Source organism: Manacus candei, unplaced genomic scaffold (assembly GCF_025592945.1).
Source record: "Manacus candei isolate 608988 ecotype Guabito, Panama unplaced genomic scaffold, ASM2559294v1 h1tg000103l, whole genome shotgun sequence".
Classification (NCBI taxonomy): Eukaryota; Metazoa; Chordata; class Aves; order Passeriformes; family Pipridae; genus Manacus; species Manacus candei.
The window spans coordinates 1179145-1391206 of NW_026138151.1; the positions used below are offsets into that span (position 1 = coordinate 1179145).

At 44.7% G+C, this 212062-nt stretch overlaps 5 protein-coding genes and 1 non-coding gene across 38 annotated transcripts; all 6 read left to right on the top strand.

The window, feature by feature from the left end:
* The first annotated feature begins 3243 nt into the window (after positions 1-3243).
* On the top strand, positions 3244-97751 carry ULK1 (unc-51 like autophagy activating kinase 1). Of its 5 annotated transcripts, none has more exons than XM_051769191.1 (29): positions 3244-3507; positions 19787-19937; positions 20803-20895; positions 20987-21028; positions 35612-35644; positions 36415-36451; positions 43259-43432; positions 45162-45235; positions 47670-47771; positions 55643-55701; positions 59179-59261; positions 62746-62796; positions 69568-69656; positions 71700-71865; positions 73111-73171; positions 73272-73361; positions 76892-77017; positions 80512-80663; positions 81462-81545; positions 82120-82382; positions 83020-83204; positions 83991-84106; positions 84689-84832; positions 87255-87442; positions 90038-90216; positions 90351-90469; positions 92022-92179; positions 92377-92512; positions 94428-97751. In XM_051769191.1, exons 2-29 carry the CDS (start codon positions 19848-19850, stop codon positions 94481-94483), a joined length of 3150 nt encoding a protein of 1049 aa, XP_051625151.1. In that variant the 5' UTR covers positions 3244-3507; positions 19787-19847; the 3' UTR covers positions 94484-97751. The 5 variants fall into 5 exon arrangements, with proteins under 5 accessions (XP_051625151.1, XP_051625153.1, XP_051625150.1 ...); XM_051769190.1 differs by lacking the exon at positions 3244-3507 and adding an exon at positions 19046-19577; XM_051769192.1 differs by lacking the exon at positions 3244-3507 and adding an exon at positions 19046-19577 and having other exon boundaries at positions 71703-71865.
* Positions 97752-103312: 5561 nt separating this feature from the next.
* On the top strand, positions 103313-109584 carry PUS1 (pseudouridine synthase 1). 3 transcript variants are annotated; one of them, XM_051769183.1, is made up of 6 exons: positions 103313-103333; positions 103741-103965; positions 105371-105508; positions 106208-106310; positions 106572-107269; positions 108937-109584. In XM_051769183.1, exons 2-6 carry the CDS (start codon positions 103750-103752, stop codon positions 108985-108987), a joined length of 1206 nt encoding a protein of 401 aa, XP_051625143.1. In that variant the 5' UTR covers positions 103313-103333; positions 103741-103749; the 3' UTR covers positions 108988-109584. The 3 variants fall into 3 exon arrangements, with proteins under 3 accessions (XP_051625143.1, XP_051625141.1, XP_051625142.1); XM_051769181.1 differs by lacking the exon at positions 103313-103333 and adding an exon at positions 103341-103511; XM_051769182.1 differs by lacking the exon at positions 103313-103333 and adding an exon at positions 103371-103515.
* Positions 109585-111270: 1686 nt separating this feature from the next.
* Positions 111271-131563, top strand: LOC127461384 (E1A-binding protein p400-like). Of its 11 annotated transcripts, none has more exons than XM_051769171.1 (31): positions 111271-112057; positions 112871-113037; positions 114416-114601; positions 114831-114971; positions 115431-115509; positions 115992-116330; positions 116591-116727; positions 117102-117271; positions 117431-117605; positions 117696-117832; positions 118619-118805; positions 119777-119940; positions 121149-121318; positions 121829-121983; positions 122152-122238; positions 122679-122974; positions 123501-123703; positions 123785-123957; positions 124943-125139; positions 125914-126025; positions 126412-126564; positions 127315-127398; positions 127742-127870; positions 128274-128318; positions 128471-128624; positions 129115-129356; positions 129515-129685; positions 129953-130089; positions 130178-130389; positions 130550-130647; positions 130905-131563. In XM_051769171.1, exons 2-31 carry the CDS (start codon positions 112945-112947, stop codon positions 130998-131000), a joined length of 4722 nt encoding a protein of 1573 aa, XP_051625131.1. In that variant the 5' UTR covers positions 111271-112057; positions 112871-112944; the 3' UTR covers positions 131001-131563. The 11 variants fall into 11 exon arrangements, with proteins under 11 accessions (XP_051625131.1, XP_051625130.1, XP_051625127.1 ...); XM_051769170.1 differs by having other exon boundaries at positions 112871-113018; positions 114382-114601; XM_051769167.1 differs by having other exon boundaries at positions 112871-113018.
* On the top strand, positions 124332-124470 carry LOC127461393 (small nucleolar RNA SNORA49). Its single transcript, XR_007900053.1, has one exon. It is a non-coding gene; the product is annotated as a small nucleolar RNA SNORA49 (small nucleolar RNA).
* Positions 131564-131679: 116 nt separating the features above from the next.
* Positions 131680-179783, top strand: LOC127461382 (E1A-binding protein p400-like). 17 transcript variants are annotated; one of them, XM_051769150.1, is made up of 55 exons: positions 131680-131787; positions 133690-135042; positions 137190-137300; positions 140882-140972; positions 141394-141501; positions 142209-142588; positions 142796-143101; positions 143751-143936; positions 145278-145418; positions 145526-145604; positions 145886-145938; positions 147028-147085; positions 147748-147837; positions 149020-149127; positions 149672-149865; positions 150052-150229; positions 150675-150811; positions 151156-151325; positions 151817-151991; positions 152392-152528; positions 153117-153303; positions 154099-154265; positions 155094-155248; positions 155769-156005; positions 157077-157241; positions 158065-158232; positions 159360-159451; positions 160242-160540; positions 161004-161206; positions 161308-161477; positions 161712-161908; positions 162364-162475; positions 162980-163123; positions 163431-163589; positions 163845-163928; positions 164488-164619; positions 164741-164785; positions 164894-165047; positions 165468-165709; positions 166216-166389; positions 166649-166696; positions 167708-167844; positions 168324-168380; positions 168498-168576; positions 169180-169380; positions 170393-170438; positions 170530-170639; positions 171211-171415; positions 171912-172075; positions 172441-172647; positions 172954-173128; positions 173716-173846; positions 174478-174645; positions 175343-175420; positions 177241-179783. In XM_051769150.1, exons 2-55 carry the CDS (start codon positions 133720-133722, stop codon positions 177511-177513), a joined length of 9390 nt encoding a protein of 3129 aa, XP_051625110.1. In that variant the 5' UTR covers positions 131680-131787; positions 133690-133719; the 3' UTR covers positions 177514-179783. The 17 variants fall into 17 exon arrangements, with proteins under 17 accessions (XP_051625110.1, XP_051625111.1, XP_051625113.1 ...); XM_051769151.1 differs by having other exon boundaries at positions 174478-174639; XM_051769146.1 differs by having other exon boundaries at positions 131681-131787; positions 172933-173128.
* A 111-nt stretch (positions 179784-179894) lies between these two features.
* Positions 179895-188443, top strand: NOC4L (nucleolar complex associated 4 homolog). Its single transcript, XM_051769180.1, has 15 exons — positions 179895-180037; positions 180129-180252; positions 180339-180445; positions 180696-180803; positions 180939-181088; positions 181193-181292; positions 181583-181617; positions 181721-181771; positions 182320-182431; positions 183081-183141; positions 183687-183797; positions 185084-185247; positions 185620-185702; positions 186239-186352; positions 186658-188443. The coding sequence occupies exons 1-15, from the start codon at positions 179942-179944 to the stop codon at positions 186772-186774; spliced, it is 1533 nt and encodes a 510-aa protein (XP_051625140.1). The 5' UTR covers positions 179895-179941; the 3' UTR covers positions 186775-188443.
* The last annotated feature ends 23619 nt before the right edge of the window (positions 188444-212062 follow it).

Consider the following 212062-nt stretch of genomic DNA (forward strand, 5'->3'; position numbering starts at 1 on the left):
TTCCTGCCTTGCTGCAGGTCCTAGATGTGGGGCTCTCTTTTGCTTCTCAGATGCCTGTTTGGGACAGGACAAATACCAGAGCTGCTTCCAGCCTTGCAACCTTGATTTTTTCCATCCCCTCTGCCAGGTGAGCACAGTGTACGAGCTGGGACTGAGCCTGGTGCTGCTGCAAGCAGCAGAAGCAAGCCCAAGGGGTGTTTTGTCCAGGAGAAAGGGTCTTGTCCTGGATCTCTGTGTCCCAGCAGTTCCTGGTAAGATGGTGCTGTGGATTGCTTTACTTGTTTCTCTGAAATTCCTGGACAGGGGGAGCTGACTGGCCTCATGGGGCTTGAACAGGCAAGGGGAGGGATGTAGGACAGCCAAAAACAGGGAGTGTGTAACTGAGTAATAGTCTATAAGAAGACCAGCTTGGGCTAAGAATAGGAGAGGGTAGGAAAGCTGGATGGTATGCAGAGGATTTCTGTAGGCATGTGCTAGGGCTGTAAATGGGGCAGCACAGGGGCTGTCTCTAGAGTGTCAGCAGTACAAGTGACTGCTGACCTTGTAGCACTAACAAAGCTACTCTAAGAGCTGCCAGAGCACTTCCCTGTCCTCCACCCAAACTTTTGGTCCCTGGTTTAAAAAAAACCCTCTGGGATTTATGATTCTGTCAGTAATGAAACCCTGACTCAGCACTAGGTTGCCCAGCTCCAATGGACTTACAGCTCAATGGTGTGGAAGGGTCTGGGGGTTTTGTTTTGTTTGGGGTTTTTTTTGTTGTTGTTGAGCGTTTTTTGTTTGTTTGGGGTTTTCTGTTTATTTAAGGGCTTTGAGCTTGACTGCACACCCAAACCAGTCAAACAAAGTGAGATCCAGGCCTGACTTTCACTGGGGCAGTGATCAGTCTGCTATCTTTCAACAAGCACAGTTTGGCAGGGGCAGAGCTGCACTGGCAACAGGACCACTGCTGCAGGGAGGACAAGATGTCACAAGGAACTGTGTCAAGATTTATGGGCTGTGCTGCTCAGGCTGTGGCAACTTGTCTTTGGGCTTCGTGTGAGGAAACACAGATCCTGGGCAGAGGCATTATCATCCCAGATCTGCCAATCCAAACCGAGCCAAGGTGTTGTGCAGCTGGAAACCTTGGGAGCAAGAGGGTTTCTTGCTCCAGACCAAACATGTGGTCTGTTCTTCTCTGTCAGAATAAGAGGAGGGTTTGGGGGGCAGCACAAGTGGCTCGTGGAATCCTGTTTATATGCAGAGTCCCTCCACTAAATTCCAAAGGGTAGAAATGTTCTGTTTTGCTTCCCACCCAATCTGTACTGCAGAAATAGCCAAGCCAGGATGGCCCCTGGCATGTTCTCCCTGTGGAGTAGGGCAGGAAGCTTGGTGGTCCCAGGGTTACGCAGTGACAGCATCTTCTTCCTCTTTCCAGCCTGAGAAATTGATGGTTACTCTGGAGTTGAGGCTGGGTTTGTCTGGGGAACAGAAAATTGTGATGTTGGCCCGCCTTCATGTGACAGCTGCCTATCATCAGCTCTCTGAAAGTACCATGGCCATCTCATGTCCTGCAACTCCTCTGCCCCTGGGGACTCGCCCTCCTACTCCACGTTTATTTGGGTGACAACTCCCCACTGCACACCCGCCCCAGCCCCTGTGTGCCAGCAAGGCAGCACTGCTATGGGCTGGGTTTGCTTGTTTCCAAAGTTGCCAGGCAATGGAGTAGCTGTGGCCAATGAGGGCTTGCTGTGACAGAGCTGTGCTCCTGCCTTGGAACTTGTCTCTGAGCAGAGCTCACAGGGAGGGGTTCCCAGGAACTCTTTGCTCCACTTATTTGCATCTCGGTGCTTGAGCTTATCTAGAATGTCATCATTCCTAACTGCTCTAATTTCCTGAGCATGTAGAAGCAAAGGGCTCAGTGTTTTACAGCAATTATCTGCCTTCACCCTCCCTTTTACTACTGCTGTGTTCATCTTCCTTTTTCCTTGTCTGCTGCCATGAAGTTCTCCCTTCCCACTGGGAAAACTCACAGGTTGAGCTGGAGTTGGTAGTATCTTAGTAAAGAATATCCTGGAGCTCTGCAGGCACCAGTGATTAGAGCTTCTGGTGCCTCTGTATGGATGACCACCACCCATCAGAGGGCAGCATGACCTCAGCCAGGGTCACCTTTGGTCAACCTCCAATAGTCTGACCTGGGAATATGCAGTTGAGAGAAAGCAGGCGTGGAATGGCCTAGGGAGATCTGTGTGATGGGATTTGACAGGTGTCTGTGGTGCTGCTTTAAAATATCTGTCTAGATGTGTCTGCTGGGAAGCAGCAGAGTTCCCAGGTGAGGAGACCATGAGGACAAGTGGAGCAATTTGGCTAGAACTCTGGATGTTCAAGTGTGTTTTTATCCTGTAGTACCCCTGCAAACCAGTGAATTCCTGCTTTTCCTAGCCCTGTGCCTCAGAGGAGTGCAGAAGTTTGACTTCCCAGAGAGGAGAGAGTATTTCCAGCACTCAGCAAAAGGGGGCATGGCACTCCCACACCCAGTCTCCCTCATATTCTCCCTTCTGTCACAGGGGGTTATAAGAGGGGGACCATGAGTTCCTGTCACATGAGTGCAGCTTGCAGTAGGTCTTATCCAAAATCAGGACATGGATCCTATTCTAGCCTCATTAGAAACAATGCCTTGTGTAGGCTGCTGAGTCTTCTACTGGAAGAGAGGGAGCAGCTCATTAGGAATGCACTTCCTTCATCTCTGTTGGCTGTGGAAGGCTTTCATGGTCATGTACCATCAGGACAAACAAGTGAGATCAGAAACCCTCTAAGCAAAAGCCATGCTTGGGTGAGCAGAGCTTTGCAGGGCCCATGCTAATCCTGCTTTACAAAGCACATATCAGACACTTGGCACCTCCTGCATTTATAGGAATGAAGGAAGTCATGTCCTTATTGGCCTCCATCTCCTTCAGGGGTATGGATGGGCCCTAGCTCTCAAAGCTCTTCTCCCTGTGAGCCTGCCAGGGGAGCAAGCTCATGGCTGCCCTCGGGAGCCTGTCTAAATAGTTCTGGCAGCATGATGTAGAGGAGCCTGGCTGTTATTCTTACCCCTTGGGTCACTCGAGGTAGCAGTGACGTAATGGAAGAACTTTGCTCCGCGTGCTCTGTCGCGGCAGCTCATCTGTCGGCTGCCCCGCTGAGATCTGCACCAGGGCTGGTGTTGTGTTTGTCATGCAGAGGGGGTGGCCCCAGTGCTGCTCCACTGGCAGAGGCTGTTTCTCATTAGGAAAGTGAAACATGTTCCTCTGGGCGCTGCCAAAGGCGATCTGTCCACCCCGCTGGGAGCCAGCGCAGGTGTCCTCGCCTCCCACGTTACCGTGAGCGCAGGGCTCTGTGCTTTGCCCTGCTCTGCCAGTCCCTTTGGCATGGGCAGGATGGAGTGGCTATAGCTGTGTGAGCTGGCACCTCTGCAGATCCTGAGCAAAGCCATTCAGGGGTAATGTCTCTCCTTGCTTGAGTATCTGAAGACTGGTACGGGCTGACTTGGTAAGTGCTTGCCAGGAGATGTTGACCCTTCAGCAATTCCTGTCTTCTTGGGTCCCACCAGGAGGCTGCCAAGAGAAATGGTCTTGACAAATACCTGAAGGGGCTGCTTTACCAGCTCAGAAGAAGTATCCCAAAGCATGGGAAGTGCTCTAATGCCATCCTGAGCCTTGCAAACACAATTGAGGCATTGAGTTTTAATCTGACCCTGCTCCCTACGTGCTTGCCCGTGTCTCTATGGGTGAACAAACAAACACCAGCCAGCAGGCTCTGCCAACAGGCAGAGCTGTGTGTTTCTGCCCACGCTATCTCAGGTTTGTTTGGGCTGGGCTGGGCTGGGCAGGTGTGCCCAGGGGAGCTCTGGGGCTGTACCTGTGCAGCAGATAGCAGAGAGAAAGTGCCCTATTGTTCTCAGCCTGGAGTCAGGGCTCTCACCTCGCTTGAACCCAGCTCTGGGCTGTGTTGGCAGAGATGGATGTGAAGAGCTCTGGTAAATGTTAAGCAATAATTCAAACACGTATCTGTGAATATCCATCCTAGCACTGAACTTCTGAAATGGGTATTTTGGGTGGCTCTTCCCAGCACTGCAGAAGAGCAGCTTGTGCTGCTGCTGTGTCTGGCTGAGCCCATTGTTACGGGCAGAGCAGCAAAGACAGTGCTGCTATTGGATTTTCTCCTTCACTTCTTGCCTTTTGAAGCCATGATTGCAGGGCAGATTTAATTTGGCTTTTTTTCATGCCAGAACAAATGCCTAGGTGCAGTATTTGGTGTTATTTAGTACTTAGCAAAACATACTGGATTAAGGCAGTGAGAGAAACGTTGGAAGTTAATGCTAATCTTGCCTTTTATATTGATTACAAGTTATGTCACTAGGGACTCATATTCCAAACAGGAGACAAGCAGCCCCTTGTGATTGCTGGTGAAATCCAGTGCCAGAAGGGAGAGTGGAGCAGCAGCCAGCTGGGGAGACAGTGCCCTCACAAGTGCTCCTCGACTTGTCCCAGTGCAGGTCCCTGCTCAATAACCTCTGTGGTGGCTGTTTGACTCCAGGCCTGTCTTCTGAATCCTTTCCTCTGTGCTCCCAAGCTTTGCTTCTTGGGCTGGGAGCCAGGGAATCAGGCTTATCAACCACCAGACTGTTTGTTTTTCCAGCGGGTGTGTAAATTGTGCCGTTGTTATCAGTGAAACCAGGTCCACTCGCGGCCTTCTGGGCTGCGGGCGGTGCAGGGCTCTGATCTCCTGCTCCTGTGCTTTTTGAGGGTGGGGGAGTTGCATGAGTTTCCACAGCATCAAACACAAGGTGTTTGGATTTGTAGCAGATGTGAAAGCCGTGGGACACACAACTGCATGGTCATGCAGCCAGGGCTGCTGAGCTTTCCAGTGGTCCTGCCCTTACTCTGAAAAAACGACAGGAAAATGCTGTTGTTTTGAAGAATGCTGTTTGTCTGGTTAAAGGTGTGCTGTGGTCAAGTGGGATGTAACAATGCTGGAGCAGTTTTGAAGAAGGTCCAGGTCTGGACCCACCGGGGTTTTTGCTCAGATCTGGAGCAAAAGATCTGTATCTTTTGGTGGTTGGTTCAGTTCTGCTCACAGTCCCATAAACAGAGGATTTACCCGTGGGAGACTCTGCCCTGTGCTGCTCTTCATGATCAAAAATCATCCTTGATCTACACTCTGATAAGATTCCAGGAACCAACTCGTCCTGCCTTGATAAAACTACCTGTTCTGGTGCTCCAGCCCTGCACACCTGGGCACAGCCCTGGAGCAGCCTCTGCCTCTCCTGTGTGCTGGATTTGGCTCCTACCCAGCTGTGTCTCTGTTGCTTCTCCCATCCTAGCAAAACCAAACGCAATCTGCTCGTGTGTGTGCTGCAAGAGCCCTGCCAGGAACAAAGAGAAGTCCAAATATTTGTATTGGGTTGTTACTCTTTCCATTCAAGCAGTAAACGATAAACTTCAGCAGAGTCTTTTGGTGCCCAGTGTGGGATTTCCACTGTACTGGCTCCAGCTTCACAAACTCACCGAGATGAAACACCTACAATTAACAGCTGGGTTTTAACTTGAGGGGAAATGACTGAGAGTGATTGAAACATAGCCTTAAAAACCAAGCAAACAAAAAACCTGAGACAAATCATCAGACCATCTCTGTGTCAAATGAGAAGTGTCTGGTCTTTCTGTGCAGTTTCATGCAGAACAGCATTTTCACTCTGAACTCTGGAGCTCTGCTAGTGATTTCTGTCCCAGTGCCTGGGACACAAGCTGTCAGTCTGCACACAAATATTTCAGAGCTGCCTTCCTTTGGAAAGTTCCAAGCTTAAAGCCATGTGGAGGCCTGAGTTTCTTTGGGACTGAAGCATTTGGGAAGCTGTTGTGCTTTGCTGCTTGGTAAACCCAGGAACAGAGTGGTGAGACAGCCCCAGGCGTGAGCTAGCTCAGGAAACAAGCTAGTTTGGTATCACTGAGCCTGTTCAAAACTCAGGGTAAAGGAAGGAAAGGCATAAACCAGCCTTATGGGATTCCATATGCCAAGATCAGTAGCAAAGCATGACAAGGAATGCAACCATCCAATGCTCTGGCTACAGCAATGTTCTGTAGGTTAAAATCTGTCCTAACACACAAGGTAAGCAGCACTCAGGGCAATAACTGAGATTTGCCCCCCTGCTCTATCATACTAAAATAGATGTACCAGGTAGTCATGAGTTGAATGTCTGCAGTTCAAAAAAAAAATAGTCCCAAGGAAACCCACACTGCTCTGTCTGTGGGGTCTGCTTGGCTCTGTGCAGCTGGGGGTGTTGGTTCAGGAGCAGGATCCACGGTGGAGGAAAAAATAGCAGGATGTTTCTGCCCTGGGGCTCAGTTCAGAGCAATAGGTATGATGTGCTGATGGCACTTTGGCTTTAAAATAAACTGGGAATATCTGTGGGATTATTTTTTTTGGTAGGATATGCGAGATGTTTTCATCAATTCCTGCAAAAAAATTATCCAATCTGTGGCAAGGCTTAATCTCTAGCTAGATGGACTTTCCCAGTAGCACAGGCTTGGAGATCTCAATGTGCCCTTTGTGGATTCTACCTTTTTTCTTCTTTCCCCCATCCCCCTTGGTCTTTTTGTCTGTATTACTTGAGATCTTCCATAATTCCCAGAAAGTCACAGCCTTTCCTGGGATCAGTCTGGACTGGATAACTACCTGTGCTTGACAAATTCTGATTGCTTTCTCAAGTTAATTAGATATTCCCTATTAGTCCTACCATGAGTTTTCTGACTCAGAAGTTTTTTATCAGGAATTCATTAGCCCTGAAACTTAAAGGATTGACTCTTCAGGCTCAAATACTGCCTATAATTACTTTCCCTTTGTGCTGTACTTTGGTTGGTATTTCTAGTGTTTCATTTTACACAGCAGACAGTACTAATATTATAACATCAAGTTAAATCACATCTACTTTGGGTAACTGAAAAGCTATTAAAAATGTCAAGAGCTTCAGAAAAAAAAAAAACTAATGTCAGAGGTGGAACTCTTTCTGGCTTCCTTTTTTATCCTTTTCATCACACACAGCAGAGACAAGAGGCACTGTTTGAGTCTGCTTCAGCTGCTCTCTGTATTTCCAGAAAGGATCCATTTTTGCCTCTTTAAGCTCTTTAAGCTCCCTCCTTCTTACTTAGGTCACTTCTGAGATCACTGAAGAGCTGAGGAACCTCCCAGTAGCCTGCTTCTCTAAGGGCTCTGTCCTGTTTTGCTTCTGGGCTCAGGCTGACACTTGACAGTCATGTCTATTGGGGCTGTAATAATGTATATATTAAAATGTATATATTCCAGGCAGAGAGTAGAAGGTCGGTAGGCACTATATTGTCCACATTAGAAATGCTTAAATTCAATTTATTAGCATAGCCTGACCCTAACCTTCACTGAGTGACACCTTTGAGCAGTGGGTAGCAAAGGGCTAAATCCTTTACTGCCCCTGGGTCTTCAGCACTGGCAGTTGGTAGAGGTCAAGGACACAAAGAGATAACTCTGCTAAACATATTTCTTTTTCAAGAGAAATGAAATACAGGTCTAAAACAAAACCTGTGCCAAGGCTATGTATGCATCATTGTCTATTTAAAAACAGTTGATTGATAACAGTTCTTGCAGTCAGCACAGGGAGTTCTGTTGGAAATTTTCTGGAAAATACATGTACACAAACCTGTTACAGTGAAGTGTATGATAAGAGGATTTACTCTTCAATGAAGTTAGAGGGCAAACAGCAAAGAGGCCTTGATTTTTCTGGCTAACAAGGAGAAGGAAAAAAAACCCCAGATGTTATGTAAGGCAGCAGTGTATAAGCTGGTCACTTTGTGTAGTTACAGAGTAGGTTTAACGCTGCCTTTATTCATCGCTCATTGTGAATCTGGAACATTTTCATTACTCATGTTCTCCTGAAATTTTTCATCTCCCCTCCCTTGCTAGAGGCAATTAAGGCAGGAATTCTGGCAGCCTTTTCTGCCAGCCCAGTGGTTCTTCATTGCTGCTTGCAACCTGTGGCGCTCCAGTGAGGGGGTGTTTGTGTTGGAACAACCCAGCACTGGCAGGGCTGCCCTTAACAGCTCCAGGCCTCTGCGAGAGGAAAGCCACGAGGGGCAGGCTGGAATCTGGAACATGGTGTGCTGCTCAGGAGCTGCTGGGTAACTCACTGCTGGGATGACCAGGGATGCCTCCACCTGGCCCAAGCCAGGCTGATGGCCAGGGACAGGCAGGACATTTCCCTTGTGAGGCAGAGCATGTGCTCCTGGATCATGAGGGAACTGGTTGAACGATTACAGGGAGGACACTTGATCCCCCGTGTAACAGCAGATCCTCTGTGATTCAGATAAGAGCACGCTCATGTTGTCAAAATGGTGTAATTTGCTCCAGGGCCTGTTTGTGCATGGTCTTTCTAACTGAATCCAACCACAAGAATTTCTCTGATCAAATTAGACAGGTTGGTTGGCCGTGGGTGGGTCTGTGGGTGGCAGTTCTCATCCTCAGTGACAGTGCTGACTTGCAGTGCCTGACAATGTTTGTATTTTCATTGTTCCTGGCATATTTTTCTTATATATATATATATATATATATATATTTATTTAAGTGGGGCATCCTCTTCAGATATGGGGCACCTTCCCCTGAAGCTCTCTGTCAGAAAAACTAAACCTCCCATCCTCAAAGATCTGTTCCTCTCAGCTCTCTGTCACCTGGGATGATCAGAAGGAATATGCAAGCATGGGAGGGAATGAGTGTGCATCTTGCTATGGCTGCTGCTGCTCAGGTCCAATGGCTTTTTCTTGTGTCAGAGTCACAGGGACAGCTCTTCTGTGCCTTACACAGCACACTGTGCTCACTCAGGTATCAGCAGGTTTCTTTTTTATCATGGCCTCAATTTCATGTCCTGTGACACGTTAAATGGGTGTCACAATGATTACACATGTCTTTCAAGCTGATTCTCCTCCTAAGCATGTTGGCTGGCATTACCCAGCTCCTCTCCTGGTGCGAGTCAATGTAATTAGAATTGTTTCATCTGGCTGAGTGAGGCTCCAGGCTCCTATAGGGGTGCTACAGTAAATTGAGAATGGTTGAGTAAGGTCTTAAAACACACAGCCTGAGGATGATGAGGGGCTTGGAGTTTTTCATGAAGTATACTACATTAGTTTAAAAGATTAAGACTGTTGACAGAAAAATCTGATTCTCAGTGTAAACCCTGAGATCTGAAGGAAGTTGTGCCAAGCACAAATCCTAGTCTTATAAACCACAGGATGTCATTAAAAATAAACAAGTTTTCTTAAAACAAATAGTTCCAGTGTTCCTCTCTTTCCCCTAGCTGCCACTTAAACTCTATTCTTCTGCTGGCTTTTCTCCTCTTTATCCATCATATATAGCTTCTGAAGGAGAAAATCTTGAGCATACAGTCAGTATTGTTGGAATGATATGTTATTTAAACCAAACTGATTGTGATGTTTTGAAAGCAGAAATGTATTGCATTGCTCCCTAGACTTAGGTCTATAGTATTATATCTCCAAGAGAACTCAAATAGGCCATTAGGATCCCAGAGATGGGAAGAGTCAGGCTGAGAATGAATACCAAATTAAAAATAAAAGGGCATTTTCTATCCTCTGTAAGTCCCAAGTGGACAAGCTTTCCAGTGGCAATTCCTTTGTGTTCCTCTGGAATTTACACATCTGACCAGCAGGATCCCAGACCTTCCTATGGCCTCTGTTACTGCAGTCGATTACTGGCCCCACAATATTTAATGTATTTCATCCTCTCTACTCTGCAATTCCACCCACCCTGTTTTAGAGGGAACAGAGAGGTCTGTCTGCATGACTTAATTTACCACCATGATTATGTTGTTGCTGATGCAGAGGTGCCCAGAGCTTCCCAGGAAATTCCTCACAAAGCAGGGAGCACGAATGCATCCAGGACTTTGGATATGTGTGTGCAGACCCCCTTTCCATGCCCTGTCCATGGGGCCAGGTTACTCTTTTTACACTGTTGAGCAAGTGCATAACCTTTTGGCTGGAGGGGAGGCAGACAGCCTTGTCTCCTGTATTTTATCTTGTGGTTCATTTATGGCTACATTCTGGTTTCCATGTATTTGTATTTTGTTTATTTGCACTAGAATGGAAGGGAACTGCAATTAAATACAAACTGGTATTAATAGCTTGTTGCATGTGGTTATGCTTTCTGTAACTGGATTCTACTAATGTTGCTATTCAAGCCTCGAAGCTGCAAAAAGTGTCCCATCCTAATTACATAACCCCAGCTGAGGTCCCTTGGTAATAAGTGAATGCATAAAACTCTTCCTGATGAGTTTCTCACGAGTCAGAAAGAGGATGTTGGTATCCTGCTTATTATGCCATGTTAATTTTAAAAGGCTCTTGTCAACCAATAACCCCATAGCTCTTCTTCCCTCTGGGTTTTGTCAGGTTAATCCCTGAGTCATGGAATATTTGACTACGAATTCATGAGTCATGGGAAAGCACCATGGCTCTCATAGTTCTGGATGATCTTGCTCTTTGGTACTGCCAGGTCAAGTGTCTTCCCAATGCCTGGATGTGCATCACAAATGCATCCTGCAACATTTTATAGTGTCAATAAAACCAAAATCCTCTACTGGGAAATATTAGTGTTAATCTGACTTATTAGCAGAACAATTCTCTGGGGAGAGCATTAGCGATGGACAGAGAATTCATAAGCCGGGGTCATCCTTTTTCCTCTTGCTTTAATTCAGATATTTGTTTTTATTAGTGAATGTGCCTCATTGAGTTTGACAAGGGACAAATGGCAAATGCTGAGCTGTGTACATTTCTGGTCTTTAATTGGACATAACCATTACCATATTAGTTGGTAACCAAAGTAGTGCAGAAATAATGATGAGAAATTAGGTCTTCAAAGACTTTGTCGTTTACACAGATAAGGGAAAGGAAGAGACAGTCTAGGGGACTGAATGCCTAAATACTTCTCAAAAATGCATCTCTGATTTGTCAGGCAAGAAGTCAACAACTACAGACCTTTGATCCCAGACAAGTGCTTCACCTAAACTGCATTTTGGGCAATTGCTCTGTGAATTCATAGAGCAGAGAGCTCAGGTGTGCAAAAAGAGAAGGAAAGAAATAATTTAAAAAATCAGATTAAAAATAACTTATTTTATTATCACCTTGTCCTTAGGTCTTCTTCTTTGCTATGGAGCTATAAGTGCTGCAATATAGATATGGGTGGGTCTGACATCTTAGCAGAGCAGTTGTTTTTATATACTTTTTAAATGGATTTGAAAGCACTTAACACTAAAAAAACCTTTCTGATGCTCCAGTGGAAACTTTTCTTGCGTGCCACTCATTGATTTGGGCTTCTGTGTGGGTGAATTGTCCCTCTGGTTTCCTAGAAACACACAAGGACTAGGGATCATTGCTCTGGAGTGTGGCAACACAGGTACAGATCCCAGCTGCTGCAACCAGCAGTGGCCAGGCTCAGCTTTCAAGTTCCTGTGAGCAGCCTGTCCTTGTCAGGTGAGAAAACTGATAACAGGTCCAGAGGAAGAGCCTGAGTATTTTTTTTCCCTAGTGATCTTTCTTGGTATACATAGGAGTGACAATTTCTAAGGAGAGATTTAGGAGTAATTGCTCATCTTGGGCTTTTAGGGAGAGAAACTCTCAGCCTCTGCCCAAAACTAGAACACCGAAAATAAACCACAGAAATGGGAAGAGAGCTGGGCATGACACAATTTGCTTCTCCAAGGACACGATTTGTCCTTGCCTGTGTCATTCCTTTCGGATGTTTGCCCACCCTCATCCAGGAAGGCTTCAGCAGTGATAGTGCTCGGCTGTCTGGGTACCCCACTCCCCTTCTGAACTCGTCAGCAGGGGGACAGATCTCCTTCACAGCTGCTGATACTTCTTATGCCTTGTCCTATCTGCTGTGGACATTCCTCGCTGTTACAGCTGTTATTTACACATCTGTAAATGAAGGAAGCTATCATTTCTGCCCAGCCTTTACATGGGCTGAGTAAGGCCTTGGCTGGACCAATGCCTACTTGAAATTGTATATGCTACTGGCCAACTTGAAAACACAGACACCTCCAAGCCACTTAGTCATAAAGAGGAAAGTTTCATTAACAGTCCCTTCCCAAGGCAAAGCTGAAAGCTTGCTGGAAGCAGTTGGGAATCCCAAGTGAGCTGGTCCCAGGAGTAGGGTGCTCCTGGCCCGTGCCTTCCCTCCCCCTGGGCACCAGTGCTGAGGCACCAAACCCTAGAAAGAGCCCAGACAAAAAGAAAATACCAGAGAATGCCATGTTTAGGTTGTTGCATGTCTTGGACTTCCCAGGTTCATGACAGAGAAGAAGAAGTGAGTATTTCTATAACCCTGCATGTTTCTGTGGCTCTTTGCTGTAATCCAGCAGTGAAAGGGTGTTAAACCTGCTCTCTAAGTGGCAGGTTTTAGAGCAGGAAAAACAACAAAGGCCTCTGATTCATAACAGGACAGATGCAGGCTTCTCTGGGAAGTCACTGCTGACTTCTAATATTTTAGATTTCATTGGTGATTTTTGTCTTAAGGCTGCTTTTAAGAAGGTCAAAGACACCTGAGGTGATAATGTGACTTCACTGTCAACCTGGACTGCTTTAGACAGACTTTATTGGGCTGAAAGGTTCTTTCTGACCATGAACTTTAGCTCTCTCCTGGAGAAGAAGATGGTCCTTAAACCTGGAGCCTTACCCTGTATTAGTCATGGCCCCTTCTCATCCATCCCACCATGGCCATGCCCTATCTAAAAAGAAGTCCAGGCTGAGAGCTGAGCAACCTTCTTCTGGCTTCCTATGTGAAAGAAAAGTCTTCCTCATGCCATGAGGTGACTGGTTATTTTTAATGCAGAGGTCTCCAAAGCCAGGGCTGGTGCCAAAGCACGTTGGAGTTGCTGCAGAGGATCCTGTTGACTTGAATGGATGTTGGAGGGAATCCCAGAGCACAAAAGTGAGGCCTGAGTCTGTACCTGAACAAACCCTGGCTTTGCCAGGACTGCTTTGAGGGGCCCCATGGATGGCACAGAGCGAAGTGTGTGTGTGCAGCTGTGCAGGGAGGCTGAGGGTGGTGAGTGTGGGTCTGCTCCCATCAGAGGCAGAGATGACATCTTGTGAGGAACTGCACAGTGATACCTGCTGATTTATGGACAAGCAGTACTTGTTCTGGCAGAAAATAGCTTCCAATTAGCCTGAAAACAGACTGCTCTGGGTGGAGGATTTGCAGACTCTCTTATTTATTGGCAAACCTCATTTTAATATAATCAGCTGCTTGACAGGCAGGTTAGGTAATGATCCTTGATGTGAGTGCTAACAGATTTGAACACCACGTACAACCTTTAGTGCCCAGAGCCCTCTGCCAGTAGGTGAAATATATTTGGTATTAAAATGCCATAGGAACCCAGGAAGCCCCTTGCCAGAGCACCTTGCTGAGTACGTTAAAACACTGCCTTCAATAATTCATAATATCTGTTCAGTAAGCTGGTGTGTATGTGTGGGGAGGGGGTAATAAAACAACTCAGACCTGGCCTGCCAGGATAATTTAGTGGCCAGTTAAATCTCTCAACGCTATTAATCAGTGAAGTGGCCCACAGCATAAATAAATCCCAAAGTAATATGACAGGGCTATGGAAGCACATGGGAAGCGATTCTTCCTCTCCTGTGTGTGATGCTAAATGCCATATTGCTCCAGCAGCTGGTATTTGAGTAACCTCAATGCTCTAATACCTCAAACATTCAGGCTTTCCAGCTGTGTTATCCCGTGTTTAGATGTCACCTAAATGTTTTCCACTCTGCTGTGCGTGCGACACAGGGAGCAGTTGGCTGTGAAAGCTGGAGCAGATTGTGAACTCCACCACTTAATCCAGTGTCTCGTTTCACTGATCAAGAGCTGATGTTGCGAGTGGAGGATCACTCCCTTCCTAAGACAAAAGCATTTTACCAGAGTTGGAATGTTGTTTCTGCAGATCCCTGGTGAGGTATGCACAAATACTCTTGACACGACTTATACTGCTGCTGTAAATTTACAGGTGCTTTCAGGACTCCAAATTAATCTACTCACTCAGCCTCTCCAGGAATGCAACACAACAATTCTCCTATCCTGGTGGATTTGGTGCAATTCTACTGTAATTTGTGTCTTACCCTTACTGTACTGAGCCAGAACCCAACCTAATAGCAGACATCAGAAATGGGTATGATTAAAGGATGTAATTTTAATTTTCCATTAGATTCAGTCCGTAGCTTCCCTTCTGTTCATTAATGCTGGGCTAATATTTACTTTTATGACTTAGATATTTGTAGACTTTCCACATATTTCTTCCACCAAACTGATTTTCAGCCAAGCACTGCATATTCAGTACCTTCACTCCTTCCTGATGAATCTGGCAAAAATTCCAGCTTTCAGGTTAGTGTTGGCTCTGCCCAGATACTGGCAACTACCCTCAGCTATTAGGAGGTTTGTGGAAAGCGGATGTGTAACTGCCTTAACATGCCTGAATTTGCATCAGATTTTGAATCCACACAAATACAGTGTGTGCTTTTCATCCAGATGTACCCTGAAACTCATACTCTGATCTTTCCTCCTGTGCTACTCTGTCCATCTTTTTTGGCATCTGCTTCTGTGAAGAAAATTAATTACCCAGCAACAGCACTTTATAGGACTGAGCTACAGCCTATATTAAAGCTCATCTTCAGGCTTTGCACTCATTTCACACAAAGAGGAGACATGGGATCAATTATAAGGCTCAACCCATATGTGGTAACATGTTCAATCACATCTTGCTCATAGTCTGGCATTTCCCTTCCTCCAGAAATGCTGGGTTTTTTTGTCCTGGTCTTCAGTGTCTGTGAGGCAATTGCTGTAATAAACAGATTACACAGGAGGGCCTTGGAAACTCTCTCTGCATCAAGCAGAACTTTGATTTCAAAACAGAGATATACAGCAAGGGAAAGAACTTGTTCTTTGTGATTGCATCTGGCCAAGGGTTCCCCCACGCCTTCCAGATGCAGTGGCTCAGCTTCATGGGTGGCTTCTGATCTCTCATCGGGCAGTGTGGGGAACACCAGGATAGAGTTGCTGAACTAGAAAAGCAAAGACATCAGGATCTTGGGGAAGGTGGCTGTCTGGCCCACAGTGGATGCTTGTATTAAGAAGCTGGAGCTAGAAAAGCATGAAGAAACGTGTCACACATCTGACACAGGTTCTCTGGGATATGACAGCTCAGGTCTCGGCTATACAGGAGCACATGTGAAATGTCACTGGTCATAGAAGGCACAGGCAAAGGGGCACATCTTGCTCTTTGGGAGTAGGGACTGAAGTCTCACATAAGTGTGCACAGAAGCTCTGGTGCCTACAGCAAAGTACACACAGCAGCAGGCAGCTGAGCATGCACCAGCTCTCCACAGCATCCACCTGCCTTCCAAGTCAAACTTTTGCAGTCCAAAATGAAGTCTGTGCTGCTCCAGGTTCCTCCAAAAAGAGCTTGTTTAAAAGTTGTACCTACGTGAGCTTCAGACACACCCTGAGCTACTGGTTCGGTACATGCATAATTTATTCCATAGGTTGGACTGTAATGAGAACAGTTTAGCCCCAGATGGAAATCTTTATTCTGTCTTTATTATAAATCTATACTCTGAGTTTGCTTGCTCTTGCATAATTCCCTCATACTTCTGTAGCTTTAACCAATTCCCCAGCCCAGAGATAATTACATTGTGCCTCTGCAGCCCAGAGGTAAGGATGGCACTCTGAGCTTACAGGAGACAGAAACAGCAATATTTATGACTCCTGATTAAAACATGGTATTGGAAAAAAGTATCACTTAAGTCATCAGGATATCACTTGGCCGTTGTTTTCCTACACGTTTGAATTAGAAAAAAGAATAAAGTTGCATTAAATTAGAAAGATAATTTCAAGACAATATTCAAAGGTTTCCCACAGTGGGTGTATGCTTATATTTTTCTCCACCCATCATAAATCTCAGCAGTAGATCTTTCCCCACTCATAGTTTGCATTAGTAAATTGAACTCTCTGCTCTGTCCCCTCAAAGATTAATGCCTCCATCTGAGGAAGTAGTTGAATACGTGCTGGCGGTAGTGCTTTCATCATTAGCAAATGGGAGACTGTGGGAGGAGAACAGAATTTGCATGTGTTGGATGTTGGCCTAAACATACTCAAACTGAATTCTGGACATCAGGGAAGAATTGATAGAGCATAAGCATTTAATCAGCAAACCACAGAAAAAAAATATTTGAGGAATCCTACTTTTAATTAAAAAGCTTTTCATCCCTCTTTGTTCCAACATGAACAAATGTGTCTGCAGAGTGCACTCCAAACATCTCAAACCCATATTTGCTGTCAAGTGGTATTACATTTTATTAGTGATCCTGGGAAAAGTTTTTAAATCTCTGTGGAAGTTTGAAGTATTTTCACTACTCTATTTTTTGAAGACGCATTTGAGAGACATTTAAACGCTGAAAATGTTAAACTAGTGGTTCAAAGCAAGTGTGGTGCCTCACGTGTGCCCATGGCATCCAGTATAACTTGGTCCTGATCCTTGTACAGACCCCCAAGTTCCTTAACAGTTCTTCTGCTACCTTGGAGTTCCATTTATTCCCCAGTGAGCCTGCTTCAAACAAACCCAGTTTGCTTAAAATCGAAATAAAACGTCAGCAGAGAGGAGGTTGGTTGACTTTGCCACCTGGCTCTGTAGACAGCCATGTGCAGAAAGCTACCTTAGGACCCACCTTTAATCAAATCTAAGTTACGTTAAGCTTTTTTTTTCACAACCAACAGCACGTGAAGGAACAAAATAAGCACGTGCAGTACAGAACAAAGTCCATTCATCAGCGGGATATTTTGGCCCCTAATTGAACAGCAGTCATATCGACTTCCTCCTTTGCCCAGCTCTGGGACTGAGTGTCTTTGCTGTGCTGGGGAAGGAAAGGCAGAAGCACCTGTGGGCACTGCAGATTTTACCACAGTTCTTGCAAGAGTGCACTTGCTAACCAGGGTGCTCTGGCTGCTTTCCAGCCAAGGCAGATACGAGATTTTTGCCTGCCTTGAAATCATCTGAGAAGTTTCAAAACATTTTCTTCACTTCCTGCCTTAAACTTCTGCAACTATTACCTTCTGCGTTAGAGACAGTGGCTTTTAACAACAGGTAAAATTAAATCCTGTGTCTGGCATTTGCCAAGTAGCTTGATATTTTTTGGAAGTTTGATGATGTTTGACATTTTTGTCTGTGTCTGTGTTAGTTTTTTAATTATCCCCTTGTGATCATTGGCAATGGCCTGAAATTGTAGATGTGGAGGATACAGGCCTAGAAGAGTGAAAGAAAACAAGTATATTATATCTTTTTAAAAAGCAGGTTTTAAATTCATTTCTGCTGAAATCACAAAGGTGTTCTAGTCCTGCTTAAGTTTGAAGGCTACTTCAACAGATAGAATCATCAGATTCCCATTGAAGAATATCCTTATGACCTTTACAGTTCCCACAAAGCACTAAATAACTGTTGGGATCTGAGACACCAATTATGACCAGTCAGGCACTGCTACTTTTAGAACGGCCTTTGGTATACGCTGTCATCTCTCTGCCAAAATTTTAAGCAGAGGAAGGTACCTGAACATGAGTTACGCAGGAACCAAGGGCAATAGACCAGAGGCCAGACATCTTATCAGTCAGCCACGGCTTTTGTGTAGATAACACAGCCTGACGCTGTGAAGTGCTGCTTGTTCCTAATTTTTGCCGTGAACAGGGATAACTGGAGGCACTCGGCGTCACGACACCGAGCACCCTCTGTGCTGGGTGACTGCGGAGCCGCTGGCATCGTGCGGGCAGGGCGTGTTTGGTGTTGCTGCACTGACATAGGTCAATACACCAATCGATACTGAGCAGTTGTGTAAAAAACAAACTCCAGGCTCAGTGTGCGAGCAGGGGTGCTGCCTGCGAGGCACGTTGTTTTCTCTGCAGCTGGAATGTGATGTTCTGCGTCGGATGTCGTGATAAGTGTACAGACTGGAGGGAGTGTGCAAGTGCTCCGGATACCGCCAGGGCTGGTGGGTTTGGGCAGTCTGGAGCAGAGATTGGGGCAAATGCATGAGAGGTTCCTGCGGCAGAGGGAATCACCTGTGAGCCCACACCCACAGGGCAGAGCTTGTGGGTCGGCAAGAGACTGGGGACGGCCAAAACGCACACCAGGCTCTGGCCAGGAAAGGTTTCTTATCGCAGCAGTGGTTCCATGCTGAGCTCTGCAGCTCAACAAGGGTTTCTCAGAGGAAAGCTCCATGGAGGCACCCTCGGGCACTCTGAAAGCCTGGTTTGCTCCCCGCGGAGGAGCCGTGGTCCCCCAGCACAGGAGTGTGTGGAGAGGGGCCAGAGCCTGTGGAGGAGGAGGTGGGTGATGCTGGGGGAGAAGAGAGGGTGGTGGGACTGGGGTCCATCTGGACCCTTCAATGGCTCCTGGGGTGAACTTTTAACAGTTCACCTGAACAGACACATTTCTTTAGTTGTTGGAAACATCACTTGGTCTGTTCAGCCTGGAGAAGAGGAGAGGGAGAGGAGACCTTATCGAGGTCTACAACTTCCCCACGAAGGGAAGTGGAGGGGCAGGCACTGATCTCTCCTCTCTGGTGACCAGTGACAGGACACGAGTGGATGGCCTGAAGTTGTGTCAGGGGAGGTTTAGGTTGGCTCTAAGGAAAAGGTTCTTCCCCCAGAGGGTGGTCAGGCACTGAACAGGCTCCCCAGGGCAGTGGTAACAGCACCAAGCCTGACAGAGCTTGAGAAGCCTTTGGACAACGCTCTCCGGTACACGGTGGGGGGTGTCCTGTGCAGGGCCAGGAGTTTGACTCTGACGATGCCCGTGAGTCCCTTCCAGCTCAGAAGCGATTCCGTGATCCCCCAAAGGCGGAGCGGTCGGCAGGAGCCCTCCCGGCCCACGCCCGGCCGGGGCTCGGGGGGCCCGCGGGGCCGCGGCGCTGACTCAGGCGGGCGGCAGGCGGCGCCTTTAAATGTGCCGGGCCCGGCCGCTCCGCCTCAGGTGCCGCCGCCGCCTCCCCCGCCGCGCACCGCGCACCGCGCCTGCGCTGCCCGGCACGACCCGCTCCGTCCGCTCAGCTTTGTGCGGGCCCGGCCCGAGCGAGCGGCGGGACCCGCGGGGCGACCCCGACCCGCAGCACCGACCCCGACCCCCAGCACCGACCCCAACCCCGACCTCGACCCCAGCACCGACAGCCGGGGGCGCGGGCCGCCCGCCACCCTTAAGGTGGATCGCGCTTAAGGTGGAGCGCTGCCGCGAGGCGGATCGGGCGTTAAGGTGGATCGCGCTTAAGGTGGACTCTCGGCGAAGCCGCGCCTGCCGGCGGGGGGGCCGGGGCTCGGCATGGGGAGCCCCGCCTGAAGCGGGGCCCGAGGAGCCGCGCCGGCCCGGCCCGAGGAGGAGGAGGAGGAGGAGGAGATGGGGGAGGCCCGCCGCTGAGGAGCCAGCTTCGCCCCGGCCGCTGACAATGCCCGGCTCCCGGCCGCTCGGCAGGAAAAGGCAGCCCATGGACGAGGGCGAGGTGGGGAGCGCAGCCCGGCGCGGAGCCGGCGGGAGCGGGGCTGCTCCGGCTGCCGGCCGCTCCCTGGGGGAATGGGGGGACGGTGGTGGTGGTGGCGGTGGCGGGGGTTGCCCCGTCGCGTTTGGATTGGGAGAGGTTTAATTTTCTTTAAAGGCAGCTCCTTCATCACCGCCATCCTCCTCCTCCTCCTCCTCCTCGTCCCTTTGCAGCTCTGAAGCCGCCCCGGCCGCAGCCTCCCCGCCGGCCCCCGGGACCCCCCGGCGCAGCGCCATGGAGGCGGTGGGAAAGTTTGAGTTCAGCAGGAAGGACCTGATCGGGCACGGAGCCTTCGCCGTCGTCTTCAAAGGCAGGCACAAAGAGGTGAGAATGCCGGCTTTTTTTTTTTTTTTCCCTTTGCTTTTTGTTCGGTTATTTATTTATTTATTTATTTATTTATTTCCTGGTCTGGGCCGAGCTGGGCAGCGCGTCCCGGTCACCTCGTCCCCGCCGGCTGCGATCGCTGTTTCCAGCCTGGGCATCACCCCGGGCTCGGGGCAGCCCTGGGGATGGCAGGCGTGTTGTTTGTTGTTATTTATTATGGTTCTCTTTGGAGTTTTCTTTGGGAGCAGGCGTGTGTCCCGGCAGGTGGCTTCACCTTGGGGCTGGGAGGCCGGCAGCTGCCTGGGGGGTGTCCACAGACCCCCCCCCAAAACCTGCCCTCACCTCCAAAATAAGGAGTGCGGGGGAGAAATCCCTCCACGCTGTCTGTGAAGTGTGTAGAGAGCTCTTCCTTTAGTTTGGGTTGGGTTTTTTTGGGGTTTTTATTTTGTGTCTGTGAAGTCTTTTCTTTCTCCACTTAATTTTTCCAGGAGGAGGAGAAATCTCATACTGGTAAATAAAAGGAAACCAATCCGACAGTGGATTTTCCATCATTAGGGCTTGGGATAAGCTGTGGCTCCCACAGTGCGTTTATTTCTAGTGATTAAATAAGAGGATAATCGCCATATAAAGTAGTAGCAAAAACCCAAACCTTGGGCTTTTCTCCTTGGGCTGACAAGCATAATTTGGAAAGGGCAAGTCTGAACAAGCGAGAGGTAGGCATTAGGATGTGAAGTGAGAGGCCTTTACCAGTGCTGCACAACACTTTGTTCAATAGTATTTGTAATCTGTTAAGAGGCTGCTTATCCTAATGTAAATTAATGGTGAAATTTACATTTACCTTTGCATTACATATGCACTATTTCAGAAACCTGAGCTGGAAGTAGCTGTGAAATGCATTAACAAGAAGAACCTTGCAAAATCACAAACTCTGCTGGGCAAGGAAATAAAAATCCTTAAGGTAAAGGCAGACTGACTTGTTTCCTTCAGTCTTTGTTCTATATGCCCTTTGTTGCTCCTTTCTTACAGTCTTTTTTTTCCCCTCTTTCTAGGAATTGAAGCATGAAAACATTGTTGCCTTGTATGACTTCCAGGTAAATACATTCAATTACTGCAAAACATTTTGGATTGGGGAAAGGTTGAATGGAGTTTGTGAAACTTCAGTTTTTAACAAATGTTTTGTTTTCAGATGTGTGTTCTGGGGGGAAAAGTCTTCTGATAAGTTAGGGAAAGATAAACAAACACTGTTGAGCAGATCATGTGTTAGTTATTGGCTGGACCATAGAACTTGTGTGAAGTTGGCAGCTGAAGTGGGAGCTTCTGTTCCCAGGATGTAATGCAGTGTGTGTTGAATATGTCTGTGGAGGAAGCTCTTAAGTTCTCAAAATCCTAGAAGTAAAATTACCGTAGTTTATTTTTGGCATGCCCACCTTTGGTTTTCTTTCTCTGGTCCGGATAAACTCCCTGAGAAAATTTCTTTTTCCTGGACCATGTTAAAATAGTGTGAGCATGACTTTGTGGCATATGATTGTCTCCAGTTCCAGAGGATTTTAATTGGCATTTTTCTGTTGTCCTTGTGGCAGTCACTAAGTGTTAAAAATTGCAGCAGACGTTTTTAGATTATTGTGGTTTCCCACAGTTGCCTTTTCCTTCAAAGTCAGCCTTGAAGATCTAATCTGAGGGGCTAAAACCAATCCGCTCTGAAACCCGAGTTATCCAATGACTTTTGGGGGGTTTTTTCCCCCCTGGAATATTTAGTTAACTTGCCCAGTGACCCAGCAGGATTTTTCTTAGACATTAGCGATGCTTTTTAAAATAACGCTGCAGGATGGGAAGCCTGAGATGGAACCCGTGTGTTTGTGGGTGAGGGTCTGGTGCGCCGGGGGGGCTGATGTGGAGTGATGGAGTGACAGCTGTGTGACCGCGGACCCCCGGCCGGCCCTGGGGTGGCTTATCGGGAGCCTGCTGCCCTGTCGCTGATATCACGTGTCCCGCAGGCCGCCGTGTTTGTTGACATTCCTCCTTTTCCCGTGGATTGGCTCCGGTGGCTCCCACGTCACCCCAGACACGAATCCCGGCCGGCCGGAGCAGCAGTGCCTGCCTGCGGTGCCTTCTGGGGGCTGTAGTCTGGGGGCTGTGTCAGCCCTGCCCGCGGCCGGGACACCCCCCGTGTCCCTCCCTGCCCGAGCAGGGGGCTCTGGCCAGGTGCTGCTGGGGCCCGGGGGTTAATTTTGGTGAGAGGTGGAAGTGTGGGGTGTCGGGTTGCTCTGGGAGGGAGAGAAAGCTGCTGGGAGCAGGATTGCTTCTTGGAAATATTGCATTGCTCCTGAGCAGCCCTTCAGAGCTGGGCTGGCAAAGCAGTGGCTGCCTTTGGCCTGATGTGTGCCGCAGAGTAGCTGGGAAAGCTTCCTCTGGGTGCAGGCCACTTGGGGCATTAGATCTTATGGGGTTTTTTTCCTTCTCTGTACCTTCTAAATTTGCTTAACACCTTTTTCACTGAGGCAGTGAGTGGCTGCTCCTGCACTTCTTCTGTAGTTTGCATTTGTATGAATCCTTTATGCTGCTGGGTGTGCTCATTGCAGATCTTTCAAAACTTCTGCTCTGTTCCTCTCCCTGCTTCAAATTACTGCTGGGTAGGAAGCAGCTCAAAGACATTTTCTGCAAAAAGAGCAATTTTATCACTGTTACAATTATAGCAATGCGTTTTTCTCCTTTTGTAATGGGCTTTAGTTAAATCCTATGTATAGCAGTGTAGTCTGGTGAGATTTTTGCAAGAAGCTGTGCTAGATGCCACAAAACAAGAACTTGAGAATGGTCCAGGGGCTCAAGGCGTGCCCAGCTGTATGTTTAGTTACCAGCTTTGTCGGAGAGTCCTTGTGTGACCTGAGTAATTTGATTTCTCAGACAAAATGAGATGATTTAGGGAGCAGTGGGTGTTTTATAGTGCTACCAGGGCGTGGAGTCTCATCTGGTGTGAGGTGATCGGTCACCAGACAGTCTGATGGGGTCCACCCACATAGGTTGTGTGTGTAATGTGTCTCAGTGTTTGGCCTGCTGGGGAGTTGTGTGACAGTAAATTATCTGCAAAGCTAAAAGTGCAGGTCTGTGGAAGGCTGGCTTCTGCCCACTTTTCCTGACTTTGTTGAAAAGACTGCTAATTACTCACCTTGCTCTCCCAAGACAAGATTGGTTGCTTCATTCATAGCTGCATGTGTATTTACCCTCGAAAATATATTTGCAGTTAATTGAGCCTTTCCTTGTAGGCTTTCTAAAACTGAAGAGGTTTATTCTTGTATTACAACATCATAGAGCTGAAGGAAAAAAAATACTTCCTGTGGAACTTAATGTTGCCCTGTAGCTTTGTCTGTCATTGCATTTTGTGTCCTCCCTCGCTCTGCTCTGCCTGTCAACAGTGACTCTGACTTTTACTCGTGTACACAAGGAAATGGTTACCAAAACCACAGTGGCTGCAAGCAAGTGATTACACGCAGTGATGCTTTCATTTGCATTTTCCTGGTTAAAAACTAATGTTAACCAGGCCCCATACAACACAGGATTTTTGATTGAATGCCAGATTTGCTTCAGACAGACATTTGCAGTGCTGATATTGAGCACTGACAAGCAGCTCCCACCCTGGCACCCATAGTTTATCCTTCAAATCCAGGAAAATTGCTGTGCTACTTCTCATGTCATAGATCTTTGTGATATTGGTTCATAAATAATGACAAAATAAGAAGCTTCAGTAAATGATACTGACAAATGTTTAATGCATAAAAGTGCAGTGACTGGACTTTTATAGATCCCCTTGCTGGAGTCCTGAGAGCAGTGTCAGAACATGAGAATGGCTCACAAAATGAAATATGCATATTCCCATTATTATATGCTCATGCATTAATGAGAGGTGCTGTTAATACTTGAGGAGCCTAATGCAAGAATCCCTGCTCAAAAAGAGAATAAATCCTATTGTATTGCATTTCTGAAAGTACTGTCTGTTTAGTGCCTGTATGGAGTTGTGGTGCAGGTTTTTCCTAGGCACAGGAGATGTTTGGCATGCAGTAAAAACTCTATTCTGCCATCTGTGGGGTACATTAGTAGTTACTGAGCAATCCCTGACTCCTCAGCTGGCTTGCAGAGGGGCTGGAGTTGGGGACCCCAGTCTGCAGCAGTCAGGGGGCGTTTAGCAGTCCAGAGGGACATCTGGATACCAGAAGTCTCTTTAGTCTGAAGGCAGCGAAATGAGCTCTTGTTCCTTAAGGTGGAAATTAGTAACAACAAGGATACAAATGATGGTTTCTGCCAGTATGGAAATGAGGTTTCTCGGAAAACTGATCTCCAGAACTCTGAGGATCAGCTCAGCTCTTCACACACATTGACACTGGAAGGTTAGCACGTGTGGTCTGGTGTGTGGGACTTGCTTTGGTTTCCTTTGTGACTCAGGGCATTGATTCTGTGATCTTGATTAGCTGAGAGGATTCAATGGTAGGAAGGTAACTCTCTCGAGCTTTTCAGATCCTGGGAGCACTGTGTCCTAGACAGCTTCTTCCAGCACTACTCAGAACTAAGTTCTTACATGTAACTGAGATCTTTGGGCAATGGGAGATCCTGGGTGTGTTTTCCTCCCTGTGCTGTGCCAGCTGCCCCAGATTAAGTGTCAACTGAAGATCTCACATGTGGCTGTGTTGGTGCTAGGGCAGAAAATCTACTATTCCTGGACATAAGTCATGCTTTGGATATTAGAAAGCATTTTCCTGCATGAAATAGGAAGAAGGATTATTAAACTGGTGTGTCTTCCCTAATTCTGTGCTGTGAGCTGAGCTTGCTTCTTAAAGCAGGCTGGCTAGAACTGTGCTTGTGTGGGTAGTGGGTGGGTTTTGTGTTGGTTTTCTTTTTTTTTTCCCAATTTTTGCACGGGTGGGATGGACTGGTTGTGGCAACCCAGCTGTTAACATCACACAGGGCACTGCCGTGACGTTTGTGTTCAGCCTGTGTTACCTGAGGGTCTGCTTTCCATCACTTGATGACAAGTTGGCTTGTTGTACTCACGAGTTTGGGATGAGCTGAGAGTAATGCCTAACTCGCTCATCTAGCACAGACTCACCAAAAATATTTCTGCTGGGATGACTGTATCACCTGGAGACAAAGAACACGGAGTCCTTGCAGTGCAGTTTTTCTCATGCACATGGATTAAGGAATGGGTGGCAGAACAAACACTTCTCAGCTTAGTGATCAGTCAGCCTGGTGATAATAACAGCCTTGTCATGTTGCTACTGTATAGCAAGTCCCTGTGATCAATAGGATGGTGGCTGCTGGGCTGTGATGTTCTGCTGTGCTGTCTGCACCATCACCCTTTTCTGACACGAAGCCTTGAGCTGTTAGTCTGCATCTTGTGTACGTGCCTGCTTCTGTCCCCCGGGACCTCTGGAGTGCAGTGTCCTTAGGTGTGTCCTTCCCAGTGCCCTCCAGCCTCATCAGCTGCAGTGCCGTGCTGGGGAGCGTGGTGTGGGATGAATCAGTGTTGCAGCAGTGTCACCTCATGCCTCACCACCTCTCGTGCCACCTCACGCAGGATCTCCTGGTCCTCAGGCGCTGCTGTTTGGGTGCCCTGTCTCGGGGAGACAGGGCTGCCCTGTGACACTGGGAGTGACTAAGGAGGCACTCTGTGTCTGGGAGATCACAGTCCTGAGGTCAGGCTGCCTGGTTAAATCCTGTTTTAATTCCATCCCCGAGCGAAGCTGGCAGGTTGCCTGGTGAGTGGGTGTAAAGTGCAGGCTTCTCTGAAGTGCCAAGCAATCCTCTTTCTGTTTGCGCTGCGGACAGGAATGGTGTGTGTGCTGTCCTGCTCCGTCAGCATCCTCGCATCTGTTGAAGGGAATCACTGAAGATTGGATCTGGCTTAATTTAGAGCTGGAAGGGAAAAGGACAAAAACCCAACCACCTGCTGCCAGTAGTTTTGTAGGGTGAGGCTTGAGAGTTTAGTGGACCAAAATGGATATGTTTGTGGAGAGTTGAGAATTTTATAGTCTTTTTTTCTTTTAAGGCTGGCTTCACTAGCTGAGTACCCCACTGTGCAGGTCACAGAAACATCTAGCAAATATTGACCACTAAATATAGACCTCAGAGGAGTCATAGGCTTTTTATAGAGGGAGTTGTCTTGCTGCATTTCTGAAGTTATGATCACCGTTTTACTCATCCTGTGTGTAAAGCACATACCTGTGTTCCTCTCACATGATGAAGGTGTCATGGAAGAGCCGGCGACGTGGTGGTTAATAGCCTCCAAAGCTCCTGTGGAAGGTAGCATTACTCAGACTATAATGACAGATCAAGGAATGTTTCCCAGGAGTAATCGGAAACTGGTAGGCTGTTGTGTTCGCAGTTTGACAGCAAAGCTCTGTAGCGGCAGAAGTGCTGCCTGTGCTGCTCTTCTTGAAGTCCCATCAGTGTTTCCACCATGAAAATTTCCACTGTGTAAATCCTTGTGATGACTGAATGCATTTGGTTGGAGTGAGCAAAGATTTGGAGGATAGATGGGAAGAGGTGCCTCGTAATCAGTGGCTGGATGGGATTACATTCAGATGGAGAAACACTGTTTGAATTTATTTTGAGTATTTATATGTTCAAACCACAGCCTAATTAAAAGATTTAATTTTGTGGCTGGACCGAACTTGCTCCTAAACTGCAATAAAACTGTGTTTCAAAAGCTCATCTTAATGCTCAGGCTTATCTAGAGAACTGAGGATACAGTTCACTTTCAAGTGTCTTCCTTTCTCCTCTCCCTTTCTTGCACCACCTGCCTTCCCACCTGTTGATACCAATTGAAAAGCTTTGCAGAACAAGCAGACTAGCAAACAGAGGGTTGGTGCTGGTGGTAGGAATCCAGGCTGGATGGCTCTGCTTTGCTTTGGCAAAGCACCTCGAGAAGCTCTGGTCCTTGGAAGTGGATGTGGGTCATCCATGAGGTAAACTGCCTTCATCCCAGAAGTGAGATACAGTGGGAAATGGGCAGCCAAACACAGGGGTGGTCAGCAAAGGTGGTGGTCTTTGATTTGCAAGGGGGTTTGGTTTGGTTTTGTTTTCAAAATAAGTACCGGTGTTTTTGTTTGCTTTCTGTTGGCTGGGTGTTGTTTTTGTTTGGGTTTTTTTGCTGTTACTTACGTTTATGTAACAATAACAAATGGCACACTTGGTGGAAAATGAACAAGAATGATGTGGTCTTCACATGCAAAGTTTCTCAGATACAGACCTAAACATATTTTGCTTAAGCAAAAGCATCTTAATTGTCTTCAGATGTTATGGTTCCTCTCTGAGAAATGTATTAAAAAATGTTCACAGCAGAATCCAGCAGAGCCCTGCCCATAGATAGCTTTGCAACCTCTTCTGTGCTTGCTGAATAGCAAAGAGGTGCTTTAACTGTGCTATATCTCCTGGATTATAATGTGCAGACCTTAAATATCACCATAAATGTAGCGATGCTGTCAAAATGCAAAGTGAGGATCTCGGAGCTGCATTTGTTTACTAAGCAAGGTTGTTTCAAGGGGGGCTGATAGAAATGAATCAAATTGTGCATCACTGGTTGCTTAGGGCAATAATGTTCTGTCTGGCTGCAGGAGCACCTGGCCTGTCTCCCAGCATCAGAGTAACAGGAGGAATTAGGTCAGCTGAGCTGGCATAGTAGGGATCAACCAGACTGTGGGTGGGAGGGGGGGATGAAAGATGCGTAATTTTAAGTCATTAGAGATCCCATTTAGCAAAGTGTCTTTAAATGTCCAGGAAGGCAGGGCCTCCTAGCTGGGGTGTGAGAGCTGCTGGTGTGATGGGGAACCCCAGGGGCCACAGTGGGGTCCCGTGGTGCCAGGCAGGGCTGGGAGGCAGCCCCAGGGGCTGCGGGGTGGGCTCTGTGTGTCCTCTCCCTGTGTGTGCTGTGTCCTGTCACAACTCAACCACGGGGGGACTTTCTCTCTGAAGGCTTCATTTGCATTTGATGTTCTCTTCATTTAGTTGGCAATTGTAGCCAGCATGTTAAATATGTTAAAAGTACCCATTTCTCTGTTTTTTAAATACTGCAGATTTGAGCCCATGTTTCTCTGGCTTCCAGTGGCTGGATTCTTTTTCCCCTCATAATTCAAGACCGTTTTTATTTGAAAGAAAACTTTAATGCTTTTTTTTCTTTAAATTCCTTATTTCCACACCTTTGTGATAACAAGTGTGTTTGTTTCCTTGAATCTGGTACATGAAGTCTCAAATAAATGGATATAAAAGAGAAGACTCGCAAAGGCCAGTCACTCATGCAGCTGCCATAGAAGAGCTCAGGGAGGTCAGACATTTTCAGAGTTGCTTAAAAAAAAAACAAACAAAGAAGACCAACAAAATAACTGAACAACTCCTGCAGAGTATCAGATTGTGTTGGGGATATACCACTAAAAAACAAGCAATTCCCAACTTTATCAGTGGAACTACATTAATCAAACAAAAATCAAACTTCAGGACTTGGTCACTTTGCTTGTACTTGCACATATCTCAGTAAATTAATATGTCTCAATGACTGTCATTAAAACTGAAATGTTCACATGTTTTCCACTTCAACCCCCAGCTCTCCCCCCACAACTCCTGCTCATTGGGCAGGCTCATAAAATGCAACTTTACAGTATGCAAGGATTTAATTCCAGTACATGTGACTGAGCTTAAGGGAATGGGGAATTCAACCTTAAAAGTTCAGTTCATAGCATGGCTGTGATACAGAAAGGAGATAAGGAATAAATACAGAAAAGCAAATCGGATCTTGATTATTTTTATCATTGTTTTTAGAATTCTGCAGTTTCCTCTCTTGATAGTATTAACATAATGCATTGCCATTTGCAAAGGAGCTTACTTTTGTTCGAAAAAGCTTCTAGGTATTATTCTGCCTGTTGGCAAGGGGGGTAACTACTTCCTTCTACTCTGGGTCAGGAAGTCCAAACTTTTCAGGATTCTGATGGCTTTTTTTTCGTCTACATTCTCTTATCCTTGCTGGGCTGCTGCAGCTGCTGCATGCAGGTGTGGCCTGCAGCCAATGCTCTTGGGCAGTGATGTCTCCCCAGGAGTCGGCTGGGGGGGCACAGACTGCTGTAGGAGGTGCAGCCTTACCCCCAGAGCAAAATGAGGGAGTAAGGAGGGATTGCTTTTCAGTGCTCCTTGCAGCACAAGTCCTCAGTTTGCTCTGATGTGCACGTTTTTGGTCTTGCCTTGAAGCTCTGTGACCTGTGAAACCCAGCACTTTGTCTCTCTACCCCATTATGACCTGAATCCCATGGTCTGGTTTCTGTGGTCAGGCTCAGATGCAGCTCCAGCTGTGGCCTGCTGTGCTGTGCTGCTCTGCAGAGGCCCCGTCTGCCTCTGAAGGAGAGCCAGGTTTTTCTCTCTGAGCTCTCTGCAAGTGCTGTGGTCACCAGTCATCCAACAAGTGCCTTGGATCTCAGGGCTTTGGTGGAGGCCAGCAGTGAAGTTGTGTGAAGCCTAGAGCAGAGTGCCCAGCAGTGGGAGTGTGACCAGCACTGCTGCCTCTGCCTGCAGGCAGGGGAGGGGCTGCTCTGAAGGAACCTGCTGAAAGCTCCTGTCCAGTGGAAGGGATGGGGAAGTTTCTTCAGGTCACTTGAAGACTGAGCTGCCTTCTCAGCTGTGCTCCCATTTGTCCTGGGTGGGATGAGCTGCCTGGCAAAACAGCAGCTCCGTGGACATGACGTTGTCTCGTTTGGTTTTTAATGTCATGCAGGCAGACTTCAGAACCGTTGCCAGGAGGATGGGAAATACTTTCCCTCCCTTCCTGAAGCCTGTGTAGAACCAAAGGATAACCTTCCTGCTGTTTTTACTCTGCCCTGAAGTACAACCTGTCCTGAAACAACTCATCAGATTTACAGTGGAGAACATGTAGTGCTTGGAATGGGACAGTGCAGACCCTTGGCATCACTGTTCTTCTCGTCCTACAAAAATTTGCCTTCTGCAAGGGCAGCCATAAACCATTTCTGTGCTGCAGGGCCTCCCTTCTGCTTGCTTAGTGCCTCTGCTGATGCTCTGCATCCTGGACAAACTGGCAGGTCAGTAGGAAGTGGAATGCAGTTGAGAGCCAGTGCAGAAGTTCGTGGGCCTCTCTGGGTCTTGCTTTCTGGTGCTTATTCCATGGGATCTACAGAAAGAAACTAGAAGCCCTCATGCTTCTGGGAAGTCACAGATCTGCTGACCATGGTAATAACACTGTCCAGTCAGTAGCAGTAGGTTTTATTGCTGGACCTGGATGTGTCAAAACAAGCAAAGGTATTGAATAGGCTGGGATGGTGGTGTGTGTTGTTTGCATGTCACTTGCTGGACCTTGTGCTTTTCTGTGACTGCTACTGTAGCCCAAGATTTATCACTTCAGGGTAGCCCTTACTCAAGAGGAAAGTGGCTACTTGTTCCTTATAACTTACTAACTCTCTTGGTTCAGGACTTTGCTGGCTGCATGACTTGAATCCCAGAAGTCTGTCCTAAAACATGCTTTTGTCTGGCTGTGAAGCTGTGTCTGGGCTTGAGAAACATTTTGTGGTATTGTATGTCCATGCAGAGAGGAGATTATACTGCAGTGAGTGCTTTCCTTTTCTTTCTTCATCTGAGTTAATTGTTGTCTGCTGAATTGGAAACCTGTTCAAAATGTTCCTGAGTTCCTTATAGAGGTTCAAGAGGAGTGAGGAGGATGACCAGGGATAGAGAACAGGTGAACACAGGAGGCTCTGAGACATGTTTTTCTCTTCACTTGAGGTCAAAAGGCATGTAAATACCTTATAGCTGTTTGCTTTGGATCAGTTTTCCAAAGGATGATGAGCATTGGTAGGTGCTCCCACATTTCAGATTGTCTCTTTTGTTCAGATGGTTGCGTCAGGAGATAATCCTTGCAGAGCGTGACAGTTTTCCTTTCCCTCTCCAGGGGTTAGGTTGCTCAAGCCAAGCTGTGAGCCCCAGTGAAATAATACAAAGACATTTTACTTTTTTTGCAAGTTTCTTCCATCTCTTGAGGACAGTGGGTTTGTTTTTCCCCAGCCCAGTGTGCTTGAGAGGCCCTGCCTGAGCTAGTGGCTTTCCAGGTGCCATCGGCCTGGGAATTGGCTCCTGTAACACAGTTGTGTTTATTACAGACTGTGTTCATGATTCCAGTTTCACTGTCAGAAAGCAATGACTAGAGACCATAGGCCAGGAGGGCACCAGCTCCATGAGATCCCATTGGCAAGATAAGAGGATGCAGTGTGCTGTGGTTCTGCTGCAGTGAGTGGGGGAAGTAGCAAAAGTCAAAAAAAAAAAAAGATGGAAAAGCTTAGCTTTCTGTTGGTGTTATCTTCCACTGTCAGACCCTCAGCTTTGCTACACTGCTGTTGTGTTGGTGCAGTTGGTTGAGTCCCAGCCTCGATTACAGAGATCCATGCATGGCAATTATCTTGGCTTGGCAGTGCCTCTGGGTGCTGTTGGAGAGGTGGTATGGGAGATATCTCCTGAGTGGTACAAACCAGGAACCTTTGCCATCAGAGGGAGGCCAGCAAACGGGCTGATCTTCAGGAGGGTAACAAAACCAGTCCTAAGGACTTGAGTCCATACAGCTCCTCTCCTACAGACAGCAGGAGCTTTGTCAGCCCTGTGGTGCTCAGCACATGGTCGTAACAGTGGACCTACATTTGTGATCAAAGTGTTCCTCCTGTATCCCCCAGTCTTCCTAGAAAGGAAGACTTGTGTGAGGTGGAAGCCATTCTTCACTGGTTTTACCCCAGAGCCTGTTACAGCACTGATCCCTCATAGATAGGTGAGAACACTGTGCTGCTGAGAGAGTCCTGAGTGTTGTGTAATCACATTTCCACTTTTTTTCCTTCCTGAGCACCTTTCTAAACTCGGTGGCAGGCTGAGTGCAGGGGTAGAGTGCAGAGGAGGATTTTTCTAAGGAAAATTCCTCTTGCTGACTTTTTAAGCTGTGGTGGGAGGATGACTAACTGTGGGTACACCCAGACATTTCCCTTTGGACACACCTAAAGACACACTTTCCAAGAAGATCATGCCACCTTCCCATATGGGTGGAGAGAAAATTTAAAGGGAGACAGGACTGCTGGGTCTTGATATCCATGATGCCATCCCTCCTAGTGTCCCAGTGAGGAATTTTAGCAGAGCACAGTCCTGGGGTGATTTATGGTGTACTGCTAAACGAGATTTCTTCATTTCTTTGTCCTCCATCAGCAGATGTGTGTTATTTGTAGACAGCAGAGGCTGTTGCCTATTTTTACACTCAATTAAATTGTAACTTCATTGCTGGGGCCTCTGCTGCAAGAAACACAAGTCAGGCAATGATCCAGACTGATTAATTATCAACTTAATGCCTTTGGCAGAGGCCTTTTGCTGCTATTGTGGAGCATGGTCAGGGTGCTGCTGGACTTTGTGATGAGAGGAAAAGTTCGGGTGTTGTCTCTGTGCTGTTCCCTTCATTGAGCTTGTTTAGTGACAGGATTAGCCTTGGCTGCCCCAACTGGCACATGTGAATAAGAGGTCCAGAGGAAATTATCTGTAGTGCTTCTTGGACATGAGCCTCTGCAGAAATTCAGCAAACTGTCACACTTTTCTTGTTGCTGATATGGAAACAAGTGGGCTGAGTGTTTTGGGTTTTTTTTTTTTTTTTGGAGAAACTGGTAGCTTGCAAAATTTGGCTTGTGGTATTTTTTCCTTGTTTTGTTAATGAACAAATCATAAATATAGTGGAAGGATAAAAATGGACAAGAAATAGTTTCTGCTGCTGAATCAGCTTGAGAAAAGTCCATCAGCCTGTTTGAGAAACTAGCAGTGTCTTTAGACAGCTGACTGTTGTAACCAGAGTAAGCTCTACTGGCTTTTTACAAACAAGAGCTTGTTTCTGGGACTCTTCCTGAAATAAATGTTTAGTTTTGTTGGCAAAATTTTACAACTCTCTTTCTGGTAATTGGGTCTTGAAATGCTGAAGCTGCAAATGTGGAAGTTGTTCTCCCTGCTACAGGCATCTGTGATCTGAAAATACCCTTGCTAGATGTTCCTCTGCTGCGGTGGGTGTGTGTGCATCCAGGGGATGGCTGAGGGAGCCATCTACTTCTCTCCTAGAAGCCTTTTAGACATTGCCCTCTTATCCCACCAACAGAGGGTGAAGAGATAAAACCACCAACCACCAAGGTCACGTTGTTGGGAGGTCGAGCATCTCCCTTACCAGTGAAGGTCCTTGTTTAACCCTGGTCACTGTACATGCTGGCTGCCAAAAATCAATGGCTTGCTTGATGATGTTTGTTTGCAGAGTCTTTAAATAATGTAGAGTGGAAAAACAACCAAACTGCTCAGTGTACATTAGTTGTTGGCTAACAAACTATTACAAATATCTTCTGGGCTTGGTTTGTGTAAGCTCTGCTTCCTCTTCATTTTCTACATAGGTAATAATATACTGAGCTTCCCCAAACCCAGCTGTCACTACACATTTTCATATATGGAGTTATTGAGCTGCAATGAACACAGCATGTTTAGCCAAGAAGTGCCTATGAAAACTGTTGCTGTGGCACTGATGAACTTGGTGTGGGCTGCAAAACCCACTTCAGACACTTCCTTTGTGCCCAACAGTTGCCTGGCACTGAGCTCCCTGAGCAGCTGCACTGTAGTTCTGGTGTGTCTCATGTCTTCTGGTACATCTGGGGCTGGAGTTTCTGTAGAACTGAAAGTCCTGATCAACCTTGGCTTTCCAGTGTTCCTGCTTAGGACAGCAGGAGCTGGTGGGCTTCGAACACTCCTGAACATTCTCCCTCAGCGCTTTGTCATGTGCAGAGCTTGTAATGATGCTTGGGATTTTCTCCTTGCACTGCTTCCCTTTGACTGGTGCTTTTAACCACAGACTGGTTTCCCACTTCACCCAAAGTGTGTATGAAATTGGATGACTTAATGTGTGCTGCTTTCAAACACAGGGGTTGGAAAACAAAGCCTGTTTAAAGTAGTGCTTGTCATGCAAGGAAGTGCAACAAACGCCTTCTTGAAGTATCAGAGAAAATTGCTTTCTGAGCAAACAAGGGGACTTCAAAAAGCTCATCTGGGCTTGGCAGTGAGAGCAGCTGTAAGAGTCGAGGGTGGCCCTGGGCTGTGGTGAACACTTGAACCCGGGGCTGCCTGGTGCCTTGGGCCCCTCTGGGGGAAGGTGGCCGTGCAGCTGTGGCTTGAGTCTCTCAAATCACAGGTAATTCAGCTTCCTCCTCTCTCCCCCTCTTCCTCCAACCAGTCTTCCAGCCAGCATATGGAAACCCAGAGTTCACATTGTGGGGTTAAAAGAGGACAGAAGAGAAAGGATGGGAGGTGCAGAGGACTCGAGGCATTGACAAAGGCAGGCAATTTGGTACAGGCTTGACAGGAGGTAGAGTCCTGTGGGCAGACCAAGATGAAAGGGACTGAGAGCAGACACTGGAGACTGCTTGGAAACCAAGCAGCTGGTAGGGTGGATGCTGGGGATTTTGAAATGATAGTTGGGCTCAGAAGAGGAATTGGATGGGCAGGTACCTAAACAGCCTGTAAGTGAAGTCATACTGCCCCAGTGCCATGGAAATGAAGTCTCTTGCTCTCTGCCACTACTTTTAGAACTTCTCTACCCACTCAAGCAATTGCTGCCAGCTCATGTCCCTGGCTGGGCCTTGAGTTGAGGAGTGACTTCCAGTTTGCGGGCTTTAGGAGTGACTTAGTTCACAGGTTTTTATGTAATAGGTCTGCTTCTGTCTGACTTCTGTTCAACAACAGGATTTAGTCATTAGGCCTTCTGGGTCTACCTGGGGTTGAAAGATCTGCCTGATTTCATGTTTGTTCTGCCAGTAGTTTGGTGGCTCTGCCAGACACATGCCAGGCAGCTGCTGGTGTCACCACATGCTGTATGGTTGTGGGGGACTTCACACTAACCTGTGATTGTACTGTGGATATACAGTCTTGTACATGTTTCCTAAGGGCAGGGTCCTGGGGGAGAGGGTCAGCTAAGGCAGGAGGTAAACTCTCAAGGTGGGAAGAGCATCACAGGGCAGCATCTGTAGGAACTTAGGAAGACCAGTGTTTGGCCTGGTCTCAGCTGGTGTTGACCCCTAAGATAATCCAGACAGCTTTACCCACCTGATAATGGCACTCTGTTAATGCATGTGGAAAATCTGATTGGCCAGTGTTGCATTTTTTACCCCAGATCCTTCCGTTTTTTACCAGCAACTGAAGGTGAATCTCTTGGGCACTTTTCAGCCATGGGGTTGAACTGCAGGTCCCAGAGTTGCATTGCTCTTATCTCTCTCCTCAGACCAGAGCTGCTCACATGAGCATAGCTGCTATAAAGGGCCCAGTTAAATGTGGACATGATTAGGGCTCTAAGATAGAAGTGTGCCAGCATCTGTGTTGCGTGCCACTGTTAATCCCCAGGGCTGGACAGGACATGAAGACCCAAGCCACAATACAGGAGATCAGCTTGATTAAACAGATGCACACTCAGAAAGCAATAACATGACATTTTTCAAAGTAAGCAATCTTCCAGGAATTAACCGATAATGTTTTTACCCTCTCTTCAGTCAGACTCATAACAGAGCACAGATTATCTGTTTAAATGTAAGTGCAGCAATTAAGTGTGTGAAATATTTCAATGCGTAAATCCCTTATTTTTCTATTTTCTATTTCCCCAGGAACTGGCAAACTCTGTCTACTTGGTTATGGAGGTGAGTGTGTGCTGCCTTTTTCTGTTTTTACCCTTTTTCCCTCTTTTAATTTTTTTTAAGCTTGTTTTGAGCGGACCCAGCGAGTTCACAAGTGGTTCTTCCTGCTGGCAGTCTCACCTGTGATGCTTTGCTAATCTAATCTGCAGCTGCAAGCCTTTGAGAGGCAGAGCTGTGTGGGTGCAGATAGCAGCAGAGGGATTTTTCATATTGCTGCTGGCAGAAGGTCGTGCTGGCACAGGCTTGAGCAGTCAGACGTTTTACCTCAAGGGTCAAATGGGTGCTCCTGGGTGGCATCTGCTTCAAAGATACATGGGGAGAGAATTTTCTGGACACAGCTTACCTGCAAAGCTTGTGAATGTTTTCTGTCCTCTGCAGTTTTCACACTGAGGTCTTGTTGATTTTTCTTAATGATGTGAACACTGATGGGAGGAATTTCAGCTTCCAGCTGTGGCTGCTCCCAGGCTTTCCTCAGCCAGCTGGCTGGTGGTGTCTCCAGTGGTGACCCTTCTGCTTTGTTCTGGTTTTACCTTTCTCTCTGATGTGCACAAGAGCTGGTTAATGCTGGTGTATCATAATGCAGCATAACATTTGGGGGAAATGGGACAGGAGAGGAACCCACAGGAATGGGGTTTTCCCTGCCAACTTCCGAATATGCGTCTTGATATGTGTTTAAGTATTGTGATGAGCCTGCCATCCTAGTGAAGTTTACTGTTTTTCTTTTTAATTTTTGATTTGCCTTACATTAACTGAGCTTTCTGTTCTGTTTGCAGTACTGTAATGGTGGTGACCTGGCTGACTACCTTCACAGTAAGTAGAACAGTATGGAGAATATCCTCTGTATTCAGAAGGAAATACTGACTGGTTTAGCTCATTCAGGTTTCTGGGGCTTGTACAAGATCTAAGTAAGCAGATTGTATATCCTTTTTTCTTTTTAAATTCCTGCAAAATAAAGAGTATCACTGCCCCTCTTCTGAGAGGTTCACCCTTGGTAATCATTTGAAAACTGAGACTCCATTACAATAAAAGCTGGTTTTATAGTCCTTTCTATGCAGGTCAGTAGTGACTGTTGTCAGTAGTTATGTATTTTAGTTACAATGGCCTTACAGGTTAAACATATTTCAACACTGCTGGGGACACAGTTTGTCTTTTCTTGGTCACTGGCAAAAAGCTGTTTATACTGGAGCCTTGCAGTCCTGTAGGGTCGGATTAAAATAAGATCCCAAGAGTATATTTCACATTCTTTAAGTTTACCCCTAAGGGTGTTTCCACATCTAGAGCAGAACACATTTTCTATTTCAGTGTATTGAGGGTGACTGTAGTGTAGCCACTCGTGCTGTGGGGGTGACAAAAACTACTGACTTCAGGGTCATGTGCAGACTACAGCACTGGTACCTGGGACTGTGGTGCCTTGAATAATTTTTGATGAGACTCAAGGGTGTCTCTGCCATCAAAGCAAATGAAAAATGCTTTGCCAGCTCTGTTGCTGGGACTCAGGCTGCAGTCTCCCAAGGTATTTTTCAGGGGAGCACATGGCAAAGATACAGGATCCTGGCCTTTGAGACAATCACCTTGCACCTGAGTACCTAAAATAAATAGGATAACATGTTTAACAATTTACTTAGCTGCAGTCAGAAACAGCCTTTTATTTTTTTGTTGCCCTGACTGAATTTTTTTCCTTTAAAGTTGCTTTCTTGATGTTTTGCATGTTAACTAGAAGATTACTAAATGTAAAGAGACAAGTTTAATCTCATTTTATGTGTGGCTCTGGGTCATGGTTAAACAAAGTTTGTTCACATTGTTCAAATTAAAAGCTAGTCAGCTGGATAATACTTCAGGCTCCTTACTGAGGTGTGTGATGCCTGGAAATGGCAGAAATTGAAGGATTAAAAGCTAAATTTACATTTGCCCCACAGCTAGTGTTGGTGTCCCTAGAATGATTATTTGGGGCTTGATGCTAGCACATTGCACTCTATTTATACAGGCTAATGAATTATGCTTGTGGACTTCAGTTTTCAGAAAGAATTTATTACTTGAAGGGGGAAAAAAAGGAATATTTTGCCTTTCCTGTGTTTTATTTGTTTAAAATGTGGGTGAGATAGAAGTAACAGGCATTTGGTTTTTAAAATGCAGGTTTAGTGTGCTTTGTCTTAGATAAGTGATGGTGTTTTGCATCTCTTGGGTATTACTGTGCTTTAAAAGGAGTGTCTTTGGTGGTGGTGGAACACTTATGAACACTGAGGGTGCTTTTGTATTTGGTACCTTCTTTTTCTCTTTGAATACAAGTGCAAATTTTATTCATAAAATGCTTTTTAAAAATAGCAAAACTTCAGTTTTACCAATGCATGGGCTTTGAAAGCCAAAGTTTTTAGCTTTCATGCCCACGAAATGAATCTTGCTGTTAAAGCACTGGGCTGTGCACTCTTCTTGGCAAAGCTGTGTGGGTAAGCAAGAACACAGCTTCTGGCCAAATGACTTACAGAAACAGGGATTTGTTGAAAATCTTTCTGTTCATACTGCTGCTTCTGTGTGTGCATTGTCATCTTCTCCCTTCAGCCAACCCCCCCCCCGCCAAAAAAACCCCAAGAAAAAAGTGAAGCATGCAGTTGGTTAGGCTGTTAATACAGCTCACTTCCTTCTTCATCAGTTGAGATTACTTGGGAAGCTGGTGGTTAGTTTGAGAAAGTGATGGTGAATTTTATTTTCCAAATAAAATTCAGTTTTACCCCAGCTGGGTCTGTTTGAGCGTTGCCTGGGGTATGATTTGATCCTTCTCTGCCTGAGTTAAATTGAGAAAGTTAACCTTTAGCTCTGTTTTTACCAATAAAATACATTACCGTGACAACTCGAAAGAGCAGCTGTTGTGACTGGGAAACTGGTGCTTACTTTCATTTTAACTCTTAACATCTGTTTGCTTGCTGGTTGCCAGTGAAGAGAACCCAGCAGGCACTGATTTCCAGAGGGAGGAGTCAGTAAGGGACTGCAGTTAGTTCACTGCTGCAGAGATCTGGGTCTTCCAGATCCCAAAGCCTACATGTGAAGTGTCAGCTTTCTCCATTCCACTGCACTCTCCTTTGGGGTATCTCCTCTTCCAGCTTCTGCAGACACTCAGGGTGCTTTTGACAGGAGTGATTTTTTTACTGAATGCTCATCTTGGAAAGTTTAGATTTCTGACAGGATGTTTCAGTGGCTCATCTCTATGGAGCAGTTATTGTGCTGCTTCAGTTATTTTGATAATTGTGTGAGGGTGTTTAATTGCAGATCTCCTTTCCACTGGCTCCTCAGACATTTGTGCTGGTAGTTCCTGTAACACTTTAACCAAGCTGTGCATGCAAATCCCCTGTTCCTCATTGAATGAGCTGCTTGTAAGCTTCCCGATCCATTCTGCCCTCTAATTACAGGCATTAGGCAATATGGTAATTCCATGTTGAATCCAAAGGCACTCTAATTCTCCTTGTCTTCATAACTGGAGGACGTGCATATGTGCACGTTGCAGTGCTGTTGGCCAGACCCATCTCTTGGGTACAACCCAAGGTTGTGTCTCAGCACAGCTTCTCTGGTGTTGTTGTCCTTCAGTGGTACAATGCAGTTTCCCTCCTGGGAGGATCTCTATGCATGTTGGTTTAAATTAAGCCCATCATGGGGATGTATTGAGCTGAGAGTGGCAGATCTCTGCTGTGTGTGGTACAGCTGTGGGGAGTGTTACAGAAGTGACCATCCTCTCTACAGGAGTAACTGGAATTCTGTGTCCTCAGGTACTTAGGAGGTCAGAGCAGGCTGGTCTAAAATTCCTTCTTAAATTCTGTGAGTTGGCATTGACACAGGCTGTTATGGGCACTTTACAGGAGAGTATTTTTGACCTTTCCCCAAGCTGTTTCTTTTGTATCAGAGCAGGATATTTCTTGGTTTGACCACAACAGATGCAGGGAGCTGTGATCCTTCTAGTCCATCCCAAGTAGGACCCTTTTTCAAACCAGAGGTGTGAAGCACTGCTGTGTAGCTTTTTTCCCTCTGCAGCCAGGTAATTAAGAAATATCTATGACAGGACTTGGCCTATCATGAATAAATCTCCTGACTTGTACAGAAGACTTCACAGGGGTCCCACTGGCCATGCTGTGCATGAGTGGAACTCTGGGGTAGGTGTAAGCCAGGCCCCAAATAAATCAGCTTCATCTCAGGCTTCAGTGTGATTTGGATTGGGCCCATGTTAGAGATACTTGTGACACCTGTGGGTAACAGGAGATGTTCTTTTTCCCAAACAACTTTTCCAGAATGGTGTTGTAATGTAACATCAGTGGGTGTACTCCAGTGCACCTACTCTTGGATCAGCTGTCAAGGGCTGTTTACTACAATTTACTACAGTTTACCTGGCAGCCTCCTGCAGGTTGAACATCTCAGCACAGGCTGACCAGGGCACTTCTTAGGTCATTTCATCCTTTTTCTGCGCCTCAAGAGCTACAAAGCACAGAGGCCCCACACTGACCCAGAGTAAATATTTGCTGTGATCTACTGACCTGTGCAGCCGCTGTTCCCAAGGCAGAAGGCAGAGTGCCTCCTCACTGAAGTGGAGCCCATGAAAATAAACACAGGGATATTATTGCTTCTCAGTCATGGCAAAGTAGGGCTTGTGAAACAGCTCTCTCTGCAAGAATGTGTTGCTCACCACAGACATCCCCAGGGATGCCCAGACTTTAGTGCAGGCTTAGTATTTGGCCAGCGGTTTCCTGATGAAGATGAAGATGACAGAAGTACAAGTTCCCTATTTGGGATGCAGCAAGGAAAGAGTTGTTTTGTTCTACAGTGTTTATTTTTTGGATGGCACCTAAATTGAATGAGTTTTCTGTATCTTCTTCTACACTCTGCTGTTGGTAACTGGTCTAGGAAGTCTTTCTCAGGCCAATATCCTGAAGTCTGTGAAAATGTCAGTTGTATTTATGTCTCTGTCCTTCAGCTGCAGATTGGTGCTGTCACACAGCAGACTGATGGGCTGAGTGTGAGAGATAAGGAGTTTTGTTTCCTGTGTTACAGCCTGGTTGTCAATGGAGGGAGGTAAAAGGGTAGGCCCCTGCACTCCCCCAGGAGCTGACTGTCCCTCCTCTGTTCCTGAGGGTAGCACTTCAATTTCACAGTCCTGCCTTCCTACCTGGATTTGTGGGATTTAATGCTGCCAGAGGATCCAGACCTCTCATTTTGCTGCACTGCAGCGTGGTAGTTGCACTTTGCCACTGCAGTTGCACTGGAGAACCTGTCTGCAGGCTCAAGACACCAGTTTAGATTGTGTGTGCCAGGAAAACAGTACTTTTGCAGGGCTGAGAGCTTTGTACAGAGTTCTGCGGAGCGGAAAAGCTTAATTTCTGCAGAAATTAATAGTTTAGAAGCCCTATTTTCTATGGGTGAGTGGATTTTTCTGATCTTGGTAGCAGTGTTGTTTTCAGTATTATGAAGAGTTAGAATCCACATTAGGGAGGCTCAGCTGGTTTGCTGAGGGCTGGTGGCTAGTTCTGTGTTAGGTTTATAGCCACCAAATTATATAAAGGAGAGGGTAACGCCTCAAAGTCGTGGCATGTTGTTGGGACTGCAGGTCAGGACAAGGCTCTCAGCAGTTTCCCTGCTAGAGGCAGGGTGTATTTAGCCAGGAGTTGGTAATTGCCTGTTGGCTTAATAATAAGAATTACTAAGTTTCAAGCCTTGCTTCGTGTCTGGGAGATGAGACAGCCTGTCCTTTCCTGGGCCTGAGCTGAATTGGGAATAAAAGGATGGAATTCTTGCTGTTTTGTTTAAAGGTGGTGTTTTAACTGTTCCTGAATAGATTTCCTTGAATAGAAATCACAGAAATACTGCAGAGACCTTTTTGGAGAGAACACTGAGCACAGCTAAGAGATGTTGGACTTCTAATTGGCAGAAAATGGTATGGGACTGAGTACACTGAGATAAGTCAGCAGGAGGCTGGGGAAAGCCTTGTTAAAGATGAGGCAACGCTTTTTTCAGAAGATGCAAGTGGGTTTTGAAGACTTGCATCTGAGCTGCCTCTTAATATCCTTAAAATCCCTTCACAGAATCTCCCCTTCTTGCAGAGGAGTCTCATGAATTCCAGCTGAGTGCCAGTCCACGAGGAAAAAGGCCCAGCAAGGGGAGAGGAACTGTGTCCATGTGCACTGGTCTCACGTGTACGAGTCCAGGACCACCTGATAGCTCTGGTGACACTTTAGCTGTGTTTGTGCCTCCTCCCAGAACAGTGAAGTTTGGGAGTGGTGGGAGTTTATTTTCTATTCTAAGTGCTGTTTAACTTATCTGTGTCCCTTGCTGCTTCCCATGCACGTATTTTAAAAGTTAGATTTTTAATTTCCTGTGTTGTGTTAAAGCTGTGTGCAACCTCAGCTGTGTTTTCATAAGGATTCCTCCCTTCTAGCTGACTGGGTAGAGTGGCGTTTTGAAGCTCCTGCCAGCCTGTTTTAATGTCTTTACTAGAGAACAGCTGGAAAAACACTAATGAAGTCCCAACTAATTTACAGGGACCTTTTACAAAAGAAATTATTTTATTTAGGTGGAATGGTGCTTGCTTGAAGCCTGATTTGCTCAGTGACTGACAAGGAGGCAGGCTGGTAGCACTGTTGATCCTGGGGTTTGTTCAGCAGGCTGCTCCCAGCTTTGGCAAGAGTTTCATACATATAGTTCTTAAAATAACGAGAGCTGATGTTGCATTGCTCTGATTAGAAGAGTCAGTTGAACATTATTTTAATCTCCTCGATGTTTATTTTCACACTACAGTTCTTGGGAAGCCCATATCTCAGGAGAGGGCACTTCAGAGCTTCTATATTAGCTTTTGATTATTATATTCTTTTTAAAAAATTTGCCTATGAAAGCATTCTGAGACATTTTTGCTGCGTTTATGGATGTGATGGAGGGTGTCAGACGAGGGTTTGAAGGGGTCACTTGCTAGGGTGTGTTGTTAGGTGTTGGACCATGGTTCACCCAAACACTGGCTTTGGGATTAGAGTTCTGGTTTGGTCTAGCAGGTTATGATGCACAGGGTTAGGCCTAGACTTGGATTGATACCCAGAGTTACAGATCCTTGCTGGCCATGTGCTCTAACTGACTGAATTTAACCTACCAGCCCTTTCCAGGCCCAGCACGAGCCTTAATGACTCTTGCAGGCATAAATCCTAATCCTAACTGCCTTTCCTCTTAGCTCTACCTTTAGACCTGGTCTTTGTGATAAAGCTCTGACCATAGCTCAGAGGCAGCCACAGCCCTGCCTACTGCTTGTCTGGATCTGGCTGGCAGCTCTTGCTGAGGAAAGCCCTAAACCTCACCAAATGTCACTTTGGGCTGCAGTTAATAACCCAAATTCATCACCCGGTGCTGGCCTGAGTTCAGCATGAGAGACTTGGGGCTGAAAACAGCCCTGACCACAGAATAAGCTGGGAATGCAAACGCTCTCCCTTGTTGCCTGTAGGAATCATTCAGAAATGGTGTGTGGGGAAAAGACATCATACGTGGAAATAAAGATGACAAATTATGGCTAATTGCTGTGAGAATCTGCCCTCTGGGCTCCTCAGGGAACTGGCATTGTAAGTTTTTCATCTGTGGTCATTTTTTTTTTCCCCTCCTTCCCAGCTATGCGGACACTTAGTGAAGACACCATCAGGCTCTTTCTCCAGCAGATAGCAGGTGCCATGAAAATGCTGCACAGCAAAGGCATCATCCATCGGGACTTGAAACCACAGAACATCCTCCTTTCCTACGCTGGAGGCAGGAAATCAAATCCCAACAACATCCGCATAAAGATCGGTAAGACCCCATTACGAACGTCACCCTCGGGAGGGTTTGGTGATGGATAAGTGGCAAGCCTCAATCTGTCTTTGGGGAGCTGTCTGGGAGGAGAAAAGGATTGCTGCCCTTCTTTTAAAATTCCCTAACACTTTTCATCTTCCTCGTTGAGTTCCTCTGCTAGATGTAGCCTTCAGCCGGCTCCAGGCAGGAGGAGCAAAAGCTTTCAGCTCAGCCAGGACACAGACTTAGCACAAAAAAGGAATTGGGCAGGCCCTGCTCTGCTCCCAGCTGAGCAGTGCCTGCCTCCCTCAGTAAAAACAAACACCAGCCTGCCCTAATTGGCCTGTGATCTCCAAGCTTACCAAGAAATAAGCAGGTTGTGACTTTTTTCTTCAGCTTTTAATAGTATTGAGGTAAATGTGGGTGCCTGAAGGCCTGATAGTAGCTGCTCTCCTGGCTACCCTCAGAGAGCACAGAACAGGGTCAGGCACACCCAAAAGTGGGTGTTTTCACGAGCTGAATTAGAGGCAGGTTCCTCAGCTGCATCTTGAAGAGATTCATGTTCTGCACATCAGGCAAGTGGCACAGATGGACCACTAGTAGTTGGGACCAATGCTTCAGAAATCCAGCTACAGAGCACACATATCCCCTGGGGTCTCTCAGAAAGGAGTGCTGGATGATACAACCCTCACATGTGAGCTTTTGGCTGTGTTACAGCTCCTGAGCTGAAGCTGACACCAGTTAGGTACAGCTGTTCCTCACCTGAACCCTGTGCTGTGGAGGAAGTGTTAATGCTTTCATTCACCTGAGAAATGAGGTCCAGTGGAAAAGTTTGAAATGTTGGTGCCTCTTTGACTGTTTTGTTTTGATTTTTTTTTTTTTAATTTTATTTTTGTGAAGTGCAGAGTTATTATCTGCGAGGTGGAAGGGACTGGGAGCTTCAAACACAGGCGGGAGCTCTGCAGGCACAGCTGCTCTTGGGTGTGATGTACCCTGCAACCCTGAGGAGTACATGGTCCAAGGAATATCTAGCTGTATCATTAGTGACAGATGATAGTGTCAGTCTCATAGCTTGAAATATCTGGTAACCTTGAGAGAACCTCTAAGTATCATATGATCAGATGCTCAGTAACCTGCAGAGGTAATTTGTCCTGGTATTCCTTGTCCCTGGCTTTTCTGCTGTGGCTCAGCTTTCTGTCCTAGTGCTGGGGTTGGCACTGTTGGAACCTTTCTAAAGAAAAAGAGGAAGACTCCAGTAGGGCTGGGCTAGGAAGTGTGGATGGTGGTGGGAAGTGGTTTGTCCTGGGTGTCTTGTTACACTGAGCATTTTGAATGGAGGGGAACTTTCAGTTCCCCAAATGGAAAGCTGAGGTAGCAGCAGATGAACTGGTTTAGTTATGAACTGGCACACTCTCAGTGGAACCAAGAGAGCTCTCCCAGATGACAGTTCAAAGTGCAGGCAAATGGGTACCAGAAGTGACTGTTTATCCCTGAAAAACAGATGGGAGTTTGTTCTTCTGGGCTTTTGTGGCTTGGTCTGTCCTTTTCTAGTGTCTGTACTGTGCATTAATAACTAGCACAAGGATGTTGGTGTTTAGGAAGAGAGCTATCAAAGCCTTGTTAAGATGAGGCAGGTGCTGTGAAGACTGATGGGACGTGAAAGGAAAGTAGAAAGAATCAACTGGAGAAGGTGGAGGCTCTCTAGAACTGGTGTCTGCCCCTGACCTGTTTCTCTTTCTCTCTGCAGCTGACTTTGGGTTTGCCCGGTATCTGCAGAACAATATGATGGCAGCAACATTGTGTGGTTCACCCATGTACATGGTGAGTGTGGTTTGCCTACATGTTTTTCTGTGTTGTTCTTGCTTTGCCCCCCAAAAGCAAGGGTTTGTTTTTCTCTAGTCTTTCCCCCAAAGGTGAAATTTTATTTACTGTCAGAAACCAGCTATTACCTGGAGGCTTCCTAAAGTTCTGGCTGCTGGTAATGTCAGACAATGGGTGCCTGTGCTGTCATGTAATTTTCAGATGAGCTTTGGATAAATAAATGGACTATTGATTGTTGTCTGCTCCCAGAAACTGCATCTCCCAGAGGTCACCTAGGCCTCTCCCCTGAAGGCATTGGGAAGTGCAATCTATTTCCTCTGCTATGAGCAAAGCAACAACAGAAGAGTGAGGGCTGGGGAGATACTTGACATATCTGGCTATTTAAGGTGTTGCTTCCCCGCAGAGGAACCTCAGTAAATCCCTGCTTCAACAGGTCCTTTTGAGACAGAGCAGTTCCAAAAACCTGCTGTCACCTCAGCCTTTGCAGTCAATTCTTTCACCAAACCAGTTGCTTCCAGGAGGACTTCTTAGACTGTGAAACAATGTGTATAAGAAACCAAACTGATCCCTTTCACCCTCTCTGTACTTCCCACTCTGGGATCAGGTTGTGATGAGGTTATCTGTTATTTGTGCTTGTATAGCAGCAAGGTCTCGGTGTCACATCAAGTCAGTGAAATTAAAAATGACAAAACTAGACAGAAATAAAAATGTCAGAGGTAGTCATGTAATAGTTCCTGTGGGTGTGGGTGTCTGAGCTCAAAGTAAAAACATAATGTGGGTCAACTTGGGTTGAAGTTTTTAGAGGTGCCCTGGGGCAGGAGGCACCTGATTTGAAACATGGTCTAATCCACTCTGAAGTTTTTTGTCTATAGTCTTTGGGCAGAGTTAGGCTGGACTGTGCTGTGCTGCACTGCACAGGGGTGGTGCATTTGGTAGTCTGTTCCACAGTACTAACTTAAGCAAAACAGACTTCCTCTCCCTTTTTTGAAGCCTGATGTTTATTTGAACTATGCTATATGTGAAGATGATGTAACTCTCCTATGAGAGTTTCCTGAATTGTCTATTTTTAGTGGTACTTTTTCAGGCTTGCTTGTGAAAGTAATTGAAAACACCCAGCTTATATTTTGAAAGGGCTGGAGGAAGCTAGTGATGATATTTTTCTATTTTGTTTTTTATTTTTATTTTAAACAACTCTGGATATATCAAGGAATCTCAGTGTGTCATATTGTTCTGTGTTTACTGATGGATTTGAAGGAGGACAAGGAGGGAGGGTTTAACTGGGATTTAGGGAGTGTTTGAAGTCTGTCTCTACTGCTACTGTGAATCTTGTGCAGGAGCTCTGGGAACATCTGCTGGCAATGCAGGCCCTGATTCCCTCCTTTGGGTCACAGCCTATTGCTGCTTGTTTCATTTTGCTGTTTTAAAAAAGAAAGGTATTTTACCCCCATCAGAATGAGCTTTCTGTCTGAATCCCAATATGATCCATGTCATGCAAGACTTGAAGCTTCCTTGTGCAGTTCTTGTCCTTCTTCCTTGGCTTTGCTTGGTGCCATGCCTGCTTCCCTACGGACAAACCCAGCTCCTGTCCACAACTTATTTGTTGCCATTATTTTTTTTTCCATTATATGTGGCCTTTACTTCTAACAGAGCTAGAAAATTGATCCTGTTCCATGCTGGCAGCACTGCAATGAAATCTCTAGTCATAAACACGTGGGATTAGCCAGCCTGCCCTTCTCTCCCCCCTCTGCTGCTGCTCCTAAGGCACACTCCTCCTGAGCCATGGGGCTTTGGGGGCTTGCACTGTCTCCAGCTTCTGGAACAAGCCTGGCAGGGAGCAGCTGAGTGCACAGTCTGATTAGAACCCAGAGTCTGAGGCACAGCAGGGCTCAAGCTGTTGGGCTGAAACACAGAGGGCTGCCTTTGAACCCAAACTGTGACCTTGGCAGCAGGCTCTGGAGCTTAATTAATGTGCTGCCATCTTGGGCTAAATGAGGAAAGTGCTGAAGTGAAGCAGCTCAGGATGGAGGCTGGAGCTTAACCTGTGAGCCTTGGCTGCTCCTGATCATTTACCTGTTCCTTGCTTTAGTTGAGAAGATCTGTCTGTGCCATTCCAATGAGGCTTCTTATGAGCATAGGTGGATTCAGCAGAAAATAGTGCACTGAGAGGGGAAAGTACTGAGTTTGCCCAAAATACCCAATACTGGAATATTTTTTTTATTCCTGAATGAAAGTCTCTGCTTCCCCCACTTAGATAGGGAATTGGCCCTTTCAGGATAGTGTTACAGTCTTATTGGGAGCAAATCTTTCATGGTAATTGGGGAATCTAGCTCAAGAGTTTGTAAAGCATGATAGTGACTTCTCTTTTTGGAGCTGCTAAAAAAAAGAAAAAGCTGCATCTTCTTATAAAAGGAATCTCTGTTCTCTCCCCAAAAAGGCACCAGAAGTCATTATGTCACAACACTACGATGCCAAAGCTGACCTCTGGAGTATAGGAACCATCATTTATCAGTGTCTAACAGGAAAGGCTCCTTTTCAGGTGAGTTGCTTAGATCTGATGTTTCTGACTGTTTCATGATTTATTTTTTTTTATCTCTTTTTTTCCATTTAATCTGGTTACTCAAAGGCTTCTGTCATTATTGTGTCAGCTCCCCTAGATCCAGCCTCATGAAGGTCTGGCTGTCCAACACCTTGACAGTGTGGTGCTTTATATGTTGTAATGCTGGATGTGTTACTAGAATATGACTCTTTTCTGGTCTGTATCTTACTGAAATGTATTTCTCAGTTATAAATCCTTAGGAAGGGTCATTTATTGAGGAAAATTGCCATGCATCAGTTAAAGCAGTGGGTTTTTTTCAGGCCTATTTACAACTGTACTTAATGTATAATTTATAATTATAATTCTGTTGTGTATGGAAGGACAATAAGGAAGATTGTAATTGCAGGTTAATGTTCAAGATGATTTGGTGGTAACTGGTGTATTGCAGCCGAATCAACTTGGTTTTCAAAGTCATTAAGTAGAATCTTATCAAAAAGATCTTATCTGTCATGTCAGAGCAGTCCCTTCCAGCCTGAAATGTTTATGTTCATCAGGTCCAAACTTGTCCTAATACAACACAGTCCTGTAAAACTCCACCCTATACTGAAATGCCATAACTTCTGGATCAGCTGAAACATATCTTTAGTGAACAGCATTCTCTGATTTTAAATTTTTGAGAGAAAATTGTGGAGAAATTCACCACAGCCTCAGGCATGTTTCAGGATTACTTCACATATTTGTAATCATACACAGCTGGAGTTCCTCTATACTCAGTGTCTTTTTCTTGGTCCAGGTCATTAGTGTGCCACACTGTGTGTTCCTTTCCTTCTTCCATGCCGAGTGAGATCTCCAGGATCTCCCTTGCAATTACTATTTTAAAGTATTGTACTTGTCAGGTTTTTTTCCTTGCTCTCTTAAAGCATAGCAGAGATGCTCGAATTGCTGATACTTGTTTGCTTCTCTAATGTGTGAGCTCTGTAATCTCTAATCTGTGGAAAAAGACTTCATATTTGCATGCTGATATATGTCAACTGCATGCCTCTGGAGTGCTTCTTCATTTTCTGAGATCATTAGGGCACATGTGAACTGTGGCCCTCTCTTCACATGTCCTGACATCTCTTTATCCTGATTCCCTAACAAAACAAAATGGCAAAAAAAAACCCCAAACAAACAAAACCCACCAAGCCCCCAAAATGGATGAAAAGGAAATAAAAACAAATAGCACCAAAAAGAAAAAAAAGTCGGGGACAAATCTATGCTCATTTAATTAAGCAAATTTTATGAAGTGCAGGATTTTCTGAGCTTTGGTTTCACAGCTCTTTAGGATTTCACACGAGACCTCGAATGTTTATGCAGTTACATCATCAGGGAGGATAAAATGAGTTCTGAATCTGTTGCAGGAAAGGGTGGGCAAATACAGGAGTAAACTAATGGTATGTTTTGGTTTTGTCTAGAGCCAAGAGCACTTTTCTCCTTCAGGGTAATTTTTTCCCTGCTGCTGTAAGAATCTTCCATCCCAGTGCTTTATATTCTGTCCACCAGCTTGGTCTGAGTTTAGAGCAAGGCTTCATTTTCTTTGCATGTTTCTTTTTTTATAAACACCCCAAAAATGCACTGAAACTTCTGAATGGCTTCTGTTCATTGGTGTTGGTCTCTTTGTTTGAGAGGAGAAAATGACTGTTAGGACAACACACAAATATTTACTTTCTTTGAAGGAAAAAACGTGGGGAAGGGGAAGGCAAGCTTTGACTGCTGCATAGGAGAGCCTGGCACTCATTCTCCCTTGTAACTTGGTGCTTTTTAGTCTCTAAAGGCACCTTGATACTGTGCTCATTCAAATTATTTAGTTACCATTTAATATGGTGACTTTATCATAGGTGTTCTTTGCTTGGCAGATTGCACACAACTGTGGAGCACCTGATTTCTGTGGAAAGAACAGGTGGCTTTTATCATTGGTCACTGAGGGATGTCACAGAAATGTTCTCCTGAAAACATTTGTTCCTACAGAGAAGACTTCCCCAGGAAATAGAATTGAATATTAGTCAGCTCCACTGAGCTCTCCAGCCAAGGTTTTGAAAGGGCAGATGGTCAGAAAACCATCAGTGTTCTGCCTGTAGGTGTGTGCTCAGGCTCACACAGGGGTGAGAACACTCCTGTGTGCCCACGTCCCTCTGACTGAGCCATGGCAAACCCTGCCTTGGGCTGGGCAGGGAAGGGACACTTCAGTCCCTTCCCAGCAGCTCCTGACCCTTGCTCTGTGTTTGCCTTGCTAGATAACCTCTCTTTCCCATATACATCCAACATCTGTTGGGCTGGGAACGGGGGTCATTTGTTCCTCTATTTTAATTTTTCCCCACGCCCTTTCCTCTTTTGGAGTTTGTATTTTGAAGCTCAATGCCAATCCCGTTTGTTACTGCAGGAGCAGCTGTGGATTTGTTTGATCAGGGAGAAAGAGGAGCTCAGCCCAGATGGTTCTCTGTGCCCCATCTATTTGTTTTGGCTGTGTGTGTCACAAATTGCCTTTGAGCTGTGAGATCCAGGTGAAAGAAGCCTGTCCAGGGCAGATGCTGGGAAGCTGGTTAAAGGTTAACTGGCTTTTCTGTCTTTGTTGGCATGACTGTGTTGTAAGAATTTGCTGATGGTCATTGATCAGGGAGAAACTGTTGTTTACAGGGCTTTTAGGAGAAAAGAGGGGTAGTGGACAGGGGTGATTGGGACGCCATGAATAGCAATGAGTGCTTTTGGGAGAGATGTCTCCAAATGAGTAGGGAGGGAACAGGCTGATTCCACACAGTGCCACCAGCAGACCCAGTTGTACAGGGAAGCCAGGAACTGGATTTCTGACGTTCACCTCTTCAGGCTAAATCCTCACCGTGCTTTCCCTCCCAGGCTGGCAAGAACAGCCCCTCATCCCTGTCTGGCTGAGATTCCCATGGGAATCTGGAGCATGAAACATGCTGCATTTGGGTGCTCTGGCTGTTTGCTGCATGAGCCAGCCAGGCACCTCCAGGAGGCTGCAAGCCAAAGGGACTCCAGTGTTATTTGTGGGGAGGAGGAAGGAGCTGCCTAAAAATAAAATAGGGTTTCGGGGAGATAGGTTAGATGGAGAAAAGATCAAATGTGTGGAAAGGCTGAGGCAGCTGTCAATCCAGAAAGTGTCCTAAATCAAGGCAGAGATGTGTTTATGTGCATGAATGTGATTTCTGGCTGTCTCAGAGTTAAAATTAACTATAGCTGGGTCACCCAAGGCAATTTCCCAGAGCCATTCCTGTCCCTTCCCTGCCTCACTGCACGCAGGCAAGAAAGAAGCTGCTGATGCTCAGATGTGAACAGTTGGTAGGATGGCTGGTGAAGCTTTCTTAAGGAGCTTTTTGTATTAAACGTGCCCATAAACAAAACAGTGAGACTGCCATAGGGATGAGATTAATGGGATTCATAATCCCTATAAACAGATTTGCTGAGCACTGTACTAATGTGGAATTGTTAATTTGCCTTGCCTAATAAGTTGTCTGCACTTACACCTCTGCATTTCTGTCGCTGAGGACAGGACTTGAACAGTGCATTTCCTGGTCATGCTGACCAATACTGGGAAGTGCCTTGGGAGGGTAGTGGTTTCATCTTGTCCTTACCTGAGCTGAAAAGACTGGGAGCCTGTGCCCGCTGTGAGGTGGTGCAGGCAGTGTAAACAAGTGACAACCAGAAGCAAAGCTGGAGGCAGAGAAGGAAAAAGATTTACACAAGGTCTGAAACAATCTAAAACCAGTCTAGTCCTTGTCAGATGGTGCTTTAAATATGATTAGTTAAATGACCTCAATCTCTCTTTTTTGTGGGGGAGGAATCACAGTGATATTTCTGGTGGCTTCTCTTGTGTGACCCCTTTTAAAACTGGGCAGCTCTTGGTAAGCAGACTCACCACCAAGAACGTGTACTTTGTGTCAGAACTGTCTCTGTCAGTAGTATGGTCCCCTTGGACATCAGATCATGTAAAGACCATAAAATCTGATTATCTGCTGTCTGAACCTTTGCATGAATCTTCCAGCTCTTTACGGATGTGATGCACTGTGGAGCCAGGGAGCAGGGGAGTGACATAAGAGGCAGTGCAAGTTTTTCTGCCCAGTCTGGCAGCTCTGAAAGAGTTAACCTGCCTACTTATGTCTTTGTCCCAGCTAGCTGTTAGGTGAAAAATTAATTTCCAAGTCTGGTGTACCAAGTTCACTACTTTAATTCTGAGTTAATTCTGTCTGCATAAGTACCAGGATTATGTGTCACTTATAGCAACTGCCATGTTGTGGAACAAGCCTTGAGGAAGACTAAGGAAGGGATGACTTTATACTTAGAACTTGTTAGGCAGGCTACTCTTTTGTTCCCAGATCTGTTCCTCTGGACTGTCCTGTGTCCATGGGGACAGGAATTCCTGGCAGTGGTAGGTTTATTCTGCTGAGACTGGGCACAGAGGTTGACTTGTTGCTGTAGTCAGTGGCTTTTGGACCAGTGTTTGTGGGTCTCATCCTGCTCTGTTGGCAGCAGAGAGAGAAAACATCCACAGACAGCTAAAGAAGAAGGTTCAGGGGTTGGTTTTTTGTTTGCTTGTTTCTGGTCCTGGGGCTTTCAGGTCCCCCAAATGCAGCCACTTCGCTGTGGGAGTCTTAGCAAGCAGAAGGTATTTGCAGCAGGTTTTCAAGCTTTTGCCTGGAACTACGGAGCTAGAAACATCATTACTTGTTTATTTTTTTTCTTTCTAACGTATCTGAACCCCCTTTCTGCACCTCCAGATCTCCAAGGAAAGGATTCAAGGAACAGAGCAGATACCACACACCTGCTATGAAGTGCTGACTAGACAGGGCTGTTCAGGGAAGGTGTGAATGTCTCTGACCCTCTTCTGTCTGAGTGCTGGGCTTTTGCATCCAGCCTTTGCCCAAGCACAACAAATCCAGTGCTGAGTGCTTTTGGAAACACCCCCCTGCCTGCTTTTCTCATGCAATTCACTTGTGGGCAGCCAGCACCGAGTGGGATTTGGCAGGGTTATGCTGAATGCCTTTGTTGGCTCAACATATTTCCACTGCTGCTGGGGACAAACTAACAGACTGGCATGACTGAATTTGTCCAATTGTCTCTATATATAGAAAGGACAGACAAAAACAGAACCAGTTACACCAATGCAGCTGCTCCACAGTAACACGAGAGGGGGACTGAGGGTGTGAATTGACCTGCTGGTGTGTCTCCTGTTCTTGGGGAAAGCTGAGCTGTCAGTTCTGCATCCCTGGGTCTGGCAGATGGATGCTGTCCTGCAGGTAGCAGCTGGCTCTGAGTACCTCGAATGGTCTAGTTGTTACCTGTTTAAAATGTGCTTTTTCTGGTGCTTTTCTTGGGCAGGGTGTCTGCCTGGAAGGTAGGTTTCAAGTTAAGTCCTTAGCTTCCTAGAAGAAGGGATTCCAGTGGCATTTTTACTCTCTTACAAATGGTTGTGTATTTTTTTCCACGATTCTCAGAGCAGCACTATTTATTGAAAGGAGAGGTGAGCAAAGTGTTTGAAGGTCCTAGTGCTTTATGAAATGCTTGGTGACAGCAGGAGAGCAGTGGGCATGTTACTGCAAGCCTGGGAGCCCTCTGCCAGGAACAGAAGTGTGTGACTCATTAATAATAAAGTTATGTGAAGATTCAATTGTTTTTACCAAATTAATGGTGATCCATGGTTATCTGTGCTGGGCACTCACTAAAATGACTCTTCCCCCAGTATCTGTATTAGAGACCAGCCTATCATGGGCTCTAGGGAACAGTCCTAGTGAAGGAGAGTGGTCTGGGTGTGCAGGAGCAAGTGGGGATAGTGCTGAGACAAGCAGAATGTGGAGGAGCAATAACCCTATGGGGATATCTCTTGAACTTGTACAAAGAGGGGGGGAACTTCATTGAGGATTTTGTTTCTGTCTGAGCCAGTGCATGGAAACGCTCTCTAATGAACTGGGCTTCATATATGAGCTGCTTTTAATATATTCTGTCTTTATTGCCAGGAAAATGTCTGACAAAACAGTGTTTGAAGTAGATCAGAGCCTCATTGTATTTGTGAAACAATCGAGTTGTTGGGACAGGAAATGACCAGAGCACAGAGCCAAGGCTTGTGTCTCTCTGATGTGAATGAGCCCTGCCCTCCCTGTTCTGCTCCTCCTTGTACCTTGTGTCTGTCAGGCATATTTTTCATCACACAGAGCAGTGTGGCCAGGCCATTTGGTGCAGTGTGTGTTTGCCTCCTTAAAGTTGGCCAAAAATGACAGACCCAAGATCTGCAAGGGGAAAGGTGTTAAAATGGAGTTTTCCTGAACCAAATCAAATTGAGTGGAAGCAATTGGAAGTTTTGGTGCAGTTTGGCATCTGTGTAACAAGATGCTTTGCTAAAGAACATTCATTCTGATGGGTTGTGGAGAAAGTATTTCTGCACCTTCTGTTTGGGTCCTTGCTGTGTCTGTGAATGGCAGAGGGTGTGTTATTGCAGAAAAGACAATCAGGAAATCTTTATTTGCTTCCTTTAGGAATCCAATAGCACTTATTGGTACAAATCAATAGGAGAGTTGTGAAGCTTTTGTTGGTAAGGCTGTGTAAAAAATACTGTCCTGATGAGTGCTACACAAGTGTGTTGATATTAGCAGCTTTTGAGACTCTCCTTTGCATTCTCTTGAGGTTTTTTTACTGAGCTCTATTATCCTCAATTTTCATCTTCAGCCAGAGGGAGTAGGTGATGTTGAAACAGCATCTTATGTGGCTGCTTTTCCAGCCATGCTCTGTTAGTGGTATTTTGATGGCCATCTGCAGATTGGCTTGTCTGATTTGCCATTTTAAGCATCTTAATTGACCTTAAATGCTTCTAATTTAGAAACAGAAGTAGGTGGAAGGCTCGAGGGCTTTTAGAGCCTGCCCTGAACATCAGGAGAAGCTGCCTGTTGCCTCCTCATTCACGCTTTCCTACACACTCTGCTACACCAATAATTGATTGCAGATGAATCTCTCTGATCTTCCTCCCCTCTTTATGTGTGCCTTCATGTCTGTGTCATGCCAGCCAGCCTGCTCTGCCTTTAATAAAGAGACTCAGCCTAAGCAGAAAAGCTTGAGACACTGGGGTTAATTTACTGGCCTGTATTATTCATTGCATGAAAACAAATGGAGAACTTGTGTTAGCAGATTTTTACGTGTCTGTGCTTCTCTACTGGTGATTTTATTTTTAACCTCAGCCATAAACCTCTTGTGCCAATCCCCCCCTCCCCCCTTTTTTTTTTAATCTCATCTCTCGGAATTTGGAATCTTGTCATCCAACATCCCACACAGTTGTGTGTATTACTACACAAATAAAACAGGAGCTGTGGCTGGAGACCTTCTGGCTCCCTGGAATTAAAGTAGGAAATCCCAATGCAGTTGCTTTTTCTTCACATTCCCAGTCTCTTCACAGATCCTCTTGCCCATCAGCAGGCTCCCTGCCCCTCTTCTAAATGCCCTGCAGCATCAATCCATGTTCCCAGCAGGATCTACCATTCACCCTTTGAGGCTCCTCAACCGTATGCAATTATTTAGTCTTCTGGGGGAGGCTATTAGGCCAGCTCAAACCTGAGCATCAGAGCCCACTGCAGTGCAGCTCAGCCCTTGGAAGGGGAGAGCAGGACAGAACCAGGTCAGGGACAAAATGGCAGCAGGCTAAAATACTGTATTTTCACTCTGGCACAGGGCTGGCTTTTCAATCTAAAGCAAGCTGCAGGTTCTCATTGTCTGTGCTGGTCCAGCAATTGAAAAGTGTCTCTCTGCTCATCAGAGCTGCTGTGAAATAGAAATGTTAATCCCTTTCCTTCACTGTCAACTCCTTCACGTACTGGTTTGTCTCTCCCATACAGGCCAGCAGCCCACAGGATCTCCGCCTCTTCTATGAGAAAAACAAGATGCTGATGCCCAAGTAAGCATTTTTCCAGTGTTGCTGCTTGTAGGCACTTGTTTACCCTGTGTTTATACCTGTCCTCGCATGCTCCTGGCTTGTCACTCAGGGAGGTGACTAAAATATTTGGCCACCTGCCTTTCCCCATTCCTTATACCAGCAGTGATGTGGCCCAGAGAAAATGAGGCAGCAGTGGATAGCCAGAGTTGGTGTTCTCTCTCTCTGCAGACACTGCTGCTCCCCTACATTGCAAAAATTCAGGACTCTTAGTGATTCCAAGAGCCAGCTGGTGGTCTGGTTCCACACATGGCTTCCCTGAGGCTGAGAGCCTTGGGAATAGCTCATGGCAGTTCTGGAAACGTGTGAGCAGCCAAACTGCAGTCCCTCCTGTAACCTGCAATACCTGACTGCAGATCACATTCCCATTTCTCACGTGTCAGGGCAGCAACTGCTTGTGTCCATCCTGCTCTTAGGGGGAAACACTATAACCTCCATGGAAATGGACACTGCTGCAGTTTCCAGGGGGAAGAGAACTGCTTTCATCCTAACAGGGTATATGTTACCTCGCTGCTCAGTGCTGTGATTTGTCAGGGTATTTTGGTTTTGTTGCTGTGGTCTTTCCTTTTGATCTCTGAGCTCTTAAAGCAGAACCTCATGCCTGCTCTGAAAACCTCAGCCTGGTACAAAGACAGGACTGAAGTTCCAGATAAGATATCCAAAAACTGGAAGGTCTTTTTTAAGCAGAAAGTTAGCTTCGAGTTGGCAGAGCTGCTAATGCAGCCACATATGCAGAAAGTTCAGTGGGTTGCTGTACATGGATTTTTCTTTTCCCTTATCAGTTCAGACAGCTCCAAAAGATAACTAGAAGGGACTGTCAAGAAGCTGGAGCTCTTATCAATGACTTGTGCTTTCCCTTTAAGTACTTCCTTTTTTGATTTGGGGAGAAGGCAGATTTCTACCAGCATTAACTCTGGGGCATCTGCATATTCTCCTGGGTTGAACTGGAGGGCTCGAGGGAGTAAAACACCCAACGAGAACAATTTAAAGTAAAAATGCCACCACATAGTGGGAGCTGAATAATCTGTGTGAGCAGAAAGCAGACCTTGTGTTTTTCCTAAACAGCCCAAAACATGGCTGCTCACCTTGAGGCAGTCCCTCTTGCTAAGAGAGAAATTAATCCCTACAACTAATCAGCTTCCTTGTGTCGATCCTGCTGCCCTGCTGTTGTTTGGCTCGTGGTGCAGGTGAGGGGAGAAATGAAACTGGGCTGTAAGAGGAGAGCATGTCTGTGCTTGCAGGGATTAGTCCTTCTCCTCTGAGTCCTTTGCACAGCCTGCATTCACCATTTTCACTTATCTCCACTTTTGAACTACCAAACTCCTCCAAAATTTAGATCCAAGCCCACTGTTTTTTTTTTTTTGCTGTGGATGTCAGATCTGAAGTGGCCTTTGTGTAAATGGCAATTCCCAGCTTTCCAAAGTCAGTTTGTCTCTGACGTGGGCTGCAATCTGTGCTATTCCTGAGTAAACATGAATAAACTGCTTGAGAGCCCTGCCAGGGTGAAACACAAAACTACTCCAGAGATGACCTCCTCAAACTGCAGCAGTGCCAGGATTTGGTTTCATTTTCCTTGGGGCTCAGCAGGCTGGCACCCACTTCCCTGCCATGGCTGTGGAAAGTGCTGTGTTTTGGCTTGGGAATGGGGTGGGGAAGAAAAGCTCATTAAATGCTCCCCAGCAGTCCCTGCCTACCCTGCTGCTGCTGACAGGTGAGATGCTGTTCTGAGCATTCTGGGGAGCCCATGCCCAAAGGCCTCACAATTTTAGCAGTGCTGACCTTAGTAGCTAACGTTCATCATGCTGGTTTGCATGGCAAAGTACATCCCAGATCATGGGGGAATAAGGCAGATTTGCTGCTTATCTTTAAAAAGGTGGCCTTAGAAAATAATACTTGGAAAATAGAGTAGCAAAACTTGATGCTTCAGATGTGGGAGATAAGAGGAGACAGGCTGTTTGCATCATCTTCATCTGTGTTGTGCCATCTGAAGTCCATGGCTTGACCTGCCTGTTTCTTGGCTTTGAAGCCATAGCAAGGCTAAAGCCATAGCTGGGAAATGGACTCATTTTGGGTGAGAGCTTTGTGTGTCATGGATAAATAAATAATGATGATAACACTGCAGGACTGCAGGTCTCCAGCACTAATGTATTTTTCAGGAGACTGCTCACTGTGGTACCTTGGGTTATTCCATTACACAGTGGGCTTCCAAGGACACTTTCTTGATGAGCTTTTTTGTGCCAGCTTCTGTTTTTACCCTGTCTCTGGCAGGGCAGATTGGTGGAGATGGTGTAGGAAGGGTTCTTTCTCCCAGCATCAGTGGGGCTTGGCCTCAGGGCAGTGAGTGATGCCAGCCCAGTGAAGGGCAGCCCTGCCCGAGCCACGTGTGAGATACTGAGCAGCTAAAATTACTGTGCTGGGCACACACAGGCCATTACCTCAGCTGACCCCAGTGTGGGGAGACGGAAAAACCTGGCAGAGCGTGGGGCCATGCTGGGCACAGCCATGATAAACAGAGTTTTAATAGTGAGGGGAGCTGGAACCACCTACGCTCTAATTTGGAGAGCTCTGCCCCAGCCTGGCTACTACAGCCCCCAGCAGCACTTCTGGTGATGGAGGGAAGTCAGCAGAGCTGAATCCACTTATGCAGGAGCTGAATTCCGCTTTCCCTGCCTTAATCTGGTCATTTATTCCCTGCATCTTGCAGTCTGCTGGGGTTGGGAAGAGCTGCCCTGGCCTCTTCTCCATCTGGCTGTGGGGCAAGGGAGAGCACAGTGATTTACCAGCTCTTTTGTACTGTATGGAAAAGAGTGTTTTCTTCCTAACTGTGCTGAAAAATGGGGTGATAGCTGCATGAATTTTAGCTTGCTTGGGTGGCAGTTGCTCACATCTTAGTGGCCTCCAATTAATAAATGCTGTATATCAAGGAAGCAAATAGACAAAGGTTGCTTGCCAACCTTGCATAAGCTGCACTGAAAAACAAATGGCTTAATAAAATGGTAGTAATTGGTGATACATTTCACCACCAGTGTCTTAATTGGAAGCTTCCCCTTGGAAACTGCTTGATTTTAGTGCCCTCCTTATTCCCAATAGCACAAGTGGAAGAGATTTTATTTATCATGTGCGAAGTACTGCACGTTAATGGGCTTAGCTGAGAACCAGAGGGCTGACACTGGCACCACTGTGGAAGGGAAGGATCTGCAGGTGCTCAAGGGAGAGGCCACTAAAGCAAGGTTAGCTGTAGCCTGAACAGTGACAGTGGGGAGTGAAAGCCAGAGATGCAAATAGAGATGTTTCAGTTCAGCCTCCCTCCAGTGAGCTCCTGGTGTTCCTGGCCCAGCAGGCACACGGGAGTTTGCATTTGCCAGTTGCCTTCCTGAATATGTAAAAGCAGTTTAAGTAGACTGCAAGTGTCTCTTATTTTGCTTTTGTTTGCAATCCTAGCATCCCCAGGGAGACATCAAGCCACCTGAGGCAGCTCCTGCTGGGCCTTTTGCAGCGTAACCATAAGGACCGCATGGACTTCGGTAAGAACTCCTTCCAGTTTTAGTTCTGCTGCCTCTCTGTGTGTCTCTTGTGCTGTGGCACTGCACGAACATCTGTACTTCTGGCTGGTGCTAGGAGAAGCATCCAGACACCTGGATCTCACGTGTGCCTTGAGGGTTGCATAGTCTTGGGGGTTTTAGTACCTGTGATGGAAAGACCCGTGCTGGTTTCGGTACAATTTTGCAAACCTGGAGATGTGGCACACCTTCAGCCTATGTTTGTTACTTGTGTTCCCTTGTTTCCTGGCTTCTGCTTTTGTAATCTCTCTAAACTTTGATTGTAAAATGTGGTATCTTGAGCATCTTTGTTTTCTCTGGCATAGCTCCTTCCCAAAGCTGCAAGCTGCACCCATTTACTGAGCAATTCAGTCAATACCCTCCATTTCTCAGGGTCTGCCATGATAATTTGAGCCTGGAGACCATAGCTGCTTGCAGACCCTTTCCTCCTTCTCCAGATTTCTGTGGAAGGAAGCTGTGGTTCTTATGAGGGCTCAAGCTGGCAGTCTCTGGGCCTGTGTCTGTCTCCTGTCTTGGCTGACATGAAGATATCATTCTTTTTTTTTTTTCTTAATTCCTTCTAAATTAAGAAGAGTCACTGTGAGCCAGGTGGTTCTGACTTTGGCAGCATCTTACAGATGTGTTTTAGCTGAGCAAAAAGGTCTGAAGAACCTCCTAGTAAAGCCCTGCCCTAGAGGAAAGCAGGCAGAGGTGGAGCCTTTCCTAGAGCCCCTGAAAGGGCCAAGTCATCTAAAGGCAAAGACATCCTGAGTGTTTTCAGGATGTTGCTTTTTAGTCAGACTTGGGGGAAAAGAGTTTGATATTTCTATCTTTTGGGCATTGGTTTTCGGTTGGTTATTTGTTGCTTATCTGCTCAAGTGGATTGTTCCCTGCTGGGCAGCATGTGCTATCTGATGAAGAGAAATTGTTTTGCACCCTCTGTTATTCTTTTGGATTAGAGATGCCAGGAAAGCCTTTCTGGGGACGGTCATCTGGGTGGATTAACAGAGGCTGATCATAATTATCCAGTGATGAATGTAAAGAACTTGTTACTGGGGTGCAGAAGTGAGAGAATGAGCCTTTTGATAAGGGAGTTGTTGAAGCTCCTGGCAGACTTGGCTTGGATAGAAGCACCTTGCAGTATTATTCCCTGCAGATCTTCTATCTGGCTGTAGATCTCCACCTCTTCTATCATGCTGCTGTGCATTTAAAAAGAAGGTATCCTTGAGGTTCTTGACTCCCTGCTGTCAGAAATTGAGTCTGCCAAACCTTTTTAGACCCCCATAAGCTGTTTTTGTACCTCCTGGGAGTAGAATGTATGAGTCAGTGTCTAACGCTTAGAAATTTGAGATAATAGATTTTGATATCACTCAAGACAACACTTTCAGCACTGAGATTATTGGCTGCTGCAGGATCCTTCTCTCTATAAATTGTCACATCCTTTTAAAATATAATTGTTTTTAAGGGATATGTGAGAAAATAATCTGTAGAGAAGCCTATATTTGAGATACTCCTTGTGCTTTATAGAAGGCAGATCTTGATGAGTGTGTGGCATCTCATGACACATTCTGGTATCTCCTGTCAGCTGAGAGGAAAGCAACTACCAGAACCATGATTTATTTAGACCAATCCACTTCCCCACTATCCAGTTGTATACTTGGTCCCATCCACCTCCAGATGATGCCCCTTGCCAAGATACCAACAATACATAAATGAGAGCACTTCTCTGTGCCCAGTTAGTGTCACCTTTTCAGCTACTGTGTGAGCCCAGCTGTGCACAAGCTGTTCATGTCCCGTGGCTCTGGATCCCATCCAGACCTCCCCCTTCCCTTAGCTGGCTCCCAGTGCTTTGTCCTCCCCCTGCCCAGCTCACCACTGGACGTTCTCTTCACCTGCTCTGTTTACAGAAGGCCTGCTTTGGCTGATGGTCAGTGCCTTTGTTCACTGCCCCTGTGCCCTCCAGCACTCTGTAAGGTGAAAATTGAAGATTTGTGAGTGCTGCTGGGTCAGGCATGATTCCTGAGCCACTCTCCCCAGAGGGGGGGTTTCCTGCTGCTCCTTTTCCCCTGAGGCCCTCTGCAATCTGCCTGGAGATGTGCACAGTGCCCTCCACGGAGCTGCCCCAGAGTTTAGTTGAGTCACACAACAGCAACACATAAGCTTGAAACTTCATTTACTTGTGTGTCTCAGCTGCTGTTCTACTAGGAACTGGTGGTCTTTGCAATCTCAAGATTATCTAGAGGAAAACCAAGAGGGTTTCAAGTTGCAAGTTTCCTGCTGATGATTACAAGCTGGGTTATTTAAATTTTGCTTTGCAAGCACAACTAATAAGCAGTTTGGAGCGGGGAGGGGGAAAAGTGAAAGAAATCATCATTTCCACCCCCTCAGTTGAGTCAGCTTGGCTGAGGGATGGTACACTCCTCTAGAGGAGCAGTCTGAAGAAGAAGCAGGAAACTCCAGCAGCTGAGCAGCTCCTCCAGGATGGGGATGTTCTCCATCCACAGCAGATGTAATCTGTGAGATGCCAGCTTTCCCTGCCAGAGAGTTCCATCCCTTCTGTTGTGCTAAGCCCGCACTCAGGCTGCAGGACCCTGGCATGGTGAGACAGGGTCTCTCAGGCTGGGCAGACAGGGATTGTTTAAGATTAAAAAGCAGACAAAAACCCCAGTTGCTACTTTCTGGAAAGCTCACTGGCCAAAGAGGAGCTGTTTACAGAAGGAGAAGTTTGTAAACCTTGGGTGTTGCAACAGGAAATCCGTGCTGGGAAAAGAAGTTGAAGTGCCTGCAGTTAGCTCCATAATCAGTGTTGATCCATGACTAACATTCCCAAAAGGCTGAATTGCTGATTGTGATAGGAGAGGACTCTGGCACAGAGCTGCAGTGAATCAGAGATGAAGGAACTGGGAGAAGAAGCTACTTGTAAGGACAGGCAAACATGTCCTCATGTCTCCAGCAAGCCAGGACAGAAGCTTTTCTTGGCCTGGATCTGTGGAATGTTCTCCCTTAAAGAGGGGAGGAAGCAGCAGTTGTGTCTGGTGTGAAAGAGGGGGAGTTCTGGGCTGTGATCCTTTCTGCCCTCAGCGTGTGCAGGGTTTGGGTCTGTGTGTGATGGAAGATCACTCAGTGGAGCAATCTTTTTGTCCATCATTCCTCTTCAGTGTAGTGAGTGGCAGTGCAGTGTGATAAATACAGCTCCCCTGGATCCCTGCAGTTAGGAGGACTCACCATCCTGATCAACCAGGGATCCAAATAATTTCCCATCCCTTTTATATGAGCGGGTCCTGCATCCAGTCCCTACCCTGCAATCTTGACCCCTACTGTATACAACTGCAGTCAGCCAGCTTCCAAGGTTGACTGGATTGCATGGAAAAATCAGTGTAAAACACCATAACTTGCTATGCTTTGACTGCTTTGTAAACTTCTTACAGTCATTTCCTTTCACTGAGTCACGGTTCTTGATTTTTTTCAGATGAGTTTTTCCATCACCCATTCTTGGATGCAAGTGCCTCTATGAAAAAATGTAAGTATTGCATTTTCAATTACAACTCTTTTTGAACCGTGGCCGGACTTCCTTTGCTAGTTCAAAAGGAAAGAAAAACACTGCTTTATGTTTCCTTAGTTATTTAGGCAGGGATTCAGTGTTTGTTAGTGTGTCATGTCCAGATTTTACCATCAAAATGTATTTAATTTGACTGAGTTATCTTCAAAGGGATGATTAGAGGGCTATTTAGAAACCTGAAGTAGAAGCAAATGTAGCTTTGAAATGTATTCAGCTGCTTTGTATGAAGTGCTTGGTCAGTGGGGTGCTTGTAGATAAACAGAATTATGTATCATGGTCTTGCTTTTCATCCTCATCTGTAGGACCACTCAGGATTGTGAATGGTGCAAACTGGCACTCTTGGCTGTGCTTGCCAGGTGCTACTTTAGGTTGACTGTGCAAAATGGCTTTGGTAACCAAACCATTTCTCATCTTTTACCTCGAAGTTCTTGATAAATCTTTTTGTAGAAGGGTTACCTTTGGATACTCTCTGAGAGCTGGTCAGAACAGAGTTCCATTGAAAGTTCTCTCTTCCCTCTTTCGATTCATAACTTTTGAACATATTTCCAGCCACATGTACTGTGGTCCAGAGGTTTGTTTTCATTGAAAGCAGTTCAGAATTCCTTCTGGTGTGGGGGTATCGTAGTCCTCTGGCCAAGAGAGTTGGCTTAGTGGAATTGTGTAGAGTTGTCTTCTTCTGGAAGGATCTTCCTGGACCTTTAATCTCCTCAGTAAATGACAGAGCCAAGAATTTTCATCAGTGATTGATTTGGGGTGCCCAGTGCAAGGGCTGGAAGTTCTGGAGGAAACCTGTCCAACACAAACACAGAGCCCCTCTTGGATGTGTGCCATGGGTGGACACCCCTTGTCTGATGTCCACGTCACTCCTGACAGTCTCTTGCTTTCCTGCTGCCAGAGGAGGACTTCTCAGTTGTTCCTGATCAGATTTTAACTGTGCACTCAGGTGACCTTCCCGCGGGCAAGAAAAGACGCTTCTGGTTTAGGGTCGCTTGGAAGGCAGCCAAGGCCTTGTCTCCACCTGCACCAGCGAGATGTGGGGCCAGCCCTGCCAAACGGGGCTGCTCTGCCGGCAGGAGAGGACTCTGCCAGTGTGGGACTGCTCCTAAGCCAGCCCAGCTCTTGGCACCTGCTGCACTGCTGCTGGGTGGGAAAAGCCCTCCGAAGTCTGATCCCCCTGTGGGCAGAGGATCCCCCCCTCAGGATGTTCCTGCATGCCCACCAACTCATCTCCTACCTCCGGCCGTTCCGCTGCTTCACTGGCCAGGGGAGCAGAAACCCCCCTGCAAACCAGAGAGGGTTCTTCTGACTTGGCCCCAGTTCCCAGCTTGTGCCCGCTTGCTGTGCAGGAACCAGAGGTGCCATGATGAGCAGGGGACTGTAGCTCAGCCTTTGCCCCCAGCTGCACCAAGGTTAACAGTGTGGGGTCAAGGGCCAATAAAAAAAGCCCCTTTACAGGCAGGTAGGGCTTCCAGACCTCTCTGCTGCCCTGCTGGTCCTCGCCTCCAGACATATGTCCACAGCCTGGAGTTCTCTCCAGGCAGGAAAGACTGCTACTGGTTTTGAAAACGTGGGGAGAAGTACCTCTGCATTGCTGGAGATGTTGGAGTTGTTGTGCACAGAAACCTGCTACTGGAGGAGATAGTTCTGTAGTCTGCTGTGAGGTCTCTGCTGCTTCCAGATGGCAGTGATGGGTTAGAGCCTCTGGGAAGTGTGCTCAAGAGCCTGGATGAGAAAGGCTGCCTGTGGTCCTTTTGATTTCTGAATAGGTGAGAGAAGAGCCAGTGTGTCAGCAGAGGTTGGGGGGGGTTGTGATGACCTCCATAAGAAAAGCTCACCTGAGATGTGTGGAATAATGCTTGACATGGCAGCGTGCTTGACCCCTGCACAGTTGTAGCTGAAGTTGGTGTCTTGGCAAGGCTGCAGTTCTCAGGGGCTGCCTCCCTGGCTCTGCATGCTGAGCCAAGAGTCCAAAAGCTTTATTGTGCTTCTTCGTCTCAACATGTGGCTCAGCATCACCAGTGTAGGAAGGATCAAAGAGGAGAAGAGATGCAGCTGCATCTGAATGATGGTGGTCGTGCTCAGGCTGAATTAGAGTGCTCAGGCTTCCAGTGGAGAACTGGGGGAAGGAACAGTGTGCCTCATCTTTTTGTTCTCCTTGGGAGATCACAACTGGCCACCAGTGACTGCAGTGGAAGCAGGACTAACTCACATCCAAGTGTGCAAGGGTCTCTTAGGAGTGTTTGTTGGATGATCTGTACCAGGAGTAGTGACCACTCTGTGATGGACACACTGAGGCCTCAGCTGAGCTCAGGGACCCAAAGTGCAGCCTTTGCCCTTGCAGTTCAGAGGTGCCTGCACTGCACATGCAGGGAACCATGTGTCCATCCAGGTCCCAAACCAGTTTTCAGGTGTGGCACCTCCTGTCCAAATGAGAACATTTTGCAGGATGAGCAGAGCATGCTGGTCTCTGTAGGTTTACAGACACGTCTGCCCTCAGGTGACAAGGACAGAACAGGAGAGGTGCCACCAGCAACACAGTGATCAAAAATGAAGTGAGAGCCACAGGCTGTTCATTCTATGTGGATCTCTGTTAGTACACATGTAGAGTTTTTTTAATATAACACAATTCTGGAAAATTGGGGAATCCTCAAATATGGGTCATTCTCCAAGTGGATAATTTTGAAGTCGCTCAGACAGGGGGATCCCCCTCCTTGAAATACATTTGTGTATTTTGCAAGACACTCCAGCAAAATCAGCATTTCTTTCAAAAATCTTTCAATACATTTCTGACAAGCACACCCTCTTCACTGCTGTTTCAAGGGACTGTTGTTCTTATGTCCCTCCTCTCATCTCCCTCCTCTAGTGGAGCAAGGACTTAAGTCTGCTGCCACCCTGGGTGTACCTCAGAGCTCTGCTCACAACAGGCTTTAGCCTGGAGAGTGGATTCAGGGCCTTGGGCTTTGTTAAGATGTATACTTTATTTTTTGTTTATTTATTTATAATTAATTTTGTATTGTGGGGTTTGTACCTGTGACTAAGCATGTACTTTAGATGTGCAAAAATTTATTAATAAAGTCTTTAAAATACAGTGTCTAGTCAGAATGTCGTCTGTCTGTAGCCAGGCCTGATCAGCATATGGTATTGGGGCCGTGTGTTACAGTAATAATGCTTGAGAAGGCTTAATTAGACGCTTGTGCAAGTCTTCTCTCAGTAAACACATTGTAATTGGTACCCGTGCAGAATATTTTGGAGGTTTTTCTGCTCCTGCCTTTAATGAATGGTGAGCTGCTGCCTCCTTTACACTGAGTTAAGAGAGCATGAAAGGTGAGCTGCTCTGGTTCAGAAGTGCACAGGTGGTTCAGTGTCTGAAATACCTGTCTGGCTTAACTTGACTTTTACCATCTTTGTAATCTTGTTGTACACAAAACAGGTGATAACTAGCAAAAAATCACTGTGACTTCTGCACATAGAAGGTTTTAATGGTGCAGATTTTTAAACTCTGACAAGCAACTTATTTGCCAAGTCCTTTCAGAGTTTGCACTCAAGTTATTGCCTTGTCAGAGCTTGCAATTAAAGAACTTCTTGGTGACTGGTTTTAATTGAATCCAGTTAATCAGAAAAGTGCATCTTTCCAGTGCGTGTAGAACTCAGATTCCAAATAAAGCTTTTCTATAAAGCTTGAGGGTCAGATATTTTTAGGATAATGGAGCCTCTGGTAGGATGATGTGTCAGAAGTGATTTTTGCAAGCATAGGATCCAATATCGAGATCTACACAGCTGGAGCACAGGCTTGCCTTTATGGCTCCCAGCTCTCCCATTTGGAAACCAGTTGGCACTGGTTACACAACGTGCAGGATGACTGTTTTGTTGCTGGAACGAGTTGGAGAGGACAATTATGAAAACAGACTTATTTACATTACAATTACAATCCAGCAATTTCTGGATTTGGGTGGGGGCCTACAATTCATGTTAACATTCCCTGCATTCAGACTCAACTGAAAACATGATGAGCCAAGTGTTTGCACCCTTTTTAATTTTAAACTGGGAGTGTCTGGGTGTGTGGAGGGGATGGAAGCTGGCCTCTTGCTTTCAAGCTGTCCTACATGGCTGACACTGAAAAAAATGCCCCAGCAGGGCTGTGGAGGTCAGAGAGGGTTTGCCAGAGCCAAACCTCATGGTTCTACATGCATCAAAGTCCACGTGGAGTGTCAGGGCCTTCAGAGTTGGAGCTCACAGCATTACAGTGTGAATTTGGGGAGTTCAAAGGGATTTAAGTAAGAACAGTGATTACCAGAGGCTGTATCTCAAGGAGTGCTTCATGCAGCTGAGTTTTGAGTTTTCAGATGGTAGTGGCAAAGTCTGCCTTCGTGTCTTCCCTCCTGATTAATGAAAAGCTGTCTGAAGCAAATAGACAAAAATAGAAAAGTCTCAATTCCAGCCAGGTTTAAATCAATAATCACAGGACCAAAATAGTCTGGAGGGGACCTTGTGAAAGAACTGAAATGACTCTTAACAAAACTACTCATTCCAGGAAAGACGAATGGTGATTCAAGTCTTGCAGCCAGCACATGTGGATACAGTTCAGAATTTGCTTATCTTTTTTTAAAAGCACCTTTCCATAAGAGGAGAGTCTGTCTGTACATGGGTGAATTGTTCTGTAATAGCTGGCAGGATTAAAAGGGGAGGATTTTTTCCCCCCGTCAGATTTCTGGTATTAAGTACATAGGGAAGGTTCTAGGGATTGCTCTGCAGGCTCTGTAGGAGGATTGTGGAGATCAAAAGCAGTGTGATTTAGGCAGGACAGAGCTCTCCATTTTACAGGCAGGTTGTCAGACCTCTGTGTGTGTTCCCTGAGTGCAGGCAGTGGGAAGCAGCTGTGCTGGCTGTGGGCAGAGTGGCTGCCCACAGAGCCCCTGACTGACCTCCCAGAACACCCATCATCAGGGCACCAGTCCCTGCTCCCTTAGCAGAGCCAGGGCAGCGTGTTACAACAGCACAGATCATCAAGTGCACAAAATCTAGTCTAGATTGGATACAGAAGTTAAAATGTAGCCTCTCACAAAGCTTTGGGAAGATTTATTTCCTTACAGATCTACCCCTCAAACTGGTGGCAGAGTGAGCAGTGCCAGTGTGGCCCATCACAGGAGGGTGTGCCCTGCACACCAGCCTGTCCCAGCCATCCCACTGGGGATTCCCACTGCACAGCCCCAGCACTCTGCTGCATCGGTCTCTATTGGCACTGTAGCAACCTCTTTTGAAAAATATTCAGGTTTTGTTAATGTGTGCAAAGGCTGGAGATCACAGTGACCCTGGTTAAACCCTTACAGTGGTCAATTACTTATGTTAAAATATATATTTTAAGTCTGTGCTGCTTTGGCTTTGTTTTTTTGTTGTTGGATCTTGTCACATCTCTCTCAGACTGAGGAATTCAGTGTCTCAGTGATTGCTCTCTTTGTGCTGAGTGACTCTGGTCCAGTCATCCTTTAACCTTCTTTGATAGGCTGCATGGAAAGACTGCCTAAAGCCTTTTATTAAAAGGCATATTTACCCATTCTTTTATCTTTAGAACACTGTTTCAACAGTTAATTGCAGAGAGATAGACTTTTATTTTTCTAGCATGTTGAATAGAGTAAGTACTTTGTAGTATCTAATGGGATTAATGACAGAGGTAGTTTTACTTCAAACAGAAGCATTCTTCTTCCAGGTGTTATTAATCTTCCTTATAATAAGTATGGAGTCATTAGCACAGGTCCTGTAAAGGTAGAAATTTGAGACAAGGTGCTAATTCTCTGCAAGCATAATGGAAGAGCAGCAGAGTGTTCCTCTCCTCACTTCAGCATTGCCTCTGATCTCTATCTTAAGTCATTCAAATACCAAAATGGTTCCAGTGTAAAATCTGACTTCAGGCTGCCTTGAAGTGGGGATTTTGGGATCTTCTGTGTTGTTCAGTCTTGTGTGTGTGGACTGGAGAATTTGAACCACTAACTACTTCAAAGTCCTTTGAAGAGCCAGTGTTACCTTTGACTGTCTCTCTCCTTGGCTCTTCTAGGTTATTTACTGAACCTCACTTACATAAGTCATTGGAGTTAAATAAATGTTCTTTTCTCCTGTGATGCCTTAATCATATTTTCTGCCTGAAGGTCAATGCTAACTAGGCCTTTCAGAGTGAGCTTTAGGCCTCTGTGAGAGTTACAAAAGCCAGTTTGACAATGAAGGGAATAAAATGGGCAGTTCTGATATTGAACAAAAAACCATAAGAGGAAGGGATGCAGGAATGGCCTGTGCTGTGGAACAATTTCTGTACAAAGAGATAAATAACCAAAACATCTTTAACTTGAAGAAGTGACCAAGGGAGAACATGCTGAGCTGTAGGAAACAATGCTCTGTTTCCTTGACTTCTGCCCCTGACATGAGTAACTCAGTCTGCTTTGCTGTTTTATCTTTCCCTTCATTTGCAAAGACGCTTTGGAGGATGTTTATGGCAGAAACTACCTGGGTAGCACCTTGGTCAGGTGTCCTGAGACCTGTGGGATGGTGCACAGAGGGAGTGGAGGGATGTGAATCACATAACTGAACAGAAGACTAATTCTATTTTGTTCTCCTTCAGTTGACCACATCTGATACATGATGGTACATGAGATAAACCTGATGGGAAAAGATGAAAAAGACCTTTTATTATTGATTGATCTTAGTTTGACAACTTCTTTTGGTTTTGTCTTTTGCTGGTTTTAGCTGCTTCCGTGCCAATGCCTTCTTATCCCAGTTCAGGCTCCGGTAGTTCCTCCAGCAGCTCTTCCACTTCTCACCTGGCATCACCTCCTGTAAGTACAGCTCAGAGCATGCACTGCTTGTGTTAATGGTCTCCCTGCTTGTATTTTTGAAATGAGGTCTCTGCTTTTGCTCTCTTCTGCTACAAGTCACCGAATACTTCAGTTCTGCCTGGGCTTAGTTTAGAGTTTGGATTGTGGAGGTTGGCTGTCTCTCCACAAGACATATTTCAATGTGCCATTGCCTATTACATGAAACACCTTTATGAAAGAAATTGGTATGAGTGACACGAGCTTGTCTTGGCAGAGATGGAAGGCTCTTTGGAACTGAAACCAGTTGCTAATTCAGGGTATTGCACTGATTTCTTGGCTGCAGGTTCTCTGTTTTCAAGCAAAGTCTCTGCAGCCTGACAGCACATCCACCTTCTTTGCAAAGTGACCCTCCCTTCTAACCAGCATTCCCAGGCACCACAGAGAGACATTCAGCAAAGCTGTTTGCTCAGACCAGACCTGCCACAGTCCAGTGGTCTTGTGAGACATGATCTGAACTGATGGTTTTTCTCTCTGGTTACATGAAACGGTGAAAACTTTTCTGGAGGGCAGAATGTTAGCTGACCATTGAAATGACATTCCTCCAGCTTGTTGAACTGAAAGCTTGTTTTGGGAGGCTCTTGGTGAAAGCTGCCTTTGACTTTGAACTCAGGAATGCTGGTGGTGTGATGGGTAAGGGAAGGGAGAAGGATGGAATTTTTTCCTCCTTGGCATGACAACTCTTTTAGTTTGTTCTCTGAGTTTCCCTGGTGTGGGAAATGCTGAGAGGCACTAGCAGAAGGTGTTGTAGGTGCTCACAGTGTGGGCTGGACAGAGAGGACAGTTCTGCTCTCCTCTGAATGTTGCATAACTGTGTCCCCAGGAGGTTCTTCCTCCCTGCAGCAGCCCGGGGTAAAGGAGGGCTGAGCCCTCCTGACCATAAGACTCCAGAAATGAGCAGATGGTGTGAAAAGCAGACTGACTCTCCTGAGCTTTCCTGGTCTGTGAGTACAAAGTCACTGCCAGACTGGGAGGAGGTCCCACATTAGAGGTGCACTGCACCTTTCCTGCTCTGCCTTCTGCTGATGGAGGTGTCCTGGCTCAGCCTGGGAAAAACGCTGTGTCTCCAGGGCAGAGCTCACAGACTGGGTGGAAAAGAGACAACTCTGACAGCTGGAAAATTCCTTCTGCCTGTGTGTACTGCATGTACAGTGAGAGGAGAGTCTGGTGCAGACTCTGGTACAGCAGGAGAGTCTTTGGAGGGTGAGCCAAGGTCTCAGTGGGGTCCAAGTTATTCACAAAGTGAAAGCTGATTCAAGTTTTTCTCAGCCCGGAAATGCATGAGGATAAAGATTGTGATCTGCTCCGTGGGCAGTTCAGCTGCCTTAAAGCTTTCTTAAACCATCCAGCTTTCTCCATCTGTCTGCAGAACGAGAGGATTGTGGGGGCTATTCATCATTAGGCTGAAGGAAGCAGGAAAATGGGACTTTTTAGGGACCCTCTTGCCTCTGACAGCTGTGAGCTGTTCGTCTACTGAAAGCTTAGTCTCCTTCAGGCCTTTCTTTAACTCTTTATCAGCACCACAGTGAAACAAGATGGTCTTGAAAGTGCAGGAACACTTATCTGCATGTTACCAAGGGCTTCCTGCAAAAGCATGAGTACAGACCAGATGGTTAATGTTTAAGAACAAACCAGAAAACGTAACTCAAAATAACAACCCAGAGTGTCTCTGAGAGCTCCTCTCAGTTTCCCAGCCATACTGGAGTGAGTTGGTGGAAAATGCGTGGTTGATGCAGAAAGGGATGCAATACCTCAAGTGTATTTTTCTTATCTGTGGAGCATCAGGCACGCTGGAAGTACGTTTTGTGTAACAAAAGATGCGCTGTTCTGACAGGGACATAAAAGGCTGTTCCTTTTCAGTAAATTAAACAGCTGCTTCTGGCAAGCTATCAGCCCTGGTGTATCAGCAAAATGTTGTTTGTAGCCTTGTACAGCTCAGTTTAAAGGATGGAGCAGAATGATGAAGTAGCTGTGCTGAAGCCAGTGTTTGTTTTCTCCTTGAATTAGCAGTCCCTTGGAGAGATGCAGCAGCAGCTGCAGGAGAAGGCGCTGGCGTCTCCTACCCAGGATTCTCCTGGCTTTCTGCATGGATCTAAGGACTCTGCTGGGAGCAGCAGCAAGAATTCCTCCTGTGACACAGATGACTTTGTCATGGTCCCAGCACAGTTCTCAAGTAAGGTGGTTTCTGGAAATGCAGGTGTTCTGAGCAGAGTTTGAAAGAGCAATTAAACCTCTCTGTTTTGACTGAATAGCAGGAATGGTTTTGTCCTCGAGCTGGAAGAGACATCTGGCTCCCTGGCTAGTTTCATAGGATATTTTGTAATTACCTTTAAACACAGGATTTGAGAGTAAAGATTACTTGGGGGCCTCAGTAAGAGATTGAACCTGGAAATCCAACTGGAAAAGAAGATAAGTAGGCTCACAGGGAAATGTCTTTCACAGAAACCTTTCACATGTCACCCTCTCTTCAGTCTCACTCAGCATCACAGTCCAAGGCAGGATTCCAGCCAACAGGCTGGATTTCACACTTGAGAAAATCCCTGAAAAGACTAAAATATGTTGTTTTTTCCTTCAAACACTCTGATTTTCATTTGAGCACCTGTGTTTATACTTGGATAGGAATTCCTTGAAAATATATATGTACATATAAGCCAGGGCCTCAGTTCAGCTACATGCCTAAATATGTCCATGCATGAGTCCTTACTTAACAAGCCAGAAGGACATTGTTCAACCTTGACCATGTGCATGATGCTTTGCTGAGTTGGAACGTGGTGATAAATGCTGTGATTCCTCCTTTCACAGTTGCACCACTTGTTATAAAACAGGAATTTGGAGGGGTAGAACTGGAATCTCTGAAAGATCTCTGCTGTGCAGTCTTTATGATAAGGAAAAGCTCAGTGTTGCTTGTGTTTTCCCTGGGATCAGTGGTGGGACCAGTATACACTTGCCTTGTGCTAGTCATGTTCCCACTGTTCGATGTTTTGGCACAGGCATGAGCTTCCCTGTGTTGTGTATCCAGCTGCCAGCTCATTTGACTGCCCTGGATTTTTGCCACGAAGGACAGGGATGTTTCAGAGCCCTACATGCAGCATGTACCACTATCCTTTTGCACAGCACCTAGTGGCTGGCACCAAGTGGGCATGTACCTAGTGCCCCAAATGATTCTGTCAGGTCTTGGCCCCCTTCCAAAAGGGCTTGCTTTCAGCCTGAATTTTCCCAAATTCATGGTATAAGGATCAGCAGCATCGACATCAGCTTCAGCCCACGTGTATTTTGCAAAACACTGACTTCAGAAACAACTCAGCAGGGATTGGAGGGGCAGGAAATTCTACACAAAATCTCAGTTGTTCTGAATGTATAAAGATTTTTAAGAAAATTATCTGGAATTAATCTGTTTCTGCACTTCCTTGTTCCTCAGGTGATTTAACTGCTGAGGCTGCAGGAGGGAAACCAATCCAGGACAGTCTGATGTACAGCGGGTAAGGCCACCAAGGCAACTGAAATTGTCCATGGGGTGTCTGGGGCTTCAAGGTTCTGGTTCCCAGGACCTAATAGCTGGGTTCTTTCTGTCTTCCTCAGGAGTTCTTTGGTGACTTCAGCAGGCTTGGAAAGCCAGGGAAGGACACCATCTCCGTCACCCCCGTACAGCAGTTCTCCGAGCCCGTCCAGGTAGGAAAAACTGTTCAGTGGTGACTGCAGCATTGAATAATTGAACACCCATTGACTTCCAGGAGGGGATCTTACAGCTGTTGGTGTGCTGGGAAAGATCCACATCACTCCTTTTAATTAAAGGTTAACAAGGAACACCCAGGAGAAACTCCCCAGCCTTGGGCACTGATAGTCCCAACTACAGAGCCTGTCTCTCCCTCTTGTGGCCCTCAGCAGGGGCTAGGAGAGAATGCAGGAGAGCTGGAATTAACTGTTCCCTGAAGGGGCAGGGATTATTCTCAAGCAGAAAGTAAATGCACTCCACCAGCATGTATGAGCTACTCATCCCCCCAGTGGAGTATTGCAGCTGAGGACCCTTGTTTCTGAATTCGTGAGTGAATTGGAGCACAGCACTTCATCCAAGCCTGAAAGCACAATGGACTTGACTTGGGCAAGTGTGGAGGAGTGTTGCTCATCTCCCCTTGCTGTTGAAGGACAGATGTGGGCCTGCTTAGTTGTTTGTGGTTTGTTTGAAAAGCTCCTTGCACTGTCTCTCTATAAAGTAGTGCTACGTGGGCCTTGTTTACTAACGGAGGATGCAGGAGTAGGAGGAATGAGTGCAAACAGGCGTGGTCATGGGTTTAGTTCCAACTAAACCAGTTGCTCTAAACTCAGTTTTGGCCTTCAGAAATGTCTTGGTGACAGCTGCCCACACACAACAGGAGGCCAGAAACTCTTTTGTGTTCCAGAGGTGTTAACGGTCTGTGGAAGGTGATCCCATTGACTCTAGGCCTGGAAGCCTTAGGGTATGTGCTTAGCTTGCAGGGAACTGGTGGTGCTGCTTCCCATCTTGTTCTTGCCTGCCAGGGAAGCGGGACAGCTTTCATCTTCTGTTCTGTCAATATGGCACCTGTCAGGGGAGGATGGTTGAAGGGGATTTTCACACTGGGAGATGGATGACCCTAAAGTCTTTTTAAAGAAGAAAATACAGTCCCAGGCTGTGTGTTGAACACATTTGTCACATTAACCGAGCCCAGAAAATGACAAAACATAGCCTCAAAGCATACAAATTTAACAGAGAATAATATAGCTCAGAGGCTCGCTGACGTGATCAGATTAATTGCCAAGCGCGTACCACAGTGTGGAGTTTAATTGCATGAGGCTTCTTATGCCATCACCTGCTAAGCTTTTTAACAGCTTATTCCTTAACTGATTCCTTTGCATTCTGGAGATCAGTCTTTATTAAAGGATTTGGTCTTGCTTCTGGACAGCAGTGAGTGGAAATTCATGGAAGTTGACTACAAATGCTGCCTACTTCTCACTGGTCACCAGAGTGGCCCCATCGTCCTCCACTGGATCACAAGGTGGCAAGTCAATGCCAGTGGCTTTGATCTAAACACGTTGCTGCTCTCACTGTCTTTCCTACTCATTCCCAACAGCTTCTGTGGAGCAGATGCCAGACCCTCTAATGCTACTTCCCACTTTTCTATCTGCTTTGAAGAAACACTGCAAAGTTCCTTCCCACTCCGTCCAGGATGGGGAATAAGATATCAGTAATGAGACATTGGAGCAGTCACTCCGAATCCAGAGGATAAACCATGGCCTTTGACCTGTCCCCTGAAAGTTCTTGGAACTGGTGCCACCCAGGTGTGCCCTCCCTGGATTTTAGTGCTCTTCCTTGTATAGATGCCATAAGACCTCTTGGTTCAGCACTTGGCTCCACTGGCACAGAGGATTCCTGGTTTTCCCTCTCTCTTTGCTCACTCAGAAGCAGCAGTTCTCCCTTGTGTGTGGCTCCAGGCTAGCAAGCAATGCTGGCTGCAGTCCAAGTGGGACAGAAAGCAAAGGCTGTTTCAGAGTGGCCAGGTTTTCCTCAGGATGTCATGGTACACTCTAGGACAACTCTCCTTGCTCTTACCTAAGAGATTAAGGACTAGGCAGAATTAAAATATGCTGATAGTTGATTTTTTTTTAATTCTTTTTTTAAACGCTTCCTTGAAGATAATTATTAAGTCTAATGAAAGGTAATTCCTTGGATGTACCCCACAGCAATGGATTTAATACTGTTTTGAAAGAGCTTTTAATTACTGCCAAGTAATTGAACTCCTTGTCCCGGCTTTATCTCTTGGACTTTGCAAGTTTATGGTCAGTTGTATTCTCTAAGGCTGGAGGCCAGTTGATAGGTTTAGTGTATGTCACCTCATTTGGGTCATTTCCTTTTGCAACTTGCACCTTGTGAAGAAAATGAGGGCTTGATATAACTCTTGGGGAAAGGATCCTTTCACCCAAGAGCTTGTTTTCCTCTAAAGGATTTTGACCAGATGGAAAAGACAGTGTTTGAAATGTATGTTAAAAGTCAGGGGATGTACGAGGTTTGACACGAACCCTCAGATTTCTCGGTGAAAGCTCTGTTTGCTTTTTGTCTGCCGTGACACCATGTCTCACACTGATGGAAGACAGAGACACCAGAGCCTCACCTTTCTGCTGAGCAATTGGAAACCTGGAATGCCTTTGTTTTATTGTGTGTCAATGAAGAATCAAGGCTATTTATTGGGCCCAAAGGAGCCATGCTTCCAGCTTCTCAGGGGCAGACCCAGGCGTGTGTCCTCGACTGACAGCAAGGGAGACTGCAGAAGCCTTCACTACCAATAAGATCTTTCTCTAATTGTTCAACATCCCCCCAATTGGTGTTGGCAGTTGTAAATAGCATTGCCATGGCAATTAATCCTAGAATTCTGCGGCCTTTGGAAGAAGACTTTAGGCAGCTGCTTAGTTAAATGTGGTGTTTGCATGAGTTTTGTACAGCAGGGTCCGTGTGTAGCCTGGTGTACAGGCAAAGAGTGACAGGGGAAACCATCACCTGGGGGAACAGATGTCAGATGGGAGCTGATTCACCTGCTTGGATGGACCTGGGAAGAAGCCTGAAGTTTGCAGAATGGGCCTGTCCCATTTTTTTGTATGATATTCTGTCTGACTGTGATGGGTACACAGATATCCTGTCCCTGAAATTTATTTTCTCTTGAGTTGCCTTCTCCTTGCAAATACTCTGATTTGCACCACTGCATTCTCTTCGTGCTGTGAGACTTCCCCAGAGTCTGCAGTGGCTGCAGTGGTGCCTCTGCACGAATCAATCACAAGTAGCTCCTGTCAGCAGTGTCTGTGCTGGTGTCCTGGTGAGCCACGGATGTTCAGCCCCTGCTCAGTGCTGTGCTCCTCGGCTCCGGATCTGAGCTGTTGGAAACTAGGCCAGTCACGGCCTGAAATAGCAGGGCTCTGGTTTTCCTGGAGGGAGTGGTGTGCCTGGGTGTATGTTTTAACCCAGTCTGTGGGTGGGAATCGTGCTGGAAGAGAGGTGCCTGTTTTTAGGAGGTGTGTGGTGCCACTTCCCTTTGATAGGACTTTGAATCACCTCCCAGCACAAACCCACAGCCCGAGCGCAGCCCAGGGGACGCCTCCTTTTTACAGTTGCTGTATGAAGATAAAATCTCCAATTACCTGGTGGGAGGCCCAGCCCTCACAGAAGTTTTTCTTTGTGTGTCTCCTTCCACCAGCCGGCCAGGTCAGTTTTCCAGCAGCAAGTACGGACACTCGGTGCCCATTCCGGTCCCAACACAAATCCACAACTACCGTCGGATCGAGCAGAACCTGCAGTCTCCCAACCCATACAGCTCTCCCCGGTAAGTGCTGGGGCTGCCAGGAGGGGTGGCACCAGTGCAGGGGCTCTTGCATTACAGCTTGGGGTCTGTAAACAAACTGCTCTACAGTCTGCTCTCTGTACCTCTATGGATTTCTCTCCGTGGTGGGCTCTCCCCATTGCTGTCAGGAGCCAGTGTGATGTGTTCTGGGGTATTTTTGTAGCAGTGTTGGGATTTATTTCTTACCATGTACTGTAGATTTTGTCTGTGTGCTTATATGTGAGAAAGCTCCTGTCAACTTTGAGTGAAGGCTGAGCCCCTTTGAGCCTGACAGCTTTTCCCATGCCACCCATGGATTGGGTGTCCAAGCAGAGAGAACCATCCATCTGGCAGGTTCCTTTATAAAAGGAAAATTTGAGATAAACAACTAAAATGGATGGGACTTCAAAACCTACCTGACTGTACCTTAATTGGTTCCTGTAGCCAGTCATGCCATAGGTGATGTGTTGCATATTAACGTGGTTGTGCAGCCAGGACTGACTAAGCCATGAGCAATTTGTGCCCGTGAGGCAGAGCATGTTTTCTGAAGGCCGTCAGGAGGACCCAGATGCCAGCCTTCAGCACACAGCTGACCTTCTGAGTTCAGTGCTAATGACATGTAGGTCTTCTATCTCTTCTCACACATGATTTCTGGTTCTTATAGGTTTGAAATCTGGGCTGGCAGCAGCAGCCCAGGTTGTAGGCTGGTTGGAAGGAGACCCATAGAGGATCTTAAGGAGCTTGTACAGCGGGGGCATTCAAAAAGAAGTGTCTAGGAGGTGTCATGTCTTTTCTGGGATGAGCTGCGTTGGTATCTGGATTAGTTAAAGTTTAGATTTCAGAAGTAGGGTAATACCTGTATCAGCCTAAGTTTGGTCTTCAGCCAGCCTAATTCAGGATAAGGCTTATTCAAAGTGGACCCAGAAGTAGAGACACAATATGCTGATATTAATCGGGGATCAGCAGAGGGATTGGTTTGTGCCAGTGTTACTTTAATTCTATTTTATATTCACTTCTTTGAGTGTGGCAGGTTTTGTGGTAAACTCCTTCCTGTTTCCTTAGTGCCTCGTGTTTTTTACAGCAGAACTTGTGGACTCTGTTGGTGTTGGAACTCACAAGAGTCCTCTTAATCCCTGTGAGGTATAAAGTGAGAGCTCTGGAGAAGGTGCCATGTCGACCCCAGACCTGGTGACAGGCTGCTGAGCTCAGGTTCACTGCCTGCAGCCACAGTCAGGGATCAAACTGCCATGTTTTGCTCCTTTTAGTCACCACTGTGTAATGTTGAGATTAGCATCATCCCTGCAGAGGAACTCGAGGAATGGACCCAATCAGGGTGATTCACAATCTGCTTTTAGCATCTTCTCAAAATCTCTGGCGTCATGTCTTTTCTGCCCCAGGATGCCATAGTTATCTCTCTCCATCACTTCCTCTAATCAACAGATTGAGTAGACACCCTTCAGGAATGGCAGGAGAAAACTTCATCAGGCATCTAGTATGTGATTCCACTTTTCCACCGGGGTATCAAACAGGCCATTACCACCAAGTGCCTCGTCATGTTTGCCAAGTCATTTGATTGCAAAGCAAACCTTGACGTGCTGCTCCCCTGTCCCACTGTCACCTGACTGGCTGGAGTGTGCCTGTGTAAGGTGGCATGTTTGTGGACAGATATGTGGCTTGTTGAGGTGCTAATTATGTATACCTACTTCTGGCCACATCACCTGTCCTGCTTGTCTACTTGCTTGCTTATCCTGTGTCTCCTAGGGTGGCATTTGACATTCCACATCTTTCAGCAGCAGCAGTCAGCTGGTGGTTTTTTCTGCAAGTTCCTGATAGGTAATATTGAGGTTTCTGCATGGCTCATGTTCTGGAGAGTTAAAAACATGGGAGGGCAATACTTTCTGCCACTGAATATCTCGGTATCTTCTCGCCTTTCTTTTTTGTGTATTCATTTTGCTTCAGGGCCAGGCACTTGATGAGCATTAGGCCTCTGAATCTGGAGCAACCTGAAGAGGAGTGATTTTTAGGTTAAAATTTTAAAGTATTTCCTTTTTTCCAAGCATGTGACTATAGCATGGATTCACCTGGCTGCAAAATGTGGTAACACACTGAATAGAGGCAGGGGGGTTGGCAGATCAAATTCTTATATATCAACTACTGAAATAGATTTTTTTTGAATATATGATTTATTTATTTTCTGAAATGTGGCATAAAGTGAAATATACATCTAAGAGTGTTGTTGAGTAGTTGTACTGACAGCTCATCTGGATGACTCTGCCATTCCTGGGTAGTGTAGCCCTCCTGGCACTGCTGAAACCCATATGCCTTTGTTCCTCTGCTCAGGTACCTATGGACAGCTAAATGCAGCATCCCTGGGAGAGGAGGCAGGATACTTTGGTGATAGCATCTTGCAGTGGCTCGAGCACAGAGAGATTTTTTTCAGCATATTCATTGATTCCTGGCCAGAAAACCACCTACTGGCTGAGACTAATGTTCTTTTAACAAGAGGAAAAAATGTTTCCAAACTGAGACTAGGATGAAGGATTTGATGAAAAGACTGTTCTCATATAGAGGAGTGTAATGGGAATCTTGGTGAGGGAGCCTGCAGAGGCAGAATGGCATTTCAGTTTAGGTTGTGTGTTCTAGTGATCGTGCAAACATTAACATATTGAGAAATAATGAATTAATATGCAATAATCCCATGTCTCTCCAGACTGATGGTGTGGCTGTACTCACTTTCCCACTAGTTTCCTCTTCTCTTTCATTTTAGCAACTGAGTAATACTCAAGGATCCTGCATGTGTGGGCTGTACAAATTAATTTTAACTCCCTAAGGTGAAGCTTCACTAGGAGTTGAAGGCATTTGGAGTCCAGGCAATTCTGACTGTCCAGCCCAAAAAAACTAATTCCTCTGGGTGGTTCTGAAGTGGTTCAGATCTGACAGCCACACACTGCTCTGTTTTGCTCTGTAGCTTCTGGTTTGAGTCCAAGCTCTGTTGCAGAGCAGGGCCTTGGCACAGCTTACCTTGGCATCGTGCAGCCACTGCTCACAGAGCTTCCTGCCTGAAGGCTGCTCTGACTGAAGGGTGAGTGGCTCAGCACAGGAGGGGCACTTAAATAAAGCCTTCTCACAGTGTTCTGAAGCCACTGCCTAAAATTAATGTCTTGGACATGGCAAGATAGGAAACTGTCATGTTCAGGATCATTGTAAATACCTGAAAGCATCTAAAAGTGACTTGGAAAAATGACTCCTCTCCTGCTTACAGCTAAGCTAACCTCGTTCTTCCTCTTCATTTATTTGGATTGAAATTCTCGAGAGCAAAGATTAGCAGCTTAATCTGTATTGCTGCAGTCCTGGAAGAGTGGGATTTTGATCCAGGGTAAACAGTGATGTAGCTCTGCTTTTGTGGAAGTAGCTGTGTGTGTTTGGTGATGCTGTTCTCCTTTCCCTGCTGTACTGGCATCTGGAGTAACGTGTGTGCTGCCCTTGTTCCCTGTAAGGTCTGGTACAGTCCGGAGGTCCAGCAGTATGAGTCCTCTCGGTTTTCCCAAGACTGGTGCTTCCCCTCCTTATCCTGGAGAGCATGGATCAGTGCCCAGCTCTAAAAAGCTCTCCTTTGGCGGTGCCAAGCCCTTTATGCCATCACCACAAGGTAAGATGTCAATGGGCACATTGCTGTCCTGATAAAATCACGTGCCTCTTTCCTGCAAAGAGGGGGATTTTTAACCAGATGTAGCTGCCAGATAATAGGGGGTTCAGATTGGTGTGTTCTCCTGTGGTTCTTCTCAACAGATTATTTGGCAAGTGTCTTGGCCTCAGTAAAGTGGAAAGAAAAATACCTGTTAGCCCCAGGAGAGGCAAGCTTTGCTTTGGTGCCTGCATCAAACATTTTGCTGCCCTCAGAAGAGGGCTTCTGTAAGTGCAAAGTGGCTCGGGTTGGGGTGAGATAAAATTTCAGCCAATTATTGTCAAAGCAAAATTCTGGCCAGCACTGGAAGGGCTTGAACTTCACTGTTCAGGCTGAAAAGTTTTGACTGACTATCTGGTAGCCTGATCCAGATGCTAACAAGCAATTCAAGTAGAAAGGGATAAGAAAAACCCCAGTGTGCAACTGATGCAATTTGCTAGTTTTTGTACAGAACAGACTGATATAACAAGCTATTCTATATTCCTAGTGTCTCCAATCCTGTATTTATTAGGCTCTGCTGGTGGGGAAATGCAGAATATTCACATGCTTTTCCTCTGAATTAATATCACTGCAAAACTAATACTAGACAGAGGGTTTTTTTCCTCCTTTTACTGGAGTTGAGGATATTTTCACTACACAGCTAGGGCTGAGAAGATGGAAGAGATAACTGGCATCTTTCTTTAAACAGGTGGTGCATAGTGCTGTTCTTGCCTATGGAAACTTAATACTGATTGAATGTTTTTTTATTGTGTTCACTCACAGTTGGAACAATCCCAGAGCAGCCCAGCCAGACTGTTATCCCATCTTCTCTTGGAGCGGAAGTGAGAAGCCGTATTCCTGTTGCTGGTATGTTGGTCCTTACCTTCCTTTGTTACTCCAGTGGATAAGAACTGTAGTCTCAGGGCATGCAAGGCTGGGTATCTTGCTTCAGCAGCTTCTCTGGATGCTTGGCCAGCCAGGATTTCTATGTGCTGGGAGGAGGTGGGGTTGATCCATTCACATTCTGTCAGCCAGCATCTTCCAATGCTGACAGACCCTGTGTCACAAAAACTCAGACGTGGGACTTGGAAGTCAATGGGTTGGATGAAGGAAAAGCATCTCAAAACCCCCAACACCCCCAATGCCAAGGGGCCTGCTTGATGTGTAGTTTCCTTGCTGCTGAGCTCTGACAGGTCTCTGTCCCTGTAAGGGTGGCAATGAAGGAAAGAAGCTGCACTTTTATTTCCCTGATGTTCATATCTCATCCTGTACACTCAAAACCTTATCAGGCCTGGCAGTGCTGTGGCACTGCTCAGTGCCATCCTTAGCTATCCACTGAAGGTTTTGATCTCTAGATGTCTGAGCCATGGATGCTGGGATCAGGCTGGCTTTGTGTGTTAGAACCAGACACCGATGTGTTTTGTCACTCTGGGCCCTCCAGGTTCCTCGGCGCCTGAACAATCTCCTCGAGGGATGGGCTCCCGGCTCCACAGTGCTCCCAACCTGTCGGATTTGCATTCCTGCAGGCAGAAGATAACCAAGCAGCACTCTGATCCTCTTGTTGCTCACTTTGGTCATACCCCAGTCAGCCAGCCTCTGCAGATTCATGGCTTGCAGCACTGCCGGCAGCTCCGATCCTCACCGAAGCTCTCCGAGTTCATGCAGAGAAGCCCTTTGCCAACAATAATGGGCTCCCCCACAAAGGTATGCCCAGGAGTCTGCTTTTGGGCTTCTCACAGCTTGATCCTCTGGGTTATTTGGGGATGAACTGCTGCATGATCAGATAACTCTGACCTGGATTTATCCCCACTCGTTCTCTATCCTTTGAGGGCTGTTTAGTGATCTGTGTGAAATGGGGTGGTGTCCTAGTTCTCAGTGGACAGCTCTCACTTGGCAGCAGTGCTCAGCAGCTGAGCAGAGCCTGGGGTTTAGGGCAGGCAGTGGGAAGGAGCTGCCCTGGTTAGCAGGAGCACATCAGAGCCAGTGGTGTCTGGGCGCTCTGGACGCCGTGACCCGGCTCTGACGCCAGCGAGTGTCCGGCAGGAATCCCCAGCAGAGCCGGCAGACGGGCGAGCAGGTGACAGCCCTGTGCCTCACACAAAGCTGGCACCCTGACAGCATTTTCTCTGCTTGTGTTGGGCTGCAACTAATTTTCAGCAGTTCATTGCCCTTTTGTTTTAGTCTTTCTGGGATTAGGGACAAATAAATGCAGTGGGATTTCTACCTTTATTTCAGGCATGTTGTTGAATGTTCCATTTGATTTTGATAAACAAATGGAGGCCAAGGGGAACCTTCCTCCTTCATTTTAAAGACAGATCTCTGTTTTCTCTGTTCTTTTTAGGCTGTGTCCCCATTTGAGTTTCCCAAAACCCCAAGTTCCCAGAATCTCCTCACCCTCTTGGCCCATCAGGGGGTCATGATGACTCCAACACGGAACAAGACCTTGCCAGATCTGAAGGAGATGGGTCACTTCCACTGCCAGCAGACTGGGTTGGGATTGAGGCCTGTGGAAGAGATCAAGGGCAGGTGAGCTGTAATCTGCTTCACTTCATACAGTGGTGCCTCACTCCCCAATACAGGACGGATGGGGCAAATTTCAAACCCCAGCTAATGTTGAAGTTGGAATGAAGCATCTGTAAATATTCTGTAGTGACCTGCTAGCACCCTTGGATTGCAGGCAGATACAATGCAGATTTTAAAAGTCTTCCTCTAAAGGGGCAGGCCATGGCCTGGGTTTTTTAAAGTTAAAGACTGACTGCAGGATTTTGTTACCAGATCCCTGCAGTTATTCACATGCTTGCTTTGATCTCTGTGGAGCCTGGACCTGTCATGAGTGAGAGGCTGTTCTGGGTGTTCCTCATCCATTGTACAGTGAGCACAGGTCTTCAGGAGAGAGACCTGTTTGAAAGCCATGTGCTGCCTGTCAGGAGCACTGCAGGATACAAAGCCACTGAGGTGTTGGTGTTAAGTTTTTCTTACATGCCCCTCTGCACACTGCAGCTTCTTCCAGTGATCTGGAGGAGTCCTCTGATACAAATTTGTGTGTCTTACATCCAAACCAAATCGTGTTGTAGTAATTTGTAGTGAGGACTTGCATTACTGCAGTTAGTCACAGTAGTTGTCTGCTTTCTGCAAGTAGCAGGAGGTGCTTCAGATGCTCTGTTGAAAAAGGAAGAGTGGTTAGTTCAGCTCCAGACTGTTTGCTGTGTAGTGTTAAGTGGCTGTGGACCAGGAATGGCACAAAGAAGTGGAAGTTAGCTGACATCTTGCACCTGTTGACTCTCTGCATCCTATTGTATGTCCTCTTTTTAGATCTCTGAGCACAGGCAGGCTCACTGACCTGCTTCTGAAGGCAGCCTTCGGGGCACAGATCTCGGAAGCTGGCAGCAGCGACAGCCTGAACAATGAGAAGCCAATGGAAATTGCAGGTAGGTGGGGAGGCCAGGCAGATCTGGCAGGGTGTCCTGGGCTGGGGTGAACAGTTTGCCTCCACACCTCCTGCAAACAGGAGGCTGCTTTGCTGGTGTCCCTTGGCACGGGCAGCGAGTGCCGTGCGTGAGCAGTGCCGTGGTGTTTGCTTTCTTTTGCCGAGCGCTCGGAGGTCTGTGGGCTGTGTGTGCTGTGTAATTGCTGGCTAGTGGTGTGATTTTTGTAGGCAGGGCTTCCTCTTCTGGCCCTTTCTGAATGTGGTAACATGTGGAAGTGGGGACTTTCTGCCAGGCAGCTGGAGTATGAATGGCTCTGCAAGGGTGGGTGTTCCTGGGCGTGCAGGTCAGGCAGCGAGGAGGGGAGAGCAGCTGCAGCAGTGTGTGACACTGCCCAGGCTCCTGTCCTGTGGTCTGTGCCAGCCTGGCCCCTGTTCCTGGGTGTGCCTCCACGGGGAGCACTGGCCTGTGCTGGTGACCACTGTCTCCAAGAGTGTGCAGGAACACAAACCGCTGGGCGAGGCACGCGGTGCTCTGAGTGACTTTCCTGTAATGCCAGTCTGCACCTTTCAACTGTCTCCCCAGCTCCCTCAGGTGCTTACGGAGGGACCCTGCACTCTGGTGCCCGGGCTGGGGGCTCTGCCAGCCCATCCCCAGTGATTTTTACTGTTGGATCCCCTCCCAGTGGAACAACCCCCCCACAGACCACGAGGACCAGGATGTTTTCAGGTAAAGGGCCGATTACCTACCTGCCTGTTCCAGTGGGAATGCCTGGGGGCAGAGAGACGTGTTGAATTCATTGCTGCCGGGCACTGGTGATGGCAGAGGGCTGCTCAGAGCAATCTGTAGAGCTCAACTGGTCTCTACCTTTGAGGTTCTTGTGCTGGCTCCTGCCAACCCATTAGTGCTGGTAATTGTTTGCACTGGCATTAGTGCCAGGTAGTGGTTTTCCAGTACTGTCAAAGACAAACTTTTACTTTATTGCTCTCTGCTTCAGGAATAATGCTGCAGCTGTTCACTGTTGCTGTGAGGTCAACAAATGTAAAGATTGTGGTGTGTTCTGATTGTTTTCCCCGTGGCTTTTGGATGAGCTATAAAAGATGAGTGTGACTATCCGTGCCCAATTTCAGTGCACAAGAACTGTTAGAAAAGAGCCAGGATGGCTCTGTGTGCCAAATTATTAGTGGTGTTACTTATGCTCTGAGCTGCCTAGGTAGGAGATGGGGAACTGCACTCCTGCTTGACAGATACTTCTTGTAAGATGCCAGAACTCTGGTCTCGTCAGCCTCATTTGAGGCTGTGGTAATTGGCCCTTTTGGGATAGTGTGTCTGGGAGTTGGAGTCTATGTTCAGTTTAAGAAAATATTTGGACACTTTTATTTGCATATTTGGCTTGTTTGGGTTCTTGTCTTGGCTGTTCCTCATTTGAATGCAGTTGACTCTGTTGTTCTCAATTACTGCAGGGAGGGTTTGGATGTGACCATGAATAAGCTGCTTGACTGGGATAGGGGGACATGTGGGCTCAGTTCCTGTGTATAACTTGCATCCTAACTAAAACCACTCACATCTGATTGCCTGGAAAGTTGGGACCACAATCCTTTCTTTGTCTCATCTGTTTGGAGGGTGAGCTTTGAGACTTAAAAAAGCATGTGAGGGGCCTGTAACACAATGGCTGTCCTGGCTGCAGCCTCCAGCTACTACTGCAGTGTTATGGATAGAGGATTCAGAGTTCCCGAACTACTTCTGCAGGGATAAAAGCAATCTGGAAGCAGGTCCAAGCACCAGTTTTTAGCAGGTTGATACTTGAATGCTTAAAGGTCTGCCCAGCAGTTGGGATCTCAGATGGGATGCCTGGAAGAGAAGGCTGTTGAACAGTGAACCTACAACACACACAGCATTAGGTCAGGGCAGCCAAAGCAATGCTGTTGGACAAGCTTTGTTAATTAGGCCTGTGCAGTAACTCCTTATGTTATAGTTAATGCACGAAGTTAATGGTGGAAAGGGGAGGTTTGCAAGCCAAAACTCTTCACCCCAAGTGCTTGGACAAGCCATGAGTAAGATCTCTTGACAGTTCTAAAGGCAGAGCCTTTCCATGAGTCATCGTAACAATTTCTGCAAACAGCCTCTTGGAATTACAGGGCATCCAGACTGTGATATTGTAGGTCCTCTCCTCTCTCTGAGAGATCTGGAAATACTCTGCCTGTCTTTGATGAGCCACTTGGCTTTGAAGCATTGCTGCCAACACAGAGAGGCTGTACCTCTCTGCAGATCAGTTGTGCATTATTACATTGCTGAACCTTTTGAAGGCATGGTAAGGCAGTAAATGAAATTCGTGGGTAGAAGAGAAACATCTTCCTCCAAAGGATCAGATTGGCATCCCCCCATCAGACAGAATATTTCCCTCTGTGGCAGTGTGTCAGGGATGGGAAGCCCTCTGGAAGTGGCGAATGCGTTATGGATACTTTGAGACAAAAACTCCTTTGTGCTCTTAGGGTGGATTCAATGGTCAAGAACAGGAAAATCTGAGGGTGAAGGAATTGTCTGATGGACACTGTACTTACAGGGTTAGGGTCTTGGCTCAGCTGAAGTCACTGATTTTGTGTCCAGCTTCCTGTTTGTAAAGAGGGGGAAGCAGAAGGGCAGGGCATGTGATGGAAAGCTCTCCTGGCTTGCATGCAGGATGTTCTAAAATCCATCACTTATCAGAGGTGCTCATTCAGTGACAGTGAAAGCAAAAAATCAGGGACCCAGGGTTCAAACCATGCTGCTCCCTGATGGGGAACTTGGCTCTGTCAGTGTATGATAAAAACCAGCCCAAGTTCTTGTAGCAGGATTCGGAAAGGGTTTAAACAAAAAGAGAATAAAACAAGTTCTTCTGAATTGTCTCCATAAATGACCGTCATTCTGGAAGGTGCTTTAAATCTACTTGAGCTTGTAAGCTGGTCTGCTGAGTCACTAAGGAGCTTATGGTGGGGAGTGGTTATCCTGCATCCAGAGTCCTTGCATCTTCCCCCAAAGTACCTCTTGCTGGCTCCTATGAGATCCAGGATCCTGAATGCTACAGACTTGTCCTCTCTCTCCTGGGTGAGGAATACCTACCTGGCCTGCTGTTAATACCTTCAGTAATTCCTTTGTCTGTTTTTCTTCTCAGTGGGGTCTTCCAGCTCCCTCAGTTCTGGAGGCTCCTTCAGCGGCAGGCACTTGGCAGTGGGAGCTGCTGGGGAGGCTCTGGAAGGTCCCTCGAGCCTCCGGTTCGCGTTTGCCGATCCCATCACCGCCAACCTGGAAGGGGCTGTGACATTTGAGGCACCAGAGTTGCCTGAAGAGACGCTCATGGAGGTGGGTATATCCCAGGGGCTGGTTAGGGGCAAGGGACAGGGGAATAAAAGCAAAGCAAATCCAGACAACTCCATGTTTACGGCCGAAGAGTTTGCCCCCAAAGGTGGAGTAAACTGGCTTCCAGAGAGCAAGGGCAGTGCAGTGCTCAGAAAGCCCTGGGCATATTTAGCACAGAGGCTTTTGAGCCTGCTACCAAACTGTTTGCTCTATGAGACAGCCCATGGCTGGGGTTAAAATTCACCATTTCCAAAGCTGAAATTGCAGGTCAGAAGCATCGGTTATCTGATGTGCTCTGAAGGAAACCTGCCTGCTTTGAGCCTTTTCCTTTTTAAAGGCTCAACATCAGTAATAGCTGACCTGAGAACATGAGTAGCTTAGTGTATCAGGAGCCCTCCTGGTGCACTTGGGAAGTCAGGCAGTGATATGGTCTCTGCTGAAAGGATCTGAAAACAAAGTAAACCTGACATTTCTGTTCCTAATGGGGGCGAGGGGAACACCGTGTTCTGCACCAGAACAGCTGAACCAGATTGTGGAGCTGAAAGGCTGCCAGGCTTCCCTTCTCTGCAGGCTGAAGCAGAGCAAATGCTGTTATAGCTGAGATATATTTGAAATGTAGGTCAGGCTGCCCATTTGCAGAGGAGGTGGGAGGCAGATTCACTCACGCTTTGGGCTCTGCTTGTGATACCTCCTTGGGCTGTCTGGGACTGGGGAAGGCTCTTTGTGTCTGACACTTGCTGGTGTTGCTGAAAACTTCTAGATGCCCACAGAGATATGCACACATTGTTTGAAGGATGTGGGTTTGCTCTTCTACTTCAGATTTTATTTAGCTCATTTTTTTCTGTCAATTATGCATCGAATTGCATTCGTTTGCTTCATTACCTGTAAAGCCACAGGGCTAAAGCTTCCAGCAGTGATGTGTTCACAAATTTAACTGAACATCCTACCTTTGTGAGGTCCCAGAAGTTTGGGGCCCTCCCAGCTGCCACCACTTTGGACACTGGTCTGAAGAGAAGTGTCCTAAGGAAGTATCATCTTGATCTTGGAATAGCAGCTTCTATGTCTGCAGTGAGTCATTTGGCTTCAGTTGTCATTTCTGCTGAGCACAGTAATCCGTTTGCATGTCACAAAGCCTTCACAGCAGATTTCAAGACCCTCTTGTGCTCTGTGGAGTTGGCCAGAATGCAAACCTGGCAGGTTTTCTGATTTCTGCTGATCTTTCAGGGCACTGAAGTCTTACTATTTAAGTGCCCCTGTTTGTCTCAAGCAGAGCTTTTGCATTTAGATGGGTGGTTCTTTCATCTTTTGTAAAAGTTTCATTAGGTGCAGACAAGGCAAATTGAAGGCTGGGATTTAGTTTAAAACACAATAAAGAGATGGCTACAGAAGGGAAGACTCGTGATGCCAAATGAGGCCATGAGTGCCAGCAGAGTTACCAGAAGCTGCCTCTGTAGGCAGAGAGGAAGGACTGTGTGATGGTTAGAGATAGGAGGCTGAGACCTGCAGGATCTCAGCAGTTTCCTGCTCTGCCACAAACTTCTTGTATGACTTGGTAATTACTTAATCTCCAAGTTCCTCCTGTGCTTTTAAAGAAAATAGAGGAAGATGGAGATAACACTTCCTTACCATACTGGACTGTCCAGGTAGCAAGTCAGTGGGAGGAGAGATTCATAACTCAGATAGTCAAAACTGCCTTAGCAACCAAGTCCCTGAGTCAGTAAATGAAAAACTAAAACTCTTAGAACTGATAAATTCATGTAGGAAACATCCTTACCAGCCCCCTTTGAGAGAACTAAGCCAGTGAATCTCTGAAGCTCAAGCAGGTTACCCACTTCTCAACAGAGAGGACTAACAACGGAGTTGCATCTGATCCAGGCAGCAGTTCACTTTGCAGACCCACAAGCATTCCATTTTTCCACAAATGCTAACTTCCCAGAAATGCTTGCAGTGACTTAAGCAATGCAGCTTCCCAGAAATGGGATAATCCCCTTTGATCTGTAATATCTGAGGAAAAACTGCTCTGAAATGACCATAGCATTTGGTGTGAACACTTCCCTCACTGGCTGGACAGGAGCTGCAGATAAAAGGTTGTCCTTGCTGTCTCCTCAGAGGACCTCACCCAGGACTCACTGTGCTGAACTGGGAGGGTATAAAGGCCAGGGCAGAGTGAGGGCTGGGATGTAGGGTGGGAGACACCTTGGTTGCAGTTTTCTGTGGCGTAAGAGGTTGTCCTCTCATGAAATCCACACTGGCATTGCTGTGGTGGGAACAAGAGCTGGGCCCATGGTGCAGATGGTCTCTCCCCCTTCCTGGCTTGTAATTTTAGAGTAAGTCTCACCAGTTTCTCCAGGGAGCTGCCCAGAAATTTCTGGCCTGGGACTGTTGCTTGCTGCTGTTACTGTGGAATAGGACCTGGTGCGGGTACAGGCTCGAGGCTGAGTTTGGCTGTCCCTGCCCAAAGCAGAGGTGTAAGCAGGGTTTGGGGGGTCAGGTGTTGTGTCTGTAAGCTGGGGTGAGTTGCTGGCACAGCTCAGGTGGGCAGCCCTCCCTGGCATGCCAGCTTTCCCTCTAACCCCCACCTCGGCATCCCTTTAACAGCAAGAGCACACGGACATCCTGCGCAGCCTCCGCTTCACCCTGGCCTTTGTGCACTACGTGATGGAGATTGCAGCCCTGAAGGGCAGCTCCAGTGAGATGGGCACCTCAGTGACCTCTGAGTACCAGCTCCAGGAGAGTGTGGTGGCCGACCAGATCAGCCTCCTGAGCCGGGAGTGGAGGTAAGGGCGGGCAGAGCTGCCCAGCTCCTCTGTCACTCCCTCCCTCCCCACATATCCTTAGGCAGCAGCAGTGCCTGGGGACACTGACTGCTGTCCCAGCCACCTGTCTGCATTGCAGTGTGCTTCCTTTGCAGCTATGCAGAGCAGCTCGTGCTGTACCTGAAAGTGGCAGAGCTCCTGTCCTCAGGGCTGCAGATGGCCATAGAGCAGATCAAAGCTGGCAAGCTGTGCCTCTCCTCCACTGTCAAGCAAGGTAAGGGGCCCTGGGCTCACAGTGCAACTCACCTGGAATGGAAGCATCACAGAGGGGTGGAGGGGGTGCAGTGAGCGTGAACCCCCCGCTGGTATGGGGGTCATTTGTGATTGTCCCTTGGCACACTCAGATCTTCTTTATTCATGCTGAGAATGTTCCTCTCTTCATATTGACTTTCTGTCTCAGAGCTCTTGTCATGCCCCTGTGAGAATCTTCAGCACTAATTAGTGAGGGGGGGATGTATCTTATCTGATTCCTCATATCTCTATCTCAGGTGCTTATTTGTACCTGACGTAAGCCCAGCTTAATTACACAGTGCATGTCCTAGGAAGTGCTTACTTGGCAAATTAAGACCTGTCCTGGCAGTGATGATTTTTCAAGTGAAACAAAAACACAGGAAGTGAAGTACTGGTAATGCCAGAGTCACTTCTTTGCTGGTGTTACAGCCTTAAATTTGCATCTGACTGGCTCTGGTGAGAGCTGGCTGTGATTTGGTGATTAGAAAAAATAATTTTAAAACTCCCACTGTAATGTTCCTGAGGGAGCTTTTTGAAGCACTTGAAGTACTTGACCCACCAGCCACCTTCCCCAAGAGCTGAGACTCTGAAAGTATTTGTGCTGCCTTGGGATGGGGTGTAAAAAAAATGGAAGTTAAATATGATAAGCACACATATGTTGTAGCAAGCAGTGTGGAGGAAGATACACCAGGTTTAGCTGCACATCTTCCACAAGTTCAGACTAACAGGAAGGTTGTCATAACCCAAATAAATCACTCCTTTTCAGAGCAGATTGCAGCTTCTAGATGTGTAGTGTAATTTGCCCTTCAGTGTGTAGGAATTGGGCAAGGCTGGCTTGTCTTGTTTCATGCAGCGTGGGGATTAGCAAATGTGCAGTGTAGGAGTTAGTACTCATCAGATGTTGGTGGGAGTTTGTGTTCAGTACTCTGTGTAGATCATGCCATGCAGCCAGGGAGACTCAGCCTGTGGCACCACTTGCTGTTTTGGATTGTTATTTAATCCCTCAGAATCATATTTGATTCCTGATTCTCTGCCGTGGTTCAGGGGGAGGAGGTGGCATTTCTCAGGCATCCATGTTTTTTCTTTCTGGGACAGCAGAGTCCCAAGAGAGATTCCCTTGCTTAGTCAGTGCTGCTCATCCACACTGCTCCCACATGGGAGTCACGTACTCCCTCACAGCGTGTCATCACCCATCAAGTAGCAGAAGCTCCATATCTGTGGCTTCTGGTGGTGTGTGAGACATCCTGGGTGGTGCAAACTGTTCCCTGCCTTGTGACAGCTGAAGGAAACAAAAATAGACCTGGCCTCAGGTGAACCAGACGTGTGTAGGTGTTGCCATGTGCAGGCTTGGAACTGGTGAAGGTGACAGAGGAAAGGGAAAGGACTCTCTTGGTGCAGGACTTTCCTGCCAGTCTCCTGGCTTTAACATAACCCTGTTGTCTCTCAGTTAATCACTTGAGGTCCTGCATGTGGAGATGGGGAGGCACAGGGAGAGCTGGAAGTAGTGCCTAAAGCATTTCTTTCCTTTGCTCTAGTTGTGAAGAAGCTGAATGAGCTTTATAAATCCAGTGTATCATCCTGCCACTGCCTCAACGTGAGACTCCAGAGGTTCTTCTTGGACAAACAGAAGCTCATGGATCGGATCAACAGCATCACTGCAGAGAAGCTCATCTTCAGCTACGCTGTGCAAATGGTACAAACCACACCATGCCTGGGGACAGGGTCAGCATGGACCACTGTTGGGCATTATGGATCCTGCTGGTGGCCTTTGCAGGGGTTCCCTCGTGATGCTGTGTGCAGCCTCTGGAGGCTGGGCAAGCTGAGGGACCATACTGGGAAAGCTGGGTGTGCTCTGGGAGTAACCTCTTGCTGCTGGGTTGTTGCCTGCAGGTGCAGTCTGCAGCCCTGGATGAGATGTTCCACCACAGAGAGGACTGTGCACAGAGGTACCACAAGGCTCTGCTGCTGATGGAGGGGCTCCTGAACATCATCACTGAACAGGGAGACATAGAAAACATCAGTAAATGTGAGTGCTCAATTACTTTTTTTTTTCCTCCAACTAGAACATGTGGGTTTTTTTAGCTGCATGGATCAGACATTTTAGTTGCCAGCATCCTTTTTTTTTCTTTGGCTGCATCTTGGTGGACATAGCAGAGATCTCTTGGCTTGTTACAGCTCCTTGTAGCCTGGCTTCCTGCTTTTCCAGCAGGAAAACTGTTACAAGTGCAGGTCCCTGTTCTGAGCCCTATTTTGGGAGCTTCCCCTGCAGAACGATTGCCAGTGCTTTGTTGGAACTTTTGATGTGTGAAAGAACTCGCTGAAAGAAGTGGTTTGGCACCAGCAGGGGCCTGGGTTTGGTTCCCAGCCGGAACCACCCTTCTGATTGCACAGAGCCCTTGGGAACGTGAAGCTTTAGCGGCTGCCGGGCAGGGATGTCCGGTTGGCACAGCCAGGGCTCCTTCCAGCACATCTTGGAGTCAGGGCTGCTCTCCTGCCTGGTTCCCCAGGCCTGGCTGAGAAAGCAGCAGACACGTATTCTTCTCATCAGCAAGTGCTGTAGCAGTGAAAGCTGAGCTCTTACCTGTGTGCTCCCGTTGGGCTTCCCCTCCCTGGAGGCGGCTGCTCCGAGCTGTCTCGTCTCTCCCGCTCTCCCTGTGTCCTGAGGGGGGTTACTCTGCACTGCCCCAGGCTCCACAGCACTGCACTCCATGGGCAGGGGAAAGGACTCACCTCGCTGCTCTGAGCACACTTTCCCTGCCCTTATGGCTGGGGTTTTATCACCTCTGTCATCTGTCCCTGTGGGAGGCAGGCACAGGGGACAGGGATAGCCGGGATTGTCTGTGGGAGCAGCTTGGCTCAGCCTGGGCTCTGCTCCACCACAGCCATCCCAGCCCACCTGCAGCAGCCCCAGTGGTGTCCCTGTGGCTGCAGGGGGAGGCCACAGCTGGCAGCCCTTGTGTCCCTCCCCTCTGCTGCCCACCCACCGCCTGCCTCGGGCCTCGTCCAGGGCGCTGGAGCCGTCCGTGGAGGCAGAGCACTGGGATGGGTAATGAGAGGAGAGACTTCTGGCTCACAGGCAATTAGTCTGTTAATTATCACCAACTTCCACAGCTGACACGAGGCTCACTGAAGGAGAGCAAAGGGAAATGGGCAGGTGGTGTGTGGTACTGGAGGGGAAGTGAATAGGGAATACTAGATAGTTTCTATTGTACTGTTTCTTACCAGACCTAAATCCCATCTTTTGATCCAGAGATACCGTTAATGCATCTAATAGATTTCTTTTCCCACTTGTTATCCTGATATTCCCTGTTTTACCACTTACTATCCTGATATTACCTGTTTTGCCATGTTCCAGCTTCCTCATTGAACTGTTCTCTGGTAGGCAGAAGTAGGTGTGCATTTCATTTTAGATCTCAGGTATATACATATTTCTGAAACATAAAATGATGAACCTAGAAACACAGCAAGTGTTCCTGTGAGAGGCATGAATTCCACCAAACATTTAGCTCCTGAAAGAGTCTTGGGCTCAGATGATGAGAACCCATCTCTCAGTGTAAGCCTTGGCAAATGGCATTGGAGACCCTGAATCATGTTGCCTGCTGGCAAAAACCGCTCCAATAACTGGAAGTAAATAAATTGTTCCTGGCAGATGGTGGTTCTTTATAACATCTTGGTACCTCTGTCAGAGCTGCTGCCTCCCAGCTTTCACTGCTGGATCTCTTGGCTGTTCAACGCTTCGACCTGTCCCTTCCCAGCAGGATGTTTGTGGCCAGCTCTTCACTGGCCTAATCAGTACCTGGTAACGATTCCCAAAGTGCTGCTTAGATTTGCTGAAATTCTGCTGCTTGTTTTTTAGTTTTTGTTCAATCTCCAGCATGGCTTGGTGGTCTTTATTTTGCAAGAAAGATGAGAAGTTCATTGCTGTTGTTTCTTGCCCCCAGGTAAGCTGTGCATCGAGCGCAGGCTGTCGGCGCTGCTGTCGGGGTTCTGTGCCTGATTTCAGTGGTGTTGTTCCTCACACACCTCGCCCCAGCTGATTGCTTTGTTCCCAACAGCCTGCTGCTGTGCTGGGAAACGAACTGTGGCAGTAGGAGACCTGGAGGATGAACTGCTCACTGTTTTGTATTTGGACGTTTTGGGAAGTTGTTCCACAGACTCGGATTCCTTTGTGGGGACGTGTGGCGGCAGCAAGCACAAATAATTCCCTGCCCGAGGGCCTGGGCGAAGACATGGCCAATGTGGGAAGGTCTCCCTCGTTGTCAGAGGGGATGAAAGATAGAAGTCTGCTTCTTCCCAGCATGTTGAAGGATAAGACTGCTGCCTACCCCTCTTGCTTAAGAACAGGGTATTCCAGTGCTGTGTCCATTGCAGGCAATGGATGTGCTGAAACTGCTGGCTTCAGTTAATGTTGGAGGGTGTCATTCAGAAATAAAGGCCAGTTTGTGTACTTCCCCCTTCCCAGCTGAGAGCCAGGCATCTTCAAGCTTCCTGGCAACGGAGGCTCCCCTCCATTCTCTCCTTTGTCCCTTCTCATTGTGTTCATGCCTTGGAGTGCTTCCTGCATGGCAGAGAGGACGGAGTCGGCTCCTCTCGCCTGAGCGTCGCCGAAGGAGCTCCCACCTCCACAGACTTGCTGAGCGAGGCAGAGGACGTGCTGCTGCTGCTGGGAAGCAAATCCCATGGCTGCTGTGTGGGCTCCACCTCTGCCTGCCTGGATGGGCGACCGACACAGGGAAAGGGACTGTGCACGACAGACAGCGCGACGCTCCTGTGTTCTTAAGAAGCCAAAATGACTCCGTTCCTGCCTTGGTCCCCAAGCCCAGTGGGATCAATGTGAAAGACTCCTGGCCGTTGAGCTCGTCCCTACCAGGAGGAAGCACTGGCGCTGTCCTGCTTTCAGCTGTTGGCTCAATAACCCCTTCCTGGAGCCCCCCCAGACTGAAAACACTAGCTTTGTGAATCAAAGGAGCACTTTACACACTATGGGAACTTGGAGAAGTTGACTTTGCATCACACAACAACCCAGGAACATCACGACTGTTAGGAATGCTGTTCTTTTTATTCCTTTCCTTGCTTCCTGGTTGTTTTATTGCACTACGTGTGTGCGTATATTAATATGTATTCCTGAGAGTGAATATATATTGATATTGATATGGTTTGTGTGTAACTGTACGTATTTAACTGTACTGTATCTCGTGAGTGTGAGGCAAAGAGCACTGCAGAGCCTGTGCTGTTCCTCCTCCTCACCAGGCAAAGCTGACTTGCAGTCTGGCAGTACCAAGATTTGTTTTGTTTTTTATTTAAATGTTCTTTTAAGGACAGTCGATACAAAGCTCCGTGCTTTTTAAGAGCTGAAGAACAGGCGTTAAGATCCCACACACTTACACTTGGAAATGCGTTTTTTTAAGAAGTTTTATTTGCTGCTTCGTTGTTGTTGTTGGGGTTTTTTTTTTATAAAGAAATCTTGTAGCGTTCAGTTTTATGTTCAGCATTTCTTTCAAGGAGACTCTGCAGCCAAATGAGACTGTGGGTGTGAGTGGCTCGAGTTCTGGTTGAGGCTTTGGGTGCTGTGAGCATGTGTGTGAGAGGAGAGCTGCCTGCCTCCCATCTGTCTGTGAGAGCATGAGTGTGTCAGACCTGAGTCGTGGCAGTATTTTGTTAGAGCTGGGCAGAAAAAGTATCTTCGAAAGCAACTCGAAACCTCAGGCTTAGTTTTTGGGGATCTAAAACATATTTTTGCACACGGTGGTTAGGTCCTCGTTGCTTTTTTTTTCCCCCTCTCCATGTTGGCACGTTCATTGTGATACTTTGCAAGGGTTTCAGGAGCAACTTCATTGGTTTTGGAGCTGGCGCCGTGTTTGGCAACACGGGGTGTTTCTGTTCGCAGAGCAGAAATGCCAGTAAAGAAATTTTAAAGTATTTCCAATTGCAACATGGGTGTTTCTGTTCACAGAGCAGAAATGCCAAGAAAGAAATTTTTAAAAATATTTCCAATTGCCCCGACCAGGGAGGTTTTAAGTGTAGCTTTCACAAATGCTTCAGTATTTGGCCGCTGTGACCCCGTACGTCCACAGTCTGCTGCTTCTGTGGCCGTTTGTGCTTGTGCCTGGGAAAAAAAAGAGAAAGGAAAGAAGACAAGACAAAACCAACCAACCAATCAACCCTCCCCAGCCTGTGGACAGAAACGCCGAGGAGACCCAGACTGCTGCTGAAAGGCTTTGGCCAGATCCGCAAAGGGCTGCGCTGCAGGCGGGAGCACCGGGAGGCAGCGCCAAGCCAGGACTGACTCTGCAATACCAACTCCTGCTGCACACCCCAGACCCTCCTGGCAAAGCCCCCAGGGGCTCCCTGCCAGGGAGAGGCACATCCCGGGATCCACGTCCCTGCTGTGCCCCAGTGACCCGCGTGTGTGTGTGTGGCAAGCTCAGCACTAACCTTCCAGCTGTACTTAATTACTTGAATGTATCAAAAAATTGTCCACATTCAATGTATACAAGTATATATTGCTCCAAAAAAAAAAAAAAATTGTGGTTTACAGACCTACAACCAATATATATGTATGTGTTTGTGTATATACATACAAGGCTGTGTGTGTGTATGTGTGTGCATGGGTAGAGATACACACACAAACACAAACGTGTATATATATGTTTTCTCTCAATACTTGAAACTTAGCCACTGTGCTTGAATTAAAAAAAAAAAAAACACAAAACAAACAAACAACAAAAAAAAAGACAAAAAACCCACACAAAATAACCCCCAAAATAGGGGAGATAAAAAAAAAAAAAAGAAAAAGAAAAACAGAAAAACAAATCCAACAGGTGATTTATTTTGCCATCACTTTAGTGACTTTCTTTTTTATCTAACTGCATGTAGCGTGAAACCAACTTTTTAGGTGAAAAATATTTATTGCTTTGTAGACAATAAGGTATGCAAAAAAAAAGAAAAAAAAAGAGAAAGAAAATACCCCAAAAACCAACCCCCAACCATTGTTGAAGTTGCTAGTGTAGTCCACCTGCTATTGTCATGGCTTTGTTGCTGTTGCAGCGTTTGTGTCTGGCGTCTTTAATAGATTTCAAGAAACCTCAGTCTAATAAAACACGTACCTTCAGGTTTGTGAGAGCGTATGATGATGTTCTTTCTAAGGTAATGCTTGATACTTTGTCAACATTTTTTATTTGTGTTTTGTGTGACTTTTTTTTTTTTTTTTGGCTTTAAATTGTACAACACCAGTTTAAGAAAATAAAATTGATTTGAAATTGTTAGTGGCCTGTTTTCAGTACTTCATATTTCCAGTTAGTGCAATATCTGGGCGAGGTCTTTAATGTGTTTGGTTCTCCCAGCCTTGACTTTTCAGGCAGAGGAAGGGCTGTTGCCCCCTTTTCACAGCAGGTGAAGGCTTGAGGCAGAAAATCCACCTTGCCTGAAGGTGCAAGCCTTTGAATTTGGAAAGCACCTTTCTGGGTGTTGCTTTATCAGTAATATTTATTATTTCCCACCCCTGTGCAGAGCACTCTGGACACAGGGGTGTTTGATGGCCATGTGAAGGGTGAGAATGGAGTGTGGGTTTGGGGTGGTGGTTTTACAAGACCTAATAATTACGTATTATTTTAACTCCATTAATAATTTTTAAAATTATTAGAGTCAGAAAGCTTGTTGCTGGAAAAGGGGCTTAAAGATGAAGTGTGAGTATTGTGATAAGATTTGGGTATTTTTAATTATAATTAAATATTTTACTGAATTAAATATTTACTGTACTCACTGCAGTTTGTTATTTGAACAGAGCAGGCACATGGCTTAGTTTTCTCCTGCCCACTTAGCTCTGGAAAAAGTCACTGAAGGTGGGAGAAGGGAAAGGAGGATGGTGAGAGATTGGTTGCAGTCCCTGCTCTGTCTGGATCAGAACACTCCAGGATGAAAACCTAAGCCCTGCATCTGGGATGTGGGAGAGGTGCTGAATCAATTAGCCCAGTCCTTCCACTTTCGAGATCCAAATACTGTAATTCCACCAAAGACTTCCCAAACCCCCCTTGCTGGACTGTGTGTTATTGTTGGCCGGGAGCATCTCCAGGGAGAGTCCTGCCCAGCAGCCCCGGCGTGACGTGGCATCGCCCCACACAGTTACTGGACAGTGTCGTGTTTTTGTAAGGAAAGACCTTATTTCAAAATCATAACTTACCCTGAGCTGGAATTGTTTTTTCTTGCTCTGCCCTGTTTATAACCTCTTGTTTCCTGCCCCTGCCTTTCCCACCCCGGGCAGTCGCTCTGTGAGAACGGTCCTGCCTGGAAACGCAGGCTCCGGGCACCTGTTGACCCTGAGTCACCCAGGGACATCTGATCCCTTGTCCCTGGAGCAGCATCAGTGCTGGGGACAGCTCTGAGAACCTGCACTGCTGTGTGGTGAAGACGTGGTGGTACAACCTGGGCAAGACCCCACAGCAGCCCTTGGAAAGCTGGTCAGAGCTGGCCAGTTACAAATGCTGGTGCTGCCTAAAGTTTGACAGCTCAGCACGCTCGGGTCTTTGCTTTCATGGGGGTTTGGTGGAGGGGTTGGTTTGTGGGGTTTTTAACATGTAAAGCTCCCTTTTGTGGAAAAACTTTGTGTGTGCCTGTCCCCTGCAGCATGGGATTGTGGTAAAGAAAATATATGTATAATATATGTGAATATATATATGTGTGTGTGTGTGTGTGTATATACATGTGTGTATATATATAGATAGACATATAGATATATACACATATATACACATATAGATACATACACATATAGATATATAACAGTTTCTGATGCTGAGGTTAAGGGAGAGGGTTTCTTTTGAAGCTGCCCATGAAGAATTCTAAAGGTTCAGGTGAAAACACTGTAGTGTGTCACATGCCTGTGTGGACAGAGAATACTCTGCCGAATCCATAGGACTCTGTCACAGGCAGCAGAGCAAAGGGGGAAAGTGCTAGCTGGGAAGACTTAAACAACAGAAATAAACAGGCTCTTGTGAAAGCCATGGGGCCTGAACAGTTCAAAAGCACCGGTGAAAATTGCACAACTTTCTGGATGTTGACTGTGACGTTATGCTGCTGTTGATTTTAGGAGAAAACAAACCCGAGCAATTCTTCCAGGGCATTTGGCTCCGTTCCCGTGTTTTATATTTAGTTGTTGGTAAGTACGTCAGTGAAAACATGCTCATTCAACTCTGAAAGATCAGAGGTGACTTGGTGACATCAAGGAAGTAGAAAGGAGTGGGTGTGTGTTGAACCACAGCGATACAAAGACCAAGTGCTCTGCTTCCAGCTCTTGTAAGGCTTCATTTCGTGAGGAGTTAACTCCTTCCCAGCACATCCCAGCTCTGTGGCGCTCAACCTGCCATCCCTCCTCTGCAGTGGCACACTGGGGTGCTGAGCAGGGGAATGGCTGGGGAAGGTGTGATGGCTGAGGGAGGACAAGGGGCTGAGTGCAGGGAGACAACCCGCTGCAGGGCAGGAATCGATGCTCTCCCAACACTAGCGGTTGGATTTATTTAACTTTATTACCATAAATGTAGCGCCGAGGATGGGTGCCATTCCCTGGGTGAGGAATGGCACGTAGTGCGGGGACACAAACTTCCCTGGGACATTTCTTTCTAAAAACAGCATTTTTAGGGACAATAGAGGCACAACCACCCCCCTCCTGGGAGCCGAAACCTGGCAAGGGATTTGAGTGCTTTCAGAAAACACGTTAAACAGTGTATTTCTAAGACGGAGCTGACGCAAATGTCAAACACAGACTTTTTCCCTTACCATGGACAGATGGTAATATACACAATTATCCTTCAGGATCCCTTGCTGAGACCCAGACACTGCTGCTAGAGCTCCCTGGGAGTTGGACCCAGCCACCACTCATGTTGTAAAACGTGCCTCTGTGTGTCCACAACATGGCTCAGATCCAAAGCTGTGGTGCAAGAAAAGTCAGCTCCCAAAAAGCCATTCCAAAGTCCAGAGCATGAGGTAACACACTGCAGACCTGCAGCACGTGGGCTTTGTGTCTTCGGCTTCTTCTCAGCACCTGCTGTGTGTGAGTATTTCCTTACATCAGCACAGGGGTCATGAGTGCACTGTGGTGGGGAATTACAGGAGTGCTCAGGTTCCTGCTGCAGGTAACCTTGAAACACAAGTGAAATGGTGCTGAACTCCCAATTCACATCTTGTTTAGGCAGTCCACTCACTTCCAAGGGGGAAAGGACTGGCCTGTGTTACACTGGGAACACCTGGTGGAGGAAAGAACACTTGACTTGGTCCCAAACAGGAACATTCTCCACAGCTGAAAGAGTTTTCACCGCTTTTCCTTTGTATTCTCCCGTATGCTTGTTTCCAGCTAACAGCCCGATATGGAACTGCAGACTAAGGTGCTCCTCGTCCCTTGCAGTGCAGCTTGTCTCCAGTTCCCAACAGAGAGGTAAATGCCTTTTAATTACATTTGGTATCTCCTGAACTTCTAGTGCTGTGCAGCAAAGCCTCATTAAAGATCAATTTAGCAGACTTTTTCTTCCCTCTAACTGCAAACGATTGGAAGAAAGTGTCCTTCAAAACACGATGTTCCCTCAGAGCTTTTTGTATTGATTTAAAACAATATTTCTCAGTGAATTTAAGGCAATCCCTCTTGAAATAAACATGTCATTTCTCAAAGGAGGCCTTGGGGAGGAGGATAAGAAGGTTGCTGGGGTACCATTGTCACAGCAGAGCAGGAACAGGCTGCTCTGCCGGCCGGAGGGGACAGCCTGGAGTGTCCCCGGGCTGGGAGGAGTGGGAGCCACGCCAGAGGTGCCCTGATGGGGAGCAGCCATGGAGCCAAGGCTGTGGATGCTCCCAGGACAAGGCAGGAGGCGGCCGTTCGCGTTGCCAGAGCCCCATCTGCAGGCGGCCGCACAGTCTGGAGTGAGGAGTGACACCGACATCGCTATGAAAATTAAATTAGCACATGACCATGCCCGATCCCCCATCCTGCAGCCGTTCTGCTCCCCCTTCCACAAAGGTTAATTGTCTGTGAGCCCCCAGATGCACTGGGTGGTTCCTAGAGAGCTTTGACAAGGCTGATTCCATGGCTCCCACAGAACACTCCAGCAGCTCTGGCAACTCACTTCAATTTCTCCTTGCCTTTGGTGGCAAGATAAAAGAGATAAATTATATAGAGATGCTTAAAGATAAAATAGAAAAATTATATAGAGACGCTTAAAGATAAAATAGATAAGTTATATATGGATGCTTAAAGATAAAATAGATAAGTTAAAAAGCAAGAGGCAGGATACACCATGGCAAGTTGAGAGCATAGCCCATGCTGCCTGTTTTGAAGCTTCTTGGCTACTCTTGGAACAGGAAAGGAGTTGGGATACCAAAGCTTTTTCCCTCATGGAATATCCATGTAAGTCCTTCTCTTGTCCCATCACTGTTTTTTGTATCATCTGGGGTCTTCTTCCCTCTCCCAGATTTAACTGAAATGAGCCAAATTCAGAAATCAGGGCAGGGGAGGAGGAAGAAGCGATGCAGTGGACAGGCAGCACGATTGCATAAGCTCCACTTCCTAAGGAAATGAGGCAAAAAAAGATTCAGACACCCTGGTTGCAGTGATAGAGGAATTTGTATTCCCGTTTCCCTTGGCAGCAGCGCTGTGCCGTGACAGGCCGTCTATTATCACTTCTCCAAACAAAGTGCAGCTGGGACCCTGTGACAAATCTTCCCTTTGCCCCCACGCCGCTCCTGAAATATCTCACAAGTGTCAGTTCAAAAAAAAAAAAGGACGTGCTGCATTTCTTCCCCTTATTAGCCGAAATAACAAGCTGTGTTTGATAATCCGGCCTGCTTGGAAGCGCCAGCCCTTCCATGTTCCATCAGAATGGATAAACGGAGCCCTCTTACGCTGATCTCGCAGCGTGCCAAGGAACCCCTGTCCTCTCTGGGCAGCTCCATCCTGTGGAGCGCTGGAGCTTGTAGCACAACAAAACAACTCTGGGTGCATTTGGCTTTTCAGGAGGTACGTGCTGTGGCCTGATAAGGGCTCCTGTTGTACTCAGCCTCCAGGTGAGGTGAATCGCTGCGGATAAAACTTGCTGCACCAGACAGGAGCATAAGGATCGCTTGAGTAATGGAAACCCGAGGGAAAACGGAGCAGGAGGTGCCTGTGCTTGACACTGGCACAGGCGGAAAGTGTGTGGAAAAGGGAGAGGTGGGAAGCAATGGGACATCCTTCTGTGGAACAGGGAAAGACAGGGAGCAATGGGACATCCCTCTGTGGAAATGGGAGAGGTGGGGAGCAATGGGACATCCCTCTGTGGAACAGGGAGAGACAGGGAGCAAAGTGACATCCCTCTGTGGAAATGGGAGAGGTGGGGAGCAAAGTGACATCCCTCTGGGAAGGGAACCGTGAGCTTTTCCTGCAGACCTGTGTGCCACGTGGAACTGTTTCCTCCCGCTTGTCCTCCCCTCACTGTGACCACAATGCTGCCAGCGCTCCTTTCCCCGCGTGTGCGGGAAAAAAAAAATGGGCTGGTTTACTTATACCAGCTACCATTTACCACGGGAATGCATCTGTTAGTCTGCCCTTTTCCCCCGCTTTTCCCGGGTTTAACACTTTCACGGTGCGCTGACCCCGAGCCCGTGTGCGGGAGGCGGGACTGAGCGGGGCAATGCCCCCCCCCACCGGGGTCACCGGGAACATCCACAGCCTTGGGTGCAGGACGGGAATGCCGGGGCTGACGCGGATCCCTGCCCGGGCCGCGCTCCCCTCACGGCCGCTCCCCGAGGGCGGCTCCCGCACCGCGCGCGCGCCGCGCCGTGTCCGCGCGCGGCCGCCGTACCCGGCGCACGTGTCCCCGCCGGCCGCGTAAGTGACCCCGGGAGGGGCCGGGCCGCGGGTTCGGGGCTGCGCTGCCCCTCACGGCCCCTCACGGCCCCTCGCGGCCCCTCGCGGCCCCTCACAGCCCAGGGCGATGCTGCGCTGGGCGCTGCGCGTTGTGAGCCGCGGCCTCTCCGCCCCGCGGCCGTGCTGGCGGTGGCGCACCGTGGGTACTGCCGGGCCCTGCCCTGCGCTGGGGCCGGGCCGGCGGCGCCGCCTCGTCCCGCGCCCCCCTCACCCCGCCGGCCTCCCCAGCGGGCTCCCTGCTCCTCCCGGGGATGGCGACGCGGCCGGGGGGGAGCGGGGTGCGCGCCCTTCCTTCCAGCCCCCGGCTGGGCCGTCCCCCCGGTGTGCCCCGCCGGCGCTCTCACCGCAGCCCTGTTGTGTCCCCGCAGGTTCGTGCCATGGCTGAGGGTCCGAGGGCAGCGGTCGCCGGCCAGACAAAGAGGCTGAACAGCGGCGCTGAGGTGGCTGAGAGGCTGGAAGAGAACGGGCATCAAAACAAAAGGTTGAAGGGAGGTGCGGATGAGGAGGGTGCGGAGGATCAGGGTAAGAAGTCGCCCAAGAGGAAGATTGTGCTGCTGATGGCGTATTCAGGGAAGGGCTACCATGGGATGCAGGTACGTGGTTTGGCTAAGCAGCTTGGGCTGCTTTTTTCTTTAAAGTCTGTTAGGTTTAGTTACTGGGTAGGGAAGCAGTTGCAGCGTGAAAAGCTGGGGCAGGAACAGCGTATGCCTGGATGCAAATGGCTTGGTAGCAATTCGATTTAAAACAGTCGGTGCATCTCTGATATTTGGTGATTCCAGTGAGTTTGCTTTTAATATAGGTCAGCAGCAGAAGATCTTTTATAAACTGCTGTAGACAAGGCTCCTGAGGACACTGGAAGCACGGGCACTGCAGTTCTGACAAAACCTTTGGTGCTGTCTGGTGGTCCCCTTCTCGCCAGTGCTCCAGCTTCTGGCTGAAGCTTTACATCTCAGAGCAGCTGGGCTAAGTTTCTTTTGGGTTAGACCTAAATGTGTTTCACAGCGTGCAGATTCCAGACAACGGAGCTGTGTATTTGAATGAAACAAATTTGCATCTCTGTTGCTGTCTCTTGCACTTCTGAAAAGATAATCTGCGCTTGAAGACGTTTTAAGCTCTCCTTTTCCTGGTGCACTCTGATGAGGGGGGGCTCGTAGGAGTTTAGAAACAGGAAAACTGTTGCAAGGCTTTTGTGTTGGCATGTGGCAGGAAAGGGTCGGTGCTTTGTCACAGCAGGGTCTGTGGCACAGTGATGGCAGCGAGAGGGTGATGCTGCTCCATCTGCTGCTCCCCTCCGCGTACTGCAAGCTCCATGCGCTTGGGGAATCCTTGAAAAGCTCCTCGGGATAACTGATAAGATTGCACACAGGGCCGGAGCCTTTCATGCTTATGCAACCAAGTGGGTTTGTTCAGCAGCAGTAAACCTTGTGCTTAGGGGTGGTGCCCGTGAGCTGTGCTGCTCTTGTAACGCAAAGTGGCCTGTGAGGGTGAGCTCTGCAGCTTCACACACCAGTGGAGCTGTGCATTTCTGTTAAAGCTCATCTGAGAGTGGCACACAGAAGTCACTGGAGAAAACCACACGCTGCATTCTGCAGCAACTCAGGTGAACTGAGCAAAAGAACCCAATCTAATTTCTAGAAATAGAATTTGCACAGGCTGGGTTTGGAGCAGCAGCTGTTAACTTGGAGGCACTTGGAGTGTGTTTCATTTGTGCTGTTTCATGTAGTTGAAGGAGTCGTCAAAAAACTCCAGAACTATTGCACAGAGAAATTAGAAATCATTCTTTACTTGTAATAACAGTAACAGCTAAATCAGAATGATGTTTTATTAATACTCTCTGGTATAGTTAGTTTTGTTAGAGAACAGCAGGGCTGTGAAGGGAATGTGTTTAAAGAATTTGACAACAGTGTTTGATTAACAGATTTTTTCAATTATCATCTTCAGTTATCCGATCATTCCTATTTGTTCCGTTTCTTATTTTTACTAAATATCCTGTTTTAGAGAAACATGGGATCTTCCCAGTTCAAGACAATTGAAGATGACTTAGTGTCTGCCCTCGTTCAGTCAGGCTGCATCCCAGAGAACCACGGGGAGGATATGAAGAAGATGTCTTTCCAGCGGTGTGCTCGAACAGATAAGGTACCTTGGTCAGGGGCTGTGCTCCCATAAACTCTGCTCTTTACACACCAGTGCTACTGGGATGGACTGGTAAAGTCTGGAGTGCCACCCAGTAGCAAATGCTGTTCACAGTCAGTTTTGCTTGAAAATTCTCCTTTCATCCACTCTTAAATACAACCAAATATTTAGAAAATGCAGAATATTGATTAGATGGTGTTTGTGAAGCTGCTGCTTCTTACCTAAACTTTGTGTTTCTGCCATTTTCACCTCCTTAAGCCTCCCAAGCTGCTGCTGCTCACTGTGGCTGCCTGGCTGATGTGGTGCTTGAGAGTTTAGCTGCACCTCAGCTGTTCCTAATTCTCCACAGTGGGGTTCTACATCTGAGCTAGAGTCCATATATGAGTTGTATATATAATTGCTTTTCAGTTGGTGCTGTACTCAATAGCAGTGAAACACAGTGGGATGTCACAGAAGGAGGGCAGTGTTCTGCTCTCTGAGGTTGCTCAGGTGCTGTGTGGCTGTGCAGCACCAGCAGGTCTTCTTAGAGTATTCTGTCTTGGATTTCTGCCTGTGGCCTTGCCTTTGCCTCGCTTCAGCCTGAAAGGACCAGGGAGAAAAAGAAATAAACTTGTTCTTCAGCTATTTCAGTTCTGCAGGTGCTGTCTCAGAGCTTCCATGGTACATAATTGTGTGGGTTTGTGTGTTTTATGGTTTTTATAGGGTGTGTCTGCAGCTGGACAGATTGTGTCGCTGAAGGTCAGGCTGATAGATGACATCTTAGAAAAGATCAATAATCATCTTCCTTCTCACATCAGAATTCTGGGTAAGGACACTGGGATGGTCAGGGAAAATGTTTTCAAAGAGAAGCTTTCTCCTGCAGAAGGTCTCTCCCTTTCCATTATAATTTTACTTACAAGTGGTTTAGTTTTAACATGTTTCATTTAGCTTGAAATTAGGGTCTTCAAAAATAAATCTGTCTTTTTTTTTTGTACTTCATTTAAAAATTATTCATGTTGGTAGGAGTGAGATCACAGTCAGTTTGTAACCAACTGATTCAAAATCCTAATGCCACTTTTAAAAACAGGCCTGAAGAGAGTCACTGGGGGATTCAACTCCAAGAACAAATGTGATGCCAGAACCTACTCTTACATGCTGCCAACATTTGCCTTTGCCCACAAGGACCATGCTGTGCAAGAAGAGGTTTATAGGCTGGACAAAGAGACCCTCGACAGGGTCAACAAACTGCTCTCGTGCTATAAAGGGACACACAACTTCCACAACTTCACGTCCCAGAAGGGCCCCAGGGACCCCAGTGCCAGGAGGTACATCATGGAGATGTACTGTGGAGAGCCCTTTGTCAGGGAGAACATGGAGTTTGCAGTGATCAAAGTGAAGGGTCAGAGCTTCATGATGCACCAGATCAGGAAGATGATCGGGCTGGTGATAGCCATCGTGAAGGGTTATGCTGCTGAGTCCATCCTGGAGCGCAGCTGGGGAGAGGAGAAGGTGGATGTGCCCAAAGCCCCGGGGCTCGGGCTGGTTTTGGAAAGAGTGCACTTTGAAAAGTACAACAGGCGCTTTGGGAACGACGGGCTGCACGAGCCGCTGGAGTGGGCAGAGGAGGAGGAGAAGATTGCTGTTTTCAAAGAGCAGTACATCTACCCTACCATCATCAACACGGAAAGGGAGGAGAAATCCATGGCAAACTGGCTCAGCACCCTCCCCATTCACGACTTCAACTCGTCTGCTGTTGAGATGCAAGCCAACAACAAAAATTCAAAGGTAATGATTGAAGCCATTATTGTATCAAATGGAAGCTGTCAAGTTGAAATGTCTTTTCCCCTGGTAACATTTTTGTTTTCCATGAATATGCCCTGGAAGATGACAGTCATCTGGCACGTGAAATGTATATTATCTTTTCTGTCTTTGTGCACTGGATGACAATTGAATGCACTGCACAAAATGTTGTTTTCACAGGGCTTTACATGTGGCAGTGGAGGAGGGAGGAAGGAATGCTTCAAGCACAGGCAGTTTGCAGAATCATAAACTGACAACAGAGATGATGGGCATTGCCAGCCTTTGCTGTTGTGAAACTGTTTTGGAGACCAGGTTTCATACCTGGTGTCTTTTGGCATTCTCTGATTTTGGGGTTAATTCTCATTTTTTGTAATTCCATGTTTACTATGTTTTGGAATCAGGGAAATTTAGGACCAGCTTTTTCAAGTAAATGAGCTCAAAATGGGCCATCAGAACAACTACTGAGTAAATGGAATATTGTGGATTTGGATTTCTGACAACAGGAGCTGCTGACAACTGTAAGGTGCAATAAAACAAAGGCATAGAATACATTTTTAACAAAAAGGAATTTTTGGTTAAATAGGACCCAAAGAGACCAAGTGGTGCAGAGGGTCCTTACCAGGCTCAGGGTGTTGGTTTTGGTGTTGGCAGGACTTGGTGCTGACAGATTCCCAGTCTCTGAAGTATTCCTGGGGGAGGCAGGTCTGCTCACTGCAGATAAACTCAACCAGGAAGGGTTTTGGCATCACAGTCAGCACAAGCTGTCTGCAGAGGGATAAATAAGGGATGATATGACAGATCCTCTGAGATTTTGCAGGCTGTTTGCACTTCAATGAGCTGTGCTTGCTGTTATGAAGTCAACTGTCTCAGTGTCTCAGAATTTGGTTTGTAGTAGGATATTAAACTGTCAATGTTAAATTCATGGGATTTGAGGTTTGTTTTCAGCAATTGGTGGTGAAGGAAAAAAGGAGTAACTACAGGCATACAGTCATGTTAGCTTTTCTTTATAAAATCCTTTGTTGTCAGTCATATCAGTTAAAATACTTGCTTCAAAATACATAAACCCCCCACATTTATTGCACCATTGCACCTGGTCCTGCAGGACTGGCTCCCAGTTAAGAACTCTGACTTTAGTTTCCTTGTGAGTTGCCAACATTTGTAGTATTTCCCTAATACTACTTTGTACAACTGGCTTGACTTTTTTAGTAGTGTTAGTGAGCTCCTGCATATCTGTAATACAGGTCAGACATAAACTCTGTAGCAAATAAAATTCTCAAATCTGGCTTTAGACCTTTTGTAACAAATTTGGGTTTTGAGGGACTTGCATAAAAAACCACTTATCTCACCTGCATTTATTTTAAATGTCAACATTTCACACTATTATCCCACCTTTGAGTTTCCCACACACTCAGGTTGTAATCATGGAGTTGTAAATGTGAGAAGAAATTTCTTCTGCTGGTGAGTGTGTTCCAATGTACATCTCTTTTTGCTACAAGAAGCATAATTTACCACCACAGATGTTTATTACAGTAGATGGGTCTAAGACTATTTTCTTATACTTTTGGAGAAGTTGAAAGTCAATCTCTTTGATTTAGGTCAGTCTGTAGATGTAAATGCAGTGCTGACAGACCATTTTCCCTTTTGCTTTACAGAACAGCAGCGATCTCGAAGGCAGTGATGGTTGTGGTGATGATTCTGACTGAGCCAGCGTGGCTGGATGTGGAACCCTTGCTGCTTAAAGTTCCCTTTGTCTACAAAAAAAGTGGCCTTTCAAAATCCAGGAATCCAGTAAAGCAGGAGTTTGTGTGCTTGCAGAATGAGAACTGGATGCCCAGGAGAATCTGGGTGGGGAAGACAGTGCAGCAGAAAAAACAGAAGCTTTTTATACCACTGACCAATTCACCTGACTGATATACTTGAAAACAGTTCAAGGAGAAAGAAGCTTTCTAAAAGAATCTTGAAATGCAGGATATCATAATTGCTATTTGAATAATGGTTTTATTATGTTTACTTGGAAAATAGTATTTTAAATATGTATAACTTCTACATAAAGATGGGGCAGATCATTTTAATATACTCTTTTTTTATTATGAAGTTATGATTCCATGAGCTTTTGATTGTTTTTTTTTTTTTTAATCATTCACCTTTACTGAATCTCTAAACACCATTAAGCTTTTATTTTCCATGGCATCCATGATTTTCCTGTGGAATAACATGCATGGGTTAGGAACTCATGATCATGTTGACTGCTGTGAACCCTTTGCTATTGAAACATATATTCTGTGTTTTCTAGAGCTGCATGAGCCTAAAAGAAATTATTCCTTATTCAGGGAGAGGGTTCATTTTGGAACGTGGACTGATCCATACATTCCAAGATGGGACCTTTTCTGTGTGAGGTGTTATCCTGCCAGTGTTGCCCTTGTCCTTGGGCAGATCCAGGGATACAGATCCACAGTTCCTGGTGCAGTTGGGCCTTTACTGCCTGTATTTATTGCCTGTATTCACACACCTGTGTTGAGATGTGAGGGGAAGGTGTCCATTGTTAGCACTGCAGTTCAAAGGGTGCAACCATGAATTAGCATTTTCTGTGGTGATCACTAAAGGTGGTGCTGCTGGTTTAGTTTCCCCTAAACCCAGAAATCCTTTAGAGCTGTCTCTTAGATTCAGAGTTGAATCAACTTGGCAGGTGTGAAAGAAATGGTGCTGAATTCCTCTGGGCTTTAATCAAGCCTGTGATCCCTTGGAGTGTGTGAACTCTTTGTCCCCATCAAGCTGCCCAGAACAGAGGAACATCTGCAACAGTATGGGAAGCACAAGTCTGAGCACTGCCATCCTTTGGGAATCCATGTTTAATTTCCTGTGTTTTGGGGATCTGCATACTCTGGGGTTCGTGCTCCTTTCCCCAGCTGCGGTTTAACTTCTCATTCTTGTTTCCAACTCTCCGTGGAGGTGGTGGAAGAAACAACAGCAGCAGCAGCAGCTCTCCTGCCCTCCCAGCCTGTGGAATACCACTGAAGGGTTGGAACAAGACTCTTCAAGCATTCGAATTTTGTTACAAGTGCTTGATATACTTCCCTGGCTGAGTCTGTGTCACTGAAAATGAGGAGTCAATCCTTTGTTCCTTCATTTAGTGGTTTCTGGCCAAAGCCTTTAATTTTATGGCTCCTACTGGAATAATTATTTTGGTTTGCAATTTCTTTTGTTTGTTTTGTTTCTTGTCTTGGTTTGGGTTTTTTGCCTTTTTTTTTTTTTTTTAATTCCCCAGAGCACAGCTCTCCTTTAAAAAAGGATTTTCTTGTTTATTTTATCTGGGTTTTTACTCAGAGCTTTCTATGTTATCATGAAAGCCTTGCTCGATGAGAGCAAGTGTGTAAAAGTGCTCTGGAGAGGAGCTCTGCCCGGATTTCCCTTTATATCCCTCGCTAGTCCATACTGTTGATCTGCTCTGCATTATCTTCTATCCACAGCTCCATCTTTCTATGCCTTTCAATCGGAAAAAAAAATTACCTTTATTTGCATACATGAAGGTCCCAAAACTGTGACATGGATCGCAGCTGAGATAAATGGGGACCTCTGTTGCTAGCCTTTGCAGAAAACAAATAACAAAAATAAAAATAAAAATAGAAGGACGCCCCCCCCACCCCCCCGTGAGAGGGTAATGGTATCGCCGAGCGCCCGGAGGGGCGGGGCCGCCGGAGGGGCGGGGCGGGGGAACCCGATGGGAGCGGAATGCAGGGATGGAGCGGGGATGGCACAGGGGGTGCGGGGTCAGTCAGGGTGTGCGGGGGTGGAACAGGGTGTGCGGGGTCAGTCAGGGTGTGCGGGGATGGTACAGGATATGCGGGGGTGGTACAGGGTATGCGGGGTCAGTCAGGGTGTGTAGGGGTGGTATAGGGTATGGGGGGTGGTACAGGGTACGCGGGGTCAGTCAGGGTGTGCGGGGGTGGTACAGGGTGTGCGGGGATTGTCAGCGTGTGCGGGGCGGGACACCCGGCGGGGTCCGCGGTGGCGGCCCGGGTGCGGGACACGGCTGGTGGTGCGCGGAGGGGTCGGGGGTCCGCAGGGCAGGCGGGCAGTCCCGAAGTGGGCTCCCCGGTGCTGCCCAGCTCCGCCTCAGAGCCCCTTCCCTCTCTTCTGGGAGATGGAGGGCGATGAACAAACTCCCTCCGTCCTCCCCGGGGCACCCGCAGCTCCGCCGTGCGGGTCCTTCGGGATGTTCCTGCCGGGAAAGGCGCAGGCGGGCAGGGCAGGGCTGGTGATGCGCGGCCCTTGCACGGTCAGGTCCCTTGTCGGGTGAGTTCCCTTGTCCGGTCAGATCCCTTGTCCGGTCAGATCCCTCGGCTCTGCACTGGAGCTCAGCCGGCGCGGGCGGTACCGCGTTCCCCAGGCAGCATTTACAGCCCGCTGGGTTCACGGGAGTGCTGTGCGGTCCATCATGTCCTTACAGGGTGAACCATCCCGCCTCGCTGCTCTGTGAACCGAAGGTCTGTAAAAGGCACGAGTGACTCCAGCCTGTTGTTGCAGGTTCTGTCACCTCCCTTGTGTGTGACAGCACCGGCCTCTCTCTGTCCCTGCGCTGACTGCGGGGTTGGTCATCACGAGTCCGAGGGTGGACAGAAACTAAAGCACCTGTTGACCCTCCTGAGTTATCTTCAAAGTACAAACACACCCAGGATGAGCTGCAGGAACCCTCCGTGTCTGACTGCCAGAAGTAAAGCAGTTGGATAAATCTGCTGGGACAATAGAATTCAAGTGATTAATGTGAGTTAAAAGGTCAGTGACCATTGAGATCAACTCCCTTTATAGTTGGGCAGGAAGCAATTCTGTGATCATAAAAACCATTTCATGGCAAAATAATGTAGAAGTTAAATCAGACATAAGTGTGGATGGAGCTTTGGGAGTGTTAGTCCAATGCACTGCTTTACTGATAATGAGATACTTTGTTAGCTTAACTTTATTTCATTTCAAAAATAGCTCTTCACAGAGACATCTAATTAGTTCTGACAAAAGTTTAAAAAAAAAGTCACAGTCTTTAAAATAATGATGGTACATTTAGTACATATATTAACGATTTACGATTAAATTTAAGTTTTAAGCTTTGTAATTAAAGATAATTGCTTTAATGAGCTTTTCTGTAATTGTAACATTATATCTAATACCAATTATTACACTTTTTAAAAACCCTCTGGAGAAAATCTTGGAAATCTTAGTGAGTGCTACACATCTCATTTTCCATGCATTGGGTTTAAATTTGCACCCTCTGAGCCTAATTTGTTGCTTTCCTTAATTAATGTTTTTGCATGAAATTTTTCCCTTTTGGTCATTTGATACCCTGATAATGATTGGTTGTGTAGTTGCCAGCCTTCTGTAGGATGTTGTTAACAAAGATCTCGGTGTTGTCAGGTTGAAAAACAAGTAAGTACATCCTGGGCTGGCATTCTGATTGATTCACACCTTCAGAGCTTTCAGGTAGGCAGTTGTATTGGGGTATGGTGGGAAGCTGATTTGACCAGCCATGTAACAGCCTGTGTTGCCACTGTTTTGTTATTTCACTATATTATTTACTGAAATTCCAGTTTTTATAAGTCTCTCTGCAGGTGGAATGCCTCCTGTTCCTCAAGTGGCTCAACAGATTAGCCAGGAGGGAGACCAACAGCAAAATGGACCAAACTTACCAAGTTTGCATAATTCCTTCCCTGCTCCACAGAGCAGGAACCCAGCTTTTCCTCAGCAGGTACAACCAGCAGGCTGGGGTAAGAAGCATGTGGCTGTGGTCCCAGCTCCAGTTCCCTCACCACAACAGGTGTCAGATTTGCATATTATGTTGTATGTGGCTTTGAAGGCTGGTTTTTGTGCATTAGAATTGCTGTTGTCATCTGCTCTGCACCATTAAATAGTCTGAAGCTGGGAAGAGAGTATCCTCAGAATCAGAATGGTAAATCTGTCTCATTAGAAGTCTAATTTTTGGCACTTTACTTTCCCTTGAACTTTTACTTCTGTGAAGAACATATCTGTTCATTTATATCATTTGCAATGTCTGCCCAACTCTCAGTTTAAGTATTGTTGTGCTGGATTTTCATTTTTGTTGGATCAAATGCATTGCATTCCTCAAAATAAGTGCCAGGTGTGTGTGGAAGGCTGCAGGTAAGTGAATTATAGGTGCAGCAAGAGGGAACAGCGTGTTTACCCCTCCCTGTGCCCTGGCAGTGTTGACCTTTGTGTTTTGTGTGCAGACTTTGTGGATGGCAGAATTTATTACTCCAACCTGAGGAGAAAGGAGCAAATAATTTCAGTAGTTTATGCAGATGACTTTGCCAAGCCTGATAATTTTCTTCATATAGCCATGGTATAGCACAGCTGGGTATAAATCTTTCTTTACAGTAAAACTTTGTGTTCATTTAAATTTAGAGTGCTCTGTAGATACCTGTGTCTCTCATTTGGTTTTAATTAGTGCTGCAGACACAAATGATTTTTCCTGAAGAAAGAGAAGGAATGAGAAGGAATCAGGCATGTTCTCTAGGGAAGAGAGCATTTGTTCTTGTAATGAAATCCTAGAAGGAGGTTTAATTAAACAGAATCCATTATTTTAACTTTTTATGCAGCCTGTTTAGAATAAGGGGGGAGGAATCACAAAGAAAATTAGCTCTGCTTGTGCTTGCTTGCCAGCAGTTGCAGGATGCTTACATGTGTTAATAAAAATGCCAGAAGCTAAATATCTTTTTATATGAACTTCTCAGAGAGTTCTGTCCATGTGCCATCTGGCAGAGTATTTAAATTCTGTGAAATTTCTCACTGAATCAGCCCTGCACTTCGGATGATATCTAGAGGTACTATATTTTAGGAGGAAAAACATAAAAGTTCTCAAGACTGAGTACCACTGCATCCCAAGCTTCTCTACTGATTTTTCATCATACTGCTGCCTTATAAAGTCCTTCAGAGACTTTACATAAATCTGCACAAAATGCATTATTCATTATCTTTTAACAAAGTGCAACTTCAAACACTGTAGAATGTTCCCAGGGATTGGATAATAATTTCTGTTGGTTATCCATGTACCGTTTTTCACAGTGTCTCTGTCTTGTTTTCGTGTTGTGCAGTAGGAAACATGAGTTTAATTATGTTTACTCGAAGGAAAATGAAATTCTGCAGCGAATAACAGCACTGAGGAAAGAAGGTTTATGGTCTCTGAAGCGTCTGCCCAAACTCCATGAGGCCCCACGGCACAAATCACACCATGATTATCTGTTGGAAGAAATGCAGTGGATGGCAACTGATTTTGTTCAAGAAAGGAGATGGAAGATAACAACTGCCAGGAGGGTAATGTGGATTTGATATTTTCAACCAGAAAAGAGGGGGGAGAATAGGCAGCATTTTCATGGTTAGGACGTGGTCAGGGAGGATGTGTGAGGTTTGGGTTGCCTCTCCACTGTGTTTGTAAACTTTAAACAGTACTCTTAAAGGGATTGTAATTATTTTCTTTCTCTAGAAATATGCTTTTTAGATAGAGCAGAGTAAAAACATAAAATAATTTAATGGTTTTATTCAGCTGATTTTAAGTGTAGCTCGTCACCACGAAGATGTGATACTTCATAAGGAAAGATGCAAGAAAAGAGAAGAGAAGCAACTGAGGGCTGTTGCTGCTTTTACTGCCAGAGAAATTGAACACTTCTGGTCCACCATTAAACAGGTAAATGTAAAAAAAAAAATAAAAAATCTGATGTTGTACTGAATAAAAACCTATTGGACCATAACAGCGAGAATCTTACAGCTGAGCTTTGCTCAGCCCCAGGGTGAATATTATCTCTTGGTAAAGACAGCTGCATGTTATGGTTGCATGAATAATTTCAGGCCTTATATGTCAGGAAGGAGAGAGCCTCACTGATCACAGTGCAGTTGGCTCACAGTGGACATTTAAGTGTTGATGTGAGTTATTCTTGGGTACCTCTTGCGTGTTACAGGGATGACTCATGGCCAGTTCCAAACGCTGGTTTTTGATTTGAGGGCTCTGCATTGTAGCAGTGGCTGATGCCTGTCTTGCTGTTGAAGAACTGCTAATTATTCCACAGGTGTATTTGAAGGTAAATGTGTTCATGTTTGTCATTTCCTTCTCCTTCTTTCCCTCCACCCCACTCTCCCTCCATTTTAGGTGGTAGATTTAAAACTGCAAGTAGAGTTAAAAGAGAGGAGGAAGAAAGCATTAAACTTGCAGAATGTCTCAAAAAAAGGTAATAAGAACATGGGAGGTTTTCTGGTTGGTTGGTTGGTTTTTTGCATGACTTTTTTTTTTTCCTCTTGTGTACTGGTAGTATAAGGTTACCCAGAAAGATGTTTAGGAGCTGGTATTTTGTTCCTAGATTTGAGTCATAAATATCTCCTTTCTCCATCTCACTAACTTCCTGTGGGTCACTAAAGCTTTTAACACACTGTAAAGGCTTTTTGTTGCTGAACTCTTGTTTGTGTCAAGAGTTCAGTTTTATGTCCCTTGCAGACCATGCATGAGACTGAATTCACTGAAACTATTGTGTGTCCACCTGTGTCCCACCTCAGCTTGCCCTTCTTTATGAAGTCTGAGACACTTAAACAGTGTTATTGTACTGAAGAATTCCTGTGTTCTTCAGACCCTGGATTAGCTGTAAATGGTATCAAATCTGTTAATGAATTATTCATCTCAGATACGGCAGCACTCTGATTTTATTATTTTGTGCAGAAAAAAGAGACTCTTCAAATAAGAGCAAAAGCCTTCAGAAGGAGGTGGTGATTCCAGATCTTCTCACATCTACTGTGGAGAAGTCCATGGCAGATTTAGCAGGCATTGCTGCTGCTGCAGGAGCATTGTTACCCAAAGGCAGTGCTCAAACCACGACAGCTGTAAAATGGGATACCCCGTCCTTGCTACATGGAACTCTTAGAGATTATCAGAAAACTGGGCTGGAGTGGTTGGCAAAGCTGTACAAGATGAATCTCAATGGCATTCTGGCTGATGAAGCTGGGCTTGGAAAAACAGTGCAAGTTGTTGCTTTTTTTGCACATCTCGCATGTAATGAAGGTATGAAATATTATAAATATTTTATACTTCCATATTTTTAACAGTTCATTAATGAATGTTTTCATTAAGATGAAAAAAAATTGCTTTTAATATATGTAATTTAAAGAAATGTACTTGGAATATTTTTTTTTAAAAGTATACACAATTCCTATAATTGTTGGTGCATGTGTATGTTGTCTATATACATTATTGCCTTTTCTTGTAATTTCTGAAATGGTAAACAGTCATTTCCAATCCTGCTTTATCTTTTATCTCTGTAGGTAACTGGGGTCCAATTCTTGTTGTCTCACAAAACTGTAATGTGCTGAAGTGGGAGGTTGAACTGAAATGCTGGTGTCCTGCTTTGAAAATTCTTCTGTATCTTGGGAGCCCAGGAAAACTTTTTAAAACTGGGCAGGTATTGTGGAACATCATTTCATTTACACATGTACTGGGCAGCATAAGCATCACACAGAAAGAGAATATCAGCCTGAGTTTTGGGTATACCACTGTGGTTAAAAACTTCAGGCCTACTGTGTTTTGTAGGAAAAGTTTATTCTTCTTTAAGGAAAACAGAAGTCCTATTAAATACACTTTTAATAATGTTTTAGACATCACAATCAGAGGGTTAAACTGAGCATTCTCTTGCCTTTTGGGATTTTGAAACCTTTGAAGAACTGCCCTGGGATAAAGTGCAAGATAATCTATTTTAATCTCAGAAGAGGAAACAATAATCTTTGCTCTGAAAGCCATCAAAAAAGCCTTTAGGATTTCTGTGTTTTTGTGTTGCAGGAATGGTCTGACCCCAGCAACTTCAATGTCTGTATTGCTTCCTGCAAGCAATTCTTGCAAGACTGTGAAGCATTCATGAAAGTACAGTGGAGGTACCTGGTTTTAGATGAGAGGCAGAATGGGAATGATCTGACAGAGAAGCACTGGGATGCAATATTCCATCTCCAGAGGTCTGAAGCATTCATTCACATTTTTCTTTTTGTTTTTTGTCTGTCGGTTCTGAAATAACTTCAGTGCTTCTAACTGCAAGTTTTTAAGTTTTTCTTTCTGTGATGTAATTTAAGTTACGAAATAGATCTTACCTTAATTGTTACCTTCGTTGTTTGCAGTCACCATCGCTTACTCTTGATGAATAAGCCTCTGCCTACTTCATTAAAAGATCTGTGGGCTATTGCCTGTTTCCTGATTCCAGAGACTTCCCAATCCTCTGTGGATTCCGTGAAGGCAGCATCTGTGGAGGAGAACAAAGAGCATTACCAGAGAGTTGCAGTGGGACTGCACAGAGTATGTCTCTCCTGAGGACAGTATCTTATTCCTAGCACCTCTTTCTCTGAGAAAATACAATTAGGAAATGACTGTTCTGTATTCTTTTAGGTGGTGCAGTCATTTATTTTGCAGAGGTCCAAAATTCACGTGGAGAAGGAGCTGCCCAGGAAATATGAGCACGTGCTCACCTGTGCTCTCTCTCACAGACAGAAGGGGATGTATAAAGACATCCTGTCCCAGCCAAGGTACAGCTGTTGAGTAGTTCTTGATTGTTCAGTCATAAAGTGAGGAACTCTTCCAGTTACAACAAGAGAGCTTGTTTGCTAGTGTGTTAATTCTGAGTGAGTCATGGGCAAAAGTAAAGATTAAAGCACATTGGCATAATCGTGGTGCTGTGCAGGCTGTTCCACACCAAGTGGTAATTGCATTCAGCCATTTCTTCATCCTCTGTTTGTTTATTTTTATATAGATGTTTTGCAAGGTGAAAAGAAGCATAAACAAGCAAAGAGTGTTTGCAGATTATGGGGCAAAATATTTATAGCAATTGACCATGTGTCACAGTTTTTGTTTAAATTTAGTTCTAAAGTTATTTAGGAACTGAATATTCTAGATTATATGTTACATTGATTTTCTGATACATCTAGCTTGTATTTTCTGGTGAATTTGATAATTTAAAGTGATATTTATTCAGGTGTTAATAAAAGGCCTTAACATTGACAATATGTGTTTCATATATTATCCAGTGTCATTTCCATTGGAAATAGAGTGCCTATTTGAGAAAATCCCTTTTATGATAATGTGACTTTTAAAGTCAGAATATCTTGTGTAAATTTATTAACAATCTGTGTGAATGTGAGAGAAACTGGAGGAACGGAAGGCTGCATCTTTAAACTCTTACTTTTCAAAATGTGATAACTTGGTGTTCTCAGATTAATTCAGAACAACAATTTGAGTGTGCAGAGATACCCCAGCTCCTAAAAAGCACTGTTTTTAAAAGGTCATTTAAAATACATTTTCACTTTAAATAACAGGGCTCAGGAATGTCTTAGAAGTGGGCACTTTGCCAGCATCCTCCAGGTTCTGATGCAGCTGCTGAGGGTGTGTGATCACCCTGACCTGCTCAGTCCTCGCCGTCCACGCTCCTCCTGTGTGTTGGACAGGCTGCAGCTCACAACTGCCTCTCCAGTGCTGGATGCAGTGGGATGGGACCTTTGGAAGGTGAGGAGGAAAGTAATTCTCCTGTGCTTGACTTGATTTGACCGAGAGAGACGGTGGCACAGGACATAAAATTTCTTACACGTAATTCAGGGCCCAATTAAAGTGCAAAATCTGAACTGCTAATTCATTTATTTTTAGGAGCAACTGCTAAGATTTATTACAAATAATAACCATTGACTTTGTGCTAGTACTGAACTTAGTAGGTATGCTGGGAATTTGCTATCCTTGTCAAAGAAAGTGAGACTATTTTGTAACGTTTTCTGGTTTTCCTGAAATTTCCCAATTAACCTGAACTGCTTATCATGACCTGAGGAGCAGTAAAGGCATAGTTAAGCTGTGAACAGCCCTGGAGATGAGAAGCTGTATCAGATTGCAGTTTTGCTTTAACTGTTGTCTGTTTGTTAAAATTACATTGCAAGGGAGTTCATCTTTTTTTTTTTTTTTTTTTTTTTTTTGCTAGTGATTTCAGCAATATTAGAGGCTTAAGAGAGACTGGACAAAGCTAAAAAAAGTAGCACTGTGTGTCCTGGGAAATTCAAGTAGTTTCTTCTTTAAGCCTGTTGTAAAAATCATTTGGGGGTGGGGGGACAGGGTGAGCATCAAAGGCTGTGAAGGAAATGGGGTTAATGTGTCAGGGTGGGAATGGGGGGTCAGGAACACCAGTTCTACAAAGGATTGTAATTTGAGGGTTCTGCCCTGTTTTTGACTCCTGGTAACATGAGCATAATGCTCCATTTTCATGGTGTAGGTTGTTGAAACCTTTTAAAGTAACAGCAGCTGCTCTCTGGACAGTCACATGACACTTGGCTCTTCCAGGTTTCACTTCAGCTCTGCCATCAGCTGTGAGCTTTTCAGTCATTCTCAGATAATGGGGAATTATTACCATTATTTTTTTTAACTGCAACTGAATGGTAGTAAAATATTTCTTCACTTTGTGGTTTTTTTTTTTCTTTTTTTTTTAATAACTTAAGCATGCAGACCAGTCTCTCTTCGATGTGATTGGGATGGAAAACCAAATTACTTGCTATGAGGCACAAATACTGCCAAAACTGAAGGTAACTAGAAAGCTTATTGAAGAGATCTATTGCTCCCCTTCAACACCCAGACTTGAGCCAGTGAAGCTCAAACCAAACAGGTATGTGGTGTTCTGGTGATTTATTTATTTGTTTGTTGATTGATTTATTTTAAGTAACAGGTGGAAATGAGTAATATTTATGAGGGCTGAGGGGATTAAATCAGAATTATTTGTTTCTCTTGGTATCTTTTGTTTACAGACTGATCACTGTGTGCCAGCCTTCTGAGGGAAAGCAGAGTGATATTTACCACTTAATAGTTCTTTTCATTTGTGAAGGCTCAGTCTTGATCTTTTCTGACACACTCAACCGAGTTGAAGTCTCTTGTGGTTTTGATCAAACAGGAGAAGTGACTTCTGCAGTAGAGTTTCCTAAACAGAATAATTAAATCTTCTAGTTAATTTTAAATCTAAGATGTACTCGCAAAGCACTTAAAGAATTTTTAATTTTTTTTCCTGGGGGAGGAAAAGATATTCTGTTAAATTTTGAGCTTATTTGTTTATTGCTGATGACTCTGTGAAGAGCAGTTGGGAGGGTTCATTTTTGAGTCTTGGAGCAAATGTAATTTTGCTGTAGAGCAATGTAGCCTTAAATTTTACAATAAATTAACCTGATAAAAGCAGAGTAAGGTTAGTGAAGCCCAAGACAGCTTGTGTGACATGTGGCTGTGACAGGTGACAGTGAGGATGTCCTGCACTAGTTTTATTAGGCCATTCTGCCAGAAGGGAGCATTGACAGTTAATGAAATTAAAGAATTGGAAGGAATAGCTGAAATATATATGTGAAGCAGAATAAGAACTCGTTCTTTTCCTATTTAGACATCTTTGGTTTCCTGGAAGCAGCACACACTAAACAGTTACTGTGAAGTCAGCTTTTACAACTGCAGTGTTTTTAAACCCATACCCATAGTTAAGGCTTTGCTCCATTAACAAGTTTGACCCTTGTGGGGAGTTCTCTTGCTGTGTCCAGCCTCCAAAGATGATTAAAGGATATGGGAGCTCTGTCATGCCCCTTCCACATAATCTTTCAGTGATGACTGGAGCCTCAGAGCGTTTGCATTTTACATATATTGTGTTTCTTCTGCATGTTGAGAGAAGCAGAATCCCTCCTGCCCTATGCTCTGCATCTGGGTGCCTCTTCAAGCTCAGATTACTGACTCAAAATAAGTATTTGCCTTAGATCTTAATTTTTTGTATTGGGATGAATGGATTAACAACTTCCTCGTGTATGTTTTGTTGAATGTGTAGAAAGATCATCTGTTAATTTTTAGGTTATTTACACCAGTGCAGTATGGACAGAAACCTGAGGGTAGGACTAAAGACTTCTCAAGGTCTCAGGTGCAGCAGACAGTGGACACAGCAGCAGTTATGGCAGATCATCATGAGAAAACACAAAGACTACAACCCCTTGCCCTGTTTTCAAACAGTCAGCATAGGAAAGGTGTGTTGTATGTAAAATAATCCATTGCTTTCTGGTTTGCTCTCTTTTTTTTTTTTTTTAAATATTGTTTGAATATGGGAAAGAAATGAGGTTGCACTCCATGTGTTTGTGTATCAAGTTCCATTAGCAGGTTTCTAACAGGACTTTCCTCACAAAATCAAAATAAAATCCCTTATAATCTATTTGTCCTTCATAAACAGAACAATACTATTGTGCAAACACTGGAAATTTCACTGGCAGTTGTGTTTGTTTTCTTTCATTGCTAAAAATGAATTGTGCAGCAAAAGATCTCTTATTCTGTGGTTAGTTTTCACCCCAAAATTGGCAGTATTAGAGGGAGATCCAGTCTGTTTGCAGTTAAGTGCAGTGTAAGAGTTATGTCTGGAGTCAAGTTGCCCTTCAATAGCAATCCAGTGTCCCACACTGTGTGGATGGGATAAGCATTGAAATCCTGCAGTGTACAGTGAGGAAATTCTTCTTTTTACCTTTGTACCTCTTTTGTCTTCACAGCCAGCAAAACTTTACTCATGGCTTCCACAGCTGGAGCACAAGAGAGGATGGCTGAGGCAGAGAAGCCTGTAACATTACAGTTTAGAGGGAAAATGTTTACTGTGTCCTACAGTCAATTCTGTCAACTTATTGACAGACAGTCTCTGAAGCATCAAGGTAAGGTGCTACATGATTCAATTCACGTATTTATCTTTTTTTAAAATCTTTTTTTTTTTAAACTTTTTAACTATTTAGAAATCAAAATTCTAGAATCTATAATTATCTTCATGTTGTAATATCACGTGTCTGTGAAATTATTTTTTTTCTTGTCTTGCTGCTTTCCTGGAAAAACAAATGAATTTATTAATGAGACAGTGGATGACCTGAGTACTAAACCTAAATCAGCATCTACACTTTCGTGTCCAACTCAGGTAGTGTGCTAACTCTTTATATCAAAATATGCACTTGATCATGAAGAATATATAGTTTACAAGATTCATGTGTGTGAAATAGTCAAAGCTTTAATATTTAAAACATTTAGAATATTGTAATTTCCCAGTCTGATCCATCTGTACTCGTGGACTCTCCAATAGTTGCTTGAAAGTCCCATTACATTTTTGCCAGTAGGCATAGAGTAGGAAAGCAGATTTATTTTTACATTAAAATACCAAACCTAACATCTGTCCCTGTATCACAAATACTAATTATCAGCTTTTCTCCTGCTCTCTTCTCCTTTCAGTCATTCACACAACTTTTGTATTATCTGAATGATCCTTATTTTCTACTTTGTTTTGCATAAATTTCTTTTTTTTTTTCTTGCATAAGCTTTATCTGGTCAAAATAGATTCAGAAAAGAATTTTGAATTTAAAGGGTATCCTAGAAGAAAAAAGACAACTAAAGGAACGCCTGGACAAAATATATTCTTGGAATGAGCGTCGTTGTTCCAGAACCCCCCTGTATGGCAGAGACCTGTTGGAAACTTGCTCTTGGATCAGTGAAAGAAAAATCTCTCAGCACTTTTCTGCCAGGATTAACAAGTGGTGCTGGGCTGGCTTTGCAGATTGCCTTCCCTATCCCAGTACTGCAGAGGTTCTGAAGGATCCACTGCAGGTACTCATTCTGACAGTGAAGCAGCAGCAGATAGCCCTGAAGGATCTTATTATGAGGTAATTGAGACAAATTCATCTGCAGTCTGTGCATGGATTTGATGGGTGTATGCTACCCTCCAACACAGGGCGTTATATGAAGTACTGTAAAATGCCAAAAGTGATAAATAAGGTGCCCTGTTTTATCCTTTTTGCAGGCTAAATTCCTTTATGCTGAATCTATTTGTATCCCAGATGTGTAATTTTAGATCATTTTAAGATCTTAAATAGTTCCATGGCAATTGTCATTAGTCATGTAGCAATTCTACTTTGACTTATCTTGTATTTGTTGTGTTAATACTGACAAAAAAAGTAGGAGGTGTAGTAAACTTATCTTGATAACCTTATGGATAGTGGTAATTTCCTCGAGTGTTTTTTAGCATTTACTTGATGCTAACATAAAACTTCACACACTGATTTACTTTCAGTTGCCCTTAGCCAGGTGCTTTATGTTTCTATGCAAACATCTTCTTTATGACTGTTTTTGAGCCGTTAATAGCCCAAGCAGTTAAGAATTACTATCATAAAGTTTTGGGTTGTTTTACAGAGACCTGTGTGTGTTGCCAGCTGTAGCTGTCGCTCCTCCACGTTTGTATGTGACCCATCCTCCTCACACATATACCCATGGAATGAAGCTCTTGAAGTCTAATCTGAAGGAACAGCTCCTTCCCTGCTCCCACTCAGTGCAGCAGACAGCAAGGCCTCGTTTTGTGCAGTTTCCAGATCCCCGACTGGTGCAGTGGGACTCAGGTATTAAAAACCTCCCCCTGGCTCTACCTGGGCTTTCTCTAAGGGTCGAGTGGGACCTGCAGGTTCTTGTTTCATAATCAGGCAAGATGGAAGCTCTGGCTGTCTTGCTTCGGAAGCTGAAAGCAAGAGGAGAGCGTGTGCTGATATGGGCACAGATGATTGCAATGCTTGATATCCTGGAGCTTTTCCTGGACCTCCATCTCCTCACCTACGTACGAGTCGGTGAGAGTGGTGCTCACAGCTGGCATTATCTGGTAAGAGGATCTCTTACTCAGGCTAATAGTTAATAGATGCTCATAGTGGGAGGGAAAATGCTAAAGGGAAGCCTAATACATTTGCAAAATTCATTTGCATAATTCCCTTGCTTATTGAAGCAAATTATGTATGTAGCTGGAGCACAAATATGTAATTATATATGAAATATATCAGTCATATTACTATTTGATGAGGCATCCAGGGTGTTTCCAAGAAGTATGGCACTAGTTGTCCTATGTTTATGAGTAATTTGTGCTTGAAATGCAGATGTTTTAGTTCACAATAGCATTTTGATTAACTGCTTTTGCTTTCATTATCTGTAGCTATTTGCATTGTTAGTACTTGAAGTGTAGTTGCTGTTTTTATGTTGGCACTTCCTCAGCCTTACTCCAGGGGCTTTTATTTTTTGTAGAGTGCCCTGGCATTGCCTGAGGATAAATTGAAAGTATGCTCATTTCCCTCCCCAGTAAGATTCTCTGTATCTTCTGGGGCCTACAGTTTGAGCAAACATTAACAATATAGTTAAATTATTATCATTTTTTATTTCAAATTGTATCATTATGCTTTCTGTCAGATGCTATATTAAAGAATACTTTGCCCTAAAGCAACACAAGGCAGCACAAAAGAAGGGATTCAATTTAGTCAACAGACAAAAAAAATGAGGAAGCACGTACAGGATATAATAACTCAGGTGTGCTTAGTCAGAGGACATAATGTGATTACTGTAATAGATCTTTAGATTTTTATCTGGCTGACTGGACCATAAATTAATAGTTTTAATGGTAGACAAATTAATTTTGAATTGTGTGGATCTGTAATGTGGGCAGTCAGATCCCTTAAAACGTTTGCATGCTTAATGTAGGTTTGGGAAGTTATAAGAAAGCAATTTTTCCAATCTTCTCATTTTGTTAAAAAAGTTTGTGCGGAAATTTATTCTTAATTAATGTGAATTCCTAATTAAGCTGCTTATTTTCCCCATTTTAGGAATCCATAAAAAACTTCAACCAAGACAAGAGGATCTTCTGTGCTATCCTTTCTTCCCACACTCCTTCCACAGGTGTCAGTCACATAGATGTGAACACTGTTGTCTTCTATGACACTGATTTGGATCTGCTGGTGGACACAGAGGCTGAGGAATGGTGTGCTAAAATTGCAAGAGGCAGAGATATCCACATATACAGGTGACTTATGCTAAGAAATAGTATTGGTGTTTCAAAATTGAAAATAGAGGGAAGATGATCTTGGGTGAAACTAGTTCAAGTAATTTGGTCTTTTAAGATCCCTTTAAAGATTATATCATACATCTCCCCTTCAGACTAGAGGGAAAAATGAAAATTCTGTCCTTTTCCTTACTGTTTCTTCTGTTCCTGTCTTTCCCTCCCACTTTCATCTTACAAACCATCTGGACTTCTGTGTTGGGACAGTCAAAACAAATATGGGTGTTTTCAGCTCCTGATAAACAAGAAATGCCTTACTTGATCTATCACTGGATTTCAAATCCACTGGTGATGAGATGCCGATGTTTGTGTTGTTGGAAGATGTATTTGAAAGCTTCTCTCAAGTGAAATTTCTTTCCTTGGAAGGCTGTGCTGAGAGCACAGGGGAGCTCTTGCTCACCTTACCACAGGCCAGGTGGGTGTGCAGTGCAGACACCCTCAGCAAATACCCTGCTCTTGTATTTTTTGTTAAATCCAGATGTATAGAAGACAATCTGTTTATTGCTCATTTCGAAAACAAGAGCTTAAAAGAACATGGTGTTCTGAAAATATGAAATCAGGTGTATAAAGAAAGCTTTCCTCTAAAAAACTAAGAGTCAAATGCAGAACTTCCTATGAAAGCACCTGATGGACTCTAAATGAGTGTTGGTGCTCATTGTGGAGCATGAGACATGAAACAGTTGGGTTTCACAGAGGATCACTGTTTTATAGGCAACAGCATTTTGTTTTGTTTTACAGGCTTGTAAGTGGTAATTCTGTTGAAGAGAGGCTGTTGAAAAAAGGTATTAAACATTTGGTTCAAGAACTGGCTGCTCAGGGGGACGATTGTTCAACAGACTTTTTATCTCAGGTACTGTAACATTAAGAATGTGAGCAGTTACTTAATGATACATTAAAAAAAAGTGTTTTTCTAGATCAGAATTTTGAATGGGTAGTTCTATATTTATTTCTATACTTGTTTGGGAGCCAGTGATATGTGTTAAATTCAGTAGAGATCCTGAAGTTTTAGCTCATATAGAAAATAGGAAGATAACTATCTAGAAACAAAAGTCGTTCCAATGACAATTTTACTCTATTATTGACATTGTTTTAATCAATCAAAAACAACATCTGCTGTAGCAAAAGCTGTCAAATATATCTGTAATCTGACTTTTCTAAACTCGATTTTAGGATGTTGAAATAATTTTTGACATCATACACTGTCATATTGAATACTTGAAAACATGTTTCCATAAGGTTCTTTGCTCTGAATGTGGAAATGAGGATTCTAGAAAGTTTACAGAAGAGACACTGTCTGAGCTAAGAAATGACACAGATTCAGAGCTGTATGATTCAAGAAACACCATGGTTCCTTCTCAGTTAGAACAGCTGGCTAGCTTGGTGGGTCAGGTATGGTGACTTCTCTTGTTTTATGGAAACCTTCAGAAATATTTGCAATTTCCTGTGCAACAACCAAGTGGCTTTCATGAAGTATCTTACTTCCAATCTATTTACATTGAAGAGTTCTGTGCAAACTTAAATATTGAAATGCTCCTGGGAGGTAATTTGAGCTTGTTGATAGATCTGTTCATGTACCAAAGCACTTAAGTCACCAAATGTTCTCCTGAGGATTGTAAAGTATATTGGACTAAATGCACTTCATGATATATAAAGTGATATAAAACCAGTTTACAGCCCTGTGCTTTGCAGATACTTGTGATTTTTCTTACAAAGACTAGGAACTGTTTCTTCTTAACCATTAAATGACTATTCACAGCATTCCTTAAGTTCTGTCAGATTTGGATTGTCTCTTTTTCCCTTTGACTACTTGTGCAGGACCCAAGCCTGCTCACTAATGACCAGTCAAGAATGTTTGTAACAACTTGGGTGGGATTCTCTTTTTTTTTTCCAGTTAGGAAAATGGAAGCCAATACTTGGAGCCTATTTTCAGTGGTACCATTGGGATGGGAGCAGACAAGTTAGAATTAGTCATGTTCTAATCATGTTTTTTTGTCCTTATATATCTTGTGGTACCTTTATTTGCAACCAAAATAAGTATATTTATTGCTTGGGCTGTTTTCTGCTTGTTGTTATTTACATGTTTCCAATACAAAAGCTAAAGAACTACCAATGTGTCAAAAAATTTTTTTTTCTCAACAGCTTAACCCAATTGAAAAGTATGCATTAAATTTCTTGGAATTGTGTCATACTTTGGATGATCAAAAGAGCCAGAAAGCCAATGAGGTAAGTAACTATATTTCATTTTCTGAGTACTAATAACAACAAAATATAAAACTCTAACTGGTGTCAGAATTTTTTGTTTTGTTTTGTTATGAGCACTGAAATTTTGCTCTAAGTGACTGTGGTCTGAAAACACACTGGTTCCTAATTAAAAGGGAGACATATTTCCCTTTCTCTTTACTGCTATGAGGGCCTTACCCAAGAATAAAATCTCATTTTAACTAACTTTGCTATGACTGTTAGCCTATGAAAGGTGAGACTCAAATCAGTGGCAATTTACTGCTGTTAGCATATTTAGTGTGAAAAATAGTAATATTTTAAAATGTACAAATTTTCTTCCTAAAAGGAGTTGAAAATTGCAAATATAAAATGGGAATATCAGCATGCCAAGGAGCTGGAAAAGGCAGAACAAAAATTTCAGCAGGAAGTGAGAGAAGAACTCTTAACCTATACCAGACAGGACGCTTATAACACGGTAACATCAGTCTCCAACCTCTGCTTTTCCAGGAAGTTTACTTATTGTCACTATGAACCACGTCTTTGTGTCTGTTGGGTTTGTATTGCACTGGGCTTGAGTCTTTGCACAATTATTGTGCTCTTGAAATGAAAGCTGTCACTCTGTGAGCAGTTTTAATTCTGTAAATTCTGTGGGTTGGTAGGTTGCCTTCAGTTGGAAGTTCACAGTTATGTATCAAGGTAATAATAACTGAAGGAAGAGACTGAGAAATATGCTGAAAATCGAGAGTCATTCCTTAAAATATTTCTTTTTCTCTACTGTCATTTTTAAATTGTAGTTATTGTGAAAAAGGTTATGTTTGTAAATGCTGGGCTCTGGGCTGGGTAACGTATTGAGCTATCAAAAATTGTTTCTCATACAGGAATTTGTCAGTGAAGGACCAGATGGAGAAACAGAAATAATGCCTGTAAGTCAGTAGGTCTTATTTCATATGAAGGAAACCTTACCTAAAATACTTTATTTCATGGCAGACCGTGGATTGTGGGTTGGTGGTTTTTTGTTTGATTGGGGAGTTTTTTGCTGTTGCTGATGTTGGGGTGGATTTTTTTTGTTTTTAAGCTTTGGACTCCCTTTGTTGTACCTGAGAATCATGCTGATGTCTACACTGACTCTGTCCTGTGCCTGATGTACAGCAGCACCCCGATTCCAGAGTCTGAGCTTCCCCCTGTGTTTGTCAGGAAGGCATGGAAGCAGCAGAGATCGGAGCTGTCATGTAAGTTTGGATTCAGAATTGCACAGGAGGGCATGGTAACAGTTTTGTGTGAAATAGTATGAAAACCCTTCTGCAAGAATCTCTTTGTGTTTACAAATGTAGACATGCATGTACTGTTACCTCTGGTAAGACGGACAGAGTTCAGATGAAATGATTGACTGTAGAGTGAGCAGGGGGAGTGAGATGTGAAAACTTGCTGTTGTCCTGGCAAATTAGAAATAGGAATACAAGTGAATTAAATGAGCTGGAGTAAAGCAGTGAGACCCCTCTTCCTCCACTTGATCTGTTTTTAAGCTTGTTTTACTAGTGAAGAGAGAAGTTATTTAAAAGTGACTGATCAAGTCAAATGCTGTCCTAGGGCACCATGGGTTGAAGGGACCTGCAAAAGGCTTATCATTAATCAGGTGTTTTGCAGCAGTCAGTTTTCTGTCATGATCTTGGTGCACAAAGTTCCTTTCTCACTGGAGATAATAAAACTTTTGCCAATTAGCTTCAGGGCAGAGAAAGAAGCGTTGCCACAGGAGGATGGTTGTTCCTCCACCTTCACTGTTTGATCAAGTGACTCCAAGAATAATGAAAACACGGCAGAAGAGCCAAGCTCAGAAGGCCCTGCCCAGGGTACCACAGAAAACGTGTTTTGCAAGGCCTTTGTCAGCTCTCACCAGCTTAGCTGCAGACACTGGGCAGGATGGCCCTGCATGGCTGATTGCTGAAGACATGGCACTGTTAAAAGTAAGATGGTACTTAAGTTTTTATTGACTTCAGAAAGTTTTTACTTGCGAGTTTATTACAGCACCCGTAGACCTTGCTTCATACAGGAATTGTTTGTGCACACAAGAAGAGGGTTTAATTGAAACATTTCACAGATGGGATTTCCCTCTGCCCCTCAGGCCATGGAGCAGTCTCGGACACCTCCTTTAAACCTGGCTGTTGTGTCACCAGCACAGACAGCAAACTGGGACTTTGTCAGCGATGTCGTTAACTCCTCCAACTATGTTTATCGCTCCCCAAAGCAATGCCAAAGTCGTTACATGAGAGCCTTTGCAGGTCCAGAGGGAAAGGTGAGTTTCAATTGAAATGTGCTTTGCATTGTGAAGACTTAGGGTTTTTTACTTAGAAATATGAATTTCCTCAGTGCTATGACAGCATGACCTTGGATGTATCATTTTGCATTATCAGTACATTAAAAAGAAGGAAGGGGAGCTGTTTATTTTAACTTTTAAGGGGCAAGTCTTCAGTCAAGACTACTGTTAACTATGATTTTTGAGACAGAGCACTCATGATTACTTATTTTTGGTACCTATGCCTTGAATTTTTATTTGTTCCAGAACACAGGTGGTTATCCCCTTTGTGTTAGCCAAGCCTATACTAAGGACTGGGATTCTGAGCGTACCCAAATCTATATGAATCACTTTGAGTTGGTGACAATGACTACTAGAAAAAGAAGTTCCTCAAAGAGGTTTTTGTAAGTTTAATTCTACTGTCAGTATTTTTCCCCAGATTTAACAGTAAATCCCTTCGGTGGCCTGATTGGTGAATTTTTTTTTTTTAAGCACAGGGGTGTTTCACAGGGGCCTTTCTCTTGTCAAAAACTCTGTGCTGACTTTTAGCCTTGAGTTAGTGTCAAAGAATCAAACCTCTGCTTGTGCTGATGTAAAGAGAAGCTTGAAGTGCTTCAGTATTGCTCCATGGGATGCACCAGGAGGGTCAGCCCAGGCTTTCAACTCTTTGCTCTGGTCTGACAGTGTAGCTGCCATATTTCCAGGTAAAGAACTGCCTGGAGTTCCCTGCTAATCCCCAGCTGTGTCAGATCTTAACTGCAGATTCCTCTTCCAGAATTTTAAAATTATTTCAGTTAAAACATCATTAATATTAAAATAGTTGCACAAAATTCAGTTACCTTAAGCTACTTCATTTACTTTCAGTGCAGAGAACTATGACAAGCTCCTACCAATGTCTGGAGTTGTTTCCACCCGTGCAGAGCCTTCGACAGTGCAGGAAAAGGTCCGTTCAGTTTTTCCAGGTGAATTCCAGTTGTTTCATTTTTGGAGCATTTCAGCAATGTCAGAAGCAGCCAGCCCTGACGTATATAATAATTTTTTTTTGTCAAGTCAGACTTTTTGATTGCAATTATTGGTTTAGAGACAACTAGGAATTAATTTCAGGATAAATCTTTACATGAATTCAGAGTAGCAACTGTGGAGTTTATCTACTCAGAATTAAAACAATTACAAAGAGGCCTCCTGTGATCCCTCCTTCCACGTCTTTCTGTTGCCTTAGGCCTTGAGTGAAGAACAAATAGGTCCTCAGATGCAGGAGCAACAACCTAGCCAGCAACAAGAAGAGGAACAAACAGTGGAGCAAGTTCTGAGCTAGTGGAAGTCCCGTGAGCTCACAGAATCACTGAATTACAGAATCAACGAAGTTGGAAAAGACCTCTGAGATCATCGAGTCCAACCTTTGAGCCAACACCACCTTGTGAACTGGACCACGGCACTGAGTGCCACATCCAGTCTCTTCTTAAACAGGGATGGTGACTCCTTGGGCAGCCCATTCCAATGTCTGATCACTCTCTCTATGAAGAACTTCTTCCTGCTGTCCAACCTAAACCTCCTCTGGCACAGACTGTGCCCTCTTGTCCTACTGCTGGTTCCCTGGGAGCAGAGCCGGACCCCCACCTGGCTCTCCCCTCCTGTCAGGGAGTTGTAGAGAGCGAGCAGGTCCCCCCCGAGCCTCCTCCTCTCCAGGCTGAGCCCCCCCAGCTCCCTCAGGCCAGCCTCTCCTCACAGCACCTGTGCTCCAGTCCCCTCACCAGCCTCGTCGCCCTTCTCTGGAGCTCGCAGGTGTTGTGGACTTTTACACCAAATCCTGAAGGACAGCCCTGCCCGCACAGACGTTACTTCCCCCTCCGCTGTCAATAAACACGAGTTTGTCCGTCCTGTCGCCGACTCTCGTTCCTATCGCGACATACGCGGGGGGGGGGGGGGGGGGGGCGACAAGAGCCCTCCCTCACACCCTCCCTGCTGCGCAGGCGCAGCGGGCGGCGCATGCGCGGGCGGTGCGTGGGGCCGTGCGCAGGCGCGGCGGGCCCGCTCCGTGTAGTGGCGGCGCTGGTGGCGGCGGCCCCGCCCGCGCGTCCTGCCCGGGGCCCGCGGGGAGTGCGGTGAGTGCGGCCCGCGGGGCCTCGGCGCGGCCGGTACGGGTCCCCACAGCCTCCCCGATCCCCCTCCGAGCCTCGGGGGGCGGCCGCGAGGGGGGGCGCGGGCAGGGCCGGGCGCGGCGGGGGGAGCGGTGGCGGGGCCGGTGCTCGCCCCGGGGCCCGGGCGGCCCCGCTCCGCGCACACAAAAGGCGATTCTCTGCTCCGGGACCTCCCCTTATCGGCCTGTAATTAATTAGATGTTTTCGCTGGAGCCGTGAGTGTTGTCGAGGTACGAGTAATTAGAATAATGGGAGCTTGTTGCTGGCGGTAGGTTGGTATCGTTTGAATCTTAATTATTTGGTGTCGGCGCTGCGAAAGAGCCACAACACCGCCAAGAATTGCGCTGTTGTTAAATCTCGTGGAAAAAGGGCCTGTAAGGAGTGGAATTTTTTTTTTTTTTCCTTCCCGCTCTGCGGACGGAGCTCGCTCGGATTTGAGCTCCGGGGAGCGGGAGAGGCGAGAAGCCACCGGGATGAGCACTTGGGCAGGAGAGCGGGACCCACCGAGATGAGCCCCTGGGCAGGAGAGCGGGACCCACCGGGATGAGCCCCTGGGCAGGAGAGCGGGACCCACCGAGATGAGCCCCTGTCACGGGAGGTCCCGAGCTCTCGACCCCTCCTGTCCCTGCTGTCACCTGTGTGACAGCGCTGCCGTGCTGCACCTTCCCGGGCAGCCGGCACTTTCCCGCGGCAAGGAAGGGAGTATCTCCATCCCCGGGGCTTGAGCAGATTGTGCAGACAGCCCAGGACACTGGGGAGCGGAGAGGTGTGATGTGTTCGTGCCTGGGCAGCGGGGAGGCAGAACGGGCAGCTCCCGCTGCATCCCGCAATTCCCAGTAGTGCTTCCCAGTAGTTCCGCGGTGCTGCTGCCTGTTGCCACTTGCAAACAACTCGGAGTTAGGAACGCAGAGGCAGCACGCTTGTTTATGTGTGTGTTTGTGCTGAAATACCAAAAACGAAACTGTTGCTTTCAAAATGCGAGAGAGACTTCGATTTAAAAAAAAAAATAAAAAATTACCAGCTTTCATTTTTCTGCTAGTCACTGCTGTGCGACTCCCAGCCTGAATCTGCCTGTCTGCGCTTGTCTGTGGGATTTTTGTTTGTCTGTGATTGAAATAGAAAGCCAGAACGTTTTTTTTTTGGGGTTTTGGGTAGTTTGACTGAATAAACAGCATTTTAAAAGAATTGCAGGTTTGGTTAATTTTAATCTCTTAAGTGTTCTGAGGGAAAGAGAAGGCAGAGTTAAGCATCAAGTACAGTACTTTTTCAAGCATCCGAATGATTTGGTAGGGAGTTTATTCATGATGCATTTTTTGAGTTGAATAGTTGGTCCATTTTTATATTTTTAGTTACCGTTGAAGCAATGAACTATATGTTGTAAACAATTATGTTTACAAGAACTTTGCATTAAGAGTTAAAAGCACTGAAAGATTGGGAATAATAAGCAAAAAAAAAAAGAGTAGATGTATTTATGTTGGAGACTTGATTCTTGAAGTTCCACGAAAAGGGAAAAAGTTTTCTTTGTTGTTTTTTTTATTTATTTATTTGAAGTCATTCTAACTAGCTAAGGGGAACATATCATTCTTTAGTTATGATATTCCATAGTTATGATGATGCTATAGTTATAATATATTCTATATCATAACTATTCAATAGCACTTTGTTAACTAGAGACATGTATGAGGGATTTAAGTGAGCTTTAGTTGTGCTGAGGGTTTTGGATAATTTGAAACATTTTAAGTAACTGGCAAACCAGGATAAGAGAAGTTCTTGCTGTAAGGTAGTCTTTCTAATGGTAACTAGATAGTTTCAGCTACAGAAGTGATTTTACCTTCCCTGAATTTCTGCTTTTGTGTATTTCTTTAGAGTATACTGTAAACCCCTAGATCAGTGAGAATGCACCATGGTAATGGTCCTCAGAATGCCCAGCGCCAGCTCCAGAGGTCCAGGTCCTTCACAGGCAGTGAGGGAGAAGAACAACAGGCTAATCTACCCCAGTCCCCCGCAGCTTCTTTTGCACCCTCTGCAAGTCCATCTGCCCCCCAGTCCCCCAGCTACCAAATCCAGCAGTTCATCATGAGCCGGAGCCCGGTGGCAGGGCAGAATGTGAACATCACTCTGCAGAACGTGGGCCCCGTGGCCTCGGGAAACCAGCAGATAACCCTGACCCCGCTGCCACTGCCCAACCCCACGTCCCCGAGCTTCCAGTTCAGCCCCCAGCAGAGGCGGTTCGAGCATGGATCCCCATCCTACATCCAGGTTACTTCCCCGCTGCCCCAGCAAGTGCAGTCCCAGAGCCCCACCCAGCCCAACCCCGTGCCGGTGCAGACGCTGCCCAACGTCCGGGCCGGCACTCCGGGCCCTGGCCTGGGAATGTGCAGCCAGAGCCCTACGAGGGGATTTGTGGACGCCAGTGTGCTCGTGAGACAAATCAGCTTGAGCCCTTCCAACGGGGGACACTTCGTGTACCAGGAAGGACCGGGAATTGCACAGATTGCTCAAGGAGCTGCTGCACAAGTACAGCTTCCATCCTCCGGGGCGCCGGCGACGGTGAGGGAGCGCCGGCTGTCGCAGCCCCACTCGCAGTCTGGGGGCACCATCCACCATCTGGGCCCTCAGAGCCCCGTGGCCAGCGGGGCCAACATGCAGTCCTTGACTAGCCCGGGCCACATTACGACGACCAGCTTGCCACCCCAAATCAGCAATATTATCCAAGGGCAGCTTATGCAACAGCAGCAGCAAGTGCTTCAAGGGCAGCAGCTGGGTAGACCCATTGGATTTGACAGGACTTCTGGTGGATTGATAGCGGGAGTTGGAGGACCTGGTGCGTTTGGGATGACATCACCTCCTCCTCCCACAAGTCCTTCACGGGCCACTGTGCCACAGGGGCTGTCGAGTCTTCCTCTTACTCCAACAGCTAATACAGCAGTGAAAAAACAACCCAAAAAGTTGGAGGAGATTCCTCCTGCCAACCAAGAGACTGCTCAAATGAGGAAACTGTGTTTGGATCATCACCATAAGCAGATGGAAATTCTTAAGGAAACTTTTAAGGAATGTTTGATTGAACTGTTTTTCCTGCAACATCTTCAAGGGAATATGATGGACTTTTTAGCTTTCAAGAAGAAACATTGTGTTCCACTCCAAGCATACCTGAGGCAAAATGACTTGGATCTAGAGGAGGAAGAAGAAGAAGAACAATCCGAGGTCATCAATGATGAGGTAAGAAATCTGTCAGTTAACGTTTTTGGAATAAAATCGTAAATGAAGTCGTAGCATCTTAATTGTGAAGTATTAAAGAACGTGACAGGACCTGAAAAATCATTTTTACTTGATGAAGTATGGCAGTTTTTCATTTAATAGGTGGCCTGAGAGAATGCAGTTCTGCTAGGTAGTGCGGGTCGATGGGTTAGTTTGAGTGTGCTGTTAGATATATGTATTTGAAAGAAAAGAGTAGAGAGGTGAAAGGAGCTTTCATTGTCCTGATTAGTAGCACACTAATAAAGATAGTATTAGTGTGGAAGCTGATTTAAACTGTCAGAGAGGACATGACTAGGAATTGTCATTTAAATTTCACTTACTAGGCTTACACAAACCAAAAAAAGAACAAGCAGAAAGAATTACAAGAGGTTAACCTGTATTTGACTCATGTGACTGTGGTTAGATAGGTGTTACTGAAGCTCCGTGTTTCTGTGGCAACAAAAAAATCTGAATTAATCTAATTAATCAGAGAGAACATGTGAATCATAATGTGTAAGGGTCCATGGTCGTGCATCAGGTTACTGAGGCTGCCCTGGAGCTCTGTGCAGGTCTGAACCATTGAACAACCAGCACTTACAGACTGGTCATTAACAAGTGCTTAAATTAGGAACTAACTTGAATCCGTTGTTTATTAATGTCAAAGGACTTGAAACAAGCTTGCCACAGAAAGGTGCTCTGCAGCTTTTCCTGCACGTTTGTACCTGTTTGTGCAGCTGCTGACCCCCAGCACCCTGTGGGTGGTGCAGAGCCTGCCCATGAGCCTACATGGCAAGTGGTTGCAGCAGGGCAGATAGAAGTGATGCCCCTGCATCACTTGGCACTCAGAAATACCTTTTAAAATTTGTGAAAATTTCTATGGGTATAGAGCTGCCAGTCTGTAGAAGAAGCAAACCTGTTATGTAAAGAAATTTGTATTGCTTTGAATCCCTGTTAGTAATGAGTGCCTCAAGTGAAAGTTGATGACTGTTAGGTGTGACTCATTAGCAGTCATATCTTCAGTTGGAATTAGTGGGAAATTTTAACAGTTTAATAGCTGAAGTTTAATTTATTCATTGCTTTGTTGTCTAAACTTCCTGATTAGGAAAAATATATTTCTGCTTGTGGTAGTTATTGATAATTTTGAAGGAATAATTTTTCCCTATATATAGTAACATAAAAGCTAGCCTGTTACTGTAATTTATTGGCAGTGGATATTCAGTATTTTTTTTTCACCTGGTTTGTGTTTTGTCAAATTGTTTAGGTGTTCTTGTTGGGTTGCGTGTTTGTCAGCTGAAATACCAGGTATTTTTAACTCCCGTCTGCACATTTTGAGGGCTCTTTAGTGGGTGTGAATTGTCCAGGTTCATTGAAGCCAGTGGTGCTGCTACACTTTAGATCAGCTGAGCTCTACCTCTCGGTGTTTGGAGTTTGCTGTACTTCACTGCCTTCTCGTGGTAGATCCTCTTTTGTTTGTGGAAGCCACTTGTCCCTGTAACTGCTGGAGAATTCTGCAAAACGCAACAGCAAAAGTCTTTGAGTGTTTTCAAGTGATGAATCCTTCTGCAGTATTACAACATCTTTTGAGTATGTTCTTTCTTTGTATTTTTTTTTTGTCGTCTTCTGTTTAATTTCCCCCTCCCCTCTCTTTATCACTTTCTGCTAAAGCAATGCTTCATCCCTTGCCTGGAAAGGTTGATCTCTTTGGGAACCGGAGGGGAGAGCGAATGGTGGCTGTGCTCATTGCTTAAATAAATGTTGAAGCTCTCTTACGTTCAAACTGTCTGTCATGCTAATTTGTTGTCCGTTAGCAGCAGCAATCATTAAATTTAAAACACACTTTTATGTTAACTGCATTGAAGAAAAGGTTTCCAGTGACAAGAGGTCACTACAAACAGTCAAGGCTGTGCTCTGTTCTGCTATTAAAAGTAAGACAGAACTCTAAAAACGGGCTGTGCTCAAACCAAGCTGCACTGATGGTGGTTTAGTTATTATCCCCTCTTCACTGAGGTGCCATCAGTACCAAAGGAGTGTGTTGAACAGTTAAAAAAAAAAAAGAAAAAAAAGAAGAAAAACTTTTAAAAAGAAAATGATTCTCCCTTCTTTTTTTTTTCCCAAAATATTTCTCTCAGGTAAAGGTTGTGACAGGAAAGGATGGGCAGACTGGTACTCCTGTCGCTATAGCAACCCAGCTTCCTCCAAATGTTTCTGCTGCTTTTTCATCCCAGCAGCAACCATTTCAGGTACTTTTCAATGGTTCTAAAATGTAGTTTCATCCCAGATTTTTTTTCTTCATTCAGATTTGATATTTCTTAGATGAATTAGAATTTTCCCAAAAGCCCATCCCTTATCATCTAAACAAAACGAAAAAACCTTTGCAGTCTTCAAATGCATCAGTATAACTGAAGCCTTGAGGAAGTAAAGCTTTGTCTCCAGGTTGCTGGCTTATTTCATTAACTTTCAGCTTGAATGTTTTCACTTTGGTTTGTTTGTCTTTTGTTTCCCTAATGCATTTGGTTCATTTGTGCACTCTGCGTAGTGATAATATGGATTCTTTGTCTGTGGCATTGTAATTGTGGATTTCTTCTAAATTTCTTTTCTTTTTTTTTTCCCCTTACGTATTGAAGGTTTTGAGTGTGGCTACAGAAGGTGTTGGATTTGCCTTCCCTGAAATGTTTTAAACCACAATACTAACCCTCTGACACAATTTGTTTTAACTAATTAACTGCTTTCCATTAGCTCTGCCGTAAACGTTGCGAAGAAGAAACAGAAGGTCTTTTTTTACTATATAAGTTCTTTTTAATGATTTTTTTTTCTTATGAGGGAATGCTGAAGAAAGTGAAGAAATAAATGTGATAATCAGTGCAAATTTTTATGGATCAGTGATGATGCAGCTTTTAAGTTCAGGCTAGCATGGGTGCGTGCAACTGCCTACAACTCTGTGTTACCCAGACACCATTGTTTATATACCCTGAGAAGTAATACACCCTAATTCAGCTATCCAGTCTGTACTGCCTGTATCTAGGCTTTGGAAAAAGGAGGGTTCAGTGAAATATGAAATGGGTTGTGTTCCTGTGTGTAACCAAAGGCATGTTCCCTGTGCTGGTGTACAAAGGAGTCGTGTAGTGAAGGGACTTGCACTGAGAGCTCTTCCTTATGGCCAGTATTGACACATCTTCCAAGTCTCCTTAGGTAGTCAGGCTTCATCTAAGTTTAAAACATGTAATATTACATCAGGTTATTTATTGTAGTGATTAGGGTTATCATCACGCTGTAGCTACAGCAGTGGTGAACTAGCCCTGGAAGTATTGGCCCATTTCAGACCAGTTTCAGAGGAACTGGTTCATGCTAAAAACCTACAAAACTGTCTGTACGATAATGACCTTTCAGCACAAACTGCCAACAGAAAGTAGCATCTCTTTCCATCAGTCTTTCTCTTTGCAACTGTTTATAGAGAAGTAATGTGTCCCAATCAGCATCACCATTCAAATCTGAGTGCATAAGTGCAGCACTCAGAGTGATTATTGTGGCTGTGCTGCATAATCATGACCTCTGGAGAGCTACAGTATTTTAATTAAAGTTGGGACAGTTTTAGTCTAATACTAGTGGTATGGTATGTGACTGCAATTTATAAAGGCGTAACATCTCTGCTCTTTGAAGTGTCTGCCCTAAATTACATGGTGATAATGCAGACAGCTGGGAGGCATATTCTTAAGAAAATGCCAGTCAAACATCCTAAAGTAGAGATACAGCCTGAAACTGGGAGTATGTGATCATCCAGAGTGAGAGTGCAGGTGAGATAAATGGCATTTGAAGGGGAGTTTGGAGAATGTACTTTCTTAAACTGGTGTCCCAGAAAGCATTTGATGCAAATGGGACATAAGCTGAATTTGTTAGTTAATTCAGTAGCATTATACAAAATAAGTTCTTGTGACTTATTTTGAAAGTTCTATAAATGTCCAAGTGTAGGATGCTCTGCCAGACACTGGCTGTTGGACTTGAAATATGCTGCATGTCAGCCTTGTGAGAAGATAAATATTTGAAAACTTAATCCCATTGAGTGTGAGATGGCAGTGAACCATGACCATTAGGGACGAATATGAGTCAGAGATTCTTAAAACCAAAATTTACATTTTAAGGCTGTAGCTGTATCCCTGGAGTGGCCACAAATGCCCTCACAGCAGCAAAAAGATTAAATGTTATTAATTCATAGCTATTGATTGTGTCTGAGTGCCATGAGATATATTCAGCTCAAGGAGTGTTTGAAACACAGTCATTTTAGGTGACGTTGTCTGTGGTTGTTAATACCATTTGATGAAGCACTGAAGATGCAGGACGTGACTGCTGTAGTTTATTTTAATACAGACTGGTGTTTGCTTCTGTAGGTTTAATTTACATTGGTAAAATTTCTATTAAAAATTAGAGAAGAGAATACCTGTAAATAAACTAGAAGATTCCTACAGGAAATTACTCTTTGCTATGTTGTCATAAAAAATTTTGACAACATTTGTAAACCCTTTCTGTACCTCGACATGACAAAGACTCTCATCATCAAAAAATTACACTTTGAGATCTAGAGTGCTAAATTAGCTCATTTCCTAGGACCTAGAGACTGTCATACATAAAGTTTGTGTTCTCTGATGGAATCTCTTAAGACATTTTTTGGGGTAGCCCTTACTTATCTCATATTAAGTTTCATAGTAGAATTTTGGGTATAGTGTGGCAAAATATTGAGGAGAATTTAAAAGTATGACTTGGAAACTCACTGAAAGGAATTGGACTTGCACAAACACTGAGGGACATTAATAAATACTTGCCAGTATGCTGAGGATTCAAAGAGCACAAAATTGTCATATACCCAAACTTGTTTGCTTCAGTGATCCTGCATGTAAGCTGCCACCCGTGTTTGCCACTGAAAGGGTTCTCTAGGATATATTTGTGCCATCATTACCAATATTAAATGTAATGATTTAAAAATGAAGTTTGAATGCACTGTGTAATCTTACTGAAGCTAAATTCAAAACTTGCTGGATCAGATCCCGGTGATTCCTTTTGCATCTCAGTATCAGTGGTGCTCTTCCAGGCTTGTCAATTCATAGTCTGTGTGCTGTTTATGCTCAGATAAAATTAATAGTAATTTCTGGTGAGCTCTGATGTCACCTTACCCTTATGGGAATATTGTTCCTCCTCATTGACTTTATTCATGGTATTCATTTTGCCAGCTGTGCAAACAGGTATAAGTCTAGCATCTGGAAAACTGGAATTGGAACTTGTGTAACTTAGCTGAGGTTCTTTTATTCCATCTTCTGAGTTTTAGCAATTTTTCCTGAAATATTTCAAGGATAACTCTCACAGAACTCTATCCTGAGTGTGAGAGTGGGAGAGACTCAATAAACTTAAATTGTTTTCAGGATGAGAGTTAATTTGTGTGTTACTGATGTTTCACACAGAGGTAATACACTGATGAAAATTTCCATTTATTAAAAAAAAAGTAATAAAGAATACTGGGCAAATTTGGGTTTTTTTTGCATATACCATTTTCCTGGGTTTGGTGTCACTTTTAACAAAATGTAAGTGTGTATTATATATAACCAACTTCATCAGTTTAGTTCCCATTTTAAAATCTAACCTCAACGAAGAGTATCTGTGCTTTGTGGACATCTAAAACCTGATAGCAGATATTGAATGAGTCGTGTTTCCTTTCCTACAGCTGTTCTGCAGGATTTGTTCTGTGCTGGCCTCTTTAGATCCCTTTGTATATTATACCCTGGTGTCAGACCATCTACAGATTGAACTTGTGTGGTTTGTTTTCTCTTCCCCGTAGCAAACGCATACAGGGACTGCAGGAACGGGGACTGTCAGCACCATAGAGATTGAAGCTTTTAAGAGACAGCAGCAGGCCCTTGCACCAGCAGGTAGGTTCCACAGGCACAGTTTCACTCTGGTTCTTTCCTTTTTCCAAACAGTGAATGGAGCCCACTGTTCTGTAGCTCTTGAAATCCAGTTTTGCCTCACCTCGGGAATTGCCAGATCCTTAGGACTATCTACTGTGAATGGTGCTGTGTGAAGAGTGCACTCCACTCACAGTACATAGGCCTGGATTTGGCAGGCATGGAGACTTTGTTAGGTTGATTGTTCTGGCTGAGAAGATTGGAGATGGCCAACTTGAAGTCAGAGGGACTTGACTGCCCTTGGAGCATGTTCTTCATAAATGCTACACATGTATTAGTAGTCGTAGCTTTCTGAGCTGATGTCGGAATCATGTGTAGTAGTTTGCTTTGTAAAACTGAACCCATTCCATTGTACCATGCCATAAATGGAATTTGAATATCACAGATTCGTCTAAGAGACCACGAATTGAAGTGGGCCGTCATGGGATGGTTTTTCAGCACCCGGGTGTGGCTTCAGGAGTTCCTCTTCAACAGCTAATGCCAACGGCACAAGGTACTGTGTCACCACATGCCAATTGCACATTAATTTAACAAGGAGATGTTAGTGATGGGACTAGAAACTTGGGCTTCCGGCCTTCCAAGATCCTAGTCCCACCACACACTTCTCCATGTAAATTAATCCTTGGTATGCAATGCCTGGTTTGTTCAAGGAGCTGAGTGACGGGCTCCAAAGGTGCATGTGGGCATGGAAATACGTCACAGGTGCTGATGCAAAATGGCTAATCTGAGAATTCTGGAACTGAGCCAAATGACTTATAAAAAGCAAACCACCTAATTTGAACACCATGAAAAATTTTTATTCATTAGTAATGCCAAGCTTTAGAATATGTGTTAGAGTGAATGCATTGAGAACTAAGTAGTATTTAGACTTGATGCTGTTGTTTTAGGTTAAATTCCTTTAGTTCACCAGTTGTTTTTTTTTTTTTTTTGAGTACACGAAATTTAGAAGACCTATAATGACATGCTCTTTTATAGTTGCTGTGCTCCAAATTTTAGTTACAGTCCTGTGCATGAAGTACTTCATTGTTTATTGTAATGGTGATTTATTTTGTGATTGTGATGTGGTATTTTCAAGTGATGGTGTCTTGTGGCAAAGTAAGTAACAAAACGCTCTTATTTGCAGTTGATTTCCTCTTTATATCAGTAGAGAGAATTGGACATTTTGGTCTCATCTGTGCTGTGTTTCCTCTTGCCTTGTAGGTGGAATGCCTCCCACTCCTCAGACTGTGCAGCTGACGGGGCAGAAGCAGAGCCAGCAGCAGTACGACCCCTCCAAGGGCCCTCCGGTGCAGAACGCGGCCAGCCTGCACACACCACCCCCCCAGCTGCCAGGGAGGCTGCAGCCCACCAACGTGCCCATGACATCCCTGCCAGCCACCCTGCAGCTCTCACAGCAGCAGCCACAGATCGTGGAGTCTCCGGCTCAGCCTCAGATTCAGGTGAAGATCCAGCCTCAAAGCGTGCCCCTGACGGCCGCTCCACTTCCAGCACCACTCCAGCAGCAGGTGCCACCAGCAATCCACGTGCAAGGACAGACACCCAGCCAAGTGTCACAGCCACAAGCTACAGCACAGCAACAGGTATGGGAATTTTATTGGGTGAAAAGATGTTTGTTTCAATGTCCTGTAAAATCTAAGGATGTTATCTTCATTTTTTAATTCTACTGGACACTTAAATCCTTTCCTTATAAAACTGCAGGTGTACATTTTTTATTCAGTTAAATATGTTCTGCTGTAATGTAGACCAAGTGTCAAATCCTAAACTCATCCAGTGTGTTTCTTGGGCAGACTGTGACTCTGACACGACCATCTGCAGATGCTGCTCAGACTTCTCAGCGTCTCACTGCAAACACGGCCCCACCTACCTCATCCACGGCGCCAGCAACGGTCTCAGGCACAACACCCCCTTCTCCATACCCAGTGCAAACAAACAGGACCTCTCCAGCCACGAACAAGTCCCTGTCTCCTATTGCATCCAAACCCCCAGGCTTGGCAGTGGCAGCAGCAGCCCCTAAAACACAAAGTCCAGCTCAGAATGCAGCAGCGGTACCGCAGGAGAACTCTCAAGACAAGCTTGCTGAGCAAGTAAAGCTGGTAAGATATTCTTAGTTTTTCCCCAAAACTCATGGACAGTTAACACACAGTAACAATTAAGATGAGTGATGTGTTTTGAGTTACGAAAATGGCTGGTTTTTGTGGCAGAAGATGGCTGGGGCTTTTTTTCAGACCACTGAGTTTTGGTTTTGTGGGTATTCAGAGAAGTTGAAGACAACCTCCTGGTCTTCATACTGTTGTTATGTTCTTTCTGTTGGTTCTATCTACTCATTGGAGGTGACTACAACCTTACTTATTTTTATAATTAACTGGAGCTGTTGTTTTGCTTATTCAACAAGAACCTTGTTTCTTTTTTCACAAAATCAAGGAATATTAATAATGAAGATATATTTATCTTCTGTGGATAAATACATATGCAGTTCCAGTTTATTTAAAAAAAAAAGATTTTTTGATTGCAGTTTGCATATGTCTTACAGTTTTTTTTGTGCTGTCCACTAGACCTTTTTTATCCTGTTACTTAACACAATACCTCTTGTAATACAGGTCCAAGTACTATGATTCTCTTTATATGTAAGTTGAATTTAGTCCATTAATTTAATGAAGTGGGAGCAATTACTATTTTTCTGTGGTTCTGCTACTTAAGGTGCATTCTGCAGCTTCATTGTTACTACCTGTACTTCTTTTTTAGGAAAATCAAATCCATCAGCGAATAGCAGAACTGAGAAAGGAAGGTTTGTGGTCCCCGAGGCGACTGCCTAAACTCCAGGAGGCTCCAAGACCAAAATCTCACTGGGATTATTTGCTGGAAGAAATGCAGTGGATGGCAACTGATTTTGCCCAAGAGAGGAAGTGGAAGATGGCAACTGCTAAGAAGGTACTTGAAAAACTTTCTTTAACTGAGAACAACCAATGTTGGTACCACTCAGCTTGGTGGCAAAGCTATTTAAGTATCTTTTCCTGCAGATGGAAGTGATGGGAAGATGAGGCACCAGTTTTTAACTCAAATGGGAAACCTTGTTGTCAACTTTGGATATTGCAGCATTTGAAAAAGACTAGATAATTGTATGGATTGTGGATGCAAGTAATAGTTCAGGATTTTGTGGATTTTATTCCTCTGGAAATCAAATAGCTTGTTTGGGGACCCACTCAATATGTTGACTGGGTCACATTTAAAAAGTAGAGCTATCATGTCTCTCACAAATTAGTTATGTGCTCTCACTCAGGAGTAAATACAGAATTTTGTAAATTACTTCCATTGGGTTGTCTGTCTAATTCTTCTTTCCTAATCTCAGAAAAAAAATAAGATTAAAGACAGCAGTGGAAACATGGTAGAGAACTGTTTCCATAGGGGAAGAGAGCAGCACAGTGGGAATACAATAATGGAATGGAAATTGGGATGGTGTGAGATGAAATATCTAAAATCTGTTTGTTTAGAACAAACAAGAGTTTTCTATGGATTCCAGCAATGTGGCACTTTGTTTTGATACATTTGTGACCAGTTTAGGATAAGAGAGCAACTGAAGGTTTAAATTGCCATTTACATTTGTACTGTATATTCTGAAATGATGGAAACTCAAAGCAAAGTATTGAAATAGGTGTATCCTTTTGTACAATAAATATCTGTATATTTGCATATAATTTAAATCTGGATTTCCATTTGTGGCCAATGGTAGGTTTTTAAAAATAGGAGAAACAGGAGGGGCAAATATGAAATGATCCTTCCTCTGGCACTGTGCTTCAGACTTCTGGAAGTCAATGTTTTAGGGGCCTCCTGAGCTAAAGTTGCAATCAAGTCAGTCTTAACAGCCATTGACTGATCTTTCACTCATGTATGTACACTCTTTTTGAACTCATTTTAGCTTTGGTCTCTGACATTTTGTGGTGTGTTTTCTGTGACTTCATATGTGCTGTCTGAACAAACAGTTTTGTGTGTTTGCTGCTGCTTTCAGTAGGGTTTTTTGTAATTTTTGTTTTGAGAGAGTGAATTAAGAGTTTTCTACTTGATTGCTTGGTTATAGGTCTTGTATTTTCTTTCTTTCATTTGGGTTTCATGTCTGTTGCTTTACTGGCATGGTAAGAATTAGAAATATTGGAGGTAAGTGCTACGTGTGTAAAGCTATGGTCAATATCTGGCTGCTGATAACCACTCTAATGTTAAGGAATGCAGTGATAGGTATTTTGAGATAACCTAATTCAGTATCTCATGGTATTTTAGATGGTAAGAACTGTGGCTCGTTATCATGAAGAAAAGAAACTTAATGAAGAGCGAGCTAAAAGGGAAGAACAGAACAAACTGAGGCGAATTGCTGCATCCATTGCCAGAGAAATAGAATATTTCTGGTCTAACATTGAGCAGGTAAAGGACCAACTTACTCAGACTTGTGAAGTTGTGCTGGTTTTTTTCATCTTCAGTAATTTATTTACGAAATGTAAGTGCTTTACTAGTCCTGGTTTACGTTTCAGGTTGTTGAAATAAAACTGCAAATTGAATTTCAAGAGAAAAGGAAAAAAGCTTTGAATTTGAAGAGAATTTCAAGGAAAGGTAATTGTATTCCATTTTCATAAGAAATACAGTCCAAATACTGATGCTATTGTTTTATAAAATTTCACTCAGTGCAGGTTAATCTTGTTGGTGATAGAATCATGAGTTGCTAATAAAAGGTTGTGAATAGATCTGAATGATGAGTTATGGGGGTTTTATGTTTGTGTGCTAGATTTTGTTAATAATTCCTGTGTCTTATGTTGAATACATTTTAAAGTTCATGTAAAAAATGTAAAATTGCTAAGTGATTAATGCATACATGAAGTATAATAATTTTCCAGGTAAGGATACAAAGGCTGCAGAAGACCTTTTTTTGGAGAAAGACAGTGAAATGGTAAGCCTTTCTGTTTCTTAAAAAACCCATCAAATTAATTTAAGTGATGCTACATATGTGAAACAGTTCTGGTAAAGGTGATTTTTTTTTTAATACATGATGATGATAAGCAGATTTCACTGTACTTACTGACAAACACACAGTCTCAAGCACAAAACTATTTTTTTTTCTGGTTAGGAACCCCAGCTTTTAACAGGGAAGTGGATTGTGATTGATCCAGGTCTTTAGTGGCTTTGAATCATTCAAAGATTGAAAACCAAAAAAGCTGTACAAATTAGTTGCCATACTTGGGCAGGAGTATCATCTACTACAACCAGGGATAGACTTTATGGGGCATGAAAAAAGTGTTTTCAGGTGTTCAGTGAAGATTCGTCTGCTGAGAGATGGAGGTATATGTTACAGAATGGACCAGACTGAATGAAAGTTAGATATCTTTTGCTGTAGATGAAATGTGTGCAAGAACTCCTTGGCTATGTCTGTGCAGTTGGAAAAAAAATGGACAAGGAATTGTTCTGAGGCCCTCAGCCATCTGTCATGGCACAGCTGATGCCCACATGCTGAAATACTCCCCTTTCACCAAGCAGAATGCCTGCATCTGAATTTCCTGTTAGGAACAGGCTTTAGCATGTGTTGTCAGCCAGACTATCGCCCAGCACTGGCTGTGAGAGCTGATTTGCAGAGGCTAAACCATTCCAGAGAGTGTACTGGACAGCTGAGACCATTGTAGGCCTGTGCCATATCCCTTTTCTATTGACTAGTGAAAAAATTTAGTCCTTGGTTCCAATCTGGGTGAAAGTTCTGTGCCTCAATAATGTTTTAAAGGGAAAGAGTGTACTATGACTCTGTAGCACAGCTGGGCCTGAATAATTTACCCACAAACACTGGAAGTGGCTGATTACACACTCCCTTCAATACAGAAGCAGTGTTTCTGTTTTTGTGTGACCAGGAAAGTGCTAAGAGGTGTTAGGGGTCAATCAGCAAATGCTGTTGTGGCTGCAAGGTATTTTTTGCTTTCTTTAAAAGACAAACAAAACCCCCTGCTTATATTTCTTGTCTATGATTTTAAATATTTCAATTATTTAATGCTAGGGGGGTTCATCATCTGGAAGGAAAAGAAAGGCAAGCACATCTTTGACTGATGAGGAAGGTAAGTCGCTTCCCAAAATTGGACATCCATAGCATAATACATAAATTGTGTATTAAAACCACAGATTTTCAATCTGTTACTGCATGGCTACAGTGCTTTTCACAAACCAAATACCAACCTTCATCTATTTCATGGGGAGACAAGATAGTCAATTAGATATTAAATTGTCCTTAGAAGAGCTTCAGTGAAAAATTGAAGTTTCCCTGAAAATACACTGCCATTGGTTTTGGTGGATTTTAACTCCTTCTGTCCTCATTCCTTCATTTATCAAACCTTACTAGTGGTCTTAAACTTCTTTTGAGGATTTCAGACTGAAATATCCATCTACTTTAGGTCCTTTCTTGTGATGACAACTGTGTTGTGTTTCTGACAAAGACAATCCCCTGTTTAAAGCTACACAATAACCTGTCCCTGGTGAACATTGTTAATCAACACTGAACTACCTTCTGTCCTGAGGCAGAAGTGCTTCTCTCCTTTTCACTTGCTTTTTACATTTTACATATAGTTGGTTTGAGATTTTCTTTTCCATACCTGTTTCATTGTTTTTAAATCCTACTGACTTATAATGTTCTATACGAGTACACTTCAGGGGTATATAATTACAGACCTCCTGAATTATTGTGTAATTTGAATGCCAAGATTTGCATTTGTTTTTCTTGCAGTTGAAGATGAAGAAGAAACAATTGAAGAACAAGAAGCTAAAGAAGGAAACATAAACCATCAAACTGAATTGTCTACTCTAGCCAAAGAAGGTACGTGTGTGGCTTGATTTTTTTGTGGTGGGCTCTGAAACAGCAGGTGAAAACGTGTAGCAATTATATTTGTGAAGAGGATTATGGGTGAGAAATTGAGTGTGTTCAGATGTTCAGTCCTATGTAGCCAGTATTTATTTTTTTCTGTTTGGAAAGCTGCAGCAGGTCATTTATGGGATGATGATGGACATCTGTACTTTGTAAAACAGTCCATGTACTTAACCAGTTATCACGCAAGGTGGCTTGAGAAAAAGTAGTTCTCCACCAAAGCACTGCATGGAAACCTTACAGCAAGACTCTCAACCTAAGTTCTAGGAGAGCATGATAAACACTTAAAACCAGGATTGCATCAGATGAACATTTTATCATCAGCTGTCTTGAGTATCTCAGAAAGGTTTTGTGACTGGTCTGAAAGGGCACTGAAGTGCTGATCTTGAGGGGGTATAAATACTTGAAGGTAGGGGGCTTTTAGGGACAGTGCTCTGGCTGGCAGCTCTCTTTCATTAGCAGCATAACTGCTGTGCTGAGCTTGATGTGTGCAAGGCATCCCATAGGGATGGTGTCACTTACCATGATGAAAGCCCTGCTTTTAGAGACAAGCTTCCCATTAAGCTGAGTCCTCCTGGCAGTTAATATGCAGTTTCCAAATCCGTTTGTTTGGTCTGTTTGGCAGCTTAGTGGCTGCAGCAAACTGGCCAGTTGGAGGGATTACAACTCTTGGCCAGTCAGCCAAGTTCCTAATGAGGATGTTTGCTGATTGACTGGCCACTGCCATCATGCTCATTCCTACTTCAACAGATCAGACAAGGGATTGTGGAGCTGCTGTTCAGAAGGGCTGAGGGACAACTCAGTTTTGAAGCTCTGAAGTCTTGAATTGTCTTCCAGCCACTCAGCTGGATTTGATGTCCCTACCTGCCCAGCTAGGGGTTTACTAAGGGTTGTAGGGTGGGTTTGTAATACAGTAAAAAACAAACTGGGAGAGAAAACTGCTTGGTGTAATGCCAAGTGTTCTCTCTAATCAAGGTTATTAAATAAATACTGCCATCATCCACCTTTTAAATTGACTTCTGATTAGAGAACTACCTTTATACAATTGTGAAGAATGCAATGAGATTAAAATCATTGGTATCAATTGTTCCAAGTTTTGATATTTATAAGCCTGCATCCTTTAATGACCTTCAGCTGAATTGCCTCTGGAAGATTTGGTAAAGATGTATGAAGGTGCCTTTGCAGAAAATTTTCACTGGCCCCAGCCAAAGCCTGACAGTGAAGAGGATAGCAGTGAGGAAGGTAAGTTAATTTTTTTTCAGAAGTTGTGCTGATTTACAAGGTGAAATAAGTTGCTTGACTCTCCAGGTCTCTGTGAAAAGACATTTTGTTCTTTGGGAGAACGTACATTCAGTGAATCACAATTAAAATTTCTCAGTTCATGACAAGAGGGTAGTGTTTGCCTGTCTTAAAGTCAAGATGAGTGTGATTCTCAGGAACAGTACACTCTGTAGGTAGCTATAATTAAACATCTGTTCTGTGCTAACATGATGATAGAACTACATATTTGAGGATAGGTTTTAAGTAGTGTAAGAGAACCTCCCTAGAAGCTGTGAAAAGCTAATGATTGTTAGCCTAGCTAGTGTGAATGTCCAGAACACGTATATGATTATGAGCTTAGACTATTTTAATTTTATCTTGACTAGCTTGAAAATTACAGAATTGTTTTTAAAAGTTAGCTGCCTCCTTTTCTTTCTTCCTGTCTGAATTCTAATCCTCTCAGTTCCTTTGTGTAACTTCTACTCAAGTTTATTTTAGATGCCAATGTAATTTTTCTCTCTCCTAGAAATGGAAGACCATCTCTCTGACAGGGAGAGCCCTCAGAAGGAAGTTGTGCTCATAGACTCCCTTCTCAGCATTGACCAGTACAAGGGCATAGACAGATCAAGTCCTCCCAAGAAGCACATGCGAGACATAGCAGAGGTTGCTGCTGCAGCAGAGATGCTGTTACCTAAAGGCAGTTCCAGGATAACAACAGCAGTAAGAATCCCTGTTTTCTGCCACTGTGTGTGTGCTTATGTTTACATAAAGTATGCTTTTTTCCATAATTTTGCAGATTTTTAGCAACAAATTACAGTAATTTTTTTTCTCATTATCAAACTATAGAATGATACCACGCTCTGTGGATTTAACTCAGAAAAAAATATCAAATCATTAATATTACAGGTAAAATACAACACTCCATCACTGCTGTATGGCTCTCTCAGAGAATATCAGAAGATTGGGCTTGATTGGCTAGCAAAGCTGTACAGGAAGAATCTCAATGGCATCCTGGCAGATGAGGCTGGGCTTGGGAAAACAGTGCAAATTATTGCCTTTTTTGCCCACTTGGCTTGTAATGAAGGTAAGTTCATTTGCCTAACAATTTTAGACAGGTACTGGGCCAGCATTATCTTTGTGAATTGTAACCTAGGGTCACTTTTTCTTCTGGTGAACCATATCAGACTTTAGTTCATGCTCAGAGTGAGATTACCTCAGAAAAACTTTGTTACATAGTTTGACATAGGGGTGCCATCTAATCAAGTAGAGTTTGATCAATCTGCTGTTACCTTCTAGGGGACAAAATTCTTCTGAATCCTTCCAAATTCTTACTACTATAGAAAAGCCCTACAAATTGTTTAATGCCCGGGAATAGATTAGTCATTAAAATACCTCTATTTGTTGTTATTGGATCTCATTTTTAGTGATGAATTTAGTGCACTGCACTTTTAAAATCAAGGGAGAATACGAGCCACATGAATTGTAAGCAGTCTGTTTCTAGTGTTAACTGCTATGTTTCCCTTCTGCAGGGAACTGGGGCCCTCACCTTGTTGTTGTACGGAGCTGTAACATATTGAAATGGGAGCTGGAATTGAAACGCTGGTGCCCGGGCTTGAAAATACTTCTCTACTTTGGGAGCCAAAGGGAACTTAGGGCAAAAAGACAGGTATTTTGCAACTCTTCAAGTGTTGAAGACCTTGCATTTATCTGTGTATTCCTTACATGGTGATGCAATATGAGAAGTCTTTAACACTATAAGCTGGTTTACAGAGACATTCACACCTCATAGTTCTAGGTTTTCAAAGGCATTTTTGGAACCCCTTGGCATTGAGCAAAACATGCAATAGTTCACCTGCTTTCTGAACTGACTATAATCCAAAGACCAAGACTTTCTCTTAGAATGTGTTGGGTCATAGTGTCTTTCTGTTCTTAGAGAAGAAAATGGGTTGGAAGATATTTGAGAGTTCTGCCTTAACTTTCCTGTCTCATCCTCTCTTTCCTTTTCCGTAGGAATGGACAGAACCCAACAGCTTCAATGTGTGCATCACTTCCTACAAACAGCTGTTCAAAGGCCACCCAGCATTTATGAAAATGCGATGGAAATACTTAATAGTAGATGAGATGCAACAAATAAAGAACATGACTGAGAAGCACTGGGAGGCACTGTTCAGTCTCCGCAGGTATGGAGCAGAGAATTGTTTTCCTGCTGGCAGTGGGTTTTTCTCTTTTCTTGTCACACAGTTCTTAACAGAAAACTGATAAAAAGAGACCCCTGTTGACTTCATCTGCCCGAATTCCTGTGCAACGAGCACCTATAGAGAGGTGCCTTTATTTGAAACAATCAGGATTCAGAGGCATGCTCGGGATGTTTTTGTTTCCAGTATCATAACATTATAATTCTTCTTTGCTGATACTCTGTGCTCTGAAACAGATCCCCTTATATGTTCTGATGCTCTGCAGTGAGGAAGCTGTTTTGGTGGTATATTCAAGATTAACAAGATAATTTATCCTAGGTTTAATTTTATTAACTCTAGTTAATTCTGCTGTGTATCTTAGAAACATAAAACTACAGTAATCAGTGTCCTTTTCATAACAATATGAACATTGGTGTCCTTTTCATAATGATAGTCACTAAATGCTGTGTCAATTAAAAATCTTCTTTAATTTACAGCCAGCATCGTTTGCTTCTGATAGACACTCCTTTGCACAACACACTGATGGAGCTGTGGACGATGGTCCATTTTCTGATTCCAGGAATTTCCAGACCTTACCTAGATTTTCCAGTAAAAGCACCTAATGAGGAGAACCAGGATTATTGCCATAAACTAGTCATCAGGTTACACAGAGTATGTTGTCATTTTTTCTCATCTGTCCTATTACAGTAGTTAAACTGTTGGGGAGGGAGGGGAATAAAAATATGTAGTTCAGCTCAAAATTTCTGTCCTTCCTTAATACCTTTTTCAATTCAGAGAGAAAATCTTGCTGAAAGCAGACGGTTCTGCTACCACAAGAGTATAAAGATTTTTTTTAAAAAATAATGCAGGGCTCAGATTTTGAAGCATGGCATGCAGAAATTAAAGAACAAATTAATATATACAACTGTGTGCACAACAGCATGATCATATATAGCATATGCAGTTTATCACATCAAATCCCTTGGGTGTGAATAAGTTTAACTTCCTGTTGTAAAATTGCATCTTTGAAGTGAGAATTTTTTTCTCCCCCCTCAATCATGAAATGTTTCAGATGATTCAGCCGTTTATTTTGCGAAGATCAAAGAGAGATGTCGAGAAGCAGCTGACGAAGAAATACGAGCACGTGCTGAAGTGCCGCCTGTCCAACCGACAGAAAGCCATGTATGAAGATGTCATATTGCAACCAGGGTAAGGGGTTAAAACACTAAATAAAAAATGCTGTCACTTTTATTGCTTAAGCGAGTAAATAAATTGTCGCGCTCGGAAGTGTTTTAGCGCTCTTCTGACGTTTTCCATTCTGACCAGGGACTAGAACGTGATTGCATTGTAAACTAGAATTACAGGCCAAGTGGTGCTATGGCCTTATGATAAAACCTAAAAATCGAGTTGTAATGGTAAGGTTTGCTGCTATTTTGTTTTGATATTTGTCTCTAATGAGTGGTTCTTTGTTTTTTTTAAAACCCTAAGTGTTTTTCCTCACCCCCACCCAGGTGGCAATTGATAGGTGCAGGTATGAAACAGAAACAAAGCAGGTAGAGGATAGGGAGCTGCATAGGTTGTATTTGTAAGGCAGCACTGGTCCTTAAGTTTCATGTTTCCAAATCTACTTTTGGTACTTTTGCTTAAAATGCTCTAGAAAGATCTTGGTAAAATCTAAACTTGTTTTAAGACTTTTGCCTAACATACTGCATTGCACGTTCTCACCTTGCTGATTTAGGGACACCTCCATAAAAAGTGTACATAAATCAATGTATTTCTGTATAATTTAATTGATAGAACCCAAGAAGCCCTCAAAAGTGGACACTTCATCAGTGTCCTGCATGTCCTGATGCAGCTGCAGCGGATTTGTAATCACCCTGATCTGATTAACCCCCGGCTTTCAAGCACCTCTTATGTATCAGAAACACTGGAATACAGAACAGCATCTCTGGTACTGAGTGCCCTGGAAAGGGATATTTGGAAGGTGAGTACTTGCTGCATCTCCTTCTTTTGTAATAGTGGTTTGAGCTTTTCAAGTTGTTTGTAAACAGTATTTTTTCATTAACGACTTGGTCAAAGAGAAATTAGCTTTGCTTTCATGTTTGCAGGAATTTTCCAATGCTGAAAACACTCTGGGTAGCACGGTGCTTGTTTATGGCATTCTGTAATTTTCTTTTTGCTTTCAGTAGCTAAAGGAAAGCAGGACTTTCTCTTTTTCACATGAGAGTAAATGCTCTGTTTCAGTGACTAAATTAGTACATTTCTGTCAATGCATTTGAAGTACCACTATTTCTATTATTGTTAAACAAGTGATCCCCTTCTTTGAGATGATCAAAGGAAATAATTGCATTAGAGAGAACTGTGAGTGATGGAGCAGCTGAAGTTTTTTGTTTGATTTTATTTCTGTCCTTCATATTTTCCTACTCCTAAATTATAGTTTGGCATTAGAGCTTGATAATTAACAAACACCTAAGAGTTCTACTTAATTCTTTGGAATTTATGATATATGAAGAATTCTTAAATGTGCCTTGCTTTGATTTCTGTAACTGGCTAATGATTTCAGTTCTTCTAGTGCTTGAAATGGGATTGTCAATTTAAGATACATTTCCAAGGTTTCTAGGCAGTTTTGGCTAATAATTAATAGTTTGCTTTTTAAACTTACACCATTTATTTCAAGTTAAAAATAATATATAGAAATTTAATTCCGCATAGAACATGAAGAGGACTTAACTGTTTGGGTCATCACATAAAACAAACCTTATTTTTACAATATCTCTAGGAATCAGACCTGTCTCTTTTTGATCTCATTGGAATGGAAAACAAAATGACTCGTTATGAAGCACAAATGTTGCCAAAACAAAAGGTTACTAGAAAGTTGATTGAAGAAATCTACAGCTCCCCTCCACCACCAGCTAGGCCCACCCCAGTGAAGCTCAAACCAAGCAGGTATGTACTCCTGCTCTCCTTTTAAGCTGGAATTACAGCAGGAAAAGGTACTTTGTTGCTTTACAGAGTTCTGTCTGCATCTCTGCTGATGGGATCCACACAAAACCTCAGGCTTGACTTTGGGTTTTATTATTCTCTTGCTTTCTTGTTTACCCTTGAAAATAAGGATTCTGTTTTAATAGTTTTTTGAGGCATACCATTCCATTGGAAGCTTGTTGATGGATTTCCCATAGTTTTTACTTCACCAGCAGATGAGTTTTGTTCTTGGGGACCTTGTTTATGCCAACTGAGTGTTGTTTTGCAAAATTAGCATGGAGATAAATCAAGACTAATTTGGACCTACAGTGCTAACTTTGCTTGCAGTGTTATGTAAGAGATATATAGAGTTTTGTAGCAGTAAATTTTTGAAAAGTATTTCTCTCCTAGTCAAGTAGTGATCTCAGAGTAAGGTGGAACTGTTTTTCTGATGCAGAAGAGCTGCCTGGGGACCTGCAGCATGTTAATGTCTCTGGAAATAATATGAGAACCCTGTTCTTTTTCCAGATATTGACTCAGCCTCTTTAAGCTGTTTGCTGTAATTCTGATGCATCCTGCCTTAAACTGGGTGCATGGCAATGAAAGTTCTCCTTCTTGGACTTAGCAAAATCTCTCTAGGATGTCCACTCAGGAAGTTGCTGGAGTGGAGAGTCTCACCAGCTTCAGCCGTTAGCAAGAAGGAGATTTGCATCTGACACGCTCAGTTTATACTTTCCTCGGGGGGACGGAGTTTATTTTTAAAGGCCAAACTGTGATCTTCCCATAGACTTTGAGGTTTCATTTTCTTTCCAGGCTGTTCCAGCCCGTTCAGTACGGTCAGAAACCCGAGGGCAGGACTGTGGTTTTCCCAAGCACTCAAGTCCAGCGCACGGTGACCACAGCGACGGTGACTCAGCAGGGACAAGTGCGAGGCAGATCACCCATAGCCACGGTGTCCTCAAACCAAGGTAAGGGAGTTAGTGCTGCCTTGGTCACCTGCACCTCTGCCTAGGCAGACACAAGTTAGTCTGTTTAATAGAATTCCTTTTCCCTCTAGCTTAATGGTCTAGAATACTAATGGCTTAAAAATACCAACAGACTAATTGCCAGTAAATTTCCCCACTAGTTTCTACGGTATGATCTGCCAGTGTAATGCAAAACTAAGCTTTGTGTAACCTGTTAGCATATGGAGTAAATATGGCACAGTTGGTATTTAAACCCCCAGGGCGTCTAGTGTTCTGTCAAAGATGGGAATTTACAGTGCTTTTATATATTTGTTTAGCCTTTAAACAATGCTTTCCAAATAGATAATGTTATAAAAATAGGATGGAATAAAAGGTGTGGCTAGAAATCCCAGTCTGTAAGGACAAGCCGTTCCTGTAGCCGTTTTAATATCCTGTTGGAAGGTTTCTTTTTAATGCAGGTTGTTTAAAAAGAGTGGAGTTAAAACCTCTAACAGCTTGCACAAACAACCCTTATTGATTGCAGCCGCAGCAGCACAGTTTCAGACAACTCAGGCTTCCACCAGTGCTCCAAGACACCAGCCCGCAGCGACCTTCACCACAGCAACTAGCACAGCCAACCCTGTGAAACCGCGGGGCCAGACCTCTGCGCCGGCCCCTCAGCCAGGCCAGGCCCAGCCACAGCCCCCCCCGCACACCATCCAACAGAGTGTGCTGCCTCAGAGGCTGGTTCTCACCTCTCAGGCCCAGGCACGGTTGCCTAGTAAGTGGCCTCCCCTTTCAAGGTTTCTCCCACCTTTGTACTACAATGAGGTTAAGTTACTAGGCACCCTAAGATGTGTACAGAATCGTTGTTTTTTTTTCACTCTTCTGATTAGCCTTGCTCAGTACGTTGCTTTATGACCAAGGAAAATCGAAAATTGGATAAGAAACAATAGAATTGCTGTGGACATACATTAGCGGTGTCAACTTAATCTCCTATTTCTGCATGTTTCTTCTGCTGGCAAGACTTCCTTCAGACCAAATGTTTTAGCTCTATCCTAATTATTCCTTTCATGTTAAACACTAATCCATCTGCTAAAGGCCTCTCTCGCGGAGAGGAACGTCGCAACTGTTAGGCAGAGAAAAGCGATGAGGCTTTGCTTTAAGGTTGTATGTGCACTGCCTATTAGCATGTGTAGAGAGTACTGAGCACTGATTGTATTAATTTTATCTCTGGGGTAATGCACTGCCTTTACAAAAGCTGAATTTTCACACCAGTATTTTCTCAATATATCATAAAACTTATTGCTTAAATGCCTCTAACCTTTCTGCATTTAAATCACAAAAAGCTTTGTCCCTTGTCACTTTAAAGCTTTTTGGTTTGTCTAAATGCAGATTGCTTAATATAAATTATGTTTCATTGCAAATTTGAGGCCATTTCAAATGTGTATTTACAGTGCCACATGTGTGATTATTTTAATTTCTTCCTTAAACCTTCCTTCATGCTCTTGAAAAGGCAGTGAAAATCACTTTAATGTCTTTACTCGTTCTGTTACAAAGTGTCACATGAGTTTTCAGGTAGCCCTTAACTTTTTTTTGCTAATGGAAGTGGTAATTTCTAAAATGTCGATGTTCTTACCCTTTAAACAATCAACTTCTTTCCAGTTTGTCCAACAAATATAGAAAGCAATACCTGCTTAACTTTTATATGACACTTTTGATGCACTAAGTATAATTATGCATGGAAGGCGCTTCAGCACCAGTTTACTAACCAAAGCGTAGAATTGTGAATACTGAACCACTCGCCTCCCACTTTGGGGTTTTTTTTAATGCCTGTTTCCCCCCTTAACAGGTGGTGAGGTAGTAAAAATAGCCCAGCTGGCTTCTATAGCAGGAGCACAAGGCAGGATCGCTCAGCCAGAGACCCCGGTAACGCTGCAGTTCCAAGGGAACAAGTTCACTTTGTCACACAGTCAGCTTCGCCAGCTCACTGCGGGGCAGCCCCTGCAGTTACAAGGTACTTATTTCAAAACAGGGAGTTTTCCATTGTTTAGGATGCTCATGTTTTGATATGGGCAACATGTTCCTTATTGCTGTATGTTAAGGAGATTTTTCCATCCCTGCTGCTTGTACTGCTCTGCTCTTCCTATTTTCTGTGTGAGACAGGGATGCCGAGATCCCTCTGGTTTGAAAAATTAGTGCCTATCAAATGAAAGACATGGGTACTTTCTTTTTCTGTATTGTTTTCCAAAATTTTATTATTTAATTTGTTTTCATATCCATGCAATGCAGCTACAGTAAGGTGAACCATTATTTGATGTAAACTCCCTGGTGAACAGAAACAGACAAAACTGAGGACATTCTTGATTTGTTCTGAAATGGTGTAAATAATACTTCAAGGTTGATGTGCTTCTGAGTTTTGACCCAACTATTGCCCTGACCTGAATGCTCTACCTACAATACATTTTACCCTCAAATTTCTCTTGCTGGTGGAATTCAGGAGAACCTAGATATCTTGATTCTGTGTGGCCAACAAAATAAATAGAGGGAATATTAAGTGAATATTTTTTGGTTGATTGAATTTTGTCTAAATTCTGTATAAGCACCTAGATTAGAATAATATCCCTATGACAAGAAACCCCTCATTAACTATGAAGACTTGGGTGTTTCCCTCTTACTGGATGTTGTGGCAGATTAGTGCAGTGAACTTGTCTGGGAAAATTCAACATAGTTTGAAGCAGCAATGATCAGTTTGCAAGAGGAATAGGTTTTGCTAGAGAAAACTATTTATTATTTTCCACTCTATCCAACCTAATGTGTTTTAAAATTCTCCCATGCAGGAAGTGTCCTTCAGATTGTGTCAGCACCTGGCCAGCAGTACCTGAGACCTCAGGGCCCAGTTGTCATGCAGACAGTGTCCCAAGCAGGAACTGTGCAGAATGCTCTGAATGCTTTAGGAAACCAGCATCAGACAGGTGTCCCAACTTCCACGGCAGTGACACAGCAAGGTGGGTTTTCCAGCCTGAAGAACTGTATCTGTCTAAATATTCAATTACTAAAATCACATTGATATATAACTCCAAATTGTTACAGATCATAATTCCATAACTGGAGTTCAGAAGGAGGTAAACTGTGAGGCAAATCCTTCTCATTTGTGCATGATGGGTACTGGAGATTTTAGATAATTTTTAGTACAAACTTGGGAGAGCTTGCAATTTTATTATAGATGTATTTTTATTTGCTAGTTTTACTTTAGGTCAAAGTTTAGTGGGAAGAAGTGAATTTGAAATACTTTGCTAATTTTTGCAGTGAAAAGTCAAGGGTGATTATTTTTTATACTGAGAGAGAACGTCCAACAATTCTCTCCATTTTTCCACATTGATTTTGCTTTTATCTAATTATCTTCTCTAGTTGATCAAGCTACAGTTTTCCTTTTCCCTCTGCAAGTGTTGCTTAGGTGTTTGGCACCTTGCTGCAAATGTGATCAGTTCTTTGTTTAAAAACACAGACAAGATGTTGATCAAAAATAATAGAGAAATTAATGCAACAGAACAGCAGATTTTTAAATTATATAAATTTAAATACAGCACTAGGAGATCATTCACTGGAAGTGGCCATCTGCTGTAATTTTTTGTGGATATAAACCATTCCCTCAAACAGACTGTTTTCTGTTCCATTTCAATGTATTAATGTGTAGAATGCTACTGAGATTGCATTGTATAGTTTTATCAATTTGTAGATACACTGAATTGATATGTTTTCTGAAAAATCTTAGATGATTTGTTTAAGATAAATTACAACAATCTTTTCCTGAATTAGAGTATGACTTCTAAATGTTAATACATATTGCACTATACATGACATTTTGATTCAAGTACAAATGCAGCAGGTCTTTGTACAAAGCAAAGTAAAATTTCATTGCTCTATCCTGGATTTCTGTGAAAACAATCAGTGTAAATACCTGTCAGATATCTGATGTTTAACAAAGTACAGATTTGCAATACCCAATGGACATTTAGACTAAAAATTTGTCTACAGTGATGATATCATAACTATGAAATGTCTACTTACTGCAAATAATAAAGTAGAGCAATCTTCAGAAGAATAAATATATAAACACAAGGTTTATCCTCAGTTTGTATTCCAGGTAGAGCTGCAGTTGCCAATTTGCCATCTGGTGACATGGGAGCAGTGTTAAAACCAGCACCTACACATGGACAGTCACAGGTACTCCATTTCTATTTTCTTATGGAAACACAACTTTTCAGAGTCAATGCTAAGTCCATGTAATAGTTGGAAGGTATAATTTACAAAGCCAGAATTAATTAGGAACTTTGATAATTACCAAGTAAGTAAAAAAAGCCCCAACTTTTGTCAGTGTTTCAGATTGACAGATCTGATGCATTTTCATCCGTAATCCATAGTTTAAAATAAATTCTGGTGTATAAAAGCATCTGACAGCTTTCTTGTGCTGTGATAGCAGACAGGTTCTTTTAACTGTAATATATTGTAATTATGTAGCAATGCATAAATTAAGGAATCATGAGATTTTTCTATGTGTTTTGAACACAAAGACGGACAAATTTTAATAGATTTGTAGTCTTAACAAATTTTTAGAAAAGATACTCAAGCAACTTATAAAGCATCGGGAAACATCAAGTATATATCAAACTGTGCAAGGACCTGCACCTTATCAATTAAAGTGTTAATTGAAATTATTAATGATTAATTTTGTTTTATTTCGAAAGCTATGAAAATGTACTTCAAAAAAATGAGAAGATACTAAACTGAGATAGAATTGACCGTCTAATATGAATTGAATTCAGCTGCAGTCTGCAAATTTTGTCTGAAATTTATACCTTTTGTGATTGGTCTTAGTAGCAGTTACAAAGTGAGATGCTAATGGTATAAAGCACACAGCACTCTGACCCTCATAGCTTCATTCTGAAGGAACTCATATTCCTCAGTGATTGTGATGAGCAGCAAATGTGGTTTTTTCCAACTTTTCCTGGCAAAGGAGACGTATGAGGAGAAGAACCGGCTTCTGAAGGAGCGCCTGGACAGGATATTTTCTGGCAACGAGCGCCGTTGCTCGCGGGCCCCGGTGTACGGCAGAGACGTGCTGAGTGTTTGCTCTTTGGCTGGGGAAAGGAAGCCCTCCCAGCTGGCTCCCAGTGAAGGCAGCAGCTGGAGGTGGGCTGGCTTCGTCAACTGTTGCCTTTCTTCAAGTGCCTCCGGAGGAACAAGTAACCCTTTGCAAGAAATGATCCTGAGCTTGGTTCAGCAACAAGAATCTCTAAAGGATGTTGTTGACAGGTGGGACTCTGCCTTATAAGCCTTTACCATGTCTAGTTATTTCTAAAACACTTTTTCAAAGAACCTGTGTTTCTGTTCGTGAGCTTGTTTGGTTTAGACTGACTTATTTAGCAGTAAATGATGTTCAGCATGGACATAAAAATGACAGTCACTTCTGTTTCATTCAGGATCTTTATAATAAAGAGTTTTCAGTGTCTCATTCCTAATTTCAAAACCAGATTCAACTGACCATACTTAAGCTTACATTTGTACACTTTGGATTTACTTGTGAATAGATACCTCTTGGAGCCAATTAACAAGAGTTAAGATCCAGAGATGCAGGCACAAACTAGTTTAGCCAAGACCAACGTGTAGTGGATAGCATTTGACAGGCTGAAAATTATTGCTGCATCTGTGATTATAAATGATAATTTTGTGTGTAGCTTTTTAAATTGGTATTCCCTTCTTTTGATGCTTTTCACAGGGCTCTCTTCGTGTTGCCAGCTGCAGTTGCTGCTCCCCCATGTTTATATGTAGCAAATCCTCCTCCTTCCTATAGTCACAGACTGAAACTCCTCAAGCACAGCCTGAGGCAGAAGGCAGCTCCACACTTGCATCAGTTGCAAAAGCTGACAACTCCTCACTTGCTGCAGTTCCCCGACCTCCGACTGGTGCAGTATGACTCAGGTAAAGGAGGGCATTTGCTGACAATATTTCAGTAATTTCCTGTGTCACAGCAGTGGAATTCCTGTGTAAAACCACAATTGTTTTTTCTGTTTGAATTATAGGAAAATTAGAAGCTCTTGCTGTCTTGCTTCAGAAGTTGAAATCCGAAGGGCGCCGTGTGCTGATTTTGTCGCAGATGATTCTGATGTTGGACATACTGGAGTTGTTCCTGAATTTCCATTTCCTCACGTTTGTGAGGATTGATGAATATGCTAACCAGGAACAACGACAGGTAAGTGTGCTCTAACAGCTGGCCACTGGTACAGCAATACTTGCTGCTCAGGCTTTTATACACTACAGCAAGGGAAGGAAATCTGCCTAATTCCTTATTCAGTTTGAAACACCTGGACTTGTTCCAAGTTTTCAATAAAAAACTTTGGTTTTTATTGGGCTATAGTGAATTTTGTTTGGTATTTTCTTTTGTGTATGTGTTTATTTACTCCTTGCTTTGATTCCATTTTTGTAGGAGCTGATGAAAATTTTCAACAGAGACAAGCGCATTTTCTGTGCCATCCTTTCCTCTCACAGTCGTTCCACTGGAGTCAATCTTGTTGAGGCAGACACTGTTGTGTTCTATGACAATGATTTAAACCCAGTGATGGATGCAAAAGCTCAGGAATGGTGTGACAGAATTGGGAGATGTAAAGATATCCATATATACAGGTAATGGTTGCAATCAACGTCTGCTCTTTAACATGCTTTAATGTAAGGTTACTCCAGGTAGTACTGCCCTGTATGATTTGGAATAAAGTGGAAACCATGTGAAAACTTCACCTGACTTCAATATAAAAGATGCCAGGATATCATGGGAAAATGTGTATGAGGTTTAACACCAAATACCTGCATGGGTTTTGTCTCTTAGTCTACATGGAATTTTTCAAGTGAGATCCTTTATGTTGTTGGGGTTTTTTTTTATTACATGAATTAGTAAAAGAAAGTTTTAAAGAGGAGGTAGTAGTGTGTTTTTTTTCTGGGTCTGTACCAGAACTAAAAAAAACCCCACAAATTCTACATTTTAAGAGTCCTGTGTTACTGTCTAAGGACAATTTATCTTTTTGTTTCTGAAAGCTGATTTGGAAATGACTTATCAGATTGCTGTACTTTTCCTTTTTTCTTAGGCTTGTCAGTGGTAATTCTGTAGAAGAGAAACTTTTGAAAAACGGCACAAAGGACTTGATCAGAGAAGTAGCTGCTCAGGGAACTGACTATTCAATGGCCTTTTTAACACAGGTAAGTTAATATTCAGAATACATTGAAACACCTGTGTTGCAGTGTTTAATAAATTCAAGCATCTGTGCTGGAGTGTTTAGTAACAGTTTAGTAGAAGTCTGTTTGGGCTAGAATTAAATAGCAAACATATTGGATTTCATGATTGCTTGAACTCTCAGTGTTTGGGCCACATTCTCTCAAATACTGTCCATCTGCTTTTGTTCCGTTACTTGCATAGTGATGCACAGACATCACCTCTATGACTTAATATATTCTGATTTCTTCACCCTGCTGCAAAATTCTGCAGAGTTTATGGGGATGAAGGTTTCAACAGCTTTAAAAATATGAAACTTAAAGTTTGGGCATTTAGAGAGATAGGTTCTCAACTGCTGTTCTGAAGATGCATGAGACAGTGACTGCACTGATGAAGCCAGTCCATCCTGCCTGGCACTGCCAATATATTAAAAAATAGAATGCTCCCAAAAGCTGAATTTATTTCTCTTTTTTTCTCTTCTATTTATGAAGCAAACGATTCAGGAATTGTTTGAGGTTCATTCTCCTATGGAGGATTCTGGATTTAGAGTGAAAGCAGAAGAATTTGTAGTACTTTCTCAAGAGCCATCTCCAGCAGAAAATATTTCACCTAAAGTTGCAAGACCTTTCATAGAGGTAATTATTAACACATACATTAAAAATACAGCTGTGCAACATTAGTATTAAACAGCTGTCTAATCTCATTTTATTTATGTAAATTCTGTCAGTCTCTTTTTCTGGTAGTTTTACATTGTTTTGTCATTCTCCTTGTGACAAAGCTTCCAAAAGCCCACAGATGAGTTTTATACTTTCTGGGGACCGTTTCTCTTGCTGCAGCAGAGACTTCTCCAGAAACTTGTGTTGCGTTTCAGTGAACTTCCTATGGAATTTCTTTCCACGGTTTTGAAGTCTTAATTATTTTTCAATTATGTCCTTCTGAAAGGCCCTCAACAGTATTGAACGAGAGGATGAGGAGTCAAATGATCACATACGAGAAATAGGATCCGAGTCAAGCATTGAACCTTTAATCTCAGAGCTCTACGAGACAAAATACTATGAAGAGCCCTCACAGCTGCAGGAGTTAGTTGCTGTTGTGGATCAGGTACCATGACTCTCTATGAATATCTGGCTAAAAAGTAATGTGTAGTTCAACTATTTCGATTTCTTTGCAGTCTGGCCTTAAAGCAACTTTGTTGTCTATGGGATTGATACTCTCATGAAGTGAATGGGAGATCTCCCACTGATTTGTTAAGCATCAGAGAGGGAGATGAGTTTTAAGGAGAGCTTTGATATTTGGATAACAATTCTTTTATTATCCTAAAACTAACATTTTTTCCCCCTTGATATGTTCTCTCAGCTGACTCCAATTGAGAGGTATGCTTTGAATTATCTAGAGCTCTTCCACGGTTCAGTTGAGGACAATGAGCCACGGTTGAATGAGGTAAAACAACCAATCTTTTCCGTGTTGTTCTGCCACTGAACAACATTTATTATATTTTCAGTAGGAAATGAAAGTTTCGTCAATGATGTGGAATATATTGTAGGCACTTCTGTGATCTTTTCTCCCTGTGCTTTATGAAGAGCATAATGTCTTACAGAGAGCTCATTATTTTGGGATTCTCTGGTTTTAACCAGGTGTCAGTTCTTAATTTCTTTTTTAAAAATGGGAATTACATTCAGCCTGGCTCAGCAAATATTTGTTGTACTCCATCTGTAACAGGGGAAAAATGTCATTAATTTCAGTGAGCCTGTGTTCTGGTTGTCTTCACTGTTTAACTGAAGTTCTCTGATGGCTTTATTTTGATGGTTTAAAAACCCTCAACGGAGACCAAGAAATATCTTCTAAATGATTGTGAAAGTATGTGTTAAGAAATTGCTATATGATTTCTATGCCTGAAAATGTCAAAGTTCAAGGAGTTTATCCATAAAAATACAAATTGATGGCTTCTAATCCAGTGTCTGTTGCTGCATAGTTTCTAAGGAGTCTTACTTTCATCTAGATGGAACTGAAAAGTGCAAAGAAAGCTTGGGAAATCCAGCATATGAAGGAGTTAAAGGAAAAAGAGCAAAAAATGCTTTGGGAGGATGAAGAGGAACTTCTAACCTACACTCGGGAGGATGCATACCACAAAGTAATTCCTGATTAGTCTTGTTTTTCTTAAAAGTGTATTTCTTAACAGTTATTCTGAGAATATCTTTTCCCTTCAAGGTTCAGTTGGATCATTTGAATTGTGTTTTCTTTTTGCTGTGTAGGAATATGTCTACGAAGGTCCAGATGGACAAACTGAAATTATGCCGGTAAGTAAAAATAACACCAGGCAACTTAAACAGGCTTTTTATTTTCTTGAAGCATAAAGATCAGTGGAGATTTAATATTGCAGTACTTACATGTTTTGTTCTGTACAGCTTTGGACTCCTCCCACTCCACCACAGGATGACAATGATATCTACATAGATTCTGTTATGTGCCTGATGTATGACACCACCCCTATTCCAGAATCAAAATTGCCTCCAGTGTATGTCAGGAAGGAGCGTAAACGACACAAAACAGATCCATCTGGTAAGTGTTTGCTCAAAACTGTTCTGAGATGTACTGCTGAAAGTTAAAAAAAATGGGATTTTTCATCTCTTCTCCATGTCTATTCCAGTAAACATCAAATTTGCAGGTTTGAAGAGATGAATTTCTTGTCTCACTGTGGCCTTGAAGCAACAGAATCAAGGGAGGGCCCCATTCTTATGATGTGTCTTCTTTTTAGTCACATAGATGTCCTTAAAGACAGTTTTAGAAAACAGACATTCTACTATGTGAATTATGACAAGGCTGGTCTTACTTTATACCAGGCTCTGTTTAGTAGCTCACTAAGCTTTTCAGAGGCAGCATGGAATGCTCTGTACATGTAGGAACATTTTGCAGCTATAAGTAGAGGAATCAAAGAACAGCAATATCTGTTTGCCAATAATGTTTTATTTTATGTCTTAGCTGCAGGTAGGAAGAAGAAGCAACGTCATGGAGAGACAGTTATTCCACCTCGTTCGCTTTTTGATCGAGCAACTCCGGGAATGTTGAAAATGCGCCGAGAGGGCAAAGAGCAAAAGAAGAACATCTTGTTGAAACAACAGACACAGTTTGCAAAGCCTTTGCCAACACTTGTCAAACCAGCTACTGAGGCTGGACAGGATAATCCAGAGTGGTTGATCAGCGAAGACTGGGCACTTCTGCAGGTCAGATGATACCAGCAGTTTCTGTTGTTATTATGTTGTTATTCCTGTACTTTATTTCTTCAAGGTTATTTCTAATTCTTAATGGCTAGTTTGGCATTTTGCTGACATAGACAGATTGCCTGTTTGTGTTCCTTTAAGGAGGAATTTAAGGTTAAACTACAAAATGTGTGATTAAGGCCTTTTTTGTTTTAGAAACCACTTACTGTTACATTTCAGAGTAGTTGTGCTGGCTGGACACAGGATAACACATCTAAGGTTCTCCTCACTCTTCAGAGGAGGGCAGCACTTGAATGGCAGCTCTCTGTCTCTCTCATACCAGTCTCCAAAGGTTTCCTTGCACATCAATCTGCATAATAGCACTTTATGTTTATTTATTCTCTGTCAATGCAGGTGAACACAGAGCCTTAGCCCTGAGCTATCTGTCTCATTGTGGTAATGGTGTGTGGACATGCAGATAAGGGTAGGTTTGGAAGATGGTAACCATTTGTCATCTTTATCTGTTGCAGGCAGTGAAGCAGCTGCTGGAGCTTCCTTTAAATCTTGCTGTTGTGTCGCCAGCACACACTCCCAACTGGGACCTTGTGAGTGACGTTGTCAACTCGTGCAGCAGAGTCTATCGCTCCCCAAAGCAGTGCCGGAACAGATACGAAAATGTCATTATTCCACGGGAAGAAGGAAAGGTGAGTTTACACAGAGTGATGCGTCTCTATTTTTTACCTTAAGTTCGTAGAGTTTTTTTTCCTTATCTCCATAAACACTTGTGTTTTGTTTTTTTTTTTGTTAAACGTTTCAACAGTGTAAATAAATAACTTTTAAAAGATTTTTTTAAATTATTCTCATCAGGATTTCCACTTATTTTATGTGATTTCTTTGAAAAGAAAAAGCACCTGAACAAAATCTTCCACAAAAGATCATCTAACTTTCCTTCTTATTTTACAGCTAATGTACGAAGCTAATCCTAAAAAGAAGACAAAAAGTATTTATAAGGTGTGCATTGGTATTCTTTCAAAATCAAATCTAGACACTGTGGTATTTAGCAGCAATGGAGGTGGGCAGATAATTCATATGAGATCCATGTTGAGTGTTACTTGAGTTCTGAAACATCAATTAAAATTCCAAATTTATTTTTCCTTTCTTTGTTGATACAGTGGATTGACTCCAGACTTCAGCTTTTGGATTTGATAGATAAATTTTAGATCACGCAAGAAGTTTGTGATTTCACTTAAACTGTAGTGGGTATTTTTCCACCTAACAACCACCATGTAACTTATCCTGATGGTACTTAGGATCTTAAGAATAAACTTCATACTAGAGTCTAAGTGGATTACAAATATATAGTGAATTTGATGCCTGAAACACCTTTTAGTAAATGAGGATGATAGGATGCTACAGAAACAAAAATCAATTCCATGACTATGAACACCTTCTTCCAAACCACACAGCAATTTAGTGACAGAGCTGGGCAGAGAATCTGGAACTTCTGCTGTAGTCCCATTCTCTGAGTGATAAGGAGGTTTGTCCCTGACTGGCAATTTCTGCTTAGGAGAATCCAAATGTTAGAGTGGCATGGTGTGTGGATGTTAACATAGCTTTGTTGGGAGAGCAGTGCAGTGATGGTTTTGTTTTATTATCTTATGTGTGCGCTGTGCATAACTATAAACTAATGGGCTCTTGGTTTGGGTACTGAATTAAACTTGCAAAATCTAAACTAAAGCAAAGATTCTTTTTCAAATTAGAGTTTGCCATTTTGTATGTCCCCAAGTGCTGATGCCAGTGTGACCGTGAGAACTGCTCCTTATTTTGCTCTTTCTTTATATATTTCCCATAGAGTTTTGTGTAACAGTAAGTTATCAGTGACACGAGGCAGAAACCAGTCTGTGCTAGATATGTTGGAGTACGTTTTTAAATAATCTACAAGCGCACCCTGTGTTTATACATAGACAAAATGCCATGTGGGTGTGTTTGCAATTGAAAGTTGGTTTGTTTTCTTTTTTTTAGACTAAAAACAGCCGCCCACTTCGTACCAATCAGATCTATGCTCAAGACGAGGGTGCAACCCACACGCAACTCTATACTAACCATTTTGAGATGATGAAAATGATTGCAGGGAAAAGAAGTCCACCCATCAAACCTCTGTAAGTTTACCTGGGATCATTTGATCTCCCTGTTACCACAGATCTCCTGGAAACTGTGCACTCTGTTTCTCTGTTCTTGATCTCTCTCCCTGTGTCCTGTGTTACTGGACACCTTCAATGTGTTTGGGTTAGACTTTACTCACTGCAAGAATTTGCTCTTTCTCGTTAAGAGCAGCACAGCACTGAGTTGTTTTTATTTAAATCTACTTTATATCCATTTGCCTGAGTTGTAAACTTTTAGTGTCTATGCTGTTTAATAGCACATTCTTTTCTAAGTATCTTCCTGCACTTTTTCTGCATTTATTTAGAGTATTTTCTGAGTACTTCTTAAAATGTGTGTCTGTATGCAGGCTTCAGTACTGATGGGAGTATCATGAAAACTTCACCAAAATTGCAGTGTCATATGCTAAAAAGTGTGAAATTAAGTCCTGGTTTTAAGCTTTTTCTGTCTCCAGTAACATGGTTTTGCTCAATTTCAGGCTTGGCATGAATCCTTTCCAGAAGAATCCAAAACACGCATCGGTGCTTGCAGAAAGGTGGGCACTCCCCGTCTTACAAGAGTTATGAATTGTCTAAAAGTGCTGTCTTTCCTTTGCTTTTTAAGTTTCAGTTATTTTTAACTGTTGTGTGCTTTGCCTTATCATTGTTTGTAGTGGAATCAACTATGATAAACCACTTCCTCCAATTCAAGTCGCATCCCTCCGAGCAGAACGTATTGCCAAAGAGAAAAAGGTATGGTTTCCATCTCAGCTGCACATGGGACTGAAGTCATTAAAACATTAGACAGAAGAGGAGATATGAGCAAAGGTGCCTCCTGGGACAAGTTTGGCAATACAGTAGATGTTATGAACAGCTGCAAATTGCTTCACATACTGGGGTTTAGATATCCAAGGCCTAAAGTGGGACCTCGGGCCTGCTGTCACACTTAGGCTCATTAAACAACAAGGAGCATCTTTTGGGAAAAGATATTAAAAACATGTAAACATCTTGTTTTGTTCTTGACCATTCTGTAGCCTCCTTTCTTATATTATTCAGGAAGAGCTACTTGTCCTTGTTTGTGGGTGGTAAGTTGCTTGCTGTGCTATGCTCTAAGCCTATAACCATGAGTATAGCTTGTGGTTTGAAACTAGTCGGGTCATGTAACCTGGACTTGGAGAGTGAAGGCAGATTTGTGAGCTGTCTCTGCGCACACACATGTAATATGTGGTTAGAATTAGAGGGATTTTGTGGTTAGAATTAAAGGGGTTTTGTTTGTTGCTTTATTTTGCTTTTTTTAAAAAAAACACATCCTGCTTGTTACATGCTTGGGAACTGAAGCTCCTCTTTGCTTTCCAGGCGCTGGCTGAGCAGCAGAGGGCCCAGCAGCAGACAGGCCCCCAGCCCCAGCAGCAGCAGGCGGGGCAGCAGCCAGCACAGCAGCCCACGGTGCAGCAGGCACAGGCCCAGCCTCAGCCACAGCCACAGGCACAGGTAGTTCAGCAGCCACAGGCAGTGGTGCAGACTGCAGTCACTACTGTGGCCAACACAGCAGTATTGGTAAGAAAGGGAGAGCTTGGTGTCTCTGATGTAGTAGCTTCAGCTCTTCTGTGTGTGCCATATTTGTGTTGGATTTTCTCTGGAAAGTGAGAATTTTCGGTCAGTATAGTGAGATAAAAGGTATTTCTTGCTTTTTTCCCCTGGGTATGTTCTGTTTTCCTCCTTTGTGAAGGCTGTTTGTACCACTGTAGCTATAGGTGTTGGCATTCTAAGGTGGAAAAACACCATGCAAAGATTTTTTCCTTTTCCAGTTTAATTTAAGGAAGTCTGAGCGAATACATTTACACAGTCAGTGAAAAGTATTCATACAGAGAACTTGGAGAATAAAGAGAATATAGCTGTAAGAAACACTCTGTTAAAGGAGCTTAAAAACCACAACTTTATTAACTTTTGCAAGGCAAGTGGAGTGTTGCATCCTACAGGATATACCATGGTGGTTTTACTGCAAATTCGTGCAAATTTTCCATGTCTTCCTTAAATCTAGAATCTTGTTTTAATGAATCTGATGACTGGTCTGAGGCTTTTGTTTTTAGAGCCAATCCAGTTTTCCCACTAATGTGTGCAGGCAGTGGTGGTTTTATTTTGCTTGTTAAAGGGCAAGAATACTACAGCTTTTGCAGGAAGACACAGAGGATGGGTTCTGACCCATAAGTATTGCTATGCATCTAGTGCTTAGTGATGTTCCTGTGTGAGGGGTTGTCTGTGGTGTGCCAGAGTAAGATGTTGCTCCCTTTTTCTGCAACAGGGATGTCAAGTGACCAGTATTTGCCACACACTTGACTGGTCTGGAACTGCTTGTTACTGTGGCAGAATCCTAATCTGTGTATTAGCTGTTGTTGATCTGTAGAATCAACGAACAACTGCAGAAATATCTGTGTGTTCTGTTGCATTTTTCTTATTTTGTCACTTCTGGACTACAACATTGTGTTAAACAGCATGGTTAGAGTGAGAGCTGTGTTCAGGTTTTTTCTGTGGTTTTTCTGAACTGTTACTTTAATTGTCTTCTGATTAGGCGGGCACCATCAAAACAGCAGTTACGGGCACGAGCATCCAGACTGGTAAGGAGGCTTGATAATGGGGCACTGGAGATACTGGGACATTTGGGTTTTCGTTTTCAGAACCTCACATTTAATCCTGGCTTGCTTTCAGCTACAGTGAGTGGAAATGTCATCGTGAACACCGTTGCTGGGGTCCCTGCTGCCACCTTTCAGCCCATCAATAAACGTCTGGCTTCACCTGTTATACCTGGAACATTGACTGTGAGTAGATCGTGTCTAGTTGTGTCCCTGGGCTGATTTTGGTTGCTTGATTTATCAGCATATCTGTTTTCTTCTTTAGCTTTCCACGTTGTCAGAAATTCTGCTTCTTGCAAATTTCAAGGGGTTCTGTATCCAACCCTTCTCCCTTACCAAAGCATCAGAACACACTGGAAGACTTTATCAGAAAAAAATACTTAATACCATTAAAAACAGTTTATAGATGAGTGCTGTTAAAAGCAATGTATTATGTCATGATCATTTTCAGACTGTAACTGTTTTATGCTTTGTTAATTATGATCTTTATTATTATTATTTTAATGGTTTAGGACTCTGGAAGATAAAGCAAAATATTGAAAGGTATTCAAATCAAATTTCTGTAATGTAGTGAAGTGTTTGGTGACCAACCTGTTTGAAAAAGATTCACCCAGCTACTGATCAAAGTATAAGAAGGATTTGGGGCTTTTTTGTTCTGTGTTTGTTTATAAAATTGTACGGTCTGTTTCCAGAAAGTTCCCTAGCTTTCTGTGAGGCCCTGGAGACCGTGGGCAATGCCAGGTGTGTTCCTTTGCAGACCTCGGGGGGCACTGCCACCGCCCAGGTGGTTCACACGCAGCAGAGAGCGGCGGCAGCGCCCGCCGCCTCCAGCGAGCTGGTGACCATCGCCTCCACCCAGGGCGTGCGGGCAGTGACCTCGGTGACCGCCTCCGCCGTGGTGACCACCAACCTCACGCCTGTGCAGGCCCAGACCAGGTCCTTGGTCACTCAAGTTACACCAGGTAACAATCATGTGTTCAAAGGACTTTTTCCAAGGGTACCTAAAGGACCCCAGAGTTTCTGTGTGTTGTTAGATCACCACAGTCCCACAATATTGAAGGTCCGGAACACAAACAGGGCTGTGATTTTTAACTTGCTTTATTGTCGGTGCTCAGATTACATTTTTCTCAGGTGTTTCTGGATAAAGTGTTGCAGTGGACAGCAGCTGGGCCCCTAGGCATTGCAATTTAAAAAGATTATTAACAATCTAGCAGTAAAATGTTAGAATTGACTGTCTCGACTAAAAGCCATTTTGAAGAAAGGCACATGTATTTTATTATTTACTCTGCTTTCGCATCATTTTTATGCTAATGTGTTGTTATTTGTAGTAAGTCCACAAAGTGTGCTGGAGCAGAAAAATATGCATTTTAACAGCTTGACTTTTTGGGTGAAATCAGTGAATTAAATGGAATGTTGAAAAGCTTTCTTCAGAGCATTTTGCTTTTTCTTTATTCACAGCTACACCAACAGTCCAGCTGTCTGGCAAAACCATCACCCCTGCTCACTTCCAGCTTCTGAGGCAGCAGCAGCAGCAGGCTGCTCAGGTGCAGGTCCCACAGATCCAGGCTCAGGCACAAGCCCAATCTCCAGCTCAAATAAAAACCGTAGGGAAATTGTCACAGGTGAGGAAATGCTTCTGAAGTAACGGGGCACATTGCTCTCATTGTTCCTGTAAGCATCATTAGCAGTGTGTGTTGTATCCTGTTCTCTTGGGCTAGAGTGAAATGTATTTCTCTCTTAAAATTTCACCTACTAAAATTGCATGCAGGCAGTGAGTCTGACAGCCCTTTCCACAGTACCACTAGGGCAGGATGTAAAGCACTTACTGTTACTCACTAGCAAGCCATTGTGTAAAGGAGTTTCTTAGCTCCTTGGTCTTAACTATAGTCTGGTATAAAATGTTTCTCCTTTTAAGCTTTGGATTCCTCTGCATTTTTTTCCTCTAATGTAAACATTTGAAAATGATGGAAGTGTTTGATTTTTGCAGGAGCAGCTGATCAAGTTGCAGAAGCAGAAGCTGCAGCTCCCCCAGCAGCAGGCAGGGCAGCAGACACAGCAAGGGGCACAGCAGCAAACAGCACAAGTGCAAGTGCAGCAGCAGCAGCAAACCCAGCAGCTCACTGCAGTGACAGCCCCTCGTCCCGGCGCGGTGCTCACGGGCACCACTGTGACCAACCTGCAGGTCGCTCGGCTGGTAAGTTGGCTTTGACTTTGCAGAAACAGCCCTAAACACCTGACTTTAAATGAACTGGGTACTGATCATTCACACACACAAGTGCCCCTTGCATTGCTTAGGCAGTACAAAAGAGACAGCTGTAATGTAAATAGCTTTGCATTGCACTTACCCACTGATAGCATCTCTGAGCTGTCTTACTGTACTGATATTTAGAAACATTTACAACTGTCACTTTGTTATGACCTGTTATATGCAGCAAATATTTTTGTGCCGGTACAATAATCTTCATTCCTTACTGCTTAGACTCGTGTTCCTGCTTCCCAGCTTCAAGCACAAGGACAGATCCAGGCCCAAACTCCACAAGCAGCCCAAGTTGCTCTGGCAAAGCCTCCGGTGGTGTCTGTTCCAGCTGCTGTTGTGTCATCAGCAGGAGTCACTACACTCCCTGTTACTGTTGCAGGCATTAGTGTTGCCATCGGGCAGCCACAGAAAGCAGCAGGTATGTGAACAGGCTTGCTGGAACAATAAAATTTTAAATCCCTCTTTTCTAAAAGTGGAATGTTTTAAGTAATGTTTTCTGTGGGACACACACTTTCTCAAAACTGAAGTTGTAGAGGTTGCATGCCCCTTTGTTTCAGAAAAGAGGGTTATTCTTACTCCATTTAACCTGGAGGTTGGCATGATTCTTTAGCCAGATGTGATTGTTTTTTTTTTTAAATCTGTATATGACAGTAGATGAACAGATCGAATTTAAAAAATAAAGACATGGTGATTTTATAATTTTTTTAAAATGCAAATTGGAAATGAGAAGAATTGTATTTCATAAGTCTCCTATAGTATAGACAGAATTTTTCCAGGAGGAAGATTATTGTTAGAACATGAAGTTAGCTTACTCATGCCCTTAGATAAGAAATTTTCTCCAGTGTCAAAATCCATATGTCTTATTCCCATTAAAACCAGTGGGTTATTAGTGCTCAAAGCTATGCAGATGTATAAGCCTATAAAAAGCAGAATCTCTGTTTGCAAGCTGTGATTACTGGAGCAAAGCAATACTCTTACAGTTCTAATTATTTTTGTAATTTTCAGGAGGCCAGACAGTAGTTGCACAGCCACTTCATGTCCAGCAGCTTCTAAAACTCAAGCACCATCAAGCAGCACAGCAGCAGAAAGCGATCCAGCCCCAGGTTGCACAGGGACAAGCTACTGTGCAGCAAAAGGTACAGTTGTTTGCTCTCCCATTAAGTTATGCAATGCTTCTGTGGCTGGGAGACTTTGGCTCTGGATGATGAGGAGACTCCCAGAGAGTCAGTCAGGATTTCTAGGGACAAATCTTCAGTATATCTGGAGAGAAAGGGCTCTCACGTGCCTTGTCAGGTGCTTAATTATTTTTTCAGTAAGGTGGTTGGTTGGTTTGATTTCTCATGCCCCAAACAAAGATTAGGATTCCCTTTAGTCACTTCAAGTATGACCACATGTGGAAAATTCCCAGAGATTTTCACTGCTTACAATACAATTTGTGCAAAATATACTTTTTCCTCAAATGTCACGTTCTCATGTGCCATGAGAATATCATGATCATGAGAAGGCCATCTCAATGTGGCTTTTTGGAAGTGCATTATTGTATGAATGCCCTGTGTAAGAGAGAACCTTTTCAATAAATACATTAATTAGTTCTGAATACTTGTATGAATGGGTGAAAGCTTTCATCTAGTGCTCATTTTGTTATTTCTAATCCTGGGAGGGTTTTTTTTTTTTCCAATAAATAAATGTAATTAATCTTGTTAGCTACATACCTGTTTTTTTAAATCTTTTGTGGTCATTGATGCCTTTTTTTTTTCTCTTCTGCAGATAAATGCTCAGCAGGTTACGGTCCAAACCCAACAGCAGACTTCACAACAACAAAAAGTAACTTATGCTACACAACCTGCCATTAAAACACAGTTCTTAACAACTCCAATTTCCCAAACCCAGAAACCAGGTGGAACTCAGCAAGTGCAGGCCCAGATTCAGGTACAGGTAACACAGGTTTACACCATAAACTGTACTGTGAACTGGAGAATTGTAAAGATGACAGGTGAGGTAGCATTTTAGCACCCACTCGTATTAATTCTAGTCACACTTTCATTTAAATTGACTTTTTAATAAAATTCATTGGTGCTGAATATGTGCCCTTAAAGCAGGTCAGAGGAACTGTGAGCTGTAAGTTCACCTTTCCTCTTTGAAATAAAAAAATTAAGTCACTCCTTTTTATTAAGCAAGGGATTCCATACAGTGTTTACTAGGGAAAATTCATCCAGAGTTCTTCCTGTTTCTGGCAGCCAAGTGTAGGTGACAGTTCACTTATTTTCTTTTCTGCATAACCGAATCAGTCTAACCAAGGAGAAAAAGAAGGGGGCTAGAAATTGGAAGCCTTGCTCTTTCAAAAGTATATCCCAGATAGTGTAACCCATTAGAACTCATGTGCTTCCTTCAATTTTATAGATAGGAGGAAGCCATAGAATATATGGCTTTTCCTCTTCCTCCCCTAGTTAAGTTCTTCAATTCAATGATCTCAAATGTTTTACAAACATTCAGTCTCACTCTAAATGCCAAGCTACAACTTATCATGAACAGGACTTTGGAAGGGTTTTCACTTGGTAGCAGTTTTGCCAGTTTTGTTCTTTTAATAGTTTTTTATTTTGACCCAGTCTTTCTTTATTTCATGTCACTACAGGTTGCAAAACTCCCACAAGTGGTCCAGCAACAGGCTACTGTTGCCAACATTCAGCAGATGGTTTCAGTTTCCCAACAGGTGGGTTTTGCACTTGTCAAACATAGCACTAAAACGTGATCCTACTGAAAGCTCATTTATTTGGAATGTTTGTGTTTTTCACCTTATGTGTGGCATAGGCAGTATTTTCAAAGCATACAGCAAGTGCCATTCTATAAAAATGAGTCTTCAATACTGAGTCAGCTGCCGTATATTCTCTAGTCTCAAACTTTGGTAGGTGGTGCAATGTTTGTTCATCACTTATTCGTAGATAAGACAAAAAACAGATTTTAAAAAATGTTTTTTAGAGTTTGATAAAAATTTCTAAAAATTGGTTTCTGGTGGTGTATAGTCAAAATAGCAAATAACTGAACTAATGAGCACCATCTGAGCCTTTTCTACAAAAATTAGGACAAATTGAAGGTTACAAGTTGTTTTGTTCCAGTTCACAAAGCTGTGCCAAGTGCTTTGTAAAAGTCAGAACAGTGTGGTAGCTGTTCCAAATGTGGTCTGGTAACAGACGGGACTAGGGCAAGAGAAGGTCAGATGGTTTGGTTTCCCCTCCCCTAATTACCAGGCAGTTTAATTAACACTGTTCAGAACAATGTCATCCAGATCGTTGGCAACAGGCAGTTGATTGACAGGCATGATTTAACTTTGGATGGTGGATGAAGTTATTGCCTTCAGTGCACAAAACTCTGAGCCAGTTGGCTCTTAATCTCTCACAGTTCATTTTGCAGTGTTTTAGTGCAGAATAAAATCTGTGACTGTTTATCTTAAAATGATGATAAAGTGGTATAAGCTGACTAATAATCACCTCAGATGTGAATGCTTCAAGGGCAAGGGAGACAGCAGGGCATAGAAACCTCATCAGTCAACACAAGTTGAGTTGTCCTTTGTAGTCAGTAAGAGCTCCTAGATCATTTTCAAAAGTCATCAATGTTGGCATAACTCTGGGACTGTGGGAGTCCGTGGTAAAAAGACAAATAGTTTCCCTCCCACACACACCGGTGCCATCAGTGGCAGTAGGATTAGGCCATGATAAGTACTTTTAAAACTATGGTCTTGATGTGTATGTGGCATTCTTTTTACTGCATTTTTAGTGCTTCCCACTGGATTCCTTTTGGATCAGTCAAGAGGTAATTTTTCTCCTGGAGAAGCCCTTGTAACTTTGTTATGCTTCTGCATCTGACAAAGGCAGCTGAAGCTGCTCAGTTTTCATTACCTTGTCCTCTGAACAAGGAGATGTTGATTTTTTTTTTTCTCTCTTGCTCTGGATAGAGTTACGAAAATTAGATTTCTGGATAGAGTTCACACTGTTCTACCCTAAATTGGGAATAGAGACTGGCAGGTGTAGTCTGAAAGGGTAATGGCTGGGACTGGTGGGAAGCCCCAGTGGCTTTATTTATTGTCACAATATGGGTGCAGAGTCAGCATTTTAACCTCTTTGGTCCTCTGTCTGTCCCTCTGATCATTTCCCTGTTCCTTCACTTCCACTTCTGCATTACAGAAATTTTCCTGTATATTCAGTAGGGTTTCTGTACCTTCCATCTGTCTTCTGACTATATCTGAGGGCATGTCATTGGATTTGCACTGCAGAGGTCTGAGTTACAGGCATGTTGGCTCTTAGTTCTGATTTATAAGGCTCTAGAAAATGTGACAGAATGGTGTTTCTCAGTGATCCCACAGAGCCTATGTTCCCAGAGTCCCTCCCAGCCTTCCTGCTTTGTTTAAGATGTCTGTCAGTTAAGAGAGAAAATACCTAAATGAGTAGGATTCCCTCTGTAGAGCAGAAATGTAATGAATGCTCAGTTTAATGCCAAACCATTCTTTTGTAATTGCCGTGTCATCCTCATGTCCAGGTACAGGCTCAGCCCCAAACTGTGACACTTTCTCAGACGACAGCAGGTCAACAGCAGGTTCAGGTGATCCCTGCAACAACTGCTACTGCTCAGGTCGTCCAGCAGAAACTGATCCAGCAGCAAGTGGTGACAACAGCATCTCCCCAGGTTCAGGCTCCAGGTGTACAGAACCCAGCCCAGACACCAGCAACACCCGAGGCCCAGAACCAGCAGGCAAAAGTACAGATGAGGACGCCGACTGTCAGATTGAAGGCACCTACTAAACCAAGTTGAAATAATGCAATAACAGGGAAAACAGCATTTCTCGTTTGCTGAAACAAGTGAGAAGCTACTCCAAACATCCAAATGAACACAAACCACCTTTATTTTTATTCTTTTTTTGTAGCAGAAGGTTTCTTGCTGGTGAACATTTAAACATGGAAACTCATATAACTTCAGTGTATTAGCAGCTGTTTAGCACTCAAAGGTGTCACTCTGTACAAGATGCGTTCTGCCTGTGTTCTCTGTGCTCATTCAAACCAGACAAAGCAAACATTACTTAGGTCTAAATTCTGCCCGGCTTCTCCAAAGTGAAATGGTGATATGCCATAAATGTCAGTAAAATCCATCTGTGTTAACTTACCACACCTGCCCATGGGAATATGCAGCTCTTTGCTGTAGTTCAGTGTGTGCTCAGTATCCACAGTGAAGCCACACAAAGAACCAAGTGTGGCTGATACAGCACAGTATTTTCCATCAGTACAAAAGCTGCGTGGTATTCCAGAGGTAAATCCCTCTGAAAGACCTAACACAGATTTGAAGTGCTCCCTGCAAAGTTTAGCCAGTAAATGTGAAAAACTGTAAGTACATGTAATTAAAAAAGGAAAAAAAAAAGTTTCATTCTCCATTTTTGTAAGTCTTTTAAAAGGTTTGTTAGTAGTTTTGTGTACAGTTTATTGAATCACCCAACCTGTGTGCTCACTCTCATATTTCACTTTAAGATAATGGATATTTTAGGCATGAATTGAGTAAATACTGTGTTGATAGTAGTTGTGTATTGAAGTGTAGCCCATTGTTTGTTTTTTTTTTTTTTTGTAAAAGAATTGTTCAGTGGCTACAGCTAAACAGATGTAGCTGTTTCTCATGGGACTTCTGTCATGGAAAATCTCCAACTGATAAAATTTAATCTCTCAGCTTCATTCTGCTCTTGCAACATGTTTAAATGTTCAGTACTTTTTACTCGGCTTTCAGCTCGGGGGGTGGGGGGCTGGGGGAAGGGAGAATAGTGAAATTAAATCTAAGACTTAATTCTTCAACTGTGTAAAGAGTAAGATCTAACTTTTGTACTATTCTTTTACTAAAGCTAACGATGAATGTAACTTCAGGTGGGTATTTTGGATGGGAACAGAGCGTGGCCTCTTCCTCCAAATCAGTTTGCCTTATTGTTACGGAGAAAAAAAGAAGCAAAAAGCTGCATAGAACTGTGGGGGGTTTCTTTACTTTTCTTGCTTACAATGAAAAACACTTTGCAAACAGCACTGAGTGAGGAATCAAAAAGCTCTTGGTGGCTTGAAGGGATTTACTTTACTTTGGCAAGAAGACTGCTCAATGTGTAAAATCCAGACAAAATTACAACATTCCTTTTCTGAGATGATTTTAAAATTATTTTTTCCATTCTGTGATCTTTTTACTCTTTTAGGAGGGCAGCCTGATTTTAAGGGCAAGAAAAGCATATCTTTTGTTTTTACCTCTGTATGTCCACACGTGTTGGTACCTGGCAATCCACGTGGCTTAAACAGGAAAGAATACCCACCAGCTCCTCTGCGTTAGGATAGGTACAGCCTATCCTAAGAATGTTAGGATGTTTACATCGCGAATGTAAACATTGGCTCAGGCAGCGTTCCTGATTTTTTTTTTTTTTTATTTTATACCTCTTTTGTCCTGCATCATTTTTTTTTTCTTGGACCCTCAGGTCTGCAAATACAAGGGCATTTGGGTTTTTTTAAAGCTGTTTTTGCATGCAGTAGTATTCTCCTGACCCTGCCGAACCACCGGTGCCATGAACTCCTTGGCGAGCCACAGAGCTGGGATTGCTGGCAGTGGAGTAGTTTAAAATGCAAAGCAATTGCAGTGGTAATGGATAGTGACACTGTGTACAGTATAGCCTTGCTCATCCAAAACTATTGCTTAGTTAGCCCCAGTTTTACTTTTAAGTGTTTAGCTTTTATTATGTGCATGAACGTCGTGGGGGGGCGGGTGGGGGGGAACAGTTCCAGCTGTTGGGTGCATCGTTGTGCTGGTCCGATTTTGTGTCTAAAGAAGCGATCGTTTCTTGTTTAGGTCAGTCGATGAAGATAAAAGTCACCTTTTTTTGTTCCCCCTTTTTTTTTTTTTCTTTCAATTTTACTTTTTCCTTTTCGATGTGTCTTTCTCCCGGGAGAGCGTGTTAGGAAAGTCAACCTGTACATAAAGTGATGAGCATTTGTACTCGACCCAGTAGGATGATAAGGAATAGTGCTGTATCCTACCTGAAGGTGTAATAAAGTGTACATTTTTATACCGCAGCCTCGCCCTGCCCTTCTGTACCGGGGGAGGGAGGGGGGGCTCGGGGTGTTTCCCCTCACGGAGGGGCCCGCGGGCGGGAGGACGGGCCGGCCCCGGCCCCGCCTGCGGGCGGAGCGGCCGCGGCTCCTCCTCCTCCTCCCGGCCCGGCACCCTCAGCATGGCGAGGGCCGCCGCGCTCGCCGCCAGCCTGGAGGCCGTGCTGGGCAGCCGCGCCAACGCCAACCGCGTCTTCGAGATCCTGGAGCCGCTGGCGGTGCGGGACGGGACGGGACGGGAAGGGAGCGGGGGGGAGCGGGGCTGTGAGGGGAGCGCGGCCGCGGCTCAGACACGCTGTTCTTCCCCAGGCCCAGGAGGAGGAGGAGGACATCGTGAGCGCCGCCAGGACCTGCAGCCGGCTGTTCGGGGCGCTGCTGGAGCGCCGGGAGCTGTTCGTGGGGCCGCTGCCCGCCCAGGACGCCGCTCTGGCCGGTGAGCCCGGGCGGGCGCTGCCCAGGGGGTGGTCCCGGGGCCGGCGGGCCCTGCCCGAGCCTCAGGCGTGTCTGTCCCACCCGCAGATCGGTACAGCGCCGAGGACAAGTACAAGATATGGATGAGGCACCGCTACCAGGACTGCGTGGGCTGCCTGGGCGAGCTGATGGGGCACGACGCCTTCCAGGTCAAGGTGGGTCCTGAGCCCGCTGCTGGCACGGGGGGTCCCTGGCGATTATCGCCCGATATTTCGGTGTGGGAGGGCAGGCAGGGCTGTAGGACATCGCCTGTGTTCCAGCTCACCTCTGCTCACCTGCGGGCATGCCGCTTTCTCGGGGAACAACATCCTAGTTCATTCTTTCTCCTTTTGAAGTTACCTCCTTTGGGTCTGACCCCTGGTGTCCTCACTGAAGTGGGGGTTTTGTGTGTTGTTTTTTTAAAAGGAATTGTCACTCTGCACCCTCATGAAGTTTGTTGAGTTAGAGGCACAGTATCCATTGATCAAAATAGAGTGGAAGGGGACTTTGACTTTTCCTTTTGACCTCCTTAAGGTAAGCTGCAGAACTGAAAAGTTCCTCCTGTCAGTGACCTGATGGCTTCATGTGCCCTCAGCCACCTCAGCTCTCTCTCTGCTCCAGTGCTGCAAGAGACTGACACGGTGCTTTCCTTTACAAACCCTTTGTTAGGTGGTTGTTGATGGTTTGCTTGCTGTAAATGAGGATGCTTCACTCCTGATCTCTCGCTTCCAAGAGTACATGGAGTATGATGACATTCGGTACTTTGTCATGAAGGCAGTCACTGCCAATATTGGACAAGTCATGCAGAAGACAAAAGAGGTAACAAATTGTTACTGGAGAGGTGGCTCTGGATTGCATATTTTTTGCCTGAAGCAGGAAAACACTAGTGGTTGATATGTTTATATGTTTGCTTTTTTTCTCAGAGGCCGCTGCCCTTTTACCAGCAGAATGTGTTTTCCCTCATTTCACCCATTAACATGCCAAACAAGGAGTCTGACATGGTCAAGTTTATGGTGAAGCAAGGTTAGTAAGCTCAACACGATGAACTGTGGGTGAAAAGGAAAATCACATTTAAGTTTTTCGTTGTGTAAAGTTTGTTAATGAAGAATGTCTGGTTCTGTGATCACCATGATTCTGAGCAGTATCAAAAATCCACATTCCTCAGTCTACAGAGGGGTCTGTCATGGCCTTGTATCAAGACAAGGACATAAGCCCAAATTTTTAGGTTATCAAAGGGCTAAGGAAAAAAAGGCAGATCTTAATTTTTTGAACATCCATTTCAAGTTCAACATCTGTCTTCTCTTTGTCCTTAGAAAATCGTGAGGAATTGAAAATGTCGAAGCTGCAGGTAACTGTTCATTTGGTGCTTTAGAATTGGAATTGTATCTATTTAAAATAGAGCTTTATCTACACCAGCATGTTTTACTCACTGTTTGCAATTCTCTTTTAAGGCACACAGGCAGATGTTTCAGAAAATGTGGCTCACTTTTTTGAAGCACAAGGTGAGTGTTGCTTCTGCCACTGATCTGTATTACTCTTTAATTAAAGGATTGCTGATCCTTAGCAATTGTGGCCATCCTTGCATGGAGCTCCTGGTAGGACCACAGTGTGCTTTCAGTGTCAGATGGGAGCAGCCCAGTGACCATTTCTGTTGGATCATTCTGCCAAGAAACCTGACCTCATATATGGTTCATTTCTTCTCTTTACTCCCAGCCTTTATTCTCCACCTTAAACTTGTCTGCTTATAAGAGTGACTTGCAGTGTAACAACTTCTCTGCACTAGCTGAAGCTTCCACAGTCTTTTTCGTGATGACTTTCCCTTCTGAGCTGTGATGACACTGTTAGTTGTGAGCACTTGCCTCTTTGAATGCACTTGGTTGTCAGGTGTCACTTGTAAACTCTCCCATTTGGGAACTGCTGCTGGAAGCAGTTCTGTATTGTCCTGGCACGTTCCCTTTTGCTTGTGCCTTGCTTTCTTGAGCCACAGGTCGCTGTTACTCTCAGTTCTCCCTGCAGTGATTGTTTCACTGTGTTGTTTCATCCTTCACAGCTGCCCACTGGCCTTTACAAGAAGGTTCTTGTCATTCTGCACGACTCTGTCCTGCCTTACATGAACGAACCCACTCTCATGATGGACTTCCTGACAGTGGCCTATGGCATAGGTGAGTGAGAACAGGCTTTTATCCTTTGTCATACATACCTGCAGCAGGGGACATATGGATTTGGAAACTCTGCTGGCTGCAGCACCACGACCTAGAGGATGGAATAGATGTGCTTTTGGCTGGGATGTAGCAAAGGAATTAGGGTGAACTCCATTGTCCCTGAAAGGGAGATGATTTTACCTGTGTTTGTCAGTGTTGTTGCCCCTTATGCATAAAGAAAATTTTATTTAAGACTTTGGGAATAGTAGAATACTGAATTGATTTATTTTAAATATAGAGTTCAGCCAGCACTGCTGATACCTGGGCTGCATCCAGACACAAGATACACAGATTCCTATAGAAATGTCCTTTCTGAGGAGACCTCTGCCTCTCCAGTGTGGCTTTGCTTGGGATTTAGAGGAGCACATTTTTGTGTCTCAGTCATTCAGAGATTTTTCTCCTAAAGTACAGCTTAATCTTTGTAAGAAACTTGGGAGCCTCTGGAAGGTTGTAGATGAAATTGTTTCACCTTTCAACCATCACACTGGCTCTAATTTCAGGTACTCAGCTTTGTGTTCCTTCTGGGAAGGTTTTATTATACAAACGATTGGAAGCTGATTTTTTTTCTAATTGTTTTTATTGTGTTGATTCCTGCCTGCTTCCTTTACAGGTGGAGCAATCAGTCTTCTAGCCCTAAATGGATTGTTTATTCTGATTCATCAGCATAATTTGTAAGTAAAAAGAGCATACTGTTTAAAGGAACATGGGGGTTTGCATTTATATCTTTATGTAAGAGGGACTGAAATGGATTCGCCACACCTTCAGGCTTAGAAATTCCCCAGTGAGAAAGCCAAACTCTGCCCAAGAGGCTCAGCTGTTTGGATGCTGAGCTCTTTTGATAGTCTTGACTCCTTTTACAACTGAGCCTAAATATCCTCTTCTGCAGACTGTGGTTGCTCAGCACTGTAAAATCAATTTCCATTGATTTGATTACTTAGTGAAGCCGTATCTTTGGTGTCCCTTTCACTGGATCCTGTACCATTTGCAGTCAGTGGACATGGCTTCACAGCCCAAAAATGACTGGGCACTGCAAGAGCCATAAATTCACCTTACATCTTGTTTTCAGGGGACTGTAGAGAGAAACCTAAGAGAGCTAAACAGAGCACAGCAGTGATCTGGAGTAGTCTTTCATTAATGAAAGCACAGAAACCTTTAAACACGGTGCAGTCTCCCTGTGCACCACTAATGGATGTTGTATTTGCCTGTTTTTTAACAGGGAGTATCCTGACTTTTACAAAAAGCTGTACAGTCTGTTAGACCCTTCCATATATCACGTGAAGTACCGAGCTCGCTTCTTCCATCTGACTGATCTGTTTTTGTCTTCATCGTAAGTAACATCTTCATTATGTTTGCTTACATATTTTCCTCCTGCTTTTCTGTTGGCCAGAGTCTGTTTCTGAGCAGTCCCCCACATGTCTGGATATAATGTAATCAATGTGCCTACTGGATCAGGTTCATTTTTACCAAGAAAACTGAATCCAAGAGTGTTATTGTAGCGTTGTGTAATTTTTCATGTGCTATTTCTGGAGATTTGCCATGCAGCCATAGAGTTTCAGAAAGGAAAAATTGCAGTTAGTTACCAGAGTTTGAGCTACAAGTGCTTATGGATTTATTTTGATCTGTGTTCCACTATGGCTGAAAATGATGAATTCTCTGTCTTGTCTTTGCAAATATGGAAAAGTAAAATTTGCAGGCTTTTTATAGATTATAAAGCTGTTCATAAATTGATGGCCTTTTGCAGACACAGAACACTGAGATGTAAAGTGTTTGACAGTCTGTCTTGATGCTGTCAGTTCATTGTACACAGGGAAGAAACTAGATAAGCAGCTGGTCATATAGTTGCCATCATCTGTTATAAAATAAACCAAGAGTAACACTTTACAGTTCAGCACTAGGCACTTAGTATCCAACCCCTTGTATTCATGGTGTGCTTTGGAGAGAGTGACAAGAACTGTGGGATGGCTTTGCTTGTGTAGTGAGCCATTGAGCTGAAGGCTGAGTGGCTGAAAATTGTCATCTTTCATCCCAGTTCTTCTGACCTGAAGAAGGCGCCTAGATGAGCTGATTGCTGTTAGAAATTTGCATTTTTACCATTAAAAAAAAAAAATAATTATCCTACACATTTACATTACAGCAGCTTTATGTTCCCATTAGCAGCTGCAGTGCTTGCTGTAGTCCTGGAAATACTACATAAATTTAACACCGTGGTCTGTGCATTAATTAAATCAGCAAAATGACATTAGAAGAATATAATTGAGGTTGCCTGGCCAAGCACTCAAAAGTTTATAAAAGGACTGAATAAAGTTTGCCATGTGAATGGCTGTGTACAGGAGCTGTGCTTGGCCAGTGCCTGGAGTGGTGCCATGGTTCTGGACAGAGTCTGAGTGATTTGAGGTTATTCATGCACTGAGTGTAAGTGCCCCCAGATTTGTTCCAGAGAGCGCACAAGACCCTGTATTGCCGCTTGAAACCATTTTGGGCTACTCCATAGCCCAAAAAATCCGAAGAGCCCCACTGATCTTTACCCTGCCACGCTGTTTTGAGGGGGGTGAAGCTGCTCTTTCCCTTGCCAGGACTTTACCAAGCTGCTCCCCTCTGCTTGTTCTCCCACAGTCACTTGCCAGCGTACCTGGTGGCAGCGTTCATAAAGCGGCTCTCCCGGCTGGCCCTCACGGCTCCTCCCGAGTCCCTCCTCATGATCATTCCCTTCATCTGCAACCTCTTCCGGAGACACCCCGCCTGCAGAGTGCTGGTGCACAGACCTGGTGGGCCAGCAGGTAAGAGGGGAGTGTTGTGTCATGCCTTTAGACAGCATAAAGAGCAGGATTCCTGTAGAGGAAGAAGGGAGATCCCAGTTTGGAGGTTTGGAAGGATCCCTCTATCCCTTGAGTTTGGGGAAAGTCAGCAGGCTGCTGCTGTGATTTCAAGACTATTACAAATGCCCCCCATGCTCTCTAAAAGTAACATGGTTCTGTAGTGCTGCCCGGGGTAACTCAGGTCATGTTGGAATGTGCCAGCTTGTTCCTGAACAATAAATGTCTTGGGAAAGAGCAATCCTGACTGCAGCACTGCTCTGGGCCTCTTGTGTTCCCTTTGGGTTTGTGCACATCACACAGGATATATCAGCTCTGTATCTCCTGTTTTCTTAGATATGTCAGAAGATCCATATATTATGGAGGAGGAGGAGCCATCTGAAAGCAGAGCTTTGGAGAGCTCCCTCTGGGAGATTCAGGTATGTCATCTAAAAATGAACATCTGCATCTGGTATGGGTCTCTTCCACCCCTGCTGCTTCCTTGACACACATTGGCAGTGGGCAGCTCCACTCAAAAGAACATACTGACATGTGTCCTGCAAATGAGTTGAGTTCCTGGCTGATCTTTTGGTCTGCATCGTTTTCTGTCCTAGCAAATGATTCCATACCCTGGAGAAGTTGTACATGCTATTTAGTAGGTGGCTTGTGAGCACACATCTGACCATGCAGCTGAAAAGTGGGCAGCTAACAGCTCAAACAGTCTAAATAGCTGCAAATGTACCAGGCTTTTCATTTGCTTTGGAGGGGAGAGGGACCTTCTACGTGTTTGAAAGATGCCTGAAATCAGGATTTCTTGAAGCTCTGTAGTAGCACAGTACAGTGAACTTGCCTCTGCCACAGTTTGATGTTCACTAAGCTCTGGTCAGCAAAGGACCAGACACCTGTGTGGGACTCCAGATGGATGTGTGTTACCCTGTACTTAATAGACCATCTCCTATTTGTCTTGCTTTTTCAGTCTCTCCAGAACCATTATCACCCAGATGTGGCCAAAGCAGCTGCTGTCCTGAATCAGTCACTGTCTGAGATGGAGGATGACATATCAGGGCTCCTGGAGCTCTCAGGTTATGAGGTAATGTTGCTGTGCCTCTGGGAATGACTGGAACCAGGTGGAAGGAGATTCTGGATACAGTAGCCATGTCCTGTTCATCTGCCTTGCTGCTGGGAGGGAGCTAAACTGACTTTTGGTTACCCAGAACCAGGGAAAACCAGGAAAATGTGTGCTAAATAACAGAGCATGAGCAGCAGTGGTGACAGGGCTGGCTTTTTTAAAAAGCCCTATTTGCTGGATCTTTTAAGAGGTGAGAGTGAACAGTGGTATCAGGGTGAAGAGCTTATACTGAGTTTTGACAACATTTTCTATTTTTTATTTTGTAGCTTTTTGATAAAGAAGTAAAGAAAAAGGCTACCGATGTGCCCCTGGAGTTTGAGCAAGTACGAGGTTTGTTTGGGAAGAAAAATGATATTTTTGCAGAGCACTTCAGTTTAGATTGATGCCATCTCTTACAAACACACCTGTGCAACTCCCTGATCTTAGGGACACTCACAGAGCTCCCATGTGCTCTGCAATCCTTCCCTGTGATGGAGCTGGACTGCTTGGCAGAGGTGCAGCCTTCCTCGGTGACCTTTACCACTACCCCTGGATGGACTTCCCTGCGTTTCTCACGCTTGCAAACTGCTGCCACCTGGTATTTGGGAGGGATTTTTCCTGGGAGCAAGCTTTTCTGGACTGGTTCATGGCTGGGGTTCCAGCCCTTCCCCCAGAGCTGCTGGTGCTGGCTGTGCCTGGTGCCTGCATGGACAGACATCTCACTGCTGTTCCATGGCACTGAAAGGAACTGCAGTCTCTGACTACTCTTATTTTTCAGATGTGTTGCTTTTATACTAGAGCTGACAACCTGTTTGTAGCAAGTGACTTCAGCACATAGCTGTAAACACCTGATGATATTCTGATTATATTTTTATATGCATTTTTAAGCTCAAGTCTTCAGAGGGGTGTTTAGCTTCCTTGCACTTGTCTTACTACTCCCATGTTCGAGGCACTGAAAGCTCTGCTTTGTCAAACAACTCAGATGATGCTCAGTAATTCTGTCTGTGGAGTGGTGCTGGTGTTCCTGCATGTACATCCATCTCATGCTCTAAGGTTGTGATTAATTCCAAATGCTCGTGAGCTTTGGAAATGAGCATAATCCTGGTGACTGCTGTAGCCAGGGAGGCCAGCTGATGTGCAGTGGGAGGCTAATCCTTGAGTTTTGCTTCAGAATGATAAGCAGCTTGGTGTGGTTTTGCTTGCAGCCTGCATGTGTTGTAGGAGCTCTGGCCAGTGTGTATCCAGTTTTAACTAGTCCACTGACACTGGGTACTTTTGTTAATTTGGATTTTTCATATACTTCCAGATTTCACACAGAAATTCCATCTGATAGGATTTCTCCCCCCCCCCCCCAGGTTTTAAGTTTGAGATAAACTCCTTATTAACAAAGTCAGGACTGTTTTTTTAAACTCATTTTCAGCAACTTAATTTTACCTCTTTAGATTTTAACTTTGCTTGTATAACTTGAAATCATATTTTGTGGAGGAGTCAAGAAAGTGGAGGCCAAGAAATCGAATTTCTCTCAGAGAACTCTGTTTAAGTCAAGGAAAACTGCAGCTGTCTTGGAGACACTGAAGTGTCACATTTTCTTCAGCCAGTTTTCCTCATGCTTTCCAAACAGTGGAATGTGTCCTTAGACTGCAGAGCTCTACCTCTTCTTTTTTTTTTTTCTTTCTGGTGCTTTTGAATTCAGGTGGGGTGTTTTTGAGGATTGAATTTTTTTCTCTTTTTTTTTTTTTAGAAGTCCCACTCTTTGTTCTCTGGCGAAAAGGCAACCCTGCCTCCTCCCTGGCCAGCCTGCCTTTCTTTTTTCTTTGACTTTTGGGATCTGAGGTAGGAAGGCAGAATGATTGAGATGTAGCTTTCAACTTGAGAGACCTCAGTTCAGGTTCAGCCAAGCCATGTATTTCAGCTCTAAGATGTATCTCCCTCTGTCAGGGTGTGTTGTATGTATGGGTTTGGTAAACATTTTGAAGGGCTCTGCTATAGGTGTGAGGACCACATGGTTTGCTTTGAAAGAAGTATGTCAGTGTATCATCTTTCAGATGAAATAAATGAATATATTTAAATGAATGAATACCTTTCTCTGCATATTTTGATTCTACTCAGGTTAGCCCAGGTATATCTGTCTGTAGTTACTGGTGGGCTGTATCATTCATATCTGTCATAATACACTCAGGAGTGCTGGGGTTTGAATGCACAAATATTACACCATTTGGGCATGGGGCAAGTCTGGGGTCTCATGGTGCTGAAAATGAGGGAGTTTGGTTGGGTTCTTAAATCTGGACAGAGGGTAAGCAGAGTCTGTCAGCAAGGTATCCAGAGGGCTGAGTGAGCTGGGGGCCTGCCTGTCATCCTGGGGTCTCCTGGCACCAAACAGGGATACCCTACATCTGGGGCAGATTGAATTGGTTGGGAGTACAGGAAAGCAGCATCCCTCTGATGTGGCCTGCTGCTGTCCCATGGGCAGAGCCTTGTGTCCCTGACACCAAATCACCACAGACTAAAATATCCATACACCCGGAGAAGGGATGCCACTGGAAATGGATGCTTTCCCAGGAGGAAAGCTGCAAAGGCAACAGCATCCTCAGTGTTTTACCAGCCATGGATCCTGAGTACCACACTGCAGTTGGTGATTGATTGGAGCAGGATGCAATTTATGTTTTCCAGTTCGTTCCCAGTGCCCCATGTGCTGCCCACAGCAGCTGAGACAGAGGGTTGGGCTGACGCTGTGTGTTTTCAGATCTCAGCATATTCCAGTGCTGAGCTGGAAATGCTCTTAGCACTTTACTTGAAGCATGTGCAGCTGACCTGGAGTGACTTAATTATTTTTGTGGTGATGGTTGGCAGTCCCAGCACAGTCCCACTGTGCTTGGTGCAGACAAGCAAACCAGACAGCTCAGAGGAGCTTACAGCTTGAAGCCTGGGTGCACTTTAGACAAGCCTTGAAGGTCTTCCAGAGACTTCATCCCCCATCTCTGATGCTGCACTTGCCTGAGCAGCATTCTTAAACCAGCTCTTTGGTGGAGATAGCTTTAAGCCCCTGCCTGTCCTTGGAAAAACATTCCACCGGGTCTTTCATCAAGCTTTTATCTTTAAACTTTCACCCCTTTCCCCTCAATAGGGAGGCATCAGGAAAAAAATCAGCAGTTATAAATATTAAAAGTTTCATCTGCACAGAGTGAACAGCCCTTATCAGGCTGCACACCTGCTGCTGCTCCTGCTCTACAGGTCTCCACAGACTGTAGATTATAGATGCTTTAATCATGGGGTGTATTAACTGGAAGGCCAGATAGAAGTACCAGGCAGAGAGTGCATAAGTCACTCCTGTTATTATTTGATTTTTATCAGATGTGGGGAGGAGGGAGAGGGCTGTTCTGGGGTTTGTTGCTGTTGGGTTATTTCAGTGAGCATAAAAGATAGTTTTATGAAAACATTGACATAGCCCCCCAGCCTCCCCACCCATCACTACCTCGGTCCCCCACCAGAGGATAGCGATAAGGTCTCTATTGCAGTGGACTTTGGACTGCCCTTGGTTTATTTTCCTGAGCTTCCATTCATTTAAAGGCCATTCAAAGTCATCCCAGACTGGTTGGAAAAGATAGAGCTGCTCACTGAGAGCACGATGAGATTTATCTGGGGAGTCAAAGGTTGAGGTGACTGTGGTGTTTGTGTTAATCAGCTTAGATTGTTACTTTTAAGATGCTCACTGGGGGATAAAGGGAAGTGTAAATTTACATCTGTAAATAGGTGGGAAGGTACAAACACCAGCAGGTCTGCTTGAGTAAAAGCAGATTTGCTTGCCTCAAGTGAAAGGATCTCTGCTCTGTACCTGTCCTCTTCCAGCACAGTGGAACATAAGTACACTTGGCTGCAGGCTGGCAGTGGTCCTCCAAGAAATGAGACTTGTGAGTGTAAAATAACTCACTTTTCACCCCACACATTCAGGTGTCTCAAGGGAGTGTTAGAAGCTACTTGACACACATCCCCTGCCTGTTGTTTTAACCACCCTGGAGTCCATTCCTGCTCCTCTGGATTGCATGTAAGCTCCTCTCAGTGTACAGGATCCTGTCTTGGCTCCAAAGGGATCAGGTCCACAGGCTCCCAGGTGCTTAAATAAACAGTAAAAAGTGCTTAGCCGGTCTGACCAGGTGCATCAAGGTGGTTTCACAGCCCTGAGGTAGTGAAAGCTACAGTGCAGCCATAACCCCTGTGTTTTCCACTACCTAATTTTGAAAAACAAGCTCTCAGTTAATTTACAGCCCAGCTCAGGCAAAGAGGGCTACAGGATCTCAGTTCAACTGACACCAGCCTTTTCCAGCGCTATCATAATCAATATTCATTAACTGAAGCCTATTGGACTTGGAGATTTACTGCTATTAATAAGCCAAGAGTCTATCTTTGTGTAGTTTATGAAGGAAGTTTGAGACCTGTTAATAAAAAGAATTGCTTTTCTGCAGTTTCTTTGCCCTGTCCCTGGGCCATGCTTGCATCTCTAAAAAGGCAGTTCTGGAGTTGTGTAGATAGAGCCAAAAGAGATAAAAACAGAGGGAAACTTCTCTTCAGAGCTCGTGGAAGGTACCTGCAATGTGTGTGGCCAGTTTCAGAAAGAGCTGTCTTGGCCTCCTGTAATCTTCCAAGCCACCATCCTGTATGTATGAGAGGAGCAGAATTTGAGCTGTTAGGTGAGAGCATCACCCGCTCAGCAGCAACCCTGAGCTCTCTGACCACTTTCCTTGGGTACCTGGAGCATTCTCTGTCAGGCACGAGCACCCAGTGGAACCCAGGGAGCTCACCCCGTGTTTCATAGCTGGGGGTATCTGCCAGCAGTGGCCACGAGTTCCTCAGGGGCTGCAGTGCCAGCCTTCTTCTTCCAGAGAGAGAAACCCCAGCAGACAGGATGCTCTGGCTGATGGTGCACACAGAGGTGTGAACGTCAGCTCTGTCCTAACAGAGTTAAGAACTGCAGACTCTGTGTCCTGCTGTTTATCCCTGTTTTGTTGATAAACACACAGAGTGAGCCTTGTCAAAAGGAGCAGACTGCAGGCCTGCTAATGGAGCTGTGCTTGTGCTAAAAATAACTGATGCTTCAATAATGCCATGAGTTACCCGGATTGAGGCTGGAGTGTGGGAGGAGAAGCATCAATCACAGGTGGGTGTGCTTAACTTTTATCAAATATTTAGCTGAGTGACAAAGTGCATTCTTGGGTTGCTCTTGGAAAAAGAGTGTTGGGCTCTGAGATACAAAGCAAATGAATCACATCCCTTTGCCTACACCAGTTTCCTGCAGACTGAGTGAGGATTTACATTTTAGTCATGTCGGCTGGAGATGGGAGATACCACGTGCTGTGGTATTTGAAACAGAGTCTTGATGGCCAAGAACCGCAGATCCCGAGCAGGATCAGCCTTGCTGGTGATTAGTGTGGCAGCTGCAGCGGTCGTTCTGGCAAGGATGACAGTCCCAGGCTTACCTTGATGGGGAGGCGGAGGAGAAGAGGGGACAGTGCGATGGAGGAGGGGGCTGCGGGCAGCTCTGCCCGGGGCTGCCCGGGGTTTCTGCCCGCTCTCCCTGCCCTGGGACCAGTGAACCGGGGCCGGTGGCCACTAGAGGACGGTGCAGACCGGGCGGCTGTGCCCGCTGTGCTGCCGCGGCTCGGCTCTATTGCCGGCTGCTTCCCTAGATCCGATCTAAATCGACCCCTTCCTGCAGCTCCCGTGGGAATACAGGTGCCCCCCGGGCTGGAGCATCGCCGGCGGGGATGTGTGACCACGTAGGAGAGCAAACCCCGCAGCGAACCAAAGCGCCGAGGGGGTTATGGAACCTGCGGTGGCCCTGCCCAAGGGCCTGTCCCAGCACCACGGGGTCCCGCAGTGCCAGGGGCACGGTGGCTTTGCAGGGCTGAGGATGATGAAAAGAGAAGAGGGTAAACCAGATATCGCGGAGCAGCCCGTTGTGCTGGGGTGCAGGGGGTTTGCAGGGAAGTGCCTCGGGGTGTCCCGGGCCAATGTCCTCCGTCCCCTCGCCGTGTCGGGGTCTCAGGTGTGTCAGCAGGTGCTGCGAGGTCGGGGCGGGAGGTGATCACACTTTGAGTGAACGGTGCCAGTCTTTCCTGCCAGCACTGCGCTGACAGGCTGTGAGCAGCTGGACCCCAGCCCTCCTGCGGTCCGGGTGACCCGCGTGTCACCCGCTGCGATGTCTGAGCCCCTGGCAGTGAGCGCTGAGCTGGCTGATGCTGCTCTGCCCTGCTGCGAGAACAGCCTTCCCCTGGCTCTTCCCGAAGTTGCCGCGTGTGGCGTTTCATCCTTGCGTTTTTAACCGTGCCCTAGAGATTTTCAGTTCCAATTTAGAAAGATGTTCTGATTCAGGATAGCATTTAGATATATGTTTTAAAGGTGTCGGCAGATGATATGTAAATCTGTGCTTTACAGCGTTTGACTCTCTTTAACACTCCCCTGAATTCCTCGCTGAGGAACCGGGCTGCAAAGCACCCACCAGAGAATGTCCGAACAACATCCCAACAGGGCAAAGATTGCAGCCCCAAGTGCCAGGCTTGCTCTCAGAGATCCTTCAACCTGAGCAGTAATTCCATCTCCAAAAACATTATGGCAAAATCATGCAGGAAATCTGCCAGAGAGGCTCTGCTCGCTGGAGAGAATGTACCTGTCTGGCTTTTCTGTCCCCGAGCTGCTGGTTCTGGTGTGCTGGGACCCTGCCAACACCATTAGCTCTGAACTGGGGCTGTGGTTAGTCTCCCACTCTGTCAGTCTGGTGTCTTTTGTCAAAGTCATGTTCTCGTGGTGATTGGCAGTCCAAGAGCCCCAGCCTCACTTCAGTGTTTTGGAGAGAATGAGGTGAGAGGGATCTTCCAGAGTGAGTTTGTCCTGCCTGAACAAGTACTTTACCTCAGCAAAGAGTATGTAAAAATCAGGTTAGTGCCTGATACTCAGCCACGAGCTCAGAGAAGGTTGTCTCATGGTCTCTTCTGTCTTTCAATCTGATGATGAGTGAGAGATGCTCATACAGATAAATAATGAGGAGAGGGGGGCACCCAGTTAAATACTCGTCCCAGCCACCCAGTAAGAATTACCCCTTTATCCCTCTATAATGCTTCATAAAGGCTCTCTTTAGGTTTTTTTCTGCATATAGCAAAGCAGATTTGGATTCTGTTTCTGTTTTAGCTGGTTCTAACACTATCCATCATTGCTATATCTTAACAGGCTCTTACTTTGATAATAGGACTCCAAGCAGTGATGAAATAAAGTGAGATTAAAATAACTACATAATAAAATTCCAGATTAATCTGAAACTATGGTAAATCTTTCAGAGCTGTAGAAAGGTAATAGCTAAGCTGCATGGACTCAGTATTCAGTGAATGACTGTGATAAAATGTGTTGATCCACATTAGAGCTTTATGTCTGTTTAGGTATAATAACCATAACTAGAGTTCAGCTGCAGATTGGCACCTTAAAAAATCTCCTTTGAATTTATAGCCTGTTGCATGCCTTTTGTTTGGCTTTTAAAATCTCTAAATTATTTAAAAAAAAAAGCTTTTTTGTGTGATAATAGGTGATGGGTATTGACTTAGCACAGAGGCTGTTAAGAAAATGGGAAGGACAGATTCCTTCTCCCATGGCAGGAGCTCTTTGGCTGTCTGGATTCATCGTGGGACCCCCTCAATCCTGATTTTCATAGTGTAGCTGTGAAGGGGAGAGAGGCAGGGGGTCACAGGGCACATTTTGAGCAACTGGGACTGTCAGTGCCCAATCCAAGGCTGCTAACTTCCCCTTTGCCCTGTCTCCCACATATGGAGCTGCGTATCCCAGGTTTTGCAGCCAGGCAACTGGTCACCTGTCCCTTCATGGCAAGCTGCCCCATGGCCTGATCAGCCTCCTGGCCCCCGGTTCCCATCTGCCAGACACAATGATGTAACCCTTGGCTTTTGGCTGAGGTCTTGTCGTGGCTCTGAGGGCACTTGAGAAAGAGCTGTGATGGAAACAACCCAGTTTGCTCTCAGGGAGGAGGCCGTGGAGCTGCCTTTGGAGTGATGCACTAGCCAGCTGCAGGGCCCTTGGCTTGCTGCTTTCATCCAGCTCTTCTCATGCAGCATTGTATGGTTTTGGTTCATCAAGAAGAGATTCAGGCCAGGGAAGGTGAACACAGCGTTGGGAACCAGGAGCTGCCCAGGCCCAGGCCCAGCTCGGGCTGCCTGTGCTCAGCCTTACAAAAGAGCTGCAGCTCTGATTCCCCACAGCAGCAATCCAGGCTGTGACTCCTCCTTGGGTACAGCAACTGGTTCAGGAGGAGAGATGCCTCCTCCTTTCATCTGCTGAGCTCATGGTTCAGACTTGCAAAGCTGGGAACTGAATTTCTCACTGAACAAGTTACAGATCATCTGGCTTTACAGAACCGATGGTATTCTTGTGTTCTTTGGATTTAGTGTTTATTTTTTCAGCTCAGCTCAGTGATCCGGCACTTGGCTCTGTTGGTGTATTGATTAGTCCAGAATCCCATCTGCCACTTTGCTGCAAGATATTGTAAAACTGTTGTGAAGCCCTGAAACATTTCCGAAATAATATCAGAGTCTCATGCTCTCTGTGCCAATGAGCATCTCACAGAGCAGCTCTGAAGGGAGGAGTGAAGGAAGGGTCCTGGAGCAGGTTTTTAGAAGGAAAAGTAGAGATTATTTAGCAATCTGATCCAGTCAGGAATCCCCCTCAGCCTGGGTCCATAGCAGCCCTCTTGTTGTTGGAGTTTTGCTCGACGAGCCCCTGCAATGGCAAAGTGCCCCTGCAATGGCAAAGTGCCCCAGCACTTGGTGGGGTTCTCCCATCAGAGAGCAGGGCTGGCAGTGCTGGCTGCATGTCTATCATGCTAAGCCCCATCCCTTTCCCATTGTATGGCATCTGTACAGCAGGGACCATCGCTGTGTGTTCCTTGGGGCCCAACATGGAAACCTGAGTGTTGCCAAAAAACGAGCACGAGCCCTGTGCAGGCTTTGGGCAGGGAGAGAAGGGAGGATCAGACTGCAGTGCCAGCTCACAAAAGGGTTTTCCTTCACCCAAGCCAGGAGTGGAGGATGTGCCATGAGAAAGGTCTCTGTAGACATGTCAGATGCAGAGCTTTGAATTCCTTGAGTGACATTAATAGAGCAGAGTTTTGTTCCCCCAGCTCTGCACCGCTGCAGAGCTGACCCCATCCCTCTGGGATGGACCTGATGGGCTGCTTCTAAAAGCCCCTGCATCAGTGATGGACAGACTGATGGACAGAGCTGTCTGTCATCCAGTCTCATGGGTCAAATCCTTCTCCCCAGTGGAACATCCCTCTCCAAGGACCCCCCTTCTCTCGGGCCTCAAAACTGCATTTCAGCCCTTCTGAAGTGGCTGATGTTAGAGAAGGAGACTGAATTTTGAACATGCAAGAAATTGCCTCTGTAGGCTTGAATTACTTATAGAGTATAAATGATGCCTGAATGTTAATGTACATTTCAGCACATTCCTGAGGGGATGATAACTTCACTAAGTGCAGCCACGCTGCACTAGAGATGAATTCAGCCTGGGGTGTTGGCTGGCAAACACACCACCATCAATCCCTGCTTATTCCCCCCAAGCCCTCAAGTTTGTGTTGACTCGTGAGCCAGGAGGACTCCAGAATAGAGGCAGGGAGCAGGAAATAACAAAGATATGTCTCTACACTGGAAAGGTAAATTTCTACCTCAGAAAAAATGATCCTGAGGGTTATCAAGTCACCAGTAAGTACAGCAGCAGGCTAGAGCTGGAGAGAGTTCCCAGTAGACAAGAAGATCAAGCCTGGAAGGCAGCTGTCAGAGAAACCAGCAGGACCAGGGTCTCCAGTGGTCCGGGACTAATCCTGACCCTGCCTGTAACAGGCCAGAGCAGTGGTGGGTACAGCGTGGCTGGGAAGGGAAGGTTGATTTGCCTGGCAGAATGTGCATTTTAATTGCTCATTTTCTTTCCTTTTATATGTGATTTGATTGTGAATTATGTTTTCTGCATTTGTAATTAGAGGGTAGAGCAGATGGTGAGGTTTTGTCTGAAGTGATGTAGCCATTGAAATAACTCATGCTCCTGGCTGATGATTTCCTAGGAAGGGGATTTTATGACATGAAGATACCCCGGGAGCTGCTTTAACAGAGACCCACTTTCTAAATAGTCTGGAACAGATCTTGAAATGATAGAAAACAGCATTGTCCCACTGAAAGCAGCACCCAGGCTGGTTTACACCCCCTGGGAATCTGTTCTCTGTGAAGAAACTATTTTTCTCATACACCTAGAAGTGCCTGCTCTCAGACTGTGCCTGCAGCCAGCTGTGCTGTGTTTATTTACATGTGACATATGTGACAGCCAGTCCACGACGTGTCAGTGGGGTTTGCTTGTGAGTCTGAGAGGGACCAGACTGTGAAAGCTGCTCAGTGCTTTACAGAGCCCATGAGCTGTGGATTTAGCAGGAGGCAGAGGAGGAGTAGGATGGTGGGCTGGATGTGGGGGCTTTTGCAGCCTTTCCAGCTTCACCCTCCCAGGCTGGCACCTTGTGCCATGCAGCTCCTGCTGCCCACACGGCCTGCTGGGGATGGGATGCAGGGAGAGCATCCTGCACAGCCAGCCTCTCCATGGGGGACAGCTCTTCACATCCTTGGGAGATGCCCAGCTCTGCCTTGTCCTCATATCCTGCAGTAGCACGCAGGATTTTGTAATTCAGAACTTCCAGAAGTTACAAAGCTGAACTCCAGGGGAAAGCTGCGAGAGCTCCTTGAAGGGTGAAATCACTTTATGCCTCTCTGTGTCAATCAGACACTTCATTCATCAGCTTCCCACTTCATCGGTGATTTGCAGTGAAAATGTTTAACTAGAGTCTCAAAACAGAGTGATCCTCACTATGTTTTTGAAAAAGAGAGAAAAACCTTCCTAGAAAGTTGCTTAAACGCCTTTCATTCATGTCTTCTTTCATCAGACACCAGCTCTCAGTGATATACCAGTAGGCAGAGCTGAGAGCTCAGCTAACAGCTCCCAGAATAAGCTGCTCCTTCACCTCCCAGGCTCCCACCTCGGAAAGATGAGGTGATTCCCATCCCACTGCCTTTCTCCATGCAGTTCTCTTCTGCTTTCCTTTAGAAATCCTTGGCACAGCGTGAGTGTCTGGTTATTGAGGCTGAGGAAATGCTGACGTTTGGTTCCTTTCTGGAGGACATTTGTTTATGACATTCAATTATGATAAATGGAAGACATATGGAGTGTAACCCCTGTTGGCTCAGTGGAGCACGTGGCTGCCTGATGCTGAAATGCATAATGAACATCTCACAGCCCTGGCCTGGCTCTCCCACTTTCTAGGAACACTGCTCCAGGGGCAGGGCCATCCCTGTGTGGGATGGCACAGGGCTGGGCAATTTAGGGTGAATTTAAGGCAATTCAGGCTCTGCCCACGTGCTCTGAGGACTTGGGTTGCTCCACAGAGACAGCAGAAGCCACCAAGTTGGTGCATCCTGACCTCACTGCACACCCCGAGCTCCAATCTGGCACCTGCAGCTCACTATGGAGACAGCTCTGACGCAGGAAGGACAACTCAGAAGGACCCATAACAAACCAAACCTACTCTTTGGGGCATGTGCCTGCTCTGGCAGGGCTCTGGTGGCTTCTGAAGCACAAGGGAGGAGGGGTGGGAGGGATCCAAAGGGAGTTTGCTGGCTCTGGTGGCTGCAGTTGGACGTGTCTGTGGCTGTGTGACAGCATCCTTCATCTTCTGGAGGGATGTGGTTATTTACCTGTTCTCTCTGGCTGGTGTTTACAAATACTCATAGATTTTTATTTTTACTCCTTAATACAGCAACTCTGTGAGTTGTTCCATTTGTAAAACCCATCTAAAGAGAGAGATATATTTACAAATGCACACACAGGCACACACATATCATTTAAGACAACAAATGACGAGGAAAGAAGAGGCAGTAGTAATTCAGTCTCATTTTTCCTCTGATGTTTTTAAATGCCTCAAGTTTTCCTCTTATGGTTTACGATGTTATCATGCTCCTGTCTAAACTACTACCTTAAAATACATTCTACAGGGTTATTTTCTCCATAAAACCCTGGCAATAATAATTTCCCCTGTAAAACTTTCAGTTCCTACTTGCACTGTAATTTTGGATCTGCCAAGCCATCCACATCTATTTGATGGCCAGCAAATTGCAGGATTTCAGGAACCTGCTATCCCTGATGACCACTTGTATGACTAATTCCCTGAGCTGGCAGAGGTGGGCTTGGGTCACCTCAGATCATCAGCAAGGTTTGGAGGATGTCAAGAGGCACATTTAATTAATTGTTTACTTTTAATATCAAGGGTACCATCCTAGGCCAGCTCATGCTCATCCCAGGTGGACCAGAAGATGGTAAATAGACCTTGAGGAGCAGCAGGTCAGCACTCCGTGTCTTGCAGTTTGTACTTAGTCAAACCAGAGGTTTCTTGGAGAAATAAGTTATCACCTCTTGTAAGCTGGTGGGTTTTTCTTCCTGTGTCTTTGGAAAGCATTCCCACATTAACCCTGTCCTGGTTGGATTTGAAGCAAAGGCTTTGCTCTCAGGTTACTGCTCTTCCTGACTCATTTACAGCAAGGAAAGGAACCCAGGGAGTATTGCCAAACCATGAGAACATCCTCACAGGGCCCCACACTGCTACTGCATGGTATCATTTTTCCTCTAGGTTGTTTCAGCTCATCCTAGATAAGAGCAAGATTATTTTTTAGGTTGTTTGTTTGTTTGTTTAGGTCTCAGTTTAATTTTTATTTTGAACTTTCAGCTTACTGTATGGAACATATTTGGATCAACTGAGGTACTATTTGCTCTTATCTCCAAAGCACAGTGATGAAACTCCATCAGGGAGTGGGTCTGGCTTAAGCAGGAATTAAGTGGCTCTCAGGATTTTGAGATGGAAAAAGCGTGGAGTCCTGCTGCTTGCTTATATCATGTGTTTTGTCCAAAAGCTGCTTCAGTCTAGTCTAGTGCAAACAGAAATAAATCTGCTTAGTTCAAAAGTTTTCCATGTACTTGCCTCTGTAACCCAGACACTTACTGTGTGCAGTGACACCCTGCATCGATGTGCTGAGAGAGTCAATGCCTTTCCCAGCAATTAATAATTATGGTTATGCCAAACTTTACAGTAAAAGGTGAGGGTGAGGGCAGTGCAGACACTGCTCACAGGTTTGCCCAGCCCTAGGACCCTCACTTCTTCTTGCATGTGGGTGGAAATCAGGAGCAGCTGATGTTGCTCCTCCCTTGCTGCTTCATGTCTGAGGTGGTAATTCCCTTGCAAGCACAGGAGGAAGAGGAGGAGGAGGAGGCACTCTTTGCCCCAGTGTTAAGGATTTTAACAGCCAAGTCAGCCCCTGCTTGCACAGAGGAGCTCAGGAAAGAGGGGCTGTGGGTTTCCCATCCCTCAGCTGAGCTGAGCTGGGTTAGAAAGATGTTTGCAGGAGTGCTCCTGGGCTGCTCTGTGCTGAGCAGGCAGAGGGGGTGAGCTGGTGAGCAAGGGCTGCCCTGGGGGGTCAAGTGAGGATTCAAATGCAGCCCCCTCTTCCAAAGCAATTTGTTTGCTGCTGGGTTAGGGGACAGCAGGGAAGGTGACCTCTGGGTGGGTGTAAAACAGCTCATAAACGAGCGGGAAAGGGGCAAGGGCATCTCTTGCAAAGGATAATGGACTGTTCTGAGCACAGTGTGGGGATCTCTGTGTTAAAGCTGCTGCTTTGCCTCAGATGAACTTCAGGTGCACTTCCAGAACTGAACTCACTGAGGCTTTCTGCCTCATTTTGCCCTTGAAATGCTGATCCAAGGAGAAAATGTGCCTGCTACACACTTTGGGCCACACTCTGCTCTTGGAGACTCCTCAGTCCCGTTCTTTCTGTGACAAACTCTCCGTCACCCCACAGGGCCCTTTCTTGTGTTTCCACTTTGCTTTTTTTTCTCTCTTTCCCTCCCTCTATTTGTTTTCAGAAATAAATATACCAGTAATAGCCAAATCCCACACTGGTGAAGTTTATCAGTAGTTTGGAAGAGATATTAGTAACATATTTGCTATAAAGTCAATGAGGGGAATTATATTAGCTCATAGATGAAAGTGTGTATTTTTTTCCCTTGCTGCCTAGTTAGTTCTTAAATTTCTCTTAAAATTAAGTTGACACAGAACAGTGGAGACACTCTGTTTCTTTCTTCTCCCCCTTTCTCTTTATTTTATATATATAAAATCAATATAAATGCAATATGTATGTATAATAACATATAGATAATATTTATATAGATATAGGTGTATATGTATATACATATGTAAAATATATAATTAGAACAAGGCCAAAACTATTGTTTTACTCTAGCCAAAGTTCATTTTCCAAGGAACATGCTGCAGTCTGATCCTAATAGTGTAATTCCAAAGGCCAGCACAGAAGTAGTGGTAAGTGAAAAAAAAAAATACAGCAGGTTTTTTTTGTTGTTTTTTTTTTCCCTTTTGTTCAGCATGGCAATAACATTTGCATTTAATTTTTCTGCTATGAACATTTGTACTTGTCACTATTTAACAAGCACATTAGCAATGACAAATGTGAATAAAAAAGAAATACAATGAGACCACGTCGCAGTTAGCCCATTTTATGTATAATGATGTGGCTTGAGGAGTTCCCCATGCAGTGCTCATTTCAAAAACTAATTATAGCAACTGCATTATAAACTGCACCGTTGGTATCTGCTGTCTCCACATCCAGCAGCTGAGTGTAATTGTTCCATCCTGGAATTGATCTGAAGAAAGTGCTGCATTAATGGGGGAGAGAGGAGCAGAAACGTGAGCTCGAGTCACACAGAGGCAGTGAGGGTTTGTCCTGTGGCACGTATTTTTCTAGAGTATTGTCATGACAACTGGGTCAAGGAATTCCTTTTCCTGCCTTTGTTACAGCCCTTGTTAGGTGAGAATTGAATCATGGCATTCAATCCGCCGTTTAATTTCTGTCTGTGCTGTGGATGTGCTCCATTTCATGCCCTGCACTTGATTCAGGTGCTGTAAACGTGAACACTTGGCATCTTCCTGTATCTGAACTGGTTTTTCCCATTTCCAGGAAAGGATCTGTGTTGTTTTGCCTTTTGTTTGTTTGATTGTTTGTTTTTGTTGGTTTTTTTCCCCTCCTGATGGATTTGGTGACATTAACGTGATGACAAAGTGAACAACAAGAGAATTCAGGTACTTTATTTTGAGAACTGTAAATGAGCTTTTAATGCACTCCCTGACACCAGGAGCAGCAACCAGGAGCACTCCTGAGTTGTGGGGGTGTCAAAAAAAACCAGCAAGCTGAGCCAGCTCTGTCTGTCTGTCTGTCTGTCTGTCTGTCTGTCAGGGGCTGAAGGACACAGCTGGAGCCTGGGAGCACTGGGATGGCTCAGGGTGTGTGACATGTCCCCCAGATTTGTGTGTGTGACCATGCAGGCTCAGAATGCTGCTGATTCATGGCTCACCCATGGTGGAGCAGAAAGGCTGTGAAGGGTTTTTACAAACTACTCAGGCGTTTGCTTGTTTATTGGCCACTTGAATTAATTGGGCTTAAAAATTCCAGTGTAGCTTTACTTTCTGTTTGTTACATGCTCGAGGAAGTGAGAAGATCTGAGGGGTGAGGCCATCAGTCCCTTGCTGTTGCATCAGCAGCCCCAGATGCACCCAGCTGACATATCAGCTCAGCCCCATCCCACCCTGTCCACACACAGGAGGCTTTGGCTGTGGAAAGGCAAATAAATACCTATGGGAGCTGCACCTTAGTGTTTGCTGAGCTGGGGGCTTGTCCTGGCACAGCTCTTGGCCAAAGTGTGGGACGTGCAGGGGGCTGTGATGAAGGTGGCTCTGACAGCAGTGTGGACGCTGCAGGGACAGGGTGCAGCCAGAAGTGTCGGTGTCTGTCCAGGAGCCAGGAATAAGTACAGGCTGTGCCTGTTATTTAAGAGGGCCAGTGAAGCCCCAGGGTACCAGCAACGTACCTCTGACCCCCCCAGCATTGACCTTACCTAAACCATGCAGGTGTTGCTGAAGCAGGAGCGTGGCTGCAGCCCAAAGTCAAAATGACCCCACAGTGTTCCCAGGGGGGCTTTGCTCATAGATCCTGATGCTGCAGCCTTGCTAACTAACCCTGTAGCTGCAAAGGCAATGTCCAAGCTGACTTGGGAGGCAAGGCAAAGACAGACCTTTTATTTGTGCCAACACGCCCATGAGTCAGCACTCACACTCTGTAGCATCAGCCTTGCCCACAGGCAGCCTCTGTACTCTGTCTCCTTTTTAAAGTGTTTACTTATTTATTTTTTTTTAAATTGTGTCTGAGGCTTCATTCTGATTAGCTGACAGGGTTTAGCAGCCTTTGCTTCCCCGTGAGCTTGCTGACGAGTGCTGGGGCTATTCTTGGCTCACAAGTGTCCAAGTGACCACAACAAACACCAGAGCATGTGGAGCACCAGCTGCACTGCCAGCTCTGCAGGACACTGAGACTGCTGCCTGGCAGGGTCTGTGCTTCACTGTGCAACAACAAGGGGTCATCTTCAGAAATGGAGTTTGTTTGCAAAAAAAAAAATAAGGTGGAAGTCATAGTTTGTGTCAATCCCCCCCAGACCTGGAATTCAGAAACCAGGAGCGGGACACGTGTTTGCAGCTCAAATTGCTTTGGTCATTGAGGAGGCACATCTTCAGGGCTCTGCTCCTTCCTGCTTTATCCTCGCCTTTGCCATCAGAATAACGTTTTTTGCTCTTTTCCTTAAGCAATCCTGCTTGGTACAGTTTGGGCTGGAGTGTTAGAAAGCCCAACAGGTGGCATTTTATCCCTTTGGTTTGAAAAACTTAATTTTGGGTGCAGTTACCACTTTGTGCTTTTTTTTTTTTTTTTAATTGTTTACTGGGTACAGTAATCCCAAATGTCAAAGCCCAGCTGATGGTACTTTTTTCTCTGTGTTGAGTTCTAAGGAATTATTTCCTCTGTATTGACTCCTAACATGGCAGACAAAGCCCAGGGCAGCTGTCTCCCCTCCCCAGGCAGCCAAGGCTGGGGTGGGCAAGGGCTGGTTTTGGGGCAGGCAGGGCTGGTGTGAAGCAGAGGCAGACCTGGTGCTCTGCAGGTCCCTTTCTGGGTCTGCAATGCCCCATCCCCTTGTCATTTGTAAATGAGAGTAACAGCAGTGGTGGCCAACAGGATGGAGCAGAGGGAGCATCAGTCCTGCTGCACCTCCGGAGCAAAGCCATCCGTCACTGTGAATAGAGCAGTGCTGAAGGCAAAACAAAAGGAAATAAGACAAGGGACAGCTAATGGCCAGGGACATGCTGCCTGTCTTCACTCAGCCCACAGAGCCAGAGCCAAGGCAGCAGCCTGAGGGAGCCAAGTGCAGCACAGGTTGGAGCAGGATTCGGTGGTGATGCTGTTTGTTCCTCAGGCTTTCTTGGGGAATTATTGCCCTTATCATGGTAGCTACAGCCACCACCTCACATCCTGTTATCTTTAGGAACAGCAGGACCTGCATATTAAAGTGGCATGTTTATTTTTATTGGATTTGTACATTTAATTAGCTGCCTTCATGCAGCAGCCACATCCTTGACCTATTAGCGGCACCTCAAAACACCAGCACTGTGCAGCAACTCCCTGGGAAAGCTGCCTCTCACAGCTCTGGCATTGGCAGGCCCACCAGTAAAGGGCTGTTTGGAGCCAGGAGAGATTTCTGGCCAATATCTGAGTCATTTGCCAGCTGGTGGGAGCACCCAGCTGACCATGGACTCTGGAGCAGGCTGGGTCTCTGCACTTAGAGCTCAAGAAGAACAGGTAATTGGGAAGAGCTGGCACACAGAGACTCACCCCTCCTCCTGGCTGCACGCTGCTGAAATGTCTGAGTCCATGCAGATGTCCAGGCAGGACTGGAGGAAAGTCATCAGCCCCATAATCTTGACCCAGGCAACCCACATGTAGCACTGGTGACAGTGGGGTGGGCACTGAGCACTGCTGGGCAACACTGGCATCATTTGGGGACACTGGAGAGGGCTGCAGTGTCCAACAGGGCTTACAGCTCATGTGAGACACGGTTGGAATATTCTGCACTGTGCTTGATTTCCACATGGGCTCATTGGTGTCTTCAAATACCAAATCTGTACATTCTTACAGGCTCTGCTCCCGCTTCAGGCTGTGTTATGTGGGTGAACAGTGAGTTAAACTGCAGTGTGAACCATAACCTTGATGTCCTGTTCACCAGGAATAGCAAGTTTCCATTCTAGTGCCCAGTTTAAAGATATTCCTGATGATCATATGCCACGACTTCCCATCAAAGCAGGGAACTGTCAGTGCCCTGTGACACCCCGATGGCCAGCGCTTGAACAACCCTCCTTAGGGCTGCCTCAGCAGCACCAGCTCTGGGTGTTTCAGAGCAGCTCCAGGCTGCAACCAGGGATGCTTTCCAGGGTCAGACTTTCTGGTTTGCTCCTCCTGCTCCGGGGTTTTGCTGTAGGAACACCAGCTATGTGCCTGCAATCCCGGGGGAGCGAACCAGGAGGAAAACAGGCTCCAGCAGCTCTCGTGGGAGATGTGCAGCTCTCCCACTGCTCCCTGCTCACACCCCTATGCCTTTGGGACTGTGCTTTGGCAGGAGGCAGTGTCTGAGCTGTTCCCCACGTGTATTGAAGCTCTTGAGAGTTTGTTTGCCCTGAGCACTGTTGCTCCGACCCGCAGAGGGTTCAGGAGCTTCGCGTGTCTGCAGGGACTGACTGAGCTCTCTGTCGCATCAGGCCTTGGAAAGGAAAGGAAAAATGAGGCAGAAAAGGGCTTTCACAGCCTGGGAAAAATTATTGGATCACTTAAAGGGTAGAGCATAAGCCCCAGACACAAAGCAGAGGAGTGGCAGACGAAGAGCAGCCTGTGCACACGGGTTTGCTGTCTGAAGTGCCTGAGTGGTGTGTCCTGGGAGCACATTTGATCCAACAGCCTTAAGCCAAACACCCCCATAGGCACCACAGCATCCTTAGTTTTGAAGATTTGTCAAAATTGATGTATAGAGCCAGATTAAGGGTAAATCCAAAGAAACAGGTGACAGAAGCACAGAGCATTAGCTCCTGCACTTGGTGGCATGTACTTCAGGCTCTGCTGCTTTCATCCCACTGTCACGGGTGTAAATAACCTCGAGCTCTTTCCAGGCTGTGTCCCACCTCTGGCAACATCCTCCTAGGAACTACTGCAGCTCCTCTTTCCATGAAATGTCTCCAGTCCAATACGTAATGGTCTGTTTTTCTCCTTCTAAAACTTATCTTTGTTTTTAAAATAAAAATTAACTTGCTGCTCATCTTTCATTTCCTTTTCATGCTCTCAGCAGTGAGTAATTAGAGCTGCATCACACTGGAGAAATTACAACAATATAATGTTTCTATAGTTAAATCTGCATAAGTATAATCTCTTTGATAAATAACAAGCTGCTCTAAGGGAAATTAATTATCCCAATGTTGGACAGTCATTGTTCTGAAACAAAAGCTCTCAGTTTTCTTTGCCCACTTTCATTTTGGGCATTTCTTTCATTTTAAGTACTGGCCACATATTCCATCCCTTTTCACTGTGCCTGGAACATAAATAATAATATGTTTAAAGCAGTGTGAAGTCTGTCTTGGAACCTTTTGCAGATATCACAGGAATATTAAGCAACTTTAAGTCTAAGTGCATTTTTTTGCAAATCTGTATTGATGACTATATATAATTACTGTTCATCAAGCCAGTTCAGCCCATCAACTCTGATTTTCCTTGGCTATTTTTTTTGTGAGTTCCTTCTTCTGAGAACATGACTCCATCTATCACAACAAGCATTTATTATCATCATATTCTCTGCTCAGGCTCAAGCATTGTATTTAAGACAAGAATTCTTTTTTTTCCAGAGGGGATGGCCTTGCTGTACATGATGTATCCCTGTATTTAACTTCTGCACACGAGCCTTGGGAATCAGACTCTGGAGCAGTTAGCAAGAAGCTTTGAATACAACAACTCCTCACATCCATGGCTTAAATCACCATCTGACATCTACATGTGAAAGGACAGGGGAACAAGCAGGGATGTTGAGGCTGGCCTGGCAGCAGGAAAATCAGTGCATTGTGAGCACCAGGCTGTGCAGACAGTGATCCCACACAGCTGGGAGAGGAATTCCCAGCCCTGGGTCCTGCCCTCACTCCTACAAGCTGAATGTTTTTCATGATGAAGACTGACTCACATCAGCGGCTTGAGACTTCTGTAGTATTAGTATCCAGTGGGAAGCCAGCCTCAAACCAAGCAAACTCTGTGTCAAAGGGCCTAAATAGTCCCAGTTTGTAATGATATTGAAAAGCTGCAGTGTCATATTTATTCTTGCTTTGACAAGCCCAGAGCTGTTTCTTCTTTGGCAGCAGCAACATCTGGGCACCACATTAGTGCTGCTCTGCACCCCAGGCCCATTTGAAAGCAAGATAAGGACTTCTGTGCCATCTGCTGAGTATCAGCCAGCTCTTGTTTGTATTTTTTGGTCATTCCTTGACATCAGCATGAGGTGGCTGTTGGGGTTGTGTTGTGAGAGCAAACAGCAAGTCCTTGAGCTGAGCACTCAGCTGTGCCACTATACAGCACAGAGGGACCCACAGTCCTCCAGCAGCCCTTCCCTGGTGGATCACAGCCCTCTGGGTGACCCTGTGAATTATGGGCATCCCTTACACTGCTTTGCTTTAGTGCACTGATGGTGAGCTGACATCATTTTTAGAAGGACGCTTTCATTTTACAGCTCACAGGCTTTGGGTGGGATATTATTTCTGTATTTTCTACAACATACCAGGGAAAATCAAAAAAGGCTTTGCCACCACACAGGTGAATTTCCAGCAGTACAAGTGTGGAGACTCAGATAAACCCCCTCTCACCAACACCCAAAATCTATTATCAAGTCTTGCTGGAGACTGCAAGAGCTTTTGCAGTCAAGGTGAATTACAAGGATTCTTGCTGAATCCCTGACAGAAACAAATACCTCGTTATCCTTGGTTTTTCTGCTGAACCTAATCAAAGATATTGTTTATTAAAATCCTATTGTTGCTGCAGAGAAGACCAAGGACAAGAGGCTCTGTAGTGATTTAGTATTTCCGACAGTTCTGTGTAAAGATTTATTGTGCCCAGCTGAAAGAGCAAACACAAAATGCCCAAGTTGTTACTTTTAATTTGCCACTTCTTTAAAAATGTGTATGTACAAGGCCAAAACCTGAGTCTTTCTTTACAGTTTAGTGTGATGTCTTAGCCAGGGGAACAAACCAAAGCATAAAACTTCACCCTTCCCTTCACACAGAGGGAGGACATGAAGATTTAACCTCGGATTTAAAGCCAGACTGCCATGCTTCTGCTTAGACTAGTGGGTTTTAGTGTTTTGAGACTAGAAACTGTCTAAAAAAAAAAAAAAATTAGCAGATTTGATGATTCAAATTGCCGGTTTAAATTATCCAGTTACACCTGTGATCCTCTCTGAGTTGATCCATCTGCTGCATCCAGAGGGTCAGGTGCACACAGACAGCTCAGAACCTTTGCCCCACCCCTGGGTGACAACAAGAGCCCTTCGTGCAGGGTCACAGAAACTGAGCTCATTAAAAGTGTGACGTACATGTTTTTTTTCAAGAAATGAGCTTTTCTTTGCTATTCAGTTTTATTAAGGTTTCAGGGACTGTACCATAAATAAAGCACAAGGATAAATGAGCAAGCACAATTAACAAATGCAACTATTCAGCTCTCTGAGCTTTTAAACTGCTTATCTAATCATATGTAATCTTCATTCGCAGTGCTAAAACTACACTACAAGAGCTGTAATCAATCAAGAAAATGTCTTTAAGGGTTTAAAGAAGGCAAAGGTAGCGTGTGCTTTTCTGGACTATACGTGCTCAGGTGAAGGGAGCCCTGGCTTAACAGCTCTGCTGAGGACCAGCATCTAAATCTGAAAGATGAGCCATGAAGGAAAGCTGCTGCCTTCCTCCCCCTGTGATATGGGAGCCCAAATCTGGGAGACAGATGGGAGACGAGACACAATTACACCATAATCCAATGGGATTCTGCTATCTTCCACGGCTACTTTTTCTGCAGCCTGTTAAATCACACCAGTCAGGCACTCACACCAAAATCTTCTTATCCTTAATTATATTAAAAGTCCTAGTTGGGAGAGCTTCTTGTGATGTGAAAGGAATTTTCTCTCTCTTCGATATTTTAATATCTCTAAACAGTGTTCCCAGCTACTTTCCTTTCTCACTGCTAAAGCCCTGAAATTTACATTAAAAACAAACAAACAAAAAAGCCAACTATACAATCAAATACGCCTTGGCAGGTTTGGTCATACACTCCACACTCTGCTGAGTGCCAGGGCAGGACAGCATTGATGTGAAGGAAGAGCTGAGCCTGCCCTCACAGCAGCAGCCCAGTGATCCCAGGAATCCAACCATTCCTGACAGTGTTTCTTGACTTTGAGTCCAAAGTTTCCTCTCTTCAGCGTCTTTTAATTTGCACATAACTCTTGTGGTGAGACGCTTGTGGCTTAGATTTTGTGTGTCTGCTTATTGGATGTAACAGTGTTTCCCCAACTAATTTTCACCGTCAGGCTGTGCAGGGCCACCTTCTGCTTGACTCATTTCCAGCTGCCAATCCCCTTCTCCAGGCCTCCAGCACAAGGAGCAAGAAGGAAAGCAATATCCCCAAAGCCCACGTCTTCTCTGCCTTCCTGCTGCTGCTCCTTCATTTAACAGCTCACGGATTTCTCTGAGCATGTGGCCATTGCTCCAGACTTTTGGCTCCAAGAGAAACTCTCTCTTTGTGCTGGAAAAACAAAAACACAGGTCTAAATTTAAAAACAGTGGTCTCCAAATGGAACAAACAACACAGTCACTCTCCCCAAGTGAGTCCCTGTGGTTGCACACAGGAGGAGTCTGGAGCTGTCACAGGCAGGTACCGAGCGATGCTCTGCCTGATCCAAGGGCTTGTCTCTCCCTCAATCCTTCTAAAGGCTGAAATTTTACATGGCCTTTCAGGTAAAAGCAAAGGAAAGTTGTTGCTTTGATTATGTTCTATCTTTTTGTCCCGAGAAGTTGCTTTGAAAGCAGCTTGCACAGCTGATCTAGGGACAGCTTTCTCCTGTAATTCTGCTGTGACCTTTTCACCATCCTTCCAGAAATAACTGGTAAAAAAAAAAAAAAAAAAAAAAAGAAGAAGAAAGAAAAAAAAAGGCCCCAAAGCCAAACAAAAGGGTTTATAAACTGATATTTTCTTTCTTCTTCCTTCAGGTAGTGGGGTTTTTTTCCTGACAAAACATGTGCTTGCTTTACAGGCTTCAAATCCAACTGAATGAGATCAAATGGTCAGAGCCATGGCAGCAGACAGCTTTGGACTGAGCATCAGGGAGGTGCAGTCTCAAACCTGTTTGCACTAATGAGCAGTAAGTTTTTTACCTGGGGAAAAGGTCACTCTTGAGTTTCTATTTGGTGTTAATACTCCCTGAAGAAGTGACAAATATCTGTTGGGACAGGGTCTGAAGGGAGAGTATGAATATGAAGAGGAAAAGTGAATAAAAATTAAACAACCCAATCCTGAAAATGAAGTGGAATGTTTGGCCAAATATAAATGTATTAATATCTTCACTACTGATGAAATTTTGAACACAAGCTTACAGGAGATTTAAGGATACTTTCCACGTGTAATTACACTTTATAATGTCTTTTTGGTCAGATCTGGAAGCTTTGAAATATCTTGAATAAGGAAAGCTCGTGAATGGTATTTCATTCTCCTAAAAAAATAAAAAAGTTGTATGATAAAAGGCTCCTGCTTTTAGAGCAGCACTTTTTCCTCACAGGCTGTATTTTCATATGCCATGTAAAAGCATTCCAGTTCAGGCATTTTCTCTGAAGCTTTGGGTATTTTTTTATCACTACCTGAATCTCAGGGCCTATTTCCATTTAAACCCAGATGATGGACTTAACCTGGATGCGTTTTGGGGTACCCCACCACGTTCCAAGAGTTGGGAAGGAGCATCCCACCTGAGTGAGCCCATCATGCCTGTCCCAACAGAGGCCAGTGTCACACACATCAGCTCAGCCACTGCGCCCTCCATGGACAAAGACCTGGTCACAGCCTTTAAAAATGCTTCCTCAGCCAAGCTGGATTCCAGTGAGTGACACCAAAGGGACTGACAGCCCTCTTCTTTAGATTTTAAGCCCATTCCAGAGGTCACTGCAAAGACAGTGAGGTGGGCAGAAGCCCAAATCTGACCTCTATTCTATGTTTTCTAAAAGCACACAGCCCTAAATCTATTACGTGCCTTTAAGTCAAACTCCAAGCTCTGGAGATGACACAGTCACTGGTATAGATAATTTGGCTCCTAAATGTTTGCTTTGTGCTTTGGAAAAAACCATCTTTGAGCAGTTTCTTAAATGTCACTCCTCGCAGTACACAGAGCAGGCAATAAACAATAAAATTATTCACCTTGAAGAAACCATCTGCCGTCTTTAAGGACATATCAGGTTTTTTTTGCTGCTTTGAATGGTCCTCTGGGATGCTGTAAGTGCCATTAAAACACTGTGTTTCCCTTTGTCTCCGTGCCGGAATCATTTCGCTTTAGGAACAAAAATGATGATGGGTAAATAAGGCAGAAATTCCATTCTCTATTAGTTTCTGTATTTCATTTATTTTGTAACTGTGTCTTATATAACTCTTGGTGTCTGGAATTCTGATTCAAAGGCTGTAAGCTGCATTTGGAGTGGCCTGGGAGAAACAGTGGGTTTTTAAAATAAGGTTCCATTGTTTTCAATGCTGTGTTGTTTGAGATGTGCCACCTTCCTCCTATTGAGAGCCTGCAAGAGCCAATCACTGATGCAACAGTTGTGCCTTGCAGGGCTCAACCCTAGTTTCCAGGTTGTGAGGTTTATTTCTAGAGGCTAAATTTTCTATATAAAAACTTTCCAAAGCCTAGCTAATGCAATGAAAAACCAGTCAAACTTTAAGAAATAGCCGTCACACCAGAGACAACCCAGAATTATGAATCCAGTTAAAATCAAAGGTTAAGGTCTGTCAGCCTTAAAAATAAAATTAATTCCTTCTTAGCTCTACAGCCTTTAATTATTTTCACCAATCAATGAGTTATAAAAATACAAAGAAAAAAATTCAAGCTAAACCAGAAATCCCTTTAAAAATGAAATTAAATACAGACATAACAAAAGTAACCCAAGGTCGAGTGACAGTGGGTTTGCTGTTGTGTCTTCTGATGTCAGAGCACCCTGTGATGGGATTATTTCTCCACGCCTCACAATCCATCCATTATTGCACCTGTTTTGTGGATTTCATGTTACAGTCAACAATAAAAACCACCCTTGGCAACCCCCATTACATCCTGCAGTTAATTTGCGTTCTCACAAAGTGCTTATATTTACTATGAGTGATAATCATACATATGCATGAGACCTTAAGTGAGGGAGAATGTGCTTAGGAGCTAATACAGCAGGAGGTCTGCCTAGAAGAGATGTCAAAATCAGTTCACTTTTGTTATATATGAGTAATTTAATTTCCTCTATAGTGTTATTAGGGTAAGAATGAAGTAACATTCTTTGGCGTAATTGAAGCAAATCCTGGCAAGACAAGAGGATAACAAAGCTTTTCCATCTCGTCATGTCAAACTCTTACCTACTAT

Coding starts and splice junctions, on each gene's coding strand:
- ULK1 (XM_051769191.1), top strand. CDS start 19,848: ATGGAGGCGGTGGGAAAGTTTGAGTTCAGCAGGAAGGACCTGATCGGG. Junction 62,797..69,567: donor AAGTGCCTCTATGAAAAAAT/GTAAGTATTGCA, acceptor TGCTGGTTTTAG/CTGCTTCCGTGCCAATGCCT. Junction 71,866..73,110: donor GGTCCCAGCACAGTTCTCAA/GTAAGGTGGTTT, acceptor CTTGTTCCTCAG/GTGATTTAACTGCTGAGGCT.
- PUS1 (XM_051769181.1), top strand. CDS start 103,440: ATGCTGCGCTGGGCGCTGCGCGTTGTGAGCCGCGGCCTCTCCGCCCCG. Junction 105,509..106,207: donor GGTGTGCTCGAACAGATAAG/GTACCTTGGTCA, acceptor TGGTTTTTATAG/GGTGTGTCTGCAGCTGGACA. Junction 107,270..108,936: donor CCAACAACAAAAATTCAAAG/GTAATGATTGAA, acceptor TTTGCTTTACAG/AACAGCAGCGATCTCGAAGG.
- LOC127461384 (XM_051769167.1), top strand. CDS start 112,887: ATGCCTCCTGTTCCTCAAGTGGCTCAACAGATTAGCCAGGAGGGAGAC. Junction 114,602..114,830: donor AGATAACAACTGCCAGGAGG/GTAATGTGGATT, acceptor GGTTTTATTCAG/CTGATTTTAAGTGTAGCTCG. Junction 116,728..117,101: donor AACTTTTTAAAACTGGGCAG/GTATTGTGGAAC, acceptor TTTGTGTTGCAG/GAATGGTCTGACCCCAGCAA.
- LOC127461382 (XM_051769146.1), top strand. CDS start 133,720: ATGCACCATGGTAATGGTCCTCAGAATGCCCAGCGCCAGCTCCAGAGG. Junction 149,128..149,671: donor AGAGGATAGCAGTGAGGAAG/GTAAGTTAATTT, acceptor TCTCTCTCCTAG/AAATGGAAGACCATCTCTCT. Junction 156,006..157,076: donor GGCCCAGGCACGGTTGCCTA/GTAAGTGGCCTC, acceptor CCCCCTTAACAG/GTGGTGAGGTAGTAAAAATA.
- NOC4L (XM_051769180.1), top strand. CDS start 179,942: ATGGCGAGGGCCGCCGCGCTCGCCGCCAGCCTGGAGGCCGTGCTGGGC. Junction 180,804..180,938: donor TTCCTTTTGACCTCCTTAAG/GTAAGCTGCAGA, acceptor ACCCTTTGTTAG/GTGGTTGTTGATGGTTTGCT. Junction 183,142..183,686: donor CTGATTCATCAGCATAATTT/GTAAGTAAAAAG, acceptor GTTTTTTAACAG/GGAGTATCCTGACTTTTACA.